The sequence below is a fragment of the Loxodonta africana genome, chromosome 5 (assembly GCF_030014295.1).
Source record: "Loxodonta africana isolate mLoxAfr1 chromosome 5, mLoxAfr1.hap2, whole genome shotgun sequence".
NCBI classification, from domain to species: Eukaryota; Metazoa; Chordata; class Mammalia; order Proboscidea; family Elephantidae; genus Loxodonta; species Loxodonta africana.
In genome coordinates this window covers 162,265,931-162,554,288 of record NC_087346.1, presented here as the reverse complement: position 1 = coordinate 162,554,288, position 288,358 = coordinate 162,265,931, and the positions used below count along the sequence as shown (strand labels likewise).

Sequence of the window (288,358 nt, the reverse complement as noted above, 5' to 3'; positions counted from 1 at the left end):
GGTAAATCTGCTGAAAAGGACCTCTTTAAAGTGTTGAAAAGCAAAGATATCACCTCGAAGACTAAGGTGCACCTGACCCAAGCCATGGTATTTTCAATCGCGTCATATGCTTGTGAAAGCTGGACAATGAATAAGGAAGATTGAAGAAGAATTGACACCTTTGAATTGTGGTGTTGGCAAGGAATATTGACTATACCATGGACTGCCAAAAGAACGAACAAATCTATCTTGGAAGAAGTACAACCAGAATTCTCCTCAGAAACAAGGATGGTGAAATTGCGTCTTATGTACTTTGGACTTGCTGTCCGGAGGGATCAGTCCCTGGAGAAGGACATCATGCTTGGTAGAGTAGAGGATCAGCGGAAAAGAGGAAGACCCTGAATGAGATGGATTGACACACTGGCTGCAACAATGGGCTCAAGCATAACAATCATTGTGGGGATGGGGCAGGACCAGGCTGTGTTTCGTTCTGTTGTGCATAGGGGTGCTATGAGTCAGAACCAACTCGATGGCACCTAAGAACAATAATATCTATTTTGAAAATACCCATCTCCCTCCCCCCGCCCCACCCCCATAACCATCAAAGAATGTTTTCTTCTGTGTTTAAACCTTTTCTTGAGTTCTTACAATAGTGGTCTCATACAATATTTGCCCTTTTGTGATTGACTAATTTCACTCAGCATAATGCCTTCAAGATTCATCCATATTGTGAGATGTTTCTCAGATCCGTCATTGTTCTTTACCACTCCATTGTGTGAACATACCGTAATTTGTTTTGTTTATCCATTCGTCTGTTGATGGGCACTTAAGTTGTTTCCATCTTTTTGCTATTGTGAACAGTGCTGCAGTGAACATGGGTGTGCATGTATCTATTCATGTAAAGGCTCTTATTTTTCTAGGATATATTCCAAGGGGTAGGATTGTTGGATCCTATCGTAGTTCTATCTCTAGCTTTTTAAGGAAGCACCAAATCGATTTCCAAAATGGTTTTACCATCTCACATTCCCAGGAGCAGTGTATAAGTGTTCCAGTGTCTCCACAACTTCTCCAACATTTATTATTTTGTGTTTTTTTGGATTAATGCTAGCGTTGTTCGGGTGAGACAGTATTTCATTACAGTTTTGATTTGTATTTCTCTAATGGCTGATGATCGTATTTCCTCATGTATCTGTTAGCTGCCTGAATGTCTTCTTTGGTGAAGTGCCAGTTCATATCCTTTGCTCATTTTTTAAATTGGGTCATTTGTCTTTTTTGTTGTTGATGTTTTGCAGTATCATGTATATTTTAGAGATTAGACCCTGCTGGATATGTCATAGTCAATTTTTTTTCCAGGCTGCAGGATGTCTTTCTACTCTTTTGGTGAAGTCTTTGGATGAGCCTGAGTGTTTGATTTTTAGGAGCTCCCAGTTATCTAGTTTCTCTTCTGGTGTTTGTGCATTGTTTGTTATGTTTTGTATTCTGTTTATGCCATGTATGAGGACTCCTACCATCGTCCCTATTTTTTCTTCCATGATCTTTAACATTTTAGGTTTTATATTTAGGTCTTTGATCCATTTTGAGTTAGTTTTTGTGCATGATGTGAAGTATGGGTCCTTGTCTTAGTCATCTAGTGCTGCTATAATAGAAATACAGAAAGTAGGTGGCTTTAACAAAGAGAAATTTATTTTCTCATGGTCTAGTACGTTACAAGTCCAAATTCGGGATGTTGGCTCCAGGGGAAGGCTTTCTCTCTGCCAGCTCTGGAGGAAGGTCCTTGTCCTCAATCTTCCCCTCGTCGAGGAGCTTCTCAGTCTCAGGGACCCCAGGTCCAAAGGACACAATCTGCTTCTGGTGCTGCTTTCTTGGTGGTAGGAAGTTCCCAAGTCTCTGCTTGCTTCCCTTTCCTTTTATCTCTTGAGAGATAAAAAAGTGGTCAGGCCACACCTCAGGGAAACTCCCTTTACATTGGATCAGGGATGTGACCTGGTAAGGGTGCTACAATCCCACTCTAATCCTCTTAACATAAAATTACAATCACAAAATTGAGGACAACCACAGAATATTGGGAATCACGGCCTAAACAAATTGATACACACATTTTTGGGGGGACGTAATTGAATCCATGAGAGTCCTGTTCCATTTTTTTTGCATATGTATATCCAGTTATGCCAGCACCATTTGTTAAAGAAACTGTCTTTTTTCCCATTCAGTGGACTTTGGGCCTTTGTGAAGTATCACCTGCTCATAGGTGGATGAATTTACGTCTGGATTGTCAGTTCTGTTCCACTGGTGTCTGTATCTGTTGTTGTACCATACCAGGCTGTTGAGACTACCGTGGTGGTATGATAGGTTCTAAAATCAGGTAGTGTGAGGCTTCCCACTTTGTTCTTCTTTGGTAATGCTTTACTTATCCGTGGCCTCTTCCCTTTTGATATGAACTTGGTAATTTGTTTCTCCATCTTGTTAAAAAATCTCACTGGGATTTGGATTGGGATAGAATTGTATTTGTAGATCAGCAAGATGTCCCTTTGAGGATTAAGGTGCACCTGACCAAAGCCATGATATTTTCAACTGGCTTATATGCATGCAAAAGCTGGACAACGAATAAGGAAGACTGAAGAAGAATTGACGCTTTTGAACTACAGTGTTGGTGAAGAATACTGAATATACCATGGACTGCCAGAAGAACAGATTTGTTTTGGAAGAAGCACAGCCAGAAAGCTCCTTAGAAGGGAGGATGGCAAGACTTCATTTGATGTTCTTCGGACACGTTATCAGGAGGGACCAGTCCCTGGTGAAGGACATCATGCTTGGTAAAGTATAGAATTAGTGAAAAAGAGGAAGACCCTCAATGAGATGGATTGACACAGTGGCTGCAACAATGGGCTCAAACAGCAAAGATCGTCAGGACGGCGCAGGACCAGGCAGCTTTTTGTTGTGTTGTACATAGAGTCGCTATGATTCAGAATGGATTTGACAGCATCTAAAAACAACATAATGTGCTACTATTGATTTAATATTGGTTACGAATCCCCAAGAGGCATTTTCCCAACCTCTGTGACCGCAGAACTCATTTTCCCAAGGAGTCTCCAGAGACAGGTCTTCCTGGGCTCCCTCTGGGGTCTGGTGGGCAGTGCTGTCCTAATAACACTGATGAGCAGAGAACACTGTCTGCAGGCATATGCCTGTGCATACGTGTGCACTGTGTGCATATACATGAGTATGCATGTGTGGTGTATGGGAGTGTGTGTGTTTGCATGTATTTGCATGTGCGTGCATGTGTGTGCATGTGTGTGTGATGGCTGGTGTGTGTTGGGGAGCTTTAATTTTGGGGTCAGGTGAGCAAACACCAGAGCACCCCTCCCTGGGGTTGGGGATGAGGGAGACCATGAGAGCCCAGCCCACACTGTTCCCTGCTGTCCACACTGCCCCTCAGCCTGGTACCTGCTCCTCGAGACTAAGTCATTCTAATCCTTGGGCCAGACACCCAGGGGAACATTTGTCTGAGATTTGTGGCAGAGGAGTTGGTGTGTGTGTGTTGGAGAGAGACAGTAAGGGGAGTGGGCCTAGCCCCAGGCAGCAGACAGCCCAGCCCTTGGGCCCTTGAGCTGCTGTGCAGTGCAGGGAAAGGGCTTTGGAGCCTTGAGCTCTGGCTGGTGAGTCAGCAGGGCCGAGGCCTCCCGCTGGGGTTCTCTTCTGGAAAAGCTGAAACAGGGCCATGGAGCAGTCAAACTCCCATGAAGCCACACTCAGAGGCCAGCTCAGGCAGCGGCTGGGGACAGCTTCCAACAGACGTCCAGGCCTGTTGGGTGCACTCGTTCCTACCCACTGCACAGGGACCCTTAGCCCAAGTGCCCTCAGGCCTCAGATCTGGAGGGAAAGCTCTCAGACCTGCCTCCCGTCATTAGCTACTCACTAGGTGCTGCAAGGTCCATGCCACTCTCCTTTTTGCCTTGCCTAACAAGGAGGCTCGGACCTCACTTTGCCTTCAATTGTCACAACTGCCCACGGCCTCAGTGCCTGATGTAGTGATACTCTCTGCCCCTCTTCACCTACTACTTGACCCTAAGTTTTCAGTCTTACATAATACAAAAATTTTTATAGTCTTTGCCATGATAAGCATCTTTAAATCCTTCTTGGAAGTAGATAGGGCACAGTTACCTACCCATACCTGGGCGTATGGATACCAAATAGATTATCCACACAGGCAGGGGGTCTTGGAGTCTGAGGGCTGGGGTCTGGAGACCTGGGGACTTAGAGGCCTAGGGGCCTGGGGGGCCTGGGGGGCCTGGGGGCCTGGAGTCCTGGAAGACTAGGGGCCAGAGAACCTGGGGGCCAGGGGGCCTGAGGGCAAAGGGGTCTGGTGGTCTGGAGACCCAGGGGACCTGGGAACTTGGGGGGCTGGGGCAATGGGGCCTAGAGGCCTGGAGACCTGGGAACTTGGAGGCCTTGAGGCCTTAGGAACTAGGGACCTGGAGGCTTTGGGGCCTGGCAATCGGGCCAGGACGCAGGCTTTGAGCTTCACTGGAAGGAAAATGGACTTTGGAGTCAGGGCCAGGGTGACTGACGTTCAAATCCTTTTCTGCTCAACTGGGCAGCCTGAACATGCCACTAGATATCTGAGCCTTGGTTTCACTGGCTGCATAATAGGCAGAAAGCCCATCCCACAGGCTAGTCTTGGGGAAGCTCAGCAACACAAGGCATTACTGCTGGGTAAACCCGGCTCTCAGGGATTCACCAGGCATGGGTTGATGACAGCTGGTATGTGGCTGGCAGGGTCACTGCTGGGCCGGTCCCTCCTATGTGAGGCCAGATGAACACACAGGTCAGGATGACTGCAGACACCATGTGTGGCAGAAAGGTGTTGGCAGAGGCATGGGGACCACGAAGGCGCTCACCAAGTTTCCTAGACTGGAGAGTCAGCCGCTGGTCTTCACAGGTAGAGAAGTTACAACGACAATAACACAACCTCCTTAAGATGCTCGGTGCTGTGCCCTTGCTTACAGGTGAGAAAACAGAGTCTTGTGGGCTGAGACACTTGTCCAAGGCCCCGCAGAGCACAGCGGCCAGTGCGAGACCAGGCTGTTTCCCTCCACCTGCCATTGCTCTCAGGGAGGCAGGAAGGCAGAGGGGCCAAGAGGCAGCACAGGGGCAGGGCCTGGTGACTGTGCGGCAAAGCAGGGGTGACGATGGGCCTGGAGGGAGATGTAGTCAGAACCTGAGGACCAGAGCCCTGAGGAGGAACGACTAGAGGACACCTTGATGCTGGAGGCTGGTGCCCTGCCAAGGGCGAATTTGAGGAAGGAGAGGGACCCCTGTGGACTGGAGGGAGGAGAGGGCCCCCAGGAACTGGAGGGAGGAGAGGGCTCCCGTGGACTCCAGGGAGGAGAAGGCCCCCATGGACTCCAAGGAGAAGAGGGTGCCCTGGAAGTTATTTTATGTGCTCAACCATGATTTCTTTGTTTTTAAAGATGCCTCAAAAAAAAAAAAAAATTTTTTTTTTTTTTCAGAGAAGTGCTGCGGAAGCGGATTTTCCTCCTGGAGGAGAGCTGGCAAGCTGTGTTTTAGGGTAACACTGTTAGGGTTGAGTCAGAGCCTTTGCACACACTGTTCCCTCTGCGCACGCCGTAACACCTCTCCACCTGGAGACTCTGCCCAGCGACCCCTGTGAGGCTGACCTCCATGCCTCTACACCTGGTAGACCTGACCTTCCGCTCGGCCTGCCTCCCACGGCACATGTGACCACGGACTGCACGGGAGCTCTTGGGGTGGGGACCTTGCTGCTGTGTCTCCTTCCCCCCCACCACGCAGAGGCCTGATGTGTGTGTGTGTGTGCGGGGAGTGCTAGCAAATGTTTGTGAATGAATGGACTGATTAGAAAGCTCTGACTGGTTTTAATGGTTTTAAGTGCAAAATACGTCATTTCTTAAATCTGACATTTCATTTAGTAGACAAAATCTTTTAAGACATAGGAGGGCCCCCGGGTGCAGGAAGATAACAAAACAAGTCCCTGGCTCCCACCCTCAGCACTGTTGATATTCTCTGTGGTGGGGGCTGTTCTGTGTCCTGGAGGAAGCTGGGCAGCAGCCCTGGCCCCCACCTGCTGGATGCCAATAGCCAGCCCCCCAGTTATGAGATCCAAAAACATCTGCAGACATTGCCCAATTCTGCCCTGGGGGCAAAATCGCCCTCAGCTGAGAACCACTGGACTAGTCTTTCCATAGGCTGTGGTACAGTAAATGTTTCCTTTGCTGTCTTGGCATTCGCCAAAGCCAAACTCCTCAGGATTTGCAAGGTGCTGACGAGGAACCCAACCCCCAAGCCAAAGGCAAACCACTTGCCACTGAATGAGGGCTTCAATTGCAACCAATTTCTTAACACAGTCTCTGAAGGTTCTGCTTTGATATTTATGGAGTGGGGACGTGGCCCCAGGGAAGGAGCGATCCTATTAAACTTGTAAGTCCAGCGGTGATTTATTGACCCGGGAATTGCTGCAAATGCTTTGTCTGAGCTCTTTGTGCAAAGCCAGGATCCTCGCCGGGCTCCGGAGCTCAGAGTGTGGTGGGAGGCCATCGGTGTGGAGGGCAGGGCAGGGGTTGCCGCCCGTGCCTTGCCAATGTTGTGCGAGGAATCCTGGCTCCTCAGCACCTGCAGCAGGGTTCATCCAGGGATCCTGCTTCAGTCCTGGAGGCACAGGGATCTGGGGGCGAGAGCACAATGAAAGGGTTTCTGCTTCTGTGTGTGAATAAAAGCCCCTGATCACACATTCCACCCAGTGACTAGCCTTTACTGAGCACTCTGTGCCTGGGTGCCAGGCCTGGGTGCTCCTTGTGTCCTTCCTATCTCAGCCCCATGAGCACAGGCATTATCACTGGGTCATGAGTGATGAAACTGAGGCTGGGCAGACTAAGAGCCTCATCCTGTGTCATGAAGAGGTGCCTAGGACACAGTCATTGCGAGTATCTCCACAGAGTGGGTTCCTCTAACGTTTCTTTGTTCCAAGCGACAAGAGAAGGTACCTTCCCACCAAAGGTGAATCCATGTCTATGGGATGCCAACCTCATGTCCAGTGATCTCCCCAAGGCGCCATTCCACCAACTTCAATACAATCCTGCCAATAAGCTATTTTCAGGCCCATAAATACGGGTGTGATAAGTGAATAGAGCTTCAGGAACTCTGAACACCTAAGTTAACCTAGTTCCTCTGCCAGCCTGTTGTGCTGCGATGGCTTGTGTGTTGCTGTGATGCTGAAAGCTATGGCCCTGGTATTACAACATCACCAAGGTCACCTGTGGACAAATTTCTGTGGAGATTTCAGATTAAGACAGACTAGGGAGAATTGCCTGGTGATCTACTCCCAAAAATTAGCCCATTAAAATCTTAGGGATCACAACAGAATATTGTCTGATAAAGTATTGGAAGATAAGCTCACTAAATCTGAAGATACACTGTCATGGATTTAACTGTGTCCCCAGAAAACATATGTATGTATTTGGCTAGGCAATGATTCCCAGTATAGTGTGTTGTAATTCCTATCTCTGTGATGTTAAGGAGATGGGATTAGTGGCAGCTAGGTTAATGAGACATGACTCCATCTACAGGAGTAGATTGTGTTTTAAGCCAATCGTTTTTGAGATATAAAAGAAAGAAGCAAGCAGAGAGACATGAGGACCTCATACCACAAAAAAAGCAGCACCAGGAGCAGAGCTTGTCCTTTGGAACCGGGGTTCCTATGCAGAGAAGCTCCTAGACCAAGGGAAGATTGATGACAAGGACCTTCCCCCAGAGATGACAGAGAGAGAAAGCCTTCCCATGGAGCTAGCACCGGGAATTTGGACTTCTTGCGTACTAGACTGTGAGAGAATACATTTCTCTTTGTTAAAGCCATGTACTTGTGGTATTTCCGTTATAGCACCACTAGGCACACACAAAATACCAGTGGTTGCAACAATGGACTTGAAAATACCAATGACTGTGAAGATGGTACAGGACCAGGCAACGTATCATTCTGCTTTACATAAGACTGCCATGAGTCAGAGTTGACTTGATGACAACTAGCAACAACATGAAGCTCTGAAGTGGCTGGCTCACTATTCAAACCTAAGCTCATCTGATTTCACTACTCTATTCTTTCTACTTCTCCTTCACCAGCCAATATGATAAACCAGGAGTAGTCAGTAGTATACACGTGTGAGCCCTTCATGGCCAGCATCAGCCAGTAGTATACATGTGTGCGCCCTTCACGACCAGCAGTAGCCAGTAGTATACGTGTGTGAGCCCTTCATGACCAGCATCACTGGTAGTATACTTCTGTGAGCCCTTCATGACCAACATCAATCAGTAGTACACGTGTGAGAGCCCTTCACGACCAACATTAACCAGTAGTACACATGTGTGAGCCTTTTATGACCAGCAGCAGCCAGGAGTATACACATGTGAGCTCTTCATGACAGCATCAGCCAGTATTATATATGTGTGAGAATTTCATGACCAGCATCAGCTGGTAGTATACACGTGTGAGCCCTTCACGACCAGCATCAGCTAGTAGTATACGTCTGTGAGCCCTTCATGACTGGCAGCCAGAATTACACGCATTAGTCCTTCATGACCAGCATCAGCCAGTATTACACACATGTGAGCCCTTCATGACCAGCAGTCAGTATTATATGCATGTTAGTCCTTCACGACCAGTATCAACCAGTAGTATACATGTGTGAGCCCTTCATGACCAGCAGCCAGTATTATATGCATGTTAGTCCTTCACGACCAGCATCAGCCAGTAGTATACATGTGTGAGCCCTTCACGACCAGCAGCCAGAATTACACATGTTAGTCCTTCACAACCAGTATCAACCAGTAGTATACATGTGTGAGCCCTTCATGACCAGCAGCCAGTATTATATGCATGTTAGTCCTTCACGACCAGCATCAGCCAGTAGTATACATGTGTGAGCCCTTCATGACCAGCATCAGCCAGTAGTATACATGTGTGAGCCCTTCACAACCAGCAGCCAGAATTACACACATTAGTCCTTCACAACCAGTATCAACCAGTAGTATACATGTGTGACCCCTTCATGACCAGCAGCCAGTATTATACACATATTAGTCCTTCATGACTAGCATCAGCCAGTAGTATACACGTGTGAGCCCTTCGCAACCAGCAGCCAGCATTATACGTGTGTTATTCCTTCACAACCAGCATCAGCCAGTAGTATACACGTGTGAGCCCCTCACAACCAGCAGCCAGAATTACACACGTTAGTCCTTTTCAACCAACATCAGCCAGTAGTATACACGTGTGAGCCCTTCATGACCAGCAGCCAGAATTACACACGTTAGTCCTTCACAACCAGTATCAACCAGTAGTATACATGTGTGAGCCCTTCACGACCAGCAGCCAGTATTATATGCATATTAGTCCTTCACGACTAGCATCAGCCAGTAGTATACATGTGTGAGCCCCTCACAACCAGCAGCTGGAATTACACACGTTAGTCCTTTACAACCAACATCAGCCAGTACTATACACATGTGGGCCCTTCACAACCAGCAGCCAGAATTACACATGTTATTCTTTCACGGCCAGCATCAGCCAGTAGTACACACGTATGACCCCTTCGCAACCAATGTCTCACATTTGTTACACTCCTTCCCCCGAAAGACAGGAAGGGCCATGCTGCTAGGCCATGTGCGAGTCCTGTTCATGCCTCTCCTCAGGCCTCTCAGAGACTGAGCAGCCAGATCAGTAACTGTCTGCAGATCCCGGGAGGAAGTGGCCAGGAGGGCAGCTTTGCACCCCATGTTTGCCCTGCCCTGTCAGCGGAAGATGGCTGGGAAAGAGGCAGCGTGCTGAAGGAGGGGAATTTGTAGTCACTGATCACCTCCCTGTGTGCCAAGCCTTGAGCAGTCCTTGTCCTCCAGGTGTTCCCCGTGGAAAAGCTGGCAAACAAACGTGCAACCACAATGTGGAATTCAAGCTGGAAGGGAGGACTGTGCAGGTGCTGGCGGAGCACAGGAGGGAGTGGCTGCCTGCACACTGAGGAGTCCAGGAAGGCTTCTTAGAAGAGGTGGCATCTGAGCCGAACTTTTGGGGAGGAGCAGGATCCTGCTAAGTGTGGACAACTGAAGGCATCCCAGGCAGACGAATGGGCACATGGAACATAAACACCAACTTCAGGAGTCTGAACCTTATCTTGTAACAACAATAACAATCCAAAACATAGGAAATTACCATTTTTGTAGGAAAAGGCTAATATATTAGCAATTTCATACACTTCAACCTATGACAGTTAACACTTATTGATGGGCTTTGTGATGGGTCAGGCACTGCTCTGTTCTAAGCACTTAACTTGTAGTCATTCATTTAATCTTTACTGTGACCCAAGGAGGTAAATACTGTCATTAACCCATTATACAGATGAAGAAACAGAGAGGTTAAATTCCTTGCCCAAGGCTGCATAGCTAGTAGGCAGAGCCAGAATTTGAAGCCAGGCCACGTGGCTCCAGAGGCTATGCTCTTCGCCACCACAGTCTGCTCGTGAAACAAAGGTACAGTGAAGGGTCCGAAGTGGGAGACAGAAATGACCAGGCATCGGTTACAGAGGGCTGAAATATTACTTCAGTCCCTAAATGTTTGCAAAAATATGAAGTTAACCAGTCTTTCCTGGATATTTTTTATTATTTTAGGCTCCCTCACTTGTTTTTTTCCCAAGCTCAACCATAAAATAATGTAATTGTGACATGCGAGAAATTCAGTTACTGCCCTTCAAAAACCCATGACCTCATTTTGCTTATAGGTCGCTAATCCTCTGGTGTAGTTATTTAAAGAGCTTGTTTTCACCATGGGAAGCTGTAACCCGCAGCCAGCCCACACCGTCGCCTGCAATCTGTCTTCCCCCAGGGCAGAGAGCTCTGTTCCTCCATCGATGCCCATGACACATGAATAGAACCAAGAGGTGTGGGGATGAGGTGCCCGCATGACCTTCTGCACCAGAAGGCTAACAGAGAAATGGCCCTGTGGCCCCTCTTATTAACTATTCGTCCAACAACTGCTTTTTGAAGGCCTCCTAGGGCCCCGTACTGTGCAAAACATGGGACCAGCAATGTTTAAACTGACATTCTGCCATCCAGCTACAGATAAACAAAAGTTTCCGAAGGATTTGAAAATACTTCCAAGGATTTTTAATCCAGTGGCATTCCACATTTATGGTGATAATTCTGAAGAAAGCTGAAGAATAACCAAGAAACTTGGAGCCATAGTGGTGTTATAATGCACTTTTGGTTCCCTGGAAATGCTGGTGGTGACGTGGTTAAGAGCTATGGCTGCTAACCAAAACGATGTCACTTCAAATATACCAGGCGCTCCTTGGAAACTATGGGGCAGTTCTACTCTGTTCTATAGGGTTGCTATGAGTTAGAATCGACTCAATGGCAGCAGGTTTGGTTTTTGTTTTTTTGGTTCATTCATCCGTTCATTATTTATGCTCCATCTATTTCCTCAATAGAGTTCCTGCATAGTGCAAACGATTAAAGCACTCAGCTGCTAACTGAAAGGTTAGAGGTTTGAGTCCATCTAAACGTGCCTCAGAAGAAAATCCCGGTTATCGGCTTCTGAAAAATCAGCCACTGAAAACCCTGTGGAGCACAGTTCTACTCTGACACACATGTAGTCTCCATGAGTTGGAGTTGACTCCATGACAACTGGTTTTTTTTTTTTTTTTTTTTTTTTCTCAAAAGGTTTGCTATGGGTTTCTGGCCAGGATCACCAGGGGAGCAGGTGTTTGAGGCTTTATTTCAGAAGGAAATCCAGGTTGGAACTTCAAGACAGGCCAGAGGGACTACTCTCATTCCACTCACAATCCAATGCCCAGCACGACCTGGCCACATTGTGACCAGAGGCAGCCCGGGAGTCCCAGCTCTGCCTCTCCTGGCTTTGTGGCCTGGGGTAAGCCATTACCTTCTCTGTGCTCACCTTTTCCCATAGGTAAAGTGGAGCTAATGCTAGTGTCTACGTGTGGGCCATGGTGAGAACTGGGTGAGCACATAGTTAATTCAGTGTGGGCATCCTAACCCCTGTACTTATGAATGTGATCCTCTTTAGAAACAGGCTTTCTTTCATTATGTTGATAAAGGTATACCAAACTAGGGTGGGTGCTAAATCTAATACCTTCTGTTGTTGTTGTTAGATGCTGTAGAGTGGGTTCCAAGTCATTAGTGACCTATGTACAACAAAACGAAACACTGCCCGGTTCTGCACCATGCCTATAATCTTTGTTATGCTTAAGCCCATTGTTGCAGCCACGGTGTCAATCCATCTCGTTGAGGGTCTTTCTCTTTTTCGTTGACCCTGTACTTTACCAAGCATGATGTCCTTCTCCAGGGACTGATCTCTCCTAACAACATGTCCAAAGTATGTAAGCCGCGGTCTCGCCATCCTTGGTTCCAAAGAGCATTCTGGTTGTACTTCTTCCAAGACAGATTTGTCCATTCTTGTGGCAGTCCATGGTATATTCAATATTCTTCTCTGACACCACAATTCAAAGGAGTCAATTCTTCGATCTTCCTTATTCATTGTCCAGCTTTCACATGCATATGATGCGATTGAAAATACCATGGCTTAGGTAAGGTGCACCGTAGTCTTCAAGGTGACTTCTTTGCTTTTCAACACTTTAAAGAGGTCCTTTGCAGCACATTTGCCCAATGCAATGAGTCTTGATTTCTTGACTGCTGCTTCCATGGGTGTTGATTGTGGAGCCAAGTAAAATAATATCCTACACAACTTCAATCTTTTCTCCATTTATCATGATGTTGCTTATTGGTCCAGTTGTGGGGATTTTTGTTTTCTTTATGTTGAGGTGTAATCCATACAGAAGGCTATGATCTTTGATACTCATTAGTAAGTGCTTCAAGTCCTTTTTCACTTTCAGCAAGTAACCTTGTGCCATCTGCATAATGCAAGTTGTTAATGAGTCTTCCTCCGATCCTGATGCCCTGTTCTTCTTCAGAGTCCAACTTCTTGTGTTATTTGCTCAGCATACAGATTGAATAGGTATGGTGAAAGGATACAACCTCGATGCACACCTTTCCTGACTTTAAACCACGCAGTATCCCCTCGCTCTGTCCAAACAACTGCCTCTTGATCTATGTACAGGTTCCTCATGAGCGCAACTCTGGAATTCTCATTCTTTGCAATGTTACCCATAACTTGTTATGATCCACACAGTCGAGTGCCTTTGCATAGTCAATAAAACACATGTAAATATTTTTCTGGTATTCTCTGCTTTTAGCCAAGATCCATCTGACATCAGCAATGATATCCCTGGTTCTGTGTGCTGTTCTGAATCCGGCTGGAGTTTCTGGCAATTCTCTGTTGATATACTTCTGCAGTGGCTTTTGAATGGTCTTCAGGAAAATTTTACTTGCGTGTGATATTAATGATGTTGTTCAATAATTTCTGCATTTGGTTGGATCACCTTTCTTGGGAATAGGAATAAATATGGATCTCTTCCAGTCCATTGGCCAGGTAGCTGTCTTCCAAATTTCTTGGCATACACAAGTGAGCACTTCCAGTGCTGTATCCGTTTGTTGAAATATCTCAGCTGGTATTCTGTCAATTCTTGGAGTCTTGTTTTTCGCCAATGCCTTCAGTGCAGCTTGGATTTCTTCCTTCAGTATCATCGGTTCCTGATCATATGCTACTTCTTGAAATGGGTGAACATCGACGAATGCTTTTGGTATACTGACTGTGTATTCCTTCCATCTTCTTTTGATGCTTCCTGCATCATAGAATCCTTTGCTATTGCAACTCAAGGCTTGAATTTTTTCTTCAGTTCTTTCAGCTTGAGAAATGCTGAGTGTGTTCTTCCCTTTTGATTTTCTATCTCCAGTTCTTTGCACATGTCATTATAATACTTTACTTTGTCTTCTCGAGCCGCCCTTTGAAATCTTCTGTTCAGTTCTTTTACTTCATCATTTCTTCCTTTTGCTTTAGCTGCTTAACATTTGACAGCAAGTTTCAATGTCTCTTCTGACATCCATTTTGGTCTTTTATATCTTTTCTGTCTTTTTAATGACCTCTTGCTTTCTTCATGTATGATGTCCTTCCACAACTCGTTGGGTCTTCGGTCACTAGTGTTCAACTCATCACATCTATTCTTGAGATGGTCTCTAAATTCAGGTGGGATATGCTCAACATCATACTTTGGCTCTCATGGACTTGTTCTAATTTTCTCTAGTTTCAACTTCAACTTGCATATGAGCAATTGATGGTCTGTTCCACAGTCAGCCCCGACCTTGTTCTGACTGATGATATTGAGCTTTTCCATTGTCTTTTTCCACAGATGTAGTGGATTTGATTCCTGTGTATTCCATCTGCCGAGGTCCATGTGTATAGTTGCCATTTACGTTGGTGAAAAAAGGTATTTGCAATGAAGAAGTCATTTGTCTTGCAAAATTCTATCCTGCGATCATCGGCATCATTTCTATCACCAAGGCCATATTTTCCAACTACTGATCCTTCTTCTTTGTTTCCAACTTACGCATTCCAATCTTTAGTAATTATCAATGCATCCTGATTGCATGTTCGGTCAATTTCAGACTGCATAAGTGATATGTCTGTATCTCTATTTCTTTTTTTTCCATGCCAATAATTTATTGAATGGAGGTCTGTACACAGGCAAACCTTACAGAGGAAACTACAACAATCAGGAGCTCTCCCGATTCCCCTGGCACTCCAGGGTGGGAAGAGGAGGGAGGAGATCTTAGAAGCAGAAGACAGGAGGGAAGACACAGCTTGGGGGGGGGCAGGTTGGGTGGTGCGAATCAATGTTTTCTTTAAGAAAAAAATTATAGCGATCTATTTACACCTGGGGGCCAGGGAAGGGCAGAGGAGGCAGGGGCTGGTCTGGTTCTATTTACAAGGGACACAGAAGAGGAGCTGGGTTGGAGGAGGTGGAGACCTGGGGGCAGGGAAGGGGACCAGGGGGTAGGAGGTACTCATGCCCCCAACCCCATCCTTCCTTCCTTCTCTTCCCTCCCCACAACCACTTAAAATTCTATTAAAAAGTCCACCTCAGGGGTAAAGCTGGTGAGGGTGGGACTGGAGGTGAGGACAAGGACTCATTTATCTCTGCCCCATTGTCTGGGGGCCCAGCCAGGGCAAGAGTATGGTGGGCTGTGGCCTTCCCACCCCAGCCTTGGGGATCCCAGATGAAAGGGTAGTTGGTGGGGCCCTGAGGAAGAGGTAGTGAGGGTAGCTATGGCATTGGGCAGCTGCTGGTCTGAGCCCAGCTGAGGCTTACCCAAAGCTTATGAGGACGGGGTGAGGGTGGCAGAGCCTGCTGGGGATCTCAAGTGAGGAGGGATGAGAATGGCATTGAGAGGTGGCTGGATGGAGAGTCCACAGCAATGAAAGGATCACCGCCCAGCAAGGACGTGTGAACCGCACAGACACGGTGTTGAGCTGAAGAAGCAGACCCAGAAGCACATGTACTACAGACTCCCGTTTATATGAAGTTAAAGTAGGTGGAGCTGACACACGATGTTCTTCACGTCTGTCTGGCTGGCTGAATACTGTTATTACTGCTGTGGCAGTATTTCTCCTTCATTGCTGGACATAAGTACAAATAAAACCAGAATGCTCCTGAGAAGCAAGGATGGTGAGACTTTGTCTTGCTCACCTCAGGCATGTCATCAGGAAAGACCAATTGCTAGAACAGGACTTCGTGTTTGGTAGAGTAACCCTCGTGAAGGTGAGGAAAACCCTCCAGGAAATGGACTGACACAATAGCTGTAATAACGGACTCGAACACACCAGTGATTGTGAAGATGGCTGTGTTTTGTTCTGTTGTACTTGGGGTTGTCAAAAGTCAGAGCTGACTTCAAGCAACTAACAATGACAACCACACATGATGTTAGGAATCAGAATACGTCTGGGAATGCTGGTGGGCACCCAGGGTCCCTGGTCCCACTCTGCTTCTGGGCCTGGTAGTGGCTGCAGGGGTGTGAGATGATTCATGGAGCTGTTCCCTGATGCCTTGTACCATTTCTGTGTGTGCATTCTGAGACAGAACCCCACAGTGCTGTATTCTTTACCTGGCTTCCTCCCCTACAGCGTTGTATTACAGAATCACTTCCTTTGCTGGGTTCCACCCACTCAGCTTTGCCTTTGAATCTTGCTTTTGCTTGGAAGCTATATGTAAACCCCATTGTGCCTGCGAGGTATGATTAAGAATGTTGCTGATGTAACTTGTATGAACTCCTCACTCGTTGACCCCTTTAAAAGCAACCTGCCTGCCCGCCCCTGGCGAGCAGTCTTGGCAGCAACAGCTCTGACTGCTCCATTTCCTTGTACGATGAAATAAAGGTGCCTTTCTTGTTCTCCCACCTCGGTCTCTCGTTTATTGGCCAATACGAGTCATGCTGAGTAAGAATCTAGGGTTTCCACCAAGAAACACATTGCACTAAAATAAAACACTTATTTAAAAAACTCAGCAGTTGATGTCCTCTCACCTTCAGTGAAGCTGTCCATGGTGGCCAGTTGGCCTCGGAAGCCTGCCGGGACTCTGAGCTTGGTGGGCTTGGGAGGAGACTCTCCCCTTCTGGGTTCAGACTGCACCTCTGAGCTGGAAGAGAACATGCTCAGTCAGTCTCAACCCAGGAATCACTCTTAGAAGTCAGCACGTCTCTGAGCCTTGGAATGGCTTTTCCCTCCTTTTATGGTACCCCAGCTGTTACCAGCCTCCCAGCCCCTGACAGTCCTGCCGTGGTCCCGGGGTGTCCAACTGAGCTGCCCCCGGCCTCACCCACCTACCAGCTACTAGCTCCCTCTGCATGTCGTTCATCCCTGCAGGTCCAACAACACCAGGACATGGTGGCCCTCACAGCCGGCCAGCAAGTGAACAGCTCATTGGTCTGGTACCTTCCTCCCTTAAGAGGTGAGGACACTCAGCAAAGAGCAAGAATGTGCCCGAGGCCCAGAGAACACTAGGGGAGAGGCGAGACCAGTCCCTCCAACCGTGAAAACAGGGGCTGGCTGAGGTACAAGGGACAGAGGTGGAGGTGCAGTGAGGCAGGCCCTTCTCATCTGTGACGTCTGCCATGTGCCAGGGCCCTGCTAGGTGCTGCACATGTCTCACATCTGACAAACCCAAGGAAAGACAGACGAAGCTCAGAGAAGGTGGTTAACTACACACAGCACCAAGAGCAGAACTCAAGCTGAAAGAGCTGAAGAAAAAACTCAAGCCTCAAGTTGAAGGATTCTATGGGGAAAATATTAAATGACACAGGAAGCATCAAAAGAAGATAGAAGGAATACACAGAGTCACCATACCAAAAAGAATCAGTCAATGTCCAATCATTTCAAGAGGTAGCATATGATCAGGAACCAACGGTACTGAAAGAAGAAGTCCAAGCTGCTCTGAAGGCACTGGCAAAAAAGGCTCCAGGAATTGACGGAATATCAATTGAGATGTTTCAACAGATGCAGTGCTGGAGGTGCTCACTCGTCTATGCCAAGAAATTTTGAGGACAGCTACCTGGCTAATCGACTGGAAGAGATCTGTATTTATGCCTATTCCTAAGAAAAGTGATCTAACCGAATGCATAAATTATCAAAAAATACCATTAATATAACACAATAGTAAAATTTTGCTGAAGATCATTCAAAAATGGTTGCAGCAGTACATTGACAGGGAACTGCCAGAAATTCAAGATGGATTCAGAAGAGAATGTGGAACCAACGATATCATTGCTGATGTCAGACGGATCCTGGCTAAAAGGAGAGAATGCCAGAAGGATGTTTACCTGTGTTTTATTGACTATGCACAGGCATTCAGCTCTGTGAATCATAACAAATTATGGATAACATTGAGAAGAATGGGAATTCCAGAACACTTAATTGTGCTCATGAGGAACCTGTACTTAGACCAAGAGGCAGTCATTCAAACAGAACAAGGGGATACTGTGTGGTTAAAAGTCAGGAAAGGTATGTGTCAGGGTCATATCTTTTCACCATGCTTACTCAATCTGTATGCTGAGCAAATAATCCAAGAAGCTGGATGCCATGGATTGAATTGTGTCCCCCCAAAATATGTGTCAACTTGGTTAGGTCATGATTCCAAGTATTGTGTGGTTTTCCTCCATTTTGTGAGTATAATTTTATGTTAAAGAGGATTATGGTGGGATTGTAACACCCTTACTAAGGTCATATCCCTGATCCAGTGTAAAGGGGGTTTCCCTGGCATGTGGCCTGCACCCTCTTTTATATTGCAAGAGATAAAAGGAAAGGGAAGGAAGCAGAGAGTGAGGGACCTCATACCACCAAGAAAGCAGCACCGGGAGCAGAACATGCCCTTTGAACCTGGAGTTCCTACGCGAAGAAGCTCCTAGTCCAGGGCAAGATTGATGACGAGGACCTTCCTTCAGAGCTGACAAAGAGAGAAGGCCTTCCTCTGGAGCTGAAGCCCTTAATTTGGACTTCTAGCCTACTAGACTGTGAGAAAAAATTTTTGTATTTGTTAAAGCCATCAACTTGTGGTATTTTCACTATAGCAGCACTAGATGACTAAGACACTGGACTATATGAAGAATGTGGCATCAGGATTGGAGGGGAGATTCATTAGCAGCCTGCGATATGCAGATGACACAACCTTGCTTTTTGAAAGTGAAGAGGACTTGAAGCACGTATGGATGAAGATCAAAGACCACAGCCTTAAGTATGGATTATACCTCAACCTAAAGAAAACAAAAATTCTTACAACTGGACCAGTAAGTAACATTGTGCTAAGTAGAGAAAAGACTGAAGTTGTCAAGGATTTCATTTTGCTTGGATCCGCAATCAACACCCAAGGAAGCAGCAGTCAAGAAATCAAATGACTTATTGTGTTGGGCAAATCTGCTGCAAGAGATCTCTTTAAAGTGTTAAAATGCAAAGATGTCACTTGAAGGACTAAGGTGGCCTGACCCAAGTCATAGTGTTTTTATTTGTGTCATATACATGTGAAAGCTGGACAATGAATAAGGAAGACTGAAGAAGAATTGATGCCTTTGATTGTGGTGTTGGCAAAGGATATTGAACGTACCATTGACTGCCAGAAGAACAAACAAATCTGTCTTGGAAGAAGTACAGCCAGAATGCTCATTAGAAGTGGGGATGGCAAGACTTCATCTCACATATTTTGAACATGTTATCAGGAGGTACCAGTCCCTGGAGAAGGATATCACGCTTGGTAAAATAAAGGGTCAGCGAAAAACAGGAAGACCCTCAACAAGACGGATTGACACCATGGCTGCAACAATGGGCTCAAAGGTAGCAACAATTGTGAAGGTGGTACAAGGCCAGGCAGTGCTTTGTTCTATTGTCCATAGGGTTGCTATGAGTCGGAATCAACTCGATGGCAACTAACAACAATATGGGTTAATTAGGGAGTCTCAGGTGGTGCAAATGGTTGACACACTCAGCTGCTGATCGAAAAGTTGAAGATTTGAGTCCACCTAGAGGCACCGCAAAGAAAGGGCTGGTGATCTACTTCTGAAAAATCAACCACTGAAAACCCTATGGGGCACCATTCTCCTTTGACACACATGGGGTTGCCAGCCATGAGCCAGAGTGGACTCAATGACGCATGGTTTTAACAGATGGGTTAATTAACAATACTGAGGCTTTCCTCCAATTTTTCACTGTTATGAAAAAGCTTTTTCATACATAAAATTATTTCCTGAGTTTCCAGGAGTGAATCTCCAGGGCTGAGGAACTGGGACATTTGTGCAGTGATGGCATTTCCCAACAGGGTTTTCTTGGTTTTGGACAAGCAGGTGGCACGTGGGAAGAGAACAGAGGAAGGGACTCTAACTCCTCCAATGTCTGGACCTGGCCATGTGCATGGCCTCCGCCCCTGGTCAGCTACTTCTGAGCACACAGACCCTCCCACTGGATGGCCACTGACCTCTGACGACGTCTGCCTTCTCAGACCTGACACCTGGGGGGTGGCTGATCTGCAAGAGAAGACACTACAGTTATCCCTCCAGGCGTGGAGGACGGGGATGAGCCGGAGCAGGGTCAAGCCTCCCAGCAGAAGTGTGTCCTGGGTCAAGCAGGAAGACGCAGCGGGACCCTCCTCCTTCCTCGGCCTGTCCAGGGAAGGAGACCAGGATTGCGTTTCCTTCCAGGGAATCCAGGTGCCAAGGAAACAATTCCACATCCTGACTTGAATTAAATCTTCGGAGGGAGGCTGAGATGAACATGTTCTGGTGACTGCGGTTAAAGGGAGCAATGAGGAGCCTCCAAGAGATATTGCCTTTCTAGACCGGCCCCACCCTGCCCATCCCCATTCACCTCCCACCACCTCCTGCCTCCCGCCTCCCCCCCCGCCCCGCCACAAAGGCAGACTTCGGACTGTCCCTGATGCTCTGGCAGGTATCCATCTCTGGGCCTGAGTCAGCCACTGGGACCTCACGTAGGGCCTGACCCTGAGCCACCACACCACTGTGCTGTTGTCCACGTGGTCTGCAGCACTCTCACAGTCACAGAGGGGCTGCAAGAGGTTGTGGCCCCCCAGAACCCCCAACCAGTGGGCTTAAGCACCTCGTGGATCTTCAAGTCAGGTTAGAGCTGACCTGAGGCTAGCAGCATTTCTGGTGGGGCAGGGAGCCCTGTGCACAGCATTGTGAGGTGTCTTCTTCACCATCTCCACTTCTAACACCCTCCGACTGGAAGCCTGCTGTCTGTCTGTCTCTCTCTCTGGTTGTCTTAGTCATCTAGTGCTGCTATAACAGAAATACCACAAGTGCATGACTTTAACATTCACTCTCTCACAGACTAGGAGGCTAGAAGTCCAAATTCAGGGCACCAGCTCCAGGGGAAGGTTTTCTCTCTCCATCGGCTTTGGAAGAAGGTCCTTGTCATCAATCTTCCCTGGTTGAGGAGCTTCTCTGCACATGAATCTTGGGTCCAATGGACGCGTTCTGCTCCCAGCACTGCCTTCTTGGTGGTATGAGGTTCTCATGTCTCTCTGCTCGATTCTCTTTCATATCTCAAAAGAGATTGGCTTAAGACACTACCTAATCTTGTAGATTGAGTCATCTTGCCTTATTAACATAACTGCCGCTAATCCCACTTCATTAACATCATAGAGGGAGGATTTACAACACATAAGAAAATCACATCAGATAACAAAATGGTGGACAGTCACACAATACTGGGAATCATGGCCTAGCCAAATTGATACACATGTTTCTTGGGGACACAATCCAATCCATGACACTGGTGAACATCTGTGTCCCCCTCCACTATGAAGGCTTCCCTGACTACCTGCAGAGGTCAGCTGCTTGCCTATGGTGGCAGCTGACCCATCCGCACTGATTCATGGACTCATCCATCCACTGACCCATCCACACTGACCCATCCCCTGACCCATCCACACTGACCCATCCACTGACCATCCACTGACCATCTACACTGACCCACCCACTGACCATCTACACTGACCCATCCACTGACCCATCCACTGACCCATCCACTGACCCATCCACTGACCCATCCACACTGACCCATCCACTGACCCATCCACACTGACCCATCCACTGACCCATCCACTGACCCATCCACTGACCATCTACACTGACCCATCCACTGACCCATCCACTGACCCATCCACTGACCCATCCACACTGACCCATCCACTGACCCATCCACTGACCCATCCACTCACCCATGCACTGACCCATCCACTGACCCATCCACACTGACCCATCCACTGACCCATCCACTGACCCATCCACTCACCCATCCACTCACCCATCCACTCACCCATGCACTGACCCATCCACTGACCCATCCACTGACCCATCCACTGACCATCTACACTGACCCATCCACTGACCCATCCACTGACCCATCCACTGACCCATCCACTCACCCATCCACTCACCCATCCACTGACCCATCCACTGACCCATCCACTCACCCATGCACTGACCCATCCACTGACCCATCCACACTGACCCATCCCCTGATCCACTGACCCAGGGGCCTGAATTCTGACTCAACTGTCCTCCCGTGCTCAGGCATAGCAAAGTGCCACACCTGAACACCATTTGTCTTCTAGCACCATGAACTTCAGACCCGCCTTTGGGCACACTGTCTCCCAACCTGAGTTGTCACAACCCTTCCTGTCCTCAGGCCTGGTTCGGGCTCCCTCCTCACAAGCAGTCCCCACAGGCTCCTCTACTCCGAGCACAGACCCTCCTGAAGCTAAGGCTTCAGAACAAGGCTCTTCATGGTGCCTGGGGTCAGCCCCAGTAAGACCCTCCACCTGCGCAGGCCTCAACTTGGCTCTGGTGGTCCTGCATTCATTGGCGTGAGGTAGGGGTGCCCAGGTCCCTCATTCATCCAATCAGCAGGCTCTGGCTGCACACCTTGGCAGGACCCCAGCAGGGCAGCTTGGGCTTCCATGGCCTTGGCCAAGTGAGTGGAGCACCCTGAGCCCCACGTTCGCCATCTGCCCAGAAGTGCACCTGCTCCCCACAGGTGACTTCTGCTAAAGGCTTGCCCCACACACCCTCCCTGGCTTTTCCCACTCAAACTGCTGGGGAAATTGTCTGAATGTCGTAAAATGAGGGCGCTAGAGAGAGCATAATTGTCTGGGTCCTCGGAGGCCAGGCCTGGTGTAGCTGATTTAATGAACTTGGGGACTTCTGGCTCTCGAGAAGCGTTCTTTAATCCACCCGGGGCTCTCTGCTCGGTTTTCTGAGGGTCCATGTACAGGTCTGGTTGACACACGGAAGAAAGCACAAGGGGTGGGGGTGGGGGGTGCCGAGGCAGCCCGAGAGCAGCGGCTTGCAGCCTTCCTGCTGGGCATCCTCCCAGGGGTGGTGACACTCGCTGCTCAAACAACCGACACCCTGATGACCAGCGAGGAAACCCTGGTTTTGTTAGAAGGCCTGGACCCTGTGAGGGGTCTGCAGAGAGGAATGCTAGGTTAGGCATTTGACAGCAGGTCCTACCTGAGACCCATAGACCCCACAGGGAAGAGCGACGCCCCAGCCTAAGAGAAAAGTGGCTTGGAGATGAAGGGTGGGGTCGTGGGTGGGGTGATTCTTCAGGGTCAAGTATCTTTGTCTGAGGAGCCCTGGTAGTGTAGTTGTTAAAAAGCTCAGGCTGCTAACCAAAAGGTCAGCAGTTAGACTCTACCAGCTGCTCATTGGAAACTCTGTGGGGCAGTTCTACACTATCCTCTAGGGTCACTATGAGTTGCAACAAATCCGATGGCAATGGGTTCTTTGGTTTGATCTTTGTCTGCAGGGGAATCTCCGTGCCACATCCCAGGAATGGCCCTCTCCTCTTCCTCCTCCTCTCCTTGGCCTGGGCTCTGCCCTCATGGCCTGCCTACAGGAGGAGAGGACACAGCCCAGTACACTCCTGGTCCACAGCCAAGTCCGGGCAAACGCTGGGGGTGGGGGAGGGCTGGGGGAGCAAAAGAAACCCTGAGAAGGTGCCCTAATCTGCCACCTGATTCCCCAGACAGGTTTTAGGACTCCGGGGGGGGGGGGGCCAGGACTGCGCCCCCTCCCCCATCTCAACTCCAGGGAGGTGAGAAGCCCCTGTGTCTGGAAGAAGGTGGGGAGGGGGACTGAACACACATTCTCACCTGGCCAGGACACCCTTGTGGAATCCCTGCCACCCCCAGGGGCACCTGAGCAAACCAGCCAATGGGGACCAGAGACCCCAGGCGTCTGCACAGACGCTGGCTCAGCTTCGGCCTCTGTCCTGCTCATCTTTCTGGTCACCGTCAGGTCACTCAGACACACACCGAGCACAGGGCATGGGGTTCTGGGGTTCTGTTTCCGTGACCCACCCACCTGGCTGGAAGGAAGCATGGAAAAAAAGCATCACTGGGCTCCATGACAGGGGGTGGCTCTTGCTCCCTGGCTGCCAGGTGTCTCTTCCTGAAAGGGTGTGAGCACTGACCCCCACACAGACCTAGCTCCTCGATGGGGGACCCGGGCCACTCCGTCACCTTCTGAGCCCAGCTTCCTCCTAGATAAAGTGGGCATGTGAGCGGAAATGGGTTCACCCATGCAAAGTGCCAATGCCAGGAAGGGCCTTGTGGGTCTTGGAGTCCTTGCTCCAGGTGAACCAACGAATGAACAAATGAATGGGAGCATGTGCAGTGCCCCCCTGAGCTGCGCCCCAGCCAGCCCCAGACACCCAGGTCAGTGTGAGTACCTAAATCACCATGGCACCAGTGGCCATGCCCTGCCAAGAACATTCCTGGGGGGTCTGTGCCAGCCTCTGTGCCCCAGGATCCTCACACCCACTAGCACCCCCGCCCCCCGCAGCCATCAGGCAGCCCCTCCTGAGCTCAAGCCAGTGCCCACAGGCTGCCACAAGGGATTCCATCTGTGTCCCTGGAACATCACACCCTGGACTCAGTCAGTCCTGGCCTTGCAGCCAGCAAGGGGCTCAGCTCCTCCATGTGCCACTTAAGTCTGGGTCTTGCTCACTGAGGAAGCAGAAGAGAGGTGTCTATGCCTGACCCAGTGGAACCCTCAGCCCGCTCCAGCCTGAACGCCCTGCTGAGCCTTCTGTCCTATCTTGACTGTGGTCCCAGACCAGCACCCGGCAGCTCCCCACTCACAGGAGAGCCACACGTCCGCTCAGGACTTACCCCAGCCACCCGGGCCTCCTAGCTTCCTGAACAGCCACAGTGTGTTTTCACCTCACAGTGAGTGATGGGGGACCAGCCAGGAGGGCCTGGGTGTGCTAGAGCGGGCACTGACGCCACTCTCCCAGCAGCATCACCGGGCAGGGCCAGCACACCTATTTCACAGGGTGGCAGTTGCCATAGCTGTGGGCAGACCACACAGCCAGCAAATCCCTGCTCAGCCACTGCAGCAAATCACTGAACACAGAGAAGGCAGAGTCAGAAAATTACCACAGCTTCTGCCCTTTCGAGTCTCAGTTTTCCCATCTGAAAAGTGGGATGGTAGCAGAGCCTTCTTAACACATTTAGTGGCCTAGAGCACTTAGAACTGGGCCCACGCACAGGAAGTGCTGCAGTAAGCACCCTCTCATGAGGCCACAGGGCCAGACAGCTGCAGTGCGAGGACCTGAGCCCAGCCCCCCAGGCTCCCCTCCCCTGGGATCTCTGGCCCAAGGGCTCCCCAGGCTCCCCTCCCCTGGGATCTCTGGCCCAAGGGCTCCCCAGGCTCCCCTCCCCTGGGATCTCCGGCCCAAGGGCCCCCCAGGCTCCCCTCCCCAGGGATCTCTGGCCCAAGGGCTCCCCAGGCTCCACTTCCCAGGGATCTCTGGCCCAAGGGCTCCCCAGGCTCCACTCCCCTGGGATCTCTGGCCCAAGGGCTCCCCAGGCTCCACTCCCCTGGGATCTCTGGCCCAAGGGCTCCCCAGGCTCCACTCCCCTGGGATCTCTGGCCCAAGGGCTCCCCAGGCTCCCCTCCCCTGGGATCTCTGGCCCAAGGGCTCCCTAGGCTCCCCTCCCCTGTGATCTCTGGCCAAGGGCTCCCCCAGGCTCCACTCCCCAGGGATCTCTAGCCCAAGGGCTCCCCATGCCCCTGCCCACTGCCCGACCTGTGCAAGTTATGTCATTCCATCTTCACAACAACTCTGCCAGGTAAATTTTCCTACTCCCATTTTACAGGTAAGAAAACAGAGGCACAAAGAAATTAGGGTTCTGGTCCAAAGACATGCATCTGGCAAGCTGGCTTCCTTCACAGCACCCTCCATTTGCGGCGGCTGCACTGCCCTGCCTCTCCCTTGTGCTCTCTCCAGGCTGGGCACACCTGGGGCCCAGTGTGTACTTGTGGGGACACGGGGCAGAGCCTGGCGTTTGTGGTACCTGGGGGGAACAGGATACTGTCTCCCCAGTCATGGAAATGAGGTTGCCCTCTGAGGGCAGGATTATAAGACAATGTGCAATGGGTCAGGACAGGATCAAAGTCGCCTTAGAAAGAGGCAGTGGATGAGAATCAAGTCGAGACTAGAACCTCAGGCTGCAATGTTTGATTCAAGGGTGCGCAGGGCAGAGGGCTTGGCCCTCCTGGGAGCTTAGAACAGGTGCGGTCTTTCAAAGGATCTGGGAGAGACCCCCAGCCCAAGGGGCAGGTCTGTACAGAAGGGAAATGATGCACCTGGCTGATGCCTTTGAACTCTCTCTGTTCTCGTTCCAGTCCAAGTGATGTGAGAATAGATGCTTATTGATGAACAAATGAGTGGAGGAACTTTAACTTTCCAGATAACTTGCTAATTGGGGTAGAATATGCTGAAATTTTTTCATCTATCCACCCATCTAATACTACAGCCTGCGCAATAGTTGTATTTCTTAAAGGAAATTAATAAATTAATGTTCAGTTCTATACATCAGTCTCTGTGAGTTTGGTCATTGTGAGTCAGCCTGTCCAATCCCAGTAAACATTTCAGTTCCAGTTTCAGAGTCTGCGCAGCTGAGGAGGAGCCCTTGGAAGGTGAGGCTCATGGGGCAGTGAAGCCTCTCAGCAGGCAGCCAGCTGGCCCTCTGGCCGACATCCACTGCATCCCTCACTTTCTCTAAAACTTTGTTTACAGTCCTGCCTCGTTCACAGTTACTCAGGCCCCACTGAGTCCCAGGGACTGTGCCAGGCACTTCTTCAACAAGATCTTAACCTCTTTCCTCTTCCCTGCTCTAGCTCTGAAGAGATGCGAGCCCTTTGGACAAAGAGAGGAGCACTGGACTGGGAGTCTGGGGTCTGGGCTCAAATTCTGGTTCTGAGCAAGCCACTATGTGGTGATTTGGACTGAGGGACATCTACTTCTCAGAAGGCTATGGAAAAGGAAGGCATGAGAGGGCCTGGTTGTCAGAGGCGTGGGTCCAGGCCCATGGCAGCACAGCCTGGAGGGAGTGAGGGAGCCAGCATGGTCGACAGCCTGGCCGTGTTTACACAGGAGCTGCTCTCAGCCCCGCACCATAGGCCCCAGCTGGTCCACTGGGCGTTGCTGGCGGGGCCCCAGGAGCGCAGAGCCTGTGCACATGAGCAGATGCCTGCCGCGTGTGCTGGGCAGACCGGCAGAGACCAGGGATCTGCCCCTGGACCTGGGCCCCTGCCTGGCAGCCGTGCGGCCTGAGCCAGCCCCTCCACCCTCTGAGCCTCAGTTTCCTCTCTTGTGGGCCATGTGAGTTCTCATTCAGGTAGTTCATCATTTCACTGACCCAACAAACATTCCCCGAGTGCGCTCCATGCCAGGCACCGGGACATAGAGCTGGTTACGAAGCAGCAGGAGCAGGGGAGACTGCCTCGTTGGAGCAGTCCTGCAGGGTTCTGTGTGGAGAAGCACGGAGGAGGGTGTGGCTGGCTTTGTGCCTCCAGCGAGGCCACCCCTGAACTGGGCCTTGAAGGCAGGAGAGGAGCCCTTGGGCACACAGCTTTCTGCCAGAGAGGAGCACGTGCAAAGGCCCCGTGGCAGCAGGAAGGAGCAGTTTGGTGGCACAGATGCCGTGACACTCTTGTGTGTGTGTGCATATCTGTGTGGGGTGTGGTGTGTATGTGTTTGTGTGGTATGTGTGGTGTGGTATGTGGTGTGTGTGTGATGTGTGTGTGGTGTGTGGGGGGTATGTGTGTCTGTATGTGTTTCTGTAGTATATGTGGTGTGTGGTGTGTGTGGTATGCATTGTGTGTGGTGTGTGTGTGCATGTATGTGTGTGTGCGCGCATGTGTTTGGTGTGTGTGTGATGTGCGTGTGGTATGTGTGTCTGTATGTGTTTGTGTAGCATATGTGGTGTGTGGTGTGTGTGTGGTATGCCTTGTGTGTGGTGTGTGTATGTGCGTGTGTGTATGTGTGCGCACGCATGTGTATATGTACTTGTGGTGTATGTGTTTGGTGTGTGTGGTGTAGGTGTGTGGTGTGTGTGGGGTGTGTGGTATGTGGTGTGTTTGTGGTGTGTATGTCTGTATGTGTTTGTGTAGTATGAGTGTGGTGTGGTGTGTGTATGTGAGTGTCTGTGTACATGTGTGGTGTGGTGTATGTGTTTGCTGTGTGTGGTATGTGTGTGTGGTGTATGTGTTTGGTGTGTGTGGTGTGTGTGGTGTATGTGTTTGGTGTGTGTGGTTGTGTGGTGTATGTGTTTGGTGTGTGTGGTGTGTGTGGTGTATGTGTGTGTGGTGTACGTGTTTGCTCTGTGTGGTGTGTGTGGTGTATATGTTTGGTGTGTGTGGTGTGTGTGGTGTGTGTGGTGTATGTGTGTGTGTGTGTTTGCTCTGTGTGGTGTGTGTGTGTGGTGTGTGTGTTTGCGCTGTGTGTGTGTGTGTACCACATCATGCCATGAGCACCTGGAGGGTAAGGACAGGTTCGCTTCTCTTCTCCCACCTAGAGCATGGACGCCCACACAGAGGACGAGTCCAGAGTGTGCTCAGGACTGGACCAGCGGACAGGGGGTGGGGGGAAGGGGGGATGAGGTGGGCGGGTGAGCTCTAGCCCCCGTGGGAAGTGGGGACGTGGGGGACCTACCTCTCGGACGCCTGTGGTCAGGAAGGTGGCTGCGTACTCGGCCAGTGCCACGTCGTCCACCATGCTCCGCGTCCTCTCAGCGAGCAGCGGGCTGGCTGCCCCACGTTGGTGCAGCTCCTGCAGCAGGTGGGTGATCAGGTTGTTCCGCTCCAGGCACTTCTGGACCAGGGATGCCACCTTGGCCTGAGGACGTGGGGAAGAAGCAGCTGGTGGGGTGTGGGCCCCCGTGGGGGTGGGTGCTCAGGGCTCCCACAGGGGTGGGGCAGGGTCGCTGGAGCCCCTGTCTCCATCCCCCACACCACCTTAGCTCTGTCACAACTCTCTCCCTGCTCCCCCTACTCCTGGTGTCCCCCACCTCCCTGGGGGGGTCCCAGGCTCAGAGCGGCAGGTGGTCAAGAATGTGGTTTTGGCTCCACCACGGGCCAGCTCTGTGACCAGCAACCCTCTGCACTGCGACTTGTGGTCTGTGAAATGGGTCTTGAAGGGCCGCTGTGAGGATGGAAGGAGACGGGCAGGTGCCACTCTCCGCAGGCACCGAGAGTAGCTCAGAGGGACAGCAGCAGACTCTCGGCTGCGGGGTCACGGAGGTCTGGGGGGAGAGGGTGGACAGTGGCATGCCAACATCTCTGATACCACAGCTGGGACACTGAGGCCCAGAGGGGGTGTGCTCTCCTGGGCCTTGTTCACATGGTGCCCAGTGATGCGACTATGTGTATAACAGGAAAACACCAAACTCTTTTCCTTCTTACAAAAGAGCCGTTTCATGCTGACCACACACTTCTACCTTCAGAGGTGTCACAGCCAAACTCGCCTCGTGCTGCCTTTTCTGGAATTCTGTGAGCTGAAACAAAACCATCGTTTTCAGTAACACTGAGCGCTGAGAGAGGGAGACCACGTCCATGTTTCCTGGGAGCCTGGCTCAGAGCGCCGGCTGTCTGCTCTTTGCCACCAGGAGAGCACGGTGCTGGGACGGAGCCCTGGGGACGGAGCCCTGGATGGCCTTCCCACCACCGCCTCCCCGGATCTGGGGAGAAGGGCACTCAGACACTGAGGGTGGGTTTGATGACCGCCACCCAGGGTGGAGAAGGACTTCCCGGCCCCCTCGTGGACCCTGGGGCCATCCAGGCTCAGCCACTCACTGTGCCTGCAACCTTGCTGTTCATTTGCTCTTGGCCCAATTTTCACATCTGCGAAATGGGGTGATAACACCACAACCAAACCAGTTGCCATCAAGTCAACCCTGATTCACAGCAACCCCATGCGTGTCAGAAGAGAACTGGGTTCTGTAAGGTTTTCAACGGCCGATTTTTTGGAGGTAGATAGCTGGGCCTTTCTTCCAAGGTGCCTCTGTGTGGACTCGAACCTCCAATCTTTCAGTTAACAGCCAAGTGCATTGACTTTTTGCACCACCCATGGACTCCTGGGGTAGCATCAGTGCCCACCAACTGGGAGCGGAGGTTGTAGCTGAGGATGCAGGGAACCAATTCACATGAATGCTTAGAGCAAGGCTATGCATACAGCTGGTGCACAATGAACGTGAGCCGTTGTCGTTGTTTGTGGCAGGTTAAAGTTGCCACAGACCCTTCGACAGTCTTCCACCGAGAGGCGGGGCCTCTGTCCCTCCCTTCAAAGCCAGCCCAGCAGGCCTGTGATCATGTGATCAGTGGAATATGGTAGATCTGGCCTGAAAGGGCACGGAGACCTCTACCTCTGCCACCTCCAGGTAAGAAGTCCGCACCTGTCAAGACCATGAGGGCAGGCTCTGAGACAGAGTGGAGGGGGAGAGGGTGCCGTGAGCCAGCCCTGCCAGTGCCCGGTCTGACGGCCGCTGCCTCGGCCCTCCTGCCGGCCTCCAGCTGGCCCCGAGCAGCACCCGCTGGTGCCTCAAGGAGTATCGCCAGCTGGCCCTCCCTACAAAATCATCAGTAAAACAAAGTGGGTACAGTGTGAGTTCTTGCTCCCCCTGCAGTCAGCAAAAAGTAACGTAAGTGAAAGTCCTTTTCTCCTCCTAACCTCTACTGGTCCCTGGGTGGTGCGAATGGGGAAGTGCTTGGCTGCTCACTAAAAGATTGGGGGTTCGGGTCCACCCACAGGTGTCTCAGAAGAAAGGCCTGGCAATCTCCTTCTGAAAAGCCAGCCACTGAACACCCTGTGGAGCTCAGTTCCGCTCTCTCACACTCGGGGCCGCCATGAGTCAGAGCCAACTTGATGGCAACTGGTTAATCTCTTCTGACTTCTAAACTCTTTCAACCCTATAATCAGGACATGTGTGTGTGTGCGTGTGTGTGCACATATGAAACTACACCACACGCAATGTTAGGCGTCTTGTTTTTGTCAAGTAATTTAAAACCTTGGTGACGTTTCCACATCGACACATAGAAACCGACCTCATTCTCTTAAAATGTTGCCCACTTTTCCTCCTGAAGCTGCACCATAATGCATTTAGCTAATTCTTTTGCTATGGAAATTTCTATTATTTCTGTTCCTTTGCTTTACAAACCAGGCTGCAATGGGCATTTCTACACATCTATTTTGGAAAGGCATTACGAATACCTTTAAAACCTTTTCGTGCCCAGCAGGACACATAGCAACCGTAAGCTTTTCAGCTTCTGGGGTTTACTGGGAAACTGTTGTACCACTTGTAGCAGCAGGGCAGAGGCCTTTATGACTGCTTGAAACTAAAGAAATGGGTGTGTGCTGCAAATTACTGTTTTTACAGGGTATTGTATGAGGTGTCCAAATTTCTGGTAGGAAAAATAGAAATTTTGAAAATTTTTTATTTGTCACACATATGTGCCAATGGACCACCATGGGGACTCTGGGGTATAATTAGTGTCTCTTCATACGTACCACTAGAAACTTAGGGTATACCTATGGGAGGAGGCAAGAAAAAAATCCACACTGTCTACCAAAAATTGAGACACACTCAACGATTCAGCGTCTTTCCATTAATGAAAACACATGGTACCAACAAAAAATCCAAAGCAGAAAATAAGTGGGCCACCGAATGGTTAAAGGTAATTCCAGCTCCAAGCAGACTGCCTTGTACTTGACAGGCTTAGATTAAACCTTCTCTCTGCTCCAGTGTAGGAGATGGTACACACATGCTGCTGCGAAATAAGTCCCGGAGCATTGGCAGTTAAAAACTGAGGGACAGAAAAGCGAAAAACAGCCCACAGGATGGGGGAAAATATTTGCAAATCAGATACCTGATAAGGGATTTGTATCTAGAATGCATAAAGAACTCTTACAACTCGATAATAAAAATACCCAAATAACCCAATTAAAAAAATGAGTAAAAGATCTGAGTAGACATGTTTTCAAAGAAGAAACACAAACGGCCAATGAGCACATGAAAAGATGTTCAACAACATTAGTAACCAGGGAAATGTAAAACAAAACCACAGTGAGATACCACTTCATACCCACTGGGGTATGAGCACTCAAATGAGCTCCTGAGGAACCTGTACACAGGCCAAGAAGCAGTTGTTCGAATAGAACGAGGGGATACTGCATGGTTTAAAATCAGGAAAGGTGTGCATCAGGGTTGCATTCTTTCACCATACTTATTCAAATTGTGTGCTGAGCAAATAATACGAGAAGCTGGACTATATGAAGAAGAACATGGTATCAGACTTATTAACAACCTACGATATGCTGATGACACAACCTTGCTTGCAGGAAGTGAAGAGGACCTGAAGCACTTACTGATGAAAATCAAAGACTACAGTCTTCAGTATGGATTACACATCAACATAAAGAAATAAAAAATCCTCACAACTGGACCAATAAGCAACATCCTGATAAAGGGAGAAAAGACTGAAGTTGTCAAGGATTTCATTTTACTTGGATCCACAATCAACAGCCATGGAAGCAGCAGTCAAGAAATCAAATGATGTATTGCATTGGGAAAATCTATTGCAAAAAAAAAAAAAAAAAAAAAGGTCTCTTTAAAGTGTTAAAGAGTGAAGATGTCACTTTGAAGACTAAGGTCTGCCTCCAAGCCATAGGTATTTTCAATTGCCTTATATGAATATGAAAGCTGGACAATGAATAAGGAAGATGGAAGAAATGATGCCTTTGAATTATGGTATTGGTGAAGAATGTCAAAAATACCATGGGCTGCCAGAAGAACAATCAAACCTGTCTTGAAGAAGTACAGCCAGAACACTCCTTAGAAACGAGGATGACGAGAGTTTTCTCACCTACTTTGGACATATTATCAGGAGGGACAAGTCCCTGGAGAAGAACATCATGCTTGGTAAAGTAGAGGGTCAGTGAGAAAAAGGAAGACCCTTAATGAGATGGATTGACACAATGGTTGCAACAATGGGCTCAAACATAACAATTGTGAGGATGGTGCAGTACTGGACAGTGTTTCATTCTGTTGTACATAGGGTCACTATGAGTCAGAACCAACTAGATGACACTTAACACCAACAACATAGGAAAGTTGCCTACAACCACCTGGGGGGGGGCTTCCCCATTTCCCCAAATCCTGAGATAATTTAAAAAAATCAACCCAAGAGACAGGCTTCTTATAATAACAGTACAGCTTGAACATGACCAGCTGAACAAAACACTTCAAAGAAAATTCTTTTTGGAGATATCAGATAGCTGCCAGACAGTTAGAACATGAGGGATGAACAGCATACAGAAAAGGAAAGTCAAAGAGGTGAGCTCAACGTCAGGGCTTTTTTTCCCTTCAAGTTCTTTGTGGAAAGCAGTAGGTGATCAGCCAAGGGGCTGTGCAGGTATTCTGGCATTCTTACAGGGCAGTGAGGACAAGAACTGGAGTGGGGACCCACCAGAGAGGAAGGGCTGTAGTAAATAAATGTCCCAGGCTTTCAGCATGGAGCCCTGATGGCTACACTCTTGCAATGGGGAAGAAACATGAGATAACCCAGTCCTACAAAGAATAAAGCCCTTTGAGTCAGTCATCCTAATGCCTGCAAGAAGCAATTTTTTTTTTTTCTGTAGAAAGACATCATCCAGAGTCTCAAATTATCTCTACAATTTTTCATTGGCAATATTTAAAAGTTACAAATGTTAAATGTTAAAAAAAAAAAAAAACAGGCATTAACAGAAGACAAAATCAGAAGACTGAAAGCGAAGAGAACAAAAGAAAAGGCTAATGAAACAGACCCACAGGAGGTCCAGATACTGAAGTTATCAGAGGCAGACTTTAAAGTGACTGTGGTTAAAATGTTCAAGAATGGTATGACAAGAATTTCAGCAGAGAACTAAAAACTGTAAAATGAATCAGCTGGAAATGCTACATCATGCTAAGTGAAATACGTCAGTAACAAAAGAACAAAGATTGTATGATCCCACTTATGTGAAATATCTGGAATATGCAAGCGTATTCAGACCTAAAGCTCCTGGTGGTTACCAGGGGCAGACAGAAGGGAGAGGGAAGGGGAAAGACTGAGCTTCTATTAAGGATAATTTGGAAAATTTGGAAATGGGTAACGATGATAGTTGCACAATATGATGAGCACCATGAATGTCACTGAATTGTATATGTGAAGAATGTTGAAATTGCAAATGTTTTGTAACATGTATTTAGCACAATAAAATAAAATTGAAACATTTTTTAAAAAGATATTCTAGGGCTGTGAAATACGACAACTGAAATTAAGAACTAAAATAATGGGTTTAAGAGAAAATTAGATTCATCAAAGAGTACTATTTAACTGTAAGGTAGATTAGAAGGATATATCCAAGCTGAGACAGAAAGAAAAATATTTTAAAAATTAAGAAAATATATTTTAAAATATATGGGATATAGTGAGAAGGTCTAACATCTGTGTAATTGAAGCTAACATTTGTCACAGATCAGTGATAGGTAAGACAAAAATGTAGTAAGAATCCTACGCTTGTTGAGGGAGAATCAAAAGAAATACCCTCATTTGCTGCTGGTGGAAGTCACCACTGGCTTATGGTTTGGCCACTACTCTGGATAACGATTTTGCAATACGTGCTCAGAATCAACACCTATGCCACTCTTTGAACGAGAAATCCTAGTTCTCTGAACCATTATATACAAACAGCTATACATAAATTAACAGAAATAACTATAGATCAACAATAACGGAATGGCTAAGGAAACCACATCTACCCAATGGGTCAATATGCAGTTGTGAAATACTGGACACAAGGACTGTGGATCAACATGAAGAAAGGGCAGAAAACTCCACGTATAATGTAATTTCAATTATACAAAGGATGAATGGGAATTATATCAACATGCTAGCAGTGTATTTTTCTTTTTTTAAAGTTTGTTAGCATTCAGAATAAAAAGTTGTGGGGAAACAAGTATACTCACTTATTTTGGTGGGAGTATAGATCATGTGACCATTTTGGAGAGTTATTTTACATCATATATAAAAGTTACCACCACTCGTCTGTCGGTTTATCATACTGTGGTGGCTTTTCTGTTGCTGTCATGCTGGAAGTTATGCCACTGTTATTTCAAATACCAGCAGGGTCACCCATGGTGGACAGGTTCAAGCTCAGCTTCCAGACTAAGACAGAGTAGGAAGAAGAACCCAGGGATCTATTTCTAAAAAAACTGGCCAGTGAAAACCTTATGAATAGCAGCAGAACATTGTCTAATATAGGGCAAGAAGATGAGCCCCTCAAGTTGGAAGAGTTGACCTTAATGATGTGGATGGAGTTAAGCTTTCGGGACCTTCATTTGCTGATGTGGCATGACTCAAAATGAGAAGAAACAGCTGCAAACATCCATTAATAGTCAGAACATGGAGTGTACAAAGTATGAATCTCAGAAAACTAAAAGTCATCAAAAATGAAATGGAATACATAAAGATAGGTATCCTAGGCATTAGTGAGCTGAAATGGCCATTTTGAATCAGACAATAACAATGAAGAGGAATGGCATTACACTCATCATCAAAAAGGATATTTCAAGATCTATGCTGAAGTACAAAGCTGTTAGTCATAGAATAATATCCATACACCTACAAGGAAGACCAGTTAATACGACTATTATTCAAATTTACTCACCAACCACTAAGTCTAAAAATAAGGAAATTGTAGACTTTTACCAACTTCTGCAGTCTGAAAATGAACAATCAAGATGTATTAACTGTTACTGGTGATTCGAATGCAAAAGTTGGAAACAAAGAATAAGGACCGGTAGTTAGAAAATACGGCCTTGGTGATAGAAATGATGCCTGAGATTCCATGATAGAATTTTGCAAGATCAACAACTTATTCATTATACTAATACTTTTTTCAGCAACATAAATGGTGACTATACATGTGGACCTCACTGGATGGAATACACAGGAATAAATTGACTACATCTGTAGAAAGAGACAATATAGAAGCTCAATATCATTAGTCAGAGAAAGGCCGGAGGTCAGCTACGGAAAAGACCACCAATTGCTCATATGCAAGTTCAAGTTGAAGCTGAAGAAAATTAAAACAAGTCCACGATAGCCAAAGTATGACCTTGAATATATCCCACCTGAATATACAGACCATCACAAGAATAGATTTGATGGATTGAAAACTAATGACCAGACGCATTGTTAGATGACATCAAAGACATCATACGTGAAGAAAGCAAAAAGTCATTAAGACAGAAAAGACCAAAATGGATATTAGAAGAGACTCTGAAACTTGCTGTTGAACACAGAGTCACTAAAGTGAATGGAAGAAATGATTAAGTAAAATAGCTGAACAGAAGATTTCAAAGAGCAGTTGGAGAAGACAAAGTAAAATATATAATGAAATGTGCAAAGACCTGGAGTTAGAAAACCAAAAGGGAAGAACATGCTTGGCATTTCTCAAGCAGAAAGAACTGAAGAAAAAAATCAAGCCTTGAGTTGCAATTTTGAAGGATTCTATTTTTTTTTTATGGGCGAAATATTGAATCACACGAGAAGCATCGAAAGAAGATAGAAGAAATACGGACCCACTAACCAAACCAAACCAATTGCCGTTGAGTTGACACCTACTCATAGCTACCCTATAGGCTGCTACAGCATCACTATGAAGGATGAGTACCAAAAAGAATTGGTCGACCTTCAATTATTTCAGGAGGTAGCATATGATCAAGAACAAACGGTAATGAAGAAAGAAGTCCAAGCTGCACTGAAGGCACTGGCGAAAAACAACCTCCAGGAATCGACAGAATACCAACTGAGATGATTCAACAATTGGAAGCAACACAGGAAGTGCTCACTCATCTAAGCCAAGAAATTTGGAAGACAGTTACCCGACCAATCGACTGGAAGAGATCCATATTTGTTCCCATTCCAAAGAAAGGTGTCCAACAGAATCAGGAAATTACTGAACAATATTATTAATATCACAAGCAAGTAAAATTTTGCTGAACATAGTTCAAAAACAATTGCAGCTGTACATCCACAGGGAACTGCCAGAAATTCAAGCCCGATTCAGAAGAGGACGTGGAATGAGGGATATCATTGCTGATGTCAGATGCATCTTGGCTGAAAGCAGAAAATACCAGAAAGATGTTTACCTGTGTTTATTGACTATACAAAGGCATTTGGCTGTGTAGATCATAAAAAATTACGATGGGTAACATTGGAAAAGGGAATTTCAGTCTACTTAATTGTGCTCATGTGAAACCTGTACACAGACCAAGATGCAGTCGTTCCAACAGAACAAGGGGATACTGCATGGCTTAAAGTCAGGAAGGTAGTATGGCAGTGCTCTATACTTTCACCACACCTATTCGATCTGTATGCTGAGTACATAATCTGAGAAGCTGGACTATATGAAGAAAGAACTAGGCATCAGGATTGGAGGAAGACTCATTAAAAAACTGATATGCAGTTGACACAATCTTGCTTGCTGAAAGCGAAGAGGACTTGAAGCACTGATGAAAATCCAGACCACAGCCTGCAGTATGGATTATACCTTAACATAAAGGAAACAAAAATTCTCACAACTGGACCCATAAGCCACTTCATGATCAGTGGAGAAAAGAATGAAGTTCTCAAGGATTTCATTTTACTTGGATCCACAATCAAAGCCCAGGGAAGCAGCAGTCAAGAAATCAAAGGATGCATATTGCATTGGGCAAATTTGCTGCAAAAGACCTATTTAAAAGTTGAAAAGCAAAGATGTAACTTTGAGGACTAAAGTGCACCTGATCTATGCCATGGTATTTTCAATTGCCTTATGTGCATGTGAAAGCCGGACATTGAATAAGGAAGACCAAAAAAGAATTGATGCTTTTGAATTATGGTGGTGGTAAAGAATATGGAATATGCCATGAACTGCCAGAAGAACGAACAAGCCGGTCTTGGAAGAAGTACAGCCAGAATGCTTCTTAGAAGTGAAGATGGCAAGATTTCTTTTTAAATAATTTTTATTGTGCTTTAAGTGAAAGTTTACAAATCAAGTCAGTCTCTCACACAAAAACCCATATACACCTTGCTACACACTCCCAATTACTCTCCCCCTAATAAGACAGTCTGCTCTCTCCCTCCACTCTCTCTTTTTGTGTCCTTTTCACCAGCTTCTAACCCCCTTCACCCTTTCATCTCCCCTCCAGGCAGGAGATACCAACATAGTCTCAAGTGTCGACAAGATCCAAGAAGCTCACTCCTCACCAGCATCCCTCTCCAACCCATTGTCCAGTCCAATTCATGTCTGAAGAGTTGGCTTCAGGAATGGTTCCTGTCCTGGGGCAACAGAAGGTCTGGGGGCCATGACCACCGGGGTCCTTCCAGTCTCAGTCAGACCATTAAGTCTGGTCTTATGAGAATTTGGGGTCTGCATCCCACTGCTCCCCTGCTCCCTCAGGGGTTCTCTGTTGTGTTCCCTGTCAGGGCAGTCATCGGTTGTAGCCGGGCACCATCTAGTTCTTCTGGTCTCAAGATGATGTAGTCGCTGCTTCATGTGGCCCTTTCTGTCTCTTGGGCTCGTAATCACCTTGTGTCCTTGGTGTTCTTCATTCTCCTTTGATCCAGGTGGGTTGAGACCAAACGATGCATCTTAGATGGCTGCTTGCTAGCGTTTAAGACCCCAGACACCACTCTTCAAAGTGGGATGCAGAATGTTTTGTTAATAGATTTTATTATGCCAGTTGATTTAGACATCCCCTGAAACCACGGTCCCCAGACCCCTGCCCCTGCTACGCTGGCCTTCGAAGCATTCAGTTTATTCAGGAAACTTCTTTGCTTTTGGTTTAGTCCAGTTGTGCTGACGTCCCCTGTATTGTGTGTTGTCTTTCCCTTCACCTAAAGTAGTTCTTATCTACTATCTAATTAGTGAATACCCCTCTCCCACCCTTCCTCCCCCCTCAACCACAAAAAAATGTTTTCTTCTCAGTTTAAACTATTTCTCAAGTTCTTATAATAGTGGTCTTATACAATATTTGTCCTTTTGCAACTGACTAATTTCACTCAGCATAATGCCTTCCAGGTTCCTCCATGTTATGAAATGTTTCACAGGTTCCTCACTGTTCTTTATTGATGAGTAGTATTCCATTATGTGAATATACCATAATTTATATATCCATTCATCTGTTGATGGGCACCTTGGTTGCTTCCATCTTTTTGCTGTTGTAAACAGTGCTGCAATAAACATGGGTGTGCATATATCTGTTTGTGTAAAGGCTCTTATTTCTCTAGGATATATTAAAAGGAGTGGGATTGCTGGATCATATGGTAGTTCTATTTCTAACTTTTTAAGGAAGCGCCAAATTGATTTCCAAAGTGGTTGTACCATTTGAAATTCCCACCAGCAGTGTAGAAGTGTTCCAATCTCTCCATAGCCTCTCCAACATTTATTATTTTGTGTTTCTTGGATTAATGCCAGCCTTGTTGGAGTGAGATGAAATCTCATTGTAGTTTTGATCTGCATTTCTCTAATGGCTAATGATCGTGAACATTTCCTCATATATCTGTTAGCTACCTGAATGTCTTCTTTAGTGAAGTGTCTATTCATCTTTTGCCCATTTTTTAATTGGGTTATTTGTCTTTTTGCAGTATCATGTGGATTTTAGAGATCAAGCGCTGATCAGAAATGTCATAGCTAAAAACTTTTTCCCAGTCTGTAGGTAGTCTTTTTACTCTTTTGGTGAAGTCTTTGGATGAGCATAAGTGTTTGATTTTTAGCAGCTCCCAGTTTTTCTTTTACATTCTTTATAATGTTTTCTATGCTGTTTATGCCATGTATTAGGGCTTCTAACATTGTCCCTATTTTTTCTTCCATGATCTTTATTGTTTTAGATTTTATATTTAGGTCTTTGATCCATTTTAAGTTAGTTTTTGTGCAGCAAGATTTCTTTTTATGTACTCTGGATACTTTATCAGTAGGGACCAGTTCCTGGAGAAGGACATCATGCCTGGTAAACTAGAGGGTCAGCGGAAAAGAGGAAGACCCCCAACGAGATGGGCTGACACAGTGGCTGCAACAATGGGCTCAAGCATAACAACGCTTGTGAATATGGTGCAGTACCAGGCAGTGTTTCCTTCTGTCATACCTAGGGTTGCTATGAGTGGGCAGTAACTTGGTGGCTCCTAACAAGAACAACAGTATCAAAGTAAATGATGTACATACTCTTTGACCCAGCAATGTCTTTGTTGGATTTTACCATTTGAATATATTCAGAAACACACGCCAAGATAGACGTATAGAAATGTTTACTGAAGCCTTATTTGCAAAGCAAAGAAACCAAATGATAGAAATTTCCATAAATAAGGAATTAGTTAAATGAATTATGGTTTTGCCTCATGATGAAATAATACATAATATTTTAAAAGAATGAGGTCAGTTTCTACATATTGATATGAAAATATCACCAAGAATTTTTTATTAAAGGCAAATACAAAATGTAGAATATTTTTGTATGGTATAATCTTTGGACATGTTATCAGGAGGGACCAGTCCCTGGAGAAAGACATCACGCTTGGTAGAGCAGAGGGTCAGAGAAAAAGAGGAAGACCTTCAATAAGATGGATTGACACAGTGGCTGCAACAATGGGCTCAAGCATAACAATGATTGTGAGGATGGCACAGGACTGGGTAGTGTTTCATTCTGTTGTGCATAGGGTCGCTAAGAGTCAGAACTGACTTGAGGGCACCTAACAACAACAACATAATCTCATATTTGTACACACACACACACCACCCCAACCACACACAGGCACACACCAAGCACACACACACATACAGCATACACACACGTGTACACACACATGTATTCTGATTGTGGGTAGAGCTGAGAGGGGAGGAAGGGCTTTTTTTATTTGTCCATTTTTTACAGGTTTAGACCATTGCAGATTTACAGGCAGTTTTTTTTTTTTTTTTTAAGGAAGAATACAGAGAAGTCTCTGCTGCCTTTGCCCAGTTTCCCCAAATGGTACCACAGTATAAAGTCACAGCCAGGCATTGACACTGACACAACCCACAGGTCTCATTCAGATTTGTCCAGTTTTACTCGTTCTCATTTGTGTGCACGTGCCAATGAGTTCAGTTCTAGGTGATTTTTGTACCTGTGTAGCTTCAAGTATTCACACAGTCAAGCTGCTCAACACTCCACCCCACGAGGATGTCCCATGCTGTCCTTCTCCCACCTAGCACCCACCTCCTTCCTACAGGTAGCATTTTTAAACTGTTCGACTTTTTAAGAAGCTATTTACATGTGTGTTTGTTTTTTAATCTATTTAGTCAACAGAGGTTAGCTGGATGGAGGACCGTGGTGCTCTTCGGTATCTTGAGCTGTATTTTATAATCTAATAAATGCCAGTGGAGTCTTTCTCTGCTCTCAGGTTTTGCTGCAGTGCGGGCACGTGGTCACAGACGGGAAGACAGTCAGCCAGCCTACCTGGTCCTGCAGCTCCTTGCGGAGGCGACCGGTCTCCTCCCGGGACGCCTGCAGCTCCCGGTGCAGAGACCCCTGGTCCCGGAGCCAACATTTCAGTGTCAGTGCCTGGTGGTGGAGCTGCCCGACACGCAGCCTGAGGCCTTCCTCCGAGGCTTCGGCCTCCACGCCCTGGAGCTGCAGGAACCAGAGCAAAGAGGGCCTCAGATTTTTACCCAAGCGGTCACCTTTGCAAGCAAACAGCACCTGTTCTTCTCTCTAATTTGTTACTGCACTTTTCTCACAGTAAAAAAAGAAACCAAGTAACACAACCCCCACCTCAAAAAAACAAAAAACCAAACCTATTGCTGTCGGGTTGATTCCGACTCCGTATAGGACAGAGTAGAACTGCCCCATAGGGTTTCCAAGGAGTGGGTGGAGAATTTGAACTGCTGACCTTTTGGTTAGCAGCCGAACACTTAACCACTGTGCTACCAGGGCTCCAAGGTAACAGAAATCCCCCTAAATCATGGTATTCTGCATTATCACTGTTATTATCAGTAAAAAAAAAAAAAAATTTTTTTTTCCTACCAGGCTTCCTACTGTGTCCCTACACGTGGGTGCACAAATGAGTGTGTGGTCTCCTCTGGTTTTCGGGGGGCGGGGGGATGGGGAAGAAGGGAGCCCCAGAACGACTTCCGAGAATTTGATTTTTTAAATTATGCCAAATAGAAGGGCATGCCAGAATCTGCTTGAGTGGATGTCAGTCATCTATATAATGGACCATGTGATGAATGAAATTTAATGTTCAAGTCAAATTATGAGACGGTTATTAAATGGAAGTTTCATATATTTACATAAAAAAGAAGATACAGTATTTTCAACAATCATCTTTTAAAAATCAGTACAAAATAGCCTCTCACTCTTCTCGGGTCTAACGTGAGGGCAGAGGTATTCCTGAGGGCCCCAGTGGGAAATCTGTGGAGGGAGGAGGGTGCAGGGAAGAGGCACTTGTCCTACGTGTGGCTAAGGCCAGCGATGCTGCCGCCCCCACACGCTCTGCCTCCTCAACTTTCATTTTCATATTTGTTTTTATGTAAATACCTACACATAAAACACACACGTTTTTCCATATAAAATCGATCATGCTAGCTACGTCTTTTGTATCTTGCTTTTCTTCCTTAATGCTGTGTATTGACCTTCCCCTTTGTCACCAAATGACTTTGGAAACACCGTTGTTAGCATATACATGGCGCCCTGTGGCTGTGTTCTGTGGTCTGTCTGACAGCTTCCCGACCTCCTTCCATACCACACCCCCCCCACACACCCGTGACCCAGACACACTGGCTGCTTCTGTTTTGTCCACACGCTGGAGCTTCCTGCCTCCAAGCCTGACAGCTGGCTCTGGAATGTCTCCCTCCTTCCAGTTAAAAACCTACCTCCTCAGACTTTCAGCTCCCACCAGGTCTCAGTAGGGGGTAATGACAACTACAAGATCTGGTAAAACATGTAAAAACAATTCTCTCCGGGCACTGGAGGTCAATCAATACAGGTGGAGGGAGACACAATGAGGCGAGCTCCACGTTCTCCCTGGAGTTTTCCCTGAAACATTTTCCAAACTGAGGTTCAGGAAGATAGAGCCCAGGCTGACAGTGGTGCCCTGCTGGGCAGAGGAACCTGAGCCTGGGTTCAGGGCTGTGGAGAAGAGAGAAATGCAGAGAAGAAACCCAAATCTCACCCTAGAGCTGCCCATTAGGTCCTCACTGAATCATAAGCTGTGCAGATAGAGAAAAATCCTGAGGCCTTTCAGAGAACTTCATTGGGAGGTTAACTGCTGAAGAGATCCAGAGGTCACACACCACTGAGAAGGCGGTAGTGTTCTGGCAGAGCTGAAGTGCAGAGACCTTGGCTATGCTCAGGGAACTTGCTCAGTGCCACTGAAAGTCCATAGAGCAAGGACCATCCTTTAGGGGTAATATCAGCCCAGCACTGAGGGCAAAACCTAAACAAACCTGCCTAGGATTGAGAAACCCTGCTGAAAACTCAACTACCTGACAGAACAAAACTCACTCAACATTTCTTTGTGGAAATTATCAAATATCATTAATATCACAAGCAAGTAAAATTATGCTGAAAGAACCCAAAATTATGCTGAAGATAATTCAAAAACAACTGTAGCAGCTTTTGACAAGGAACTGCCAGAAATTTAAGCCAGATTCGGAAGAAGACACAGATTGAAGGATATCATTGCTGACGTTAGATGGCTCTTGGCTGAAAGCAGAGAATGCCAGAAAGAGGTTTACCTGTGTTTTATTGACTATGCAAAGGCATTCAACTGTGTGGATCACAACAAATTATGTATAACATTGCAAAGAACAGGAATTCCAGAACACTTAATTGTGCTCATGCAGAACCTGTACCTAGACCAAGAGGCAGTTGTTCAAATAGAACGAGGAGATACTGCATGGTTTAAAATCAGGAGAGGTGTGCATCAGGGTTTTGTCTTTTCACCAGAACTGCCTCATAGGATTTTCAAGGAACAGCTAGTGGATTTGAACTGCCGACCTTTTGGTAAGTAACTGTAGCTCTTAACCAGTGTGCCACCAGGGCTCCTATTCAACCTGTGTGCTGAGCAAGTAATCCGAGAAGCTGGACTATATGAAGAAGAATGTGGCATCAGGACTGGAAGAACACTCATTAACAACCTGCAATATGCAGATGACACAACCTTGCTTCCTGAAAGTGAAGACGACTTGAAGCACTTACTGATGAAGATCAAGGACTACCGCCTTCAGTATGGATTCACCTCAACATAAAGAAAACAAAAATCCTCACAACTGGAAAAATAAGCAACATCATGATACCAAACGCATTGCCATCAAGTAGATTCTGACTCATAGTGACCCTATAGGACAGAGCAGAACTGCCCCCGTAGCATTTCCAATGCTATAAACCTTTAAGGAAGCAAACTGCCTCATCTTTCTCCTGTGGAGTGGCTGGTGGGTTTGAACCACTGACCTTTCAGTTAGTAGCCAAGTGCTTAACCACTGTGCCACCAAGGCTCCTTAATATCATGATAGATGGAGAAAATGTTGAGGTTGTCAAGGATTTCATTTTACTTGGATACACAATCAATGCTCATGGAAACAGCAGTCAAGAAATCAAACAATGTATTGCACTGGGCAAATCTGCCGCAAAAGACCTCTTTAAAGTGTTATAAAGTAAAGATGCCACCTTGAAGACTATGGTGTTCCTGACCCAAGCTATGGTGTTTTTGATCATCTCATATGCCTGTGAAAACTGGACAATGAATAAGGAAGATAGTGGAAGAATTGACACATTCAAATTATGGTATTGGTGAACAATATTGACTATACCATACACTGCCAGAAGAATGAAGAAATCTATCTTGGAAGAAGTACATCCAGAATGTTCCTTAGAAGCAAGAATGGTGAGACTTCATCTCACATACTTTGAACATGTTGCCAGAAGGGACCAGTCCCTAGAGAAGGACATCACGCTTGGTAAAGTAGAGAACAAGCAAAAAAGAGGAAGACCCTCGAGATGGACTGACCCAGCACCTGCAACAATGGGCCCCAACACAGCAACGATTGTGAGGATGCAACAGTGGGCCCCAACACAGCAACGATTGTGAGGACGCAACAATGGGCCCCAACACAGCAACGATTGTGAGGACGCAACAATGGGCCCCAACACAGCAACGATTGTGAGGACGCAACAGTGGGCTCCAGCACAGCAACGATTGTGAGGATGCAACAGTGGGCCCCAACACAGCAACGATTGTGAGGACGCAACAATGGGCTCCAACACAGCAACGATTGTGAGGATGCAACAGTGGGCCCCAACACAGCAACAATTGTGAGGACGCAACAATGGGCTCCAACACAGCAACGATTGTGAGGATGCAACAATGGGCCCCAACACAGCAACGATTGTGAGGACGCAACAATGGGCTCCAACACAGCAACGATTGTGAGGATGCAACAGTGGGCCCCAACACAGCAACGATTGTGAGGACGCAACAATGGGCTCCAACACAGCAACGATTGTGAGGACGCAACAGTGGGCCCCAACACAGCAACGATTGTGAGGACGCAACAATGGGCTCTAACACAGCAACGATTGTGAGGATGCAACAGTGGGCCCCAACACAGCAACGATTGTGAGGACGCAACAGTGGGCCCCAACACAGCAACGATTGTGAGGACGCAACAGTGGGCCCCAACACAGCAACGATTGTGAGGACGCAACAGTGGGCCCCAACACAGCAACGATTGTGAGGACGCAACAGTGGGCCCCAACACAGCAACGATTGTGAGGATGCAACAGTGGGCCCCAACACAGCAACGATTGTGAGGACGCAACAGTGGGCCCCAACACAGCAACGATTGTGAGGACGCAACAGTGGGCCCCAACACAGCAACGATTGTGAGGGTGCAACAATGGGCCCCAACACAGCAACGATTGTGAGGACGCAACAGTGGGCCCCAACACAGCAACGATTGTGAGGACGCAACATTGGGCCCCAACACAGCAACGATTGTGAGGGTGCAACAATGGGCCCCAACACAGCAACGATTGTGAGGATGCAACAGTGGGCCCCAACACAGCAACGATTGTGAGGACGCAACAATGGGCCCCAACACAGCAACGATTGTGAGGACGCAACAATGGGCCCCAACACAGCAACGATTGTGAGGACGCAACAGTGGGCTCCAGCACAGCAACGATTGTGAGGATGCAACAGTGGGCCCCAACACAGCAACGATTGTGAGGACGCAACAATGGGCTCCAACACAGCAACGATTGTGAGGATGCAACAGTGGGCCCCAACACAGCAACAATTGTGAGGACGCAACAATGGGCTCCAACACAGCAACGATTGTGAGGATGCAACAATGGGCCCCAACACAGCAACGATTGTGAGGACGCAACAATGGGCTCCAACACAGCAACGATTGTGAGGACGCAACAGTGGGCCCCAACACAGCAACGATTGTGAGGACGCAACAATGGGCTCCAACACAGCAACGATTGTGAGGACGCAACAGTGGGCCCCAACACAGCAACGATTGTGAGGACGCAACAGTGGGCCCCAACACAGCAACGATTGTGAGGATGCAACAGTGGGCCCCAACACAGCAACGATTGTGAGGACGCAACAGTGGGCCCCAACACAGCAACGATTGTGAGGACGCAACAGTGGGCCCCAACACAGCAACGATTGTGAGGGTGCAACAATGGGCCCCAACACAGCAACGATTGTGAGGACGCAACAGTGGGCCCCAACACAGCAACGATTGTGAGGACGCAACATTGGGCCCCAACACAGCAACGATTGTGAGGGTGCAACAATGGGCCCCAACACAGCAACGATTGTGAGGATGCAACAGTGGGCCCCAACACAGCAACGATTGTGAGGACGCAACAATGGGCCCCAACACAGCAACGATTGTGAGGACGCAACAATGGGCCCCAACACAGCAACGATTGTGAGGACGCAACAGTGGGCTCCAGCACAGCAACGATTGTGAGGATGCAACAGTGGGCCCCAACACAGCAACGATTGTGAGGACGCAACAATGGGCTCCAACACAGCAACGATTGTGAGGATGCAACAGTGGGCCCCAACACAGCAACAATTGTGAGGACGCAACAATGGGCTCCAACACAGCAACGATTGTGAGGATGCAACAATGGGCCCCAACACAGCAACGATTGTGAGGACGCAACAATGGGCTCCAACACAGCAACGATTGTGAGGATGCAACAGTGGGCCCCAACACAGCAACGATTGTGAGGACGCAACAATGGGCTCCAACACAGCAACGATTGTGAGGACGCAACAGTGGGCCCCAACACAGCAACGATTGTGAGGACGCAACAATGGGCTCTAACACAGCAACGATTGTGAGGATGCAACAGTGGGCCCCAACACAGCAACGATTGTGAGGACGCAACAGTGGGCCCCAACACAGCAACGATTGTGAGGACGCAACAGTGGGCCCCAACACAGCAACGATTGTGAGGGTGCAACAATGGGCCCCAACACAGCAACGATTGTGAGGACGCAACAGTGGGCCCCAACACAGCAACGATTGTGAGGACGCAACATTGGGCCCCAACACAGCAACGATTGTGAGGGTGCAACAATGGGCCCCAACACAGCAACGATTGTGAGGATGCAACAGTGGGCCCCAACACAGCAACGATTGTGAGGACGCAACAATGGGCCCCAACACAGCAACGATTGTGAGGACGCAACAATGGGCCCCAACACAGCAACGATTGTGAGGACGCAACAGTGGGCCCCAACACAGCAACGATTGTGAGGGTGCAACAATGGGCCCCAACACAGCAACGATTGTGAGGACGCAACAATGGGCCCCAACGCAGCAACGATTGTGAGGACGCAACAATGGGCCCCAACACAGCAACGATTGTGAGGGTGCAACAATGGGCCCCAACACAGCAACGATTGTGAGGATGCAACAATGGGCCCCAACACAGCAACGATTGTGAGGGTGCAACAATGGGCCCCAACACAGCAACGATTGTGAGGGTGCAACAATGGGCCCCAAAACAGCAACGATTGTGAGGACGCAACAGTGGGCCCCAACACAGCAACGATTGTGAGGACGCAACAGTGGGCCCCAACACAGCAACGATTGTGAGGACGCAACAGTGGGCCCCAACACAGCAACGATTGTGAGGACGCAACAGTGGGCCCCAACACAGCAACGATTGTGAGGACGCAACAGTGGGCCCCAACACAGCAACGATTGTGAGGACGCAACAGTGGGCCCCAACACAGCAACGATTGTGAGGACGCAACAGTGGACCCCAACACAGCAACGATTGTGAGGACGCAACAGTGGGGCCCAACACAGCAACGATTGTGAGGACGCAACAGTGGGCCCCAACACAGCAACGATTGTGAGGACGCAACAGTGGGCCCCAACACAGCAACGATTGTGAGGACGCAACAGTGGGGCCCAACACAGCAACGATTGTGAGGACGCAACAGTGGGCCCCAACACAGCAACGATTGTGAGGACGCAACAGTGGGCCCCAAAACAGCAACGATTGTGAGGACGCAACAGTGGGGCCCAACACAGCAACGATTGTGAGGACGCAACAATGGGCCCCAACACAGCAACGATTGTGAGGACGCAACAGTGGGCCCCAACACAGCAACGATTGTGAGGACGCAACAGTGGGCCCCAACACAGCAACGATTGTGAGGACGCAACAGTGGGCCCCAACACAGCAACAATTGTGAGGACGCAACAGTGGGGCCCAACACAGCAACGATTGTGAGGACGCAACAGTGGGCCCCAACACAGCAACGATTGTGAGGATGCAACAGTGGGCCCCAACACAGCAACGATTGTGAGGACGCAACAGTGGGGCCCAACACAGCAACGATTGTGAGGATGCAACAATGGGCCCCAACACAGCAACGATTGTGAGGACGGTCCGGGCCAGGCAGCGCTTTGCTCTGTTGTAAATAGGGTCGCTATGAGTTGGAACCAACTCAACCACACTTAACAACAACAACATGTTCTATGATACCAGTTAAATAAAAATTAAAAATTCTTCAGAAACTTGGAAATTAAGCAACACACTTCTAAATAACCCATAGTCAAGGAAGAAATTATAATGTAAATTTGAAAATATTTTTAACTGAATGAGTATAAAAGCAAAATATATCAAAACATGTAGGATGCAGTTAGAACAGTGCTGAGAGTGCAATGTATAGCTTTAAATACATACGTGATAAAGTAAGAATGATTGACAATCATCTAAACTTTCATCTCAAAAAGCAAGAAAAGAACAAATTAAATGAAAAGAAAGTCAAAGAAAGGTAATAATAAAGATACAAGCAGAAATAAATGAAACAGTGGACATACAGTAAAAACAGAATATAATAAAGAAACACAATAGACATAGAATAAAGAAAATCAACAAAACCAAAAGTTGGCTCTTTGAAATAATTGAAAAAAATTGCTAGAGAATACAAAAGGCTCGATACTCAAGACCCTGCAGACATTAAGGCTGCTATAAGGATATTAGGAACAACTTATGCTAATATATTTGGTGAAAATTTAAATGAATGATCAAATCCCTTTAAAAACACTTTACCAAAGCTGGCGCAAGAAGACAGAGAAAATCCGAAATGTCCTATATTTATTTAAGAATTTGAATTCATAATTGAAAATCTTTCCTGAAAAGAAAACTCCCAGCTCAGACAGAATCACTGGTAAATTCTTCCGAATACTTTGGTATAACTAATATCAATTTTACACAAATTATACCAGAGAATAGAAAAAGAGGAAACTCACTATACATAGCTAGCATCATCTTAATGCCAAAACCTGATGGTGGCATTGTAATAAAGGTAAATTGTTGTTGTTTAGGTGCTGTCGAGTCACGTCCGACTCATAGCGACCCGACGTGTAACCGGACAAAGCACTGCCTGGTCCCGCACCATCCTCGCACTCGTTGCTATGCTTGAGCCCATTGTTGCAGCTGCAAGGTCAGTTCATCTCATTGAGGGTCTTCCTCCTCTTCGTTGATCCTCTACCTTACCAAGCATGAAGTCCTTCTCCAGGGGCGTGTAAAAGGTAAATTACGTGTCAACAATATCTCAAGAACGTAAATGCAAAGACCCTAAACAAATTATTTTCAATCCGATTCTAGAAACATATCGAAAATATAATATTTAAGGATGAAGTGGGGTTTGTTTTAGGAATACAAAATTAGATAAACTTTTGAAAGTTGCTTATTTAAATTTACATGAATATAATAAAGGTGAAGAAGCATATGATTATCTCAATAGGTAAAAAAAGCATTTTCTAAAGTGCAACACACATTCATGAGAGAATAAACTCTCAGTAAACTAGGAGTGGGAGAGAATTTCCTTAATTTCAAAAAAAATCCACCATTTACATCTTATTCAGTGGTGATATATTGAATGCCCCCAGAAGTCAAGAACAAGACAAGGATGTCCACTATCACCACTTCTGCTCAACACTGCACTTGAGGTTCTAGCGAGTCCAATATGGCAAGGAAGACAATTAAAATTATAAAGACTAGAGAGAAAAAAATAGTTTTATTTGCAAATGGCATAATTGTGTTTATAAAAAATCCTAAAATATCTATAAACAATTATTAGAATTAACAAGTTTAGCTAAGTTTGTTCAATGGACATAAAAACAAAACATAGAAACCGATAGTATTTCTGGTAGTATTTCTACATACTATCAAATAACATTTGGTAAATGATATTTTTTAAAATACCACTGAAAATAGCATAAAAAATGTAAAATACCAAAGAATATATCCAATAAAAATGTGCAAGACTTCCACACTGAAAATGGCAAAGTGTTGCTAAGAGAAATTAAAGAAGACCTAAATAATTGGATAGCCATTCCATGTTCAGGAGTCCCTGGGTGTTGCAAATGGTTAAGTGCTTGACTATTAGCTGAAAGGTTGGCAGTTCAAATCCACCCAGAGGCACCTTGGAAGACAGGCGTGGCTTTCTGTTCTCAAAGGCTGTAGCCTTGAAAACCCTATGAAGCAGTTTTACTTTGCATAAATGGAGTTGCCATGAGTTGGAATCAACTTGTCGGTGTCTATCAACAATGTTCCATGCTCATTGATTGGAAGGCTCAATTATTGCCAGATGGATCAATTATCCCCAATTTGATGAATTGGTTTAATAAAATCTCAATGAAAATTCCAGTAGGTTTCTTTTTTTTTATTCTGAAAATTGACAAGCTGATTCCAAGAATTTATATGAAAATGTAAACCTGGAACAACGGAGACAATCTTTAAGAAGAAGACAAAGTTGGAGAACTTACTCCCCCAGGTTTCAAAACTTGCTACAAAGCTATAATTAAGAAAGTATGCCAACGGCTCAAAGATAGGCAAGCGAGCCAATAATATAAAACAGAGAGTCCAGAAACTGACCCACACATATATGATCTCTTGGTTTATGACAAAGGTGTTGATGCAATTCATTAGGGGAAGAGATGGTCTTCTGGGTGAAGCTGTTAAGGGCAACTAGATATCCCTGGTGGGGGCGGGGGGAATAAACCTTGGCCTCTGCCTCATCCCATACCTCCAGGGGTTCTACCTCCCTCAAGACATTAATCTGAGAGACTGCGCAGACTTAAACGTGAAACTTTTTCAAGAACACACAAGATAGTAACTTCCTGACACTGGGCGTGGTGAAGATTTCTTAACCAGAACACCAAAAACACTAATCATAGAAGAAAAAGAAAAAAAAAACAAGATAAACTGAACACCATTAAAATAAATACCTTTTGTTCATTAAAAAACATCAATAAGAAAAGGAATAAGCAAACCACAGACTGAAGGAAGAAATTCGCAATACATGTATCTAACAAAGGACTTGTATCCTGAATGTATAAAGAACTTTTACAGTCAATAAGGGGGGGAAAAAACACAGTTTAAAAATGGGCAAAAGACAAGCACCTCACACAAGAATATATCCAATGACAAACAAGTATGTGAAAAGATGCCCAGTATTATTACTAATCAGGGAAGTGCAAATTAAAACCCCAATGAGGTACCATCCACCAGAATAACTAAAATTTAGAAGACCGACAATCCCAAATCTTGGCAAGGATGGAGAGTGGGCCTCTCACTCATTGCTGGGAAGAGTGTAATTTTATTCAGTCACTCTGAAAGATGGTTTGCCAGTATTTACTAAAGCTAGATAAAGGCTGACTCTATGGCCAGTAATCCTGCTGTTGAGTATTTACCCAAGAGAAGTGAGTACATACGTCCGCAGAAGACATTCACAGGGATGTTCCTAGCAACCTTGTTCCTGATAGCCAAAAACCAGAAACAACAACCATGTCCATCAATGGGCAAATGGAGAGATAAACTGTGGCATATTCCTGTAATGAAATCATACACACCAATACAGGCGAGGGATGCCCAGAAAGACATGGTCTCAAAAATATCGTGCTGAATAAAAGAAGCCAGACACACAAGAGCACCTACCAGTGTGATTCCATTGTATGAAGTTCAGGCAAAGCTGGTCAATGGTGATAGGAAGTAAGAAGAGGGGTGTTGACTGGGAAGGGCCTGAGACACCTTCTGGGGTGAAGCATGTAGCTCTAGATACAAACATGGGCTCATACATATCAAAGACCATGAAGATGGAGCAGGACGGGGCAAAGGTTCCTTCTCTTGTACACCAGGGTGCCCTGAGTCCAGCAGACCTGAGGGCAGGTGACAGCTGCCACAAGAACAGTAACTAGAAGAACAGAGCACAAGGCCAGCACTGGAGAAGGCCCGGAGTGCCACTACAAAGCAGCAGTTCAGAGTCAACTCACCTCTTGCTCTTGGTCCCCAGAGCACCGCAGCCTCTTCTCTGTGTCCCCACCTGCTTCAACTCCTGCCCCGTCAAGGACACAAGTAGCCCTGGCATTTCCCCAGGCCAAGGACAGACTAGGAGAGTTGGCACCTCGTCTCAGACTCTCTGCACCTGAGGAAGGGTCCCCCTGCCCTCCCATCTGACCCATGCCCTCCTCCCAGGACAGCCCTCCGACCCTGGCAAGCCGCTGCCCGGTCAGCTGAGCCACCTGGATAGCCTTGTCCACAGTGCCCGGCTGGCCCCCCTGCCCTCCCCTCTTCACAGGACCGGTGTCCGGGCGCATCCCCGGTGTGGCCCCCTGCTCCAAGGCTAGGACTCTGCAGAGCAGCCGCGTGTTCTCCCGCCGGAGGCCTAGCATCACATCTTCCGTCCCCAGCACGATGTCCTGGATCAGCCCCTGGTAGCCCACTCCAAGCTCCGAAACCAGCGCCCAGAGCTCCGTGTTCTCCCGCGTGGCACGCTCCAGCACGCCCTCGGCCCTCCGCGCGCTCTTGGACATCGCCCTCCGCGTCTGGCCCAGCTTCCCCTGGAGGGCCTCCTTCTCGCTTTCCAGCTCAGAGATTCTGCGGTAGCTCTTCCCATTGCAGTCCTCGAGGTCAGAAATGAGCTGCAGGTACTGGTCCACCTCGATCTGCAAGTGAGACACATCCTCTGACAGCCTGTGGTTGTCCTGCTCCAGCGCAGAGACCCTCCGCTCCCGCCTTTCCCGCTCGCGTTCAAGGGCTCGCACCTTCCTGTGGCTCCCCTCCTGATCTCCGCGAAGCCGGGCGTAGTCAAGTAGAACCACACTTCTCTCCTTCTTCAGTCGGGCAATGAGCTGGCTACACTGTCTTCTCACTTGCTCCAGGGCTCCTGAGAACTGGTTCCCACCCGGGCTCCTGCCATCCAGTCCCGGCACCTGCCCTGGAGGCGCCCCTGGGGCCCCGGTGGCTCCTAGCACAGGCGCCTCCCCTGTTTCCGTGAGTGTTGCTTCCTGGGCAGAACAAACATCCACAGCACGGTTTGCAGAACCTTCCAGAGTGTTAGTCTCATCCACCCGGCTGGGCCACTTGCAGGCCAAGCTCCGGTTTTCTCCAGCCAGCATGGACTTCTCCCTTCTGGGACCCCGGCTCCCCAGCTGCAGGGAGGGGAGCTGCTGGAAGCACGCCACCATCTCCTCCTCAAATGTGTCTATCATGCACCCATACTGGCTGCAGTCTGCACCTGGAGCCCAGGGACCACCAAGTGCAGGGTCACCCCCCTCAGCTGGCCAGGGCAACCGGGTAGATCCAGGCCAACATTTCTCCTCTGCCAAGAAGAGCAAGTCTCTGCCGTGACAACGCTCAGCGTCCAGCTTCTCCAGGGTATCCCTGAGACCCAGGCTGGCACACTCTTGATGCAACCCCCCCTTCTGCTCCTCTCCTGGCCCTTCCTCCCCTGGGCTTTCTTCCCAAAGAAGCTCAGCACTTCCAAACTGAGGATGTTTCTCCTCCTTGTCCTTCCCTCCTCTCCCACCAGCTCTGCCTTTCTCTGTCCAGAGCTGACCACCTGGTAGGGATGGCCCTTCAGTCCCATGAGCCCCTGTGAGGGTGGTTGGGGGGACCTCCTCCCTCTTTGACCAGAGCCCCCCAAGGTGGCTCCAGAACTGTACCTGCACCCCTCCTCTCCCACTGAGGGACTCAGGGTTCCCCTCTGGCCCTGAGGCTTCCCTCTGCCTAGGTGGCTCCAGCCAAGGGCCCTGGGAAGAGGCCTGGGTTCCAGAAGCATCCTGACGCCATGGGCACTCGCCCCTGGGGCCGTCCAGAGTCCTCTTAGCCTCCCACTGCTCCACGCCCCACCCTGGTGCTCCTTCTCCCTCGGTTAAGGTCTCCTTTAGACTCTCGGGCCCTTTCCCTGGACATTGGGGATTTGAAATTCGAGGGGACTCCTGGTGGAAGGCACCATGGCCCCATGCCTGATGGTAAGGCCTGCCTGGGTGTCCTGCGGCTTCAGGAGCAAGTGGGGGCCTGGTGTCCAGCACCTCTTGGATTTGGGATGTTTCTGGGGAAGTGTCCGGGAGCAGCAGCAGGGGCAGAGGATTCAGGTCCCCGGCAGACCAACAGACAGGGAAAGAGGATGTCTGCACCAGGAGGAAGGGCCCCTGGGCTAAGGTGGCTGCTGAGATCTGCTCTGAAGGCTGGGGCAGGTCCACAGGCAGGAGTGATCCATCCACACACTGCCTGGGGGGGCAGCAGCAGACCAAGAGGAGGGTCTGTTCATCCAGGGGGAGCAAAGCCAGATCCAGCTATGGAGAAAAGAGAAGATGAGGTGTGAAGCAGACCTCCACAGTGTCAGCACCCACAGTAGGGGTGGTTGGACCCAGATGTACAGAAGAAGCCTTGGCCTCACCTGCTCACGGTCAGACCCTGTGAGGTCTCCCAGGAGCGCATCCATGGTCTCCGGTCCTGGCACCAAAACTGGAGGGCCTCGTCCAGCCCCAGCACAGCCCCAGGCACAGGGTCCCTCAGCAAGCTGGCCTGGGAAGGGACAGGGCCCTGTAGATTACTGAACCCCCACATGACTCCCCCACGACTGATACGACAGCTGCTCACTGACATGGGCCTGATAGGCACTCACCCCTGTCAGAGAGGGAAATTGAGGCTCAGAGACAAATAGTGACCAGTACCTGAGGGATCCTGGGGCTGGGTCTCAGGGTCACATCATTCAACCGCAGAGCCCAGGCACTCAACAAAGCCCATCCTGCCTCTCTGAGCCCTAACTCCCAGCCCAGGCCCAGCACAGATTCCGCCCTGCCCCTGGCCCAGCCTAGCTCCAGCTCCATCCCCAGGCCCAGGCCCAGGCTTGGGCCTGGGGTCAGCATGCCTACAAAGGAACTAAAGCTCAAGTTCTCCGCTAGGGGTTTCTATGGGTAAATGTTAAGCACCCATCCCCGTCCCCCATGGACAGATGTGGCTTTGGTTGAGTTTGCAGTTCTGCTCCCCTTGAAATGGGATACAGGGGAGGGCCAGCCACCCTATTGCTCAGCACCAAGGCTCTTGGTACAGACAGCCCCTCCTTCACAAACTGCATTAGGGCCAGGACTACGAAAAAGCCAAGGTTACCCAGGGACACAGCAGCTCTGGAGGCCGTTTCTGGCAGAGTCCTGGCCTGTTCCTGCAGGAACCCTGGGTGCTGAGCCTGGGACATCAGGATAGATGCTGGTCCCACTGGGTATGAGCAGTTTTGAAGCCCTGCAGCACTGGGACCCATCTATGTGAGCCTCATCCCCTGTAACTGGGCTGTCACTGAGGGTGGGGGCAGGGCAGGCTAGCTCCTAACCACACATGGACATCCTTGAAGATGGTGCCCCTGCCACTGGGGGACCACCTGAGGAGCTGGGTGTGTCCACATGTCTGCCCAAGCACAGGTCACTGTAGAGTCTGACCCTAGCTCTGTCCTCTGTAGCTGGGTGACACTGAGCATGTGATGTCAGCCCTGGGAGACCACCCCCAGGTCGACAGGACAGCATGAGCACTGAGTGGACCCTTCTGAGTGGGCTCCCCTACCTAGCCTCAAGCCTCCCCCTCCCATCCCTGGCTCTGTTCCCCCCTTATTCTCTTCTCTGCCTCAGGGCCTTTGCACCTGCAGGCCAAATGCCTGGACCTCTGTCCCCTCCCTGTCCTCCTAGCTCCTCCAGCCACATACCTGTAGAGGCCCCCTGTCCACCGGCTCCATCTGACCACAGTGGGGATTGCTGGCTTCGGCCTCTGCTGGGATCTGGTGCCTCCTCCCTCGGCAGGGGCAGAAATTCATCCTGAATGCAGCCCAGGGTGCTCTGGGGGAAGGAACAAGAAACCAAGAAGGCGGTGAGTGCTGGCCCAAGCTTACACTTCGAGGCCCTCCCAGAGACCCCCAGCAGGGAGTCGGCCTGTGCTGGAGATCAAGGCCTGAGAGGAGGGCGTAGCCTGGTGTGTAGCTAGGGCTGGTGTGTGCAACTGCCAGGCAGACCATGTCCACCACACAGGCTTCACCCACTGGGCCACAAGGAGCAGTGCCAGCCCCCAAGGAGTCCATCTGTCCAGCAAAGGTGCACACTGCCCTCTCCCTTCCTCTGCAGCCAGCCAGGAGGGTGGGACTGTCCTTTCGCTCCACTGATGTGACCCACATCCACAAAGGCATCTCCCTGTCCTCCAGCGCAGGGACAGGTCTCCTCCAGGACTCCCACCCCATCCCTTGCCCCCAGCCTGTGAGCTCCTTTGAGAGGAGCTGGCTTCGTTGTCATCTGTGCCCTCATCTTGGCCTGGCACACAGTAGGTGCTCAATAAGTGTTGGGTAAATAGATGAATGGATGGTGGATGGATGGATGGATGGATGGATGGGTGGGTGGGTGGACAGACAGACGGACGGACAGACGGACAGATGGATAAATGGATGGGTGGGTGGATGTGTGGATGGGTGGGTGGATGGATGGACAATAGGACCTGCAGAAAGGCAGGTGTTTTAGACTTACCTATTCCCCAAGCACTTACTAGCTCCCACCAGGTGCCAGGTGCTGTGCTAGGCAAGGGAGGCAGAAGTGAACAGGAATGCCCCATTACCCCCCTGCTCCCCAGCTCTCTCCCCCAGCAGACAGTGCACCAGGCTCCCCTCTGGCCCTCTTTGATCCCCACCCATCCTTCTTGCAGCATCAGGGGACCACCTGAAATGCACCCACTCAGGCTAGGGACAAAGTTCAGACATTGAAATAGGCTCTAAAGGCCACCGGCATCCCCTGCCCCCAGGGTCTGGCTGGTTCCTGCAGTCTGAGGCCCATCAGCGAGACCCCTCACCCCCAGCCCAGCTGTGCTTGCCCACCTCTGCTCCCCTGGCCAGTGCTGTCCTCCCAGGGAGCTCTCCCCACATTGGCTCACCCTCCCTTCCATGCCCCACTAGGCATCCAAACCATCACACTGAATGGAAACCGGACAAGGCTGCCTGTTTCCAGTCCTTTGACGCTTCTGCTGCTGTAGTAGGTAAACCACACCCGACCTCGCCCCCACCCTACCCCAGGCTTCACCCTCCCACCCCTGTGCTCCTGCCCCACAGGCATCTCTCTGGTTCTTGAATGTTCTGCACCCTGCCTCAGGGCCTGTGTGCCTGCAGGCCCAATGCCTGGATTTCCCTCCACCCTCCTTTGCCTGGCTAACCTGCTCCCTTTACCCCCTCCACCCCCACATTAAGCTCCCTGTCTTGGTGCCCCACCTCCTCCCCACACTCAGGTCTGTGACCCTCCTCTGTTAGGTGGTTTGTGTCACTCCATGCTCCCCAGAGGCCAGGGCTCTCGACACCCCCCCCCCCAATACACACACCTTAGAATCTCCTAGAAGCTTCTACAAGCGCTAATGCAGGAGCCTCAGTGCACACCAATTAAACCAGTGGGGCCGGGCTTAAAATCCCCACTGGGGGGACCTGGAGAAGAGAAAATGAGAGCAAGAGAGACAGACAATTATAGGAGGGAGCTAGAAGGCAAAAATGAAAGGGAGAAAAAAAGAGTGAAGGGAAGAAAGGAGAAGGAATTAGGTAGAAAAAGGGAAAGAGAAATTCAAAGAAGTGAGACAAGCAAGGGGGGAAGTCACAGGAAAAAAAACAGAATGGAGAGAAAGAGGGTGGGGCAGGTGAGCACCAGCTGACTGGAAGGAGCTGAAGTGAGAAAAGGTTCCTGTGACAGCGTTGGTCATTAACGCAGCGGCAGGCTCAGGAGGCCTTCAGCGACAGGTGTGGTGGCTGCCAGGGTCTCTGCTGCAGGTGACACTGGGCTGTCCCCATGTTTCTGCTGCACACAGCACCGGATGGACATCCTCGATGTGGCTGCCCTGCACCCCCACTCCCTCCCTTGAACAGACTCCTGGGAGTCACGTGGCCAAGTGGCAGCGAAGGTGTATCTGAGCCTCTGTGTCCTCTGACCAGATGCCCCCAGCGGTGTCCCCTTTACAACCCCTGGCCCCAGGAGGGTAGCGAGGATAGCGAATACCCAGGGGTAATCTCTAAATTGCGCCTCCCTCCTCAATTTCAAGATGAATAGACCATGGTAGCCGCAACACAAAGGAGAAGCCAAGCCCACCCATACCCAGCAGGATTTCCTATTACGCCTGCGTCCCTGGTGGCGGGCAGGCCCTCAGATGGGCTCCAGGGGCACGTGGGCCGTGGCTGCAGCTGAATCGTCCCAGCAGACCTGGAGAGCCGCGGCAACGACAGCAGCGCCCAAACATGGCTGAAGTGGACATGGGCTTTCTGGAGCAGCTCAAGTCCTGCAGTTTGGTCTTGGACGTGTGATGTCATCTCTGACAGTGTCACCTGACTCGGTCCTTACCTCCCGTTCCCCTAGTGACCCCACTGGAGCCTTGGGATGTCATTCTGCTTCTCACCTAGCACCACTTTGGACTTTCGCCCAGGGCCAAGTGTCCCTCCGGCCCCCCTGGCTACACCCCTGCCTGGCCCAGCCTGACCTGCCCACTCCTCAGCCTCCACACAGCAGGCGCCTTTAACAGTTGGAAACACAAAAAGAAAACAGGGTCTCGAGGCTGTGCGCATTTGTATTTATTTTATAACACGATTTTTCATTTTTTGACGTTACCAGGATTGCTGTCACAGCCCTTGCTTGCTGCTGGAGTGGGGAAGAGGCCAGCTACTCTGCCCACGACAGGGCCAAGGCTACCTGGAGGCCTGCATGGTGCCGGGGCCAGGGAAAACCAAGCCACAACCACTTCCGGGGAAAAGACGGTAGTGGCACTGTCACGGAATCCCAACTCTGGGTCCCCCTCTCTTGGGCCAGGCCACAGCCCGGGTGGGTGTCTGACTCATCACTGGGCCTGGCCCCCTCCCAGCCCAGTGTCTACGGGCACTGCTGGTCCTCAGCCTTGCCTCCTGAACCGCCTCCAGGCCATGCCCACCTCGCAAACCCCAGTCCCTTGTCATTTTCTCTTGCCCAGGATGCCAAGCAGAAATCCCCTCACCAACCCCCCAGGGTTCACCTCATTCCCACGAGAACTCATGCTGTGACCTACACAAGTCACACCCCTTCCCCGGGCCACAGGCTGGCTGCTCCCAGTGCCCATGGGACCCTGTGTAAGAAGGCGCTCCACAAACATGAATGCATCTCATTGTCCACCCAGCCATCATCCCTCCAGGCCCCTGAGCAGGACAGGGGTGACCAGGCCAGCCGCAGGGGGACGAGGCTGTGCTTCCTCCACCTCCTGGACATGTCACTTGACCTCCTGCCTCGGGCTCCCCATCTGCACATGAGAACCAGTCTCTCCTGCTGCACTCGCTGGTTGCCAGCCATAAAGAGTCACCATGCTGGTGAGCAGTGCGTCCAGTGAATGTCAACTTCTTAATGACTTCACATCTGCGCACCCGTGCTTGAGTTGCCCACCCGAGTCCCTCAACTCTGGGCTCACTTCACAGCACTGCTGCTCGGGGCACCCCTCAGCTGGGAGCCCCATCTCCATGAACAGCAGCGCAAGATCTTCCTACAGTTCATGTGACTGCCTAGTCACTCACCCACCAGACGATCACAGCCAGTGGCCGGGATTGGGAGCTGGGATGGTCCAGTAGTGATAATGAAGAATGCTCAGGCCCGGCATGGTGGGAGCCAGGGACCAGAAGTGGGATCGTGCCACCATGGGGCACCAAGGTGACGTGAGGTCAGGAACGGCTTCCTGGAGGAAGCAGTGTTCCTACCAAATGGAGCAGCTAAGGAGAGTGGGCAGTACAAGCTCCTGAGTGTGGGGAAGATGCACAGGCCAGGAGGGCCTAGGGCCACTCGATGAGGACCTGCCAGCCACTCAGTGAGGAGGGATGGTGAAAGCAGGGTAGGCAGAGGAGGCAAGGCTATGTGGGGAATGGAGGAGGCCTGGGCTGGAATACCGGCTCCTTGAATGCTGTGGTCAGGGGTCTGAACATGATCAAGGCTGTGGGTTTAAGGGGGGCTGTCTGGAGGTCAGTCGTGTTGTCCAGAGGAAGGTGCTGAGGGCTGCGGCTCTTCACCCCTTGGGCACAGCCCCTTTGGAAAGGCTCCATTCCCTCCAGAAAATGCCCATGTGGTGCCTCAGAGCCTCACACTACCTCACAGGTGTTCAGTGTCCAGGAGCCACGCCCATAGTCACAAAGTCTAGCTTCCAGTCAGAACCGTGGAGGGAATGCCGCATTGTTAGCACCTCAAGACGTCACCCTTAGAGCCGCTAGCGCTGGCCCTTCACTTCCTCCAGGCCCTCCTGGGCCTCCTCTCGCCTAGGGAGCCCGTTCTGACTCCAAGACCCTCAGTCTGGGCAACCAGCTACCCTGCAAAAGGAAAACAGAGCCTGGCAGTGCGGTCCCCCATCCAAACTCTGGAGGTCCCGACAGTGACCACAGACTCAGCTCAGCCCGTCCCCTAGCCCTTTGCTCCTCTCTCCTCCCAGCAAGGGTTTCTTCTCACTCACTCCTAGCCCAGTGCCGAAAGCAGGCCCCCACCAAACAGCTCCATGTGGTGACTATTGAATGCTGACTACTGATCCTGGAATGGTATGACCTGGAAGGTAGGGACAGCTTAACTCTGTTCCTGTAAGGTGCCATCGAGTGACCCCATGTACAAAAGAATGAAACACTGCCCAATCCTGTACCATCCTCACAACGATTGCTATGTTTGAGCCCATTATTGCAGCCACTGTGTCAATCCATCTCGTTGAGGGTCTTCCTCTCTTTTACTGACTCTCTACCAGAAATGATGTCCTTCAACAACTGATCCCTCCTGGTAACATGTCCAAAATATGTGAGATGTAGTCTCGCCATCCTTGCTTCTAAGGAGCATTCTGGCTGTACTTCTTTCAAGACAGATTTGTTTGTTCTTTGGCAGTCACAGTATATTCAATATCCTTCGCCAACACCATAATCAAAGGCTTCAGTTCTTCTTCCGTCTTCATTATTCATTGTTCAGCTTTCACATGCATATGAGGCAATTGAAAATACCATGACTTGTGTCACGCACACCTTAGTCTTCAAAATGACATCTTTGCTTTTCAATAATCTAAAGAGGTCTTTTGCAGCAGATTTGCCCAAAGCAATGTGTCGTTTGATTTCTTGACTACTGCTTGCATGGGCGGTGATTGTGGACCCAAGTAAAATGAAATCCTCGACAATTTACATAGTATCTCTGTTTATCATGATGTGCTTATTGGTCCAGCTGTGAAGATGTTTATTTTCCTTATGTTGAGGTATTTTAAGGTATAATCCACACTGAAGGCCACAGTCTTTGATTTTTATCAGTAAGTACTTTAAGCCCTCTTCACTTTCGTGAAGCAAGGTTGTGTCATCTGCATAGCTCAGGTTGTTAATTAATCTTCCTCTGATCCTGATGCCATGTTCTTTTTCATATAGTCCACCTTCTCTGATTATTTGCTTGGCATAGAGATTGAATAAGTATGGTGAAAGGATACAACCCTGATGCACACCTTTCCTGACTTTAAACCGCGCAGTATCCCCTTGTTCTATCCGAAGGACTGCCCCTTGGTCTACGTACAGGTTCTGCATGAGCACAATTAAGTGTTCTGGAATTCCTATCCTTCTCAATATTATCCGTAATTTGTTATGATCCACACAGTCGACTACCTTTGCATAGTCAATAAAACACAGATAAACATCTTTCTGGTATTCTCTGCTTTCAGCCAAGACCCATTTGACATCAGCAGTGACATCACTTGTTACATGTCCTCTTCTAAATCCAGCTTGAATTTTTGGCGGTTCCCTGTAACTATGCTACTGCAACTGCTTTTGAATGATTTTTAGCAAAATTTTACTTGAGTGTGATATTAATGATATTGTTCAATAATTTCCATATTCTGTGAATCACCTTTCTTTGAAATGGGCACAAACACGGATCGCAGCCCTGGTGGTGCAGTGACTAAAACACTCAGCTGCTAACTGAGAGGTTGGTGGTTGGAACACACCAGCCACTCCGCTGAAGAAAGATGTGGTGGTCTGCTTCCATAAACATTTACAGCCTTGGAAATCCTAGGAGCTGTTCTACTCTGTGCTGTAGGATTGCTGTGAGTCAAAATCGAATTGACAGCAATAGGTTTGGTTTTCAAGCCAGTTAGCCAGGTAGCTAGCTATCTTCCAAATTTCTTGGCATAGATGAGTGAGCGCTTCCAGTGCTGCATCTGTTCGTTGAAATATCTCAGTTGGTATTTCACTAATTCCTAGAGCCTTATTTCTTGCCAATGCCTTCAGCGCAGCTTGGGTTTCTTCCTTCAGTACCATCATTTCTTGATCATATGTTAGTTACCTCCTGAATTCTTTCTGGTACAGTGACTCTGTGGGTATTCCTTACATCTGCTTTTGATGTTTCCTGTATTTTTCAATATCTTGCCCATAGATTTCTTCAATATTGCAACTTGAGGTTTGAATTTTCTCTTCAGTTCTTTCTGCTTGAGAAATGCTGAGCGTGTTCTTCCCTTTAGGTTTTCTAATTCCAGTCTTTGCAAACGTGATTATAACACTTAATCTTCTCGAGCCACTCTTTGAAATCTTCTTTTCAGCTCTTTTACTTCATCGTTTCTTCCTTTTGCTTTAGCTACACTATGTCCAAGAGCAACTTTCAGAGTCTCTTCTGACATCCATTTTGATCTTTTCTGTCTTTTTAATGATCTCTTGCTTTCTTCATGTGTGATGTCCTTGATGTCATCCCACAACTTGTCTGGTCTTTGGTCATTGGTGTTCAGTATGTCAAATCTATTCTTAAGGTGGAGATGGTCTGTAAACTCAGGTGAGATATACTCAAAGTTGTGCTTTGGCTCTCATGAACTTGTTTTAATTTTCTTCAGCTTCAATTCGAACTTACATATGAGCAGTTGATGGTCTCTTCTACAGTCAACCCATGGCCCTGTTCTGACTGATAATAACTGAGCTTTTCTTTCCTCTCTTTCTACAGATGTAGTCAATTTGATTTCTGTGTATTCTACCCAGCAAGGTCCATGTGTATAGCTACCGTTCATGTTGCTGAAAAAAGATATTTGCAACAAATAAGTCATTGGCCTTGCAAAATTCTATCAATCAATCTTTGGTGTTGTTTCTTTCACCAAGGCCATATTTTCCAACTACTGTTCCTTTCTCTTTGCTTCCAACTTTCACATTCCAATCACCAGTAGTTATCGATGCATCTCAATTTCATATTTGATCAATTTCAGACTGCAGAAGTTGGTAAAAATCTTCAATTTCTTCATTTTTAGCATTAGTGGTTGATGCATAAATTTGAATAATAGTTGTGTTAACTGGTCTTCCTTGTAGGCGTATGGATATTATCCTAGTACAACAGTGTTGTACTTCAGGAGAGATCTTGAAATGTTCTTTTTGATGATGAATGGGATGCCATTCCTCTTCAATTTATCATTCCCAGCATAGCAGACCATATGTTTGTCCTATTCAAAATGGCCAATATCAGTCCATTTCAGCTCACTAAAGCCTAGGATATCCATGTTTATGCATTACATTTCATTTTTGATGACATCCAATTTTCCTAGATTCGTACTTTGCACTTTTCATATTCTGATTATTAATAGATGTTTGTAGCTGTTTCTTCCCATTTTGAGACGTGGCACATCAGAGAATGAAGGTCCCAAAGGTTGGACTCCTTTGACTTTGACTTTGAGGAGGGAGCTCCCTCCCAGTCATATTTTGAGTACCTTCCAATCTGAGGGGCTCATCTTCAGTCATCATATCAGACAGCGTTACACTGCTATTCATAAGGTTTTCAGTGGCCAGTTTGTTTCAGAAGTAGACCACCAGGTCCTTCTTCCTAGTCTCTCTTATTCTGGGAGCTCCACTGAAACCTGTTCCCCATGAGTGACTCTGCTGGTATTTCAAATACCAGGGGCATAGCTTCCAGTGTCACAACAACACACAAGACACCGGTGTACGACAAACTGACAGACAAGTGGAGGGGCTCAACCCTAGCTCCCTTAATGCTGACACAACCTGCCAAGACCTCCATTTCCCCCTCTGTGGAATGGGGATGCACGTCCCTCTGTGGGTGCTGAGGAGCTCAGCAACTGAGCACTGGGCATAAAGCTCTGGAATCGGTGCCACCACCCTTGCTCTCTGTTTTCACAATTCACCACGCAGAGTTCTGGGTTGAATCATGTCCCCAAAGATGCTGAATTCCTAACCCCTGTACCTGTGAATGTGACCCTGTGTGGAAATAGGGCCTTTGAAAATGCTATAAGTTAGGTTAACATGAGGTCATGCTGGAGTGGGGTGAGTGAACCTAATCCTACCAAGCAGTGTCCTCATAAAACAGGAGAAGAGACCCAGAGACACACAAGGGAAAGACGCCATGTGAAGACAGAAGCAGAGACTGGCATGGTAAAGCCACAAGCCAAGGATTGTCAGAGGCCACCAGAAGCTGGAGTCTCCAGAGGGAGTGTGGCCCTGCCGATACCTTGATTTTGGACTCCTGGCCTCCAGAACTGTGAGAAAGTAAAGTTCTGATGTTTTAAGGCCCACCCCCACCCCCATTTGGTGCCCTTTGCTCCAGCAGCCCCAGGACACTCTTACATGAAACCGTGAAACAGCACAGACTCAAGGGCTGGCTGTCGACACAGCCTTGTCATCTCGTCCATCAGAGAGGTACGAGTTGTTATTGCTAGCTGCTGTCAAGTCAGCTCAAACTCATGGAGGCCCCATATGCAACAGAACAAAATGCTGCCCTGTCCTGCACCATCTTCACCATCATTGGTATTCTTGAGTCCATTATTGTGGCCACTGTGTATTCTGAGTGCCTTCCAACCTCAGGGGCTCATCTCTCAGCACTGTATCTTCCAGTGCTCTGTTGTGATCCACAGGGTTTTCACTGGCTAATTTTCAAAAGTAAGTCATCAGCCCTTTTTTCCTAGTCTGTCTTAGTCTGGAAGGTCTGCTGAAACCTGTCTACCACGGGTGACCCTGCTGGCAGCATAACTTACAGCTACCACAGTAGGACAAACTGACAGTTCTGTGGGAATGTAAAGATGACACATTTGTCCGTGAGCAGAGAAAGAAAAGCAAGAGCCACAGGGATGGATGAGGTCTGAGTGGGTGAAGCCTGGGAGTCCCAGGAGTCCCAGGACCACAGACAGCACATGCCTCACCATGGATGGAGCCTGGAGCTTCCAGGACATGGTGGTTACACACAATTTGTCTCACTGAAACGTTCTCCTTTACCCCATGCTTCTTGCTGGGTGAACGTATATTTCTTTTTCAAACACTGGTTCAGACATCCTTCCCCCAGCCATCTCTGTGGTGATGGCACTGGGCTCTCTGTTGCTTTCAGACGCCATGGTTGCCTCATGGGGTTTTCCTCAGCTCAAAGGCTCAGAACTGGCCATATCTGCTTCCCTCCCACCCTCCTTCATCTAATGAACATTCACTGAGCATCATCTGTACTCATGAGTTCCGTGTGAGAACTAGGGATGCAACAAAAACAGTGGACACTGCCCGCCCCATTTGTTCTGATTTTAGAGAAGGAGCAGGAACTGAATGGATGGATAACTTAGCAGTGTGACTGTGATGACCAGTGCAAGGGAGGAACAGGGTCGATGGTGAGGGACAAGGGCTGTTTTACCCCGAGGGGTGGGGGTCACAACATTTGTACAATGTGACCCAGCCTAGGATGCCTTTGTTGGTTCACTGCCATGCCCTTACATCTATAAGGAGCAGTGATTAAACAGCTGGGGCAGCCTCCCCTCACCAGCTCCTGCTCACTGGCCACTCAGCAAACACCGTAGGGAGGCAGCAAAGATGTAGGCAATCCTGTGATGGTGGCCATTAGTGGGGTCCAGGGATGGCAGAAGTGGGTCCTGGGTCAGGCAGTACCACCTGGAGGAGGTGGCCACACTACCTGCCAGGTAACTACACCTCACTTGGCCTCCATGGGTGGGTCTGCAGACCCAAGGTGGTCTGGCTGCCCTGACCTGTGGCCCCAGGTGGTCTGGCTGGGCCCCCACCTGCTACATTGCACACTAACCTCCAGTCCCACAGTCGGCTGGGGCTGTACCCTGGCTGTCCCAGCATTTCCTCCACTGTCTCACGTCCTACCTCCCCCCCCACCCCCCACCCCCACAGCCTTGGGAGCTGCTCAGCCTGAGCTCAGGGTACCTGCTGCCTGGGAGGGCTGAGAGGTGCAGGCTGCAGTGTGGAGGGACAGGCGAATGGAGGGTTGAATTCCAACTCTAACTCCACTTGGTGTGTGGCCTGAGCAGGGTACTGTGCCTCTGTGCCCTCTAGCCTTTACTCTGGGGGCAGGCACAATCTATCCACTACCTGGTGGCTCAAGGAGTGAGGGAGAAACAGTGATGAACAGCATAAATTCCTTGTGTACAGCCTCCTAATCTGGGTCTCCTGCTGTCTGGGGAGCCTCACCTCCACTTGCCCCTACAGGTGACTCCGCAGCCAGGTGGAGGGTGTTAGTCCTCAGCAAGGAGGTCCACACCACAGGCCAGGCCTGCCCAAAGGCCAAGGTGATTCCCCTAGTCTCCCTCAGCCCACGACACATCCACAAGCTGCTCTGATGGGAGGGTGGTGACCTCAGGCCTGTCCGCTCCAGGGCCCAATAGGCTGAGCTCCCATCAGCAGTTCAACAGAGACATGTCACACTCACAATTCAACTTCCTCCATTGAACGATACGCCCTCGCAAAAAGCAGGTCAACACAAAGCAGAGAGAGAGTCTTACAATGTAAATAGTGTAGGTGATGCTACTCAACACCCCACTAGGTGAGCTCCAGCCCAGGAATGGTGATGAAGGTGAAGGTGATGAAGATGATAGTGATGGTGGTGATGGTGATGAGGATGAAGATGGTGATGATGACAAAGATGGTAGAAATGAAGATGGTGATGATGCTGACAATGGTGATGGTGATGACAGTGATGGTGGTGGGGATGAGGATGAAGATTAGATGGTGATGATGCTGACAATGGTGATGATGATGACAGTGATGGTGTTGGGGATGAGGATGGTGATGGTGGTTATGGTGATGGTGATGATGGTGATGGTGATGATGGTGATGGTGATGACAGTGATGGTGGTGGGGATGAGAATGTTGATTGTGGTGATGATAATGAGGATGATGATGGTGGTTATGGTGATAAGGATGGTGGTGATGGTGGGGGGGTGAGAATGTTGATGGTGGTGATGATGATGAGGATGGTGATGGTGATGGTGATGATGGTGATAAGGATGGTGGTGATGGTGGTAGCAATGATGGGTAGAGAAGCTAAGTTTTATGGATCACTCACTATGTACCAAGCACTGTGCTTGGAGATTTACATGCTTTTGCTCAGTTAATCTTCACAACCACGCTCTGGAGTAGGGTCCCAGTGTCTTCCCCCCTCATACTTGGGGACATGGAGGTAAGACAGCTTTAGCAAAGGCATCACACTGGTAAGAGGCAGGGTGGTGCTGGGACTGCAGTGCCCTCTGTCCACCTGGACTCTCAGCTGCTCCTCGATGTGTGAGCATCTCACACACTGTGCATCGCTCAATGTCTAAGGACCAGTCACTTCCATTCCACTGGCCCCTACAGGAGCCCCTGCCTCCTCTGCAGCTCAGCTGAGGAGAGGCTAGCCTTTTCCAGTGCTGGGTGACCACACCTGAAGGGCAAGTCAGAGAATTTTCAAGAGAGTTGGGCTGAGCACAGCAGCTGGGAGCGTGGCCTAGGGAGTATGGGCCACGTGTAGGGTATGACCTCTGAGTGTGTAGCGGCGAGTCCCAGGACGTGGAGAAGGTCACAAGGGCATGTTGCAAGGGGCTTAAAGAGTAATGGCCCCCGAAACCAGCCCCAGACGCACCCCAGTCTCCAACGCCAGGACCTGGAGGTGAGGGGGACAGGCTGACATCACCTCTAATCTGGTTGTGTCCCTTGCTGGCCCTGATACTTAGTAGCTGGGTGACCATGGTCATTCAACTCCCTGAGTCTCAGTTTCTCCATCTATCCCACAGGACCACAACCCCTGGCTTGTGTGGCTGTTGTGGCAAATGAGAGAAAACACAAAGTGTCACAGCTGCCTCTTAAATGCTCACATGCTCACTCTGCTCCCAGGACAGCATCTGTAGAAATAACGAAGAGCAGAGTATGGGTGATGGAGAGATTGGGCGAGTGAGGATTCAAGCCAACACCTGAATTCAAGTCTTACATTTAGGAAAATGACAGAACGGATTACAATTCCCATCTAAATACACTTTACTTTCCAAAATTACAACAAGGTGACAATATTAAACATGACTTTGTTTTCCTTTAATCTGATGAACACGATAAGAAGTGTGAACAGGAAATGCAGAAGAGGGACAACAGGAGGAGGAAGGAGTAAAAATGATGACAGATAAAGTTGCTATCCAAGCCATCCCGGCAAGATACGCTTCATTTTCCTGAGAAAAAGTAGAGCATTTACGTCTCCAGTTAATTTAAAATAGATTGGCTGGGTCCAAAGATAAATTTGTTTTTTTTTAATGAGTGAAGGATGCTCACAAATTTTCCTTCAATGCAGACAGACCACAGGGAGGAAGCCTGGATCCTGGCGGCTATGAGGAAGCTGCATTAACACTTTGTTTTCTGGGAGGCAGCCTGGCTCGGGAGATACAACGCACTTGGGACTCGTGTACTTTGTTCCAAGTCCCAGCTCTGCCTGTTACCAGCTGCATGACGACACGTGAGCAACGTGACCTCGCTCAGTCGCTGTTTCCTCGTGTGTGCAGTGGGGACACCAAAGTACCTGCCTGATGACTTTCATGAGCATCAAAAAATAAACGACCATAAAAACACCCAGAGTGCTGAGCTTGTGGCAGGAATGCAGTAAATGAACGTTTTTATTCTCTTATCAGTCAGATGAGTGGATAAAGGACCAGGCTACCCTCTCCTCCAGAGCTTAAGAAACATGCCCCGGGCCACACAGCTGGCACATCTGAGAGCCTCTCCGACTTTGCAGCGCTAGGCCTCCTGTCTGCTGTGGAGCTGAGGCTTCCAAGTCCACGCAGACCTGGCTCTGCCCTCAAGGAGCTCAGTCTACGAAGAAGCAAGATGCTCAAGCAGAACCAAACACAGGAGCCTCTTCAAGGGGGTGAGTCAGGGAGGACTTCACGAACACGTGAGAGTGACGCAGAACTGCACCATGCACACAACGGGACTCAGTAAATGTTGACAGATGGACGGACAGGAGGGAATAGGCGATAAGGGCCGAGTGGGGTTGGCTGGCTGCCTGGTGAGTGGTTGGGTGGTTGGGCGGATGGACAAGTGGGTGAAAGGGTGAATGGGCGGATGATGGCAGATGGCTGGATAAGTGGGTGGTTAAATAGATGGATGTGTAGATAGACGCAAGGTGGATAGAAGGACAAATGGGTGAACAAGTGGGCAGATAAATGGGTGGACATGTAGATAGTAGTTGGACAGGTGGGTAGCAGGTGATGGGACATGTGGACGGATGGTGGGTGCAGAATATAGCGGGTAGGTGGGGTTGGCTGGGTAGATAGTTGGGTGGATGAATGATGGATGGATGAGGCTGATGATGAGGAACAAGACTGGGGAGTGAGTGGGCCAACGGCTTGACTGAGTGGCTGTAAGAGGTTAGGAGAAAGTGACCATCACTCCTGCCCTGGATTCCAGTCACTTACCAGACTGCAGTGACCAGCAGGGACCATCCCGTGAGCTTTCTCCACTGGGGCCTTGGCGCCCAGCTCCACCTGCAGGCTCCGATTCTGCTCGGTGAGGTCCTCAACCTGGCCCTGCAGGCGGATCTCCGACAGCTTCAGTTCATAAACGCAGCAGCGAAGCTCGTCCAGCTGCGCACCGAGCCGGGGCTCGGTGGCGCGCTCCCCTCGCCGCCTGCGCGCCGCTGCGTCCTCCGCGGCCTCTACAGCCCGGCCCTGGGGTCCGGGCCGGGCCGCGGCGTCCAGCTCGGTCAGCAGGCGGCTGGTGGCGTTGCAGAGGCGCCGCACATCGCGCTCCAGCTGACGCACCTGAGCCCGCAGCTCGCTTTCCTGCTCGCGAGCCAGGCCCAGCTGGCGCCGCTGCGCCCGCCGGCTGCGCTCCAGGGCCGCCGCCTGCCGGCCCAGGGCCTGGTCCCGGAGCCTCAGTCGCTCCCGCAGCCGCCCGGCCACGCGCTCCTGCTCCCGCACCTGCAAGCAGGTGGCGGGGGGTCAGGGAGACGGAGGGAGACACCGTGGCACACACTGAGTCCGGCTATGCTTAAACTTCCACAGTGTGATCATCGTGGATTTTTGCATTGATTTATTACTTATCTCGATTGCTGAGCTTGTGGCAGCCCCTTAAATTTTGCACAGATGCGAGGGCTCACCCCCCGACTCCCGCCCTGCACGCCCGCTTCTCCCGAATCTCCAGAAGGAAATGATGCAGGCGGCAGGTACACCACCGGGAAGGCCGAGTTAGTTCTAATAGTGAGAAACTCCACACCAGTGCAGGCTTCTGGCTGCAGGATCAGGACCAGAACCACAGTGCTGCTAACTGCTGTGAGCGCCCCTGAAGGTGGGAACTGATACTACCCCGTGGTCCGCACTCACGCAGCTAGTCATGGCCTGCTGCACTCAAGGCCTCTCTTCCTGCTGGACCTCGGTCTGCCCAGACAGCACGTGTGCTGTGAGCTTGTGAGCTGGCCTGGGGTGCCTGCTTCTAGAACAGGAATTGTGCTCAACTTTCAGAATGCATTTAAGCAAACGAGTGGGACTGTCTGCAGGCCACGCTTTCTCTCCTCTCAGCACTGCCACTGCATGTTGGCTGTGCCAGCAGAGGACAAAGCAAACATGTAGACAGCAAACAGGGAAGAGGAGGCTTGCCATCTGCCAGGTGGGCTCTGTCTGCCAGCTTGTTTGGGGTGCAGGCCACAGGCAAACACTGAGGTCAGATTCTCTGCAGGGAGAATTGCCCTCGGCTTGCATGGTGGTGACAGCTCCACTCTCGGTGCTATGGGTGCTTAGCCACACTGCTGGGTGGCCTGCCCTGGGCAGTTTTCACAGCCACTGCATTTAACACAGAAATAAGGCCCTCCTCTACCTCAGTGCAGTGTGACGGCTCAGAGCAAACTGCTGTGGGGTCAGTTTCAGGTACAAAAGGCAGAGAAAACTCGTTTGTGCCTCCACACTACCTGCTGTGAATGCCACTGTCAGACTTGGGGCACAGAGATTACAGGAGACCATACTAAACAAGCAGCCATGTGTGGGGAGGGTTCGGTGCCCCCACAGAAACCTCTGGTCCTGCCCACAGTGCCAGGACCGCCTGGCGGCACTGCACTTCTGGGCCCCCACCACCAGTCTCCCCGTCACACTGAGAGCATCTCAACTACACAGCTGTGTCTTCTGAAACTTGGAATTTCTACAAGCACACAGGGCACGGGTCCAGACATATTTACTAGAGTATTTCCCACGGAGAGGTCACACTGTAGATGCTGGATCTTACAGGTGACACCACAGTGCCTCCTGTGGCTCTGCTCTGGGGGAGTGACCCAGGGAAGAACAGACTCAACTCCCTGAGCCTGGAGTTCAGTTGTAAGATGCTGTTGAGTCAATTCCAACTCATAATGACCATATATACAACAGAACAAAACACTGCTCAGTCCTGCACCATCTTCACAATCCTTGTTATGCTTGAGCCCATTGTTGCAGCCACTGTGTCAATCCATCTCATTGAGCATCTTCATCTTTTTCACTGACCCTCTACCAAGCATGATGTCTGTCTCCAGGGGCTGGTCCCTCCTGATAACATGTCGAAAATATGTGAAAGGAAGTCTCAGCGTCCTTGCCTCTAATGAACATTCTGGTTGTACTTCTTCCAAAACAGATTTGTTCAATTTTTTGGCAGTCCCTGAGCTATTCAATATTCTTTGCCAACACCACAATTCAAAGGCGTCAGTTCTTCTTCAGTCTTCCTTATTCATCATCCAGCTTTCACACGCATATGAGGCGATTGAAAACACCATGGCTTGGGTTATATGCACCTTAGTCTTCAAGGTGACATCTTTGCTTTCCAACACTTTAAAGAGGTCTTTTGCAGCAGATTTTCCCAATGCAATGCTTCGTTTGATTTCCTGACTGTTGCTTTCATGGGTGTTGATTGTGAATCCTAGTAAAATGAAATCCTTGACAACTTCAATCTTTTCTCCGTTTATCATGATGTTGATTATTGGTCCACTTGTGAGGATTTTTCTTTTCTTTATGTTGAGGTGTAATCCATACTGAAGGCTATGATCTTCGGTCTTCATCAGTAAGTGATTCAAGTCCTCTTCACTTTCAGCAAGCAAGGTTATGTCATCTGCATAACGCAAGTTGTTAATGAGTCTTCCTCCAATCCTAATGCTGCTTTCTTCTTCATATAGTCCACCTTCTTGGATTATTTGCTCAGTTGAATACGTATGGTGAAAGGATACAACCCTGACGTACACTTTTCCTGACTTTAAACCAATCAGTATCCCCTTGTTCCGTCCAAACAACTGCCTATTGATCTATGTAAAGGTTTGTCATGAGCACAATTAAGTGTTCTGGAATTCTTATTCTTTGCAATGTTACCCACAATTTGTTATGATCCACACAGTCGAATGCCTTTGCATAGTCAATAAAACACAGGTAAACATCCTTCTGGTATTCTCTGCTTTCAGCCAGGATCTGTCTGACATCAGCAAGGATATCCCTGGTTCCACGTCCTCTCCTGAACGCAGCCTGAATTTCTGGCTGTTCCCTGTCGATATACTGCTGCAGCCGTTTTTGAATGATCTTCAGAAAATCTTACTTGTGTCTGATATTGATATTGTGTGATAATCTCTGCAGTCGATTGAATCACCTTTCTTGGGAATAGTCATAAATATGGATCTCTTCCAGTCAGTTGGCCAGGAAGCTGTCTTCCAAATTTCTTGGCATAGGTGAGTGAGCACCTCCAGCGCTGCATCTGTTTGTTGAAACACCTCAGTTGATATTCCATCAATTCCTGGAGCCTTGCTTTTCACCAATGCCTTCAGAGCAGCTTGGACTTCTTCCTTCAGTACCATTGGTTCCTGATCATATGTCATCTCTTGAAATGGTTGAATATCGACTAATTCTTTTTGGTATAATGACTCTGTGTATTCCTTCCATCTTCTTTTGATGCTTCCTGCATCGTTAAATATTTTCGCCATAGAATCCTTCACTGTTGCTACTTGAGGCTCAACTTTTTTCTTCATTTCTTTTAGTTTGAGAAAAGCTGAGCATGTTCTTCCCTTTTGGTTTTCTATCTCCAGATCTTTGCACATGCCATTATAATACTTTACTTTGTCTTCTCGAGCCACTCTTTGAAATATTCTATCAAGCTCTTTTACTTCAGCATTTCTTCCTTTTGGTTTAGCTACTCGACATTCAAGAGCAAGTTTCAGAATCTCTTCTGACACCCATTTTGGTCTTTTCTTTCTTTCCTGTGTTTTTAATGACCTCTTGCTTTCTTCGTGTATGATGTCCTTGATGTCATCCCAGAATTCGTCTGGTCTTCGGTCATTAGTGTTCAATGTGTCAAATCTATTCTTGACATGTTCTCTAAATTCAGATAGGATACACTCAAGTTCATACTTTGGGTCTCCTGCCCTTGTTCTAATGTTCTTCAGTTTCAACTTGAACTTCCATATGAGCAATTGATGGTCTGTTCTGCAGTCAGCCCCTGGTCTTGTTCTGACTGATGATATTGAGTTTTCCATCGTGTGTTTCTGCGGATGTAGTCAGTTTGATTCCTGTGTATTCCATCTGGTGAGGTCCACGTGCATAGTCGCTGTTTATGTTGGTGAAAAAAGGTATTTGCAATGAAGAAATCATTGGTGTTACCAAACTCTATCATTCGATCTCCAGTGTTGTTTCTATTTTTTTTTGCAGTATTTTCCAACTACCAATCCTTCTTCTTTGTTTCCAGCTTTCACATCCCAATCATCAGTAATTATCAATGCATCCTAGATCACATGTTCACTTTATAAGGTTTTCATTGGTTAATTCTTTTCAGAAGTAGACTGCCAGGTCCTTCTTCCTAGTCTGTCTTAGTCTGAAAGCTCTTCCGAAACTTGACTACCATGGGTGACCCTGCTGGTGTTTAAATACCAGTGGCACAGCTTTCAGCAGCATGCAAGCCCCCCGGCAGTATGACAAACTGACAGATACATGGAGGTGGAGTCCAGCATAAAGGGGAAATCCCCAGATGCCTCCCAGCATCTCAAAGACTAATGTCCATTTAATCGAACATCTTATCTGTCCATTCCCACTTACATTTCAGCTCGTGGCTACATCAGTGATTTCAGGCCTCTCTGGCTGCTTCCACAGTAAGAAATGCATCCTACATCATCCCGTCTGCTGCACACACACATACAACGGAAACAGATGTCTCCCGAAGCAGCCCTCCTGGGCTCACATTTCTTCAAAGCTGCTTGTGACCCACTGAGTTGTTGTACCGCCCATGGTGGCTTAAACCTGCAATGTGAAAACACAGGCTACATGGCACAGACAGCCACATCAACACTACAGGGCTGCACGCAGATGCATGGCGCCTTATCACCTGCCTCTGAAGCAGTCCCCCTACATGGTCTTCCCTCCAGCCCTCGTGGAATATTTCAGGAACAGCCAACAGTCGTGAAAACAGCTAATGCCATTCAGGTGCCTCTTGTGTGTTACAAATGCTAACTCACTGAATCCTTGTGATAAGCACATAGGGTTGGTACTATGTCACCCCCATTTCACAGATGAGAAACTGAAGCACAGAGAGACAAGTCACTTGCCCAAGGCCACACAGCCACTCATGGCCAAGCCTCCAGAGCTGCTCCAACCCCCACAACCTCCCCAGCAGCAGCACTCATACGTCCCCTCCCCACTCATACCCACTGCCCTATAGCCCTCCTGCCTTTGCTCCTGCTGTTACCATGCCTTACACACCCCTGCCGGCACAGCCCAACTGTGACAGCCCACTTCTCTGTGCTTTCCTTGAAGTTCCTGACCCTCCCCACACATGTGTCTGCACCCCCATCTCAGGACCCTAAACCCGGTTTTAGAGCTGTTTCCTGGCCTGAACAGAGGTCATTCCACTGTTCTGTCAGAGCCCTGGTGGCACAGTAGTTAAGAAGTCAGGCTGCTGACCAAAAAGTCAGCAGTTCGAATCCACCAGCCACTCCTCTGAAACCCTGTGGGGCAGTTCTACTCTGTCCTATAGGGTCGCTATGAGTTAGAATCGACTGGATGGCAATGGGTTTGTTTCTTTGGGTTTCCTATATGTCCCACCACCCACAACAAGTTCCCCAAGGCAGACATTGCCTCAGGCATCTCCTTATGCTCAGATGGAGCTGGCTGGGGTGGGGGCACCTCAGCACAGCCCCACAGGCCACTGTATGCTCTCATGTCGGAATTGGGTTGCTGTAGTTTTCCATTGACTTTAAGCACAAGGCAGAGTAGTACGAAGAGACATCCTAAGGGATCACCTGCATTCCAGACATACTCTTCTTTACCTCCATTATGTCATATCAGTTTAATTTCCTTGGTGATCAGGATCAATCACACCAACCAATATGGTAACTCCCCTTTTGCCTGTTGATCCAGAGGCATGAGGAGCCCAAAGTGGCCAGGTGGCATTCTTAACTTTCTGCCCAGTGGAATCAGTGATGTGTCTCCAGGTGGGAGCATTCCTCCCTTTGGAACTAAGACCTCTAGACCAGCAGAGCATAGGGTTACGGGCACAAGAAGCAAAAATTTTACAAGTGGGTCACTACTCATAAATAATTGTTAATAATCATATTAAGTAATTACATCAATAATTACAGTAAGTAATAATGAGTGATGCCACTCCCATTTCCACTCCTTGATTCCTAGACCCATGAATCCTGGCTGTGGGAGAAAGAACACCATATATTGGGTGCTGATTTAGAGCATATACAGCCTCCTGGAGAACATTGCTCCAACCCTGCAAGGTATTGCCACCTAGCTGGTACCATAATTGTGTCTTTAGAAGGCCATTCTATCATTCTATCAAGCCAGCTGCTTCAGGATGATGGGGAACATGACGAGACCAGTGAATTCCATGATCATGGGCCCACTGCTGCACTACATTTGTTGCGAAGTGAGTCTCTTGATCTGAGGCAATGCTGTGTGGGATACCACAATGGTGGTTAAGGCATTCTGTGAGTCCACAGATGGTACTTCTGGCAGAAGCGTTGTGCACAGGGAAGGCAAATCCATATCCAGAGTAAGTGTCTATATCAGTAAGGACAAAACACTGCACTTTCCATGTTGGAAGTGGTCCAATATAATCATCCTGCCACCGGGTTGCTGGCTGATCACTTCAAGGAATACTGCCATATTGGGGACTCAGTGTTGGTCTCTGCTGCTGGCAGATCGGGCACTCAGGAGTGGCTATAGCCAAGTTGGCCTTGGTGAGTGGAAGCCCATGTGGCTAAGCCCAGGTATAACCTCAATCCATGCTACCATGGCCACTTTGTTCTTAAGCCCATTGGCCAGTGACGGGAGTGGCTGGGGAAAGACAATGACTGGTTTACACACAATGAGTCATCTCATTCACTTGGTTGTTAAAATCTTCCTCTGACGAGGTCACTGTTTGGTAAGCATGCGCATAAGACACAAATATATTCACTTCTTTGGCCCATTCGGAGACAGAGCCAACAGCTGGTCTGATTGATAGCTCTAGCAAAACCCTGTATCACAGGGGCCCAGGGATGAGGGGCCTGTCCATTGGCCCATTTGGATACCTCTTCCCCATAAATCCTTGTCTCCAATTTTCCAGTCATGTTCCTTCCAAGTCCCTGGCCATCCAGCCAAACTATTGGCCACAGCCCATGAATCAGTGTAGAATCACACATGTGGCCATTTCTCCTTCTAAGCAAAATGAACGCAGGTGCATTGCTCAAAGTTCTGCCCGCTGGGAGAATTTCCCTTCACCACTTTGTCTAGTGAAAGTAGGACCAACCAGCTACTCCCTTATACTTCTCATTATGACAAAATTGAAGAGAAGTATCAAGCATGCAATCACCCAGGGCCTTGCCTCTCACTAACACTTGGTCTATTGGTGGTGATATTTTATATATTTCTATTACCACCTCATACCATGAAGTAGCATTGTCCTCTTTACTACTGGAAGCAGAGTTCTCAACATTTTTAAGACTAACCAGACTTGAGAACTAATTTAGAAAACTCATCCTTACTCATCCTTACAGTTTTGTTTCTTTAGAACCACTCTCAGTACCAAATGTCTTAGGCTGGGTTCTCTAGAGAAGCAAAACCAGTGAAGTGTGTATATATGTGTACACATGTAGAGAGGGATATCAAGGAAATTGCTCGCGTGGTTGTACAGACTGGCAAGTTCCAAGTCCATGGGTTAGGAGTCAGGCTGGAGGCCTCTCCTGACTCACATAGTTGCAAGGGCTAACAAACTAAAGATGAGCAGGTCAGATGGTAGGCTGCTGGCTCAAAGCCTATGGAGGCCAACCAATCCCAAGATCATCAGGCAATACAGCAGGTCACTGGCTGAAGTCCCAAGAACCAGAGGTCAGATAATAATGAGCCAGGGAGCTTTGCCAGAACATCCATATGTATTGAATGCAGGCCACACCCCCAAGTAAACACCCCTTACAACTGATTGGGTGTTCACATCATGGGAGTGATTATATCACAAAATGGAGGATGATGACATCATTACGTGACTGCCAAACCACTGAGAACCACGGCCCAGCCAAGCTGACACACAACTTTAACTTTCACAGGGGTGTACTGGAGGTGTTGCACTGAAGGGGGTGCACTGGAGGAGACACACTGGAAGGGGTGCACAAAAGGGGGTGCACTGGAAGGATTGTACTGGAGGGAGTATACTGGGGGGGCACACTGGAGGAGATGCATAGGAGGGGTTGCACTAGAGAGGGTGCACTGGAGTTAGTGCATTAGAGGAGACGAACTGGAGGGGTACACTGGAGAAGGTGCACTGGAGGAGGTGCACTGGAGGGGGTACACTGGAGGGGGTGCACTGGAGGGGGTACACTGGAAGGGGTGCACTGGAGGGGGTACACTGGAGAAGGTGCACTGGATGGGGTACACTGGAGGAAGTGCATTAGAGGAGATGAACTGGAGGGGTACACTGGAGAAGGTGCACTGGAGAAGGTGCATTGGAGGGGGCACACTGGAGAAGGTGCACTGGAGGGGGTACACTGGGGGTGTTGAACTGGAGGGGGTGCACTGGAGGAGGTGCACTGGAGGGGACACACTGTGGGGGACAGTACCTGGCTGGCCAGCTGTCCCTGCAGTACCTCCAGCTGCCTCTGTGCCTGCAGGGAGGCGCTCCTCTCCTGGGCCACCTGGGCGTTCAGCTGGTCCACCTTCCGCAGGAGTCTCTGCTCAGACAGCTCCAGCTCCTGAATCCTGCCGTAGGTAAAGCAGGAAGGTGCTCACTCAGGGTATAAAAGGTGCCTAACTGTTCACCAATACGGGGCACTGCTTTGTCATTTGGTGAATTTGATATTCTGACAAAACAGCACTTTGCAAAACATTCGTACATTATCTCTTTCAGGGAAATCTAAACTACGTCAGAGGCATCTTTTGACTAATAAGGCACCGTGCACCCAGAACCTTATAGTGTCCTCTCCCAGAAGCCAGGAATCCCACATCCTGGGGATAACAAAGTCAGTGCCCAGACCTGGAGGCCAAGCGCTCCACTTGTTTCATGGAGTCCCTCAGCATCACCAGCCTGCAGGTGGTTCTGCTGCTCCTGCTTCACACACCAGGAAACTGGGGACCAGAGAGGCCAGGTGACTGGCCTAGGGCCACACAGCAGCACAGAGCCCAAGCTGTCAGGCTCCAAGCTCTCCACCCTGTGCTCCTCTGCCTCCCAGTGCAGTTACACTCTCGGGAATCTCTTCCAAGGAAATGACTGAAATCCAGAAAAAAAGCTTCTGCAATAATAAACCCAAAACTGTATTACTTACAAAAGTGAGAGATGGGAACTGGCCTAACTATCTAACAACCAGGGACAGCTGAGCCGCACAAGTGGAAGCTGTGTCACAGGCAAAACAAACCCAATGTGGGGCTGAGCCCTGGGCACTGTCAGATAGAGGGCAGCACATGCACGGAGTGAGGGGAGCCAGAGGGAAGTCCTGCAGGAGGGGAGCCCAAAAGGTAGCTGTTCCCTGCCTGGCTCTTGTTCCCAAGTCCCCTCAGTGCGCTGGTCTTGCCTGTATAACAGAGAACCACAATCTGCACGACAAGCACATTCCAGTCTATGGATGCGAGCTCTGCACACATGCTCCTTCCCCCACATCCACGTGGTGACTCAGGCACCCAGGATGGGCTTAGCTCCACCGTGGTGAGGAGGACCTGGCTCTGCCACTTACAAGCCATGGGACTGTAGACAAGCTGGCTCACCACTAGGACCCTGCTTCCTTATCTAAAAGGTTGAGATGGCTTTACTTCAGTCAGAGTTATGGATTGAATTGTGTCCCCCAAAAAGGTATAGTCAAGTCTTAACTCGTGCACCTGTGAATGTGACCTTTTTTATGGAATTAGGTTTTCTTTGCAGATTATATCAGTTATATTAATGAGGTCATACTGGAGTAGGATGGATCCTAATCCTAATCCCTTCTGAGTGATGTTTTAAAAAAGAGAACAGCCATGGAAACAGAGTCACACACAGGGAAACACATGAGAGGATCTGTCTACAAGCCAAGGACAACAAGAAACGCCCAGGACTACAGAGGCTGAAAGACAAGGAAGGACCTTCCCTTAGAGCTAACAGAGAGAGCATGGTCCTGCTGATGCCCAGAATTCAGACTCACAGCTTCCAGGAATGTGAGAGGGAAAAATCTCTATCCTTTAAAACCACCCACTTTGTCGCGTTTTGTTATGGCAGCCACTATAATTGAAGACAGACGGTTCTTGTGAGGATTAAATAAAATGACAAGTTATTATTAATATCAGTAAGACCAAGAGTGCCCTCCTTTCTCCATCCTGAGGTCCTGGGCGGGATCTCAGAAGTGGGGGAGGGAGGGGCCCCCTGGGGGCTGTAGTCAAGGTCCCCCAAACTGAGCCAGAGTTGCCGCCTGTGGTCCATCAGTCAGAGAGCTGGCTGAGTGTCTGCAACTGGTTATAAAATGTGGTGGGATCTGAGGGAAAGGCCTTTCTATTTGGTTTTTGAGACCTATATGCAACATTAAATCTAAGCCAATATTTAATAATTCAGATACTACTCCTATCCTTAAAGTAAGTAGAAAATGACCAATCTCCCTGTGTTAGGCTCCAGAGTAGCCAGGTCCTAATCCCTGGAGCCTGTGAATGTGACCTCATTCAGCAAAAGAGAGTTTGCAGATGTGAGTGAGTTAAGGATCTTGCCATGGGAGAAGACCCTGGATTATCCAGGTGGGCCCTAAATGCCACCCCAGTGCTTGTGAGTTGGAGACTTTACCACAGAAGATGAGGCCACATGAAGACTCCAACAGGTGTGGTGATTTGTCACAGCAGTCACAGGAAACTAGCGCACTCGTAAATATGAAATAGACAACGAGGTACCACTTTTCACTGAATAAACCAATGACAAGTTTTAAGAAATACTAATAATATATGGTGCCCCCCACGCATCTGTCAGTTTGTCACGCTGTGGGGGCTTGCATTTTGCTGTGATGCTGGAAGCTATGCCACTGGTATTCCAAATACCAGCAGGGTCACCCATGGAGGACAGGTTTCAGCTGAGCTTCTAGACTAAGACAGACTAGGAAGAAGGACCTGGTGGTCTACTTCTGAAAAGAATTAGCCAGTGAAAACCTTACGAACAGCAAAAGAACATTGTCTGTTATAGAGCCGGAAGATGAGCCCCTCAGGTTGGAAGGCACTTAAAATACGACTAGGGAAGAGCTGCCTTCTCAAAGTACAGTTGACCTTAACTATGTGTTTGGAGTCAAGTTTTAGGGACCTTCATTTGCACAGCTCAAAATGAGAACAAATAGCTGCAAATATCCATTAATAATCAGAATGTGAAACGTACAAAGTACGAATCTAGGAAATGGAATGCATAAACATGGATATCCTAGGCATTAGTGAGCTGAAATGGACTGGTATTGGCCATTTTGAATCAGACAATCATATGGTCTACTATGCTGGGAATGACAACTCAAAGAGGAATGGCATTGCATTCATCATCAAAAAGAACATTTCAAGATCTGTCTTGAAGTACAACGCTGTTAATGGTAGCATATTTTCCACATACCTACAAAGAAGACAAGTTAATACTACTATTATTCAAATTTATGCATCAATCCCTGAGGCCAAAGATGAAGAAATTGAATATTTTTACCAACTTCTGCAGCCTGAAATTTATTGAACATGCAATCAGGATTCATTGACAATTACTGCTGATTGGAATGTGAAAGTTGGAAGCAAAGAAGGATCAGTAGTTGGAAAATATGGCCTTGGTGATAGAAACAATGCGGGCAATCGCACGATAGAATTTTGCAGGACCAACGACTTCTTCATTGCGGTTACCTTTTTTCACCAACACACGGACTTCGTCAGATGGGATACACAGAAAACAAATTGGCTACATCTGTGGAAAAAGATGATGGAGAAGTTCAATATCATCAGTCAGAACAAGGCCAGAGGCTGACTGCACAACAGACCATGAATTGCTCATGTGCAAGTTCAAGTTGAAGCTGATGAAAAGTAGAAAAAGCCCACAAGAGCCAAAGTACGACCTTGAGTACATCCCACCTGAATTTAGAGACCATCTCAAGAATAGACTTGATGTGTTGAACACTAATGACCAAAGACCAGACAAGTTGTGGGAGGACATCATGCGTGAAGAAAGCAAGAGGTCATTAAAAAGACAGGAGAGAAAGAAAAGACCAAAATGGACGTTAGAAGAGACTCTGAAACTTGCTCTTGAAGATCAAGTAGGTAAACCAAAAGGAAGAAATGATGAAATAAAAGAGCTGAACAGAAAATTTCAAAGGGCGGCTGGAGAAGACAAAGTAAAGTATTATACTGAAATGTGCAACACCTGGCATTAGAAAATCAAAAGGGAAAGAACACGCTTGGCATTTCTCAGGCTGAAAGAACTGAAGAAAAAATTCAATCCTCAAGTTGCAATATTGAAGGATTCTGCAGGAAAATATTAAACGATGCAGGAAGCATCCAAAGAAGATGGTAGGAACACACAGAGTCACTATACGGGAGAGAACTGGTCAACGTTCAACCATTTCAGGAGGTAACATGATCAGGAACCAATGGTACCGAAGGAAGCAGCCTAGCTGTGCTGAAGGCATTGGCGAAAAACAAGGCTCCAGGAATTGAGAGAACACCAACTGAGATGTTACAACAAACAGATGCACCACTGGAAGGGCTTACTCGTCTATGCCAGGAAATTTGGAAGACAGCAACCTGGCCAACCAACTGGAAGAGATCCACATTCATGCCTATTCCAAAGAAAGATGAGCCAGTGGACTGTGGAAATTATCACACAATATCATTAATATCATGCTCAAGGGAAATTTTGCTGAAGATCATCCAAAAGCGCCTGCAGCAGTGTATCCACAGCGAACAGCCAGAAACTCCAGCCAAGTTCAGAAGAGGCTGTGGAAGGAGGGATAGCGTTGCTGGTGTCAGATGGATCCTGGCTGAAAACAGAGAATACCAGGAGGATGTCTCCCTGTGTTCTATTGACTAAGCAAAGGCATTTGACTGTGTGGATCGTAACAAACTATGGATAACATGGCAAAGAATGGGAATTCTGGAATACTTAATTGTGCTCATGAGGAACCTGTCCATAAAGAGGCAGTCATTCGAACAGAGCAAGGGGATACTGCGTAGTTCAAAGTCAGGAAAGGCATGTGTCAGGGTTGTAACTTTTCACCATACTTATCAATCTGTATGCTGAGCAAATAATCTGAGGAGCTGGACAATATGAAGAAGAGCAGGGCATTAGGATTGAAGGAAGACTCATTAACAACCTGCATAATGCCGAAGACACAACCTTGCTTGCTGAAAGTGAAGAGGACTTGAACCACTTACTGATGAGGATAAAAGATCACAGCCTTCAGTATGGATTACACCTCAGTATAAAGAAAACAAAAATCTTCACAACCGGACCAATGAGCAACATCATGATAAACGGAGAAAAGAATGAAGTTGTCAAGGGTTTCATTGTATTTGGATCCACAATCAACACCCATGGAATCAGCAGTCAAGAGATCAAAGGACGCATTGCACTGGGCAAATCTGGTACAAAAGACCACTTTAAAGTGTTGAAAAGCAAAGATGTCACCTTGAAAACTAAGGTGCACCTGACCTAAACCGTGGTGTTTTCAATCGTCTCAAGTGCATGAGAAAGTAGTGCAATGAATAAAGAAGACCAGAGAAGAATTGATGTCTTTGAATTGTGGTATTGGTGAAAAATATTGAATAGACCATGGCCTGGCAAAAGAGCAAACAAATCTGTCTTGGAAGAAGTACAGCCAGAATGCTCCTTAGAAGCCAGGATGGTGAGACTGTGTCTCACATATTTCGGACATGTTGTCAGGAGGGATCAGTCCCTGGAGAAGGACATCATGCTTGGTAAAGTAGAGGATCAGCAAAAAAGAGGAAGACCCTCGACAAGATGGACTGACACAGTGGCTGCAACAATGGGCTCAAGCATAATAACAACAATTATGAGGATGGTGCAGGACTGGGCGGTGTTTCGTTGTGTTGTACATGGGGCCGCTATGAGTCAGAACTGACGTGATAGCATTTAACAACAATGCTTAGACACACTACAGAACTGCTCAGCATCTTGATTTCTAGCTGTCAATGAGGATAATAATATTAGCTAGTGTTTGTTGTTGTTGTTGTTAGGTGCTGTTGCGTTGGCTCCAACTCACACCAACCCTGTGTACAACAGAATGAAACACTGCCGGGTCCTGCACCATCCTCACTATCATTGTTATGATTGAGCCCATTGTTGCACGCACTGTGTCAGCACATCTCGTTGGGGGTCTTCCTCTTTTTCATTGACCTTCTACTTTACCAAGCATGATGTCCTTCCAGGGATGTTTTTAAGTTTTTCCAGCTAACGTTTACACACATATTACTGTGTATAAAGCCCGTAAGACGGAAGCACTCAATAAGTGTTAAAAAAAAAAAAAAAGTTAATACTCAGCCATAAAGAGAAATGAATTTCTGATAATGCTATGACATGAATGGTCCTTGAAAATAACATGCTGAGAGAAATAAGTCACAAAAGGACAAATGCTGTATGACCTCACTTATATAAAATAAGCGAAAATACAGAAATCACAGCGTACTAGTGGTTGCCTAGGTGGGAGGGAGAGCGAGAGGGGGAGTTCTGCTTAGAGGGCAGGGATTTATGTTTGCGATGGGGAAAGGATTTGGGAAGGGGTGGTGATAATCGTGGCACAACATGAGGAGTGCAGTAGGTGTCACTGGACAATACATACAGACCTTGTTGAGATGGCCTATGTTTTGTTACGCATATTTTCACACATCAAAAAAAGAAATAAAAAAAAAAAACAGTTGCCATTGAGCCATCTCCGACTCATGGTGACCTCATGTGTATCAGAGTAGGACTGCTTTATAGGGCTTTCAGTGGCTGATGTTTTGGAAATAGATCACTGGGCCTTTCTTTGGAGGGAGAACTGACCCTCTAGCCTTTTGGTTAGTAGCTGAGTGCAGGGACTCTCGATAAAGGTTAACCCAAACCAAACCCATCGCCGTCAGTTTGATTCCGACTCATAGCTACTCTATAGGACAGTGTAGAACTTCCCTTTAGGGTTTCCAGGGAGCAGCTGGTGGATTTGAATTGCTGGCCTTTTGGTTAGCAGCCAAATGCTTCAAAAAGGGTCTAGTTATTAATTATGTGGCATTCAGATTGAAAATGAATGTGCAAACCTGATAGTCTTATGAGGATTGGGGTGGGGTTTTCTTCCTCAGATTTTTAAAAACGCTTTACATTATTTTTATAATAAATACTTTTAAATTTCAACACTTTATTGAAAGGAGATCAAACGCATGCCACCAGGTGCAAACGGTGAATGCGCTCGGCTGCTAACAGAAAGGTGGGAGGCTTGGTCCACCCAGAGGCTCCTTGGAAAAAAAGCCCTGGCAGTCTATCTCGGAAAAACCAGCCACTGAACACCCTGTGGAGCACAGTTCTATGCTGACACACATGGGGCTGCCATGAGCCGGGCCTGCTCCGCTGCTGGACCAAAGGCTGAGGTCTGCACTCAGAACCATGGGTTTGGACCCCAGGTCAGCTCTGGGTGACCTGGTAATGAATGCACCCCGTCCTCTCACCCTCGGTCTCCTCATCTGTGCAGGGTTCTGGGGAGCCTAGGGAAGGCACTCCTGGGAGGGGCCAACAGAGTATGGGCTCCTGGAGGTTTCAGTCTCTGTGAATGCCCATACCCCTCCCCCACCCCCACCCCGTTCACCCCACCCCTGCGGGAAGGCACATCCAGCCTTCTAGGAGGCAAGAAGGTACAGCACACGGCCCCCACACCCCAATCCTGACGCCCGGGCCCCAGGCTCCCCACTCCCAGCCTTGTGGGCCCCACCGTGCTCAAGGTGCCTCTGAGCTCTCTGTCCCCCCACCACCTCCGTGGGGAGGTCTCCTGCAGAGTGGTTTCCTGCCTGGTTCAGAGAGAGGTCGCTGTTGCCCCAGGCCCCCGACCTGGCTTCACTGCCTGTCTTTCTGGGGGAGGTTTGAGGGTGCAGCCACGTGGGCGCTGCTCTGTGGGCCTCTGGGGATGGGGCCTGTTCGTCTCTTGGCCCCCAGTACTTAGCGGGTAATGCAGGCTGTAGGATCAATGAATGAACCAACAAATGAATGAAGGGCGGGTGAATGGACAGTCAGAGAAGGTAACAGAACGTATGTGAGGGGAGGAAAGTAAGTCACATTTAAATACATGGGTAATGACTTGCCTTTATCGACATGAAGGAAAATACAAGAAAATTGTGAAATCCCAAGAATACCCCAGACACCTGGCTGCTGGGAGACTGTTGACCCATCAGAACTGCCCCAGTGAACTGTCAGAACCACCGGGTAACCAGTCAGAACAGCCCAGTAACCAGTCAGAACCACCCCAGTAAGCAGTCAAAACCATCCCGGTGACGAGTCAGAACCACCCTGGTGACGAGTCAGAACCACCCTGGTGACCAGTCAGAATTGCCCTGGTGACCAGTCAGAACTGCCCCAGCGACCTATCAGAACTGCCCCAGTGACCCATCAGAACCACCCCGCTGACCCCCCAGAACCACTCTGCTGACCTATCAGAACTGCCTTGGTAACCAGTCAGAACTGCCCTGCTGACCTATCAAAACTGCCCCAATAATCAGAGCCATCCTGGTAACCAGTCAGAACCGCCCCAGTAACCAGTCAGAACCACCCTGCCGACCTATCAGAACTGCCCTGGTAACCAGTCAGAACCACCCTGGTGACCAGTCAGAACCACCCTGGTGACCAGTCAGAACTGCCCTGGTAACCAGTCAGAATCACCCTGGTGACCAGTCAGAACCACCCTGCCGACCTATCAGAACTGCCCTGGTAACCAGTCAGAATCACCTTGGTGACCAGTCAGAACCGCCCCAGTAACCAGTCAGAACCACCCTGCTGACCTATCAGAACTGCCCTGGTAACCAGTCAGAACCACCCTGGTGACCAGTCAGAACCGCCCCAGAAACAAGTCAGAACTGCCCCAGTAACCAATCAGAACTGCCCCAGTAACCAGTCAGAACCACCCTGCTGACCTATCAGAACTGTCCCAGTAACTAGTCAGAACCACCCCAGGGGCCTGTCAGAACCGCCCTGCTGACCTGTCAGAACTGCCCTGGCCAGGACAGCAGGGGTTACACCTCTGGCTTCTGCATGTGAGGCCCCCTACTGCCAGCCTGGGTGTCAGGTGTCAGGAAAGATCAGGTTAAAGAGCCCAGTGTGGGGCTACATCAGCCTGGTCAGGGAAACCAAGCCCACGCCTGGGAGGTCAGCAAAGAGAAACCAACGTGGAGAACGCTTATGAAGGCTGGGAGCTTCGAGGTCAGACAAGAGGATGGCAACCCAGAAACTACAAACCACCGCAGCCCTCTCTCCCCAGGGGCTGGAGGGACACATGGGGCAGGGCGGGGACAGGTAGGTGGTGGTACGGAGCTGGGAGCCAGAGCCAGGCAGGGTATGTGACCACTGAGGAAGCTGTGCAGGGCAGCACTGCAGCCACAGCGGGGCAAACGCCCTGGCTTCTCTCCACCTCCGGTCTCTTGGTGCCTCCCAGCAGCTGGGAGCTCAGCCCAGGATGCAGGCCCTGTGGTGCATATGAAGCAGAGAACAAGAAGGACAGAGAGGGCTCTGGGAGCAAATGGCTGCTGGCAGGAGCCATTTAAGTCCCACTGGGGGGCTGCTTCCCGGGCTATAACGTGATTCCAGGAGCCCAAGACTCTTGGAGGATGAGCCTGCAAAGCAGGTGTAGAACCCTCAGCGCAGGATGTCATCAGTGTCACTGCCCCCACGCAGTTATGATGCTAGGGACCCGTCACGTGCTCAGGGAGAGGTCCTGAACCTGTCATGTGCTCGGGGAAGGGTCATTTGGCATGATGCCAGTGACCTGTCACATAAGTGCGCAAGAAAGTGTCAGACAAAAGAGTAGCTCCTGAGGCTGCTTATGTACAACCAAACACCTCATGGGATTTGGTTCCTTGGTTCGTGGGTTTAGGGTCATGGTTTCATTGGACATCCCAGTTAATTGGCCTAATAACGTGTTTAGTGCTTCTCTTCCACCTCCTAGTTGGTTGTGTATGTCTGGAGTTTTAAAAGCTTGCAAGCGGCCATCCAAAGCACAACAATTGGTCTCTATTTGCCTGGAGCAGCAGAGGAAGAAGGATATTCAGGCATAAGAGGAGGGTATGGAATGTGTGGCTAATTGCCTCCGTGGACTACAGCCTCCTTTGCCAGGAGACCAGAAGAACTGGACGGTGCCCAGCTAACATTGCTGAACGTTTTGATCAAAGGTGCATAGAAGAATCATGATCAAAACAGGGAAAATGCAGAACAGAATTTCAAATCCTCATGGACTCTAGACTTTCTGGAGCCATGGAGGGAGGATGAACTCCTAAAACTATTGCCCTGAGATAATCTTAAAACCTTAAACCAAAAGTATCTCCTGAGGTCATCTTAAAACCTAACAATAGTTTAGCATCTGTCAGTTTGTCGTACTGTGGGGGCTTGCATGTTGCGGTGATGCTGGAAGCTGTGCCACCGGTATTCAGATACCAGCAGGGTCACCCATGGAGGACAGGTTTCAGCTGAGCTTCCAGACTAAGACAGACTAGGAAGAAGGACCCGGCAGTCTACTTCTGAAAAGCATTAGCCAGTGAAAATCTTATGAATAGCAGCGGAACATTGTCTGATATAGTGCTGGAAGATGAGCCCCCAGGGTGGAAGGCACTCAAAAGACGTCTGGGGAAGAGCTGCCTCCTCAAAGTAGAGTCGACCTTAATGACGTGGTTAAGAGGTAGACATATCTTTTGGGGAACACAATTAAACCCACCGTAGTCGCCCAGCCTGGTATGTGAAGAGCTGGGATTGACTTAGTTCTGTGTGACTCCAAACTGCTTCTTGCTCTGAGTCTTCTCACAGTGGGATGATTTGAAGGGTGAAGTCTTACTGCCACCCTGGCCCGGCCGGTCCCTCCTAACAAAGAATCGCAGGTCTGCCTTGAGCATTATGCTCTTTTAAGAACTATCTATATGGGATGAAACTGACAACAACAACTCGAAGGATTAGACACGAACATTAGAGGGCAGTGAGTTTATGTTACTAGGGGAGGGACAGCTCAGAAAAAGCCGGTGAGAACGGTTGCACAACTCGAAGAATGTAATCAATGTCACTAAATTGTACATGTAGAAACTCTTGAACTGCTGTATGTTCTGCTGTGTATATTCTCGACAACAACAACAAAATAAGTAAAATTAAAAAAAAAAAAAAAGAGTCACCACGCTTACCTGCTTCTCAGCCCAGACTCGGACACCGTGAACTCGTCCACGGCAGCCGGCAGCTTCTGCTCTGAGGACTCCACCTGCCCCCTAAGCATCCCGGTGTCCTTGCCGGGGGCTCTGGCCACTCCTTCCAGAAGATTCCCCTGCTTCTCCCCAGCATCATCTGCATCCTGGAACAACCAGGCCGTGTCGATCTTCAGGTACACGTTCATGACATCAAACCCCTCGCTGCCGGGGGCCCTGACCATGTAGCAGAAGCTCTTCCGGGTCCGTCCTCTAGCTGCCGTGTCCATCCTGCAGACAGCTCACGAGCCAGGGCTTGGTGAAACAACAGAGAATTGGCAACATTGACTTTGGAATTTTGAGGCGGCCGCTGTGCCTTCAGAGGCTTCAGAAAAGGCCCCTTAAGGACGGCAAGAACAGGTGGGTTATTCATGAGGGGGACTCGGGTTTCACGACCACAGGCCTATGCAACATGAACGAGGTCTCTGGTTTCACGGCCTGGCCTGCATGCCAGAGCTCACCCACTGTGAGCGCCCAGAAAATCACATGACTAAACGCTCAGTGACACATACGGGTGGTCGGACACAGCTTCTAGTGAGGCTATCAGAGCCACACTTTCTCACATGCCCCCCAGAGCACAGCAAACACCCACCCTGGACTGGGAATCTGGGGCAAAAGGCCTGGGGAGGTAGCTAACACTGCACTGTGTACCCTAGCTCTGGAGCAACTCCTGTCTGATCTGGTCCAGCCCTCTGGAGCCCCATGAGGTGGGTGTCAGCACTCACGTCACAGATGACCACAGGGGCCCCAGGAGAGCATGCAAGCCCCCCATATAGAAGCAGCAGAGTCAGGACCCAAGTTAGCCTCAGGTTGCATCCTGGCGGGAGAGATACAACAGCAGGTGGGGAACACCAAGACTCCAGGACAGGAGAAAAAACACCCTGGGGGACCCAGAGCTGGGGGGTTCCAGGCCAAGGAGTCACAGGAGGAAGGAGGAGCTGCAGTGAGCAGAGGTGGAGGGAACTCCTCCGGGGCAGGGTCTGCAGGGCCAGAGCCACAGACAGGGACTAGCGCAGGCAAGGAAATGTGGGCTGACCCAGGGACACAAGGACGGTGGGAGTGAGAATGTGGGTGGAGGTAGCCTGGGGATATCCTGCAGACTCTTCCTCTCTCTGTGGGCAGGGAGGAGCAGGGCAACCTAGGATTTTAGCATGGAGCCCCTGGGGCATGAAGGGGCGAACATGGGGGGGCTTCTCCTGGTGGTACAGGTGCTGCTGGCCTCAATTGTGGACAGTGGGCATGGACGAGATGGCCTGAGCTGGAATCCTCCCTGCATTGTTCACCAGGTGAGCTCTGGGCAAATTACTCAACTTTTCTTAAAGAAGGGGGTAAAATAACACCACCCTGGTGATGCAATGGTTAAGCACTCAGCTGCTAACCAAAAGTCCAGTGGTTCAAACCCACCAGCAGGGAGAAAGACCTGGCGATCTGCTCCCATAAAGATTGTTGTTGTTACTCTTGTTAGGTGCCATCAAGTCAGTTCTGACTCATAGCAACCCGACCTACAACAGAATGAAACATTGCCCGGTCCTGCGCCATCTTCGCAACTGTTCCAATGTTTGTGCCCTTTGTTGCAGCCACTGTGTCAATTCATCTCATTGAGAGTCTTCTGTTTTTCACTGACCCTGTGCTTTACCAAGCATGATGTCCTTCTCCAGGGACTGGTCCCTTACATAAAGATTACAGCCTAGAAAGCCCATGGAGCAGTTCTGCTCTGATCTATAGGGTCGCTATGCGCCAGAATCGACTTGATGGCATCAAAAACCACAAAGAGCGATGAGGAATAAACAGGTTGAGCCCAGCAGTGAGCAGCTCTTAGGTCGGGGGAGAGGCAATCACAGACAGTGGTCAGGACCCAGGAGGAGCCTGGGTGGGACACGCTGCACTCTTGGTGCTGATTCTGCACTCAAAAACAGGGACCCTTTAGGAAACTGGGACAAGGGCAGGGAGCAGGAGGTTGAGGGAGCAAGTGTTGCAGAGCGGCCTCCCGGGAAATCTTGTGACCTCTGCTTTTCCTACCAAGGAAACAATACTCCAGCCCTTTCTCAGGGGCAGCCCCCCAGGACAAGTTAAGGTCCATCTTAGGAAGGCTCCTGGATGAGCAGCCAAGACCCCTGGGAAGGAGAGGTGTGTTTGCAGGTGGAATGGAACAAGGCTCACCTGCTGAGCCTGCAGACCCCCAGCGTGCCCGGGGTGAGGAGGAGGGCAGACACAGCTTCTAGTGGAGCTGTCAGAGCCACACGCTCTCACATGCCCCCTGGGCCACCGTAAGGACTCCCCAGGGTCAGGGCCCTCATTTCATATGGGACTGCCACCCCAGAGACAGTGGGGGTTGGTGGTTTGGGGGCGGCTCCGCGAGCCTATGAGTAGTTGTCGGAGCAGAGTGAAGATAGTGGTTTCTGCCGGGACAGAGCTGGGGTCTGAAGAAGCCCCCAAGAGCTCTTAAACAATCTGAGGGAGGAGTAGGAGGGGCCCAAATTGGCTGGTTTGAGATCCCCCCATCCGCCCCACCCCATCTTGGCAGTTCTTGTTAAAAGTGAAAAAATAAACACGACTTTGTAGCTGGAGCATCCAGTCAGACTCCTACCGGCCACACATGGGCCATGGAAGGAGGGGGACATGAAGGACCCCTGAGCATTCACCTGTGTGCCCATATGTATGAGGCCAACAGTGGACGAGGTGCTTGGGAAGCATGTCCCCCACAGGCCAGCTCAGTGCCGGTTGCCAGTTCAGTGCTGGGTGTCCAACTCTGTGGCCTTCACTGGGAGCACCACCCACATGTCACACATGGTCAGCTCAGCATGTGCACTCAGGGACAGACACCCCACACCTGGATGGAGAACAGTTGCAAGGGCCTCATGGCCATGGGGGCCAGTGCATTCTGAGATGCCTCAGTCCTGGACAGACAGCTGGTCACCCATGTATCTGGTCTTGTGCCCCAACCCTGATGCCAGTCCCTCATCATGGCCAGTGGACACTGGCCGTAGGTGGTTCCCACACTGGCCACTTAGCCAGCACCTCCACAGCTGTCCACAGCCACTGGGACCACGCTGCAGGGTGGGCAGAGACCACCATTTATGAGCTGTGTTGGGTGGCTGCCCATTCTGGGAACTCTCATGGGCTCTGTCCTCCACTCCCACCCAGTCCTCCAGGATAAAGTGTCAGGCCAAAGCCCCCTTCTGGTGTTGCATAGAGTCAATGCGTCCCCAGGCAACACTGCTCACAGGCAAAGCAAAAACCCCACCCTGGGCACAAGGACTGTGAATAAGCCATAAATACCTGGGGGAACTGTGACTCTGGAGGTCCCCTGAGGGTGGTGGCCCTGGTCACAGCCAGTCCCTGCAGGGACACTGGGAGCTGTACCTGAGACATCAGGAGAGATGCTGGTTTGCTGGGGGCAAGGGGCTTGGAAGCCCTGCAGCTCTGGGATCTGCCTGAGTCAGCCTCATTTGCTGGCACTGAGCTGTCACAGGGCAGGGGAGCATAGAGAGAACCCGGTCATCACCTGGAAGGGTGAGGGCTCCTCCTGGGGGGTCCTTCTGGGTACAGGGAAAACCTGTGGGCCCTTGTGGGTTTTTGTGGTTGTTGGTTGTCAACCTCATGTATAACAGAATGAAACGCTGCCTGGTCCTGTGTCATCCTCACAATCGCTGGTATATTTGAGCCCATCTTTGCAAGTCTGAGCATCTAGTTAAGCCAGAAGGAAACCCCATGTGAGGTGTTGCATGGGCAGTCTGCCCCTCAGCTGAAGAAATTAGAACTGAGAGAGGCGTGCCCTATCCAGGTCCACAGCAGGGTTGGAGTGGTTGGATGTTCTGGTCTCAGCGTCCCACAGTTCTGTCCACACTGTCAGGTGTGCCTGGCAAACCTGGACGTGGCCCCTTCCCCAGAGGTGAATGAGCAGATGGGGGCCGTGAGGACCACCATGCACCCTTCCTGGGGGAGAAACCGGGGCACAGCAGGACACAAAGCATTTAGCAAATGCTTTCTGCACCTCCTCAGCCCCAGAAACAAAGGCATGTCCTCCATCCTCGTTCCCGGCCATTCATCCCTGCCCTGGAGCGCTCCAAGGCCTGTGTTCAGGCGAAGCCCTAGGTCTTCCCATCTCATCATCTGGTGTAGGTGAGCCACATGCTGGAGGGGGTCTCGGTGGGTCTGAACCGAGGTGGGCGGCACTCACTCAGCACCCTGAGTCCCGGGTGTGGTTTGATGGCCCCGCCTAGGTGGGGTCTTCCTTTGGTGCCATCACATAGGGTGTGGTCTCTGAGGAGTTCCAGCCCCTCCACTGCTCACCACTGACTCCCTCCATGGCCTGAATCCCAGTTGTTCCTTTTTCCACTGTGCTCCCTCTCATGGGCATTGTGGGGCTGCTCATTTGCCCACCAGCTGGAGCCACAGGTGTCCCTCCTCAGGGACAACCCTGAATGTCCTTCCCACCTCCAGCCAGAGCCATGGGCATCCCTCCTCAGTGACAAGCCTGGAATGTCCCTCCAATCTCCAGCCAGGGCTGTGGGTGTCTCTCCTCAATGACCAGCCTGGGATATACCTCCATCCCCAGCCAGGGCCATGGGCATCCCTCCTCAATGACAAGCCCAGGACGTCCCTCCACCTCCAGCCAGAACCACAGATGTCCCTCCTCCTCATTGATAAGCCCAGGATGTTCCTCCCACCTCCAGCTGGGGCCATGGGTGTCCCTCCTGGCCTCCAGCCGTCCTTCCAGCACAGAGTCGGCCTCACCTCCACCTGCACCACCCTCCACATCACCGGGTCTATTCTGAGGCCCAGCATCTTTCCTCCAGAGTGCAGGGAGCACAGGGCATGCGGTGGCTCCTCTTCTGGAGATGTGACCCCCCCGTACCCCAACAACAGAGACAAAACAGCGTCTGGAAATAACTTCTCTTCTCAGGGCTCTCAACGTGCCTCCCTCTGCAGCAGCCCACCACCAGCCTCTGCCCCCAACAGCTCTTCCAGCTAGGTTCAGGGACCACCCCTGAGAACAGGGAGGGTTCACCTCTCCTCAATTGTAAGCATGAACCTGGGCCTCAGCAGCAGGGGTGCCCCAGTCCCCACAGGCACCCAGGACTGCTCTGTCCCCCGCATGTCCTCCTCGGAAGCCCCCCTGCAAATTACAGTCAAGATCAGGAGTGGCCAGACGTAGCCCAGCGTGGCCATGGCACCTCTTTGTCCATGTGGCCCAGGAACAGCCATCACAGCCAGAAGGGCGGTGGAGCTCAGCTCCCCTGGAAATCCCAGGTCCCTGGTGCCGCCCCCAGGACCGTAGGCCCCAGCTCTTGGGCCGAGTCCTGCTGTCTCTGGCCTCCAGCTGCAGATCCGGCTGCACTGGGAACAGCAGGTTCTGCTGACAGTGTGGATTTGGTTTCAGAGCTCAAAGATGTTTGTAAATGAGCACGCAGTGTCACGGGACATATGTACACAGGTCCGGGCGTTTGCATCCGCTGCACAGCCAGGGCTCAGGTGGTGAGACCTTGGTGTGGCACCCACAGCACAGCAGCCCCGAGGCTCGGGGCCTGGTAATGGCACTTGTTTCCAGCCCCAGTCTCTGCTCTCCATCTGGACGGAGCTGCAACTGGGCTGGACAATGCCCCAGCCTCCTGGGCTGGACAAAACCGGTTGTTACCACAGAAACCTCAAAGCCTAGGCTGGCGGAGCCAGGCATGTACCCGAAATGCTTCCCTCAAGGGCTGTGGTCAGTTCAGTGAGTTCTGTTTTCAGTCTCTGAGTTTTGAGTAGCTTGTTGTTCTGTTGAATTTGGTTCAAGAGGGGTTGGGGTTGCCGTGGGGACTCAGTTTATCCCATAAGCTCTTTTTCTGTCCTGTAAGATCAAAGAAGAATTTGAGATGACACAAGAACCAATGCTAAATGGTTGGAGCAGCTCCTGCCCATAGCCCACCCCTCCCCACTGTCCTGACCTCTCAGCCAAGCTACTTGAGGGGCCCTCAGTAATGCGGGTAGAAGAGAGGGGTTTGGACCCCTTTCCTCCAGGGTTCCTACCACAAGGCTATCCACACCCCATCTGCTGGAACTTGGAGTGAGTCTTCCTCCAAGGCCTGGGCCTTTTCTTTCTCCATTCATCAAACACTGAGTGCGTTTCTTCCACATGCTGAGCGCTATTCTGGGTGCTGGGATGTAGAAGCCCTTGGCTTGGGGTCAGCCTCGGGGAGTCCAGACCTCACCCAGGGAGTCCAGCTGCTAGTGGCCTCCCCCAACTCTTCGGGTTCTCAGCCAGGGCTGGGTTCAGGCCAGAACCCCAGATCCTGGAGCCTAGGTGCCGAGTGGGAACCGGGTCACAGCTGGATCATGGGGACCCACAGGCCCAGGGTCGCAGCTCCAGGGTCAGTCCAGGGTCAGCTACCAGGACGTCTCACTCTGGAGGCGCCTGGGCTCTGATCGGTGTCAGGGCCAGGTGTGTGTTCACAGGAAGAGGGCAGGCAGGGGCGGGGCTGGTGGTCCCTGGCAGTTTGCATGGAGGCCTTGGTGTGACTTGTCTGTCCACCTCCTGTCCCTGGAGGCCCCTCGGGTCTGAACCCTGCAGAGGAATTACTGGTGAGGAAGCCTCAGCACCAAGGCCAACAGGGACAGAACCTTTGGAAAACACTAGAAACCCACTTTCAGGATGAACCATCACCAGGGACATACAGGCAACCAGACCCCATTGTCCATTCATAACTGGCCCCAGCTCCCCTCTCTCCATGACCTGGCCCCGGCGAGCCCGAGCAGAGGAATCTACTGCCGGGGCAACGCGCCAGCGCCTCACCCTCCGGGGACGTTGGCCTAAGAGGCAGGGAGGCATACTCCGTCCTAAGTTGTCACCCTTGATCAGTGCAAAGTCAAGGATACCCACCCAGGCGCTCGGCTCCCCGGAATCCTCAAGGCCACAGAATGAATGCTAGTGAGAAAAACAAAAACAGGAACAAAAACTATAAAACAAGACCAAAAGAAAATGAGGAAAAAAGAAAAGAAAAGAAAAAAGATGTAAGATATGTAGTATGGGATTCAATGGCAGCATTTCACAGGATGGTAGATTCGGAGTTCGTTTCAGAAACAGACAGGTTTTCTCCTAGAAATCCCATGGACCCCAGGCCCATCAGGCGGCCTACAGGCCCATCAGGCGGCGCTGTGCCTGTGCACTCCCGACGCTGGCTGACTCAGATGCAACGATCCAGCTCACGACCGGGAGTTGGGGTAGAGATGAGGGTCCTTGAGGCCCCAGCAGACACTTTATAAACATAGGTGGGACCCTCTGTGGGTCATGGTAGGTGGCTCTCACTAAAGGAGCATGAGGAGCACACCAAGTTTCTAGAAGATTCCATGAGAGGTCACCCCATCCAATGTGCAGAGACAGAGAACCCTCTCCCCAACCCCATTCCAGCCAGGGCGTCCTCTCCTAAGAAATTCACTCCTTAAAATCCCTGTGCCATTCAACCGGTCTATTTTAAAAAGAAAAAAATAGGAGGAATAAAATGGCCTTAAAGGAAGAAACAATTCTACAGGTCAGGTCGAATCTGGAATATTTTCTCTTAGCTGTATTCATGACTTGCTCTGATGATGAAGGACTGCTGAATGTCATGTGGGGCTTTTGAAAATCGTCTTGTTTTTCCCAAACAAGGTAACATCTCCCATCTGTTATTTATCAGAGTCCCTGGTGGTGCAAATGGCTAAGTGCTTGGCTGCTAACTGAAAGGTTGGAGGTTCAAGTCCACCCAGAGGTATTTGGGAAGAAAAGACGGGCAATCTACTTCTGAAACTCAGCCATTGAAAACCCTGTGGAGCAGAGTTCTGCTCTGACACACACGAGGTCACCATGTGTCAGGCTAACTCGACGGCAACTGGTACTGGTAACTAATATTTACCTAAAAAAGTAAAATCCAAACAGACAGCCACCGACTTATAGACACATTTAAAAATCACCAGAAGTTGGAGCTAGAAGGGGCCTTTGGAATCACCTAGATGTTTATTTTCTACATGGGGAAACTGAGACCACCTAGGGAGAGTGAAGGGCCTCCTGGCCCCAACAAGGAGGCCATTGATCCGCATCTGACCATCATGGCTGCAGGTGCGCCCATGACCGGCTGAAAGGACTGAAGCTCCGACATGCTGACCACCTTTAGTGTCTTAGTCCCACAGGCCTGACCAGCAGCCACCCGCTAACCCCTCCAGCCTCGCACGCCGGCCTCCACAACTCCGTTCTGGGACAGCAGAGACAGACCAGCCCTCAGACCCTTTCTTGGAGAAAAGAGCCTGGAAGACAATGCTAGCATCCGCCGCAGCTGCCTCTTGGGGCCCTGCCGGCCTCGCTTGGTGTGTGAACACCCCTGTTGTTTGTCAGTCAGCAAACAACAATGTGGGCCTGTCCGCCCTTTCTCTGTCATATCTTGCCCTGTGACCCACCATGTGGACAAAAGTCATAACACCCCTGGGAGAGGGGAAGGCAGGTGGGGGCCAGTGCCTGCAGGCCCCCACCCCAGCTGGCCCAGGCTACGGACTTTCCTATTCACCACCTCTTTAATCCTGACAACTCCTGGGAGCTGGAGAGGACCCTCCCAGGGCCCAGGGCAGAGGGCTGGTCCTGGGTCTGGGGTCCACAGGCAGAGCCAGATTCGAGCCCAGACATCTGTCTGAATAGGAGCCTGGACAAGAGGTGAGGCCATGATGATAAGATGTCCACATGCGGGTGGCTGCTCTGCTCCCATCAACATCCGTGGGGGCCCCATCACCCTCCCTGGTGCAGGGTCTGGGGCAAGCGCCTTAACACATCTCAGCCTCCATTTCCTCAGCACAAGATGGTAATGGCCACAGAGTCTACAGGACAGGAGAACAGGCGGCCGGACTCCCGTCCCCTGGGGTTGGTGGGTGGTCACAAGTAGAGTTTATGCTGGCTCAGCATCAAAAAGCCCACCTTGTTTTCCCCTGTGTGTGTGTCAGAGAGATTTAGTGAAATAAAAGACCCCCCCACATACACACACACATAGAGTATAGGACTAGAACTTCCAACAGCCACTGAGAAGTGGGTGTGTCCTCCAAAACTGTGCTGGAAAGAGGTACCAAGGGCTAATTTTTTCGGTGGGGGCAGAGAGTCCCATAGTGCCTCTGGGCATTGAGAAACCAGCAAGAAATAAAAAGAAGAAAGCCTCCGTTCACGTCTCCTGGGAAAACACCGAGTTCGCACTTACCTTCTCCTCCAGCTCTTTCAGGTGCCTCTTCTGAGCCTCCAGCTTTCCCTCCAGTTCCCGGACCCTCTGAAACACACAGGTTACACATCAGACAGTCACCTTCCCAGGGCAGGTTCTCATCTTTAAGTGCACAAGCACTGTGTGTGCTGCCCGACCCCTCTACATGCGCCCACAGTGCCAGTCTTACTTGACCCCATGATCCTGGAAACAGTAACAGCGGCCCTGCACCAGCAGCCTCTCCACCCCCTGGAAGGCAGAGCCCCAGCTTGTCCCTCTCTCTTCCTGCCCCTCCCAGCGGTGTGACCGTGGGTGAGGGTCCAGCCCCGCATCTGGGCACACATCCTCACCAAAGTCACCCTCCCCGCCCCTGCAGCTGCCTCAGGGCAGAGAAGCCCGCAGTCCCTGACCACCTGCCACTCTGGTCTGTTGCATCCCGTCCACCCACCAGACTCTCCCCAATTGCCATTCCCTTCTCTCTCCTCGGTCTCCAACCTTATCCTGCCCACTGCCTTGCCCTCCATTCAAACATGGCCAGGAATCTCCCATACTAACAGGAACCTCTCCTGCCACTCTACCTAAGGTGTGGGTGTATGTGTGCTTATGTGGGGGCACGTGTGTGCACGTATGTATGTGGACATGTGAGTGCATCTCCACATGTGTGATGTGTTTGTCCATGTGTGCCTGTGCGTGCACATGTGTATGGTGTGTGCACTGCATTGTGTGTTTGTGTGCGTGTGGTGGGTATGTGTGTGCATGTGTGTGTGCACATGTGTGTACATGTGTGCATGTGTGTATGTATGCATGTGTGTGTGCATGTGTACGTATGCATATGTCTGCATGCGTGAGCGTGCATGTGTGCATTCATGTGCACATGCATGTGGGGATGTGGGGTGTGTGTGATGAGTATGTGTGTGCATATATGTGCACACCTGTCCCGGTGTGTGATTTTATGTGTGTGTGCAAGTGTGCCCATGTGTACAGAAGCATCTCCTGTGTGGGACACACCCTCTATCCACTCCTTCACTCTTTCCTGAAATGCTCTTTCTCTTCTCCTTTTCTGCCTCTCTGACACCCTCCTGGCAGCTCTCTAGGTCCTTCCTCACTAGCAGCGGTGAGCTAACTTCTCTAGGTCCTTCCTCACTATCAGTGGTTGGCAAACTTCTCTAGGTCCTTCCTCACTATCAGTGGTTGGCTAACTTCTCTAGGTCCTTCCTCACTATCAGTGGTTGGCAAACTTCTCTAGGTCCTTCCTCACTATCAGTGGTTGGCTAACTTCTCTAGGTCCTTCCTCACTATCAGCAGTTGGCTAACTTCTCTAGGTCCTTCCCCACTAGTGGTGAGCTAACTTCTCTAGGTCCTTCCTCACTAGTGGTGAGCTAATTTCTCTAGCCTCAGTCCTCCCATCAGGAAAATGGCCGTAGCCATACCACCCGCAGGGGAGTCCCGGAGCCCAGTTCCACGTGCTTGGCAGCTCATGGAGAGTCATGTAGGACCCAGCCCTGGGGTAACTCTAGGTAACTCCAGGTACAGCACTCAATAGTGACATCACAAGATACAGCAGAAATGCAAAGTGTTCAGCCAGTGCCCCTGGGTATCGCATCTGCCTGTGAAACAGAGTGTGGGTGTAGAGGACCTGGATGACTTGTGTGCTCTGGTACTACCATTTACAGGGTGGGGCCCTGCTGTTGAAGTGTACAATTAGAGAAAAAGTTTGCTGTGTATTACACCCAGGGTTTCCTGTCACCCCCATCCCCACTCCCCTTACCTCCCTTAACTCCAGCCCTGGGAAACACAACTGCCACATTATCATGGGCACCAATAATAAAACCTGCCTTGTTAACGAAAACGGGCTTTACCACCAACATCCACCAAGTGTACCTGTTGGACTGCTGGGAGCACCCCAATGCCTGCCTGCGGGGTGGGCACACACATGGAGCGAGGAGTGGAGGATGTGGTTCCCCTAATGCCACCTGCTGCCAGCACCCAATGTCTGCCTGTGGGGTCAGCACACACACAGGGCGGGGGGTATGGAGGACATGATTTCCCCAATGCCGCCTGTTGGGAACACCCCAACATCTGCCCACAGCACCAGAGCACACGTGGGGAGTGGAAGGTGGTGTGGGATGGGCTTGGACGTGGCCCCCCTTCCCTGTGTCACCTGCTGGGCCTGCTGCAGCAGCTCCATGCGGGCCCGCAGCACCTGGCTGTCACATTCGCGGCTCTGCCTCAGGATGTGCCGGCGCACCTTCTCCACGGCAGCCTGCAGGTCCTCACGCTGGCCCTCACTCAGCATCTCACCCGCCCTGCACCCTGGTTCCTGCTGCAGCGCATCGTACAGCGTGGCCTCCAGCTCCTGGATTTTCTGAGTGACCAGAAGCACAGACAGAGGGACCGTCACCATCAGGACAGGCTGCCGAGGTGCCAGCTGGGGACCCTACAGGGAGGGAACAAGGGAGCCACCTGTGTGCCCAGCACACGCTTGAGAACACGGTTAACTCTGAACCTATATGTGTGCATGCACGTGTCCTTGTAGCTTATGGCTCCCCTTTTACTTTATTCGCCTGTGTTGTGGGTGGAGTAGCCTCCACTAAAGTATGTGTGGAAGTCCTGACCCCTGTACCTGTGAGTGTGAGCCTGTTTGGAAATAGAATTTTCTTTTGTTATGTTAATGAGGCCATACCTGAGTAGGGTGGGTCCAAAACCTAGTCCCTTCTGAGTGGTGTCTTACAAAAAGAGCAGAAGAGACACAGACGCACACAAGGAAGAGACAGATGCCACATGATGATTCATCTATAAGCCAAGTGTCTTAGTTCTCTACTGCTGCTATAACAGAAATACCACAATTGGGGGAATTCACCAAACTGAAATTTATTTTCTCACAGTTTAGGAGGCTAGAAGCCCAAATTCAGGGCACCATCTCTAGGAGAAGGCTCTCTCTGTCCACTCTGAAGAAAGGTCATTGTATCTTCTCAGCTTCTATTCCTTGACTCCATCCACATCATTAAGGTAGACTCTACTTTGAGGAGGCAGTGCTTCCCTGGTCGTATTTTGAGTGCCTTCCAACCTGAGGGGCTCATCTTCCGGCATTATGTCAAACGATGTTCTGCTGCTATTGATAAGGTTTTCACTGGTCAGTTTTTTCAGAAGTAGACCACCAGGTCCTTCTTGCTGCTATGTCTTAGTCTGGAAGCTCCACTGAAACCTGCCCACCACGGGTGACCCTGCTGGCATTTGAAATACCGGTGGCATAGCTTCCGACATCACAGCAACATGTAAGCCACCACACCATGACAAACTGACAGATGCGTGGTGGTGATGTGGGTGGAATAAATCTTCCAGGACAGTCATTTGCTGATGTGGCACAACTCCAAATGAGAAGAAACAGCTGAAAACATGGATTGTACAAAGTATGAGTCTAGAGAAATTGAATGTCATCAAAAATGAAATGGAATGCATAAAGATCCGTACCTTAGGCATTTGTTGTTGTTGTTGTTAGGTGCTGTCGAGTCGGTTCTGACTCATAGCGAACCTATGCGCAACAGAACAAAACACTGCCTGGACCTGAACCGTCCTCACAATTGTTGCTACGCTTGAGTTCATTGTTGCAGCCACTATGTCAATTCATCTCGTTGAGGGTCCCTCTCTTTTTCACTGATGCTCTACTTTACCAAGCATGATGTCCTTCTCCAGTGATTGGTCCCTCCTGACAACATGTCCAAAGTATGTGAGATGCAGAATGCTTCCAAGGAGCATTCTGGTTGTAATTTCTCCAAGACAGATTTGTTCGTTCTTTGGCAGTCCATGCTATATGCAATATTCTTCGCCAACACCACAACTCAAAGGTGTAAATTCTTCTTTGGTCTTCCTTATTCATTGTCCAGCTTTCACATCCATATGACGTGATTGAAAGTGCCATGGCTTGGGTGATGTATTTGCTTTTCAACGCATTAAAGAGATTTGTTGCAGATTTGCCCAATGCAATGAGTCTTTTGGTTTCTTTCTTTTTTTTTTTTTTAATTTTTATTGTGCTTTAAGTGAAAGTTTACAAATCAAGTCAGTTTACAAATCAAGTCAGTCTCTCGCACAAAAACTTATATACGCCTTGCTACATACTCCCAATTGCTCTCTCCCTAATGAGACAGCCCGCTCCCTCCCTCCACTCTCTCTTTTCGTGTCCATTTCGCCAGCTTCTAACCCCCTCTACCCTCTCATCTCCCCTCCAGGCAGGAGATGCCAACATAGTCTCAAGTGGCCCCCTGATCCAAAAAGCTCATTCCTCACTAGCATCCCTCTCCAACCCATTGTCCAGTCCACTCTCTGTCTAAAGAGTTGGCTTTGGGAATGGTTCCTGTCCTCAGCCTACAGAAGGTCTGGAGGCCATGACCACCGGGTCCTTCTAGTCTCAGTCAGACCATTAAGTCTGCTCTTTTTACGAGAATTTAGGGTCTGCATCCCACTGCTCTCCTGCTCCCTCAGGGGTTCTCTGTTGTGTTCCCTGTCAGGGTAGTCATCGGTTGTAGCCGGGCTCCATTTAGTTCTTCTGGTCTCAGGATGATGTAGTCGCTGGTTCATGTGGCCCTTTCTGTCTCTTGGGCTCCTAATCGCCTTGTGTCCTTGGTGTTCTTCATTCTTCTTTGATCCAGGTAGTTCTATTTCTAACTTTTTAAGGAAGCGCCAAATCGATTTCCAAAGTGGTTGTACCATTTTACATTCCCACTAGCAGTGTATAAGTGTTCCAATCTCTCCACGGCCTCTCCAACATTTATTATTTTGTGTTTTTTTGATTAATGCCAGCCTTGTTGGAGTGAGATGAAACCTCATTGGAGTTTTGATTTGCATTTCTCCAATGGTTAATGATCGTGAGCATTTTCTCATGTATCTGTTAGCTACCTGGATGTCTTCTTTAGTGAAGTGTCTGTTCATATCTTTTGCCCATTTTTTTATTGGGTTATTTGTCTTTTTGTTGTTGAGTTTTTGCAGTATCATGTAGATTTTAGAGGTCAGGTGCTGATCGGAAATGTCATAGCTAAAAACTTTTTCCCAGTCTATACGTAACTTTTTTACTCTTTTGGCGAAGTCTTTGGATGAGCATAGGTGTTTGATTTTTAGGAGCTCCCAGTTATCTAGTTTTTCTTCTGCATTGTTAATAAAGTTTTGTACACTGTTTATGCCATGTATTAGGGCTCCTAACATTGTCCCTATTTTTCTTCTGTGATCTTTATTGTTTTAGATTTTATATTTAGGCCTTTGATCCATTTTGAGCTCTTTTCTGTGCGCGGAGTAAGGTATGGGTCTTGTTTCATTTTTTTGCAGATGGATATCCAGTTATGCCAGCACCATTTGTTAAAAAGACTGTCTTTTCCCCATTTAACTGTTTTGGGCCCTTTGTCAAATATCAACAGCTCCTATGTGGGTGGATTTATGTCTGGGTTCTCAATTCCGTTCCAATGGTCTATGTATCTGTTGTTGTACCAGTACCAGGATGTTATGACTACTGTGGCAGTATAAGATTCTAAAATCAGGTAGAGTGAGGGCTCCCACTTTGTTCTTCTTTTTCAGTAAGGCTATACTTATCTAGGGCCTTTTCCCCTTCCATATGAAGCTGGTGATTTGTTTCTCCATCTCATTAAAAAATGTCGTTGGAATTTGGTTGGGAATTGCATTAAATCTATAGATTGCTTTTGGTAGAATAGACATTTTTATAATGTTAAGTCTTCCTGTCCATGAGCAAGGTATGTTTTTCCATTTATATAGGTCTCTTTTCATTTCTTGCAGAAGTGTTTTTGTAGTTTTCTTTGTATAGGTCTTTTACATCTCTGGTAAGATTTATTCCTAAGTATTTTATCTTCTTGGGGCTATTGTAAATGGTATTGATTTGGTGACTTCCTCTTCGATGTTCTTTTTGTTGTGTGGAGGACTCCAACTGATTTTTGTATGTTTATCTTGTATCCTGATACTTTGCTGAACTCTTCTATTAGTTTCAGTAGTTTTCTGGAGGATTCCTTAGGGTTTTCTGTGTATAAAATTATGTCATCTGCAAATAGAGATACTTTTACTTCTTCCTTGCCAATCTGGATGCCCTTTACCTCTTTATCTTGCCTGATTGCTCCAGCTAGGACCTCCAGCACTATGTTGAATAAGAGTGGTGATAAAGGGCATCCTTGTCTGGTTCCCGATCTCAAGGGGGAATGCTTTCAGGCTCTCTCCATTTAGGATGATGTTGGCTATTGACTTTGTATAAATGCCCTTTATTATGTTGCAGAATTTTCCTCCTATTCCTATTTTGCTGATATTTTTTATCATGAATGGGCGTTGAACTTCGTCAAATGCCTTTTCAGCATCAATTGATAAAATCATGTGATTCTTGTCTGTTATTTATATGATGGATTACATTAATTATTTATCTAATGTTGAACAATCCATGCATACCTGGTATGAATCCCACTTGGTCATGGTGAATTTTTTTTTTGATATGTTGTTGAATTCTATTAGCTAGAATTTTGTTGAGGATTTTTACATCTGTGTTCATGACGAATATAGGTCTGTAATTTCCTTTTTTTGTGGTGTCTTTACCTGGTATTGGTATCAGGGATATGCTGGCTTCATAGAATGAGTTTGGGAGTATTATGTCCTTTTCTATGCTCTGAAATACCTTTAGTAGTAGTGGTGTTAACTCTTCTCTGGAAGTTTGGTAGAACTCTGCAGTGAAGCTGTCTGGGCCATGGCTTTTTTTTGTTGTTGGGAGTTTTTTGATTACCTTTTCAATCTCTTCTTTTGTTATGGGTCTATTTAGTTGTTCTACCTCTGTTTGTGTTAGTTTAGGTAGGTAGCGTGTTTCTAGGAATTCATCCATTTCTTCTAGGTTTTCAAATTTCTTAGTCTAATTTTTCATAGTAATCTGATATGATTCTTTTAATTTCAGTTGGGACTGTTGTAATATGGCCCATCTTATCTCTTATTCGGGTTATTTGCTTCCTCTCCTGTTTTTCTTTTGTCAGTTTGGCCAATGTTGTTGTTGTTGTTAGGTGCCATCGAGTTGGTTCCGACTCATAGCGACCCTGTGCACAACAGAACGGAACACTGCCCAGTCCTGAGTCATCCTTACAATCGTTGTTATGCTTCAGCTCATTGTTGCAGCCACTGTGTCAATCCACCTCATTGAGGGTCTTCCTCCTTTCCGCTGACCCTGTACTCTGCCAAGCATGGTGACCTTCTCCAGGGACTGATCCCTCCTAACAACATCTCCAAAGTATGTAAGATGCAGTCTCGCAATCCTTGCTTCTAAGGAGCATTCTGGTTGTACTTGTTCTAAGACAGATTTGTTCGTTCTTTTGGCAGTCCATGGTGTATTCAATATTCTTTGCCAACACCACAATTCAAAGATGTCAATTCTTCGGTCTTCCTTATTTGTTTTCCAGCTTTCACATGCATATGATGCGATTGAAAATACCATGGCTTGGGTGAGGTGCACCTTAGTCTTTAAGGTGACATCTTTGCTCTTCAACACTTTAAAGAGGTCCTTTGCAACAGATTTACGAAATGCATTGCGTCTTTTGATTTCTTGACTGCTGTTTCCATGGCTGTTGATTGTGGATCCAAGTAAAATGAAATCCTTGACAACATCAACCTCTTCTCTGTCTATCATGATGTTGTTCATTGGTCAAGTTGTGAGGATTTTTGTTTTCTTTATGTTGAGGTGCAATCCAAACTGAAGGCCATGGTCTTTGATCTTTGTTAGTAAGTGCTTCAAGTCCTCTTCACTTTCAGGAAGCAAGGTGGTGTCATCTGCATAACGCAGGTTGTTAATCAGTCTTCCTCCAATCCTGATGCCCCGTTCTTCTTCATATAGTCCAGCTTCTCGTATTATTTGCTCAGCATACAGATTGAATAGGTATGGTGAAAGAATAAAACCCTGATGCACACCTTTCCTGACTTTAAACCAATCAGTATTACCTTGTTATGTATGAACAACTGCCTCTTGATCTATGTAAAGGTTCCTCGTGAGCACAATTAAGTGTTCTGGAATTCCCATTCTTCACAATGTTATCCATAGTTTGTTATGATCCACACAGTCGAATGCCTTTGCATAATCAATAAAACACAGGTAAACATTCTTCTGGTATTCTCTGCTTTCAGCCAGGATCCATCTGACATCAGCAATGATACCCCTGGTTCCACGTCCTCTTCTGAAACCGGCCTGAATTTCTGGCAGTTCCCTGTCGATATACTGCCGCAGCCATTTTTGAATGATCTTCAGCAAAATTTTGCTTCTGTGCGATATTAATGATATTGTTCTATAATTTCCACATTTGGTTGGATCACCTTTCTTGGGAATAGGCATAAATATGGATCTCTTCCAGTCAGTTGGCCAGGAAGCTGTCTTCCATATTTCTTGGCATAGACGAGTGAGCACCTCCAGCACTACATCTGTTTGTTGAAACATCTCAATTGATATTCTATCAATTCCTGGAGCCTTGTTTTTCGCCAATGCCTTCAGAGCAGCTTGGACTTCTTCCTTCAGTACCATTTGTTCAAGATGATATGCCACCTCTTGAAATGGTTGAACATCGACTAATTCTTTTTGGTATAATAACTGTGTGTATTCCTTCCATCTTCTTTTGATGCTTCCTGCATCATTTCATATTTTCCCCATGGAAACCTTCACTATTGCAACTCAAGGCTTGAATTTTTTCTTCAATTCTTTCGGCTTGAGAAACGCCGAGCGTGTTCTTCCCTTTTGGTTTTCCATCTCCTGATCTTTGCACATGTCATTACAATACTTTACTTTGTCTTCCTGAGCCGCCCTTTGAAATCTTCTGTTCAGTTCTTTTACTTCATCAATTCTTCCTTTTGCTGTAGCTGCTCGACGTTTGAGAGCAAGTTTCAAGGTCTCCTCTGACATCCATCTTGGTCTTTTCTTTCTTTCCTGTCTTTTCAGTGATCTCTTGCTTTCTTCATGGTTGATGTTCTTTATGTCATTCCACAACTACTCTGGTCTTCAGTCACTAGTGTTCAATACGTCAAATCTGTTCTTCAGATGGTCTCTAAATTCAGGTGGAATATACTCAAGATCATATTTTGGCTCTCGTGGACTTGCTGTGTTTCTTCTCGTTTTGAATTGTGCCACACCAGCAAATGAAGGTTCCGAAAGCTTTACTCCATCCATGTCATTAAGGTCGACTCTACTTTGAGGAGGCAGCTCTTCCCCAGTCATCTTTTGAGTGCCTTCCAACCTGGGGGGCTCATCTTCCAGCAGTATATCAGACAATGTTCCGCTGCTATTCATAAGGTTTTCAGTAGCTAATGCTTTTCAGAAGTAGACTGCTGGGTCCTTCTTCCTAGTCTGTCTTAGTCTGGAAGCTCAGCTGAAACCTGTCCTCCATGGGTGACCCTGCTGGTATCTGAATACCTGTGCCATAGCTTCCAGCATCACAGCAACATGCAAGCCCCCACAATACGACAAACTGACAGACACGTGGGGGTTTGGCCAATAGTTTATCAATTTTGTTGATTTTTTCAAAGAACCAGCATTTGGTCTTGTTAATTCTTTCAATTGTTTTTCTGTTTTCTATTTCATTTAGTTTTACTCTAATTTTTATTATTTGTTTTCTTCTGGTGCCTGAGGGTTTCTTTTGTTGTTCTTTTTCTATTTGTTCAAGTTGTAGGGATAATTCTTTGATTTTGATCCTTTCTTTTTTTGGATGTGTGCATTTATTGATATAAATTCACCTCTGAACACTGCTTTCACTGTGTCCCGAAGGTTCTGATAGGAAGTATTTTCATTCTCATTGGATTCTATGAACTTCTTTATTCCATCCTTAATGTCTTCTATAATCCAGTCTTTTTTGAGCAGGGTATTGTGCAGTTTCCAAGTGTTTGATTTCTTTTCCCTGATTTTTCTGTTATTGATTTCCACTTTTATGGCCTTCTGGTCAGAGAAGATGCTTTGTAATATTTCAATGTCCTAGATTCTGCTAAGGCTTGCTTTATGACCTAATATGTGGTCTATTCTAGAGAATGTTCCATGTGCATTAGAAAAGAAAGTATACTTGGTTGCTGTTAGGTGGAGTGTTCTGTATATGTCTATGAGGTCAAGTTGGTTTATTGTGGCATTTAGATGTTCTGTGTCTTTATTGAGCTTCTTTCTGGATGTCCTGTCCTTCACCAAAAGTGATGTGTTGAAGTCTCCTACTCTTATTGTGGAGCTGTCTATCTCACTTTTCAGTGCTGATAGACTTTGTTTTATGTATCTTGCAGCCCTGTCATTGGGTGTATAAGTATTTAATATGGCTGTATCTTCTTGGTATATTGTCCCTTTAATCATTATGTAGTGTCTTTCCTTATCCTTTATGATGGATTTAACTTTAAAGTCTATTTTGTCAGAAACTCATATTGCCACCCCTGCTCTTTTTTGATTGTTGTTTGCTTATTTTTTTTTCCCATCCTTTGAGTTTTAGTTTGTTTGTGTCTCTAAGTCTAAGGTGTGTCTCTTGTAGGCAGCATATAGACGGATTGTGTTTTTTAATCCATTCTGCCACTCTCTGTCTCTTTATCGGTGCTTTTAGTATAGGTATGAGTTTAGTGTTATCATTTTGATGTCTTTTTTGTGTGTTGTTGAAATTTTCTTTTTCCCACTTATTTTATGCGCTGAGTAGATTATCTTTATATATCATCCTTTCCTCATATTCATTATTGTTGATTTTGTTTCTGCTGAGTCTCTATTTTTTTCTTGTATTTTATTTTGATGTGTAGGATAGTTTGTCTCCTTTGTGCTTACCTTATTATTTGCCCCTATTTTTCTAAATTTAAACACAACTTTTATTTCTTTGTATCGCCTTATCTTCCTCTCCATATGGAAGATGTATGACTACATTTCTTAGTCTCTCTTTATTGTTTTAATGTTGTCTTCTTTTACATAAAAACATCGCTGTTACCCAGTTTTGAGCATTTTTTTAAATCTTGATTTATTTTTGTGATTTCCCTGTCTGGGTTGACTTCTGATTGCTCCGCCCAGTGTTCTAGTCTTGGGTTCATATCTGATATTATTAACTTCCTAACCAAAGAACTCCCTTTAGTATTTCTTGTAGGTTTGGTTTGTTTTTTACAAATTCCCTAAACTTCTGTTTATCTGGAATTGTCCTCATTTCACCTTCATATTTGAGAGACAGTTTTGCTGGATATATAATTCCTGGATAGCAATTTTTTTTCTTTCAATTTTTTATATAAGTTATCCCATTGCCTTCTTGCCTGCATGGTTTCTTCTGAGTAGTCCGAGCTTATTCTTATTGGCTCTCCTTTGTAGGTGACTTTTCGTTTATCCCTAGCTGCTCTTAAAATTCTCTCTTTATCTTTGGTTTGAGCAAGTTTGATTATAATATGTCTTGGTGACTTTCTTTTAAGATCTACCTTATGTGGAGTTCGATGAGCATCTTGGACAGATACCTTCTCATCTTTCACGATATCAGGGAAGTTTTCTGCCAACAAATCTTCAACAATTCTCTCTGTATTTTCTGTTATCCCTCCCTGTTCTGGTACTCCAATCACTCGTAGGTTATTTCTCTTGATAGAGTCCCACATGATTCTTTAAGGTTTCTTCATTTTTTTTTTTAATTCTTTTATCTGATTTTTCTTCAAATATATTAGTGCCAAGTGCTTTATCTTCAAGTTCACAAAGTCTGCCTTCCACTCGCTCAAATCTGCTTCTCTGACTTTCTGTTGAGTTGTCTACTTCTGTAATTTTATTGCTAATCTTTTGAATTTCTGATTGCTGTCTGTCTATGGATTTTTCCAGCTTCTTAAATTTTTCATTTTGCCCCTGAATAATGTCTTTAATTTCTTCAGCTGCTTTTATCTCTGTGTTCCTTGGCTTATTCTGCGTATTGCCTGATTTCCTTCCTGATGTCTTGAAGGGTTCTGTATATTAATCTTTTGTATTCTGCCTCTGGTAATTCCAGGAAGGCACTTTCATCTAGAAGATCCCTGGATTCTTTGTTTTGAGAGTTTGTTGAGGTGATTATGGCCTGTTTCTTTATGTGACTTGATATTGACTGTTGTCTCCAAGCCATCTATAAGTTATTGTATTAGTTTATTTTATATTTGCTTACTGTGTTCTAGCTTCTTGCTTTGTTTTGTTTTGATATACCCAAATGGGTTGCTTGAGTGAGCTAGCTTGATTATTTTCACCTTTGGAGCTCTGACATCCTGTCCCCAGATGCCTAGAGCTGTTATCAGGTATATCAGTCTAGGAGTCCATTCACTTTTCTTGTGTGAATTCAGATCATCAAGTGTGTGGTCCAGGCTCTGTCCTACAGTCTTAGAGGGGCAGGGGTGATTGGTGTAGGTACTGGAATCTGGTTGCAGCAGGGAGTCACACTCTGAACAAGGCAGGGGGCTGAGAATCATCCCCCATATGTCTCTGAGGAAAGCGTATCCCTGTTCCCTAGAGTGTACAGGTGGGTGTGTTCTGCAGACAGGCCATGGGCACCCAATGTTTTTGGTTGTAAGGACTGGGAGGTACCAGTTATCCTAGGACCCCTGTTGCAGGTGGCTGGGTGACCTGAGTGGAGCTATCAGTCCTTAGGCCCCTGATGTGGGTAGGTGAGAACCTTGTTTAACAGGTAAAGCAATGTCAAACATCATACACCCACCTCTCTGCCGCACAGCTGAAATGGTTGGAGTCTGCCAACAAGGGCCTATTCCCCTGAAATAGGCCCACACAGGTCCATGCAAAGGGGAAAGGTGCTCAAAGTCCACGGACCATTTATGCCTGGACAGGAGCCACTTCTGTCCTGAGCTCTCCCGGTTAATGGAGCTGGTGAATTATCTTTTTCCCCAATTGCAAATTTATTCATTCTCCAAGGCCGGGAAGGTGGCTCTAGGTGCTCAACAGGGCCTATTTCAGGCCCAGGGAAGTCAGCCGCTGCAGCCGCCTTGTGGGGGGGGTGAGGTAAAATATACACAAGTACTTAGCTTTTGCCGAGAGTGCCGTTCCAGCGGTGTGAGTAGGCTGTGTGGCTGGCTGCTTCTCCCTGAGGAATCTGTGGCCGAACGCTATTACCAGCCTGTGGCTGCTGTTCCGGGAATGGTGCCTGAGGGCTCCTTGCGATTCAGGTCCAGTAATTCCTCTCCACTTCTGAACCGTCTCTTCCTCCCCTGCCCCTCAGTTTATTTTCTATGCTTGCCTTTGATGTTCAGGGCTCATAGCTTGTCATAAATATACTGGTTTCACTTGTTTTTTTTTGGGTCTTTGTTGTAAAAAAGGCTCGCTGGAAGCATCTGTCTATTCCACCATCTTTGCCCCACCTGTCTTTTGGTTTCTTGACTGCTGCTTCCATGGCTGTTGATTGTGGATCCAAATGAAATGAAATCCTTGATAACCCCAATCTTTTCTCTGTTTATCATGATGTTGCTTATTGGTCTAGTTGTGAGGATTTTTATTTTCTTTATGTTGAGGTGTAATCCATACCGAAAGCTGCGGTCTTTGATCTTCATCAGAAAGTGTTTCAAGTCCTCTTCACTTTCAGCAAACAAGGTTGTGTCATCTGCATACTGCAGGTTCTTAATGAGTCTTCCTCCGATCCTGATGCCCCATTTTTCTTTCATATAGTCCAGCTTCTTGGATTATTTGCTCAGCATATACAGATTGAATAGATATGGTGAAAGGATACAATCCTGCTGCACACCTTTCCTGACTTTAAACCATGCAGTATCCCCTTGTTCTGTTTGAACGACTGCCTCTTGATCTATGGACAGGTTTCTCATGAGCACAATTAAGTGTTCTGGAATTCCCATTCTTCACAATGTTATCCAAAATTTGTTATGAACCACAGAGTCGAATGCCTTTGCATAGTCAATAAAACACAGGTAAACATCCTTCTGGTATTCTCTGCTTTCAACCAGGATGCATCTGACATCAACAATGATATCCCTGGTTCCACATTCTCTTCTAAATCCTGCTTGAATTGCTGAAAGTTCCCTGTTGATATACTCCTGTAGCTGCTTTTGAATGATATTCAGCAAAATTTTTGCTTGCATGTAGTATTAATGATATTGTTCAATAATTTCTGCATTCAGTTGGGTCACCTTTCTTGGGAATAGGCATAAATATGGATCTCTTCCAGTCAGTTGGCCAGGTAGTTCTCTTCCAAATTTCTTGGCATAGACAAGTGGACACTTCCAGTGCTGTGTCTGTTTGTTGAAACATCTCAATTGGTACTCTGTAAATTCTGGAGCCTTGTTTTTTGCAAATGCCTTTAGTGCAGCTTGGACTTATTCCTTCAGTTCCATTGGTTCCTGATCATATGTTACCTTCTGGAATGGTTGAATGTCGATCAATTCTTTTTGGTAAAGTGACTCTGTGTATTCCTTCCATCTTCTTTTGATGCTTCCTGTGTCGTTTAATATTTTCCCCGTAGAGTCCTTCTGTATTGCAACTCACGGCTTGAAATTTTTTCTTCAGTTCTTTCAGCTCGAGAAAGGCTGATCATGTTCTTCCCTTTTGGTTTTCTATCTCCTAAGCATTAGTCAGCTTAAATGGACTGACATTGGCTGTTTTGAATCAGACAACCATACGGATTACTATGCCAGAAATGAGAAATTGAAGATGAATGGCATTACATTAATCATCAAAAAGACCATTTCAAGATCTATCCGGAAGTACAACCACATCAGTGATAGGATAATACCCATATGTCTATAAGGAAGACTAGTTAATACAACTATTACTCAAATTTACGCACCAACCACTAAGGCCGAAGATGGGAAAATCAAAGATTTTTAACTTCTGCAGTCTGAAATTGATTGAACATACAATCAAGATGCATTGATAGTTACTGGTGATTGCAATGTGAAATTTGGAAACAAAGAAGGATCAGTAGTTGGAAAATATGGTCTTGGTGATAAAAATGACAGTGGAGATTGCATGATAGAACGTTGCAAGACCAGTGACTTCTTCATTGTAAATACCATTTTTCAGCAACATAAATGGTGACTATACACGTGATTACCTCACCAGATAGAAAACACAGGAATCAAATCGACTACATCTGTAGAAGGAGATGCTGGAGAAGCTCAATATCATTAGTCTGAACAAGGCAAAGGGCCAATTTTGGAACAAAGCATGAATTCCTCATATGCAAGCTTAAGTTGAAGCTGAAGAATATTAAAACAAATTCACAAAAACCAAAATCCAACCTTGAGTCAATCCCACCCGAATTTGGAGACAATCTCCAGAATACATTTGATGCATTGAACACTCAAGACCAAAGACCAGATAAGTTGTGGAATGACATCAAGGACATCTTACATGAAGAAAGCAAAAGGTCATTAAAAAGACAGGAAAGAAAGAAAAGACCAAAATGGATGTGAGAAAAGACTCTGAAACTTGTTCTTTAATGTAGAGTAGCTAAAGCGAAAGGAAGAAATGATGAAATAAAAGAGCTGAACAGAAGATTTCAAAAGGTGACTCAAGAAGACAAAATATTACAATGAAATGCACAAAGACTTGGAGTTAGAAAACCAAAAGGGAAGAACACACTTAGCGTTTCTCAAGCTGAAAGAACTGAATTTAAAAAAAAAAATTCAAGCCTTGAGTTGCAATACTGAGGGATTCTATGGGAAAAATACTGAATGACAAAGGAAGCATCAAAAGAAGACGGAAGAAATAGTCTTTTTGGTATAAAGTCACTATACCAAAAGAATTGGTCGACATTCAACCATTTCAGTTCGTACCATATAGTCAAGAACCAATGGTATTCAATGAAGACGCCCAAGCTGCACTGAAGGCATTGATGAAAAACAAGGCTCCAGGAACTGACAGAATACCAACTGAGATGTTTCAACAAATAGATGCGGCACTGGAGGTGCTCATTTGTCTGTGCCAAGAAATTTGGAAAACAGTTACCTGGCTATCTGACTGGAAGACATAGATATTTGTTCCCATTCCAAAGAAAGGTGATCCAAAAGAATAAGGAAATTATCGAACAATGTCATTACTATCACACACAAGTAAAATTTTACTGAAGATAATTCAAAAATAATTGCAGCAGTACATCCACAGAGAACTCCCAGAAATTCAAGCCAGATTCAGAAGAGGACGTGAAACAAGGGATATCACTGCTAATATCAGATGACTCTTGGCTTAAAGCATAGAATATCAGAAAGATGTTTGTTGTTGTTGTTAGGTGTCATTGAGTCAGTTCCCACTCATAGCAACCCAATGTACAACAGATCGAAACACTGCCCAGTCCTGTGCCATCCTCACAACAGTTGCAATGTTTGAGCCCATTGTTGCAGCCACTTTGTCAAGTTATCTCATCAAGGGTCTTCCTCTTTTTCTCTGACCCTCTACTATACCAAGCATGACATTCTTCTCCAGGGACTGGTCCCTCCTGATTACATGTCCAAAGTCCATGAGACGAAGTCTTGACATCCTTGCTTCCAAGGAGCACTCTGACTGTATTTGTTCTAAGACAGACTTGTTCTTCTGGCAGTCTGTGATATATTCAATATTCTTTGCCAACACCATAATTCAAAGGCATCAATTCTTCTTTGCTTTTCCTTATTCACTGTCCAGCTTTCCCATGCATAGAAAGATGTTTCCCTGTGTTTTATTGACTATGCAAAGGCATTCGACTGTGTGGATCATAACAAATTATGGATAACATTGTGAAGAACGGGAATTCCAGAACACTTAATTGCGCTCATGAGGAACTTATGCATAGACCAAGAGGGAGTCTTTTGAACAGAATAACGGGATACTGCATGGTTTAAAATCAGGAAAGGTGTGTGTCAAGGTTGTATCCTTTCACCATACTTATTCCATCTGTATGCTGAGCAAATAATTCAAGAAGCTAGACTATATGAAGACCACAGCATCGGGATCAATGGAAGGCTCATTAAAAACCTGCAATATGCAGATGACACAACCTAGCTTACTGAAAGTGAAGAGGACTTGAAGCAGTTACTAATGAAGATCAGAGACCACAGCCTTTAGTATGGATTACACTTCAACATAAAGAAAACAAAAATCCTCATAACTGGACCAATAAGGAACATCATGATAAACGGAGTAAAGATTGAAGTTTTCAAGGGTTACATTTTACTTGGATCCACAATTGATGGCCATGGAAGCAGCAGTCAAGAAATCAAATGATATATTGCATTAGGCAAATCTGCTGCAAAAGACCTCTTTAAAGTGTTGAAAAGCAAAGATGTCACTATGAGGACTAAGGTGTGCCTGACATAACCCATGACATTTTCAATCACCTCGTATGCATGCAAAAGCTGGACAAAAAATAAGGAAGGATGAAGAAGAATTGTCAGCTGGACAATACTATTTCCAAACCTATTTCTTTGGGTATGCATAAATATGGGTCTCTTCCAGTTGGTTGGCCATGTAGCTACCTTCCAAATTTCTTGGCATAAACAAATGAGTACTTCCAGTGCTGCACCCATTTGTTGTAACATCTCAATTGGTATACCATCAATTCCTGGAGGTTTGTTTTTCATCAGTGCGGTCAGTACAGCTTGGTCCTCTTCCTTCAGTACCATTGGTTCCTGATCATATGCTACCCCTTGAAATGGTAGCATATGGTTGAAGGTCAACCAATTCTTTTCAGTATACTGACTCTGTGTATCCCTTGTCTTCTGATGTTTCCAGGGTCGTTTAGTATTTTCCTCACAGAAACTTTCACTATTGCAACTTGAGGCTTGAATTTTTTCTTCAGTTCTTTAGGCTTGAGAAATGCTTAGTGTGTTCTTCCCTTTCAGTTTTCTGTCTCCAGGTTTTGCACATGTCATAATACTTTACTTTGTCTTCTCGAGTTGCCCTTTGAAATCCTCTGTTCAGCTCTTTTACTTCATCATTTCTTCCATTTGCTTTAGCCATTCAACATTCAAGAGCAAGTTTCAGAGTCTCTTTTGACATCCACTGTGGTCTTTCCTTCCTTTCCTGTCTTTTTAATGACCTCTTGCTTTCTTCATGTATGATGTCCCTGATGTCATTCCACAACTCATCTGGTCTTCAGTCATTAATGTTCAATGCATCAAATCTACTCTTGAGATGGTCTCTAAATTCAGGTGGGATGTAGTTAAGGTCACACTTTGGCTCTCGTGGACTTGTTCTACTTTTCTTCAGCTTCAAGTTGAACTTGCACATGAGCAATTGATGGTCTGTTCCACAGTAAGCCCCTGGCCTTATTCTGACTGACGATATTGAGCTTTTCCATCGTCTCTTTCCACAGATGTAGTCAATTTGATTTCTGTGTGTTCCATCTGGTGAGGTTCATGTGTATAGTTGCCGTTTATGTTGCTGAAAATGGTATTTGCAATGAAGAAGTTTTTGGTCTTGCAAAATTTTATCATGGGATCTCCGGCATCGTTTCTATTGCCAAGGTCATATTTTCCAACTACCTATCCTTCTTCATTTCCAACTTTCACATTCCAATCACCAGTAATTATCAATGCTTCCTGATTGCACGTTCGATCAACTTCAGACTGCGGAAGTTGGTAAAAATCTTCAGTTTTTTCATCTTTGGCCTTAGTGGTTGGTGGGCAAATTCAAATAATAGTCATATTAACTGCTCTTCTTTGTAGGTATATGGATATTATCCTGTCACTGACATGGTTGTACTTCAGGATACATCTTAAAATGTTCTTTCTGACGATAAACGCAATGCCATTCCTCTTCAAGTTGTCATTCCCAGCATATTAGACCATATGATTGTCTGATTCAAAATGGCCAATACCAGTCCGTTTCAGCTCACTAATGCCTAGGATATCAATGTTTATTTATCCAACTATAGGCCAGAGAAATCCTTCAGTGAAATCCTTAAGCACAGTTTTCTGAGCATAGTCTATTGCACCCCTCCCCCCTTTTACTTTGACTTAAAGTTCTAGTACTTGCCCCTCAACTAGTATCCTTGGAACTTTATGGAAAATGCCAGGGTGGGCTCAACAGAAATGGCAGGTCCTGCAGGGGAAGAAGGTGTTTGCAAAAGGGCCAAGGCAGGACAGAATCAAGTAAAACCCAAAGTTTAAGGGAGTGGGAAGTGGACAGGAATGTGAATGAGCAAATTTTGCTTTTTAACTGCCCTTCACAGGCTATAGCACTGCTTGCTCACAGGAGACTTGCAAGGGAAATGCTGTCTGTGACGCTTAACTCACTCTGGTCAGTGTCTCTCCTTCTCCAGCCCCTGGAACGCAACCCAGAGCTTCCACGTGAAAGGTCAAGGGTCATGGGGGGGAAACAGCCTTTGTGTCTAGAACCTTTCATCTGTGCTGAGCCCAGGGTCCGACTCATAGAGACCCTGTGTAAAACAGAACAAATACTGCCTAGTCCTGTGCCATCCTCACAATCATTGTTACACCTGAGCCCATTGTTGCAGAAACTGTGTCAATCCATCTCGATGAGGGTCTTCCTCTTTTTTGCTCACCCTCTACCTTACCAAGCATGATGTCCTTCTCCAGGGACTGGTTCCTCCTGCTCTCACATTCCAGAGATTCTCACAGAAACCAGGCTTTGTGCATCATTTTATAGTTATTGCCTCTGCATTTCTTAGGCACAATTCATTTCGTAAAATAATTTTAAGGGCAAATGACCTAGACAAAGGCTTGAATGCTCATGACTTTGTGGGCCACCCTCGTTTCTTCTATAAGGAGAAGCACAGAACTCTGATCATCTCCCCGTGGGGACATCCTTGAAATGCCCAGCATCACTCAGCACCTGGCCCCAGAGGAGGGCACAAGAGAGGGTTATTCAGTCCTTGGCACAGGAGCACTGTGCTTTGAGTGTGAGGATGGAAGAAGCTGCCATGGTCTCACTTTACTCTGATCACCAGTGATGTGGGGTGAATTGTGTTCCCCCAAAAGACATGTTGGAAGTCCTGACTCCTGTACCTGTGAATGTGACCTTGCTTGGAATAGGGTCCTTGCTGATGCTCTCAGTTAGGTTAACATGAGGTCATGGGAACAGGGTGGGCCCCAATCCCACCAGAGCAGTGTCCCTATAAAGGAGGAGAAGAGACACAGAGACAGACACACAGGAAAGACACCAGGTGTAAACGGAGGCAGAGCTTAGAGTGATGCAGCCATAAACCCAGGAATACCTGGGGCCACAGAAGCTGGAGGAGGCAAGGAAATATTTTCCTTAGAGCCTCCGGACAGAACGTAGCCCTGCTGACACCTTGAATTCAGACTTCTGGCCCCTAGAACTGTGAGACACTCTGTGGGGCTTTGTCACGGCAGCCCCAGGAGCTGATGCAAGCAGAAAGCCCAGAACTAAAGCTGTGGCCCAAACACGGTGATCGTGCAGACCTCGAGACAAGCACCGTCTGCACTGACGCAGCCTCAGCTCCTTGCCTCACCTCTGCAGTCCCTCGGGACATTTTTTCCTATTTACAAGAAACCCATTCCGGGTTTTAAGTATAAATAAATCTTTAAGAACGAATAAACATGTAAGAGGGTCAGCTCTTTCTCATCTCAAGGACAACTAAAATGTGATGTGCATGTCTACAGAAACCAGCATGTCTAAATGAACTTTGGGTATTTTTGGAAGTCATGATCCATGTGGAAAATCTGACCTTGCACCTGGGTGGAGCTGGTGTTTCCTCCCCAACCCACATTCCCCCACAGGCCCTCAGAACTGGTGACCCCCAGCTGCGGTTTCTGCCCCGAAGAAAGAGCAGCCGCCAATGTCGGGTCTGAAAGCCACCATGTCAACCACGTCCACTCCTACCAGGTGAGCCTGGTCAAGGGCCTCCTTCCTGTAGTCCAGCTCCTCCTCCAGGTAGCCCTTCTGCCGGCTGAACAGGTCCTGGAAACGGGGGAGAAGCTGCAACAGTGTGGCCTGCAGGGTCAGCATGCCCACTCTGGCCGGAGTGTGACCAGAACACGGCACTGGGGCCCTGGGTGAATGGGGACCTGGTGGTCTCCGGCTGTTCCCCGAACAGGGCTGCCCAACCAGGGCTCCGTTCATGGCCGTGCTTAGTTGCACACAGGACCTGGCTGGCATGGGGACCTGGGTGTCCTGGGTAGCTGGCTGTCCTGGGGACCTGGGTATGAGCCTATCCCAACTCCCTGGCTCTCCACCTCTGCTGTGCCTCGCAGCAGTGACTCCGATGCCCAAGCCCTCATCGAAGATGCCGTCTGGGCTCATCCCACTGCACCGGGGCCCCTGAACTCTGCCTCAGTCGTGTGCTGGTCTGGCCTCTCCTCCCATATGAACATCTGTTTCACTTCTTGATATGCCCCCAGGGGTCACCTCCTGACAGGATCCCACCCACACCTAGGCTGTGCTGTAAGTACCCCCCTCCACACACCCAGGCTGTCCTGTAAGTACCCCCGACACACACACACACACACACAGGCTGTCCTGTAAGTACCCCCCACACACACACCTAGGCTTCCTGCAAGCACCCCACCCACACACACACCCCCAGGCTTCCTGCAAGCACCGCCCCCCCCCACACATACACCCAGGCTTCCTGCAAGCACCCCCCACACCCAGGCGTCCTGCAAGCTCCGTCACTCTGAAGGTAGATCTCTCTGGTTGGACGAGGAGACAAAGCACTAAAGAGGACTGGTCCTGGCCCCACGCCGCAACTTGGAGGTGGCAGAGGAGGTACCAGGAACCAAGCCCCTGGCTCCACCTCTCATTGCTCCAGGACCTGACAGAGATCCTCCTGTAGGCCCTGGCTCTACCTCTCACTGCTCCAGGACCTGACACAGGTCCTCCTGCCTGGAGAACACTTCCTCCCTCACCTCCCACCCCTAGCAGGAGCACCCATGCTGGTCTGTGAAGCTCCAGAACCTTATCTCCTGGGCACCTTCCCCAACACCCTAGCCAGGTGAGCGCCGTCTCTGTGGTCTCGCTGTCTGCATCAAGTGTGTCCAGCACGTGCATAGCCAGTTCTAATCGAGCGTCTCCCACCCTATGACCCAGGAGGCAGGATTGGACCCAGTTCACCAATGAAACACCAAGGCCACCATCTTCCCCATGCTCTCTTGGCAGTAAAGGGCAGTGTGCCTCAAGCTCATCTGAGCCTGCACTGGCCCCACGCCCCCATATCACAGCTGCAGCTCCTCCACCCTCTCATGCACCCAGGCTCCCGGTAAGGAGCACAGCCTGGCCCCGCGGCAGGGACCTCACCCACTCGTTCCTGAAGCCCTGTCTTTGCAGGGTCCTGGGCCAAGCAGAGGCTTGGGGACATGCATCAGTGACCACTGAGTGACCAAGAGGGCAGCGAGGGGGTGTGGTCACTCAGAGCCAGGGCAGAGCGACATTGTCAGAGACCCTGCAAGTAGAAATGTCCAACCACGCAGAGCCCCTGGAAGGGTTCTCTGCCCCTCCAGGAGATTCCCCTCCTCACCTCACCCTGGAAGGGATTCTCCACCCCCCCCACCCCACCCCAGGAGGGGTTCTCCAACCTCCCCACACACACCCCTCTCTACCTTCTCCTTCTCCAGGTCCACCATCTTCTGGGTCAGGGCAGCCTCAGTGCCTTCTATCTGCTTCAGCCACTGGAACACAGTGGAGTGGGCACAGGGGGTGAGAATGGTGCCCCCAGGGGCCCTCATCCATGCCAGACATGCCTGGGGCTCCCTCACCAAAGAGGACAACAGGTAGGCTGTAGCACACGCACAGACGTGCACACACGTAGGTGGCTGTGGTGTGGTCACGAGGCCCAGGTGTGAGGATGGCTGTACGTGGTGTGGGGGAGTGGGTTTGGTGCACGGGGAGCCGAGTGTGGGGGCGTGGGTGTGAGCATCTGTGAGTCTGAGCAAGGTAGGGGCTGCAGTGTGTGCCAAGGCCCCTGCTCTCCCATCTCCCATGGAGAAGCATCCCCACCCCCACTGTGCAGGTAAGGACACAATCACAGCATGGAAAGCGGAACTTTGAGCCCAGCCAGCACCTCCAAAGCTACCACCAGTCCCAGGCCAGCATGGGGCACTTGGCACTTGAGCAGTCAGCATGTGTGGGGTGCAAGCTGATGGGCGAGTGCTATAGCACCAGGCAGGTGTGTGAGAGCTATGCATGGTGAGCAAGTGTGCAAGGGCTCCAGGGCTGAGCATGAAGGCACTGAGAGCACATGGCAGACCCAGAGGAGCTGCAAAGGTGTAGGGTGCATACCTGTGGGGGCAGGTATGGGGGGATGCACACCTGTGGGGGAAGGTACAGGCAGGTGCATACCTGTGGGGGCAGGTACAGGTGGGGGTGCACACCTGCAGGGGCAGATACAGGTGGGTGCACACCTGCAGGGGCAGGTAAAGGTGGATGCACACCTGTATGGGCAGGTACACTTGGGGCACACACCTGCAGAGGCAGGTACAGCTGAGTGCGTACCTGTGAGGGGCAGGTATAGGTGGGGTGCATCCCCACAGGAGCAGGCACAGTGGGGAAGGTCTGCCTTTGCTCTCAGTCTGTGCTGTGGGTGAGTGTAGGGCAGTGGGCACGTTTCTGAGGGAGCAGGCATGTGAGCGTGTCTTTATGAGGTGCACACCTAGAGGGGGAGAAAGTCCATGTAACAGGTGACTAGCTCTGTTGAGGCAGCTGTGTCTGAGGGTTTGGGCCATGTTGGAACCTCCTTATTGTAAATCCACAGACACTTCTCAGCCTGTGGGCCCTTGACCTCAGCCAGGACTGACCTGCTGACCTGCCCCTTCCTGCACACCTGCTTCCCTGGGCTTGGTCACCTGCACTCTGGGACATGCACCCTGCCCTAGGCCTCCTCCCTCACTCTGGATGGCCCCAGGCACCCGCCCTCCCCCATGCCCTTTCTGCCCCGCACTGGAAATGCCTACCCCCCAGCCAGGTCCTCTCCTGAGTCACACCTATACTCCTGCCGCCCCTCCACCCTCACCCCAAATCCCCCTGCCCTCTAGTGTGTTCTCTCAAAAACAGTCATCTACTCCCACTCAACCCCTCCAAAGACACTCACTACAATCTCCCCTTCCGCAAACCCCGGCCAGTCATCTGACCCGTGTGTCGTACTCAAATGGGCTGAGACCCTGCACTGAAGGACATTGTACCTGCCCTAGCCCCAGGCCCTTCGAAGCCAACACCTACTCAACCTGCAGGTCCTAAGTCAGCTGATACCCTTTCCAGGAAGCTGACCCTGCTTGCTTTTCTGTGGGCCAGGTGCCCCCTGGAGTCTCCATCACCTGTGACTGCCATTACACACCCACTGACGTCTGTCACCTTCCGACCAGCCTTCCAGGGCATAGGCCTGCATGGGGCCTGGCTTGCAGTAGGTGTGATGGGTTCTGGGATGCAGGAACGTGAGGTGGTGCAGGGTTGGTGTGGGTGGTGCCAGCCCCATCGCAAGGGCTCCCTCACATCAACACATTTTGGCCCAAGAGTAGGACCAGCGGAGGCAACCCCAACGGGACCCTCAGAGCTTGCTAAGAAAGGATGCGCGGTTTCTGAGGAACAGGTAAGCCTATTTTTTATGGGAAATTGGAAATATTTCATTTTTGATATCATAAAATGAATAAAAATTTAAATGGAAAAGAAACCCATTTGGATCATCAAATCCAACTGTTCTCAGGACAAGGTTTGTAGAATCTGGTGTCAGGTTTTCTGTCATTAAATAGAAAAAAAGATTTGGTATAAAGAGAAACTTGACAAGTCCTCTCAGCAATCAGGAGAAAAAGTGAGGGCAGACGGGGCTGTGAGGCTCCTGGGGCATATGAGGCACAAAACCCAGTGCTGTGGAGTTGATTCTGACTCCGTGACCCTCTAGGACAGAGTAGAACTGCCCCACAGGGTTTCCAAAGCTGTAAACTTTAGGGCAGTTCTACTCTGTCCTATAGGGTTGCTATGAGTCAGAATCGACTCGACGGCAGTGGGTTAAACTTTATGGAAGCAGACTGTCACATCTTTCTTCCACAGAGCATCTGCTGGGTTCAAACCACTGATCTTTCAGTTAGCAGCTGAGCGCTTAACCACTGCGCCAGGAGGGCTCCTGTGTGAAGCACAACTTAGCACTGAATGGTTCAACCAACACTCATGGAGCCTGCCCTGCAGGAGGGGATGCAGAGAGGGGTCTGCCCTCCCCTCCAGGAGGGAGACAGCCTGAGGGGGAGGACGGGAGGAGTTGGGTGCTGGCCTGCCCTCCTCGGCCTCTATTGGAGTGACCCGTGCAGGGTGGGGGCTGCCTCCCACCTCTGTCCTTGGGGGTCCCCCAAGCCTCCGTGTCCCCTTTCAGGGCTCCTCAGGAGCAAGGCAGGGGCACCTCCAGCCAGCTGGGAGCTGCTCACTACCCCAGATCCAGCCCTCCCTTTGGGAAAGCCTCGAGTCCCAGTGAGCGAACTACAAGAAAGATGGACGCTCTCCACATCCTCAGTCCATGTTCCCAGGAAGAATGCTGCTTTGTTTTGTGTGTCATTTCCATCTTTATAGTCCTGTCTTTCTCGTTGGATTTGAACTTGAGGGGGAAGAAGCAGGACTAAGTCCCCTGTAAGCCCTCAGGTGTCTCACACTCTTGCTTTCTGCCCGGCGGGGCCTCCGAGGTATCAACGTGTGAGCCAGCCTCACGCTGACCACAGTCAGATCTGGGCCTTAGAGGCTGGAGGGCGGGTGGCCTGGGCAGAGGAGAGCTCTTTGCTGGAAACCACGGCATACTTGGCACACAGAATGGGCCAATCAGCTTGAGCAGTGCTTCGTTTATCTGCTAAGAAATCTGTCTTGTGCCTCTACATGGAAATTTCTACAGATGCCAACACCAAATGACAATTTTTTTAAATAACGGGGCGTGTCTTTGGTTGAGAGAGGACCGACTAAGGCCTGGGTGGATGGCGGTCCCATGGGGGCTGGGGTCTCTCCGTGAATATGTCAGCTCCAGGGACCAGGTGTCCCATTGGCCAAGGCAGTTCAGTCTTGGCTCTGACGGTTGCGTCCCTGGAAACCCCTTGCTTCTGGAACAATGGGGCAGTGAGTTTCCAGCTGTCACATTGGCACTCCCAGAAGTCCCACTGGGCCCACTTCTACTCGATCCATGGCCCACTGCCCCGAGGGGCTCTGGGAGCCCCTCATGTTGTGTGCACTGTGGCTTTGACAGGGAGTGGGTGCCTGCAGCCCTGCACTGTCTGACAAGAACCCTTTACTCATGGAGCAAATACTGGCAGGTGTTCCCAGGATGTCCCAGGGGGACTGGGCTTCTCTGCCCCTAGTTGGGGCCTGGGAAGCATCACCCCAGCTTCATAGGATTGGGGTTGCTGCAGGTTCTTGGGCAGTTTAGTGCACAAGTGAGGTGCTGGCCAACACACGAGGCAAAGCTCTAGAGGTGACCACAGACAGCTGCACCTGGCGTGGGGCTGGCTAAGGTGGGCAGAGACCAGTTGGGTGTGGGCGGGGCTTACAGCCAGGTGAGCAGGAGGATGATGACCACAGTGGGCACAGCCAGCTACTGAGGTCACATGACCCTGGGAGGATGAGAGACCTGGGGACCAGAGGGGTGGCCCCTGTTGTGGTCTAGAACACCGGCTTTATTGGGGGTGTGAGGAATAGCCAGGCAGGCTCACCTCAGAAAACTAGGGTGGAGTGAGTGCCTGAGCCCTCTGCCCTGCTGCCCCCCATCCTGACTCCTCCTGCTGCCTGGCCACAAGCCCTCTGTGAAAAGTCATCCAGGTGCTGTGAGCATGCTGTGCCCCCCAAGGGGCACACAGGGAGGCTTAGGGACCCCCATGGACCCACCTATATCCCTGACAGGGGCTTCACGGAAGACAGGGGTGGGTCTGGCATCTCTGACCACCCTCGTCAAGTCAGCCAGTGTTTAACAAGCACTCATCTATCACTGGGTGGAGTGCTCAGGTGAGCTGTGGCATTTAATCAGCACAGGTAGTCCGTGTGGGTTCTTGAATGAAAAGGAGCACTTACAGAATGTGTAGTGTACCTGGCACCGCCCCAGCTACCTGCACCTGGCATCCCACCAGCCCAGTACATACATCCTCACCACCCCCTGTTCTCCTGAGGAAGGGACTCAGTGAGGACAGGTGGCTTGGGTCAGGGACAGCTGGGACCCACATGTGACCATGTGCCACCACGAGCCCCGGGCAGGTGGTGGCTGTAGCCTGTCTCCAGCATTGACTTGGGATGGGGGGCGAGGACAGGCATCTGGGCAAGAAAGCTATTTCTATTTTAAATGCCGTTCCAAAGACACTGAAGGAACCTCTGTTAAGGCCAGTAAGAGCCGATCCTTACAGGACCAGTATCTCCCTTCTACACGTGCAACGCCTGCCCCGGGAAAGACAGCTGTACAGATGGACCCACACAAAAAGTGTGCGTGTCTAAAACTTCCTAAACTAACGTACAGGGAAGCAAATCAGAAATGTGTTCTTGGCAAATATGGCAAAAAGTCAGTATCTTTAATACATAAAACTTGCAGAAGTCAGTAACACGAGCCACAATTACACAAATACATATTCGTTGAATGAATGAATGAACAAATGAACCCCCAATGGAAAGTCCTCGGAAGAAATGTAATTACAGTTCAGAGGAAGGAGAACAAAACAGAAAACACGCAGCACAAAACTCACTGTTACCGGCACTTAAATAAACGAAGTTACAACAACGACATCGGAGCACTTCACCTACGGTCGGCAGAGTCCTGCTCAGCAGTAATGTTCTATTTGGGGCCGTCAACAACAACACGGGTCCCGTTTTTCTGGGAAACATTCTGACAACAGCCAAGTCCCTATAAATGCTCTTGCCGTCTGGCCACGTTCCATGTCTGGAATCTCTGCTGCAAAAATGTTCTAACATGGAGATAAATGTGTGTGTAACGACGCTCAGCGCTGACGGCAGACAGGAAAAGGGAAAAGCCCTAACGTCTAGCAGCCCAGGAATGACTAGGAGCTCAGGGTAGGGGGCCATCAAAACCGCTGCGTGTGGGGGCACTGAAAAAGCAGGCTACAAAACTGGGTGTCGGGTGCGAGCTCCCCACATTGAACAAAGGGCGTGAGGAAAAAGCTGGGAGGAAATGCAGCAAATGCTGTGGACATTTATCAATGTCCTCGAGTGGCCTCTAAGGCGTAGTATCTGCAGAAACCGTGTGCTGCTTTCAGCTGGGACACAGACAGCCAAGCACATGCAGGTGCAAACGGGAAGCCGACCGGAGCACATGCGCCAAGCAGGGAGCCGTCCATGCGGTTTCTCTATGGAGCCGGGCACGGGGATGGGGAACGGACAGACGCTGACACCCATGTGGTTTCCGTATGGAGCCGGGCATGGAGACACGGAACAGACAGATACCAACACACATGTGGTTTCTGAATGGAGCTGGGTATGGGGGCACAGACAGACACGGGGTCTACCTTCTCACACGGGGAGGCACAGTCAGACATGAGATCTACCTTCTCACACAGGGGGCACAGACAGACACGGGGTCTACCTTCTCACACAGGGGGCACAGACAGACACGGGGTCTACCTTCTCACACAGGGGGCACAGACAGACACGGGGTCTACCTTCTCACACAGGGGGCACAGACAGACACTGGGGTCTACCTTCTCACACAGGGAGGCACAGTCAGACATGAGATCTACCTTCTCACACAGGGGGCACAGACAGACACGGGGTCTACCTTCTCACACAGGGGGCACAGACAGACACGGGGTCTACCTTCTCACACAGGGGGCACAGGGTCTACCTTCTCACACAGGGGGAACAGACAGACACTGGGGTCTACCTTCTCACACAGGGAGGCACAATCAGACATGAGATCTACCTTCTCACACAGGGGCACAGACAGACATGGGGTCTACCTTCTCACACAGGGGGCACAGACAGACACTGGGGTCTACCTTCTCACACAGGGAGGCACAGTCAGACATGAGATCTACCTTCTCACACAGGGGGCACAGACAGACATGGGGTCTACCTTCTCACACAGGGGGCACAGACAGACACTGGGGTCTACCTTCTCGCACAGGGAGGTACAGTCAGACATAAGATCTACCTTCTCACACAGGGGCACAGACAGACATGGGGTCTACCTTCTCACACAGGGGGAACAGACAGACACTGGGGTCTACCTTCTCGCACAGGGAGGCACAGTCAGACATGAGATCTACCTTCTCACACAGGGGGCACAGACAGACATGGGGTCAACGTTCTCACACAGGGGGAAGAGACAGACACTGGGGTCTACCTTCTCGCACAGGTGGGCACAGACAGACATGGGGTCTACCTTCTCACACAGGGAGGCACAGTCAGACATGAGATCTACCTTCTCACACAGGGGGGCACAGACAGACACTGGGGTCTACCTTCTCGCACAAGGGGAACAGACAGACACTGGGGTCTACCTTCTCGCACAGGGGGGCACAGACAGACACTGGGGTCTACCTTCTCGCACAGGCCCAGCACAGTCCCAGCCTGGATGATGGCGACCTGCTCGTCATTTCTCAGATTCTACAACAAAAAGGGGTGTTTTAGGCTGGACTCCAGACCACATGCAGACGGCAGTGCTGGCCACGCATGGCTCCGAGGACCCGCCTCTGCTCAGCACGAGGACATAGTCAGAGGCGGGCATTACACCCGGCTGGGGGTGGCTCACTGAGCGGCCCAGGGCCCCTTGGTGGTAAAAAGTCACTTTCTGACCTCGGGGCTCTCAGTGACACCCCTTCTTGCTGGGTCTGTTTCTGGGCTTCCTCCTCATGAGTGATAGTCCACAGGACAGCTGACTGGAGAGCCCACCCACACTGGGTCATGGCCATAAAGAAAACACTAGTACATGGTGCTGTCTGAGCTCTTAAGTCAGGGAGAAATCAAAACCAAAGAGGCCACACCAAGCACACCCGGATCAAAACGACAGGAACCGGAGACCGAGCGCGCAATAGTTACCCCGTTATCGCCAAGGATATCTAACTTCTTCATAAGTTCAGACACATTCACGTCCTGGAAGAGATTCCAACGTTCACGGTTGGGGGACGACCAGGACCACGCCCACCACACCTGTCTCCTCAGGAGCACACCTCGCCCTCTCTCTCGTGCCTACGGCAAGGCCAGTGCTGCCCTCAGGCGCCTCAGGGAGGACAGGAGCAGAAGCCATGCTGGCTGGATGCTCAGAGGGCCCCGAGGGAGCTACCTGCTGAGCTCTGCGGCAGTACAGACGCTCCTTCTAGAAAGGCCCGTGGAGTGGTGGGGATGGGAAGGGCCAGCTCTGTGTCCCCAGGGCCCAGCGGGACTCCTTGCATACAGCAATCACTCAGCTGCCTGTGAGTGTTGTCATACCCACTGCATGGTGTGGGTGCTCCCATCTGGATTTTACAGATGAAGAGACCACTGTTCAGAGAGGTTACTGGCCAGAGCTAGGAGTTGGGCTGGGGTTTGCTCTCAAGGCTGCATCCCTGGTCTCTGTTCTTTTACAGCTTAGAGTTTAGGGCTCTTGAACAGGTGAACAAGCTATGACTCAAAATAGGGTGGAGGGGTAGGGGGGTATTCCATTAAAACCAACACTGTCACTGGTACAAGGACACACCCCCTTCACACCCAGCCTAGTGGCCGTCTGTTTGGGGAGCCACCCCCCGGCACGCTACCTTCACTCCTTCCTGGTGACAGAACAGCTGGAGGGCACTGCTGCTGCTCTCGGGAAAGGTGGTGATTTGGAGGTTAAAGGCTGGCGACCTCCTCTCTCTCTCCTGGGAAAAAGACGCGGTTTAAAAACAGAACTTTATCGGGTTGTTTACCATTTGCCATTTCCCCATGTCATTCAGCAAAAATCTACAAGTTCCAGGTGGCAAAGGCAATAGTATAAAGCACCCATTCAGACTACCATCTCCTCACCCGTGAAATGCCACGAAGTTTTCACACCTTCCCACAGCACAAACTCTTTCTGGAAACTGCGCCCCTCCTTACCTATGCGGCTTGGGGGAGCATCCTGGGTTTACTCGTGAAGTCACAAAACTGGCATGGCAACAGTAACAAAATCAGTTGCCCTAAATCTCAGAGGCTATTCCATGCCAGACACCTTGTGACCCCGTATCCTCCTCGGACACCATGGAGCAGGTACCACCGCTGCACTTTGTAGACAAAGAGGCAGGGGCTTGGGGACTGGGCCGAGGCTCATACCAGTAAGCAGCAGGGTGGGACCCAGACCCAGTCACATTCTTTTTAGGATAATCTGCGGACTTCATTCATGACATTTTTTGATTCCTGCTAACACAACCAATGGAGTCCCTGGTGGTACAAACAGTTAAGCTAATGCTAACTGAAAGGTAGGAGGTTCAAGTTTACCCAGAGGCATCTTAGGAGAAAGGCTTGGTGATCTACTTTCAAAAATAAGCCATCAAAAGAAACCCTATGGAGCACAGTTCTACTCTGACACACATGGGGTTGCCAGGAGTGGGGTCGACTCAACGGCAGCTGGTAAACACAGTCAATGATCATTCTGTCCCTACCTTAGATTTGGTCAGGCTTCCACCATCAAGGAAGGAAGAGCAGGCATTTCCCCAGAATAACCAACCAACCGTTGCCACTGAATCAATTCCGACCCATGGTAGCCCCATCAATCACATATGAACTAACACGTTTTCACAAAGCATGGGAGATGTCTGACACATAGAGAAGCAGAGGACAGCACCTGGCAGTGCTCTGGTGCAAAGTGTGTTCCCTACAAAGACTCACTTTAAACCCTCAGCAACTGGCAGAGCAGTCATGATGGCAAGGTCATATCTTTAAAACAAACTGCTTCCATTCGGCCAAAATTGTCAGAGACAAATAGCATGCTTTGGGTCACTCCTGCAGCAGGACTACAGGGCCAGTGGCTTCCTCAGTCTTTGGGTTAAGGAAGGTCACCGAGACGATCATTACATGCGGACGATGAGCAGGTGCCCTCGGTAAGGCTGAAGGGAAGTCAGGCCGCTTGGCAGCTCATCTCCACAAAGCCCTGCCTGGGCTCTCCCTTGCTAGCTGACAAGAGCAACATTCAGAGGGCCACTCAGTTCTGCAGATGCCTCTCGATCTGCACTACCCCATTTAAAGACTGTCTCCACGGAAAAGGGGACACAAGAAAGCTCCATTTTACATGAACCAAAGTCAGAAACAGGCTTCTAATGGCTATGAAGGAGGGTGGAGAAAGCTAAGGAAGAGAATTGCAGAAAGCAGAGCAGTGCCGATGGAATTCTCACCAGAAAGATGCACAACAAAGACGTGCAAAGAGTTTTCTCGAGATGGCAGGAGTATTAACAGAGACTTCTCACAGCATTGATAAAATACTCAATTCCCACTCAAGCAAGAGGTACGTAATGCAGCAACCCTTGGTTCTGAGGAGTACTCAGGCCACAGCTTGAGCCACCGGCCAATGTACAGAGATGGCAGCTTCCCAGGTAAATAGGGTATTAACTGAAGTCCCGGGGGAAACGAAAGCAGAAACCTCCAAACAGCAAAGCTCAGGCGTCTGTTGTTGCCGAGGGTTTTGCACATGCAAAGTTTCAGCTGGGAGAGAGCCTAGCTGCCGGCTACAGGTGCTGGGGAACCAGCAACAAGCTCAGGAGATGGTCAAGATGGCGGTGACTTTTAAACAAGAAAATGATGAAGTAACGCAGCCGCGTGGCAGCAGGGGATATACCCGAGCCAAGCTTTCAGTCAGAGGCAGAAAACCATCACTATTCAGTGCCCCCCACTTGGTGCACTGGGGAAGCTGCCGCAGGACGATTTCTGCACATAAACTGCTTACAGCCTCCCTCCTCCCCAAAGAGCAGACATGTAGATTTAGTGACAAACGGTATTTTTTAGTCTAATCCTGCTGCAACACACAGGTGTGTGGTCACCTGACGACAGCGTGGGCTGCATGACCAGCACTCTGAATTGCCTCTGCAAATGCCTCTCACTCGGTCTTTACTTACCTTGTGTTGACCTTGGCAAAGAAAAAATGGGTCTAAACCAGCATCAAACACTTTACTGAGTCAGATGCCAGCCAGATCAGACCCTTCTATTTCAAAATGTGAGCTCTCTGCACACAGGGCCACGGAGAAAGGTGGGTTATTAATTGTGATGGTGCTTCCGCCCAGGTTGCAGAACGCACACCAGGTGACCATGCGTGCAGGAGAGAAGTAGTTATGGGAATGAACACAAATGAAAAAGGCAAAACATTGCAAAAACAAATCATTTTATTAAGTGCAAAACAAGCCGTCGGCAATAAATATTTTAGCTCTGGTACACGTCCACAGACTTCGGTGAGCATTTTCTCCAGAACATGTTAAGGCAGGGAAATTACTCTGAACATACAGATTTAAAAAGAAACGATAACATGTCCCTTCACACACGCTTGAACGCACCTGGAGCATCACGCGAATTTCAGTTTGGGTTCAAAGAGAATGTCTGCTCCATTTGGGAGCTTACAACAGATAGAGTCTCTTACTTCCAGCTCTAGCACCCGGAACTCTAGCAGCTCGTTCTGGTCCCTGGCGTCTTGCATCTCGTCCTTCAGCTGGCTCTCCTCCACCTCCAGCCTGTAGATCTAGAAAAAGGCATCTTTGGGTGACCATCAGAGAGACGGGTCCCCAGATCAGGAGCTTCCTTCCTGGGGGGCCTGGAGGAAGCAGGGGACTACCATATTTTTACTCAAATAACACACACTTTCTAAGCGTGTTTGCCAGCTGTGCCCTCCCGCCACAAGGTATTTGCATAAGCACCACTATGCCAATTTTTTTTTACATGTTACTGTAAAAAAAAAAAATTAGCATAGCGGTGTTTATGAAAATACCTCACGGTGGGGGCACAGTTGGCAAACACACTTAGAAGGTGTGTGTTATTTCAGTAAAAATATGGTAGTCACTGAGAGAAGGAGCAGAAGGGGAAGGTTTGCAACAAAACTGAGGCTGGGAAAAACAAAAGACCTTGAGCCTGGATGGTGGGGAAACTGAGGCACAGAGCTATTAAGTCCTGTCCCTGAGGTCAAAGGTGGAAGGAGTGAGGCGCCCCCAAGCCCGTCGCATCCTTCCCAACCACCGCCCGGAACCAGCCCTCTCAGAGTTCCCATTCAAAACAGCCAAGACACCAATTCCCTCTCCTTTCCCAGACAGTGCTCCTAGAAGCATGAACGTGCAGTTATCCTGAACACGGAATCGGCCTGAGCCCAGCCAGAGACCCCGGAGAGCACCTTAGCCATCCCCCGCCTCCCAGCTTCTGTCGAAGCAGTCAACAACAGCACCTTTTACAACCACGCTTGCCAGTGAGGGTGTAGTACCTCTGCCCTGTGACCCCCCTTTCAGACTGAGGGCAGAGGGGCTCTCGGGTAGTGCCACCCCAAGGATGCTGTCACTCCTTCCAGAGCCTCAGAGCTGTGGGGGCCAGACCCACCCCCTCCCAGGCCAGAGCCAAAGGGATCAGACTCCCCTCCTGGGCCTCAGAGCCAAGGGGGCCAGAATCCCCCTTCCAGCGCCTCAGAAGCAACTGGCCAAACTCCTCCCTCCCAGGCCTCAGAGCCAATAGGCTGGACCCCCCTTCCCTAGCCTCTGAGCCAACGGGCCCAGATCCACCCTTTCACAGCCACTGGGGCCTGGACACCCCCTCTGGGGGCCTCAGAGCTGATAACTGGACCCCCCTCCCTCAGTAGGCTGCCCCGGTTCTAGTATCCCAGTGCTGACATGCTAAGGCCAGGCCAGGTCCTGCTGTGAAATGTCCAGAGAAAATAAATCTAAAGGGACAGAGAGTAGGCTGGGGGCTGCTAGGAGCTGAAGGCTGCTGGTGACTGGGGACTGCTGGAGGCTGGGGACTGCTGGGGGCTGCTAGGGGCTGCTGGGGGCTGGGGGCTGCTCGGGGCTGCTAGAGGCTGCTAGAGGCTGGGGGCTGCTGGGGGCTTGGGGATGCTAGGGGCTGCTGGGAGCTGCTGGGGGCTGCTAGGGGCTGCTAAGGGCTGCTGGGGGCTGCTAGGGGCTGCTGGGAGCTTCTGGGGGTTGCTAGGGGCTGCTAAGGCTGCTAGGGGCTGCTAGGGGCTGCTGGGAGCTGCTGGGGGCTGCTAGGGGCTGCTAAGGGCTGCTGGGGGCTGCTAGGGGCTGCTGGGAGCTTCTGGGGGTTGCTAGGGGCTGCTAAGGCTGCTAGGGGCTGCTAGGGGCTGCTGGGAGCTGCTGGGGGCTGCTAGGGGCTGCTAAGGGCTGCTGGGGGCTGCTAGGGGCTGCTGGGAGCTTCTGGGGGTTGCTAGGGGCTGCTAAGGCTGCTAGGGGCTGGGGGCTGCTAGGGGCTGGCATGGATATGAGAGTGAGCTCAAAGGGGCTGCGGTCTTTATGGGGTGGGATGCTCTAAAATAGCATGCAGTGATGGCCACACAGCCCAGGAGATTTACAAAAGAATTTATCAAATCACACACAAACGAGAAAGCAAGCTAAGGCCTGGTCTGGGAAGACTCCCCAGTGGATGGGCTGAACCGTCTGACCCGGGCTCTGACACTGCCCACTCCACCCAGGGGCTGAGGGGTTCTGGGACCCCCAAACGTGGCAGAGGTGCCAGCAGCATCACCACCCTGCAGGGGCCTGGGTAAAGCTGTGCCTGTTCTGGGGCCCCACCAAGGACTGCCAGGGCCAGTGGCCGAGGTCACGGGGCAGAGGGGGATGTCTCCCCGGTAAGGGCCAGGGAGACCAGGAGTGCCCACAGAGTGGGTGGTATGTACAATCTGTGCAATCGGGGCCCCAGCCTGGGGTCCATCAACTCTGGGCTCCCAGTTCTCTGAGTTGAGGGTGGAAGGTTTAGGTTCACATACCTTTTCCAGCAAGTCCTGGTTTGTTCTAATAAGCAGCTGCTTTTCTTCAACCCACTTGGAATCCTAAGGAAAACACTAAATATGTTCACACCATCAAAGACCACAGAGAGTAAAACAGCAAACCTGCAGTGGGATGGTCACCAGGCTGCAGGGGCCAGAACGGCCCACTGTCCCACTAAACCTTCAGCCTCAAAGTCAGTATCGGCAGCCTAGGGACTGTGCCTCCCTTACCCACCCAGGTCCCCCAAACCACCATGAACTTACTGTGTGCATTCACAGAAATACGGCCCAGTGTTTGCCGGGTGGGCCGGCACCTGGACACCCATGAAGGCTGACCCTGTGCCCACCCCTCAGACACGTGACCTAGCTACAGTCCCACACCCATCCCTTCACGCTCTCACCAGGGCTGCCCTGCCTATGACTGTGCCCAGCCACACCCACCAGGTAAGTTTTGAGGGCATGAGGGTTGTGTCTGTTCTTCGCCAGTGCCTGAGCTACACAGGAGCTCAGTAAACATCAGACAGATGGACAAATGAATCAAAGAATGAAGGAACGAGGGCCTTCCCAGTCGTCTTCCTCCATCTGAGCTCTGGGCCTCGTGGATCCCTCACCCGCCTCTGCTTGCATTCGTGCGGGCCTCCTAGGCTATCAATCCCTGCAACTCTTGCCCGCACCAACAGAGAGCAGATAAATCTTGTTGTTTCAAACAACTGGGCTTCAGGATGGTCGTGAGCCAGCAGTAGATGACTGATACATTGCCCTGAGCACCACACACAGGGCCAGCAGGGCCTGGCAGGTGCCTGCTGAGTAGGTGGCCACCTTCTGCAGCAGGCACTGGGGCAGGCGTGCCCGTAAACATGGGAATGGTACCTGAGGGGAGGTTAACCAGGTGGAGATGGTGACCAGGTACTCAGCCTGGAAGAGGGACACTGAGGTCCAGGGAAAGTCAGGACAAGGTCAGAAGACAGTTCCTCACTGGTCGCCTGGCCCATGGCCCTGGCTGTCCTCATGTGGTGGTTATGCTCACCCTCAGACCTTTGCTGCCACGCTGGAAACACTTGTTGAGGTTGGCCTTCTGCCCAGAGCCCTCCAGGGTCTTTCCCACCCCAAGTTCATGGATATCCTGAAGTCCTAAACCCCAGTACCTGTGAACGTGACGTTGTTTGCAAATAGGGTCTTTAAAGGTATTATCATTTGTGTTAACATGAGGCCATGACAGACCCCCACGGGTCTGTCAGTTTGTCCTACTGTGGGGGCTTGTGTGTTGCTGTGATGCTGGAAGCTATGCCACCGGTATTCAGATACCAGCAGGGTCACCCACGGCGGACAAGTTTCAGCTGAGCTTCCAGACTAAGACAGACTAGGATGAAGGATCTGGCAGTATACTTCTGAAAAGATTTAGCCAGTGAAAATCTTATGAATAGCAGTGGAACACTGTTTGATACAGTGCCAGAAGACATCAAAAGATGACTGGGGAAGAGCTGCCTCCTCAAAGCAGAGTCGACCTTAATGATGTAGATAGAGTCAAGCTTTTGGGACCTTCATTTGCCAGTGTGGCACAACTCAAAATGAGAAGAAACAGCTGCAAACATCCATTAATAATTGAAACATAGAATGTATGAAATATGAATCTAGGAAAATTGCAAATTGTCAAAAATGAAATGGGATGAATAGACATTGATATCCTAGGCATTAATAAGCTGAAATGGACTGATACTGGCCATTTTGAATCAGTCATAAGGACTACTATGCTGGGAATGACAACTTGAAGAGTAATGGTATTGCATTCATTGTCAAAAAGAACATTTCAAGACCTATCCTGAAGTACAATTCTATCAGTGGTAGGATAATATTCATACGCCTACAAGGAAGACCGGTTAATACGACTATTATTCAAATTTATGCACCAACCACTAAGACCAAAGACGAAGAAACTGAAGATTTTTACCAACTGCTGCAGTCTGAAATTGATTGAACATACAATCAGGATGCATTGATAATTACTGGAGATTGAAATGGGAAAGTTGGAAACAAAGAAGAAGGATCAGTAGTTGGAAAACATGGCCTTGGTGATAGAAATGATGCCGGAGATCCCATGATAGAATTTTGCAAGACCAATGAATTCTTCATTGCAAATACCTTTTTTTACCAACATAAACAGTAACTACACATGTGGACCTCACCAGATGGAATACACAGGGATCAAATCAACTACATCTGTGGAAAGAGACGATGGAAAAGCTCAATATCATCAGTCAGAACAGGGCCAGGGGCCAATTGCAAAACATGCCATCAATTACTCACATGCAAGTTCAAGTTGAAACTGAAGAAAATTAGAACAAGTCCACGAGAGCCAAAGTACGACCTTGAGTATATCCCACCTGAATTTAGAGACCATCTCAAGAATAGATTTGATACATTGAATGCTAGTGACTGAAGACCACACAAGTTGTAGAATGACACCAAGGACATCACACATGAAGAAAGCAAGAGGTCATTAAAAAGACAGGAAAGAAAGACCAAAATGGATGTTAGAAGAAACTCTGAAACTTGGTCTTGAATGTCGAGTAGCTAAGGTGAAACGAAGAAATGATGAAGTAAAAGGGTTGAACAGAAGATTTCAAAAGGCAGCTTGAGAAGACATAGTAATGTATTATAATGTCATGTGCAAAGACCTGGAGATGGAAAACCAAAAGGAAAGAATATGCTCTGCATTTCTCAAGTGGAAAGAACTGAAGAAAAAAAATTCAAGCCTCAAGTTGCAATATTGAAGGATTATATGAGGAAAATATTATAAGACTCAGGAAGCATCAAAAGAAGATGGAAGGAATACACAGAGTCAGCATATCAAAAAGAATTAGTTGGCGTTCAACCATTTCAGGAGGTACCATCTGAGCAGGAACCAATAATACTAAAGGAAGAAGTCTAAGCTGCACTGAAGGCATTGGTTAAAAGCAAGGCTCTGGGAATTGATACAATACCAACTGAGATATTTCAACAAACATGTAGCGCTAGAAGCACTCACTTGTCTACACTAGGAAATTTGGAAGACAGCTATCTGGCCAACTGACTGGAAGAGATCCATATTTATGCCTATTCCCAAGAAAGGTGATCCCACCAAATGCAGAAATCATGGAACTATATCATTAACATCACACACAAGTAAAATTTTGCTGAAGATCATTCAAAAACGGCTGCAGCAGTATATCGACAGGGAACTGCCAGAAATTCAGGCCAGTTTCAGAAGAGGACGTGGAAACAGGGATATCATTGCTGATGTCAGATGGATCCTGGCTGAAAGCAGAAAATACCAGAAGGATGTTTACCTGTGTTTTATTGACTATGCAAAGGCATTCGACTGTGTGGATCATAACAAATTATGGATAAAATTATGAAAAACGGCAATTCCGGAACACTTAATTGTGCTCATGAGGAATCTGTACATAGATCAAGAGGCAGTATTCAGACATAAAAAGGGGATGGTGGGTCGTTTAAAGTCAAGAAAGGTGTGCATCAGGGTTGTATCCTTTCACCATACCTATTTAATCTGTATGCTGAGCAAATAATACAAGAAGCTGGACTATATGAAGAAGAACAGGGCATCAGGATTGGAGGAAGACTCATCAACAACCTGCGTTATGCAGATGACACAACCTTTCATGCTGAAAGTGAAAAGGACTTGAAGCACTTACTAATGAAGATCAAAGACCACAGCCTTCAGTATGGATTACACCTCAACATAAAGAAAACAAAAATCCTCACAGCTGGACCAATAAGCAACATCATAATAAATGGAGAAAAGATTGAAGTTGTCAAGAATTTCATTTTACTTGGATCCACAATCAACACCCATGGAAACAGCAGTCAAGAAATCAGAGCACACACTGCATTGGACAAATCTGCTGCAAAGACCTCTTTAAAGTGCTGAAAACCGAAGATGTTACCCTGAAGACTAAGGTGCACCTGACCCAACCCATGGTGTTTTCAATCGTCTCCTATGCACGTGAAAGCTGGATGATGAATAAGGAAGACCAAAGAAGAACTGATACCTCTCAATTGTGGTGTTGGAGAAGAATATTGAATATACCATGAACTGCCAAAAGAACAACAAGTTTGTATTGGAAGAAGTACAACCAGAACGCTCCTTAGAAGCAAGATGGCAAGACTACGTCTCACATACTTTGTACATGTTATCAGGAGGGATCAGTCCCTGGAGAAGGACATCATGCTTGGTAAAGTAGAGGGCCAGTGAAAAAGAGGAAGACCCTCAATGAGATGGATTGACACAGTGGCTGCAACAATGGGCTTAATCATAACAAGGATTATGAGGATGGCGCAGGACCAGGCAGCGTTTCGTTCTGTTGGACATAGGGCCGCTGTGTGTTGGAACTGACTCGATGGCACCTAACCACACAACAACAACAATGCTGGAATAGGGTGGGCCTTGATCCCGTAAGTGGCATCCTTATAAAGGAGAAGAGACACAGAGACAGGGATACAGAGGAAGGACGCCATGTGATGCTGCAGCTGGAGCTACCAGGAGTTGGGAGAGACAAGGAAGGACACTCCGAGAGCCTCCAGAGAGAGCCTGGCCCTGCTGACACCCTGATCTTGGACTCCCACCTGCTCCAGATTGTGAGATAATGCATCTCCATTGTCATAAGCCCCCCAGTAGGTGGTACTTTGTTATGTTGGTCTCAGGACATGAATCCACTGAGGCAGGTTCAGGTCAGGCTTTACCCCTGAGCCATGCCTGCTGTCCCTGGCCTCCCCTGATCCAGGTCACTCTAGCCTGGAAGCGCCATGTGGCTTTATGACAATCATTGGGTGGAAGCCCCTGCTGTGCGCCTGAGGTGAAGCCCTGCCCACAAGAACGTAGCTCTGCCAGGTTGCCACACCCACGCTTAAACCTGGGCAGGTGACAACGCCTCTCCCAGACGCAAGTGGAAAGAGATTTGGTCACCAACTTCCTTTTGAAGTGACCTTTTTTGTTCATTGGCAAAGAAAAAGCTAAGTTAGAATCTCAACACATTTTGATGTTCAAAAGCTCTGCAAGCAGGCAGATTCGCAGCATGTCCTCACCCAGGTTCTGCCAGGTTTTCTCCCTAATGTCCCCAGAGTTCCCATCACAGCCCCCAGGACACCCCTCAGCACCAAGGGTGGCCGAAGGTCACCACCAGGAGACAGGAAGTTCTTCTCTTTTAAGTGCAGAAAAGCAAACACCAGCCGACCACAGGGTCACTGCTGCTCACCTGGCCCTTCTCCACAAGTAACTTCTCTAAATCTTCGATTTTCGCCTGGGACCTCAGCAGGTCAGCCTGTAGCTGCTCCCGAGTCTGGAACAGAAGGGACCAGAGTCAGCAGGTCCTTCAGACAGGCGGCAGAAAAGCAGCAAGGGTATAGCCATGGAACAGCTACGCCTGGCTGCTGACGGCAAAGCCTTAGAGCAGGTTCGCCTGCGGCCACGCCTGTGTCCAGATACAACCTGCCTGTCTCTATCTAGGCTCATCTATTGCTGGCAGATAGAAAAATCATAAGAACCAAAAGGTCTTGAGAGGTCGTCAGTTCTAACTCCCTTGATTTAACAGACAAGGAAACCGAAGCCTGGAGCAGAGACCACTTTCTTCAAGGGGGCGAGTGGGCTGGAAGCAAGACTCTCAGCCCAGCCATCTGACCAGGGTGGTGGTGCTCACCCGGCAATCAGGACTACCACCAAGCACCTCCACACCCACCCAGCCCCCTCTATGAGCTCTCGGTCACCTACACAAGGGCCGTGCACCAGGATGCCTTCAAGACCAGGCAGCAGTGTAAATAAGGGAAGCTGACAGGGCGTGGAGCAGCAGGGAGTGATGGGGACTGTGGCAAACTGGAGGCCATGCCCATCCCAGAGCCAACACAATAGGAAGCCATAATCTGGACTTTCTCCACAGTGACGTATCATCTTTATAACCCAAACAGCAGCAGAAATGAACAGTAGCGCTGACAGGTCTTCTGATTCTTTACAGGGGAGCCAGAAATCTGTTTTCGTACATGAGATTTCTGACTTTTAAGTGTTGACAGTTAGATGAAATTTAAACACAAAGACTCAGTGCAGTCCAAGCAGAGCGCGCTGGCCCTACAGCTGGCCCTCTGGAACTTCTCTTGCCTTGGAGCAAGGGGTACAGGCCCTGCCCAGTGTCTCTGATGGGAGAAGGAGGTGGAAGGAGCCACAGGGGGGCAGACGCAGTCCGCACTCGGCAGCGCAGCCAGGAAGGAGCTACGGGGGGCAGACGCAGTCCGCACTCGGCAGCGCAGCCAGGAAGGAGCCACAGGGGGGCAGACACAGTCTGCACTCGGCAGCGCAGCCAGGAAGGAGCTACGGGGGGGCAGACTCAGTCCGCACTCGGCAGTGCAGCCAGGCTGAGGGGCTGCAGGGGAGTGGCCCGTGGGGGGTGTGTGAGGGGTTCTCAACAGGAGAGTGGATGCCATCCCTCCAAAAACACCAAATCCGTTGCCGTTGGGTTGATTCCGACTCATAGCGACCCTACAGGACGGAGTAGAACCCCACAGGGTTTCCAAGGAGCACTTGGTGGATTCAAACTGCCCACCTTTTGGTTAGCAGCCGTAGCTCTTAACCACTGCGCCACCAGGGTTTCCAGTTAGCCGTAAACTCTGAAACCGTTCCTGCACAGACAGCATGTGTGGCTGTTAGACGCCCACACCAGCGACCACCTCTGCTGGCACCGGTCCCGGCCTCTGGGGAGGATGTGGTTCCCCCCAGGTGAGAGCTGGGGCAGCGCCACATGGAGGCCTGGTGGGGAGGTCCTGCCCCTGCAGAGCCCCCCCCAGGTACACAAAAGCTCCATGCCCCAGGACCCAGACCCCGGCCCACCCCAGCATCCCGGTGCCTGGCCCCCAGGCTTCCCGAACGGCCCCCAGGGCCCCCTGTGCTGTGCGACCAACTCCCATACCCCCGCCGGCCCTGTGCTCACCCGGGCCTCTCTCTCGGCATCCAGCGTCCCGCCCACCTGCTCCTGGAGCAGGGCATAGGCTCGCTGCAGGGCCTGGTACTCCCTGGTCAGCTGGCAGAACCGAAGGTCAGACTCCTCTCTGGTCGTGGCCTGGACACGGGGGGAAGAAAGGGGCTTGTGATGTGACGTGGAGCGACGCTGTGTGATGCTGTGATGCTGTGTTATCTGGTGTGACGCTGTGTGATGCTGTGACGCTGTGTTATCTGGTGTGACGCTGTGTTATCTGGTGTGAAACAATGTGATGCTGTGACGCTGTTATCTGGTGCAACGCTGTCTGACACTGTGTTATCTGGTGTGAAACTGTGTGATGCTGTGACGCTGTTATCTGGTGTGATGCTGTCTGATGCTGCAACACTCTGTTATCTAGTATGACGCCATGTGACGCTGTGACGCTGTGTGATGCTGTGATGCTGTATTATCTGGTGTAATGCCATGTGATGCCGTGACGCTGCTTTCTGGTGTGACACCACATGACGTTGTGTTACCTAGTGTGACGCCGTGACACTGTGTTATCTGGTGTGATGCCGTGGGACACCGTGATGCTGCGTTATCTGGTGTGACACCGTGTGACGCCGTGACACTGTGTTACCTGGTGTGACGCCATGTGATGCTATGACACTGTTATCTGGTGTGACGCCGTGTGACGCTGTGATGCTGTGTTATCTGGTGTGACGCCATGTGAGGCTGTGACGCTGTGTTATTCGGTGTGATGCCGTGTGATGCCGTGACGCTGTGTTATCTGGTGTGACGCTGTGAAGCTGTGTTATCTGGTGTGACACCCTGTGACATCGATGCTGTGTTATCTGGTGTGACGCCGTGTGATGCTGTGACACTGTGTGATGCTGTGACGCTGTGTTATCTGGTGTGATGCTGTGACGCTGTGTTATCTGGTGTGACGCCGTGTGACGCTGTGAAGCTGTGTTATCTGGTGTGACGCCGTGACGCTGTGTTATCTGGTGTGATGCTGTGTGATGCTGCGTTATCTGGTGTGACGCCCTGTAACACTGTGATGCTGTGTTATCTGGTGTGACACCCCGTGACGCTGTGATGCTGTGTTATCTGGTGTGACGCTGTGTGATGCTGTGACCCTGTGTTATCTGGTGTGATGCTGTGTGATGCTGTGACCCTGTGTTACCTGGTGTGATGCCGTGTGATGCTGTGTTATCTGGTGTGATGCTGTGTTACCTGGTGTGACACCGTGTGATGCTGTGATGCTGTGTTATCTGGTGTGACGTTGTGTTATCTGGTGTGACACCATGTAATGTTGTGATGCTGTGTTACCTGGTGTGACGCCGTGTGATGCTGTGACGCTGTGTTACCTGGTGTGATGCCGTGTGACGTTGTGACGCTGTGTTACTGGTGTGATGCCGTGTGATGCTGTGACGTTGTGTTATCTGGTGTGATGCTGTGTGACGCTGTGACGCTGTGTTACCTGGTGCTACGCCGTGTGACACTGTGACCCTGTGTTATCTGGTGTGATGCTGTGACCCTGTGTTATCTGGTGTGACGCCGTGTGACGCTGTGATGCTGTGTTACCTGGTGTGATGCCATGTGACGCTGTGTTATCTGGTGTGACGCCGTGTGATGCTGTGTTATCTGGTGTGATGCCATGTGACACTGTGACACTGTGTTATCTAGTGTGACGCCGTGTGATGCTGTGACCCTGTGTTATCTGGTGTGACACCGTGTGACACTGTGACCCTGTGTTATGTGGTGTGACGCCGTGTGATGCTGTGACGCTATGTTATCTGGTGTGACACTGTGTGATGCTGTGTGATGTAGCATGATGCAGTGTGACACAGTGTGACATGATGTGATGTGGTGTGGCATGACATGACGTGATGTGATGTAACATGGTCCTGAGCTCCAGAGTCATCCTGGGCAAAAGCTAGCTCTGGGTCTGCGACACGATGTGACGTGATGTGGTGTGACGTAATGTGGTGTGACGTGATGTGATGTGATATGGTGTTACATGATGTCACATGTTCCTGAGCACCATAGTTGTCCTGGGCAAAAGCTAGCTCTGGGTCCCCCAAACTTGGCTGACAATTACTCAGCAGCAAGCCGTGGGGGTAAAGAGCTGAAGGATAAAGGGGGGTCTTCTCCAGAGTGTGTGGAGTTCCCAGGAGTCGCCTGAGTTACACGAGACGCATGGGGGGAGGAGGGCACAGAGTCCCCCTGCACCCACAAGCTTGGACTCCTGCTCCCATTCTGGGAATCCATCCTGAGGCGTGAACTTCAGGAGCAAAGACTCGAGTGCAGCACCTCACAGAGTGCTGGCTGCCTGTAGTTGAAGACAAGTGGACCCATGAAGCGCTAGGAGCCCACATGACAGACCCCATGCAGCTGTGAGGAAGGACGCCCGGGTGCACGTCTCACATGGAAAAACTTGTGTTGTAGGCTGAATAGAACTGACCCAAGATCGTGTCTGGAAGACCCCATTTAAGTCCAATGGAACCTAACATAAACTGAGGCCAGCAGTGCTGTGGTGAAGACCATGGCCAGGAACAAAACCCAGTGCCCCATCCACGCTGTCCAGGGGACTCATCAACCGGCCGTGAGGGTCTCCAGCACCAGAGCCCTGAGCCACGTGAGGCCAAGGCTGGGCTAGGAGAGGGGGCTGGAGCATCTCTCTGCCCACCCCCAAGCATAGATGGGGTCCCAAGACCCCTCAGAGCATCTGACCCATGTCGCTAGGGTTTCAGCAGAAGGTGGTAAAAAGCAGGGGTCACCTGGGGGCTTGTTCTCCTGTGGCCACATGAACCCCTGGGGGGAAGCTTGCCTGGAAGCACCTGGAAGGAACTCCCCTGAAAGACCACAGACAGCAGGGAGTCTGTGAAGGGCGACCAGGCAGAGGGAGTTCAGGCAGCTGGAGGCGGCAATGTTTATAACCCAGCCAGGGAGCTGCAGAGAGTAGCCCCACAGTGGGGCCTAAGAGCCCCCAGGAGCACGGCCCCCCTGTAGAACACACACCCCTCCCAGGAGTAGAACGGCCTTGGGCATGCCCCTACCCCTCCCACCCTCCAGGTGGGCTCAGGAAAAGTCACCAGGTGCAGAAGGAGGGGTGGACGAGCAGGACAGGGAACCTGCATCCTGGCAGACACTGACCCCATGGGGGAGGAAGGTTCACAGTGGAATTGAGGGGGTAGTGAGAAGGCATCTTTGCGCCCTAGAGAACCCAGCGCGTTTGCTCCATAGCTGAACCATGAGCCTGGACGACCCAAGAGTGAGGGGCACTGAGGGCGACAGAGCTGCGGGAGCCCACGTTCCTCCTCACACCTGTAGTGCTTGTGGACTTCCCCACAGGGATGTTGTCTTTATCATCAAAATCGTAGTGATGGCTGCTCAGCACGGTGAGCATAACTAACACCCTGAATTGTTCATGACAGTGGCTACCTGGCAAGTGTTTTGTTACATACTCGACTACAATAAAAAAAAAAAAAAAAAGGGAAAGGCAATGACTAGTCTGGTGGGGGCAGTGAGTGAGGAGGACCCACCGGGCTGAACTTCCCTTACACAGGGTACAATGCCCAAAGACTGCAGCCTCTTCCTTCCGAAGTTAGGGTTTGGGAAAAGGGGAGACACCCTCCCTGATGCCAGCGTGGATGGCAGGAAGGGTCCACCTGGGGTCTGGCTCTGCGGGAGGCAGGCTGTGCTGCCACGTGGCCCTGTTGAGGGTCCCGACAGCCAGGGGGTGGCTTACCTCGTCCATGTCTTCCTCAGGTGTGGCTGGCGTCCTGTCTGTCCTGTCCGTGTTGTAGGACGTCTCAGATAACGTTTCTGAGTCCACAGACTCCTCATCAAATCCAAAAAAAGTCTCCACAACATGCTTCTGTGAAACGCAGGGTGCACACCATAAGGAGCAGACCAGGGCTGCCGAGGCCTCAGCCCCACCGTCACAGAGCAGATGGGGCTGAGGGCGTCCCAGGACCAGGAGGTAGGTCATGGGAGGTGGTGCTGTCAGGTGGGGTCTGCTGAGTGGGGGATACAGTGAGCGGCAGTGTGGATGTTCGCAGGTGGAGGGAGCAGTCTGACCTGGCTCCACAACCACACTGTGAGCTCACCACCACCTGGCCCTCGCATCCCCACCTTCTTCTCTGTGAGACAGCGCCCTGCCTCACCGTGAGCCCTGCCTACGGCCCCATGTGCGCTTTGCCCAGCTAGGAGTCTGGCTCAGGGCCTGGAACTTGGGGGCGGTGGGGAGAGTGGGCTGCACAGTTGACGGAGGGAGAGGATCTGGATGGAGACGGCCAAAAAGAGGTCAAGGCTGCAAATGGACAGGTGTCCAGAATCTGACCCCAGGGCTGAGACCGCCCAGCAGGCACACGGCCAATTCCTCCTCAGTGGCAGTAGGCAAATTCTGACTTTTTATTCCAGAAAACTGAGGACTTTCATAAATATCAGGAGGATGCTCTGGGGCCCTTGTGTCCAGCACTCGGATTGGGAGGTGACTCGAACCCTCAGTGTGCTAGCCCGTAGCCCCCCCAGCACCCCATCCACCCTGAACACCACCACAGGGTGCTGAGCCTCCTTCCTCATTTACTCGCTCGCGCATTTATTCACTCATCAGGCACTGACTAGGCAACTTCTGTGGCTCAGACGACCCAAACCAGACGTGGTCCCACCACATGATGCTCCAGTCCTCCAGGGGAAAGAAGAGGCCAAGCACCAGGTCAGTGTCCCATGTTTAGGAACCTCAGCTTTTTTTCCCCTTCAATGAACCCAAGAAGCACTTTTATTTGCTTTTACAACTCAGGAGTGACTTTCACAATCATAAAGAAGGAACCATGACTTCAATGCTCTGGTCTAGCCCCTCTGCCCCACGTGCTCCCGTGCCCCCCCCACACACACCTCGCACATGCCTGTACCACACATGCCCACACCACACATGCACCATGCATGCCTCACACCTACCCACACCTGCACCTTGCACATGCCTGCCCTTCACACGCACCGAGCACTTGCTGTGGCAGGGCCTTTGCATGTCACGCCCCACCCCGCGCCCCAGCACTTGGCTCTCTCCTTCTCCTTTGGGTGTCTGCACAAATGCACCTTATCAAGCAGGCTTCCCGACCACCATGTCTAAAGCATTTCGTTCTCCTTCCTTCACGATCCTTGGAGCTCTCACCAGCGTCCGACGCAGGCACATTTTCCTGTGTGTTTATTTCCTGCCACCCCCAGCCCACGCCAGCTTCAGGAGGGCAGGGGTGGTGCCTCTGTTCACACTGCAGCCCAGGGCCAAGCACAGCGCAGGCCCTGCAGAAATGGTGGCTGTTAAACGAGTTTGGCTAACAAGCCTTCTGTTAATGGGCTCAAAGCCAAGCTGCCAATCCACAAGTAGCTCAGGTTTGCACAGGACCTCATTCTTGTTCCTTCGACATCCGCTGGGTGGTCCCCTGCTTAGTCCCCCCAGGGGCGTAACAGGAAGGAGCATGGGGACCTACCAGGCTCCGGGAATTTCAAAGTCCCTGGTGACGCAAATGGTTCACACTCGACTACTAACTACAAAGTTGGTGGTTTGAGTCTACCCAGAAGCACAATGGAAGAACGGTCTGGCAACCTACTTCCCAAACACCCTACGGAGCAGTTCTACCCTGACACACGTGACATCGTCAGGAGTGATGACATCACGGCCGTGGTGAGGGTGCCCAGGACCAGAGCGTCTGCAACACAGGGACCCCTTTGCACACACAGTTCACCCAGCACTACCCTGTCCCTGTGCCAGTCGAACCACCTGGCTGGAAGGCCCCAGCTCGGACACACTGTGAGGCCCCAGGAAGCATCACTGAGCCTGAGCTGGGACTGCAAGGACCATCCTGGGCTCATGCATCAGGGCGCAATGACCCCGACGACCCACCTGACACCCTGGGGCTGCTCATTACTGAGCCCTAACACCCGCATTAACTCGAGTTGATGCAGAAAGTTGGAAGTCGAGCTGTGCTGTAAACAAACTAACTGAGAACCAGGGGAGCCCCGACGGGTAACGGGTAATGCAGCCCCAGAGACAGAGGTTCCAAACAACCAGGCCTTAGGGAGGGAGGAAAGCAGACAGAAGGGACTTCAGATGCTAACCCTGCAGCAACGGCTGAGGCAGGGCCATGATGACACACAGTATCTTCCCAAATACCTTTTATCTTTTATAACATTTGGAGCAGGCTAGTTTGTTTCTTGTAAGGGTTAGATATTGTTGAGGTGTCTACATTATATCGGAAGCTAACAGGTACTACAAATATTTATGCCCTTATTAATAAAAATAAAATAGAAAAAAGACATTTCACATAGGACCGTACAGCACAAGCAGTGACCTGCCATGCAACAATGGACTTTAGTTAACAACAATGTATCAACACTGGTTTATCTATTGTTACAGATACACCGCATGAGTACACCATGTTACCAACAGGGGAACAGTGTGCGGAGGGGAGGGGGTACGTTAACAACAGGGGAACAGTGCACAGAGGGGAGGGGGCACGTTAACAACAGGGAAACAGTGCGCAGAGGGGAGGGGGCACGTTAACAACTGGGGAACAGTGTACAGAGGGGAGGGGGCACATTAACAACTGGGGAACAGTGCACAGAGAGGAGGTGGCACGTTAACAACAGGGAAACAGTGCGCAGAGGGGAGGGGGCACGTTAACAACTGGGGAACAGTGTACAGAGGGGAGGGGGCACATTAACAACTGGGGAACAGTGCACAGAGAGGAGGGGGCACGTTAACAACAGGGGAACAGTGCACAGAGGGGAGGGGGCACGTTAACAACAGGGAAACAGTGCGCAGAGGGGAGGGGGCACCTTAACAACAGGGGAACAGTGCACAGAGGGGAGGGGGTACCTTAACAACAGGGGAACAGTGTGCAGAGGGGAGGGGATACGTGAACAACAGGGGAACAGTGTGCAGAGGGGAGGGGATACGTGAACAACTGGGGAACAGTGTGCAGAGGGGAGGGGGCACGTTAACAACAGGGGAACAGTGTACAGAGGGGAGGGGGTACGTTAACAATAGGGGAACAGTGTGCAGAGGGGAGGGGGCATGTTAACAATAGGGGAACAGGGCACAGAGGGGAGGGGGTTCATTTACAACTGGGAAACTGTGCAGAGGGGAGGGGGCACATGAACTATAGGGAAACTGTGTGCAGAGGGGAGGGGGAACGTTAATAGGGGAACAGTGTGTAGACTGAAGGGGGTACGTGGGAATTCTGTATGTTCTGTGTAAGTTTTCTGAAAACCTAAAACTTCTCTAGAAAATGAAGTGCATTTTAAAAAGACATTTTAATGTTTAAAGTGAAAACATCCAGGCTGTCTTCTTAGAGGAAAACGCCTGCCTTACACTGCATTTTCAAAACGTGTGAAATAGCTCACCGTCTTCTCACGAGGAATGGGAGAAGAACCACCTAGAAAATGATGCCCTGTCTCATGCTTGGCATAGGGTGGGGCTTAAAAAACAGTAAGTATGAAGAAAATCATAACATTTTCTGAATCTCAATGGTTCTAAATTCCCTGGGAATTCCCAAAGAGAAGATAGTTTTGAGCACCAGTTCCCCGACTTGTTCACCCCAAGCGCGTCCCACAGAAAGGGCTCACCACCTCGCCCATTTCTTTACAACCAAGGTCTCGCTCTCCAGGCTCCTTTTTACAAACCAACCCATGTTTTATAAAGGCAGCTTTGTTAAAAACGATTAAAAATAAACATTTATCCTCATTTACACTTTGAATATCAGATATGCTCATTCTCAGCAGATCAAACGGGGCAAAGAGGAAATAGGAGATGTCCCAAAACAAACCCTGGCAGCAAGCCAAGCCTCTCTGGGCCCTCTCCTTACCCAGTTACCGTTTCCAGCAGAATCACCAGCAATGGAACGAGCTTCCCAGCCACCAAAGTGACTTCCCTGCACCCTCACCGCCACCCCCAGCCACTAACCTTCATGTTTGTAGGTCATCTCTTGGCAGCCAGAGAAGTACAGACAGACAAGGGTGCAGAGGCAAAGAAAGAAGGAGAAATACAGCACAAAAAGGAGGTACTCCATCAAGTACCCGGTGTGCCGTGCACGGCTGTGTGCCAGGCTGTCCTGTGTGTGCCAGGCACGCCTGTGTGCTGGGCTGGGCTGTGTGTGCAGGGCAGGCCTGCGTGCTGGGTTGGCCTGGTGAGCTGGGCTGGATGAGGTCAAGAAGCAGCATCAATCCTCAGGACTCCTGAGCCCTTGGAGGCGGCATCACCCTCCCCAAGAGCATCCCCTTCCTGCCACCCGCCAGGCCCACCGTCTCTGAGCTTCCACAATCTGTCTGCTGTGGAGCCCAGAGCTCAGCCACCCAGAAGGGTCCCTTGATTGAAAGGGTGCAGAATCCAGGCAGGGCCTGAGCATGACATCAGTCACAGAGAGAGGAGCTGTTTCCAGGGCCAGGCTGGGCACATCGTCACCGAGGGTGGCTTGCGAGCCAGGTTATCCTCAGGGGGTGTTCCTCCTAGTCCCGAGCCTGCATGAGCCCGGTGCCTGTTGTCAACACCATCCCCCAGGCCTGGGTCCCCAGGGGCGGCACTAGCAACAGCGGCTTAGCACGAGCCTCCTCCTTCAGGACTGGTGCCCAAAACGGGAGGTGTCTCCCCCGTCGTGGTGGGGTCTATTTCTGCTGGTCCCCAAACACCCCCAACCACCTGCTGGCCCCCCCCTCCCCGACTCACCAAACCACCGGTTCCTCTGTAATCCTTTCATCACCATTTATGTCTTTGCTGAACAGCAAAAATGACCATCCCACCCTACCCGACGCGGGGCATCCATGAGAGCCCCTCTATGTTGGGGTGGAGAGGCTTCTCTGTGCGTCATACTTGCAGCACCAACCCCCATGCTGGAACAAATGCACAGATTTTACCATAGAAAATAAAACTTCTGGACCTCAATAGATACCAAAACAACATTAAAAGGCAAAGGACAACTCACAAAAAAGAAACACATTCAGTCAAGTCTGTACAATGTGTTCAGTGCCTGAAGAGTCGGGGCGTCCGTGGTATCAGCTGTGAAGCTGTAGCATACTATTCTACTCAGTGTTGACTAAGGTTTGAAGCCGTGCTTCCAAGTGAGGCACCACCTGGCCCGGGACGTTTAGGGTGGGCCTGTGAGCAGCTGGGCCCAGGACATCAGCTCAGGGGCTTTTGCTGGAACCTCTGAGAAGGAGAGACGCCCTCTCACTGCAGGTGAGGACGATGCCAGTCAAGCTGCTAAAGCACCTGGGCCACCCCATGGAGGCGCCTGCAGAGAAAGGGGCCATTCAGAGGAAACCAGGGCTGTAAGCCTAGCTCAGCTCCCGCTCGGGACCATCTCCAGCTCCTCCTGTTGCCTAGCAACCTGCAACTCTCTCAGATGCCCGGACGTACAAACGCGGCTAATGTTTTAAAGTGATGTTACATCCCACTCTTCTGGGACAATCCAGAGTCAAGAAAATAACTTTTTCCAGGACAGACAGCTCACTCGTTGAAATACATGCGAGTACCTGCTGCCTGAGCCCAGCTGTGATCACATACGTGTGAGTGCCTGCTGCCTGAGCCCAGCTGTGATCACACGTGGTGAGCCCTGACGCAGCCTTCTGAACACACAAGTGTAACCATCATGGTTAATTCCCATCTCTGTAAGGTTCTCTTCCCATGAACCTTTCTGACTCTGGGCCTTCTGACTGAGGTTTGCAAAACAGAAAGCCCCACTCGGAGGCTTGTGGGGTGTGTGACACCACAGCACATCGTTACAGGGGCAACGGAACGCCCTCTAGATTTCTGCTTCCCAAACACAGGTCCCTGGCGAAAGCCACACTCATGCCTGCCATCAGCAGCCATACAAAGCAGTGCAGCTCTTCCAGAAAACGCAGGGGGACATCCGTTCCCTGCTCAAAGCCTCGCCCCTCGCCGTCTATCCGCCAAACCGTCCAGACTGTGGACACAGCTCTCCAACAAAAGGAGCTCATGGTGGTGATATTCTCAGGGCAGAAAGCTGAACACTGGGAGAAAGGGTAACTAAACAGTTGCTTAATGAAAGGTTCAACAACCGGAAACAGAACAGAACTGGCCTGGAAAGAGCTGTCTCCTTGAGCACAAACGAGTCCTCCAGCTTCACTCACCCCCACACGAGCACAGTGGTCACTAACCTGCAGCCAGTCTGCTTGGCAGCTTGTATTTACAGTGGCAGCACCGTGACGTGGACAAACGCCTATAGTGTGACAACACGCAGAAAACCGGCGTTCTGCAGTTAGGTCATGTTATAACGGTCCCAGGAGGCAACCGCGGGGGACCGCGTTGAAGGACCAACACCCACCACACTGAGGAGGGGCCTCAGGCAGTGATCTCTTTGTTTCCCACGTGTTCTACAGTGCGGTCAGATCACTTTCATAAAGAATATTTAAATACAAACAAGCTCTGCCTGAACCACTTCCCCTTCCTGAGCTTCTCAGCTCAAGGCCCACGAGGCAGTGGTGGCTCCGTGGTAGAATTCTCGCCTTCCATGGGGGAGACTCGGGTTCAATTCCCGGCCAATCCGCCTCAGGCCCAGCCATCACCCACCGACCCACAGAGGCTCGCACGTTGCTGTGATACTGAACGGGTTTCAGTGGAGCTTCCTGATTAAGAAAGACTAGGAAGAAAAGCCTGGCGATGTATTTCCAAAAATCAGCCATTGAAAACCCTGTGGACCACACCCCACAACCACTCATGGGGATGGCACAGGGCCGGGCGGCGTCTTGTTATGTTGTCCTTGGGTCACCATGAGGCGGGGGTGATACAGTGGTAGCTCACAACGACAAGGATGACAACAATCTTGCCATGCAGAGATTTGCGCTGTGTTTAGCTTCGCTGGGTGGTAGAAGCCGAGGCCCGGAAGCTGCAGGCAACTTTGAATGTCAGCCTTGTCAGTTCACCAGCTGCCTGGGCCCGTGGCAAATTACTTTGCCTCTTTGAGTTATATCTACATGTCTCCTGTAACTGGAAAATGGGAAAAACAATGCCAACCTCACAGGTTTGCTGTGAGGATTTACTAAAAAAAAAAAAAAAAACAGTGAGGATTTACTAAGAAGGTACAAATCCCCACTTACCGAAGTGTCCGGGGCTCACCCATCCGTTAAGGATCGCGGCCAGCGGCATTGACCTCACTGGCACACTAGAGGGCGCCAGAGGGCAGCACCACTCAATGCCACCAGAGGAGGCCAAGTTTGGCCTACAAATGTATTTTATTTAGCCTACAAGCTGTACTATAAACACCTGAACCAACACTTAACATCCTTAGATTCTACACAGAGCCAGGATTCTGCTTCTCTCGAAAGACCAGAATATCTGACACCACCTGGCTCACCTTTTAACAACACAAATTCAAGCCCCGTTTGCCACACTCCACACCGCTCCCTACAGCACCCTGACACAAAAGCCATTGTTCATGGCCGTTCGGTTTCACATCTGCACGGCTGTCCTCCTTACAGGAGAGAAGTATTTCTCTCTAACAAGGTCTCAATAAAAAGGGACACGTGGCTCCGTGTTTCTTTGTGGAAGTGAAAAACTGGCTACCTGTTTAACTGTGAACGATGTCTTTTACCCACGGACTTGCCCCAGTCTGCTCGTTTACATTTCTAGCTCCTTCCCTCTGCGCATGTGAGTCACCATGAGCCCAGCTCCCCTCTCACTCCCACCAGGACAAGAGATCAGTTTCCCTCTGAATGCAACAAAACACAGTGTTTCTGCATTATCCCAAAATCCTCAACTGCACTGAGATGGATCCCTTTTGTGTGGCCTTTCTTGCCATGGTCTTGTAACTCCCAACCAAGTGACTGGGCGGGACTGTGCAAATAGGCTAATTGTGGCCCACCAAGGCGACTGGTCAGTTTTGCTATCCCGCTAGGCTTGAAAAGACAGCCAATTCCAGGACAGGAGGGTCTCACCGCCACCAAGGAAGGACAGCCAGGGGTAGAGCACATCTTTTGGATCCAGGACCCTTGCACTGAGAAATTCCTGGAACCAGGAGATGACAGAGAAAGAGAGAGCTGTAACACTGAAGACGGCGAGAAGCATGGCAGAGAAACAGTGGCAGGAGAGATGGGCACGAGAGACCGGCAGGAGAAGCTGCAGTGGGCTTCCCGGCCCACGGAGCAAGACGGCTGAGTGCCTTTGGACGGGAGACTTGCTGGAGGAGTAGGGTGCCTCTGGGCACTTGGTGGAGCTAGGTTTGCCGACCCACAGAGCTACAGCTGAGTGCCTTCAGACCGAGGCTTACTGGCAGAGTCGGGTGCCTCTGGGCGCTTATTGGCAGAGCTAAAAGAGCTCTGTAACACTTGCCCAAGCGGAGCAGTGGTCAAGGGCCGGGGAAAGGTGTCTTTGTGGGCATGGCTGAGGAGAGGCTGTCCTGATCAAAGAACTGTATCCTGAGCATTGCTGAACCTGAATTGTAACCCGTTCCTTCCCTAATAAACCCCATAATCACATAACCCCCATAGTACGGTCTGTCAGTTCTGTGTGGCCATTGCAATGAAGAGAGTGCCATGGGAGGGACAGTTGGTGCTGGAATTGGTAAAAATGGCAGAGAGAAGAGGCGTTTCTGACCTCTGCCTCATAGGATCAGCCTTGATCTTGGCCCTCCTTCCCTTCATGAATTTAGAGGAGGTCAGACGTCCCTGCCTGCAAGCAGTCAGAAGCAGGGTTTGTTGCAATGGCTCTAGGCTCACAGAAGCAACTTTGTAACAGATAGAACAGAGGGGCTTGGGAAGTGAAATTTTTGATTCTTAGATGGTTACTTTGGTTGCTGTTACCTGTGATGACCGGAAGGAAGGTTATGTAGCAGCTGAGAGGACAGAAGCAGGATCTGGAGAGGCTTGGGGCAGTCGGTTAAATGGGATGGTTGACAGGAGGCCAGGGCCTTCTGGTTCTGCCCAGCCAGAGGCCCAAGGCCATATGCATATGATGGGAAGACAGGCAGGGTGTGGAGAAGAGAAGATGAAACTGGAACATTCAAAAATGGTTTATGTGTTTATCTGAATCTACTGTGGATATCGCGGAGCCCTGGTGGCACAGTGGCTAAGCATTTGGCTGCTAACCAAAAGGTCTGCAGTTCAAATCCACCAGCTGCCCCTTGGAAACCCTGTGGGGCAGGTCTACCTAGGGTCACAACGGGTTTTATGGGTATTGAATGTTTCTCCTACCTAGTGTTGTAAAATAAACCTAAATGTATGATAGAAATGAATATTGGGTATTATAGACTACAGGGAAATCCTGGTGGCGTAGTGGTTAAGCACTACAGCTGCTAACCAAAGGGTCTGCAGTTCGAATCTGCCAGGCGCTCCTTGGAAACTCTATGGGGCAGTTCTACTCTGTCCTATAGGGTCGCTATGAGTCGGAATCGACTTGACGGCACTGGGTTTGGTTTTTCGTTTTATAGATTACAGAGAGGGTATTACTCCACCTTCAGCCAATACTTGACTGGATATGCTCAAAGGGGAACGAGGGTTTGCCCAAGGGAAGCTGGCTGTTTGAATGCAGTAGCCCTGTGTATAGAGTGGGGGCTTAGACAGAAAACCTGAGCCCCACCTGAACCCTTTGGGAGTCAGGAAATTCGCCTTTAAAAAGACTTGCAGAACCGCCTAGAACTGCTAAGAGAACAGAAGGTTTGCATTTGAAGGAAAAACCTGCAGAAAAAAAGTAACTGTTTTGCTTTTTGAATTTCAAGCAGGCAAGCAGTTTGCCTTTGGGTGCCTCTGGGCAGGAAAAGTCAGTGTCCATCAGAAGGAGCCCCCTTTCACGACTGGAAGTTAAAGGGAGCCAGAGAGTAGACAGCTTGGTCTGCTCGGGCGTGGTGACCACCTGGGTCCACTTCTGAATGGAAGTGAGTTAACTGCAGCAGTGAAGAGATAAGCTGAGTTTGGACATGTTCCATTGGCAACTCCCCCCCCGCCACCGCCACCCTCTGCTGACCTAGCCCGAGAGGGCTAGGGATGAGAGAGAGAGAGAAAGGGCTGTTTGAAGTGCCAGGAGGTGTGTGTGTGTGAACTCTCAAGCCTCAGGCTGCTACCCACTGTGACCTAGCTTGGATGGCTGGGATGAGCTGGCCAGAACCTGACTGAATTAAGGGAAAGATGTTTGACACTGTGAGCTGGTGTAGATCACTGCAATTTGATGGCTTGCTCCAGACAGGACTTTGCTTGTGGATGCAAATACTCAAAGTCCCAAATGGAACAGGAGATTCTTCAAGATAAAGGTTGTCTCTTCAGGGTACTGGTTTGATAGAAATAGGAATGGGCAATTTAGAAATTGGCTATCTAAAATGGCGGGGGGGGGGGTCCACTTCAGCTCACAAAGGCCTAGGATATCGATGTTTATGCGTTCCATTTCATTTTTGATGATTTCCAATTTTCCTAGATTCATACTTCGTACATTCCAGGTTCCGATTATTAATGGATGTTTTCAGCTGTTTCTTCTCATTTTGAGTCGTGCCACATCAGCAAACGAAGGTCCCAAAAGCTTTACTCCATCCACATCATTAAGGTCGACTCTACTTTGAGGAGGCAGCTCTTCCCCAGTCATCTTTTGAGCGCCTTCCAACCTTGGGGGCTCATCTTCCAGCACTATATCAGACAGTGTTCCGCTGCTATTCACAAGGTTTTCACTGGCTAATGCTTTTCAGAAGTAGACTGCCGGATCCTTCTTCCAGTCTGCCTTAGTCTGGAAGCTGAGCTGAAACCTGTCCTCCACGGGTGACCCTGCTGGTATCTGAATACTGGTGGCATAGCTTCCAGCATCACAGCAACACACGAGCCCCCACAGTACAACAAACTGACAGATGCCTAGTCCCAAGAAAGGTGATCCAACTGAATGAGGAAATTATAGAACAGTATCATTAATATCACAAGAATGTAAAATTTTGCTGAAGATCATTCAAAAGCAGCTACAGCAGTGTATTGACAGGGAACTGCCAGAAATTCAAGCCAGATTCAGAAGAGGACGTGGAACCAGGGATATCATTGCTGATGTCGGATGTATCCTGGCTGAAAGCAGAGAATACCAGGAAGATGTTACCTGTGTTTTATTGACTATGCAAAGGCATTTGACTGTGTGGATCATAACAAATTATGGATAACACTGCAAAGGACGGGTATTCCAGAACACTTAATTGTGCTCATGAGGAACCTTTACATAGGTCAAGAGGCAGTTTTTCAGACAGAACAAGGGGATACTGATTGGTTTAAAGTCAGGAAAGGTGTGCGTCAGGGTTGTATTGTTTCACCATACCTATTTAATCTGTATGCTGAGCAAATAATTCCAGAAGCTAGACCATATGAAGAAGAATGGGGCATCAGGATTGGAGGAAGACTCATTAACAACCTGCGTTATGCAGGTAACACAACCTTGCTTGCTGAAAGTGAAGAGGACTTGAAGCACTTGATAATGAAGATCAAAGACCACAGCCTTCAGTATGGGTTGCACCTGATTTAGAAAATAATATTGGAGTCATTATTCCCTGTCCTTGAGCACAGAGAATGTGACCCAGCTGTAGCTGGGCTCACAAGGGCTCACAGGGACACATCAACTGGGCCCTGAGGTATAAAGACAAGAGCAAGGATAAGCTTGGAAAATACTTTTTTAGGGAACCTTTCACATAAGCCAATCAAACAGAACACAAAAGACTTTCTACTCTTATCTTTCTCTGTTTGCATTTAGTGAATAGAAAATTTGTTGGATCAATGAATACCACCAATAATTCTTGAGAAGAACAATTCAAAATGTAGGATCACAGTTCCTAGTCAATCTGTGAAAAGGTGAAGCTTTAAGGGTTTTACCTATTTGTAATGTTAATATATACTGAGGACTCTGTAACGTTCCTTGGACTTGGGCAGACATGGCTGTGGCAGCATTCTTGTCCATTTTCCCATTCTTGCCTATTCTGTAATATTTCTTAGACTTGGGCGGACAGGGCTTTGGCAGCATGTTTGTCTGCTTCCCACTTTTGCCTTTTTAAATTATGCCAAATAAAACTTTCTTTTTGGTTTACTAAACTTTATGATTTTTTTTCCCTACAACACACCTCAACATAAAGAAAACAAAAATCCTCACAACTGGACCAATAAGGAACATCATGATAAATGGAGAAAAGATTGAAGTTGTCAAGGATTTCATTTTACTTGAACCCACAATCAATGCCCATGGAAGCAGCAGTCAAGAAATCTAATGACGCATTGCATTGGGCAAATCTGCTGCAAAGGACCTTTTTAAAGTGTTGAAGAGCAAAGATGTCACCTTGAAGACCTGAGCCATGATGTATTCAATCGCCTCAAAAGCATGGGAAAGCTGGACGATGAATAAGGAAAACCAAAGAAGAATTGATGCCTTCGAGTTGTGGCATTGGCAAAGTTTTTTTTTTTTATGCTTTAAGTGAAAGTTTATAATTCAAGTCAGTTTCTCATACAAAAACTTATACACACATTGTTATACGACCCTAGTTGCTCTCCCTACAATGTGACAGCACACTTCTTCTCTCCACCTTGTATTCCCCATGTCCATTCAGCCAGCTTCTGTCCCCCTCTGCCTTCTCATCTCACCTCCAGACAGGAGCTGCCCACATAGTCTCATGTGCCTAAGTGAGCTAAGAAGCACACTCCTCACAAGTATCATTTTAAGTCTTATAGTCCAGTCTAACCTTTGTCCAAAGAATTGACTTCGGGAATGTTTTAGTTTTGGGCTAACAGAGAGTCCAGGGGCCATGACCTCTGGGGTCCCTCCAGTCTCAGTCAGACCATTAAGTCTGGTCTTATGAGAATTTGTGGTTTGCATCCCACTTTTCTCCTGCTCCATCAGGGATTCTCTGCTTTGTTCCCTGTCAGGGCAGTCATTGGTGGTAGCTGGGCACCATCTAGTTCTTCTGGTCTCAGGCTGGTGGAGTCTCCAGTTTATGTGGCCCTTTCTGTCTCCTGGGCTCATATTTTCCTTATGTCTTTGGCGTTCTTCATTCTCCTTTGCTCCAGGTGGGTCGAGACAAATTGATGCATCTTAGATGGCTGCCTGCTATCATTGAAGACCCCAGATGCCACTCACCAAAGTGGGATGCAGAACATTTTCTTAATACACTTTGTTATGCCAATTGACCTAGATGTCCCCTGAAACCATGGTCCCCAGACCCCCACCCCTGCTACTCTGACCCTCAAAGTATTTGGTTGTATTCAGGAAACTTCTTAGCTTTTGGATTAGTTCAGTTGTGCTGACTTCTCCCGTATTGTACGTTGTCCTTCCCTTCACATGACATAATTATTTTTACTATCTAATTAGTGAATAACCCTTCCCTCCCTCCCACCCTCATAACCATCAAAGAAGGTTTTCTTCTGTGTTTAAAACTTCTCTTGAGTTCTTATAATACTGGTCTCATACGATATTTGTTCTTTTGTGACTGACTGATTTCACTCAGCATAATGTCTTGGCGAAGAATATTGGCTATATCTTGGGCTGCCAAAAGAACGAGCAAATATGTCTTGGGAGAAGTACAACCAGAATGCTTCTTAGAAGCAAGGATGGTGAGACTGTGTCTCACATACTTTGGACATGTTATCACATGAGGGTGGTAAGGGAGGATCCCCAGTGAAGTAGTTTCCTCTTTTCCTGATGGGTCTGGAGAAGAGACGGTTGGGGAGAGATGCTGACAGGATTATGTCTCAGCTGTGAGTAACCCTGTGTTAACAGGGTTGATTGTGACTATAAAAACTGTAATGGTGGAAGCTGTAACTGCGGAAGAGTGGACTAAGGCAGAGGGACTCCTGGACTGGAGTACAGTGGCCAGATCTAAAGCCCCTTAAAGGTCTGCTATGCTGATACCTCGTGAACCTCAGAAGGAGGATATAATCTTCTCTCAGGTAAATTTTATCAGACACCAGGAATGGTGAAGCCGAGATGACTTTTGAAGAACCTGACCAGATCAGATGAACACCTGCAGCAGACCTGAATGGCTGGTAGCTGAATAACTTCACCCTGAAGACTCTTTGCCCTATTGAAGGACTAATTGTTAGTGACTGTTTTGGACTGGTAAAACAATTGGGATGGGGAAGGTATCCTCCAAGTATGAAAGAACCATGGCTAGAAAAGCCAAGGGATGACTTACAGTGTGATGGATCACTTTTACATGGCCTTTCTCGCCGTGCTCTTGTAATTTCCAACCAAGTGACTGGGTGGGACTGTGAAAATAGGGTAATTGTGGCCCACCAAGGGGATTGGTCAGTTTTCCCATCCTGCTGGGCTTAAAAGGAGAGCCAATTCCAGAAGAGGAAGAGGGTCTCACCACCACCAAGAAAGAAGAACCGGAGCAGAGCACATCTTTTGGAATTGGGATCCCTGTCCTGAGAAGCTCCTGGAACCAGGAGACTGAGAGAGAGAGAGAGAGACAGCGAGCTGTAACCCTGAAGATGGTAAGAAGCGGCAGCAGAACCAGGAGACTGGCAGGAGACAGCATAGTGGACTGCCCGGCCCATGGAATGAGAAAGCTGAGTGCCTTCAGGCAGGAAACTTGCCAGAGGAATAGGGTACCTCCAGGCACTTGGTGGAGCCAAGTTTGCCAATCCATGGAGCTAGAGCTGAGCACCTTTGGGGCAAGGCTTACTGGCAGAGTGGGGCTCCTCAGGGTACTTATCAGCAGACCTAAAAGAGCTTTGTAACACTTGTCCGAGTGGGGCAAAGGCCAATGGTCAGGGAGGGATGTTCCTGCAGGCATGGCTGAGAAGAGGCTGTCTGATGAAAGAACTGTATCCTAAGCATTCCTGAACCTGAATTGTAACCTGTTACTTCCCTGATCCCCCACGTGTATGTCAGTTTGTCGTACTGTGGGGGCTCGTGTGTTGCTGTGATGCTGGAAGCTATGCCACCAGTATTCAGATACCAGCAGGGTCACCCGTGGAGGACAGGTTTCAGCTGAGCTTCCAGACTAAGACAGACTAGGAAGAAGAAACTGGCAGTCTACTTCTGAAAAGCATTAGCCAGTGAAAATCTTGTGAATAGCAGCGGAACACTGTCTGATATAGTGCTGGAAGATGAGCCCCCAAGGTTGGAAGGCACTCAAAAGATGACTGGGGAAGAGCTGCCTCTTCAAAGTAGAGTCGACCTTAATGACGTGGATGGAGTAAAGCTTTTGGGACCTTCATGTGCTGTTGTGGCATGACTCAAAATGAGAAGAAACAGCTGCTAACATCCATTAATAATCGGAACCTGGAATGTACGAAGTATGAATCTAGGAAAATCGGAAATCATCAAAAATGAAATGGAATGCATAAACATCAATATCATAGGCATTAGTGAACTGAAATGGACTGGTATTGGCCATTTTGAACCGGACAATCATATAGTCTACTATGCTGGGAATGACAGCTCAAAGAGGAGTGGTGTTGCATTCATCATCAAAAAGAACATTTCAAGATCCATCCTGAAGTACAACACCGTCAGTGATAGGATAATATCCATATGCCTACAAGGAAGACCTGTTAATATGACCATTATTCAAATTTATGCACCAACCACTAGGGCCAAAGATGAAGAAATAGAAGAAATTATCAGCTTCTGCAGTCTGAAATTGATCAAACATGCAATCAAGATGCATTGATAATTACTGGCAATTGGAATGCGAAAGTTGGAAACAAAGAAGAAGGATCAATAGTTGGAAAATATGGCCTTGGTGACAGAAACAATGCCAGAGATCAAATGATAGAATTTTGCAAGACCAACGGCTTCTTCATTGCAAATACATTCTTTTGCCAACATAAACGGTGACTATGGACCTCACCAGATGGAGCACACAGAAATCAAATTGACTACATCTGTGGAAAGAGACAACGGAAAAGCTCAATATCATCAGTCAGAACAAGGTCAGGGGCTGACTGTGGAACAGACCATCAATTGCTCATATGCAAGTTCAAGCTGAAACTGAAGAAAATCAGAGCAAGTCCACGAGAGCCAAAATATGACCTTGAGTATATCCCACCTGAATTTAGAGACCATCTCAAGAATAGATTTGACGCATTGAACACTAGTGACCGAAGACCAGACGAGTTGCGGGATGACATCAAGGACATCATCCATGAAGAAAGCAAGAGGTCACTGAAAAGACAGGAAAGAAAGAAAAGACCAAGATGGATATCAGAGGAGACTCTGAAACTTGCTCTTGAGCGTCGAGCAGCTAAAGAAAAGGAAGAATTGATGAAGTAAAAGAAACGAGCAGAAGATTTCAAAGGGCGTCTGAAGAAGACAAAGTATAATATTATAATGACATGTGCGAAGAGCTGAAGATGGAAAACCAAAAGGGAAGAACACGTTTGGCGTTTCTCAAGCTGAAAGAACTGAAGAAAAAATTCAAGCCTCAAGTTGCAATAGTGAAGGATTCCATGGGGAAAATATTAAACGACTCAGGAAGCATCAAAAGAAGATGGAAGGAATACACAGAGTCATCATACCAAAAAGAATTAGTCGATATTCAACCATTTCAAGAGGTGGCACATGATCAGGAACCGATGCTACTGAAGGAAGAAGTCCAAGCTGCTCTGAAGGCATTGGTTAAAAATAAGGCTCCAGGAATTGATGGAATATCAATTGAGATATTTCAACAAACAGATGCAGCGCTGAAGGTGCTCACTTGTCTATGCCAAGAAATATGGAAGACAGCTTCCTGGCCAACTGATTGGAAAAGATCCATATTTATGCCTATTCCCAAGAAAGGTGATCCAACTGAATGTGGAAATTATAGAACAATATCATTAATATCACACATAAGCAAAATTTTGGTGAAGATCATTCAAAAACGGCTGCAGCAGTATATTGACAGGGAACTGCCAGAAATTCAGGCTGGTTTCAGAAGAGGACGTGGAAACAGGGATATCACTGCTGATGTCAGATGGATCCTGGCTGAAAGCAAAGAATACCAGAAGGATGTTTACCTGTGTTTTATGGACCATGCAAAGGCATTGGACTGTGTGGATCATTAACAAACTATGGATAACACTGCGAAGAATGGGAATTCCAGAACACTTAATTGTGCTCATGAGGAACCTTTACATAGATCAAGAGGCAGTTGTTTGGACAGAACAAGGGGATACTGATGGGTTTAAAGTCAGGAAAGGTGTGCGTCAGGGTTGTATCCTTTCACCATACCTAGTTAATCTGTATGCTGAACAAATAATACAAGAAGCTGGACTGTATGAAGAAGAACAGGGCATCAGGATTGGAGGAAGACTCATTAACAACCTGCGTTATGCAGATGACACCAACTTGCTTGCTGAAAGTGAAGAGGACTTGAAGCACTTACTAATGAAGATCAAAGACAACAGTCTTCAGTATGGATTACACCTCAACATAAAGAAAACAAAAATCCTCACAGCTGGACCAATGAGCAACATCATGATAAACGGAGAAAAGATTGAAGTTGTCAAGGATTTCATTTGGCTTGGATCCACAATCAACAGCCATGGAAGCAGCAGTCAAGAAATCAAACGATGCATTGCATTGGGTAAATCTGCTGCAAAGGACCTCTTCAAGGTGTTGAAGAGCAAAGATGTCACCTTGAAGACTAAGGTGCTCCTGACCCAAGCCATGGTATTTTCAATCACATCACATGCATGTGAAAGCTGAACAATGAATAAGGAAGACCAAAGAAGAGTTGATGCCTTTGAATTGTGGTGTTGGCGAAGAATATTGAATATACCATGGACTGCCAAAAGAACGAACAAATTTGTCTTGAAATAAGTGCAGCCAGAATGCTCCTTACAGGCAAGGATGTCGAGACTGCGTCTTACATACTTTGGACATGTTGTCAGGAGGGATCAGTCCCTGGAGAAGGACACCATGCTTGGCAGAGTACAGGGTCAGCGGAAAAGAGGAAGACCCTCCACAAGGTGGATTGACACAGTGGCTGCAACAATGAGCTCAAGCATAACAACAATTGTAAGGATGGTGCGGAACCAGGCAGCGTTTCATTCTGCTGTGCATAGGGTCGCTATGAGTCAGAACTGACTCGACGGCACCTAACAACAACAACAACTTCCCTGATAAACCCCATAATCATGAGTATTGTCTGTGAGTTCTGTGTGGCCACCGCAATGAGATACCAAACTCAGCCGAGAAGTAGAAAGTGCCATGTGAGGGACAGTTGGTGTCAGAATTGGTAAAGATGGTGGAGAGAGGAGGCATGTCTGGCCCCTGCCTCATAGGAATCAGCCTTGGGGTGTTGATCTTGATCCTCCTTCCCCTTGTGAAATTAGAGGTCAGACATTGCCCCTGTGCTGTTTTTACGCCAACGCTCCAGGTTCCGCAGAATAGGATATGATCAATACTAAGCCAAGCCCGAGTACCCTTCTAATGCTTTCCGAGGTCTAAGCGGTCATGTTTTTAACTCTGGGTGACATATTCTGAGGCCTAATACAGACTCCCCGACAAGTTTCCCACAAATTCACTACCATCATTGGGTCAAACAGTTGGCCTAATTTGTGCTGCTTTGAGAGCAGTGACACAGCATTTCACTGTCACACACGCCACGCCTTGTTTTTCACCTTGAGGGCCTCTCTCTGAACTAGTTGACTGCCCCCCACCCAAGCAGTCGCAGCCCAGAGCTGGGTCTGCACCCCAGGCTCACCTTGGGTGGCTTCAGGCTCTTCCCGCGTTGTCTTTTGTAGCGCAGTAGCCGTTCTCGCTCCTGGAAGGAGACACAGCTGTCTACACTTCAGCCAGCCTCGTGGCTCACCAGCCCACCCCAGCCCACGCTAAAGGGCCCAGATGGCTCCATCCAGGTGCCAGGTGGGTGCCTGAGGAAGGTTCTTCTCAGGCCTACAGTGTTGCCTCAACCGAGCCAGGGTCTGACAGGAGAAAATGCCAAGACTTGCCAGTGCCAAAACATTGAAGACTGTCTGCTCTAGGGCTGGGGACTTTAAATCACCAAGGGAGTGGAGGGGCTGCTCTGTTGCTGAGGGCGGGAAAGTGTGGCTCTGGGTCAGGCAGGCAGTGAACATCCTGAGCCTCCTGGCCAGTGTGGCTCTAGGTCAGACAGCCAGTGAACATCCTGAGCCTCCTGGCCAGTATGGCTCTGGGCCAGACAGCCAGTGAACATCCCTGGGGCCTCCTGGCCAGTGTGGCTCTGGGTCAGATAACCAGTGAACAACCCTGGGGCCTCCTGGCCAGTGCACTCTGGTCAGCCAATAAACATCCCAAGCCTCCTGGCCAGTGCACTCTGGTCAGACAGCCAGTGAACATCCCAGGCCTCCTGGCCAGGGACTCACACTCTTTCTCTGATTCTCAGCTTCTCCCTTTGCTCCAGAATCTGCCCTGCAGTGTTACGATAAGTGTGATGGTTAAGATTGTGTGTCAACTTGGCTGGGCCATGATTCTCAGTGTTTATATGGGATCACTCCCATGATTGAATCTGTTGTAAGTAGCCAATCAGTTGAAGGGGATTCTCATTGGGGGTGTGGTCTGCATCCAAATATAAGCTGACATTCTGGCTTCTTTGCTCACTCTGGATCTCTCAGCTGCCTCCTGTTCATCTACTCTCTGGCTCTTGGGACTTGAGCTATCAACTTATATGCAGATCTTGGGATTTGTTGATCTTTACAGCCTGAGAGCAGAAGCCCTGCTTCCTGACCTGCCAGTCTTGGGTTCACCAGCGCCTGCAGCTACATGAATTGAGAGAAGCCTCAAATCTGATACACAGACTTGGGACGTTTCAGCCTCTATAACTGCGTGAGCCGTTTCCTTGATATAAATCTCTCTATGGATATGTATTTATACACTTTACTGGTTTTGCTTCTCTAGAGAACCCAGCCTAAGACAATAAGGAAGAAACAAGAGTCTGTGGGTGCCTGGTGGCTATTCCTATAGAAATAGCACCTGCAGGAAAATTTTACCCCAGATAAAACTAGTATATTCTCTGCATTCCAATCACACTTCCCTTTGGCTGCCAGGAAACACAGAGCCGAATCTGACGCCTGGCCTCAGCCCTGTGGTCCTCCTATTTGTTCTCCTGGTCTGGGCTTACGCTGTTGTCTTGACCTTCCCTTGTCTTGATTAGGTTTATTATTCCTCTTTCTATTTTATCATTGTTTTATTGAATGTGTTTTCAGCCTAAGCTGCATCAAGTCTTCTGTGTAATGAGGCATAGATGGATGGATGGAGGAAAGGAGGAGGACAGGGAGGGGAGGGAAAGAAGGAAGGAAGGAAAGGAGGAAAAGGATGAAAGGATAGATGGAAGAATGAGTGGTGGATAAAAGGATGGATGGACAGACAATGGTTGGTTGGATGGATGGATTGGATGGACAGATGGACAGACGGACAGATGGACAGATGGATGGATGAACAGACGACGGTTGGATGGATGGACGGTGGATGGACAGACGACGGTTGGATGGATGGTTGGATGGTTGGATGGACGGACGGATGGATGGAAGGATGGGTGCTCTCTAGAGCAAGCAGAACACACTCTTCTAAGATCCAGCTTCAGAACCCATGCCAGATATTCCCAGACTGGTCTTTACAGAGAGCAGTGAGTGCCCTAGATACAAACCTCATCTACCTAAGACATATTCACTCCCTTTAACCCTGTGTGAATGTCAAGGAAATATACACACACACTATGCAAGTCCTTTGAAGTTTAATCTGATTACAAATCAAGACTCAAGTTTTCAGGCTCAAGCTTGCTGTCCCTGCTATGACTAAGCTACGTAACCAGGGACATGTTGAGGACAGATCATGCCTGCACTGGGAAGGCCACAGCCCCCATCTTAAAACTGATGCTGCTTCTTAACGGTAGCACATGGGAGGTGATTTAAGGAAAAGGGCAATCATGGAAGCTGACCCAGGTGTCAAGAATTCGTCTAAGCGAGGCTGAAGGCTGCTTTGCCCCAGAGTAAAGCAGGCATGGGCATCAGGACATGTTTGGGGGCCCTGGAGGTGGCTCTGCTGACCAGTTCCCAGTCTCATTCCTGGATCCACGTACCACAGATTCCTGTGCCCCTCCGCAGCACACACATACCAAGCACAGGCTATAGACGACCAGTCCTAGCCCAGCAGCACTTCCTCAGCCCTGTTCCCACCTCTACACACCAGGGACCCCCATGTTCCCAGGCTGTACACCAGGGACCCCTGTGTTCCCAGGCTGTACACCAGGGACCCCTGTGTTCCCAGGCTGCACATGTACCAGGCACAGGTTGTAGATAACCAGTCCTGACCCAGCAGCACCACCCCAGCCCCGTTCCCAGCTTTACCACCAGGGACCCCTATGTCCCCAGGCTGCACACCAGGGACCCCATGTCCCCAGGATGCACACCACGGACCCCGTGTCCCCAGGCTGCACACCAGGGACCCTATGTCCCCAGGCTGCACACCAGGGACACCGTGTCCCCAGGCTGCACACCAGGGACCCCGTGTCCCCAGACTGCATACCACGGACCCTGTGTCCCAGATGCACACCACGGACCCCATGTCCCCAGGCTGCACACCATGGACCCTGTGTCCCCAGGCTGCACACCATGGACCCCGTGTCCCCAGGTTGCACACTAGGGACCCCATGCCCCCAGGCTACACACCAGGGACCCCGTGTCCCCAGGCTGCACACCACGGACCTCATATCCCCAGGTTGCACACTAGGGACCCCGTGTTCCCAGGCTGCACACCATGGACCCCATGTCCCCAGGTTGCACACTAGGGACCCCATGTCCCCAGGCTGCAGACGTACCAGGCACAGGTCATCGATGACATGCTGCTGCTCCAGCACCTGCAGCCGCAGGAACTCCATCTCCTGCTCATCCTGGGTCAGACTGAGGTCATTCAGGGACGTGTGCCGCTTCAGTGAGGCCTGTGCTGTCAGCTTCTCCTTCTGCCAGGGGGAGGGCACCCAGGGTTACTGCCTGTGCATCTACCCAGCCCCCCAGTGATCAGGACACTGGGTGCAGGCTCAGGGGACAAGGTGGGGATGGAGTGAGGATGCAGCAAGGACGGCCGCCAGCCTCCAGCCAGAGGAGTGAGGGCTGCAGGCTGACACTGAGCCAGAGAGAGGGATGGGTGGGCATTAGGGGGACTGGATGACAGGCCGGCTGCAACAGGCCTGGAGAGTGGGGAGGGGAGAAGAAGCCGGGAGAAGGACCCATGCAGCAGGAACAGTACTCACACCCATCTCCACTATGGTTCAACCTCTCAGAACTTCAGTCTCCCCGGCTGTAAAATGGGGTGACTCATACTACTTTGAACAACAAACCCAAGAGGAACCTACAAACCGTGAACTACAAGATACCCTCCCTGACCACAAAGACCAGTCGTTTTTGCTGGAGCAAAAAAGTCCCTTAAGCCTGGCCTTGACAGCAGTAAACGTAACAGCTTTCGCCTCCTGAGCACGCTCCAGGCATTTATTCTGTCATTTCATCCTCTCGTAACCCTGCCACATCGATGCGTCCACTCCCATTTTACAGATTAGTAAACTGAGGCTAGGAGAGGTTGAAAATCGTGTCTAGGTCACAGGCGAGTGGGCAGCAGAGCCGTGGTGCAGACCCACTATCAACTTTGCCCAAGATGCCCACAGCTCTGTGGACCTGGAGAAGTGCACGCAAGGACCCTCATGGGAGGATGTAGGAGGCTTCCGGGAGGAGGTGGTGCGAGGTGGCCTGGGTACTGAGCTCCATGCAGTTCAGGGGCTGGAGAAACCAGACAGAGTCGAGAACGCCCCAAGGGGCCAATGCTTACGACCCCACATCCTCCCATGAGGGTCCTGGTGCTCTCTACCCCCATGTTCTGCCCATGGGGGTCCTGGTGCTCTCCACCCCATGTCCTCCCCATGGGGGTCCTGTGGGGTCCCGGTGTTTTCCACCCCACGTCCGCCCCGTGGGACTCCCAGTGCTCACCATCTCCACATTCTCCCGTGTGAGGTTCTTGATCTTCTCCTCCATCCTTTGGATGCTCTGTAGCAGGTCCTCATTCTTCTTGTTCATCCGCTTGTTCTTCTCCACAAGCGGCTTCAGCTGGACCTCTGTCTCGCGATTGCGCTTCAGCTGCAGAGGAAACAGATGCAGAGGCCAGGTCCCTCAGGCCAGAGTCCCAGCCACAGGACCACACTCCCAGGTGGTGCAGACAAAAAGAGCTTGCACACACCCAGCTTCCAGACATGTGACCACAGAATGCCTCGGAAGAAAGGCCTGGTGACCTGCTTCCAAAAAACCAGCCACTGAAAACCCGTGGAGCACAGCTCTACTCTGAAACACATGGGGTCACTATGCGTCATGTGGCTTATTTTTTTTTAAGGACCAAGGACCCAAACTGTAAACAGCGGTTCCAGCACGATCTTAGGATTCAGGGGCTGGCCAGTCTGCCGATTGTTACTTTAAACACATCTGTCTTGCTGAAGCGTTTCACTCAGCCTGAATTTTTCTCCTAGTCCCCTCGCTAATCTACTACACAGCTCGCAAGTATTTTTTAGGTCATGAATATGTAAGCAGAAAGTGGGGACACAGCATTCAATGCACAGTCTCATTAAAGCTGCATAGAAACGCGGCTTCAGAAAGCCTGGCACGGAATGAATTACTCGGCCCTGCTAAACCTGTGATGCGGGGAGAGGCTCTTTGGAGCATTTCACCCTGGGATTTCACATGCTCTGTAGATGCATGGACCCGCTTAATAAAAATCAGAATAAACAGGAGGCATTTGTCAAGAAAGTTACACATTGACTACCACTATGTAAAAGTTAGTTTAGCTGTTTATACAACGAATTTAACCAGATTCAAGAAACTGCTATTTTTACTGAAGCTTTATTTTAAACCAAAAGTCCGTGCTCATTATTTCTTAATTAAAAAATACAATTTTATGAAAAAGAAAATAGATTAGAAAAAACAAAAATTATCCATAATTACCCTACCCGAGACAACAACTTCTGATATCCAGGAGGATGACAGTGTATTTCTATTATGCAAACAGTTTTTATGATTTAATTTGCTGTGAACAAATCTCTACGTCAGTTAAGTATGGTGTACATCACGGTCGTCACGGCCGGGCAGAATCCACAGCACCAGTGTCCCGTAACGACCTTGGCCAGGGCCCCAGTGTCCCGTAATGACCTTGGCCAGCGCCCCAGTGTCCCATAACGACCCTTAGCGCCCCAGTGTCCCGTAACGACCTTGGCCAGCGCCCCAGTGTCCCGTAACGACCTTGGCCAGCGCCCCAGTGTCCCGTAACGATCTTGGCCAGCGCCCCAGTGTCCCGTAACGACCTTGGCCAGCGCCCCAGTGTCCTGTAATGACCTTGGCCAGCGCCCCAGTGTCCCATAACGACCTTGGCCAGCGCCCCAGTGTTGACTGTAACGACCTTGGCCAGCGCCCCAGTGTCCCGTAACGACCTTGGCCAGCGCCCCAGTGTCCCGTAACGACCTTGGCCAGCGCCCCAGTGTCCCGTAACGACCTTGGCCAGTGCCCCAGTATCCCGTAATGACCTTGGCCAGTGCCCCAGTGTTGACTGTAACGACCTTGGCCAGTGCCCCAATGTCCCATAACGACCTTGGTCAGTGCCCAGTGTCCTGTAACAACCTTGGCCAGTGCCCCAGTGCTGACTGTAACGACCTCGACCAGTGCCCCAGTGCTGAGGCACGGGGAGGTTTCAGAGGTTTGCTGTTACAAACAACACAGCAAAGGACACCCTCCCCACACTGTGCACCGAGCTTCTTCAGTGGCAAGTTTCATGAGTGGGTGTTAGATTTTTAATCAAAGAGAAATCAGGAAAAAAGCTAAGAAAAGGGAGCCTGTGGGTTAGCTCCCGTGTGAGGCATGTTTTGCGGCCCTGGCCCTTCCCATGCCCACAAGGCGCCATCTGTCTGAGGGGCGGATTTACCAGCTCGTTCCTCTCATCGGCCAAGAGGGTATTTCTGTCTTCCAGCTTCCGTATCACCGAATTCAGCTCAGCAATTTTTAGTTGAAATCGCCTCACATCTCGCTCGTCCATATGTTGATCCTAAACGGAGTTGAGATACAGGGGAACTTGTAAGAAGCAGGACTCAAAACGACTCTGAAGAAGCTTAAATGATTTAAAAAATCCACAGACTTTTCACATGATGACATATAGGTGAGGACCCTACCCCATGCGACTCCCTGAAGCCAAGGTGTGGACAATACCCCAAGCCCTTGCAGACTTGATGGAAGACTTCATATCAAAGGCGACTGACACTTTAGACCCTTCAGAGCTCCCTAATGTCTCAAAATAGCCCATGAGGACCTTCATGATGGAGCCCCGGCCCCCCTCCGCCTCCTACTAACCCCAGGGCAGGCTAGGACATTCGTCCAGGGCAGGGACTGTGTCCACCTTGCTTGCCACTGAAAGGCCTCGCCTCACACAGTGTCCACACAGCGGTCACTCACTCCAGTATTTACTGAATGAACAAATGGAAGAATGAATGAAGGCTGCTTCAGCCCCTGTCATTTGTAAGCTCCAAGCTGCTGCCCAGAAGGTCCCTGCCCTTGTCCACCAGCGAGCTTCTGCTCATCCTGCACTCTGACTTGGAGTCATTTCCCTTATCAGCTAGGTTCTTTCTGGGCTCTTGCTGTACCCACAGTGATCTCTTCATCTCTCTTCTCATCTGAACTCTGAGAGCCCCAAAGGCAAGGATGCTAGCTTCTCATCTCTATTCTCAGAGTCTAGTGTGGGCCAGGCATGCAGTCAGCATTAAGTCAATTTGGGAAGGAAGGGATAAGGGAGGGAGGGAAGGACTGATGAAGGGAGGGATGAATGGAAGGAGTGATGGAGGGAGGGAGGGAGGGAAGGACTGATGGAGGGAAGGAAGGACTGATGGATGGAAGGACTGATGGAGGGAGAGAGGGAGGAGGGAACGACTGATGTATGGGTGGAGGGACTGATGGATGGATGGAAGGACTGATGGAGGGAGGGAGGAAAGGAGGGTGGAGGGAAGGACTGATGGCTGGTGGAAGAGTGGATGGAAGTGGGGTAGGAAGCAGGAGGATGGGTGAGGGGAAGCTGGAAGCCTGGTGAGTTGGTTGGAGGAGTGAGGAAAGAGGCAGGCTTGGTGGGTGGACCATGGTCAGTCCGAGCACTACTGCGCCCAGCCCCCACCTGGCCCCCCATGAGCTCCGCCATGTCTCCGATGCCTGGCGGGAGCTCCTTCTTGGGGCTGCCGTGGTGCCGCTCGGCCTCCTTGACCTGGACCAGCTGCTCATCCAGCGCCTCCTTCTGGAGCAGCAGCTTCTGGGTCTGGCCCGTCTGCACACCCAGCTCCTTCTCCAGGGCCAGGATCACACGGTCTTTCCCTTTGATCTCGTCCATCTGGAGATGAGAAAGAGCATGGTCAACCCCAGGGCTCACAGCCAGGAAAAGGTGAAGGCTGTCCCTGGGCCGTGTCCACCGACCTCAGCACACTCGGGTCAGGACCACAGCAGACAAGACCCGCTGCTCCTTACACCCGCTGAACAGGGAGGTCTCGTTGGAGGTACCGGAGCCGAGCACTCTGGGTTGAACCAGGTCTTGGCCTTAGGAGTCTACATCTGCTCATGCCCACACAGCTTGTTGCTGTCATTAGTTGCCCTGGAGTCAATCTCCAGTACCTTATCGAAATGACATGGAATCCTAACCCTGCCATCCTCCAGCCACCATCCTCCCAGCCCCCTTGAAGCAAAGCTTCCCACGGGGTTGGTGGTGCTCCTCCCAGTTCCGGCACAGCCCCACCCTCCACCAAGCAGCTCTGGCAAAGCTCCCCTGGCCGCCAAAGCCGGTGGGCCTGTCCCTGCCCTCCCATCCTCGACGTTATCCCCAGCCTCCAGCATTGCCCGCCCCTGTGACATCCATCTCTTGGTTCAAGGTCCCAGGGCCCAGTTGCCCCCACCCACGACTGCTCAGCCCCAAACTTCCTCAGACCCTCGTCTGCTCTGGCTACCATGAAAGGTTGGGGTCTCCAAGCCCTGGCCCTCTTCTCACCCCGGTCCTTACAGGTGCCCCCCACATCCTTGTCCATGTGCTCCCTCCCTCCCGTCCTCAGCCATGCACTGCCCCCCTCCTCACCCACAGCTGGCCCCCCACATCCTCACCCACAGGCTGGCTTCCCCCACATCCTCACCCATGGCTGGCCCCCCCACATCCTCACCCACAGGCTGGCTTCCCCCACATCCTGACCCATGGCTGGCCCCGCCACATCCTGACCCATGGCTGGCCCCCACATCCTCTCCCACAGGCTGGCTTCCCCTCCGTCCTCACCCACAGGCTGGTTTCCCCCACATCCTCACCCACAGGCTGGCTTCCCCCACATCCTCACCCACAGGCTGGCTTCCCCCACATCCTCACCCATGGCTGGACCCCCACATCCTCACCCACAGGCTGGCTTCCCCCACATCCTCACCCATGGCTGGCCCCCCACTTCCTCACCCACAGGCTGGCTTCCCCCACCACGTCCTCACCCATGGCTGGCTCACCACCTGCAGTGGACACATGGATGTCCCTCAACCCTGACTTCCTCAAGATCCAAACTCACAGAACCAACTGGTTACTTGACTTTCTCCTCAGATCTCCAAGGACCTAGGCCTCCACACGTGTGACCCTGAACCTCTCCACTCACCCCGCCTGGTCTCCTGCATCCCTGGGACAGTGTCCAGTCTCCACACGTGTGACTGTGAACCTACTCCATTTGCCCCACCTGGTCTCCAGCATCCCTGGGACAGTGTCCAGCTATATGTGTGACCCTGAACCTACCCTATTTGCCCCACCTGGTCTCCAGCAACCCTGGGACACGGTCCAGCCTCTATATGTGTGACACTGAACCTACCCCATTCATCCCACCCGGTCTCCAGCATCCCTGGGACAGTGTCCAGCCTCTATATGTGTGACCCTGAACCTACCCCACTCACCCCACCTGGTCTCCAGCATCCCTGGGACAGTGTTCAGCCTCCACACATGTGACCCTGAACCTACTCCATTCGCCCCGCCTGGTCTCCAGCATCCCTAGGACAGTGTCCAGCCTCCACACATATGACCCTGAACCTACTCCATTCGCCCCGCCTGGTCTCCAGCAGCCCTGGGACAGTGTCCAGCCTCCACACGTGACCCTGAACCTACCCCACTCACCCTGCCTGGTCTCCAGCATCCCTAGGACAGTGTCCAGCCTCCACACATGTGGCCCTGAACCTACCCCACTCGCCCCACCCGGTCTCCAGCATCCCTGGGACAGTGTCCAACAGAGGACGCACCCAAGCAAAGGCAGCCCAGTGACTGCAGGGTGGCCAAGCCGAGAGAGTTCACCGAGGCCAGCTCCGCTCCAGGCGTCTACCTCAACTCTATGTGACACAAGGCCAACAGTTAGGAAATTCCCCAGTAAGAGAACCAAATGGGAGATGCTCCAGACACCAGAGTCTGGTTTACTGACAGAAATCGGACAGCTCCAGCTCCAGTGCCTCCACTTCCAAGCACCACCCCGGGCTTTAGGAATAAATTCTATGTGAGAGGAGTACCTGAGAAAGCCCTGGGAAGGACACGAGCCTTCAGCAAGGGCAGTTTCAACAAAACCCGTGGGACGGGGTTTACATGCCACCACGTGGCATTAATCGTTCACACATATCTGAGTGCCCCAGTGCATGCGCCAGCACGTAAGGCAACGTATGTCAGCGCTACCGTGATGGCTAACCTCACGTGTCAGCTCAGCTTGGCTCAGCTACACTAACTAGTCATCTGGTCAAACACTCGTCTGGATGTGGCCATGAAGGTATTTACATGTGGTTAACATTTAAATCCACCACTCGTCTGTCAGTCTGTCCTACTGTGTAGGCTTGCATGTTACTGTGATGCTGGAAGCTGTGCCACCAGGGTCACCCGTGGTGGACAGGTTTCCACAGAGCTGGAAAGACTAAGACACTAGGAAGAAAGGCCCAGCAATCTACTTCTGAAAATTAGCCAATGAAAACTATACAGAGCACCACAGGACACTGTTCACCTTGCTCACTTGGGACATCAGGAGGGATCATCTCTAGAGCAGGACATCCTGTTTGGTGAAGCTGAGGGCCAGCGAGGGTGAGAGAGGTCTCGGTGAAGGGACTGGCACAACAGCCACGGCAATGGACGTGAACACGGTGACCGTGAGGATGACGTGGGACAGGGCAATGACTCGCTCTGTTGTACACAGGTCACCATGAGTCACAGTCACCTTGACAGCGGCTAACAACAACAAACGTCTAAACCAGTTGACCTTAAGTGAAGCAGATGACCCTCCATAATGTGGGTGGGCCTCACCAACCAGCTGAAGGCCTTAGGAGAAAAAGCTGTTTCCCGAGGAAGGAGGGTCCTGCCTCAAGACACGCAGACATCCTGCCAGGGTTTCCAGCCCCGTCTGCCCTACAGATGTCCACCGTGCTAGCCCCACAATCACGCGGGCCAATTCCTCAAAATAATTCCCTTTCTTTCTGTCTCACCCTCTGTCTCTTTCTCCTTCTCTGTCTCTCTCTCTGTCCCTCCGTCTCTTTCTCCTTCTCTCTCTGTCTCTCCCTCTCCCTCTGTCTCTCCCTTTCTCTCTCTGTCTCTCAGTTTCTCTGGAAAGCCCTAAGACAGCAGCCTTGATTATCCTATATAAACTTTAAACCCATTTGATAGTAACCAACAGGGCGCACATGGAGGCCCCTTTGGGAGGTCACCCGACCTCCCCACACCTCTGGTCCCCAAGTGTGAAGCAGGGAGACAGGAATATCCACTGCAAGGGGGCTGTTAGGATGGAATGAAAGAGACGGGCCCCCAAGAGGAGCGGGCCCTAGGGACGGGGGCTGGGGTCTGCTCCATAACCCTGGTCTGAGTTCCCTGCTTTCTCCCTGTGCCTTGGTTTCCTCACCTGTGAAATGGAGATGGTGCTAGGGCCTAACCACAGGGTTGCTGTGAGGACTGATGGCATTAACACGTGGGAAGTGCCCCAGTACACAGTAGGCACTCAATAAATGTTAGCTTGAATTCTGACAGTCGCTTGGCACACAGGAGGGCCCTCCGAAGACACCGTCTCCTATAGGCATTCAAACACTGAGTGGATGAATGACTGAATGGACGCTGTCGTGGGCTGAACGGTGGTCCACAAAATACTCTGTCCACGTTCCAAACCCCTGGACCTGCGTGCAGCCTGATTTAGAAGACAGGGTCTCTGCAGATGTGATTAATTTAAGAGATCATTCTAGATTAGTGTGGGGCCCAAATCCAAAGACACACGTCCCTGTAAGAGACACAGAGCGACACAGACGCAGAGGTGGCGGCCACGTGAAGACGGAGCAGACTGGAGCAATGCAGCCACGAGCCCAGGGATGCCTGGAGCCAACAGACACTGGGAGAGACAAGGACGAGTCCTCCCCTAGAGCCCCTGGAGGGGACACAGGACCGACCCAGGGGAACAAGTCCAGAAACCACTGGCTGTTGATCGTGACTGCCCTTTCTTCTGGACTGATTTCAGAGGTGGGTATAATGTGTAAGAGGGAGTCTGAAAGCCCTCTTGCTCTGCTAATCCAATCCAGCTGAGAAGGAAATGCAACAGGGATGCTTTCCAGACATGTTGCCACGGGCAACGGACTTGCCTGCAGAGGGACGTTTATCAAAATGGGATCACAGGACATTGCTCCATTGCTCTCGCCTAAGTGGGTCCTTGTGAGTGAAAACCACACACAACCGAGAATACTGCGCTGGGGACATGCGTTTTGCACCAGAACGGAAACAGCCTTTCAGACACTGACTTTTCAGTGTATTTTAAATTCAGGCCAAGCAGCCTCTTGTGTAATGCACTGGTGTTCCCTCATTTTATTTCCCTTAAATATAAAAGCTTCCTATGCCAGGGGGGCATATTTTACACATTTATTACAGAAAGTATAAGCTCTTCCCAGGTGCTGCAGCTCACTTAATCCTTACAACCCTGGGGCAGATACGTAATTACCCCTAATTTATAGATGAGGCAGCAAGAAACTGGCCCAGGGCCACACAGCTAACAGGCACTGGGGTCTGGACTCACTCCAGAGCAGGCCATCTCCAAAGCCACGTCTTCCTCTTACGGGACGATTTCTCCCCAGAACACACACACCACACACACACCACACCGCACACCACACCACGTACCACACCACACACAAAGCACACACACAGCACACCGCATACCACACCACGTACCACACCACACACATAGCACACACACGCCACACCGCACACCACACCACACACAAAGCACACACACAGCACACCGCATACCACACCACGTACCACACCACACACAGCACACACACGCCACACCGCACACCATACCACGTACCACACCACACACATAGCACACACACACCACACCACACACACCACATACCACACCACACACATAGCACACACACACCACACCACACACATAGCACACACACACACCACACCGCACACATAGCACACACACACACCACTTACCACACCACACACATAGCACACACACACCACACCACACACACCACACACCACACCACACACACCACATACCACACCACACACATAGCACACACACACACCACACACATCACATACCACACTACACACATAGCACACAAACACCACACCGCACACATAGCACACACACACCACACTGCATACCACACTACATACCACACCACACACATAGCACACAAACACCACACCGCACACAGCACACACACACCACACTACATACCACACTACGTACCACACCGCACACATAGCACACACACACCACACCGCATACCACACCACACACATAGCACACACACACACCACACACATAGCACACACACACCACACACATAGCATACACACACCACACACATAGCACACACACGCCACACCGCACACCACACCACACACAAAGCACACACACAGCACACCGCATACCACACCACGTACCACACCACACACAGCACACACACGCCACACCGCACACCATACCACGTACCACACCACACACATAGCACACACACACCACACCACACACACCACATACCACACCACACACATAGCACACACACACCACACCACACACATAGCACACACACACACCACACCGCACACATAGCACACACACACACCACTTACCACACCACACACATAGCACACACACACCACACCACACACACCACACACCACACCACACACACCACATACCACACCACACACATAGCACACACACACACCACACACATCACATACCACACTACACACATAGCACACAAACACCACACCGCACACATAGCACACACACACCACACTGCATACCACACTACATACCACACCACACACATAGCACACAAACACCACACCGCACACAGCACACACACACCACACTACATACCACACTACGTACCACACCGCACACATAGCACACACACACCACACCGCATACCACACCACACACATAGCACACACACACACCACACACATAGCACACACACACCACACACATAGCATACACACACCACACACATAGCATACACACCGCACACCATACATACACACCGCACACCATACATACACACCACACATACACACCACACACACACCACACCACACACACACCACACCGCATACCACACCACACACATAGCACACACACGCCACACCGCACACACCACGTACACCACACACATAGCACACACACACCACACCACACACATAGCATACACACCACACACCATACATACACACCACACACCACACATACCACACACACACCACACATACCACACACACCACACCATACATACACACCACACATACACATATCACACACACCATACCACACACACACCACACACAAACCACACACCACACACACATTGCACACACACCACACCACACATATACACCACACGCCACGCACACGCCACACATACCACACACCACATGCCACACCATGCACACCACACAGACACCATACCACACACACACCACACCCACACCACACCACACGCACACCGCACACATACCACTTGCACACCACACACACCACACCACACATACCACGCACACACCACACACCATGCCATGCACACCACACACACCACCCACACACCACACAAACCACACACTACACACCACACAAACCACACACACACCACACAAACCACACACACACCACACACACCACCCCCACACCACACACGCCACACACCACACACACGCACACACACCACACATACCACACCACACACCACACACATACCATACCATGCACGCCACACATACATCACACACCACACCCACACACCACACACACCACACATATACCACACCACACACACCACACACACTACACACACCACCCACCCATACACCACGCACACAAACATACTCCATACACACACACTACACATATGACACACAGCCTGCACATACACACCACACACATATACATACACCACATGCACACACGCCACACACAATACATACATTGCACACATACGCATGCAGGCACGCACATGTACTACATCACACGTATACACACACCACATACAAAGCACACATACACACCACACACACTGCACACACCACAATACACACATTACATGCACACACACCATGCAGACACACACATGCATTATATACTATACAAAACACAAGCCACACATCACACACATACACTGAGCCCACACACACATGCACGCATGCAAACATACTGCACACCACACACACGTGCAAACACCACACACACATCACATACACCATGAAAACACATCTCACACACACAGTACAAATCGTACACACACAGACACCACACGCACACAGCACATGACTACAAAACAGCCTGCTAGGATTGTGATAGAGGCTGCTAGCACTGAATCTGGTCTTAGGCTGGGTTCCCTAGAGAAGTGAAAAAGCAGTGACAAGTATATAAACATGTGTGTGTGTGTGTGTGTGTGTGTGTACATATACACATATATATGCTTACGTATGTACAGAAAGAGATTTATGTCAAGGAAATTGCTCATGGAATTGTAGAGGCTCGCAAGTCCCAAGACCGTGGGTCAGGCATCAGGCTGGAGGCTTCTCTTGACTAACACAGCTGCAGGGGCTGACGAGTCTCAAGATCGGCAGGCAATATGGCAAGCTGAAGGCTCAAGTCCCAAGATGCAGAGGATAGATGGTGATAAGCTAGATGCAAGATCCAGAGTGAGCAAAAGCCAAGGAGCTTTGCCAGAAGGCCATACAGATTGGATACAGGTCATACCCCTGAGTAAATGCCCCTTATAACTGATTGCCTGATCACATCAGATCACATCATGGAGGTGATTATATTATATCACAAAATGGAAGATAATTACATCATTACATAACTGCCAACACACTGAGAATCACGGCCCAGCCAAGTTGACACACAATCCTAACCATCACAATCCACCCCTTGTCAACGTGGCACCGTACACATCTCATTAAACCACACACAATCTCTAAACAAAGACAATTACAGAGTCATGCTTGTGCCTAAGTGATTCAACCAAATGTGGAAATTATTGTACAGCGGCATTAATAGCACACAAAAGCGAAATTCTGCCGAAGATCACTCAAAAGTGGCTGTAGTAGTACATCAGCAGGGAACTGCCGGAAATCCAAGCTGGATTCAGAAGAGAACATGGAACCAGGAATATCACTGCTGATGTCAGATGGATCCTGGCTGAAAGGAGAGAATCCCAGAAAGATGTTTACCTGTGCCTCACTGACTACGCAAAGGCATCCAATTGTGCGGATCATAACAAATTATGGGTAACATTGCAAGGAATGGGAATTTCAGAACACTTAATTGTGCTCATGAGGAACCTGTACGTAGACCAAGAAGAAGTCGTTCAAACAGAACAAGGGGATACTGCGTGGTTTAAACTCAGGAAAGGTGTGTGTCAGGGTTGTTTCCTTTCACCATATTTATTCAATCTGTATGCTGAGCAAATAATCCAAGAGGCTGGATTATAGGAAGAAGAGGCAGCGTTAAGCTTGAAGGAAGGCTCATTAACAACCTGTGATATGCAGATGACACGACCTTCCCTGCAGAAACTGAAGAGGACTTACAGCACTTATTAATGTAGATAAAAGACCACAGCCTTCAGTATGGATTACACTTCAACATAAAGAAAACCAAAATCCTCACAACTGGACCAATAAGCAACATCATGATGAATGGAGAAAAGATTGAAATTGTCAAGGATTTCATTTTACCTGGATCCACAATCAACACCCTCGGAAGCAGCAGTCAAGAAATCAAAGGACACAATGCATTGGGCAAATCTGCTGCAAAATGGCCTCTTTAAAGTGTTAGAAAGCAAAGATGTCACCCTGAAGACTAAGGTGCATCTGAGCCAACCCATGGTGTTTTCAATACCCTCATATGCATGTGAAAGCTGGATGATGAATAAGACTGAAGAATTGATGCCTTTGAATTATTGGTTGGAGAAGAATATTGAATACGCCATGGACTGCCAAAAGAACAAACAAATCTGTCTTGGAAGAAGTACAGTCAGAACGCTCCTTAGAAGCAATAATGAGGAGACTTTGTCCCACATACTTTGGACTTGTTATCAAGAGAGATCAGTCCCTGGAGAAGGACACCATGGTTGGTAAAACAGAGGGTCAGCGAAAAAGAGGAAGACCCTCAACAAGATGGATTGACACAGTGGCTGCAACAATGGGCTCAAGCATACCAATGATTATGAGAACGGTGCGGGATGGGCAGCGTTTCATTCTGTTGCACATAGGGTCGCTATGAGTCAGAACCAACTCGATGGCACCTCACAACAACTTTTACCTAATATGATGCAACATGTGTAGAACCAAAAACACACCAAAACCAAAAACCCATTGCCATTGAGTCAATTCCAACTCATAGCGACCCTATACGCACCAGCTTCATTTATATCTTATGTTTTATAAGTGAAGAAAACAAACATTTACAGTCCTCTCTCTACAACTAGTCACGTAGTCACAACTGGTATTTAGAACTACTACTTCCACCATCCATTCCATATTCTCTTTGCCATCAGCAAATATTCAGCTGGTCATGGTTCTTTGCCTGGTAGGGTGACTGAAACCTTCATTCCTGAAGGGTCTGGGCCATTAGTAGTCATGTAGGAATTGAGCTGCTGTAGTTTTCCATTGACTTAATCACAGGGCATGGTAGTACTAAGAGACACCCTAAGAGACATTCCAGACGTACTCTTCTTTACCTCCATTATGTAATATCAATCTGATTTCCCCTTGGTGACCAGGATCAATCACCCAGTCAATATAGTAACTCCCTTCTTTCCCTGTTGCTCCAGAGGGATGAAGAGTCCCAAGTGGCCAAGTAGCATTAACTTCCCGTTGAATGGAATCCATGTCGTGTCTTCAGTTGGGAACATTTCTCCATTTGGAACTAAGACTGAAAGACACGCAGAACATAGGGTCATGGGAAATGAAGCAAAATTTTGTGAGTAGAACAGGCTGCTGGGCCATGACATGAACAGGACATACGCCATTTTCTTCTCTTCTAAACTTATTCTTGCCTGCTCAGTTCCTTTTTCCTTCTTAAATTTTTACTAATGACTAATGTTCGTTTCAGACTGTAGAAAACATATGATATGATCTAAGAAAGTCTTATGACCACCAACACTACCCAGGAGACCAGTCACCCCCTGGCAGATGAGATAACACCTTGGGACCATGACCATCAAAACCACCCCAGGAAGCCAGTTACCCCCTGGGAAGATGTGATAATACCTTGGAACTATGATCACCAAAACCATCCTAAGAAAAAATGACATTCCACAAGTTCTTGAAACCCATGATTTTGCCCTAAAAAGTTTTCAGCCAGTCTCCATTTGGGGGAGACAGGCTTTGGAGGAGATCATTCCCCTCTGTCTCCTGTGTATTGATACATAATAAAGCTCTTGCTACTCACCTCACCCCTATCTCAGGAATTGGCTATCTGTGGCAAGCGACTCTGACCCACGAAATTGTGGTAACATGAGTGGGTCACTAGGAGTAATAGGGAGTGGTGCCACACCCATTTCCACTCCTTGGTTACTGGACCCATGATTCCTGGCTATGAGAGCAACAACACTCTATATTGGATGCTAGTTTAGAGCATATACAGTCACCTGAGCACCAACCCTGCAAGGTATTGCCACCTAGCTGGCACTGTAGTTGTGTCTTTAGAAGGCCATTCCTCCGTTTTATCAAGCCAGCTACTTCAAGATGATGGGGAACATGGTAAGACCAGTGAATGCCACGATCTTGGGCCCACTGTCACGCTTCATTTGCTGTGAAGTGAGTTCCTGACCCAAGCTGATGCTGTGTGGGATACCGTGATGGTGGAGGATAAGGCATTGTGTAAGTCCACGAGTGGCACTTTTGGCAGAAGCGTTGTGTGCATGAAAGGCAAACCCTATCCAGAGTAAGTGTCTATTCCAGTAGAAACAAAATGCTGCCTTGTCCATGATGGAAGTGGTCCAATGTAATCAACCTGCCAGGGGCTGGCTGATCACCTCAAGGACCGCTACCATACTGGGAACTCAGTGTTGGTCCCAGCTGCTGGTAGACTGAGTGCTCAGCAGTGGCTGTAGCCAAGTCAGCCTTGGTGAGTGGAAGTCCATGTGGCTGAGCCCACACATAATTTCCATCCCTACCACCATGGCCACTTTGTTCCTGAGCCCACTGGACAAAGACAGGAGTGGCTGGGGAAAGAAGATAACTGGTTTCCACAGAATGTGTCATCCTACCCATTTGATTGTTAAAATCCTACTCTGCTGAGGAAACCCTCTGGTGAGAATTCACAAGACACAAATATCTTCATTTCTTTGGCCCATTAAAAAGGTCTATCCACATCGCTCTTCCCCAAACCTCCTTCTCCAATTTTCCAATCATGTTCCTTCCAACTCCCTGGCCGTCCAGCCAAACCACTGGCCACAGCCCATGAATCAGTATACAATCACACACCTGGCCATTTCTCCTTCCTAGAAAAGTGAACAACCAGGTGCACTTCTTGAAGTTCTGCTCACTGGGAGGATTTCCCTTCACCACCATCATTCAGGAAGGTCCCAGAAGGGGGCTGGAGTTAATGCTGCCACTGTCCACATTTGAGTGCTGCCTACATATTGCACAGAACCACCTGCAAACCAGGCATGAGTTTTCTCTTCCTCAATCAGATAATCATAAAGAACTCCCCATGAGGACAAAGGTGCAGACTGGGAGATGGAAGCCAGTGTGACAGGAATGGAGACCAACGGCATTTGGACCACTTCCTCATGCAACTTACTTGTGCCTTCAGGTCCTGCTCAGGCCCGATCTCATATACACCACTTCCAATTAATGATGGAATGCTGCTGTGCACATCCAACTTTATGACTCTGTGGGTCTGACAACACCTAGTTCATGATGGGCAGGTCAGGTTGCAAGGTGACTTGGTGGTCCATGGTTGCACATTCAGTCTCTACTAAGGTCCAGTAAAAAGTCAAAAGCTGTTTCTCAAGAGGAAAGTCATTATCTGAAGACGATGGCAGAGCTTTACTCCAAAATCCTAAGGGTCTGCACTGTGATTCATCAATAGGGGCCTGCCAAAGACTCCAAAGTCTCACATACTTTGGACATGTTATCAGGAGGGATCAGTACCTGGAAAAGGACACCAGGCTTGGTAAAGTAGAGGGTCAGTGAAAAAGAGGAAGACCCTCAATGAGATGGACTAACACGGTGGCTGCAACAATGGGCTTAAGTATAACAGTCATCATGAGATGGCGCAGGACTGGGCAGTGCTTAGTTCTATTGTACACAGGGTCACTATGAGTCAGAAGCGACTCCACAGCACCTAACAACAACAAAAGACTCCAAACAGCATCTCTACCTGCCACTGACACTTCAAGTACCATTGGATCAGCCAGATCATATGGCCCAAGGGGCAGAGTGGCTTGTGTCGCAGCCTGAACCTGTTGCAGAGCCTTTTCTTATTCTGGGTTTCACTCAAAACTAGCAGCTTTTTGAGTCACTTGATAAATAGGCTGGAGTAGCACACCCGAATGAGGGATATGCTGCCTCCGAAATCCAAAGAGGTCCACTAGGCGTTGTGCCTCTTTTTTAGTTGTGGGAGGGACCAGATGCAATAAGTTATCCTTCACTTTAGAAGGAATATATCAACACCACTGGTCCCCTAGAAATTTCACTGAGGTGGAAGGTTCCTGAATTTCTGTCAGATTAATTTCCCACTCTCTAGCACACAACTGTTTTACCAGTAAGTCCAGAGTCACTGACACGTCTTCCTTTTAGGTCCAATCAGAATAATGTCATCAATGTAATGGACCACTGTGATGTTTTGTGGAAGGGAAAGGTGATCAAGGTCCCCTGCAGACTAAATTAAGACATAGGGCTGGAGAGTTGATACACTTCTGAGGTAGCACAGTGAAGGTGTATTTCTGACCTTGCCAGTTGAAGGAAAATTGCTTCAGGTGGTCATTTGAAACTGAGGACTTTGTGAAGAAGGTACTGGCCCCCTCAATAGCTGCCCGCCAGGTACCAGGAGAGGTACTAATGTGCTCAAGCAATGGAACCCCATCTGGAACAGCAGCTGCAACTGGAGTCACCACTTGGTCAAGTTTTCGATAATCCACTGTTATTCTCCAAGATCCATCTGTTTTTTTCACAGGCCAAATAGGTGAGTTGAATGGGATGTGGTGGGAATCACCACCCTGCTTCCTTCAAGTCTTTGATGGTGGCAGTAACCTCTGCATTCCTTCCAGGAATGTGGTGTTACCTTTGGTTTACTATTTTCCTAGGTAGGAGCACTTCTAATGGCTTCCACTTGGATTTTCCTACCATAATAGCCCTTACTCCACTTCTCAGAGATCCACCACGGGGGTTCTGCCAGTTGCTGAGTATATCTATTCCAATTATGCATTCTGGAACTGAGGAAAACACTACAGGATGAGTTCAGGGACCCACTGTAAGATGGACATGAGCTAAGACGCCAATAATAACCTGACCTCCATGTACCCCCACTCCTACTGGTAGGCCACAGTGACATTTTCGGTCTCCTGGAACTAGCGTCAGTTCAGAGCCAGTATCCACTAATCCCAGAAAAGTCTGATTATTTCCTTTTCCCAATGACTAGTCACTCTTGTAAAATGCTGTAGGTCTCTTTGGGGAAGGCTGGGAGAAAGATTAACAGTATAAATTTTTGGCAGTGTAGTGGGGTCCTTCTTCAAGGAGTTGTGAGTCTGTGAACTTGCTCAAGCCTGGGAATTGATTGAGGGGCTGTGACTCTATTCTGGCGATTTGAGTCAGATTGCCATTCACTTGGCCTAGAATTCTTCCACCTGTATATATCAAGTAAATATTAAGTAATTTTCCATCTATTTCACGCCTAGGGACACCATGACTAAGTAGTTGATTCTATAAGTCCATATGAGTCAGACTATTCTAATGACTGTTTTGACTCTCCTGTCCATTACGATAACCACATCCACCTTGTCTTGCTGACTGAGTCCAACTGCTTGGCCCCTACCACCATTGGGTCCAATCAACCCCACTGTACTTAGGTATCTTAATTCAGTTAGGGCAGTTCCCACTGTCAAATCTGGCTTACATAAAATCACAGCAGTCTTCAAGGATGCTGGGGCTCCCTTCACAAATTTGTTCTTCACTTTTGTGGTAAAAGGTGTGTCCTCTGGGCACTCCATGTGTGGATCTAATCTGATAAATCCACTGTAACATGCCAATTTCCTTAAGCTTTTGGATACCTTCTACAGTATACCGAACCAGATCTGGAACTTCAGGTTGATCTAGCGTAGGCCGCCACATAATCCATGCTTCGGCGAACCAACCAAATAAACTATGAGATCCTTTCCTAAGCTCTCAAGCTGAAACAATGAAGAATCTGTGCTTAGAGGGCCCATATCAATAAACTCAGACTGATTCAACTTTATGTTCCTTGCACCATTACCCCACATCCTTGATAGCCATCCCCACACATATTCCCCAGGTTTTTGTTTGTACATATTAGAAAAGTCAAGCCATCTTTTTTTTTTTTTTTTTAGTGTAGCGTACTACTCCTGGGTCACACTTTGTAATTTACCTTTTTTGGCTCACTGGGACTTAAGTCTAGTCTATACATCTAGAATCAAAAATGGGTGGTGGATATGTGTTACAAAAACTTATCTGCCTTAGGCGATGCCCCAGGCAATGACTCAGACACCTCCCCACTGATGACTTGGACAAAGGCTCTTTAGACAGGGCTGGGTTAATCTCATCAGATGGTGGTGGAGGGGTGGCTTAGCAGAAAAAGATGGAGTGATCTCTTCAGGTGGAAGAGGAAGTAAGAGGGTTATGTTTGCAGGAGTAATTAAATAGAATTTAGGGGCTCAGTGTCTCCAGCTTCCTCATCATCTGCCCATATGTCCCCATCCCAAGCTTCAGGATCCCATTTCTTCCCAGTCAATGTCCTCACTTTTACTTCAGGCACGTTCAAGTTTGGGAATTCAGTTGGCATTGAAATTTAGCCAATCCTATGATAAGACTGGAAACTCTGGTGGTGTAGTGGTTAAATGCTACAGCTGCTAACCAAGAGGTTGGCAGTTCAAATCCACCAGGCACTCCTTGGGAACTCTGTAGGGCAGTTCTACTCTGTCCTATAGGGTCGCTATGAGTCGGAATCAACTCAACGGCAGTGGGTTTGGTTTGGTTTGGTTTTGGTTTGGTTTTTTTGATGATAAGACTCTGTGTTTGGTTTTCAGCAATATCAGCTCTGTTACTACAAGAAATAAGGCTTTCTTTCAGAGCACAAGTGGCAACTTTGAGGTCATTTATGTGGCACTGTAGCTGTGATTCTGAAACCCTGAGCCCATCTCTTTCTTTCACCACTTTGTCTAGCTAAAGTAGGACCAACCAACCAACCAACCAGCTTCCTAATAACTTCTCACTCTGACAGAATTATAGAAAAGTAACAAACATGCTATTACCCAGGGTCTTGACTCTCCCCAATACTAGACCTATTAATGGTGATATTTTGCATATTTCTATTGCCCCCTCATACCATGGATTAGCAGTGCCCTTTTTACTAATGGAAGCAGAGTCATCAACATCTTTAAGACTAACCAGACTTGAGAACCCATTTAGAAAACTCATCCTTATAATTTTCTTTCTCTAGAACCTGTGTTGGTACCAAATGTATTAGGCTGGGTTCTCTAGAGAATCAAAACCAGTGAAGCATATGTATATGAGATATATAGACACAGAGAGAGAGGGAAACAGAGAGATTTATCCCAAAGAAATGGCTCACGTGATTGTAGAGGCTGTCAAGTCCCAAGTCCATGGGTCAGGCATCAGGCTGGAGGCTTCTCCTGACTCACATAGCTGCAGGGACTGATGAACTCAAGATCGGCAGGTCAGATGGCAGTCTGCTGGCTCAAGTCCCAAGAACTGAAGGTCAGATGATGACAAGCTGGATGCAGGATCCAGAGAGAGCAAAATCCACCGAGCTTTGCCAGAGCATCGATATGTATTGAATGCAAGCCACACCCCCAAGGAAACACCCCTAACAGCTGATTGGCTGATCACATCAGATCACATGATGGAGATGATTACACTGTATCACAAAATGGAGGATAAACAACATCATTACATAACTGACAATCTACATAATACATAACTGCCAAACCACTGAGAATCATGGCCCAGCCAAGCTGACTCACAAATCTATAGATCAACTGTAGAAAAACTGTTATCTACACTAAGTCTTCTAATCCATCACTATTTTCTGGAAGAGTCTGTGTAGAATTAGTTTTTTTCTTCCTTAAATATTTGGAAGAATTTACCTGTGAAGCTACCTGAGTCTGGGCTTTTCTTGTGGGAAAAGTATTAATTACAGAATCAATTTCTTTAAAAGCTGTAAGACTACTCAGATTTTTTTTCTTCTAGTGTCAGTTTTGCTAAGTTGTGCTTTGTCTTGGCCATCTAGTGCTGCTATAACAGAAATACCACAAATGGATGGCTTTAACAAAAAGAAGTTTATTCTCTCACAGTCCAGTAGGCTAGGAGTCCAAATTCAGGGTGCTGGCTCCAGGGGAAGGCCTTCTCTCTGTCGGCTCTGGAGGAAGGTTCCTGTCATCAGTCTTCCCTTGGTCTGGGAGCTTCTCAGCTCAGGAACCTCAGGTCCAAAGGACGTGCTCTGCTCCTGACGCTGCTCTCTTGGTGGTATGAAGTCCCCTACTCTCTGCTTGCTTCCCTTCCCTTTGATCTCGTGAGATAAAAGGTGGTACAGGTCACACCCCAGGGAAGCTCCCTTTACATTGGATCAGGGAGGTGACCTGAGCAAGAGTGCTACCCTAATCCTTTTAACCACAGGCAGAGACTATGATTTACAACACATAGGAAAATCACAAAATGGAGGAGAACCGCACATGGCTTAACCAAGTTGACACATATTTTGGGGGGACACAATTCAGTCCATTACATGCTTGTTCAAGGGATATGTCCGTTTCATCAAAATGTCAGGTTTATTGACATATACTGTTTATAATGTACTCTTACTGTCTTTTTAATGTCTGCAGGAGCTGTGGTATTTCCACTTTTACATTTTTTCATTTGGTAACTTACAGAGTCTCTTTTCCCCTTTATCAGTCTTGCTAACTAAACCCACTGCCATTGAGTCAATTCTGACTCATAGCAACTGTCATGGATTGAACTGTGTCCCCCAAAAATGTGTGAATCAATTTGGCTGGGCCATGATTCCTGGTATTGTGTAAGTGTCATCTGATGTGATTTTCCTATGTGTTGTAAATTCTGCCTCTATGATGTTAATGGAGCCCTGGTGGCTAAAAGCTCAGCTCGGCTGCTAACCTAAAGGTCAGCAGTTCAAAGCCACCAGCTGCTCCTTGGAAACCCTGTGGGGCAGTTCCATTCTGCCCTATAAGGTAGCTACAAGTCAGAACTCACCCAACGGCACACGACAACAACAAAATGCTATTAATTAGGGGGGATAGGCGGCAGTTGTGTTGATGAGGCAGGACTCAATCTATGGGATTGGATTGTGTCTTCAGCCAGTTTCTTATGGGATATAAAAGAGGAGCAAGCAGAGAGACAGGGTGTCTCATACCACCAAGAAAGCAGCACCAGGAGCAAAACGTGTCCTTTGGACCTGGAGTCCCTACACAGAGAAGCTCCTAGTCCAGGGGAAGATTGGTGGAGAATAAACCGGTTTGTTAAAACCAGCCACTTGCGGTATTTCTGTTACAGCAGCACCAGATGGCCAAACCAGCAACCCTGTAGGGCAGAGCTGCCCAGATGGCCAAACCAGCAACCCTGTAGGGCAGAGCTGCCCAGATGACCAAACCAGCAATCCTGTAGGGCAGAGCTGCCCAGATGGCCAAACCAGCAACCCTGTAGGGCAGAGCTGCCCAGATGGCCAAACCAGCAACCCTGTAGGGCAGAGCTGCCCATACAGCTTCCAGGGCTGTGAGTCGTCGCAGAGGCACCGTCCTATCTTTCTCCCATGGAGCCGCTGGTGGGTTTGAAATGCCAGTCTTTCAGTTAGCAGCCAAGTGCCTTAACCACTACACCACCAGGGCTCCTTCAGTCTTGCTAGGATTTACCACTTTTAATTAACTTCTAAATTTTTTATTTTCTTTATTTACGTCCATGATTTCTACTATTATTTTCTTCATTCCATTTACTGGGATTTAGTTTGCTCTTTTTCTTTCTTCTTGAGATGAAAGCTTAGATGTTTGATTTTCAGCATTTCTTCTTCTTTTCCCCTAAAATACATTTTTCTCTAAGGACTGATTCAATTACAACCTACAAACTTTGAAATGGCGTACCTCCATTATCATTCAACCCATAATATTTCCATTATTATTACTTCTTTGGCAGATGGGTTATTTAGATTAAAAAAAAATTTATACATGCGCTTAATTTCCAAACACTGGGGGATTTTCTAGTTTGTTCTTTTATTGATTTCTAGTTTAATTCCATAAGATTTTCACTGGCCAATTTTTTTTCAGAAGTAGACTGCCAGGTCCTTCCTCCTAGTCTGTATTAGTCTAGAAGCTCGCTGAAACCTGTCCACCATGGGTGACCCTGCTGGTATTTGAAAACCGGTGGCATAGCTTCCAACATCATAGCAACACACAAGCCCCCAAAGTACAACAAAGTGACAGATGTGTGGGGGGCTTCCAGAAGAACAAACAAATCTGTCTTGGAAAAAGTACAACCAGAATGCTCCTTGGAAGCAAAGATGGTGAGACTATGTCTCTCATACTTTGGACATGTTGTCAGGAGGGTTCGGTCCCTGGAGAAGGACATGATGCTTGGTAAAGGAGAGGGTCAGAGAAAAAGAGGAAGACCCTTAACGAGATGGACTGACACAGTGGCTACAACAACAGGCTCCAGCATAGCAACGGTTGTGAGGATGGCGCAGGACCAGGCAGTGTTTCTTTCTGTTGTACACAGGTCGCTATGAGTCAGAGCCAACTGGACGGCACCTGACAACAACAACAGTTTAATTCCATTCTGGCCAAAAAGCTTACTCTGTGTGGTATTAACCTTCTTGAAATTTCTGTGAGCTGCTGAATGGCCAGGCCGCTGGTCTGTTTTGATAAGTATTCCATGTGCCCCTGAAAAAAACGCTATTCTGCAGCTGCTGGAACACGGCATTCTATCAGTTTGGTTCGACTTGGTTGTGTTGTTTCAGGTTTTATATCCTACTTTTTTCTGCTGCTTCTATCACTGTGTTACCTGTGTTAAATCTACCTATAATACAGGTTTGTCTGTTTCTCTTTTTAGTTTTGTAATTTTTATGCATTTTGAAGTTTTTTTATTAAGTGCATTCCTGTTGAATCCACCCTTTTATTATAAAAAAAAATAAAAAGTTCCTGTATGTTTTCAATATTTCTTCTTAAAGTCTACTTTGACATTAACACAGTCAGACCAGATTTCTTTTGGTTACTGTTCGTGTGGTGTATCATTTTCCATACTTTTACTTTCAATCTGTGTCCTCATAATTAAGGCGTATCTCTTGTAAACACCACAGTTGTTGTTTAATCCTCTCTGACAATCTTAGCTTTGCAGCCTGCTGTACCACACAGGTTCAGACCACAGGTTCAGGGTCTGACAAATGTCTGGCTGTGTGTCTGTCCCAGACCCTGCCCTTTGCCTTTCCAGCCCCACTCAATGGCCTCCCACACCAACCCAAAAATACCCAAACCAGTTGCCATCTAGTCAGCTCGGACTCATGGCAACCCCACGAACTCCAGAACCCAGAACATAGTAATATTCTTCGTTTTCAATCTTTAATGCCAACCCTGAGAGAAGGCAAAAAGGTCTGCTGACTTATCCAATCCCCTGCAAAGTCACTTTGCTTGGGGACCCCAGTTCTCAGCCCATGCCAGCATCAGCCAACGCCCCCAGGGAGGAAAGGGGCTGGTGGTTGTCAGCTCCCTAAGAAGGGCACCTCCCCACACCTTGGGAATTTTGGCCTTCTGACATGATCGTCTGCAATGTGTGGTTTTTCGCTCCTTGCTGCAGCAGGAGTGCGGGCTGCCCCCTTCCCCCGCCACACCTCCCCTGGGGTGTGAGTCAGCTTGTAGTTTATTAACGAAATGAGTGAGCAAACGTCCAGCGCTCTGACGCGCTCTACAGGCTTCCCTTGAGACAACCTGCCCATCATCCGCTAACCTCACATTACAGATGAGGAACCTGCGCTCTGGGCGGTTCGGAGGTCCGTCAGGGATGGCACGCCTAGTAAGGAGACCGGCACCCCAAAGCCTTCTGCCCACACTGAGTGAGCAGGTCCTCGGAACCTCGCGTTTGCTGCGCAAAGGAAAGAAGGGCGCTTGGGGATGGAGAGAAAAGGAAAGACGGGCGTGGAGAGAGGACAGGCAGGGGCGCGGCGCAGGCGTGCGTACCAGCCGGCGGATGTCCCGCTCGCTCTCGCGCTTGGTGCGCTGCACCTCGTCCTGGTGCGCCTGGTAGGCGGCGCGCAGGTCAGCCGCCTTGGCCTTGTCGGCCTGCACGCAGGTGCTGAGCGCCTCCTCCGCCTGCCGGCGCGCCGCCTTGAGCTCCAGGATCTCCTGCTGCAGCCGCAGACGCTCGCCGTCGAAGGCCCTGCGCGCCTCCTCACGCGCCTCGGCTAGCAGCGCCGTCTTGACCTTGTCGGCCGCGCCGTCCCGCAGCAGGGTCAGCGTGGCCTGCAGCCGCTGCAGCTCGCCCTCCTTGATCTTGGCGGCGCGCGCCGCCTCCTGCTCGTGCTGTCGGATCAGCGCCTCGCGCAGCGCCTGCAGCTCGCGCGTCTTGTCCTCGTGCAGCTTGGCGCGCAGCTCCGACAGGAAGGCCGTGTGCCGCCGCTGCTCCTGCTCGCGCTCCAGCCGGACCTCCTGAAGCCGCTCGCGCAGCTTGCCCACCTGCGGTGGGATGAGACGGGGAGTCGGTCAGGAGCGGGGTCATGCTGAGGGGGCTGGGCCTGGGGCTGTCAGGGTGACGGGTGAGATTACGGCGGGGGCGGGGTCAGGGTCAGGGGTGGGGCTGAGGTCTGGGGCCGGGGTCCAGGCGCAACATCGGGCAGGGCATAACTAAGGTCAGGGTTAGGGATGGGGTCAATGGTGGGGTCAGCGACGGGGTCAGAGTCAGGTCTGGGTTCAGCATCAGGGGACAGGTCAGGACCAAGGGGCAGAGAAGGGCAGCATCAGGGGTGGGGGCAGAGGACGGGGACAAAGGCAGGGGCAGAGGCAGGCATCTAGGTCAGGGTAAGGTCAGGGGCGTGGTGAGCTATGGAGGAGAGGAAGGAGAAAAGCATGGGGAGGGGAAGGATTAGGGTCCAGGGCAGGGGCAGAGATGAGGTCAGGGGTCGATGCTGAGGTCAGGGGTCAGATTCTGGGGCCAGGGGTGGGATCAATGCTGGGGTCAAGGACAGGGTCAGGGGTTGGGACAAGGTCAGGGGTGGGTCAGGGTGAGGTCAGGGGTAGGTCAGCAAGCCCTGTCCCCTTCAGCCCACTGCCTCCACACCCTGGCACCCTCGGGGCCCCCAGATGCCATCCCCTCCCACTGCGCCCACGGCTCTGACCTCCCAGCCTCACCCAGAATCCTCCCACTATTGTTTTATATTTTTCTACAAATCCATTTGCTCTTATTTAAATAAAATGTGTGTGGTTTTTAAAAATAACAGGAAAATGAAAAACTAGATTCAATGAAAAACAAAAAACGCCCGACTGTGTCCCCTGAGTGGGGAAGGCGCAGGGGCTCAGGTGTCCCTGCACCCAGACCCCTGTCCTGCCCTCTAGCTGCTGTCCATCTAGGTTTCCATGGGACAGGGACACTGGCTGCAGTTGCCTGAGTAACCCCCACCCCGCATTGCTCCAGGGGCTGGGGGCACCTCTGGGTGTCTAACCCACCCCAGCAGCTGGACCTAGACCACTTGTGCCCCCAGGAGAGAACCAACCCGAGCTCTGTAATGAGCTGTGGTCACCCCCTACGGCTCTGTTCCAAACCCTGGGGCATACACCTGCCATCATTCCCATCCAGCAGGTAGTGGACACGTGGGGGCCAGGTCTCACCTTGGGCGGTCTCTACACAAGTGAGGGCAGTCCTGTCTCAACAAGGGGTAAACGTAGGTCCAGAGAGGCTAATGCCCGGCCACGCCCCCCAACAGGGGGTAGACGGAGGCCCAGTGTGCACAGCTCCCACCCCTACCCCATGAGGACCAGCCCTGCTGCACCCACCTTGCTCTTTTCCTGCTGGAACTCAATCTGGAGGCTGGTCAGCCGGGCCCGAAGCTCCTCGTTCGCCGTCTGCATGGCATCTGGCTCCACCTCGGGCTTCTCTCCCTTGCTCCGGCCTTTCTTCGACATTCTTCCTCTCGGGCAGGGGTCAGGTCCTGCCGTTGGCGCGGGGAGAGCTCCGTGTGCTAACCAGTGGCGCAGGCCTCTGTTCTCTCTGCTGCCACCACATCAGCCACCATCACTTGGGACTCTAGGGAGGAGAGGAGCCATCAACAGAGGCTGGCTTCACCCGCCTGGGACACTCAAACACAGGTGTGCTAAGTCCTCCCTCCATGTGTGGAATGCTTGCCATTAGCAAGACTCTGACTGGCACTTCTCCAACCTGGGCTGTTTGAGAATCACCTGGAGGCCTGTGACAACCCACGTTCTGGCCTATCCCTAGAATCGGACCTGCCTTTCCAACAACTCCCAGGTGGGCTGGGGTGCAGTCCATGGGCCACACCTGGAGTGCACCACCTACGTGGCCTGCACACCTCAGTCTGCCTCAGTCACCCAGCAGCACATTTCAAATGCAGGACCCTAGGCCTCACCCTAGAGCTCCAAGCACAGAGGGCATATTATGGGGCCAGGGAGTTCCCATCACCCTTATGGGATTCTGAGGGCTGCACAGTGAGAAACCAGCTCTTAGACTTCACAAAAGCTAGTGGTCACCCCCGGCCCCCCTGATGAGCACATCCCTGGTCACCCTGGGCCAGCATGGTGCTGGTGGCCCCTCCCCAGGCCTCTGAGCCCACCTGTCCAGGGGATGGGGGCCCTGATGAGCGCTTGGCTGCTCTGTCACCCACATTCCTCTGGGGGACCCCAAACCTTCTCTCTGGACAGCTGGACAGACCACCCTCAAAATCCACAGGTGTCAAAGCCAGAGCCCTTCAAATGAGGCCCATAGTAGCAGCCCGTGCCGTGGATGGTGGCCCTCTGGGTGCCGACAACGCACGCACCTACGTTCCCTCTTGCTTAGTCAGACCCTTTGGCAGTGATACCACCCAGGGCTACAATGAGGAACAGGCGCAGAGCTTGAGTGGAAGGCAGAGTCAGTGTTCCAACACAGGCCCATCTGCATTAGGAAACTTGGGCCCTGAACTGGACTTGTCCAAAGTCACACAGGGTGGGGCGATGGTCAGTCCCTGAACCCCAAACCTCCCACACACAAAACCCCCAGGAGAGACACATTCTGACCACTTTCCAGGAGCTCCCCCAGAGAGCAGGTGGCTGCAGGGAGGACGGGCTTCTCCAGCCGCCTTGAGCAGGACATCACTCCAGTGCAGATGAGGAAATGGTGCTCTGGGGATCAGGGAGCGTGCCCTCACATTGTGTTCCCCCAAATCCATATCCACCCGGAATGTCATTGACCTTGTTTGGAAACTGGATCTTTGCAGATGTAACCAAGATAAAAAGGAGTTTGCACTGGACTGGGGTGGGACCTAACCCTATATGACTGGTGATTATATAAAAGAGGAAAAGAAACACAGAGACACACATGCAGGGGACACACAAAGGGAGAGGGCCACGCGGAGACAGAGGCAGAGAGTGATGCGGCCACAAGCCAAGGATCGCTGGCAACACCAGGAGCTGGAAGAGATCCGGGAGGCCCTGTCCCTACAGCTCCAGAGTGTGGCCCTGCCAGCACTTCGACATCAGATTCCCAGCCCTCAGAAGTGTGAGGGAATAAATTCATGCTCTCACATGCCATCCACTCTGAGGTGTTTGTTACGGCAGCCCCAGGAGACTAAGCCACACCTGAGGAGGAGCAGGTGAGTTATGTGGGTCATTGGCATCTGGGCACACAGAGCTCATGCACCCCACCATGCACGCACCCCCAAGGTCTAGCCCAGAGGTCAGCCCCAGTAAGCCCTCCCCTGGCCACTTAGCATCCTCACCACGCCCCCCTCGCTTCCTTGGTTTTTGCTGTGGCCTTTACCATCTCTCACATTCCCGTTTTCCCAATTTTCTTGTTTATTGCTCTCTGAGCCCATGAGGGCAGGAGCTGGTTCCATTTTGTTCACTGCCGTGTGTGTCCCGGGCCTTGAACAGAGCCTGGTATACAGCAGGTGCTCAGGACAGACCTGTAAGTGGAAGAATTAGGAAATATCTGATCTGAAGGAGGAGGCTGCATGTGCTCCACCCCAGGGAAGTCCCTACTGCTGCAGAGACCCCTCCACACAGAGCCATCTAGGTGTGTGCATGGGGGTGGGCAGCAGGGGAGAATGGGGAAAGGCCACCCAGGTGTGGGGAATGGGGGTTGGGAGACTGTTAATGGTTGTGGGGTCTCCTTTCAGGGTGGTAAACATATTTTGGGACTACAGAAAGCTGCTTTTTGCACTACATTGGAAACGCACTAAATGGCTAAGTTTATGTGATGCGAACTTCCCCTCAATAAAAATCAAGCCTCCCTGAGCAAGTGTGTTCCTTTAGTTTAAATGTCTAATTTCAAATGGATTGTGCTGACTTAAAAAGCCATACAAGTATCTCAGTCATTTAGTGCTGCCATAACAGAAATACCAAAAGTGGATGGCTTTTACAAAGAGAAATTTATTTTCTCACAGTTTTTTAGGAGGTTACAAGTCCAAATTCAAGGTGTCAGATCCAGGGAAAGGCTTTCTTTCTCTGTTGGCTCTGGAGGAAGGTCCTTGTCCTCAATCTTCCCATAGTCAAGGAGCTTCTCAGGTACAAAGACCCCATATCCAAAGGACGCACTGTGCTCCTGGTGCTGCTTTCTTGGTGGTATGAGGTCCCCAACTCTGCTTGCTTCCTTTTCATTTTATCTTGAGAGATAAAAGGTGATGCAGGCTACACCCCAGGGAAACTCCCTTTACCTTGGATCAGGGAGGTGACCTGAGTGAGGGTGGTGTTACAATCCCACCCTAATCCTTTTAACATAAAATTACAATCACAAAATGGAGGACAACCACTGAGTACTGGGAAGCATGGCCTAATCAAATTAACACATATTTGGGGGGGGGGGCGGGACAGAATTCAAACCGTGACAGTATCCCTACCCCAGGCTCAGTAATATGCTTCCTGGGAATTTATTCTAAAGAAATAATTCCCAAAAGGAAAAGGCCATATGCCTAAAGATGTTGAGTGTAGCACTATTTGAATTGCTGATAGCATTGAAAACCTGGAAATAACCTAAGGGCCTGAAAGTCAGGAGGTGACAAGGCGCCAGGGAGCAAAGAAGGAAAGACACTGAGCTGCTGGAGCAGGGCAGAGACCCTGCCTTCCCGTGGGAAATCGTCCTCCTCACCCTGGTCCACATCTGGTGATTTTTACGCTTTATTTTTAATCCTGTGTGTCTTAGTTACCTGTTGTTGTTATGTGCCATCGAGTTGGTTCTGACTCACAGCGACCCTATGCACAACAGAACGAAGCACTGCCCGGTCCCGCACCATCCTTACAATCGTTGTTATGCTTGCTCTCATTGTTGCAGCCACTGTGTCAATCCACCTCGTGGAGGGTCTTCCTCTTTTCCGCTGACCCTGTACTCTGCCAAGCATGATGTCCTTCTCCAGGGACTGATCTCTCCTGACAACATGTCCAAAGTATATAAGATGCAGTCTTGCCATCCTCGCCTCTAAGGAGCATTCTGGCTGCACTTCTTCCAAGACAGATTTGTTCGCCCTTTTGGCAGTCCATGGTATATTCAATATTCTTCGCCAACACCACAACTCAAAGGCATCAATTCTTCTTCGGTCTTCCTTATTCATTGTTCAGCTTTCACATGGATATGAGGCAACTGAAAACACCATGGCTTGGGTCAGGCACACCTAAGTCTTCAAGGTGACATCCTTGCTCTTCAACACTTTGAAGAGGTCCTTTGCAGCAGATTTACCCAATGCAATGCGTCTTTTGATTTCTTGACTGCTGCTTCCATGGACATCGATTCTGGATCCAAGTAAAATGAAATCCTTGACAACTTCAATCTTTTCTCTGTTTATCATCATATTGCTCGCTGGTCCGGTAGTGAGGATTTTTGTTTTCTTTATGTTGAGGTGTAATCCATACTGAAGGCTGTTGTCTTTGATCTTCATTAGTAAGTGCTTCAAGTCCTCTTCACTTTCAGCAAGCAAGGTGGTGTCATCTGCATAACACAGTTTGTTAATGAGTCTTCCTCCAATCCTGATGCCCTGTTCTTCTTCATATAGTCCAGCTTCTTGGACTATTTGCTCAGCATACAGATTGAATATGTATGGTGAAAGGATACAACCCTGACGCACACCTTTCCTGACTTTAAACCCATCAGTATCCCCTTGTTCTGTCCAAACAACTGCCTCTTGATCTATGTAAAGGTTCCTCATGAGCACAATTAAGTGTTCTGGAATTCCCATTCATCGCAGTGTTATCCATAAATTGTTATGATCCACACAGTCAAATGCCTTTGCATAGTCAATAAAACACAGGTAAACACCCTTTCGCTATTCTTTGCTTTCAGCCAGGATCCATCTGACATCAGCAATGATATCCCTGGTTCCACGTCCTCTTCTGAAACCAGCCTGAATTTCTGGCAGTTCCCTGTCAATATACTGCTGCAGCTGTTTTCGAATGATCTTCAGCAAAATTTTACTTGAGTGTGATATTAATGATATTGTTCTATAATTTCCACATTCAGTTGGATCACCTTTCTTGGGAATAGGCACAAATATGGATCTCTTCCAGTCAGTTGGCCAGGAAGCTCTCTTCCATATTTCTTGGCATAGACGAGTGAGCACCTCCAGCGCTGCATCTGTTTGTTGAAAGATCTCAATTGATATTCCATCAATTCCTGGAGCCTTGTTTTTCGCCAATGCCTTCAGAGCGGCTTGGACTTCTTCCTTCAGTACCACTTGTTCAAGATGATATGCCACCTCTTGAAATGGTTGAACATCGACTAATTCTTTTTGGTATAATGACTGTGTGTATTCCTTCCATCTTCTTTTGATGCTTCCTGCGTGGTTTAATATTTTCCCCATGGAATCCTTCACTATCGCAACTCAAGGCTTGAATTTTTTCTTCAATTCTTTCGGCTTGAGAAACGCCGAGCGTGTTCTTCCCTTTTGGTTTTCCATCTCCTGATCTTTGCACGTCATTATAATACTTTACTTTGTCTTCCTGAGCCGCCCTTTGAAATCTTCTGTTCAGTTCTTTTACTTCATCAATTCTTCCTTTTGCTTTAGCTGCTCGATGTTTGAGAGCAAGTTTCAGGGTCTCCTCTGACATCCATCTTGGTCTTTTCTTTCTTTCCTGTCTTTTCAGCGACTTCTTGCTTTCTTCATGGTTGATGTTCTTTATGTCATTCCATAACTCGTCTGGTCTTCAGTCACTAGTGTTCAATACGTCAAATCTGTTCTTCAGATGGTCTCTAAATTCAGGTGGAATATACTCAAGATCATATTTTGGCTCTCATGGACTTGCTGTGTTTCTTCTCATTTTGAGTCGTGCCACACCAGCAAATGAAGGTCCCGAAAACTTTACTCCATCCATGTCATTAAGGTCGAGTCTACTTTGAGGAGGCAGCTCTTCCCCCGTCATCTTTTGAGTGCCTTCCAACCTGGGGGGCTCATCTTCCAGCACTGTATCAGACAATGTTCCGCTGCTATTCATAAGGTTTTCACTGGCTAATGCTTTTCAGAAGTAGACTGCCGGGTCCTTCTTCCTAGTCTGTCTTAGTCTGGAAGCTCAGCTGAAACCTGTCCTTCATGGGTGACCCTGCTGGCATCTGAATACTGGCGGCATAGCTTCCAGCATCACAGCAACACACAAGCCCCCACAGTATGACAAACTGACAGACATATGAGGACTTAGTTACCTAGTGCTTCTGAAACAGAAGTACCACAAGTGGGTGGCTCTAAGGAGGAAAAATTTACTTTCTCAAAGTTCTGGAGGATAGAAGTCTGAATTCAAGTTATGGTTCTAGGGGGAGGTCCTTCCTTGTCAGTAGACCGAGAAGTTTCTTGACATCTGTCTTCTGTATGTATCTATTTTTCTTTTTTTATAACTCAGAAGTGATTAGGTTTTAGACTCACTCTACTCTGGTATGATCTCATTAACAAAACAAAAGAAATCCTCTTTTACCAAACAGGGTCATATTTATAGGTACAGGAGTTAGAATTATCAACACATATTTTGCGGGGACCCAATTCAATCCATAACACCATGATTGTTATAATGTTGTTTACCCAATCAGGAAAAACAATGAAAAAGAAGGTGTTGGATTCTTCGTTGTGCCTGAGCTGAAATTCTGGAATGATCTCACAGGACAGGCCAGCACTGGCTCCTTGCATTAGTTTTTGTGGCTCATTTTCCTCATTCATAAGTCACAGGGAGCTGTCTAGGTTGTGACCAGGGCCAACACATGATGGCGATGATGATGACCTGTCCACAGGGACAGCCACAGTCTGTTTGAGAGAGTTCCTACTCCATAGAGTTGCTTGAGAATTAAATGATTAAATGTTTGGAAATCTGTCAGTACAGTTCCTGGCCCACAGTAATGCTCAAAAAATGTCAGCTTCATCATCATCACCGTGATCATTACCATCACCATTATCACCATCATCATCCCCATCAACATCATCGTCATCATCACCATCATCACCACTACCATGAATACCACCATCACCATCATCATCACTAACATTATCATCACAATTACCATCGCCATAACCATCATCACTGTCGTCATCATCACCACCATCACCATCATCATCATCATCATTACCATCACCATCATCACCTTCTTCACCACCACCATCACCATTCATGACCATCATCATTAACAGTCAGCCTTCCAAAGGTCCTGCCTTGGGGTGGAGTCCAAGCATATCCATCATCACTCCATCACCCTGTACACTTGCTTGCCTGCCCTGTGGTCTGCCCAGCTCCTTGAAAACCATCTTGCTAACATGAGTCTCTGGAACTAGGCAGAGTGCCTGGCACAGAGGAGGCACCTACTCAACAACACCTGGATCCTCTCTGGATGCCTACTGGACTGTGGACATACACCCATGGGTGTCACCACATTCACGGAATCCAGGCAGGGAGGACATGGGAGGAGGGGAACAGAGGTAAGAGAGGGAAGGGAAGACAGGGCAGAAGAATGAGAAGAAAGAGGGAACGGGGGCGGGAGGAAACAAAAAACACTGAATTATCCTCTAAATTCAAGACTTGGCTATACAAAGCTGGCCAACTTCTGAACATTCATAGTAGATGAAGGGAGATGAAAACTCAAATTAATTCCCAGACACTGTAGTCTCTCAATGTTGACATAATCTCTAAACTACAAATCAAAAAGAAAACCCCACCCCTTCTGAATTAAAGAAAAATCTTCATAAAAACTCAGCAAGATAAAAATCTCAAGGAGAGTGGCATCTGGGGTCTTAAATGCTAGCAAGCGGCCATTGAAGATGCATCAATTGGTCTCAACCCACCTGGAGCAAAGGAGAATGAAGAACACCAAAGACACAAGGTAATTATGAGCCCAAGAGACAGAAAGGGCCACGTAAACCAGAGACTACATCAGCCTGAGACCAGAAGAACTAGATGGTGCCTGACTACAACCAATGACTGCCCTGACAGGGAACACAACAGAGAACCCTTGAGGGAGCAGGAGAGCAGTGGGATGCAGACTCCAAATCCTTATTAAAAAGACAAGACCTAATGGTTCCACTGAGACTAGAAGGACCCCAGAAGTCATGGTCCCCAGACCTTCTGTTAGCCCAAGACAGGAACCATTCCCAAAGCCAGCTCTTCAGACAGGGACTGGACTGGACTATGGGATAGAAAATGATACTGGTGAAGAGTGAGCTCCTTGGATCAAGTAGACACATGAGGCTACGTGGGCAGATCCTGTCTGGAGAAGAGATGAGAGGGCAGAGGGGGGCAAAAGCTGGCCAAATGGACATGAAAAATAGAGAGTGGAGGGAAGGAGTTCGTTGTCTCATTAGAGGGAGAGCAACTAGGAGTATATAGCAAGGTGTATATAAGTTTTTATATGAGAGACTGACTTGGTTTGTAAACTTTCACTTAAAGCACAATAAAATTTTTTTTAAAAAATGACTCAAGAAGCACATTACAAAATATTATAAAATAATATATCCCGAGGTGGGGCAAAGATGGCGGAGTAGTTAGATGCTTCCGGTGATCCCTATTATGACGAAGACCCCCCCCCAAAAAAAAAAAAAAGTGAAACTACTTTATATATGCCAAGCTAGGAGCCCTGAACATCAAAGGCAAAGTCAGAAGATAGACTGGGCAGCAGAGGGAGGGAGACAGTTCAGAAGTGGCGAGGAGTTGCTGGACCTCATTTGGCAGGAACCCTCAGGCATGAACGCCTGGAGCAGTCATGGCAGGGCTGGCGGTAGCATTCCAGACACGGTTTCCTCAGGGAGAGACAGCGAGCTGCACAGCCTACTCACACCTCCGGAACCAGAGAAGAACAGCGCTCTTGGCAAAAGCTAAGTACTTCTGTTTATTTTACTGTTTCCCCAGCCCCAATGCCAGCTTCAGTGGCTGTTGATTTCCCTGGGCCTGAGATAGGTCCTGCTGTGCACTCTAAGCCATTCTCCCAGTCTTGGAGAAGGAATAAATTAACAATCAGGGAAAAGATAATCTGCCAGATCCACTAACCTGGGGAGCTCAGGAGAGAAGTGGCTCCTGTCCAGGTATAAACAGTCTGCAGACTTTGAATACCTTTCACCCCTGCATGGACATCTATGGGCTCATTTCAGGAGACTAGGGCCTTGTTGGAAGACTACAACTGTTTCAGCTATGTGGTGGAGAGGTGGATTTTTGATGTTTGACACCGCTTTGCCTATTAAACAGGGTCCTCACTTACACACATGAGGGGCCTAAGGACTGGTGGCTCCACCCATGTCACCTAGCCAACCATAACAGGGGCCCAAGGATAAGTGGTACTGCCCAGTCCTTACAACCAAAAGCATTGGGGGCCCATGGTCCAGCTGCAGAACCCACCCATCTGTGCATTCTAGGGAACAGGGACGTGCTTTCCTCACAGACACTCAGGGGACGGTTGTCAGCCCCCTGCTTTGTTCAGAGTGTGACTCCCTGCTGCAATTAGATACCTGTACCTACACCAGTCACCCCTGCCCCTCTAAGACTGTACGACAGAGCCTGTACCACACACTTGATGACCAACTACCTGGACACCTGAGCTGAATCCATACAAGAAAAGTGAATGGACTCCTAGGCTCATATGCCTGATAACAGCTCTAGCCATCTGGTGACAGGACGTCAGAGCTTCAAAGGTGAAAATAATCAAGCTAGTTCACTCAAGCAGCCTATCTGGGCATGTCAAAACAAAACGAAGAAAGAAAGACATAGTAAGCAAACATAAAATAAATTAATACAATAACTTATAGATGGCTCAGAGACAACAGTCAATATCAAATCACGTAAAGCAGCAGACCGAGGCAGGGCCAAGATGGAGGAATAGCCAGACACTTCCGGCAATCCCTTGTACAACAAAGACCCAAAAAAAAAAAACAAGTTGAAACGATTATATTTATGACAACCTAGGAGCCCTGAACATCAAAGGAAAAGTTAGAAAACTGGCTGTGCAGCAGGGGGAGGGAGGCACAGTTCAGAAATGGAGAGGAGTTGCTGGACCTGAATTGCTGCGATCCCTCAGGCACCTTTCCTGGGAGTGGCTGCAGCAGGCTGGTGGTAGCATTCGGCCGCAGTTTCCTTAGGGAGAAGCAGCCAGCCACATAGCCTACTCACACCTCCAGAACCAGAGAATAACAGCACTCTCAGCAAAAACTAAGTACTTGCATATATGTTACCATGCTCCCCCGCCCACGAGCTGGCTTCAGAGGCTGTTGATTTCCCTGGGCCTGAAATAGGCCCTGTTGAGCACCTGAAGCCATTCTCTTGGCCTTGGAGAAGGAATAAATTTGCAACTAGGGGAAAAGATAATTTGCCAGCTCCACTAACCTGGAGAGCTTAGGGCAGAAGCAGCTCCTGTCCAGGCATATACAGTCCATGGACTTTGAATAACTTTCCCCCCTGCATGGACCTGTGTGGGCCTATATCATGAGAATAGGCCCTTGGTGGAGGACTGCAACTGTTTCAGCTGTGCAGTGGAGAAGTGGGTGTTTGATGATTGACAACACTTTGCATATTACACAGGGTCCTCACCTACCCATATCAGGGGCCCAAGGACTGGTAGCTCCACTCAGGTCACCCAGCCACCTGCAACAGGGGTCCAAGGATAACTGGTACCTCCCAGTCCTTACAACCAAAAGCATTGGGTGCCCATGGTCCATCTGCAGAACCCACCCACCTATACGCTCTAGGGAAGAAGGATGTGCTTTCCTCAGAGACACTTGGGGGATGATTCTCAGCCCCCTGCCTTGTTCAGAGAGTGACCCCCAGCTACAATCAGATACCAGTACCTACACCAATCACCCCTGCCCTCTGAGACTGTAGGAGAGAGTCTGTACCACACACTTGATGACCAACTACCTGGACACCTGAGCTGAATCCATACAAGAAAAGTGAATGGACTCCCAGACTGATATACCTGATAACTGCTCTAACCATCTGGTGATAGGACGTCAGAGCTTCAAAGGCGAAAATAATCAAGCTAGCTCACTCAAGCAACGCGTGGTCATATCAAAACAAAACAAAGCAAGAAGCTAGAATGAAGTAAACAAACATAAAAAAACTAATACAATAACTTATAGATGGCTCAGAGACAACAGTCAATATCAAATCGCATAAAGAAACAGACAACAATCTCTTCAACAAGCTCTCAAAACAAAGAATTAAGGGATCTTCTAGATGAAAGTGCCTTCCTGGAACTATCAGATGCAGAATACAAAAGACTAATATACAGAACCCTTCAAGACACCAAGAAAGTACAAGCCAAGGAACACACAGATAAAATGGTTGAAGGAATTAAAAAGGTTATTCAAGAACATAATATAAAATTTAATAAGCTGCAAGAATCCACAAAGAGACAGCAGTCAGAAATTCAGAAGATTAACAATAAAACTATAGAATTAGAAAACTCAGTAGAAAGTCAGAGGAACAAAAGTGAGCAAGTGGAAGGCAGAACTGGTGAGCTTGAAGATAAAGCACTTGGCACCAATATTTTTGAAGAAATATCAGATAAAAGAATTTTTAAAAATGAAGAAAACTAAAGAATCGTGTGGGACTCTATCAAGAGAAATAACCTGCGAGTGATTGGAGTACAGTAACAGGGAGGGATAACAGAGAATACATAGAGGATTGTTGAAGATTTGTTGGCAGAAAACTTCCCAGATATAGTGAAAGATGAGAAGATATCTATCCAAGATGCTCATCGAACTCCACATACGGTAGATGTTAAAACAAAGTCACCAAGACATATTATAATCAAACATGCCAAAACCAAAGATAAACAGAGAATTTTAAGAGCAGCTAGGGATAAATGAAAAGTCATCTACAAAGGAGAGTCAACAAGACTAAACTCAGACTATGCAGCAGAGCCCATGTAGGCAAGAAGGCAATGGGATGACTTATATAACGCGTGGAAGGAAAAAAACTGCCAGCCAAGAATCATATAGCCAGCAAAACTGTGTCTCAAATATGAAGATGAAATTAGGACATTTCCAGATGAACAAAAGTTTAGAGAACTTGTAAAAACCAAATGAAAACTACAGGAAATACTAAAGGGAGTTCTTTGCTTAGAAATTCAATAGTATCAGGTATCAATGCAAGACTAGAACACTGGTCAGAGCAATCAGAGGTCAACCAAGACAGGGAAATTACGAAAATAAATCAAGATAAAAAAACGCTCAAAACAGGGAAACAGCAATGTTATTATGTAAAAGAAAACAACATTAAAACAAGAAAAAGGGACTAAGAAATGTAGTCATAGATCTTCCACATGGAGAGGAAGACAAGGCAATATAAAGAAATAAAAGTTAGGTTTAAACTTAGAAAAATAGGGGTAAATATTAAGGTAACCACAAGGAGACAAACTATCCTACTCATCAAAATAAAACATGAGAAAAAAATAGAGACTCAGCAGAAACAAAATCAACAACAACGAATAAGAGGAAAAGACAATATATAAAGATAAACTACTCAACATAAAAAATTAAGTGGGAGAAATAAACTTTCAACAACACACAAGAAAAGACATGAAAACGACAGCACTAAACTCATAAAAAAAACTCATACCGATCCATAATTACACTGAATGTAAATGGACTAAATGTACCCATAGAGACAGAGAGTGGCAGAATGGATTAAAAAACCATGATCCGTCTATATGCTGCCTACAAGAGACACACCTTAGACTTAGAGACACAAACAAACTAAAACTCAAAGGATGGAAAAAAAATATATCAAGCAAACAACAATCAAAAAAGCAGGAGTGGCAATGTGAATTTCTGACAAAATAGACTTTAAAGTTAAATCCATCAGAAAGGATAAGGAAGGACACTATATAATGATTAAAGGGACAATATACCAAGAAAATATAACCATATTAAATACTTATGCACCCAATGACAGGGCTGCAAGATACATAAAACAAAGTCTTTCAGCATTGAAAAGTGAGATAGACAGCTCCACAATAACAGAAGGAAGCTTCAACACACCACTTTCGGTGAAGGACAGGACATCCAGAAGGAAGCTCAGTAAAGACATGGAAGATCTAAATGCCACAATCAACCAACTTGACTTCATAGACACATACAGAACACTGCACCCAACAGCAGCCAAGTATACTTTCTTTTCTAGTGCACATGGTACATTCTCTAGAATAGACCAAATATTAGGGCATAAAGCAAGCCTTAACAAAATCCAAAACGTCGAGATATTACAAAACATCTTCTCTGACCATAAGGCCATAAAAGTAGAAATCAATAACAGAAAAAGCAGGGAAAAGAAATCAAACACTTGGAAATTGAACAATACCCTGCTCAAAAAAGAATGGGTTGAGGATCTACCAAGATGGCGGACTAGGTGGACGCTACCGCGGATCCCTCTTGCAACAAAGACTCGGAAAAACAAGTGAATCGATCACATACATAACAATCTACGAACTATGAACAACAAACACAGATTTAGAGACGGAGAACGAACAAATACGGGGAGACAGCGATTGTTTTCAGAGCCAGGAGCCAGCATATCAGTCAGGTGACCTTCAGAGCCCGATTTGGGACAGAGCCCAGGGGGGCAGAAGGCACAGACAAGGGGCCCAGCCCTAGCCCCCGAACTCATCCCGGGAGGGAGCCCAGCCGGTTGGCACGGGTGGCGTGGCGGCGTGGCGGCGCAGCCGGTGGGAGAAGTCCCCAGGAGGCAGTGACTGGTCTTGGAGCGGGGAGAGCAGCGTCCCAGCCGGGGAGCCGTCCTGCCGGGATTTTGGTGGCAAGCGGGCGCGGCGCGAGCGTGGGGACCAGCTCCATCCCCCTGAATTGACCCCGGGGCGGTCCCAACCGGTTCGCACGGGCCCAGCCAGTACGCGGGGGCGGAGTGGCGGCGCAGCCAGTGGAAGAAGTCCCCGGGATGCAGTAGCTGGTCTTGGAACGGGGAGAGCGGTGTCCCAGCCGGGACGCGCAGTTGCGGCTCAGGCCCGGGGAGCTGCTCTGTTCTCCTGAGCTGACCCCGGGGGGGGAGCCCAGCCGGTTCGCGGGAGCGGCACGCAACGCGGCTGGCGGGACAGGGAGTCCCTGGGAGGCAGCGACTGATTTTGGAGTCGGGAGTGCACCGTCCCAGTAGGGGAGCCTTAACCTTGGGGGTGGGGCTGACAGCAGAGGATCTGACCGTGACGCCAGCGGGCCAGACCCCCCGGGAGGCAATCTCCACACAGCCAGTACATATAGGCGACGCGCCCCGCAGAAATCTCAGATATAAGAGTCATTCCAAGTAAGACAAACAACTCTGGCTATATTCTGAGGTGCTACACTCCTAGCTCTCTGATCCCTCCCCCACCCTCCCCAGGCGGCTCCATTAACATCCGAATAGCCTGAGCCAGAGGGAGAACTCTGATAGGGATCTGACTGCATTTTTTTTTAGCGGATTTTCCGGAAAAACTAGTTTCCCAGTGATGGCTCGGAGACAGCAGTCCATATCAAACCACATAAAGAAGCAGACCATGACAGCTTCTCCAACCCCCCAAACAAAAGAATCAAAATCTTTCCCAAATGAAGATACAATCCTGGAATTATCAGATACAGAATATAAAAAACTAATTTACAGAATGCTTCAAGACATCACAAATGAAATTAGGCTAACTGCAGAAAAAGCCAAGGAACACACTGATAAAACTGTTGAAGAACTCAAAAAGATTATTCAAGAACATAGTGGAAAAATTAATAAGTTGCAAGAATCCATAGAGAGACAGCATGTAGAAATCCAAAAGATTAACAATAAAATTACAGAATTAGACAACGCAATAGGAAGTCAGAGGAGCAGACTCGAGCAATTAGAATGTAGACTGGGACTTCTGGAGGACCAGGGAATCAACACCAACATAGCTGAAAAAAAATGAAGAAACCCTAAGAATCATGTGGGACTCTATCAAGAAGGATAACTTGCGAGTGACTGGAGTCCCAGAACAGGGAGGGGGGCACAGAAAACACAGAGAAAATAGTTGAAGAACTCCTGAAACAAAATTTCCCTGACATCATGAAAGACGAAAAGATATCTATCCAAGATGCTCATCGAACCCCATTTAAGATTGATCCAAAAAGAAAAACACCAAGACATATTATCATCAAATTGGCCAAAACCAAAGATAAACAGAAAATTTTAAAAGCAGCCAGGGAGAAAAGAAAGGTTTCCTTCAAGGGAGAATCAATAAGAATAAGTTCAGACTACTCAGCAGAAACCATGCAGGCAAGAAGGGAATGGGACGACGTATACAGAGCACTGAAGGAGAAAAACTGCCAACCAAGGATCATATATCCAGCAAAACTCTCTCTGAAATATGAAGGAGAAATTAAGATATTTACAGATAAACACAAGTTTAGAGAATTTACAAAAACCAAACCAAGGCTACAAGAAATGCTAAAGGAGATTGTTTGGTCAGATGACCAATAATATCAGGTACCAGCACAATACAAGGTCACAAAACAGAACGTCCTGATATCAACTCAAATAGGGAAAGCACAAAAACAAACAAATTAAGATTAATTCTAAAAAATAAATAAATAAATAAAATAATACACGTAACAGGGAATCATGGAAATCAATAGGTAAAAGATCACAATAATCAAAAAGAGGGAGTGAATATAGGAGGCATTGAACTGCCAGATGGAGAGTGATACAAGGCGATATAGAACAATACAAGTTAGGGTTTTACTTAGAAAAATAGGGGTAAATAATAAGGTAACCACAAAAAGGAATATCAACTCCATAACTCAAGAAAAAAGCCAAGAAAAACGTAACGACTCAACTAACATAAAGTTAAACATCATGAAAATGAGGATCTCACAATCTACTAAGAAAAACGTCTCAGCACAAAAAAGTATGTGGAAAAATGAAATGGCCAACAACACACATGAAAAGGCATCAAAATGACAGCACTAAAAACTTATTTATCTATAATTACGCTGAATGTAAATGGACTAAACGCACCAATAAAGAGACAGAGAGTCACGGACTGGATAAAGAAACACGATCCATCTATATGCTGCCTACAAGAGACACACCTTAGACTTAGAGACAAAAACAAACTAAAACTCAAAGGATGGAAAAAAATATATCAAGCAAACAATAAACAAAAAAGAAGAGGAGTAGCAATATTAATTTCTGACAAAATAGACTTTAGACTTAAATCCACCACAAAGGATAAAGAAGGACACTATATAACGATAAAAGGGACAATTGATCAGGAAGACATAACCATATTAAATATTTATGCACCCAATGACAGGACTGCAAGGTACATAAATCAAATTTTAACAGAATTGAAAAGTGAGATAGACACCTCCACATTTATAGTAGGAGACTTCAACACACCACTTTCGGAGAAGGACAGGACATCCAGTAAGAAGCTCAATAGAGACACGGAAGACCTACTTACAACAATCAACCAACTTGACCTCATTGACTTCTACAGAACTCTCCACCCAACTGCTGCAAAATATACTTTTTTTTCTAGTGCACATGGAACATTCTCTAGAATAGACCACATATTAGGTCATAAAACAAATCTTTGCAGAGTCCAAAACATCGAAATATTACAAAGCATCTTCTCAGACCACAAGGCAACGAAACTAGACATCAATAACAGAAAAACTAGGGAAAAGAAATCAAATACTTGGAAAATGAACAATACCCTCCTGAAAAAAGACTGGGTTATAGAAGACAGCAAGGAGGGAATAAGGAAATTCATAGAATGCAACGAGAATGAAAATACTTCCTATCAAAACCTCTGGGACACAGCAAAAGCAGTGCTCAGAGGCCAATTTATATCGATAAATGCACACATACAAAAAGAAGAAAGAGCCGAAATCAGAGAACTGTCCCTACAACTTGAACAAATAGAAAGTGAGCAACAAAAGAACCCATCAGGCACCAGAAGAAAACGAATAATAATAATTAGAGCTGAACTAAATGAATTAGAGAACAGAAAAACAATTGAAAGAATTAACAAAGCCAAAAGCTGGTTCTCTGAAAAAATTAACAAAATTGATAAACCATTGGCCAGACTGACTAAAGAAATACAGGAAAGGAAACAAATAACCCTAATAAGAAACGGGAAGGACCACATCACAACAGAGCCAAATGAAATTAAAAGAATCATTTCAGATTACTACGAAAAATTGTACTCTAACAAATTTGAAAACCTAGAAGAAATGGATAAATTCTTGGAAAAACACTACCTACCTAAACTAACACATTCAGAAGTAGAACAACTAAATAGACCCATAACAAAAAAAGAGATTGAAACGGTAATCAAAAAACTCCCAACAAAAAAAAGTCCTGGCCCGGATGGCTTCACTGCAGAGTTCGACCAAACTTTCAGAGAAGACTTAACACCACTACTACTGAAGGTATTTCAAAGCATAGAAAAAGACGGAATACTACCCAACTCATTCTATGAAGCTACCGTCTCCCTGATACCAAAACCAGGTAAAGACATTACAAAAAAAGAAAATTATAGACCTATATCCCTCATGAACATAAATGCAAAAATCCTCAACAAAATTCTAGCCAATAGAATCCAACAACACATCAAAAAAATAATTCACCCTGATCAAGTGGGATTTATACCAGGTATGCAAGGCTGGTTTAATATCAGAAAAACCATTAATGTAATCCATCACATAAATAAAACAAAAGATAAAAACCACATGATCTTATCAATAGATGCAGAAAAGGCATTTGACAAAGTTCAACACCCATTTATGATAAAAACTGTTACCAAAATAGGAATTGAAGGAAAATTCCTCAACATAATAAAGGGCATCTATGCAAAGCCAACAGCCAATATCACTCTAAATGGAGAGAACCTGAAAGCATTTCCCTTGAGAACGGGAACCAGACAAGGATGCCCTTTATCACCGCTCTTATTCAACATCGTACTTGAAGTCCTAGCCAGGGCAATTAGGCTAGACAAAGAAATAAAGGGTATCCGGATTGGCAAGTAGGAACTAAAGCTATCACTATTTGTAGATGACATGATCGTATACACGGAAAACCCTAAGGAATCCTCCAGAAAACTACTGAAACTAATAGAAGAGTTTGGCAGAGTCTCAGGTTATAAAATAAACATACAAAAATCACTTGGATTCCTCTACATCAACAAAAAGAACACCGAAGAGGAAATAACCAAATCAATACCATTCACAGTAGCCCCCAAGAAGATAAAATACTTAGGAATAAATCTTACCAAGGATGTAAAAGACCTATACAAAGAAAACTACAAAGCTCTACTACAAGAAATTCAAAAGGACATACTTAAGTGGAAAAACATACCCTGCTCATGGATAGGAAGACTTAACATAGTAAAAATGTCTATTCTACCAAAAGCCATCTATACATATAATGCACTGCCGATCCAAATTCCAATGTCATATTTTAAGGTGACAGAGAAACAAATCACCAATTTCCTATGGAAGGGAAAGAAGCCCCGGATAAGCAGAGCATTACTGAAAAAGAAGAACAAAGTGGGAGGCCTCACTCTACCTGATCTCAGAACCTATTATACAGCCACAGTAGTCAAAACAGCCTGGTACTGGTACAACAACAGGCACGTAGACCAATGGAACAGAACTGAGAATCCAGATATAAATCTATCCATGTATGAGCAGCTGATATTTGACAAAGGACCAGTGTCAGTTAATTGGGGAAAAGATAGTCTTTTTAACAAATGGTGCTGGCATAACTGGATATCCATTTGCAAAAAAATGAAACAGGACCCATACCTCACACCATGCACAAAAACTAACTCCAAGTGGAGCAAAGACCTAAACATAAAGACTAAAACGATAAAGATCATGGAAGAAAAAATAGGGACAACCCTAGGAGCCCTAATACAGGGCATAAACAGAATACAAAACATTACCAAAAATGACGAAGAGAAACCAGATAACTGGGAGCTCCTAAAAATCAAACACCTATGCTCATCTAAAGACTTCACCAAAAGAGTAAAAAGACCACCTACAGACTGGGAAAGAATTTTCAGCTATGACATCTCAGACCAGCGCCTGATCTCTAAAATCTACATGATTCTGTCAAAACTCAACCACAAAAAGACAAACAACCCAATCAAGAAGTGGGCAAAGGATATGAACACACATTTCACTAAAGAAGATATACAGGCAGCCAACAGATACATGAGAAAATGCTCCCGATCATTAGCCATTAGAGAAATGCAAGTTAAAACTACGATGAGATTCCATCTCACACCAACTAGACTGGCATTAATCCAAAAAACACAAAATAATAAATGTTGGAGAGGCTATGGAGAGATTGGAACTCTCATACACCGCTGGTGGGAATGTAAAATGGTACAACCACTTTGGAAATCCATCTGGCGTTATCTTAAACAGTTAGAAATAGAACTACCATACAACCCAGAAATCCCACTTCTCGGAATATACCCTAGAGATACAAGAGCCTTCACACAAACAGATATATGCACACCCATGTTTATTGCAGCTCTGTTTACAATAGCAAAAAGTTGGAAGCAACCAAGGTGTCCGTCAACGGATGAATGGGTAAATAAATTGTGGTATATTCACACAATGGAATACTACACATCGATAAAGAACAGTGACGAATCTCTGAAACATTTCATAACATGGAGGAATCTGGAAGGCATTATGCTGAGCGAAACGAGTCAGAGGCAAAAGGACAAATATTGTATAAGACCACTATTATAAGATCTTGAGAAATAGAAAAAACTGAGAAGAGCACATACTTTTGTGGTTACAAAGGGGGGAGGGAGGGAGGGAGAGGGTTTCTTATTGATCAATCAGTAGATAAGAACTGCTTTGGGTGAAGGGAAAGACAACACTCAATACAAAGAAGGTCAGCCCAATTGGACTGGACTAAAAGCAAAGAGGTTTCCGGGATAAAATGAATGCTTCAAAGGTCAGCGGAGCAGGGGCGGGGGTCTGGGGAACATGGTATGAGGGGACTTCTAAGTCAATTGGCAAAATAATTCTATTATGAAAACATTCTGCATCCCACTTTGAAATGTGGCGTCTGGGGTCCTAAATGCTAACAAGCGGCCATCTAAGATGCATCAATTGGTCTCAACCCACCTGGAGCAAAGGAAAATGAAGAAAAGGAAAATGAAGAACACCAAGGTCACACGACAACTAAGAACCCAAGAGATAGAAAGGGCCACATGAACCAGAGACCAACATCATCCTGAGACCAGAAGAACTAGTTGGTGCCCGGCCACAATCGATGACTGCCCTGTCAGGGAGCACAACAGAGAACTCCTGAGGGAGCAGGAGATCAGTGGGATGCAGACCCCAAATTCTCATAAAGAGACCATACTTAATGGTCTGACTGCGACTAGAGGAATCCCGGCGGCAGTGCTCCCCAGACCTTCTGTTGGCACAGGACAGGAACCATCCCCGAAGACAACTCATCAGACATGAAAGGGACTGGTCAGCGGGGGGGAGAGAGATGCTGATAAAGAGTGAGCTAATTAAATCAGGTGGACACTGGAGAGTGTGTTGGCAACTCTTGACTGGAGGGGGGATGGGAAGATAGAGAGAGAGGGAAGATGGCAAAATTGGCACGAAACGAGAGACTGAAAGGGCTGACTCAATGGGGGAGAGCAAGTGCGAGAAGGGAGTAAGATGTATGTAAACTTACATGTGACAGACTGATTGGATTTGTAAATGTCCACTTGAAGCTTAATAAAAGTTAATTAAAAAAAAAAGAATGGGTTATAGAAGACATTAAGGATGGAATAAAGAAATTCATAGAACCAAATGAGAATGAAAACACTTCCTATCAGAACCTTTGGGACACAGCGAAAGGAGTGCTCAGAGGTCAATTTATATCAATAAATGTACACACCCAAAAAGAAGAAAGGGCCAAAATCAAAGCATTAGCCCTGCAACTTGAACAAATAGAAAGAGAGCAACAAAAGAAACCCTCAGGAAAAGGAAGAAAGCAAATAATAAAAATTAGAGCAGAATTAAATGAAATCGAGAACAGAAAAACAATTGAAAGAGTTAACAAGGCCAAAAGCTGGTTCTTTGAAAAAATTAACTAAATTGATAAACCATGGGCAAAACTGACAAAAGAAAAGCAGGAGAGGAAGCAAATAACCCGAATAAGAAATTAGATGGATATCACAATACACCCAACTGAAATTAAAAGAATCGCATCAGATTACTATGAAAAACTGTACCCTAACAAATTCGAAAACCTAGAAGAAATGGATGAATTTCTAGAAACACACCACCTACCTAAACAAACACAAACAGAGGTGGAGCAACTAAATAAACCCAGAACAAAAGAAGAGATTGTAAGATAATTAAAAAACTTCCAATAAAAAAACAGACCTGGCCCTGATGGCTTCACTAGAGAGTTCTACCAAACTTTCAGAGAAGAGTTAACACCACTACTACTAGAGGTATTTAAGAGCATGGAAAAGTATGGAATACTCCCAAATGCGTTCTATGAAGTCAGCATATCCCTGATACCAAAACAAGGTAAAAACACCACAAACAAAGAAAATTACAGACCTATATCCCTCATGAACTTACATGCAAAAATGCTCAACAAAATTCTAGCCAATAGAATTCAACAACATATTAAAAAAATTTTTTTTCACCACGACCAAGTGGGATTCATATTAGGTATGTAGGGATGGTTCGACATTAGAAAAACAATCAATGTAATCCATCATATAAATAAAACAAAAGACAAGAACCACATGATCTTATTAATTGATGCATAAATGGCATCTGACAAAGTCCAACACCCATTTATGATAAAAACTCTCAGCAAAATAGGAATCCAATGGAAATTCCTCAGCATAATGAAGGGTATTTATACAAAGCCAACAGCCAACATCACCCTAAATGGGAGAGCCTGAAAGCATTCCCCTTGAGATCGGGAACCAGACAAGGATGCCCTTTATCACCACTCTTATTCAACATTGTGCTGGAGGCCCTAGCTGGAGCAATCAAGCAAGATAAAGAAGTAAAGGGCATCCAGATTGGCAAGGAAGAAGTAAAAGTATCTCTATTTGCAGATGACATGATCTTATACACAGAAAACCCTAAAGAATCCTCAAGAAAACTACTGAAACTAATAGAAGAGTTCAGCAGAGTATCAGGATACAAGGTAAACATACGAAAATCAGTTGGATTCCTCTACACTAACAAAAAGAACATCGAAGAGGAAACCACCACCAAATCAATACAATTCACAGTAGCCCCCAAGAAGATAAAATACTTAGGAATAAATCTAAGCAGAGACGTAAAAGACCTACACAAAGAAATCTACAAGACACTACTGCAAGAAACCAAAAGAGGCCTACCTAAGTGGAAAAACATACCTTGCTCATGGATACGGAGACTCAACATTGTAAAAATGTGTATTCTACCAAAAGCCATCTATAGATACAATGCAATTCCGATCCAAATTCCAACAACAGGAGGCGGGGCCAAGATGGCTGACTAGGTAGACACTACCTCGGATCCCTCTTGCAACAAAGACTCAGAAAAACAAGTGAATCGATCATGTACATGACAATCTACAAACCCTGACCATCAAACACAGATCTAAAGAGTTGACCTGAGTGACAGAGACTGAGAACTAACAACCAAGGGGAAGCAGCGACTGTTTTCAGAGCCTGGAGCCAGCGTCCCAGTCAGGAAACCATGGCGCTGGGCTTTGGACTGGGCGCAGGGAAGCTGAGCACGGCACCCTGAGACGCACAAAAACGGGGTGCAGCCCTAGCCCCCTGAACTGACCTCGGGGGAAGCCCAGCCAGTGCACGCAGGCAGCGCAGTGACACAGCTGACAGGAGGAGAAGTCACCGGGAGGCAGCGACTGGTTTTGGAGCCGGGAGAGCAGCGTCCCAGCCAGGGAACCTTGGCACTGGGCTTTGGACTGGGAGCAGAGGAACTAACCGCGGCTTCTGAGACAGCGCAAGCACAGGATGCGGGCCTGACCCTCGGGGGCAATATCTACCCAGCCAGCGCACGCAGATGACGCGCCCCTCGGGATTCTCAGATAAAACAGTCATCCCAAGCAAGATAAGTAACTTTGTCTATATTCTGGGGTGCTACTCTCTCCTGTTTATCTGAACACTCCCCTCCCCTTCCCAGGCGGCTTCATTAACATTGGAATTTCCTGAGCCAGAGGGAGAACTGCTCCGTGGTTTTTCTTTCCCTTTTTTTTTTTTTAGTCTTTCCCTAACCCATTCTTCTAGCCTGAGAGACCCCTACCTAAAGCAACCACAAAAAACCCAAGGACCAAAAATCCTTCCCTAATTGGACTAAAAACACAGAACCAGCTCCAGCCAAGCATATGTGATCCACAGTCTCTGGCTTTCATCCCTACAGGGAACAAGGTGGCTATTATAATGCAAAGGCAATTCTGATAGGGATCTGACTGCAATTGTTTTAGCGGATTTACTGGAAAGACAAGTTTCCCAGGTCTGATATCTCTGCGTATTCAACAGAGCCCTCACTGACCCACAACAGGGAACTGAGGGCTGAAGCTCCCCCCAGACCACCTAGCCTCCTGCCTTAGGGGTCTAAGGAGGGTGACACCTACCAATCTGTAGAGGTACTTGCACTGGGGGCCTAAGGTCTGGTGCACACAACTATCACCACTACTTCTCTAGGTGGACCCAAAATCAGATTCTACTCAAGAATAGTGAAGGGACTCAGGCTTATATATCTGGTAACAGCCCAAACCAGCTGGTAATAGGACATAAGTGAGTCAAGGGCTACAACAATCAACACAGCTCAATCTAGTAGCCCATCTACGTATATTGAAAGAAAACAAAACAAGATAAGACTCAGTGAGCAAATATAGAATAAATCACTACAATATCTGAGTGATGGCTCAGAGACAGCAGTCCATATTAAACCACATAAAGAAGCAGACCATGACTGCTTCTACAACTCCCCAAACTAAAGAATCAAAATCTTTCCCAAATGAAGATACAATCCTGGAATTGCCAGATACAGAATATAAAAAACTAATTTACAGAATGCTTCAAGACATCAGGGATGACCTCAGAAATGAAATAAGGCAATCTACAGAAAAAGCCAAGGAACACACTGATAAAGCAGTAGAAGAACTCAAAAAGATTATTCAAGAACATAGTGGAAAAATTAATAAGTTGCAAGAATCCATACAGAGACAGCATTCAGAAATCCAAAAGATTAGCAATAAAATTACAGAATTAGACAATGCAATAGGAAGTCAGAGGAGCAGACTCAAGCAATTGGAATGCAGACTGGGAGATCTGGAGGACCAGGGAATTAACACCAATACAGCTGGAAAAAAATCAGATAAAAGAATTTAAAAAAATGAAGAAACCCTAAAAATCATGTGGGACTCTATCAAGAAGAATAACTTGCATGTGATTGGAGTCCCAGAACAGGGAGGGATAACAGAAAACACAGAGAGAATAGTTGAAGATCTGTTGGCAGAAAACTTCCCTGACATCATGAAAGACGAAAGGATATCTACCCAAGATGCTCATCGAACCCCATTTGAGATTGATCCAAAAAGAAAATCACCAAGACATATTATCATCAAACTTACTAAAACCAAAGATAAAGAGAAATTTTTAAAAGCAGCCAGGGATAAAAGAAAGGTCTCCTACAAAGGAGAATCAGTAAGAATAAGGTTCAGACTACTCAGCAGAAACCATGCAGTCAAGAAGGCAATGGGATGACATATAGAGCACTGAAGGAGAAAAACTGCCAGCCAAGGATCATATATCCAGCAAAACTCTCTCTGAAATACGAAGGCAAAATTAAGACATTTACAGATAAACACAAACTTAGAGAATTTGCAAAAACCAAACCAAAGCTACAAGAAATACTAAAGGAAATTGTTTGGTCAGAAAACCAATAATATCAAATACCAGCACAACACAAGGTCACAGAACAGAGCATCCTGATATCAACTCAAATAGGGAAATCACAAAAACAAATTAAGATTAATTAAAAAAAAAGCTCAAAACAAGGAATCATTGAAGTCAGTATGTAAAAGATCACAATAATCAAAAGGAGGGACTGAATACAGGTGGCACAGAACTGCCATATGGAGAGGGATACAAGGCGATATAGGACAATACAAGGTAGGTTTTTACTTAGAAAAATAGGGGTGAATATTAAGGTAACCACAAAGAGGTATAATAACTCCAGAACTCAGAATAAAAACCAAGAAAAACGTAACGACTCAGCAAACGTAAAGTCAAATGCTATAAAAATGAGGAACACACAATTTACAAAGAAAAACGTCTCAGCACAAAAAAGTAAATGGAAAAATGAAATTGTGAACAACACACATAAAAAAAACACATAAAAAGGCATCAAAATGACAGCACTAAACACATACTTATCTATAATTACACTGAATGTAAATGGACTAAACGCACCAATAAAGAGACAGAGAGTCTCAGACTGGATAAAGAAACACGATCTGTCTATATGCTGCCTACAAGAGACACACCTTAGACTTAGAGACACAAACAAACTAAAACTCAAAGGATGGAAAAAATATACATCAAGCAAACAATAAGCAAAAAAGAGCAGGAGTAGCAATATTAATTTCTGACAAAATAGACTTTAAAGTTAAATCCACCACAAAGGATAAAGAAGAACACTACATAATGATAAAAGAGACAATTGACCAGGAAGATATAACCGTATTAAATATTTATGCACCCAATGACAGTGCTGCAAGGTACACAAAACAAATTTTAACAGAACTGAAAAGTGAGATAGACACCTCCACAATTATAGCAGGAGACTTCAACACACCACTTTTGGAGAAGGACAAGACATCCAGTAAGAAGCTCAATAGAGACACAGAAGACCTAATTACTACTATCAACCAACTTGACCTCATTGACTTATACAGAACTCTCCACCCAACTGTTTCAAAGTATACTTTTTTTTCTAGCACACATGGAACATTCTCTATAATAGACCACATATTAGGTCATAAAACAAACCTTTGCAGAATCCAAAACATTGAAATATTACAAAGCATCTTCTCAGACCACAAGGCCATAAAAGTGGAAATCAATAACAGAAAAATTAGGGAAAAGAAAACAAATACTTGCAAACTGAACAATAGCCTGCTGAAAAAAGACAGGGTTATAGAAGACATTAAGGAGGGAATAAAGAAATTCATAGAATGCAACGAGAATGAAAACACTTCCTATCAAAACCTCTGGGACACAGCAAAAGCAGTGCTCAGAGGTCAATTTATATCGATAAATGCACACATACAAAAAGAAGAAAGAGCCAAAAGCAGAGAACTGTCCCTACAACTTGAACAAATAGAAAGTGAGCAACAAAAGAATCCATCAGGCACGAGAAGAAAACAAATAATAAAAATTAGAGCTGAACTAAATGAATTAGAGAACAGAAAAACAATTGAAAGAATTAACAAAGCCAAAAGGTGGTTCTTTGAAAAAATTAAGAAAATTGATAAACCATTGGCCAGACTGACTAAAGGAATGCAGGAAAGGAAACAAATAACCTGAATAAGAAACGAGATGGGCCACACCACAACAGACCCAACTGAAATTAAAAGAATCATATCAGATTATTACGAAAAATTGTACTCTAACAAATTTGCAAACCTAGAAGAAATGGATGAATTCCTAGAAAAACACTACCTACCTAAACTAACACAATCAGAAGTAGAACAACTAAATAGACCCATAACAAAAAAAGAGATTGAAACAGTAATCAAAAAACTCCCAACAAAAAAAAAGCCCTGGCCCGGATGGCTTTACTGCAGAGTTCTACCAAACTTTCAGAGAAAAGTTAACACCACTACTACTAAAGGTATTTCAAAGCATAGAAAATGACAGAATACTGCCTAACTCATTCTATGAAGCCACCATATCCCTGATACCAAAACCAGTTAAAAAAAAAAAAAAAGACATCACAAAAAAAGAAAATTACACACCTACATCCCTCACGAACATAGATGCAAAAATCCTCAACAAAATTCTAGCCAACAGAATTCAACAACATATCAAAAAAATAATCCACCACGACCAAGTGGGATTTATACCAGGTATGCAAGGCTGGTTTAATATTAGAAAAACCATTAATGTAATCCACCATATAAATAAAACAAAAGACAAAACCACATGATCTTATCAATTGATGCAGAAAAGGCATTTGACAAAGACCAACACCCATTTATGATAAAAACTCTTGGCAAAATAGGAATTGAAGGAAAATTCCTCAACATAATAAAGGGCATCTATACAAAGCCAACAGCCAACACCACTCTAAATGGAGAGAGCCTGAAAGCACTTCCCTTGAGAACGGGAACCAGACAAGGATGCCCTTTATCACCGCTCTTATTCAACATTGTGCTAGAGGTCCTAACCAGAGCAATTAGGCTAGACAAAGAAATAAAGGGCATCCGGATTGGCAAGAAGGAAGTAAAATTATCTCTATTTGCAGATGACATGATCTTATACACAGAAAACCCTAAGGAATCCTCCAGAAAACTACTGAAACTAATAGAAGAGTTTGGCAGAGTCTCAGGTTATAAGATAAACATACAAAAATCACTTGGATTCCTCTACATCAACAAAAAGAACATCAAAGAGGAAATAACCAAATCAATACCATTCACAGTAGCCTCCAAGAAGATAAAATATTTAGGAATAAATCTTACCACAGATATAAAAGACCTATATAAAGAAAACTACAAAGTACTACTACAAGAAACTAAAAAGGACCTACTTAAGTGGAAAAACATACCTTGCTCATGGGTAGCAAGACTTAACATAGTAAAAATGTCTATTCTACCAAAAGCCATCTATGCATACAATGCACTTCCGATCCAAATTCCAATGACATTTTTTAATGTGATGGAGAAACAAATCACCAACTTCATATGGAAGGGAAAGAAGCCTCAGATAAGTAAAGCATTACTGAAAAAGAAGAAGAAAGTGGGAGGCCTCACTCTACCTGATTTTAGAACCTATTATACAGCCACAGTAGTCAAAACAGCCTAGTACTGGTACAACAACAGGCACATAGACCAATGGAACAGAATTGAGAACCCAGATATAAATCCATCCATATATGAGCAGCTGATATTTGACAAAGGACCAGTGTCAGTTAATTGGGGAAAAGATAGTCTTTTTAACAAATGGTGCTGGCATAACTGGATATCCATTTGCAAAAAAATGAAACAGGACCCATACCTCACACCATGCACAAAAACTAACTCCAAGTGGAGCAAAGACCTAAACATAAAGACTAAAACGATAAAGATCATGGAAGAAAAAATAGGGACAACCCTAGGAGCCCTAATACAAGGCATAAACAGAATACAAAACATTACCAAAAATGACGAAGAGAAACCAGATAACTGGGAGCTCCTAAAAATCAAACACCTATGCTCATCTAAAGACTTCACCAAAAGAGTACAAAGACCACCTACAGATTGGGAAAGAATTTTCATCTATGACATCTCCGACCAGCGCCTGATCTCTAAAATCTATAGGATTTTGTTAAAACTCAACCACAAAAAGACAAACAACCTAATCAAGAAGTGGGCAAAGGATATGAACACACACTTCACTAAAGAAGATATTCAGGCAGCTAACAGATAGATGAGAAAATGCTCTCAATCATTAGCCATTAGAAAAATGCAAATTAAAACTACGATGAGAGATTCCATCTCACTACAACAAGGCTGGCATCAATCCAAAAAACACAAAATAATAAATGTTGGAGAGGCTGCGGAGAGACTGGAACTCTTATACACTGCTGGTGGGAATGTAAAATGGTGCAACCACTTTGGAAATCTATCTGGCGTTTTCTTAAAAAGTTAGAAATAGAACTACCATACAACCCAGATATCCCACTCCTCGGAATATACCCTAGAGAAATAAGAGCCTTCACACGAACAGATATATGCACACCCATGTTTATTGCAGCTCTGTTTACAATAGCAAAAAGCTGGAAGCAACCAAGGTGTCCGTCAACGGATGAATGGTTAAATAAATTGTGGTATATTCACACAATGGAATACTACACATCGATAAAGAACAGTGATGAATCGGTGAAACATTTCATGACATGGAGGAACCTGGAAGACATTATGCTGAGCGAAATTAGTCAGAGGCAAAAGGACAAATATTGTATAAGACCACTATGATAAGATCTTGAGAAATAGTATAAACTGAGAAGAACACATACTTTTGTGGTTAAGAGGCGGGAAGGGAGGGAAGGTGGGAGAGGGTTATTTACTGATTGGTTAGTAGATAAGAACTACTTTAGGTGAAGGGAAGGACAATACTTAATACACGGAAGGTCAGCTCAACTGGACTGGACCAAAAGCAAAGAAGTTTCCGGGATAAACTGAATGCTTCGAAGGTCAGCAGAGCAAGGGTGGGGGTTTGGGGACTATGGCTTAAGGGGACTTCTAAGTCAATTGGCAAAATAATTCTATTATGAAAACATTCTGCATCCCACTTTGAAATGTGGCGTCTAGGGTTTTAAATGCTAACAAGCGGCCACCTAAGATGCATCAATTGGTCTCAACCCACCTGGAGCAAAGGAGAATGAAGAACACCAAGGTCACACGATAACTATGAGCACAAGAGACAGAAAGGACCACATGAACCAGAGACTTACATCATCCTGAGACCAGAAGAACTAGATGGTGCCCAGCCACAACCGATGACTGCCCTGACAGGGAGCATAACAGAGAACCCCTGAGGGAGCAGGAGATCAGTGGGATGCAGACCCCAAATTCTCATAAAAAGACCAGACTTAATGGTCTGACTGACACTAGAGGAATCCGGGCGGTCATGGTCCCCAAAACTTCTGTTGGCCCAGGAGAGGAACCATTCCCGAAGACAACTCATCAGACATGGAAGGGACTGGACAATGGGTAGGAGAGAGATGATGATGAAGAGTGAGCTACTTGTATCAGGTGGACACTTGAGATTGTGTTGGCATCTCCTGTCTGGAGGGGAGATGGGAAGGTAGAGAGGGTTAGAAACTGGCAAAATTGTCACGAAACTAGAGACTGGAAGGGCTGACTCATTAGGGGGAGAGTAAGTGGGAGTAAGGAGTAAGGTGTATACAAGCTTATATGTGACAGACTCACTTGATTTGTAAACGTTCACTTAAAGCTCAATAAAAATTATTATAAAAAAATAAACAAATTTCCAATAACATTTTTTTAATGAGATGGAGAAACAAATCACCGACTTCATATGGAAGGGAAAAAAGCCCCAGATACGTAAAGCATTACTGAAGAAGAAGAACAAAGTGGGAGGCCTCGCACTGCCTGATTTTAGAACATATTATACCACCACAGTAGTCAAAACAGCCTGGTACTGGTACAACAGATACATAGACCAATGGAACAGAATTGAGCATCCAGACATAAGTCCATCCACATATGAGCAGCTGATATTTGACAAAGGCCCAAGTCAGTTAAATGGGGAAAAGACAATCTTTTTAACAAACGGTGTTGGCATAACTAGATATCCATCTGCAAAAAAATGAAACAAGAGCCATACCTCACACCAGGCACAAAAACGAACTCAAAATGGATCAAAGACCTAAATATAAAATCTAAAATGATAAAGATCATGGAAGAAAAAATAGGGACAATGCTAGGAGCCCTAATACATGGCATAAACAGTATATAAAACATTACTAACAGTGCAGAAGAGAAACTAGATAACTGGGAGCTCCTAAAAACCAAACACCTATGCTCATCCAAAGACTTCACCAAAAGAATAAAAAGACTACCTATAGACTGGGAAAAAGTTTTTAGCTATGACATTTCCGATCAGCATCTGATCTCTAAAATCTACACAATACTGCAAAAACTCAACAACAAAAAGACAAATAACCCAATTAAAAAACGGGCAAATATATGAACAGGCACTTCACTAAAGAAGACATTCAGGTAGCTAACAGATACATGAGGAAATGTTCACGATCATTAGCCATTAGAGAAATGCAAATCGAAACTACAATGAGATTCCATATCACTCCACCAAGGCTGGCATTAATCCAAATAACACAAAATAATAAATGTTGGAGAGGCTGTGGAGAGACTGGGACACTTATACACTGCTGGTGGGAATGTAAAATGGTACAACCACTTTGGAAATCGATTTGGCGCTTCCTTAATAAGCTAGAACTGGAACTATCATACAATCTAGCAATCCCACTCCTTGGAATATATCCTAGAGAAATAAGAGCCTTTACACAAACAGATACATGCACACCATGCTCATTGCAGCACTGTTTACAATAGCAACAGATGAATGGATGAATAAATTATGGTATATTCACACAGTGGAATACGACACCGATAAAGAACAATGATGAATCCATGAAATATGGATGAATCTGGAAGGCATTATGCTGAGTGAAATTAGTCAGTTGCAAAAGGACAAATATTGGATGAGGCCACTATTATGAGAAGTCAAGAAATAAACACAGAAGAAAATATTCTTTGATGGTTACAAGAGTGGGGAGGGAGGGAGGGAGAGGGGTATTTGCTAATTAGATAGTAGACAAGAACTATTTTAGGTGAAAGGAAAGACAACACATAATACAGGATAAGTCAGCACAGCTGGAATAAACCAAATGATTCAAAGGCCAGCATAGCAGGGATGGAGATTTGGGGACCATGATTTCAGGGGACATCTAGGCCAATTGTTGTAATAAAATCTTTTAAGAAACCATTCTGCATCCCACTTTGGAGAGTGGCTTCTGGGGTCTTAAATGCCAGCAAGTGGCCATCTAAGATGCATTAATTGGTCTCAACCGACCTACAGCAAAGGAGAATGAAGAACACCAAAGACACAAGGTAATTATGAGCCCAAGAGAGAGAAGGGCCACATAAATCAGAGACTACATCATCCTGAGACCAGAAGAACTAGATGGTGCCCTGACAGGGAACACAACAGAGAATCCCTGATGGAGCAGGAGAGCAGTGGGATGCAGACCTCAAATTCTCGTAAAAAGACCAGACTTAATGGTCTGACAGAGACCTGAAGGACCCCGGAGGTCATGGTCCCCAGACCTTCTGTTAGCCCAAGACACGAACCATTCCCAGAGCCAACTCTTCAGACAGGGATTGGACTGGACTATAAAATAGAGAATGATACTGGTGAGGCATGAGCTTCTTGACTCAGGTGGACACATGGGACTATGTGGGCGGATCCTGTCTGGAGGGGAGATGAGAAGGCCGAGGGGGACGGAAGCTGGCTGAATGGACACAGGGAATACAGGGTGGAGAGAAGGAGTGTGCTGTCTCATTAGGGGGAGAGCAACTAGGAGCATGTAGCAAGGTGTGTACAAATTTTTGTATGAGAGACTGACTTGATTTGTAAACTTTCACTTAAAGCACAACAAAAATTTTAAAAAAAGAAAGAATATGCCCCACAAGAACAAACAAAATTTCACAATACTGAATCTAAATTAAAATCACAAACAGAAACAAAGCCATGCTGGTAGAAATTTTGAAATCAGTTCAGCAGGCGTCCTTTCCAGCGTGTTCCTGAATATTTCATTTGCTGGCCTTCTTGGTGAATGCAGACAGTAACCCTGCTCACAATCTCTGTGTCAGGCTTAGAAGACACATAAATCATTCTGCATCCATGTGAAGAAAACAACATGTGTCTTAGTCATCTACTGCTGCTATAACTGAAATACCACAAGTGGATGGCTTTAACAAACAAATTTATTTTCTCACAGTTCATCAGCCTACAAGTCTGAATTTAGGGTGCCAGCTCTAGGGGAAAGCTTTCTCCCTCTGTGGGCTCTGGAGGAAGGTGCTTGTCTCTTCAGCTTGTTTCCTGGTTCCCTGGAGATCTCCATGTGGCTTGGCATCAATCTTTCCCCATATCTGCTTGCTGGATTCCTTGTTTAATCTCTTTTATATGCCAAAAGAGAGTGACTCAAGACATAGCCTACACTAGTCCTGCCTCATTAACATAACAAAGACAACACATTCCCAAATGGGATTATAACCACAGGCACAGGGACTAGGATTTACAACACATATTTTCGGGGGACACAGTTCAACATAACAACAGATACATGCATTATTTATACTGAGGGGGGAGCGAGCGAGAGAGAGAGAGATGCTGCTAATGTGAAACCCAAGTACCTAAAAATGTCCACTGACCGTGGAGCATCCCCTCAAAGAAATGAGTCCTTCCTGTATATTTTAAGACAACTCTGTGCACCTTTGGCCCTCTCTCTTTCCTGCCATGATCCCAATGCCCATCCGTGGGGTGAGGGGACTCAGTACTCCAAACAGATGCACAAGCCTCCACACCCTGCAGGAGCAGTCCCATGTGCTCAGCGCCTCAGGCACCTAGTGCTGCCACAACAGAAACACAAGTACGTGGCTTTAAAGAACAGCTCATAGATAACTTCATGGACAAGAATCGGCATGAATCCAACTCCCAAATGTGGAGACTGATCCATTCCCCACCTTCCCACTTCTCAATCATTTCTGACACCAGCTGCCCACAAGGCACTCTCTCTCTTTGACCATAGTTTTTTTTTTTTACCCAGAGCTAGGGCAGATCTCATAGACTAAAATGACACCGTCAGTCAGACTACCAAATAGGCAGACGCCAGCCACAAGTTTGGGAGTCTGACTCACAGCACTCACGAGGAGTACTATTTACTTATGATTATAGGTTCATTATAGCAAAGGGATACAAATCAGGGTTATCATAAGGAGGAGACACACAGACAAGCTCTTGGAGAGTTCCCAATGTGGAGCTTCTGGGTCTCAAAGAGGGAGCGTCACCCTCTCCTCAACCAGGAAGCTCTCTGAGCCTTAGCGTTCCTGGCTGTTATCAGTCAGCCCTGTGTGATAGGTTAAATCTTGTCTCCTGAGGCTAGCTGATATCAGCCTCCTAAGTGAGTCTTTCCTGGTCTAGCCAGTGCACTCACCAGCAAAAATCCTCAGCACAAACCCTGGAAGTCACAGACCAAGGCATCCCAATTACTCTAAGGGTGATTTCTCCACAGTCAAAGACAAAGGCCACCTTACTTTGGTTAAGCTAAATTCTTTACCCCACAAGCAGACATTTATTTTTCTCACAGTTCTGGAGGCCAAAAGTCCAAATCAGGGTCTCAGCCCTGTCAATTTCCTCTGTACCCTCTCTCCTGGTTTCTGGTGTGTGCAGAAGATCCTTGGTGTTGTTGGGCTTGTAGACTGGTCCTCACATGTTGTCTGTCTTCCCCTGTGTGTTTCTGTGTCTATTTGCAATTTTTATAACTCAGAATCGATTAGGTTTATGACCCACTCTACTCGCCTATGATCTCATTAACATAACAAAAGAAACACCCTATTTCCAAAAAAGGGCACATCCAAAGGCACAAGGGTTAGGACTTCAACACAAATTTTGGGGGACACAATTCAGTCCCCAACACTCACCACATATCCCTGATGCTCCCTGATATTTCCCAGCCTCCCCTGCAAGAGGTGGGGCCATGTGACTAGTCCTGACCAATGGCGTGTGGGCAGCAGTGTCTTGTGTCACTATTGGGCTGAGGTGCTTAGGAGACCACGGGACTCATCTTCTCTCTTCCCTGGCTACAGAGAACTTAGAAGTCACATGTGATGATGACAGGACTGAATGGAGGAGAGGCACATCCCACAGATGTTCCTACCAACCCTGCCCAACAGAACACGAGCTCCCAAACCCTCTTACTAAAACTGCCCAACAGAACATGAGCTCACACAAATACACATATGGACACTACCAAATGAAACATGAACTCTCACAGACTCTCGTACCAACACTGCCCAACAGGACACAAGCTCCCAGACACTTCTACTGACACTACCAAATGGGATGCAATCTCCCAAAGATGCTGCTATGGACAGTACTCAACAAGACATGAACTGCCAAGGATGATCCTACCAAAATTGCCCAACTGGATGTTAGCTCTCAAAGATGTTCCTATTGACACTGCCCAAGGGGACATGAGCTCCCAGACACTCCTACTGACACTGCCCAAGGGGACATGAGCTCCCAGACACTCCGACACTCCTACTGACACTTCCCAAGGGGACAAGAGCTCCTAGACACTCCTAATGACACTGCCCAAGGAGACAAGAGCTCCCAGACACTCCTACTGACATCCACCTATCAGAACACAAGCTCCCAGAAACTCCTACCAACAGTGCCCAACAAATGCGAGATATAAAGACACTACTACTAACCCTTTAAAATTATCACCTAACATCTTGGGAGAGACTGACATTACTGGGTATTAAGAAATTGCTGTTGTTAGTCGTGGACGAGTCGACTTCGACTCGTGGGGACTATTCAGCTGTGTCTTGGGCTGGTTCTCTAGAGGAGCAAAGCCTATATGTGTATATATACATACACAACAGAAACCCTGGTGGCGTAGTGGTTAAGAGCTACGGCTGCTAGCCAAAAGGTCGGCAGTTCAAATCCACCAGGCACTCCTTGGAAATTCTATAGGGCAGCTCTACTCTGTCCTATAGGGTCACTATGAGTTGGAATTGACTTGATGGCAGTGGGTATATAGAGAGATACAGAGACACAGAAATTTACATCAAGGAAATGGCTCACACGGTTGTAGAGGCTGGAAAGACCCAAGTCTGTGGGTTCGGCTGGAGGCTTCTCCTGACTCACATAGTTGCAGGGCCGACAAACCCAAGATCAGCAGGTCAGATGAGAGGTCACAGACTGCAGAGGCCAACAAATCCCAAGATGGGCAACAAAGGTGGCAGGCCACAGGCTCACAGGCTGTGGAGGCTGAGGAATCCCAAGATCAGCACGTAAGCTGCTAGCTCAAGTCCCAAGAACTGGAGGTCAGGTGATGGGCCAGATGCAGGATCCAGAGCAAGCAAAAGCCAGCAAGATTTGCCAGAAAGTCCACATATATTGGATGCAGGCCACACCCCCAAGGAAACTTCCTTTCAACTGATTGGCTGCTCATAACAGATCTCATCATGGAGATGATTACATTACACCAGATCTCATTATGGAGGTGATTACATCATTACATAGCTGCCAAACTGTACCGTAACTGCCAACTACCGAAGACGATGGCCCAGCCAAGCTGACACACAACCTTAACCATCACGAGCAGTAAATAAAGAAGCGCTCTGGCCCCCAGCGGCATCTATGAATCTATATTTTGGTCTGTGTAAACTCAAGTAACCACGAGAATACTTGAGCACTCTAAAAAAATACATATTTTATTGTGTTTTAAGTGAAAATTTACACAGCAAATTAGATTCTCATTTAACAATTTTTATACAAATTGTTCCATGACTCCATGACATTGGTTATATTTTTCAAAATGTGTCAACATTCTCATTATTTCCATTCTGTTTGCTCTGTTTCCCCTAATCTAGCTTCCCCACCCTCCTTAGCTTCTCATCTTTGTTTTAGGATAAATGTTGACCATTCGGTCTCACATAGTTGATTATTTAAGGAAGCACAGTATTCACGGTTGATATTGCTTATTTTATAAGCCAGTCTATTATTTGGATGAAAAGTGACCATTGGGAGTGGCTTCAGTTCCAAGTTCAAAGGTTATCTTAGGGCGATAACCTCAGGGGTTCCTCTAGTCTCTATCGGTTCAATATGTCTGGCCTTTTTTAGGAATTTGAGTTTAGTTCTACATTTTCTCCCTTTCTGTCTAGGCCCTTCTATTGTGTGAAGACCGAAGAAGAGTTGACGCCTTTGAATGTGGTGCTGGTGAAGAATATTGACTATACCTCGGACTGCCAAAAGAATGAACAAATCTGCCTTGGAAGAAGTACAACCAGAATGCTCCTTAGAAGCAAGGATGGTAAGACTATGTCTTATATACTTTGGATATGTTGTCAGAAGGGATCGGTCCCTGGAGAAGGACATCACGGTTGGTAAAGGAGAGTTGTTGTTACGTGCTGTCGAGTCTGCTCTGACTCATAGTGGCCCTATGCACAACAGAACGAAACACTGCCCGGTCCTGCGCCATCCTTACAATTGTTGTAATGCTCAAGCTCATTGTTGCCGCTACTGTGTCAATCCACCTCATTGAGGGTCTTCCTCTTTTCCGCTGACCTTGTACTTTGCCAAGGAAAGTACACCTAACGACAAAAACATCCCTGACCTAATGGGTGGGTCGCTGTGGTGTGGGGCGGGCAACCTGAATTCTTAGCAAGCATCCCTGGAAGTTTTTCTGCACGTTGTGAGAACCGGGCTGAAGTGAGCATGTGTACGGCAGGAGGGTTGGCTCTGAAGGGCTTGGTATACTGGGGGTCCTGGCACACGGGAGGCTGGTGCACTTGGGTCCTGGAACCCAGGAGGCTCAAGACACATTTGCGGACTTAAACAAGCAGCTGTTCTGAAAACCCCCATTAGCATTTCTACAGGCCTGACTGTTTGTGTGCTCCCTGGGTGGGGGAACCGTGGGCACGTCCTCCTGTGTCTGCTCTGAGCTGGCCAGGCAGGCCCAAAGCCTCCCCCCGCAGGGATCTGCCCAGGAGTGAACACGGCTGGCTGGCTGGCCGCTGCCAGCATCGCTGCTCAAGGGCGTGTGTTTCCCCATCTGCACTCTGACACTGATGGAATGGCAGCAGTTTTTCCTTTGTTCAGTGGTAGGAAAATACCCCGAGTCTTCCACCGTCTTAGATTTAGTGACACACTCGCTGTGACAGAGGCCATAACGCTGATGGAAGTTAAATCAGACATGGACACAGCCACTCTCATGATCTGTAAAAGCGCCCACTCTGAAGTCCAAGGCTGAGCTGCTGAGATGCAAACAGAACACCTCCAACAGCTTCACCGAGAAAACCGCTGACGGTGTCAGCTCGGGAATCGTTCTGCAGCATGGCCCTCCCTGGAGTCTGCAGGATGGGCCACACCCAGCTGAATCCCAGCTCTGCAGTCCAGCTTCTCCTTGGGAATTCCATGGCCACCCCAGCACAGGGACGTGGGTGCCACATCCAGCTGAATCCCAGCTCTGCAGTCCAGCTTCTCCTTGGGAATTCCATGGCCACCCCAGCACAGGGACGTGGGTGCCACACCCAGCTGAATCCCAGCTCTGCAGTCCAGCTTCTCCTTGGGAATTCCATGGCCACCCCAGCACAGGGACATGGGTGCCACACCCAGCTGAATCCCAGCTCTGCAGTCCAGCACAGGGGTGGGTCTGTCGGTAACTAGATGCAAGGCACTGAGCAACTCAATCTCACTGTCAAAGGGGCTGAGGAAGTAACCCCCCACATGGGGCTGTTCCAGGAGTCCACTGAGATTGATGAGTTTGAAAACTCTGACAAGCAGCAATTTCTAAATTGTTGTTAGTTGCCGTCAAGTCAGCTCTGACTCATGGCGACTCTGTGGACACCACAACAGTCCTTTGCCATCCCTATGATCAGTTGTGGACTGGACCTTTGTGATCCCCAGGGTTTTCACTGGCTGATTTTCAGAAGTAGGCCTTTCCTCCTAGTCCATCTTAGTCTGGAAGCTCCACTGAAACCTAGTCAACATCATAGCAACACACAAGCCTCCACTGACAGCCGGGTGGTAGCTGCACGTGAGGTACAATGGCCGGGAATGGAACCCAGGTCTCCCAGGTGGAAGGTGAAGACTCTATCACCGAGGCACCACTGCCGTCCTATGACACACTGTGAACATCAATGGCCGGGAATGGAACCCAGGTCTCCCAGGTGGAAGGCGAAGACTCTATCACCGAGGCACCACTGCCATCCTATGACACACTGTGAACATCAATGGCCGGGAATGGAACCCAGGTCTCCCAGGTGGAAGGCGAAGACTCTATCGCCAAGGCACCACTGCCGTCCTATGACACACTGTGAACATCAATGGCCGGGAATGGAACCCAGGTCTCCCAGGTGGAAGGTGAAGACTCTATCACCGAGGCACCACTGCCGTCCTATGACACACTGTGAACATCAATGGCCGGGAATGGAACCCAGGTCTCCCAGGTGGAAGGTGAAGACTCTATCACCGAGGCACCACTGCCGTCCTATGACACACTGTGAACATCAATGGCCGGGAATGGAACCCAGGTCTCCCAGGTGGAAGGCGAAGACTCTATCGCCAAGGCACCACTGCTGTCCTATGACACACTGTGAACATCAATGGCCGGGAATGGAACCCAGGTCTCCCAGGTGGAAGGTGAAGACTCTATCACCGAGGCACCACTGCCGTCCTATGACACACTGTGAACATCAATGGCCGGGAATGGAACCCAGGTCTCCCAGGTGGAAGGCGAAGACTCTATCACCGAGGCACCGCTGCCATCCTATGACACACTGTGAACATCAATGGCCGGGAATGGAACCCAGGTCTCCCAGGTGGAAGGCGAAGACTCTATCGCCAAGGCACCACTGCTGTCCTATGACACACTGTGAACATCAATGGCCGGGAATGGAACCCAGGTCTCCCAGGTGGAAGGTGAAGACTCTATCACCGAGGCACCACTGCCGTCCTATGACACACTGTGAACATCAATGGCCGGGAATGGAACCCAGGTCTCCCAGGTGGAAGGCGAAGACTCTATCACCGAGGCACCACTGCCGTCCTATGACACACTGTGAACATCAATGGCCGGGAATGGAACCCAGGTCTCCCAGGTGGAAGGTGAAGACTCTATCACCGAGGCACCACTGCCGTCCTATGACACACTGTGAACATCAATGGCCGGGAATGGAACCCAGGTCTCCCAGGTGGAAGGTGAAGACTCTATCACCGAGGCACCACTGCCGTCCTATGACACACTGTGAACATCAATGGCCGGGAATGGAACCCAGGTCTCCCAGGTGGAAGGCGAAGACTCTATCGCCAAGGCACCACTGCTGTCCTATGACACACTGTGAACATCAATGGCCAGGAATGGAACCCAGGTCTCCCAGGTGGAAGGTGAAGACTCTATCACCGAGGCACCACTGCCGTCCTATGACACACTGCGAACATCAATGGCCGGGAATGGAACCCAGGTCTCCCAGGTGGAAGGCGAAGACTCTATCACCGAGGCACCACTGCCATCCTATGACACACTGTGAACATCAATGGCCGGGAATGGAACCCAGGTCTCCCAGGTGGAAGGTGAAGACTCTATCACCGAGGCACCACTGCCGTCCTATGACACACTGTGAACATCAATGGCCGGGAATGGAACCCAGGTCTCCCAGGTGGAAGGCGAAGACTCTATCACCGAGGCACCACTGCCATCCTATGACACACTGTGAACATCAATGGCCGGGAATGGAACCCAGGTCTCCCAGGTGGAAGGCGAAGACTCTATCGCCAAGGCACCACTGCCGTCCTATGACACACTGTGAACATCAATGGCCGGGAATGGAACCCAGGTCTCCCAGGTGGAAGGTGAAGACTCTATCACCGAGGCACCACTGCCATCCTATGACACACTGTGAACATCAATGGCCGGGAATGGAACCCAGGTCTCCCAGGTGGAAGGCGAAGACTCTATCGCCAAGGCACCACTGCCGTCCTATGACACACTGTGAACATCAATGGCCGGGAATGGAACCCAGGTCTCCCAGGTGGAAGGCGAAGACTCTATCACCGAGGCACCACTGCCATCCTATGACACACTGTGAACATCAATGGCCAGGAATGGAACCCAGGTCTCCCAGGTGGAAGGCGAAGACTCTATCGCCAAAGCACCACTGCCGTCCTATGACACACTGTGAACATCAATGGCCGGGAATGGAACCCAGGTCTCCCAGGTGGAAGGCGAAGACTCTATCGCCAAAGCACCACTGCCATCCTATGACACACTGTGAACATTTCCCCCATGTTGTCACCTGTGACCCATCACGTGGTATCATTCATTCAGTGAAGACCTGTGGATGCCCTCACCAGAACTGCATGGGCAGGGAATTGAACCCAGGTCTCCTCCATGGAGTGTGAGAATTCTATCACTGAACCAACAAACCTCACGGTCCTACATACATACAGGTAATCCATGCTATTTAGGAAGCTACAAGTGTGCAGATACATATTGTATGAATCTAGGAAAATTGGAAAACATCAAAAATGAAGTGGAACACATAAAGACCAATATCCTAGGCCTCGGTGAGCTGAAATGGATTGGCACTGGTCATTTTGAATCAGACAATCATATGGTCTGCTACGCAGGGGATGACAACTTGAGAGTTCAAAAGAACATTTCAAGATCTATCCTGAAGTACAATGTTGTCAGTGATGGGATAATATCCATATGCCTACAATGAAGTCCAGTTAATACGACTATTATACAAATTTACGCACCAACCACTAAGGCCAAAGATGAAGAAATTGAAGATTTTTATCAACTTCTGCAGTCTGAAATGGATCGAACATGCAATCAGGATGCACTGATGCAGTCAAAAGTGGCTGCAGCAGTATATCGACGGGGAACTGCCAGAAATTCAAGCTGGATTTAGAAGAGGACATGGAACCAGGGGTACCATTGCTAATGTCAGATGGATCCTGGCTGAAAGCAGAGAATACAAGAAAGATGTTTACCTGTTTTATTGACTATGCAGAGGCATTCAACTGTGTGGGTCACAACAAATTATGGATAACACTGCAGAGAATGGGAATTCTGGAACACTTAACTGTGCTCATGAGAAATCTTCACGTGGATCAAGAGGCAGTTGTGCGAACAGAACAAGGGGATACTGCATGGTTTAAAGTCAGGAAGGTGTACATCGGGGTTGTATCCTTTCGCCATACTTATTCAATCTGTATAGTGAGCAAATAATCCGAGAAGCTGGATTATATGAACAAAAACAGGGCATCTGGATTAGAGGAAGACTCATTAACAACCTGTGTTATGTAGATGACACAGCCATGCTGAAAGTGAAGAGGACTTGAAGCACTTACTGATGAAGATCGAAGACTACAGCCTTCCGTATGGATTACGCCTCAACATAAAAAAAAAAAAAATCTTCACAACTGTACCATTAAGCAACATCATGATAAATGGAGAAAATATTGAGGTTGTCAAGGATTTCATTTTACTTGGATCCACAATCAACACCCATGGAAGCAAAAGTAAAGCAATCAAAAGACGCGTTGCCTTGGGCAAATCTGCTGCAAAGGACCTCTTTAAAGTGTTGAAAAGCAAAGGTGTCATCTTGAGGACTAAGGTGCGCCTGATCCAAGCCATGGTGTTTTCAATTGCCTCATATGTGTGCAAAATCTCAACAATGAATAAGGAAGACCAAAGAATTCATGCCTTTAAACTGTGGTGTTGGCGAAGAATATTGAATATACCATGGACTGCCAAAAGAACAAACAAATCTGTCTTGGAAGAAGTACAGCCAGAATGCTCCTTAGAAGTGAGGATGGCAAGACTTTATCACACATACTTTGGACGTGTTGTCAGGAGGGATCAGTCCCTGGAGATGGACAACATGCTTGGCAAAGTACAAGGTCAGCGGAAAAGAGGAAGACCCTCAACGAGGTGGATTGACACAGTGGCTGCAACAATGAGCTCAAGCATAACAACGATTGTGAGGATGGCGCAGGACCGGGCAGTGTTTCGTTCCGTTGTGCATAGGGTCGCTATGAGTCGGAACCAACTCGACGGCCCCTAACAACAACAACAATAGATACAGGAATTCTCAAATTTCCAAATACAGCTTTCCATCATAAAAGGTACTTTTTTTTTTTTACTAAAATCCCTCATTTCCATAACCTTTTCAGAAGCCAGTGGAGTGGAGCAGCTCAGAGTGTGGACCTGAGGCACAGCCAGCTCATGAGCATCTCAGCGGCCAGGCTCCACGTGGCCCCGGTCACACCAGCAACCTCTCGTTTCCTCGTGTACAAATCAGGTCCAGCCGCCGAGCTTCCTCACTTGCAGTGAAGGTGAAGGCGGTCTGCTCTCTGTGACTTGGTGGGTCTGAGCGAGGGGAGCTACTACTGGATGTCTTCCTTTCCATCAACGGCACTGTCTGCTTCCTTTTTGTGAATCTTCCCTCCCCTCAAGGGACAAAGTTTCCACGACTTCAGAAGGGCCACTGGGCCAACATCCAGGGAGGGCTTCCACAGGACAGGACCGTCCTGGGCTGTGGGCCCAGCACACCCATGCGTGGAGCCTGGTCTCTGCCTCTGACCCTGGCCAGAAAAGCGAGCAGTGGGAGGCCTTCCCAGGGCTGCAGCAGGAGGAAGGACCTGGCGATGTCCCCACACAGCACCTGTTGGACACACACACACAGAGTACTTGCTGGATCTCCCACACGCACACACATACACAGGGTGCCTTCTCAACGTCCCCCCTACACACACACAGCACCTGCTTGACGACCCCACACACGGCCATGGCCGTGAGCACGAAAGCCAATCCCCCAAACTGGGGTGGTCGAGGTGTGTGGTGGCAGCGTCTCTGTGTGTCCGTGTCTGGGAGGGAGGGTGTGTGAAGCCTAAGAGTGGGTGAAGTAGGGTGCCCTAGTGGGGGGAAAACCCACCTCAGACCCCACTGGCGGGCCAACAGGGGGCAGCAGCTTGTGGAGGCTAGACAGAGGGTGGGGTTTGGGGCCTGGGTGGGGTATAATCAGGTGGAAAGAAGGGTGAGGATGCTCCGGGGGGCTGGGGAGGTCACCCCCATATATTCCTTTGGGCTCCCCAGGCAGCGGCAGGGACCCAGACATGAAGTCCATGGTTTAGTTTAGGAAAGGAAACTTGGGGGAAACTTCAGGGTCCTAACTGCAAGGCAATGTCTTTTCTCTCAGGGGAAAAAACAGGACTGCTGCAGAGACCAGTGAGCCACAGAGGAGGGAGGAGGATGCACGGGGGCCTGACAGGCGTGGAGGTGAGGTGACAGCCGGGCAACACCGGTTGTGGGGCAAGTACAACTCAGCATCCAGCTCGCTCCTCTCAGCAAACCAAACGCCAGGCGGACTGCAGACTTCAGTGGGCTTGTCGTTGGGTGCCGTCAAGTTGATGCCGACTCATAGCAACCACATAGGACAGAGAGAAGTGCCCTATAGGGTTTTCTAGTCTGTGATCTTTACAGAGGCAGATCGCCAGGTCTTTTTTCCTGTGGAGCAGCTGGTGGGTTCAAACCACTGACCTTTCAGTTAGCAGCCGAGCACTTAACCATTGTGCCACCAGGTCTCCTTTCTAGGGGGTTACTAAGTCAAGCGCAAACTATCTATACTACCCAAAGGTTAAAATGACAGAAACGTACTCTGTCACAGTCTGGAGGCAAGAGGTCCAAAATCAGGGTGCTGGCAGGGCCACACCCCCTCTGGAGGCTCTAGGGGAGGATTGGTGGCCCAGGTATTCCTGGCTTGTGGCTGCATCACTCGGCATCACATGTCTCCGTCTTCATGTGATGTCTTCTGTCTCCTGTCTCTGTGTCTCTTCTCCTCTTTTACAGGGACACCACTCAGACAGGATTAGAATCCGCCCTGCTCCAGCGTGACCTTATATTAACCTAACTGATAACATCTTCCAGGATCTAAACAGGGCCACGTGCACAGGTATAGGGTTAGGATTTCAGCACATCTTTTTGAGGGGACACAATTCAACCCATAACAAGCATCACAGAGCAAAACATCAAACCACAACCTGGGAAGAATATCTGTAACACCTAGTAGGCCACAGGTAACTATCCTCAATAAATTAACAGGTTTTACAACTCAAATTTGCTTCAAGCAGCATGCCAATAGAAAAATGAGTGTAAGTAACAAATACGCAATTCCCAACAAAGCAAAGCAAACTGCCACCACACAGTGGACAAGATGTTCAGCCTCAGTGGGTCAAATAAGCAAGAACAAAGATGAGACTCTCCACTCACTGCAAACACTTAAAATATCCAGAGTTGGCCAGGTTTGGGAACTTTACTCTTCTCACTCACTCTTGGGAGTCCACACTGGCACACGTTTTCCGGGATGCCGTTTGGCAATTTCTGTGAAAATTTCAAATACAGTGTCTTAGTTATCTAGTACTGCTGTAACAGAAATACCACAAGCAGATGGCTTTAACAAACAGAAGCTTATTCTCTCACAGTCTAGGAGCCAAGAAGTCCAATTTCAGGGTGCCAGCTCCAGGGGAAGGCTTTTTCTCTCTGTTGGCTCTGGGGAAAGGTCCTCATCATTAATCTTCTCCTGGACTAGGAAGTTCTCAGTGCAGGGATCCCCCCCCTACCCCAGGTCCAAAGGAGATGCTATGCTCCTGGTGCTTCTTTCTTGGTGGTATGACGTCCCCATGTCTCTCTGTTCACTTCTCTATTTTATATCTCAAAAGAGGTTGGCTTGAGACACAATCCAATCTCGTAAATTGAGTCCTGCCTCATTAACATAACTACCACTAATCCCATCTCAACAACATCATAGAGGTAGGGTTTACAACACAGGCAAATCACATCAGATGACAAAATGGAGGACAATCACACAATACTGGGAATCATGGCCTAGCCAAGTCAACAGATATTTTTGAGGGACACAATTCAATTCATGACATACGGGTTGCCGCTGCTGCAGTCGCTTCACTTCTAGAACTTATGCTATGGGAATAATCAGAAAGGGGACGATCCACAAAGATGTGAATGGCAAGCGAATGTTAAATATATCCACGTTCACCCAAACAATGGGGGCCCTGGGAGGGTCCTCATAACACCTGCTGGTATGGAAAGCAGGTCACCGAGAATACAATCCCAGCTTCCAGGGAGAAAACCCACATCAGGACACTCACTGCCTTCGCAACGTAATAGTCAAGAGAAGCCAAGAAAGTTACCCCATTTGGGGCAGGCAGAGGAGGCTGTCTGAAATAGAGAATTCTTATAAGATGGAAACTCCTAACAAGGCAGTAAAGAAAAGAACAACAGAGAGGAGAGGAGGGGTAGGTTTAGGCCAAGTAAACGGAGACAGAGGAGAAATTAGGTCAGAGAGAAAAATGCAGACGGTACTAGGAAGGAAAAGTCAAGATGTCAAATCTGAAATAGAACCACCTGGATCTTCAGAGTCCCCATAGTTGCCGGGTGGAAGCCAAATGCCCAAAGCAACTGCTTTCTTCCCCAGGTACCAGCAACATCCAATTATGGATGAACGGCACAGTGACCCTGTTTGTACCCAAATCGAAGGAGCTAGAAATAAGTCATACAGCCGTTCAAGAGAGGCGAGAAAAGGGGATTTCTTTACTAAAGGATCCAGAGGGAACTGCAACTGCTACCCCAACAGGATCGCCCCAACCCAAACCCCAAACCACACCCTCACCCTCTCTGCTGTGTGCCCCACCCCAGCCCTCGACCCCCTTGAGCCCACCTCATCCTGACCCCCTACCAGCACTCAGGTCATTCTCATGAAAAAAAGCAAACCTCCCTCTACCCCAACCCTGCCCCTGGGCCCCTCCACAGCTGTCTCCACTGCCCACCTCCTCAAGTCCCTCAGTGTATCTTCAGCCCTGCTCCTCCACTGACCCCCACTGACCCCCCAACCTCCATGACCTTCACTGACCTTCACTGACCCCGACCTCCATGACCTTCACTGACCCCCTGACCCATTGACCTCCATGACCTTCACTGACTCCCTGAACCACTGACCTCCATGACCTTCACTGACCCCATTTGGTCTCCACTGACCCAGACTGACCCCGATTGACCTGCACTGACCCCTATGACCTCCCCGACACCCATAAAACCATGTGCAGACCACACTGTGCACTCCTGTCATGTGGCCACTCCACTAACTCTGACATGTCATCTACCCCCTCCTGCCCAGATGCCCCTCCCTGGTGACCTTTGGCCTCTGGTCCCTGCTGTGACACCTGGGGATGCTCCATCCTCCCCACAGGCTGGCACCAGCGGGTGCTCTACTCTCTCAGCCACCCCCCGAGACCGAATGCTGCCTTCACCTCATGAAGTCAAAAGGGTGAGGGACACAGGCCACCCCCCAAGACTGAGTGCTGCCTTCACCTCATGAGGTCACGAGGGTGAGGGACTCAGGCCAGCCCCCAAGACCGAGTGCTGCCTTCACCTCATGAGGTCACAAGGGTGAGGGACACAGGCCACACCCCGGGACCAAGTGCTGCCTTCACCTCATGAGGTCACAGGGGTGAGGGACACAGGCCACACCCCGGGACCAAGTGCTGCCTTCACCTCATGAGGTCACAAGAGTGAGGGACACAGGCCACTCCCCAAGACCGAGTGCTGCCTTCACCTCATGAAGTCACAAGGGTGAGGGACACAGGCCTCCTCCAGGGACCGAGTGTTGCCTTCACCTCATGAGGGTCATGAGGGTGAGGGACACAGGCCACCGCCTGAGACCAAGTGCTTCCTTCACCTCATGAGGTCATGAGAGTGAGGAACACAGACCACCCCCTGAGACAGAGTGCTACCTTCGCCTCACAAGGTTATGAGGGTGAGGGACACAGGCCACCCACCTCCCATGTCTGACACACACCCACTCTCCACAGCGCCGCTGTCTCCTCAGAAACAGAGGGTGTTGGGGTACCGAAGCCCGTTAGGGTGAACACAGGCCTGGGGGGAAGGGGGAGCCGCCTGCTGTACCCTGTGCCCCCACACACCCACACGAGAGGGAGGCTTTGTGCAGAGGAGCACCAGGCCATTTTCCACATAAAGCTCCTATGGCTATGGGAGAACTGGGTTTAGGGGCAGGAGTGGGTGGGGAGGCTGTGAGAGGCCAGCTCCTGGCTCCCTGGGAAGAAGGCCAGGTTCTGAGAGACCCCACGAAATCTGCACCCCCCACGACCCTCAGACCTCACATTCCCATCCCCCGCTGTCCCTCCAGCCAACAACGTCCTCACCACAGGGCCTCTGCACCTGCTATTTCCTCTACCTGCACCTCCTTGCCCAGGGCCTACATGACTTTCCCCTGCTCCTCCCAGACTCTGGTAAACCCAGCCTTCTTGGGGAGACCCTTCCTGACTGCTATAGATTGAACTGTGTCCCCAAAAATATGTGTCAACTTGGCTAGGCCATGATTCACAGTATTGTGTGGCTGTCCTCCACTTTGTGATCTGATGTAGCTGTCCTCCATTTTGTGACATGTTGTAAATTCTAGCTTCTAGGATTATGGTCCCATTTGGTAGTGAGTTGCCCATTATGTTAAGGAGGTAGCATTAGGGTGGGCTGTATCTTGAGTCACTGCCTTACTAGAGAGTGTGACACCAGTCACCATCCATACCCTGCCACTACCCTCACCCCAGTTACCACCCTGACCCCAGTCACCACTCTCACCCCAGTCACCACCCCTACCACCCTTACTCACGTCATGACCTTACTTGAGTCATACCTTTTACCTTACAAGAGACAAAAGGAAAGAGAAACAAGCAGAGAGAGGGACTTCATTACCACCAAGAAAAAGAGACAGGAGTGGAATGTACCCTTTGGACTCGGGGTCCCTGCACTGAGAACTTCCAAGAACGAGGAGACACAGGGAGAAAGCTATAACACCGTGGTGGCAGAGAAACAGGGGCAGCAGAACCAGGAGACCAGTGCGAGACAGCTTAGGAGCCGACCCACAGAGCGAGAGAGTTGAGTATCTTCGGGCAGAAGCCTTCCTGGCTAAGTGGGGTGCCTCTAGGCACTTATTAGTGATGCTAAAGAGCTTCGTAACACTTGCCTGTGCAGGGCAGAAGCCAAGCCAAGGGGTCAAGGGGCCAAGGGCCACAGAGAGGCCTGCCTACGGACATGGTTGAGAAAAGGCTGTCCTGACAGACATAGACCTTCCTCCAGAGCCAACAGTGACAGAAAGCCTTCCCTGAGAGCCAGCGCTCTGAATTTGTACTTGCAGGCTCCTAAACTATAAGAAAATTAATTTCTGTTTCTTAAAGCCTCCACTTGTGGTATTTCTGTTTTAGCAGCACTAGATAGCTAAGAGAAACCCTGGTGGCCTACAGCTGCTAACCAAAGGGTCAGCCGTTCAAATCCGCCAGGCGCTCCTTGGAAACTCTATGGAGCAGTTCTACTCTGTCCTATAGGGTCGCTATGAGTCAGAATCGACTCGACAGCACTGGGTTTTTTTGGTTAGATAGCTAAGACAATGACCACCTTCTGTAAGTTCTTCCCTGTGCGTTTGCTGGCACAGGGTCTGTCTCCCCACTAGTGTACAAGCTCTGAGGGGGCAGGGTGGGCCTGTCATGTAGACGTTGAACCCCTGAGGCCTAACAGCACGGATGTGCAGAGGGGCTCAGAACCATGATTAGTACCCACAGTTCAACTCACACTCCCTCTAGCCTGCCCCTGGCGTCAGCTCTGAGCCACCCCAAGGGCACTGGGGGCTAGGGTTCCCACCCCACTGAGAGTGTTTAAAAATATCACTGTCACCACCATAACCGTCACCACCACCACCCTTATCACCATCACTACCGTCTCCACCACCACTACCTATACCAAAATATCACTATCACTACCACCACAACCACCGTCACAGCCACCACCATCACCACCACCACTGCCACCACCATTATCATCACCACCACCACCCTTATCACCATCACCACCATCATTATCACCATCACCACCACCACCACCACCATTATCATCACCACCACCACCCTTATCACCATCACCACCACCACCACCGTCACCACCACCATTATCATCACCACCACCATCACCGTCACCACCACCATTATCATCACCACCACCACCCTTATCACCATCATCATCACCATCACCACCACCACCATCACCACCACCACCATCACCATCACCACCACCATTATCATCACCACCACCACCCTTATCACCATCATCATCACCATCACCACCACCACCATCACCACCACCACCATCACCACCACCACCATCACCACCACCGCCACCATCACCATCACCACCACCATTATCATCACCACCACCACCCTTATCACCATCATCATCACCATCACCACCACCACCATCACCACCACCATCACCACCACCACCACCATCACCATCACCACCACCATTATCATCACCACCACCACCCTTATCACCATCATCATCACCATCACCACCACCACCATCACCACCACCACCATCACCACCGCCACCATCACCATCACCACCACCACCATTTTCATCACCACCACCACCCTTATCACCATCACCACCATCTTCACCGCCACTACCTATACCACCACCACCATCACCATCATCCCCACCATTCCCATCACCATCATCACCATTACCATGGGTCCTTTACAATATTTCTGTTAGTTGTCTTGCATCAGCTCTGACTCATGGCAACCTTATGTATAACAGAATGAAACACTGCCCGGTCCCGCACAATCTTTATGATCTTTGATACTTTTGAGCTCATTGTTGTGGCTACTGTCAATCCATCTTAATGAGGGTGTCCCCCATCTTTGATGACCCTCTAGTTTACCAACCATATGTCCTTCTCTAGTGATTGGTCATTCCTAATGACATGTCCAAAGTACGCAAGACAAAGTCTCCCTATTCTCACTTCTAAGGAGTATTCTGGTTGTATTTTGTCTAAGATTGATTGGTTTGTTCTTCTGGCAGTCCATGGCATATTCAATATTCTTCACCAACACCACAATTTGAACACATCAATTCTTCTGTCTTCTTTTTTCATTGTCCAACTATCATATAGATACAAGGAGACAGAACAGACCAAGGTTTGGGTCAGGCGCACCTGAGTCATCAAAGTGACATCTTTATTTTTTTCAGCCATGTAAGAACATCTGCCTTTGGCAGATGGGCCGACAGGGAGCTGAGAGAGGGAAGGATACTGAGCCTACTCTGACGTAAGCCATATCAGGGTGCTTCCGTATTTGCTCAAGGCTGTATGGTGAGGTTACATGTGCAAAACAGAGATGGTGTGGGAAAATGGGAGAAATCTTTATGTCTCCTGGATGCTGGTGATTCAACCTGAAAAACACCTAGACCAGGTGTGCCCTGAGGCAGACTGGGCTTCCCACCTCCACATCTCAGCTCCCCACACAGGGCAGGCAGGACCCAGGGCTCATGTGCTGACCAAATGACCCGGCTTTGGAAGGCTACTCCTCCACTCAGCTTATGCCTTCATTAAGTGGGAAACACTTGTTTCCAGGCTGGTGAAGTGTCTGTTGTGATGCCATATAGGTATTTAATGGCCAAGTGTCCTTGCTACTTTCCATTATTATGAGACAACTGGCAGAAGAGCACCTCCCCCCTTCTCGTCCACAGGCCCCACACAGCACGATCACTCTCCCCAGGGCCCACCCCACAGGGGGCCACGAGAGGGTCCACAGCCCCACTCCCTTCCCCCAGGTGAGCCCTTCTGAAACGTCAGTCGAGGGCTGCTGACGTCCACGATTGCCATCACACCAGCCAGGCCCCTCCACCTAGATCGGCCGCAGCTCTGGGAAGGTGCTCAGAGCGCAGATGCTTTCTCTATGCACCCCCGAGCATGCTGGCCTGGCAGCTGGCCCTGTGGCTCTCCACCCGGCTGAACCCTCAGCTTCCTGGAGCTGGCAGTGACCAATGCCTTGGCCCAAGCAGACAATCTGCAGATAACATTAATAAACCCCAGCTGCAGAAAAGTGTGCCTCTAACAAGGAAGGAGTGGGGTGATGGGAAGACAAAGGTTCAGGCCAGGTTCCCAGCTCTGGCCTGTGCTTCTTCCTGTGACCTGAGACCCCAGTAGGCCAGCCCTGTCCTGGGCCCGGGGAACCAAAGCAGATCCAGCCCCACTCCGGGGTGACTCCTGGCCATCCTGTCGGCCCCGCCCACACAGGGCATTGATGCCAGGATAGAATCAGCCAGGCCATGGGGTCCTGAGGGACAATGACCACATTCCCCAACATGACCTCTGTCCCCTGGGGACAGTGACCATGTGCCCCAATGTGACCTCTGTCCCCCAGGGGCATGACTACATTCCCCAAAGCAGCCCCTTCCTGGGCTAACCCAGCTGACCCCATATTAGTAATGTTTGCCGTGTGCCCCAGGCACCGAGTGGACCCCTCTGCTCCACCTCCACCACCACTTCCCACTCACTTCCTGGCCCCCACCATCACCACAGCGTAGGGGCTCCTGGCTCCATGGTTCCTCCCCTCCCCAACTGCAGCCAGGCCTCCTCTGCTCTGTCACTTCCATTGCCCTCTCCGAGACCAGGAGCCAGGCCTCCTCCACTCTGTCACTTCCATTGCCCTCTCCCAGACCAGGTCACCCCAGCCCTCTCCAGAAGCCCCTGTGCTGACTCGAGTCTGCCCTTCACTCAGTCAGCAGGCTCCAGCAGGAGGAGAGCCTGCTGCAGAGGACACCGAGTGACCAGGCACTTCCAGAGAGGACAACCCGTTATGGGAGCGGCACAGTGGGACCCTAGCTAAAGATAAGATCAGCGTGTTTGTTCTGAGGGAGAAATGGAGCCTCACAGGTGCCTTCAAACACATTTTTTCTGCTCTTTTTCAGTTCCCATGAAGCTGCTCTTGGGGAAACGCACCGCCCAGACCCCCAGCCTTCCAGGCCACCTTGGCCGAACCCACCTGCATGGCTGGGTGGAGACTGAGGAGCTCTGGGCCAGGCAGAAGGAGGCCCAGAGACCCCACAACCCACCAACTCGATGAGGAGTGGCTTCTAAGCTCCCGGACCTCAGTCCCCAACCTGCAGTGGGGGCAGAAGGTACCGCCCCACCAGGTACCAGTCACCGTGCAGCTGGACAAGGTAGGTGGGAAGGCATGCTCACCCAGAGACCCTGCCTGCCCCCACCCTCCCCTCATGCCCGGAACTGTCCCGGCCCCATCAATGAGGCAATGATGCTGCAAAGCCACAAACCCACAGGAAGGCAGGATGTGAGCCTCTACCCCCACTGCACCAGGCAGAGAGCAAGGGAAGGAAGCAGACGGGTCCCAGGTCAGGCTGCCTGGGTCCCTCTGGTCACTTCCGGCCCCAGGCCCAAAGGCAGCCACTAAGCCAAGAGCCGCCATCTCCAGAGAGCCTGCTCTACCCTGGGTACTATGCTGGGCACACCTCCCCCAACCCATCCTCAAACCCTTCCTGCAACGCACACACACAAAAAAAATAAGCCCATTGCCAGCGAGTCAATACCGACTCATAGTGGCTGTATAAGACTGAGAAGAGCTGTCCCATGGGGTTCCCAAGGAGCATCAGTGGATTCCAACTGCCAACCTTTTGGCTCTTAACCACCGCACCACCAAGGCTCCCTTTGTAACAGGTAACAGCATTATCCCCACTGGACAGATAAGCAAACAGGCTAAGACCTACCCAAAGACCACAGCTTGAAAGTGCGCAGCCTCGGACCAAGTCTGTCTGACTGAGGCCACTTCCCTGCTGCCCAAAGGGTAGGCTTTGTTTCCTATTCCCAGGACACAGCCTCACATCTGTCTCCTATAAGGCACCCAGAACGCCCTTCAGAAATGAAGGGCCAGGCTCCCTCCTGCACATGGGGTATTACCTGCCAAGGAGAGAGCATACTGACAGCGCAATTAAACACCACCCAATGAGCCTGACATCCCTGACCATGAAGAGCCTCCGGTATCGTCAGAAAGCTACCCACTTCCGTTCCCCAGCAAACACACCCACAGCACAAACAATCTCTGATAAAAATGCTACTCACAACACGTTCAGAGCCCAACAGTCAGGGGAATGAACGTTGGTTATCAACACTCATTCATCCTTTGGAACACTGTGTGCATGTGGGGTTTCTCTTTCTTTGGTTTTTCACCATGCGATCTTACCAGATGCTGGACAGGGCAGAAACGTTGAGTTGGGGGAGGGAGGGGGCAGTGTGTCTGCTGTAAGGATCCATTGGGACAGCACCCTCACCCTCCCACTAAACAGAGTCCACCCAGTCAAGCACACCTGCCCACATGGTAATAGCAGGCCTGCTCCTACGGCCCCCACCATGCCAGGAACTGCTCTAAACCCTCCAAATTATCCAGTAATTCACAGCCCCCAGTATAGAGACCAGGAAACAAAAGTAGAGTCTGGTAACCCAGCCTGCAGGTGCAGGTGTGGGCCCAGCAGTCTGGCTCAAGTCCAGGCTCTTACCTGCTCTGCTGCATAGCTTCCAGGTACTGCCTCAGAACCGGGGATACTGCTGTGGGGGCAGCGAGACACTGCCCAGCAAGAGAGGAGCGAGGTGACCTATCAGGCGACTAACTAAGCCCCAGCCTCTCTGTGTACCTGGGGCAGGTGGCACCACTTCCTGGGCAGTGGGAAGCATCTGGTGTTGCAGGTGTGGAATCTCAGAGCCCACAGGTCCTCGAGAGGCACACATCACGTTCCTCCTTTTACAGGAAAGACGACTCCAGCATGATGTGAGGAGATGGCGGGTCCTGTCCCCACCAGAACAGGAAGCCTCTGCGCTCTCACCTGCTGCTGCTCCTCTCAGCTAACCCGGCCACCATTTTAGACCCTCTCCTTGATTAGCCTTAGGAAGCAGGTGGGGAAGGCCCAGCCCTCAGCTGTCTGTCCCACCCTGCTGAAATGAGTCACCAACCTGGCAATTGTCTCCCCAGGCAAAGCAGCCTCCCCTGTGGTTTCCACATCCTTCCTGCACCAACACAAGGTGGCTCATGTGAGGTGTGGGGGCGGGGCAGAGGGCCAGGCCTGCCCTGGGCTTCTCTACAAAGGGGCTCCAGAACTGGGGGTGGGGGAGCTGGAAGTGAGACAGAAACAGGTAGGGAAAGGCCAGGGGCTCAGAGAGTGACAGGAGTTACAGGGCTGGGGGGCTCAGACCAAGATGGGCTCACCGACAGCTTACCACCAGGTTACTACCTCCAGGTTATCACCAGGTTACCACCAGGTTACTCACCACCAGCTTACCAGCAGGTTACTCACCATCAGGTTACCACCAGGTTACTCACCACCAGGTTACCACCAAGTTCCTACCTAGAGGTTACTCACTATCAGCTCACCACCAACTTACCACCAGGCTACTACTAGGTTACTCACTACCAGATTACTACTAGCTTACCACCAGGTTACTACCTCCGGGTTACTTACCATCAGTTCAGCACCAGGTTACCACCAGGTTACGACTGGTTACTACTAGAATGCTATCAGGTTACTCAATCCCAGGTTACTATCAGGTAATTGTCAAGTTACTACCAGGTCACTACCAGGTTACTGACAGATTATTTACTAACACGTTAATACCAGGTTGTTATTGTTGTTAAAAAAAAAATTTTTTTTTTTTTTTTATTGTTGTTAGGTGCCGTCAAGTCAGTTCCAACTCATTGCAACCCTATGTACAACAGAGCAAAACACTGCCTGGTCCTGCACTATCCTCACAATCGTTGCTATGTCAGAGCACATTGTTGCAGCCACTGTGTCAATCCATTTCATTCAGGGTCTTCCTCTTTTTCACTGACTCTCTACCTACCAACCATGAGGCCCTTCTCCAGGAACTGGTCCCTCCTAACAACGGGTCCAAAGTACATGAGACAAAGTCTTACCATCCTTGCTTCCAAGAAGCACTCTGGTTGTACCTCTTCCAAGACACATTTGCTCATTCTTCTGGCAGTCCACAGTTGTTGTTGTTGTTCTTGTTAGGTGTCGTCGAGTCAGTCCCGACTCATAGCGACCCTATGCACAACAGAACGAAACACTGCCCAGTCCTGCGCCATCCTCACAATCGTTGTTATCCTTGAGCCCATTGTTGCAGCCACTGTGTCAATCCATCTCGTTGAGGGTCTTCCTCGTTTCCACTGACCCTGTACTTTGCCAAGCATGACATCCTTCTCCAGGGACTGATCCCTCCTGAAAACATGTCCAAAGTATGTAAGACGCAGTCTCGCCATCTTTGCCTCTAAGGCGCATTCTGGCCGCACTTCTTCCAAGACAAATCTGTTCATTCTTTTGGCAGTCCACGGTATGTTCAATATTCTTCACCAACACCACAATTCAAAGGCGTCAACTCTTCTTCGGTCTTCCTTATTCATTGTCCAGCTTTCAGATGCATATGATGCGATTGAAAATACCATGGCTTGGGTCAGCCACCCCTTAGTCTTCAGGGTGACATCTTTGCTCTTCAACACCCTGAAGAGGTCCTTTGCAGCAGATTTGCCCAATGCAATGCATCGCTTGATTTCTTGACTGCTGCTTCCATGGCTGTTGATTGTGGATCCAAGTAAAATGAAATCCTTGACAACTTCAATCTTTTCTCCGTTTATCATGATGTTGCTCATTGGTCCAGTTGTGAGGATTTTTCTTTATGTTGAGGTGTAATCCATACTGAAGGCTGTAGTCTTTGATCTTCATTAGAAAGTGCTTCAAGTCCTCTTCACTTTCAGCAAGCAAGTTGGTGTCATCTGCATGACGCAGGTTGTTAATGAGTCTTTCTCCAATCCTGATGCCCCATTCTTCTTCATATAGTCCAGCTTCTCGTATTATTTGTTCAGCATACAGATTAAATAGGTACGGTAAAAGAATACAACCCTGACGCACACCTTTCCTGACTTTAAAACAATCAGTATCCCCTTGTTCTGTCGGAACAACTGCCTCTTGATCTATGTAAAGATTCCTCATGAGCACAATTAAGTGTTCTGGAATTCCCATTCTTTGCAATGTTATCCATAGTTTGTTATGATCCACACAGTCGAATGCCTTTGTATAGTCAATAAAACACAGGTAAACCTCCTTCTGGTATTCTCTGCTTTCAGCCAGGATCCATCTGACATCATCAGCAATGATATCCCTGGTTCCCCGTCCTCTTCTGAAATCGGCCTGAATTTCTGGCAGTTCCCTGTCAATATACTGCTGCAGCCGTTTTTGAATGATCTTCAGCAAAATTTTACTTGAGTGTGATATTAATGATATTGTTCTATAATTTCTACATTCAGTTGGATCACCTTTCTTGGGAATAGGCATAAATATGGATCTCTTCCAGCCAATTGGCCAGGAAGCTGTCTTCCATATTTCCTGGCATAGACGAGTGAGCACCTCCAGCGCTGCATCTGTTTGTTGAAACATCTCAATTGATATTCCATCAGTTCCTGGAGCCTTGTTTTTCACCAATGCCTTCAGAGCAGCTTGGACTTCTTCCTTCAGTACCATCGGTTCCTGATCATGTGCCACCTCTTGAAATGGTCGAATATCGACTAATTCTTTTTGGTATGATGACTCTGTGTATTCCTTCCATCTCCTTTTGATGCTTCCTGTGTCGTTTAATATTTTCCCCACGGAATCCTTCACTATTGCAACTCGAGGCTTGAATTTTTTCTTCAGTTCTTTCAGCTTCAGAAACACCGAACATGTTCTTCCCTTTTGGTTTTCCATCTCCAGCTCTTTGCGCATGTCATTATAATACTTTACTTTGTCTTCTCGAGACGCCCTTTGAAATCTTCTGTTCAGTTCTTTTACTTCTTCAATTCTTCCTTTTGCTTTAGCTGCTCAATGCTCAAGAGCAAGTTTCAGAGTCTCCTCTGACATCCGTCTTGGTCTTTTCCTTCTTTCCTGTCTTTTCAGTGACCTCTTGCTTTCTTCATGGATGATGTCCTTGATGTCATCCCACAACTTGTCTGGTCTTCAGTCACTAGTGTTCAATGGGTCAAATCTATTCTTGAGATGGTCTCTAAATTCAGGTGGGATATACTCAAGGTCATATTTTGGCCCCACAGTATATTCAATATTTTTCACCAATACCATAATTCAAAGGTGTTAATTCTTCAATCTTGTTACTTATTGTCCGGCATTTGCATGCATATTAGGCCACTGAAAATACCATGGCTTGTGTCAGGTGCACATTAGTCCTCAAAGTGATATCTTTGCTTTTCAACACTTCAAAGAAGTATATTGCAGATTTTCCCAATACAATACATCCTTTGATTTCTCGACTGCTGCTTCCATGGGCATTGATTGTGGATCCAAGCAAAATGAAATAACTGACAACTTCAATATTTTCTCCATTTATCATGATGTTGCTTATTGGTCCAGTTGTGAGAATTTTTGTTTTCTTTATGTTGAGGAATCATCCATACTGAAGGCTGTGGCCTCTGATCTTCATCAGTAAGTGCTTCAAGTCCTCTTCACTTTTAGCAAGCAAGGTTGTGTCATCTGCAAAACATAGGTTGTTAATGAGCCTTACTCCATTTCTGATGCCCCATTCTTCTTCATATAGTCCAGCTTCTTGGATTATTCATTTAACATACTGACTGAATAGGTATGGTCAAAGGTTACAATGCTGACGCACACCTTTCCTGACTTTAAACCACATAGTATCCCCTTGTTCTGTTCGAACAACTGCAGCTTGATCTATGTACAGGCTCCTCATGAGCACAATTAAGTGTTCTCAAATTCTCATTCTTTGCAATGTTATCCATAATTTATTATGATGCACATAGTCAAATGCCTTGCATAGTCAATAAAACACAGTTAAACATCTTTTTGGTATTCTCTGCTTTCAGCCAAGAGCCATCTGACATCAGCAGTGATATCCCTGGTCCCATATCCTCTTCTGAAGCCAGCTTGAATTTCTGGCAGTTCCCTGCCGATGTATGCTACAACCATTTTTTAATTTTCTTCAGCAAAATTTTACTTACGTGAGATATTAATGATATTGTTTGATAATTTCCACATTCTTTTGGATCACCTTTCTTTGGAATGGGCACAAATGTGTATGCCTTCCAGACAGATGGCCAGGAGGCTGTCATCCAAATTTCTTGGCATAGATGAGTGAGCACCTCCAACGCTGCATCCATGTGTTAAAACATCTCAATTGGTAATCCATCAATTCCTGGAGTCTTGTTCTTCACCAATGCCTTTAGTGCAGTTTGGACATATTCCTTCCATACCATTGGTTCTTGATTATATGCTACCTCCTGATATGGTTGAACATGGACCAATTTTTTTTGGTACAGTGACTCTGTGTATTCCTTACATCTTATTTTTATGCTTCCTGAGTCATTCGATATTGTTCCCATAGGATCTTCAATATTGAAATTCAAGGCTTGAATTTTCTCTTCAGTTCTTTCAGCTTGAGAAATGCTGAGCGAGTTCTTCCTTTTTGGTGTTCTAACTCCTGGTCTTTCCACACTTCATTACAATACTTTACTTTGTCTTCTCAAGCTTCCTTTTGAAATCTTCTGTTCAGTTCTTTGGCTTCATCATTTTTTCCATTCACTTTAGCTACTCTCCGTCCAACAGTAAGTTTCAGAGTCTCTTTTGACATCCATTTTGGTCTTTTCTTTCCCATATTTTTAATGACCTTTTACTTTTTTTTATGTGTGATGTCCTTGATGTCATCCCACAACTTGTCAGGTCTTCAATAATTAGCATTCAATGCATCAAATCTATCCTTGAGATGGTCTCCAAATTCAAGCGGGCTATAATCAAGGTCGTATTTTTGTTTTTAGGGACTTGTTTTAATTTTCTTCAGCTTCAACTTGAATGTGCATATGACCAACTGATGTTCTGCTCTGCAGTCAGCCCTTGGCCTTGTTCCGACTGATGATATTGAGATCTTCCATCATCTCTTTCCACAGATGTAATGGATTTAATTCCTGTGTTTTCCCTCTGGTGAGGTTCACGCGTACAGTCACTGTTTATGTTGTTGAGAAAGGGTATTTGCGATGAAGAAGTCGTTGGTCTTGCAAAATTCTCTCATGCGATCTCCAGCATCATTTCTATCACCAAGTCCATATTTTCCAACTACCAATCCTTCTTTGTTTCTAACTTCCACATTCCAATCACCAATAATTATCAATACATCTTGATTACAATGTTTGATCAATTTCAGAATGCAGAAGTTGATAAAATCTTCAGTTTCTTCATCTTTGGCCTTACTGGTTGGTGTGTAAATTTGAACAATAATTGTATTAACTGATCTTCCTTGTAGGCATATGGATATTATCCTATCACTGACAGTGTTGTCGTTTAGGATAGATCTTGAATTGTTCCTTTTGATGATGAATGTAATGCCATTCCTCTTCAATTTGTCATTCTCAGCATGGTAGACCATGTGATTAACTCAAAGTAGCTAGTACCAGTCCATTTCAGCTCACTAATATCTAGGATACTGATCTTAATGTGTTCCATTTCATTTTTGATAACTTCCAATTTTCCTAGATTCATACTTTGTACATGCCACTTTCCAATTATTAATGGACTTTGCAGTGTTCCTTCTCATTTTGAGTCAGACCACATTGGTAAATGAAGGTCCCAAAAGCTTGACTCCATTCACATCATTAAGGTTGACTCTACTTTGAGGATGCAGTTCTTCCCCAGTAGTACTGTGAGTGTCTTCCAACCTGAGGGGCTCATCTCCCAGCACTATATCATACAGTGTTCCACTGCTATTCATAAGGTTTTCACTGGCCATTTTTTTTCAGAAGTAGACCTCCAGGTCCTTCTTCCTAGGCTGCCTTAGTCTGGTAGCTCCACTGAAAGCTGTCCACCATGGGTGACCCTGCTGGCATTTGAAATACCAATGGCATAGCTTCTAGCATCACAGCAATACGCAAGCCACCACAGTACAACAAACTGACCAGATGCATGGCGAACTGCCAGGTTACTGCCAGGTAAGTTCCAGGTTACCACCACCTCAGTGGAGAAGAACGAAGTAAGGAATGACTGTACCAGAAGCAGGCATCTGCTGAGCTCCTCAAGCATGCTGGCCTGGTGTGGGAGACCTAGTGCCTCACCCTCTTAAGGAGCTCCTGGTCCAGTTAGGGGGAGAGTGTAACAAGATTGGGTGAGAATTGGGAGACCAGGGGCTGTGGGAGTCCTGTGGGGTGAAGTGGACTCTGGTGGTGGTGAAATATGGACACAGAGATAAAGGAACAGGGGTTCAAGGAAAGTTGAACAGTAGGCAGGGAGAACAGCACAGACAAAAGCTCCATTCACCCACCACCCATCCACCCATCCATCTATGCACCACCCATCCATCCTGTATCTATCTTCCCATCCATCCATCCATCCATCCATCCATCCACCACCATCCATCCATCTATATATCTGTTCTCTCATCCATCCATCCCTCCATCCATCCATCCACCCACCCACCACCCATTCATCCATATATCTATTCTCTCATCCCTTCATCCATCCATCCAACCATCCATCCATCCATCCATCCATCCATCCATCCATCCATCCATCCTTCCACCATCCATTCATCCATGAAGCCAATCATCCATCCACCACCCATCCGTCCATAAATCTATCCTCCTATCCATCCATCCATCCATCCATATATCTAGCCTCTCATCCCTCCCCCCATCCACCCACATATCCATCCATCCACCCACTCATCTATCCATCTTCCATGCAATCAACAACATCCCCTGTGCCTGCTCTGTGCCAGGCCCTGTGCTGGGCACAGGAGCCTCAAACATGAATCAGCGCACACAGCCCCTTCCCTCAAAGAGCTCCAGCCAGTGGGGAAGGAAGACTGGGGAAGACAACAACCACATGGAGAGATGCACAGGGCAGCACTGCAGGATTGTGGCTCAGGTAAATGCCTAGAGGATGGGCCTGCATCGCCTGTAGAGGTAGCCAAACAGCGTGCTGGGAAGAGGCCCACATGGGCAAAGACAGGTTCAGGGGAGGCAGACATCTCCCCTAAGGTAGAGGTCATGGCACCTGGCAGAAGCTGTCAAGAGAGGAGGTTGTGAATATGGTAGTGGGAGCCTGCTCCATCCTGAGCCAGCGGAAGCCCCCTGAGCAATGGAGTGACCCAGCCAGGTTTGAGTTTGAGAGCGATATGATCCTTCTGGGTATAAATGTGATCTAACTCCCACTAACTCAACAACCATTCCAAAGGACTGAACGACGGGGACCTCCAGGCTCCTGGAGGACCTGGAACCTCAGTTCTGGCCACAGAGAAGTGAGGAAAGCAGCGTCCACGTCTAAATGAGTTCTTCCTTCCACTCACCCCACTCAGCCAGTGCCTAGTAAGTGCTCAACAGATGTCACTGTTCAGTGAAGAAATCCAGAGAAGAGGCATTTATTTCAATCCACTTCTGTGGGCACCTGAGCTACAGTGCTTCTTATCTAGTTCCGAAATAAATACCAAGAAAAAGATGACAGCAGAGCCCCTGTCCCCCAGCCCACCCCCTGGGTGCTCGAACGACTCCAGCTCTCTCCCTTTGACTCCAGGACTAGTGGTCTGACCAGCACTGATCGCTTCCTTGGCTGCACCTCAAGCATACTTCACCCCACTCCTCCCCTTCCCTCCCTCCTAATCCCTGACCCCTGACCCTTGACCCCTGCCCTGCCCAACTCCCCATCCCACCCTCCTAATCCCTGACCCCTGGTCCCCTGCCCTGCCCTGCCTCCCCTTCCCGCCCTCCTAATCTTCTGACCCCTGACCCTTGCCCAGCCCCTGGCTCCCCCTCCCACCCTTCTAATCCCCTGACCCCTGACCCCTGACCTGCCCCCGCCTTCTGGCCCACATTCCCTGCACTGTCCTCAAAAGCATCCCGGGAGACAGTGAGGATGCCAAGGCCCCACCCGGTCAGCCCTGGGGTCCTGCTCCCAGCCCCTGATGGCAGCAACGGCAGCACTCCCATGGGTATTAAGGCATCAGGGTTCCCTGGCCGAGAGACGAGAAGCTCCTCAGGTCCGGGCCATGCAGGCCCTGTAAGAAGGTCTTCTCATCACAGAGGTCAGTGTGCTACCTGGGCGTGAGCAATGCCTACACCTGAGCCCCCAGCAGCTGCTGTGCCCCATCGTCCAGAGACGCTGCTCCTACCTGTCAGGAGGCGCCATAAGCCTGACCCGGACTCCACGTGAGATCATTCACAGTGAAATAAAGTGTTTCAGCAGCCATACCATGTTCCTTATGGAAACAGCATTCACGTTCCCCAGAGAAAGGAACGGAGGCTGGTACCGTCTGAACTGTGTCCCCCCAAAATATGTACCTGTGCGTGTAACCCAGTTTGGAAATAGAGGTTTCCCTTTTTTATGTTAATGGGTCATACCAGAGTATGGTGGGTCCTAAACCTGATCACTTCTGAGTTATAAAAAGACCAGAACAGACACAGAGACACATACTCAGGGGTGAAGACAGATAACACGTGAGGACCATCCACAAGCCAAGAAGCGCCACGGATCACCAGCAGTCACCAGAATAGGCATAGAGATGCACACTTAGAGGTGAAGACAGATACCAGGTGAGGACCGTCTACAAGCCAAGGAGCGCCACGGATCACCAGCAGTCACCAGAATACACACAGAGACGCACACACTCAGGGGTGAAGACAGACACCAGGTGAGGACCATCTACAAGCCAAGGAGCGCCACAGATCACCAGCAGTCACCAGAATACACACAGAGACGCACACTCGGGGTGAAGACAGACACCAGGTGAGGACCATCCACAAGCCAAGAAGCGCCACGGATCACCAGCAGTCACCAGAATACAGAGACGCACACTCAGGGGTGAAGACAGATAACATGTGAGGACCATCCACAAGCCAAGAAGCGCCACGGATCACCAGCAGTCACCAGAATAGACATAGAGATGCACACTTAGAGGTGAAGACAGATACCAGGTGAGGACCGTCTACAAGCCAAGGAGCGCCACGGATCACCAGCAGTCACCAGAATACACACAGAGACGCACACACTCAGGGGTGAAGACAGACACCAGGTGAGGACCATCTACAAGCCAAGGAGCGCCACAGATCACCAGCAGTCACCAGAATACACACAGAGACGCACACTCAGGGGTGAAGACAGATAACATGTGAGGACCATCTACAAGCCAAGGAGTGCCACGGGTCACCAGCAGTCACCAGAATAGACACAGAGACACACACTCAGGGATGAAGACGTATACCAGGTGACGGTCGTCTACAAGCAGGGGATTATCAAGGATCACCAGCAGACACCAGGATAGACATTCAGGGGTGAAGACAGATGTCACGTGAGAACCACCTACAAGCTCAGGAGCGCTGCGGAGCACTGGCAGACACCAGAAACCAGGAGAGAACACAGAGGAGTTGACACAGCCGAGACCCTGATCTGGGCTTTTAGTCTCCAGAACTGTGAGAAAATAAATTCCTGCTCTTTAAAGCCCCCGACTTGTGATTTTCTATTATGGCACAGAGAGGCTGAGTTACTTGCCCCAGGTCACACAGCAGGGCATCTGAGCTCATTCTCAGCAGCCCCTGGCCCAGCCCTGTCTGTCCTGCACACAGCCACACTTTTCATCAGGAGTTACCCTGGGAACTGGTGGAAATTACTGTGATCGCCTAAACCCCAACAACCAAGCAGGAAAGAGGTACAGGATGAGAGGGCATCCTGAGATGACCGCCGTGAGGGTAAGGTGGCCTCAGCTGCGGGAGCCATAAGCTCAGGACACACATGTCCGCATGATCCGCGTTTCCCAACCTTCCATGACCACCAAGGAACTTTTGGCTTATCTGCTTTTTAGCTAGAGAAGGACCAAAGTGGGCCTCTGACTGGGCACCTGCTCCATGACAATGCTCAGGGTCTCATGTATAAGTCACATCCTCCATCATTGTCACAGCCAGGTCCCACCCCCGAGCCCAGCCAGAGGGACCACTGCTCTCATGTTACAGGACGCAGGGGCTCAGAGGTCCTGTCCCAGGTCACATAGCGACAAGGAGCAGGACACAATGAGCCCAACCCTGGATGCTCCGCAGGTCAGCTGCACCCCAGCACACACTGCAGTGCCCCATCTCTCTGAGGAAGGCCCCCCATTTTAGTCAGAACCCCCGGTGGAAGGCACATGCCCAGGTGCTAAGCAAGGTGGGAGGGGGGTCCTCGGGGAGCCCAGCAGTCTGGCTCTGGAGCACACAGACGGGCAGGGTCCCATCCTCAGAACATTCAATCACTGCTGACTTAGGCCCCCATACAAATTCTTCTTTCTCCACCTGCCCCCTGGCCACAACCCACCCCGCACACCACCACTACAAAGGACAGCAGAGTCTCGCGCCTGCCCTCTTCATAAGCCTCCCTGGTGGGCAGGGGTTAGTCACTCTCTCCATTACACCGCCTCCCCCCAGGAGGACCGGGTGCCCCCCAAGTGGGGCGAGCTCTCAGACCTCACTGTGTCCAGTGTCTGTGGTCAAGATCTGTTTTAAGGCAAAACGACACAAACAAACAAAATACTCTGCAACATATGTACATAAAGCTCTGGGAAGAAATGGAGAAGAGAACCAGCGGCTGTGTTTGGTGGAGTCGGGAGAACCACAAAGGAAGTAGCATGAGAGCTGGGCCTCGTCACATGAATAGGTGTTCTCTAGACAGGGAAGGGAGGAAAAGAGCCCATAGGAAAAGACCTAAGTGTGACAGCGTGTCTGGGCGACACAGAGGTGCCATGTGGGGAGAGACAGAAGGGGTGTGGCAAGGTGAGGGGAAAGCTCGGCCAGGTGAGATCAGGCGGCAGTGGGAGCCACGGATGGCTCTTGAAGGAGAGCAAGATGGCAAAGCTCTCACTCTTGGACCCACAATGTGACCCCTTGAGGGCTTCTTGCTATGACTCTGGAGCAGAGACTGTCCAGCAGTACTACAGAGAAGGAGCCAGAGGACAATGACAACTTTCCAACCACTCGTCAGTCTCCCCCAGGTTGTACAAGGAAGGGCCTCTCGCCAGGCTGGCCAAGCATCAGAGGGGGTCTGCCCACCCCACCTCCGCAGACCTGACTCCTCTTTTCCCATCTAGGCTAATGGCGCCACTACCATCTGCCCAGGGCTCCAGACCAAAGCTTACTCCTCCCACGGCCTGGCCCCACCCCGGGGGTGGCCCTGAGTTAGGGCAGAGGGGAGAGGTCAGTCCTGACCCACCTCACCCAGCCTCCGCCCTCTGGTCCGGTGGGGGAGACACAGGCCAGCAGAGGGTGCCCGCGCAGTATGATGGCTCTGCCCAGCTCAGGCGGAGCAAGGAGCTCCCCCTGACCTTGGTCTGGAAGAAGAGGGAGCTGGCCAGATGAGGGGCATTCCTGGAGAGGGAACAGCAGGTGCAAAGGCCAAGGACAGAGGGTGTGAGTGCGCGTGCGGAAGGGGCGGGGGCGCCCACGAAGGTTCAGCGGTTGGATACAGTAGCGCTGGAGCTCACCGCCACGCCGGGGCTGGGGAGAGCCCAGGCCGGCCACGCCGGGAAGAGGCGCACCAGGGGGTGGCCGAAGGAAGGGTGGCGGAGGGGGGTGTTGTCCAGGAGGAAAGACTCCAGCACGGCGGGCCAGGGGCCTCCATCCTCCGTCCGGATAGAGGATAGAGCGACTGGGGAATGAAGCTAGGGCGAGGCTGTGCGCCTTGACGCAGGCCAGAGAGGTGCAGCCGGCGCCGACGCGGGAGCCCAGCCCGGTGGGCCAGCTCCCAGGCCCAGTGCGCCCTGGGCGCGGCGAGTAGCAGCCAGGAGCTGGGAACCAGCCTTTCTCCCCGTGGCCCCTGCCTCCTCTTGGTCCCCACGTGGGCGGCGCGAGGCAAGGGCCGCGCGTGTGCGTGGACTGGGGCTGGGGCGGGGCAGGGTGGCCTCGCGCTCCCGCCCCGTCCTCGATGCCATCTTCTCGGGGACCCGGGGACCCTGACCTACCGGGCAGGAGAATACGAGGGGACGGCCGGCCACGCCCCCCGCGCCATTCCCCGGAGGCTCCGAGTGGGTCCCCTCCCCCTCTGGCGGACTGGGGGGAGGTGTAGAAATGGGGGCGGCGTGCGCGAGAGGGAGGGCTGGGCGGAGTGGGGAGGGGGCGTTGGGGGAGGCGGTGCAGCCCCCGGACTGGGACTGGGTGCCGTTGAAGGGGGTTGGGGGGATGGAGCGGAAGGGTGGGGGACCTCGGAGGTGGCATGCGTGGAGGGTCCTGAGGGCGCGCGATGGGTGGAGGGGGCGGGGCGGCCTCGTGCCCGCGCCCCTCGCCGCCAGTCCCCGGGCCAGCCCGCCCCGCTCAGCGCACCTGTACCCACCTGTGCGGTGCTCAGGCCCGAGCCGGGCGGCAGCAGCGGGCGCGGCGAGCGCAGCCCTGCGCCGCATCCTCCGGCCGCCCCCTCCCCGCTGGAGCTGCCGCCGCCTTAAAAAGGACAAAACGGAGCCGAAGACGCAGGCACGCGGGAGCCGTGCGGAGCAAAGGGCGGCGCGCGGGAGCGCGGCTGGGCGCGGGCGGCTCCGGTGCAGGGCTCGCGGTGCGGCTCCCGCGGCCGGCCGGCGCGCCCACCCCCGCCCCCCGGGACGCCCTCCAATTGGCCCAGCCTCCCGCCAGTCAGGGGCGGGCCCGGCGATTGCCCGCCCCCGCCCCGCCCGGGGCTGAGCCGGGAGCGGCCCTGCGGGAAGCCGGGCATGCGCAGTGCGCCCGCGTGTGGAGGGCGGTGGTCCCGCAGCCGTGAGCCCCCCGGTGCGCCGGGTCGGAGCCGTTCCCGGGGTGGGCCTCGGGCTCCAATCCCTGCCCAGGCCCGAGGATGCTCATCCCGCCCCTCCGGGGACGCACAGCCCGTTGGGGGGGTTGACAAGGGACTCTGGCCATCCTAGGCCATTGGGGTCAGGGGAGACAGGACCCTGGGCACGATCGTTCCCCGCTTACAGGCGGGAATCTGAGGTCGGAGGTCAAAGCGCAATCTTCAGGGTCAGACAGTGGCAGAGCCGGGATTCGAACCAGGGGGTCCTCCTGTGCCTGTAGCTGTCACCAGCACCGGGCACACCCGCGAGGTTGGTGGACTGTGTGACGTCAGCCGAGGCGAGGGCGGGTTTATTGAGCGCCCACTGTATACCGGGTGGCTATTAAGGTATGGATCGCTTCAGTGGGCAGCGGAGAGCGCCCTTGTGGTCCAGCCAGGAGACCTCAGACTCCGAAAAGAGGGGTGTCTGGGCCACGGAGGGCGAGCGGGAGTGTGACGAAAGGCGAGGAGGACGCACAGGGCAGAGGTTGCGCAGCTCATGGGGAGGGATCTTGAGTTGACCCTCACACGTCTCACCAGGGACGGTGGGCAGCAAAACCGCCGTCGTATCTACAGCTTAAAAATGTGTCAGTCGGGACACGCAGTAACAAACAAGCATCACCGGCTTCCTCTCCGGTCCGGCTACACCCCCCTGTCCCCCCACCCCCAGTTTGTCGTCACTCGGGAACCCACGCTGATGGAGGCGCCGTCTCCGCCGCGCGTGCACAACCGGCGCAGCGGATGAGTGAAACGTCGCGCACTGTCACGGGGCTGTCAAAACTCCCACCTGGAAGAGGCTCGCATCATGTCCCAAAGCAAGTGCACGCCCACGCCTGGCCTCACACAGGTGGGGGCGCCTAGACCTCCGCCTTCCAAGGAGGAGGAAGAACTGGAATGTTTGTGAGCAAGGAAGGCTACGTGGTGGAAAGTGGATGGAAGGAGGGGGCGGGCGCGCGGAGGTAGGTGGGCGTGGCTTTGAGCACAGACCAGGTGCTGCGGTGGCACCTGCAGGACTCCTGGATGGCTTGGATGAGGCGGCCCAGGTTTGTGACTCCAGGAGCAATGAAGTGATGGAGCCACACACGGGGGCGGTGGGTGGTCTGGAGGAGGAGCAGAGCGTCTGGGGGCACAAGAGGTCAGCGTAGACTTAGCTCGGCTGTCAGTCTCCGGGAACTGCCATAACCAAGTACCACGAATTGAAATTTACCATCTCACATTCTGCAGGCTGGGAGGCTGAGATCAGAGTGTCTGCCGTGTTGGCTCCTTCTGAGGCTCTGTTCCTGCCTCTCTCCCAGCTTCTGGTGGTTCCTGGTGTTCCTGGGCTGCAGCTGTAGTATCACCTTGCATCCTTCCTCTGTCCCTGTGTCTCTTCTCCTCTTTCATAGGGACATCACTCATATAGGATTGGGGCCTACCCTGCTCCAGCATGAGCTCATGTTACCTAATTGATAACATCACCAAAGACCCTATTTCCAAACAGGATCACTTTCACAGTAGCGGGGCTAGGGCTTCAACATGTCTCTTTGGAGGACACAGTTCAATCCACAACAGTGGCCCAGATCAACTGGCCAAGGGTTCGTGGGAAGACAGGATCCAAGACAGGCTTTTGGGAGGTTTAAGGGCTGGAACCCCCATGAGTCTGTCAATTTGTCATACTATGGGGGCTTGTGTGTCACTGTGATGCTGGAAGTGATACTGCCAGTATTCAAATACCAGCAGGGTCACCCATGGCGGACAGGTTTCAGCTGAGCTTCCAGACTACGGCTAGGAAGAAGGACCCAGCGGTCTTCTTCTGAAAAGAATTATCCAGTGAAAACCTTATGAAGCAGCGGAACATTGTCTAATACATTGCCAGAAGATGACCCCTTGGGTTGGAAGGCATGCAAAATACGACTGGAGAAGAGCTCCCTCCTCAGAGTAGAGTCGACCTCAGTGACATGGATGGAGTCAAGCTTTCGAAACCTTCATTTGCTGATGTGGCACAACTCAAAATGAGAAGAAAGAGCCGCAAATCGCCTTTAATAATCGGAACCTGGAATGTATGACGTATAAATCTAGGAAAATTGGAAACTACTGAAAATTGATTGATATCCTATATATAAAGATTGATATGCTAGGCATTAGTGAGCTGAAATGGACTGTTACTGATCGTTTTGAATTGGATGATCATATGGTCTACTATGCCAGGAATGACAACATGAAGAGGAATGGCATTGCGTTCATTGTCAAAAAGAACATTTCAAGATCTGTCCTGAAGTACAACGCTGTCAGTTATAGGATAATACCCATATGCCTAAAAGAAGGACCAGTTAATACGACTGTTATTCAAATTTATGCACCAACCACTAAAGCCAAAGATAAAGATATTGAACATTTTTCCCAGCTTCTGCAGTCTGAAATGAATCAAACATATAATCAGGATGCATTGATAGTTATTGGTGATTAGAATGGGAAAGTTGGAAACAAAGAAGGATCAGTAGCTGGAAAACATGGCCTTGGTGATAGAAGTGATGTCAAAATCGCATGACAGAATTTTGCAAGATGAATGACTTCTTCATTGCAAATACCTTTTTTCACCAACACAAATGGCAACTGTACATGTGGACCTTGCCAGATGTAATACACAGGAATCAAATCGACTACATCTGCGGAAAGAGACAATGGAAAAGCTCAGTATCATCAGTCAGAACAAGGCCAGGGGCCGACTGTGGCTCAGACCATCAGTTACTCATATTCAAGTTCAGGATGAAACTGAAGAAAATTAGAATGAATCCACAAGAGCTAGAGTACAATCTTGGGTATATCCCACCTGAATTTAGAGACCATTTCAGGGATAGATTTGACACGTTGAACACTAATGACCGAAGACCAGACAAGTTGTGGAACAACATCAAGGACGTCAAACATGAAGAAAGCAACAGTTCATTAAAAAGACAGGAAAGAAAGAAAAGACCTAAATGGATGCTTGAAGAGACTCTGAAACTTGCTCTTGAATGCTGAGCAGCTAAAGCAAAATGAAAAAATGATGAAGTAAAAGAGCTGAACAGAAGATTTCAAAGAGCAGCTCGAGAAGACAAAGTATTATGATGACGCGTGCAAAGACCTGAAGATAGAAAACCAAAAGGGAAGAATTTGCTCAGCAACTCTCAAGCTGAAAGAACTGAAAAAGGAATTCAAGCCTCAAGTTGCAATAGTGAAGGATTCTATGGAGAAAATATTAAACGACCCAGGAAGCATCAAAAGGAGATGGAAGGAATACACAGAGTTCTTATACCAAAAAGTATTGGTCGACGTTCAACCATTTCAAGAGGTAGCATATGATCAGGAACCAATGGTACTGAAGGAAGAAGTCCAACCTGCACTGAAGGCATTGGCAAAAAACAGGGATCCAGAATTGACGAGACACCAGTTGAGATGTTTCAACAAACCAATGCAACACTGGAAGTGCTTACTCGTCTATGCCAAGAAATTTGGGAGTCAGCTACCTGGTCAACTGACTGGAAGAGATCCATATATATTCCTATTCCCCCAAAAAAGTGATCCAAACAAGTGCAGAAATTATTGAACAATATCATTAATACCACACACAAGTAAAATTTTGCTGAAGGTCATTCAAAAGCAGCTACAGCAGTATATCGACAGGAAACTGCCAGAAACTCAGGACGTGGAACCAGGGATATCACTGCTGATGTCAGATGGATCCTGGCTGAAAGCAGAGAATCCCAGAAAGATGTTTACCCATGTTTTATTGACTATGCAAAGGCATTTGACTGTGTGCATCATAACAAATTATGGATAACATTTCGGAAAATGGGAATTCCAGAACACTTACTTGTGCTCATGAGGAATCTGTACACAGATCAAGAGGAAGCCGTTCAAACAGAACAAGGGGATATTGAATGGTTTAAAGTCAGGAAAGGTGTGCATCAGGGTTGTGTCCTTTCACCATACGTACTCAATCTAAAGGCTGAGCAAATAATCCAAGAAGCTGGACTATATGAAGAAGAACGGAGCATCAGGATTAGAGGAAGTCTCACTAACAACCTGCATTATAAAGATGACACAACCTTGCTTGCTGAAAGTGAAGAAGACCTGAGGCACTTACTGATGAAGACCAAATACCACAGCCTTCAGTAGGGATTACACTTCAACATAAAGAAAACAAAATCCTCACAACTGGACCAATAAGCAACATGATGATAAATGGAGAAAATATTGAGGTTGTCAAAGATTTCATTTTACTTGGATCCACAATCAACACCCACGGAAGCAGCAGTCAAGAAATCAAAAGATGCGTTGCGTTGGGCAAATCTCCTGCAAAAGACCTTTTTAAAGGGTTGAAAGGCAAAGATAACACCTTGAGGATTAAGGTTCACCTGACCTAAACTATGGTGTTTTCGATCGCCTCGTGTGCATGTGAAAGCTGGACAAAGAATAAGGAAGACCAAGGAAGAATTGACGCCTTCGAATTGTGGTGTTGGTGAGGAATAGTTAATATACCATGAACTGTCAAAAGAACAAATCTGTCTTGGAAGAAGTACAACCAGAATGCTCCTTAGAAGCAAGAATGGTGAGACTACCTCTCACATACTTTGAACATGTTATCAGAAGGGATCAGTCCCTGGAGAAGGACATCATGCTTGGTAAAGTGGAGGGTCAGCAAAAAAGAGGAAGACCCTCAATGAGATGGGTTGACACAGTGGGAGCAACAATGTGCTCCAACATAGCAACAATTGTGAGGATGGTGTAGGACCAGGCAGTGTTTTGTTCTGTTGTGCATAGCGTTGCTATGAGTTGGAATGGACTCAACAGCACCTAAGAACAGCAACAAGGGCTGGTAGTGCAGAGACATGAGGGCTTCTGGGAGATGGGTGGTGGATGACAATGGTTCTTCTGTGAAGCTTTACTTACCGCCCCGCCCCCACCATGCTTCACCCCCGCTGTGGCTGCTGAGCCTTTCACCACTCCTGTTTTCGCACCACCCCCCCAACTGCAACTTTCTGCTCGTTCTTAACTCCAGCTTCAGGATCCGCTTTGGACATTTCCGATTCCCCAACACAGCACTATATCTGATACCTAGTGGACACTGACTGACATCCGTGGGAATGCCCTTAGCCCTCAGCAGGGGACAGATTAGGGTTCGAGGACTCAATGGCTCTCTTCTAACCCATTTAGGAGGTGCTGTGAGAAAGGGTAATACAAAGGGGGTAAAGCATTTGTGGAGCACCTACTGTGGGTACTTTACATGTGGGTCAGTTAGGGATTACGTTTGGCTGAGTAATCAAAATCCCAACTACACAGTCATTTAAACAGTTTAAGTATTTGGTTTTTTCTCACTTACAAGAAATCCAGAGGTAAGCAGTCTCTCACTTCATTCTCTTCCGCTCCTTCATCCTAGGTGTAGAATTTCCTTCCTCATAGTGTCCTTATGGTGGAAAGGTGGCTGCTTCTCCTCCAATATCACCTCACTATTCCAGTCAAAATAGGACACTCTCCCCCCTCCCACCCGCCCCAGAGACCTCTGCTCTCCCCCACTGGCTAGAAAAATGTCATGTGACCACTCCTGGCTTCCAGGGAGGCCATATTTTTTTAATGGAAGGCACACTGCTGCCTGAAACAAAATCAGGATTCAGTTAGTGATGAAGAGGGAGCGAATAGATTTGGGGTGGGCAACTAGCGGGGTAGACCCAGGTTTTGTAGGACCAGGAGCTGTTAGGTGCTGTCAAGTCCGTTCTGACTCATAGCGACCCTGTGTACAACAGAACAAAACACTGCCCAGTTCTGCGCCACCCTCACAATCACTGTTATGCTTAAGCCCATTGTTGTAGACACTGTGTGAATCCATCATATTGAGGGTTTTCCTCTTTTTCACTGACCCTCTACTTTACCAAGCATGACATCCTTCTCCAGGGACTGATCCCTCCTGATAACATGCCCAAAGTATCTAAGACATAGTCACACCATCCTTACTTCTAAGGAGCATTCTGGTTGTACTTCTTCCAAGACAAATTGGTTCCTTCTTCTAGCAGTCCATAGTATGTTCACTATTCTTCGCCAACACCACAATTCAAAGGCATCAATTCTTCCTTGGTCTTCTTTATTCATTGTCTGGCTTTTGCATGCATGTGAGGCAATTGATAATACCATGGCTTCAGTCAGGCGCACCTTAGTCTTCAAAGTGACATCTTGGCTTTTCAACACCTTAAAGAGGTCTTTTGCAGCAGATTTGCCTGACGCTCTGCGTCTTTTGGTTTCTTGACTGCTGCTTCCATGGGTGTTCATTGTGGATCCAAGTAAAATGAAAACCTTGACTTCAATCTTTTCTCCGTTTATCATGATGTTGCTTATTGGTCCAGCTGTGAGGATTTTTGTTTTCTTTATGTTGAGGTGTAATCCACACTGAAGGCTATGGTCTTTGATCTTCATCAGTAAGTGATTCAAGTTCTCTTCACTTTTAGCGAGCAAGGTTGTGTCATCTGCATAACATAGGTTGTTAATGAGCCTTCCTCCGTTCCTGGTGCCCCATTCTTTTCATATAGTCCACCTTCTTGGATTATTTGTTCAACATACAGACTGAATAGGTATGGTGAAACAATACAACCTTGACGCACACCTTTCCTGACTTTAATCCAATCAGTATGCCCTTGTTCTGTCCAAACAACTGCCTCTTGATCTGTGTACAGGATCCTCATGAGCACAATTAAGTGTTCTGGAATTCCCATTCTTCGCAGTGTTATCCATAAGTTGTTATGATGCACACAGTCAAATGCCTTGCATATTCAATGTCTTTCTGACATTCTCTGCTTTCAGCCAGGTTCCATCTGACATCAGCAATAATGTCCCTGGTTGCATGTCCTCTTCTGAATCCAGCCTGAATTTCTGGCAGTTCCCTGCTGATATACTGCTGCAGCCATTTTTGAATGATCTTCAGCAAAATTTTGCTTGCATGTGATATTAATAATATTGTTCTATAATTTCAACATTTGGTTGGATCAGCTTTCTTGGGAATAGGCATAAATATGGATCTCTAAATTTTTTTTTCCAGTCAGTTGGCCAGGAAGCTGTCTTCCATATTTCTTGGCATAGATGAGTGAGCACCTCCAGTGCTGCATCTATTTGTTCAAACATCTCAATTGATATTCCATCGATTCCTGGAGCCTTGTTTTTTGCCAATGCCTGCAGTGCAGCTTGGGCTTCTTCCTTCAATACCATCAGTTCCTGATCATTTGCTACCTCTTGAAATGTCTAAATGTTGACCAATTCCTTTTGGTATAATGATGCTATGTATTTCTTCCATCTTCTTTTGATTGTTCCTGCATAGTTTAATATTTTCCCCATAGAATCCTTCACTATTACAGCTTGAGGCCTGAATTTTTTCATCAGTTCTTTCAGCTTGAGAAATGCCAAGCATGTTCTTGCTTTTTGGTTTTCTATCTCCGGCTGTTTGCACATGTTATTATAATACTTTGTCTTCTGAGCCACCCTTTGCAACCTTCTGTTCAGCTGTTTGACTTCATCATTTCTTCCATTTGCTTTAGCTACTCAATGTTCAAGAGCAAGTTTCAGAATCTCTTCTGCATCCATTTAGGGCCTTTCTTTCTTTCCTGTCTTTTTAAAGACCTCTTGCTTTCTTCATATATGATGTCCTTGATGTCATTACACAGCTTGTCTGGTCTTTGGCCACTAGTTTTCAATAAGTCAAATCTATTCTCGAGATAGTCTGTACATCAGGTGGGATACACTCAAAGTCATACTTTTGCTCTCATGCATTTGTTCTAATTTTCTTAGTTTCAACTTGAACTTGCATATGAACAATTGATAGTCTGTTCCACAGTCAACCCCTGGCCTTGTTCTAACTGATGATATTGAGGTTTTCCATCGTCTCTTTCCACAGATGTAGTCGATTTTATTCCAGGGTATTCCCTCTGGCAAGGTCCACGTATATCATCACCGTTTGCATTGGTGGAAAAAGGTATTTGCGATGAAGTCATTGGTCTTGCAAAATTCTATCATGTAATCTCCAGAATTGTTTTTATCACCAAGGCCATACTTTCAAACTACTGATCCTTCTTCACTTCCAACTTACACATTCCAATCACCAGTAATTATCAATGCATCCTGATTGAATGTTCAGTCAATTTCAGACTGCAGAAGTTGGTAAAAATCTTCAGTTTCTTCACCGGTGGCCTTAGTGGTTGGTGGGTAAATTTGAATAATAGTCATATTAACTGGTCTTTCTTGTAGGCATATGGATATTATCCTACCACTGACAGGGTTGTACTTCAGGATAGATCTTGAAATGTTCTTTTTGACGATGAACCCAATGCCATTCCTCTTCAAGTTGTCATTCCCAGCATAATAGACCATATGATTGTCCAATTCAGAATGGCCAATACCAGTCCATTTCAGCTCACTAATGCCCAGGATATTGATGTTTATGCGTTCCATTCCATTTTTGATGGTCTCCAATTTTCCTATATTCATAGTTTGTACATTCCACATTAGTAAGTAGGGAAATGCAAATCAAAACTACACTGAGATATTACTTCACACCCACTGAGATGGCTATGATTATAAAAAAAGAAAATAACAAGTATTGGCGAGGATGTGAAGAAATTGGAACACTCAGCCATTGCTGGTGGAATTGTAAAATGGTGCAGCCACTGCGGAAAACAATTTGGTGGTTCTTCAAAAAAAGATAATTCTTCATAGAATTACCATGTGACTCAGCAGTTCCACTCCTAAATATATACCCAAAAATATTGAAAAGAGAGACTCAAGCAGATACTTGTACACCGGTGTTCATAATTGCATAGATCTAACCACATAGGGAAACCCTGGTGGAGTAGTGGTTAGGAGCTAGGCTGCTAACCAAAAGGTTGGCAGTTGAAATCCATCAGGCGCTCCTTGGAAACCCTATGGGACAGTCCTACTCTGTTCTATAGGGTCACTATGAGTCAGAATCGACTAGATGGAAACAGGTTTAGTTTTTTGGTATTTTTAACCACGTATACCACACACGTGGAAACCCTGGTGGCGTAGTGGTTAAGTGCTACGGCTGCCAACCAAAGGGTTGGCAGTTCAAATCCGCCGGGCGCTCCTTGGAAACTCTATGGGGCAGTTCTACTCTGTCCTATAGGGTCGCTATGAGTTGGAATCAACTCGACGGCCCTGGGTTTTTTTATACCACACACACACCATACACACCACGCTTACACACACACACAGACACCAGTCACCCGGCGTGGATTATCCAATAAGCAAGATAAGCATGGGCTACACTACAGACTGGGAAGTAAGCACAAGGCAGCTGGTGCTTATATTGTTACTGGGTAATCTGTCCCTGTCGAGGACTGGAAATTTGAAAAGAGGTTTTGATTCTGTAGGAAGGTGCTGTAGGGTTGGGAAAGAGACAAATAGATGCCAGCCATACCTAGAAGCAGAATCTTCTATGTGGTGAAAAAATGTGAAATTGTTTACTACAGATGACCTGGTAAGCGGGGCAGGCACTGTGCTTACCTTGCCTATTGGATAATCTGCCCCTGCACACACCACACCACACACGTGGGGCAGAAGGACTGACAGGGCAGTGTAATGAGCAACCTGCCGCAGGCTGTGCCAGGCTGCTGGTTAGGGTAGCGTTCTTCCTCACCTCTGTTGTGCACCCCCGATCCCAGGGGGAGGTGTCATTCCTGGGACAGGGGTCTGGGCACACCAGGCAGTCCCCAGACCCTGGCAGGACTCATGCCTCTGCCTCGTTCTAGAGGCTCTCTGTTCCCCACGTGCAGGTGCCTGGGCTGCTCCACGGCCTCTGCCTCCTCCACCCCCCTCCTCATGCTCCCCAGGCCTCAGGCCCCAGGCCCCACCTGCCATGACCTCCTTCCTGCCCCCCAGCTTGCCCTGTGCTGTCCACGGCCCTGGGACACCTGTCTGGCCTTGAATCCAGGCCCTCACAGGCAGGGCGCGTGGTCTCCTGGTGACCTGGTCATAAACTTGGACTCAGCTAGTCCCGTTTAACTCCCAGTGGGAAACCATAAGCTTTTAGTGAACAGACCCAGCTTGTCACTGGCATAAGAAGGATTCTCACTCAGGTCGGGGTGTTGAAATTGATGCTGAAAGGCTCAGGTTTCTGTCAGAGCCTTCCCTTACATGGATGGCCCTGTTTCCTGGCCTCGTAGGCTAGTCAAGTGGAAATCCTGCTGCTTGCTCCCAACTAGGGTGTTCCTGCCACCAAGGCAAACCACAGCAGCCCAGAGCACAGCTCCAGTGTTTTCTCCTGTGGGAAGGTGAGTTCAGAAGTTAGCACCACACCACTCCTGCAGCCTCTGCCCTGTGGTGGCGTGGCAGCCCGGTGACTAGGCCCACTGAAGGAGCGGATGAACACTCTGCCCTGTGGTGGCGTGGCAGCCCGGTGACTAGGCCCACTGAAGGAGTGGATGAACACTCTGTCTACCAGTGGCTCCCGTTCAGGACCTGTGGGATGAAGCCTGGGGATGAGGGGGCCTGGGGACAAGGGGACCTGGCAGGAGAAGACTCTAGGTTGTAGGGTAGGGGATGGGTTGGTGGGAGGGTGCCCAAGCAACGGTCCCACCCACCTCACGGTCCCTCCATCAGTAAAGGGTGCAGCTCTTGCTGTGGTGACCAGAGGTGGTGAGGACTAAGTGGAGGGACCTGTCAAGGTCTGATTGTGTAGGCTGGGTCAGTGGGGTCAGTGGGCTGGAGCAGAGGAGGCCAGCGTCCTGGGCCCCAAACGCCAGGCCCGGACAGGAGAAGCCCCTGGAGGGGTGAGCAGTGGGTGGGGAGGTTTGCACTTTACAGGATGAGGCAGAGGCTCCTTCAGGGAGAGTCTAGCCCCACAGAGGGGATGTGCCAGCAGATATGTCAGGATTGAGTGCACATGCCCTCTGACCCATGGGGCATGGCTGGTCAGCCCTGTGAGGGGCAGTATCCTGGTGGGCGGCCTGCCCCGTGAGGGGCAGTATCATTGCGGGCCTGCCCTGTGAGGGGCAGCGTCGTGGTGGCCAGGCTGCCCTGTGAGGGGCAGTATCATGGTGGGCAATCAGCCCTGGAAGGAAGGACACAAAGCACTCACAGCGGTGCTTCCAGGGAGGGACCTGGGCCCTGAGGACAAGGGAGGCTAAGTTTTACCTTCCTTGCCCCCTGGGGACCCCTTGAGTCTGAACTATACCCACAAAAACACCATTAAAAAATAAAAATAGTCCCAGTGACATCAAGAGGCCTGTCCCGGCCCTGGAGGTGGGATGCAGGAATGTTCTAGAATGCTGGGACAGCCTCTCCCCAGAAAGCTGAGAGGGAGCCCGAGACCCCTCCCTCTCACTAAGCTGAGTTAGCATCTGGCCTTGTGGCATCTTCTGTGTGTGGCTTTTGAGAAGGAGTGCAGGGCGCCACTGGGGTCACATCAGAGAACAAGGCCCTGAGGGTCTTCCCCTCCCCATCAGGGTGAAGCCACCACTGGGCAGGTGAGGGGGCAGAATCCTTGGGCTTGCAGCTGGGGTACCAGGTTCAAGACTCTGCTGGCCTCTTCCCACCTGTGTGACTGGACAAGCCGCTCTGCCGCCCTGCACCTCAGAGTCCCCATCCAGACGTGGCTTGTGTGTGTGTGTGCATGCACGTGTGTGAGTGTGTGTGTGCATGCGTGGGTGAGTGTGGGTATGAGTGTGTGTGCATGTGTGTGCATGTCCATGCGTGTGTGAGTGCGTAGGCATGGGTGTGGGTATGAGTGTGTGAGTGTGTGTGGGGGTATGAGTGTGTGGGTGTGGGTGTGGGTGGGTGTGGGTGCATGTTCATGCGTGGGTGAGTGTGTGGGTGTGGGTATGAGTGTGTGTGTGCATGTCCATGTGTGGGTGAGTGTGTGTGTGTGGGTGGGTGGGTATGAGTGTGTGGGTGTGGGTGTGGGTGCGTGTGCATGCATGTTCATGCGTGGGTGAGTGTGTGGGTGTGGGTATGAGTGTGTGTGCATGTGTGTGGGGGTATGAGTGTGTGGGTGTGGGTGTGGGTGGGTGTGGGTGTGAGTGTGTGTGCGTGCATGTCTATGCGTGGGTGAGTGTGTGGGTGGATGGGTATGAGTGTGTGTGCATGTGTGTGGGGGTATGAGTGTGTGGGTGTGGGTGGGTGTGGGTGTGAGTGTGTGTGCATGCATGTCCATGCGTGGGTGAGTGTGTGGGTTTGGGTATGAGTGTGTGTGCATGTGTGTGGGGGTATGAGTGTGTGGGTGTGGGTGGGTGTGGGTGGGTGTGGGTGTGAGTGTGTGTGCATGCATGTCCATGCGTGGGTGAGTGTGTGGGTATGGGTATGAGTGTGTGTGCATGTGTGTGGGGGTATGAGTGTGTGGGTGTGGGTGTGAGTGTGTGTGCGTGCATGTCCATGCGTGGGTGAGTGTGTGGGTGGATGGGTATGAGTGTGTGGGTATGGGTGCAAGTGTGTGTGTGCATGTGCACATGTGGTGTGTGGGTGGGTGTGGGTATACGTGTGGGTGTGTGTGTGCATGCATGTTCATGTCTGGGTGGGTGTGTGTGGGTGGGTGTGGGTATGGGTATAAGTGTGTGTGGGTGGGTGTGTGTGCTTGTGGGTGTGTGTGGGTGCATGCATGTACATATGTACAGGATGAAGACCTCATCTGGCCCATCTGTAAAATGGGTACCCTGTTACCCCTGCCTCCTTCATAGGGGGCCAGAAAGGTAACTTGACTGCGGTCTGCTGGTGACATTCTCCAGTAGATTTCTGCAAATGCCCTGATTTAAACAGTCTAATATCCACTGAAATAACAGATGACATTTACTGAGGGCCCATTGAAGTCCAGGTGCCATTTGAGGCCTTCACGAGTTTTAATTTCATCTCCCGTCCCCAGAACGGAAGCTCCAGGACAGGGTTTGTGTCTGTTTGCGGAGGACGCCCTCTAAATACACCTTCTGTCCCGTGAATCGTCCTTATAGCCACCCGGTGCAGTGGGTCCGAGGCTCGCCCTGATTTATGGAGAGGTGAGGCGTGTAGCGGTGACTGTCGTTCCCACGAGCTGGGCTGGACCCCACAGTCTGGGCCAGGGTCCACACTTCCCACCACTCTCCAGCCAGCAGGTGGGGTGGCGGGTCGGCGGCCCCACACCGCAGGGCTGAGGGAAGCGAAGGTCTGGGCCCTGTTCTGCCTGCTCACGGGGCGCCACCTGTCCCTGTAAGCAGGCGTCCATTTGTGTCCTGGAACAGGGTTGCTGTCAGGTCTTTGCTGTCCCTTGTGGGCTGTTGAAAATATAGGCATACCATCGCTCAAGCCTAGGCCAGCAGTCGCGGTTATTAAATCCTACCTGACTTGCTCCGTGGGGACCTGTCTTGCTGTTTCTGTTCCAGCGCCGGCAGAGTTCCTGGTTCCACCTGGGGATGGGGCACCCTATCTGCCTCCTTGGGGCTCCGTGACCCAGGCCCACCGTCACTGGGACCCGCGTCTCTCCGGGGCAGCACAAGAGGCGGGCGCCTGGCTGGAGTCACGACGGGAGGTTCGATTCAGTGTTTTGGGCCGAGCACTTTTGTGCACTATCCCTTTCAGTCCTCCCGACCCCGCGAGGCCGACATTTTTACCCCATTTCTCGATGGAAATGAAGCTGAGACACAAAGATGCCAAGGAGCTTCCCCAGGGTCACACAGCAAACGGCAAGGTGTGAAGTCCTGGCCACGCTGCAGTCAACTTGGGATTGCAGGTGAAGTCCTGGGGCGAGGACAGCGGTTCTTGCGTTGCACTCTGTTGCCATATGTCCTCTGGGTGTGACAGTCAGCCGGGCAGAGGGGCGCCGGGCGCGGAGGGGCGCGGGACGCGGAGAGGCGTGGTGTACAGAGGAGCGTGGTGTGCCGAACGACAAGGCGTGTGGAGGGGCGTGGTAAGGGGAGGGACGTGGTGTGAAGAGGGGCGTGACAGATGGAGGGGAGGGGCAGGTGGAGGGATGGGGTGGGTGGAGGGACATGCCATGGGGAGGGGCATGGTCGGCAGAGGGGCGAGGTGGGTGGCGGGACGTGGTAAGAGGAGGGGCCTGGTGAGAGGAGTGTTGGGGCTGACCAGCCAGTGGAGGGATGGTGGGAGGGCAAGGCAGGGCAGCTGCAATGGGAAAAGGGTCGGCTTTGGAGGCCACAGGCATGGAAATCCCAGCTTTGCTTCTTCCTAGCTACGACACCCTGGGCAAGTCCTGTTAACTTTTTGAGCCTCAATTTCCTTTTTGGTAAAATGAGAATAACGCTGCCTGTTTTAACGGCATTTGTGAAGACCAAATGATGCCTGTCACCTAGCAAAGGTATGGTCCATAAAAGGTGTCAATAGTTTAATAGTTTGGAATACCAAACACAAGCAATAACCCTTGGTGTCAGTTAGGATCAGGCTAACATAACAAAACCCCCTCCCCCCCAAATAGTAGTGGCTTAGACAAGATAGAAGTTTTTCTTTCTCTTGTGAATGACATACGAAGGTAGCTGGTTCAGGGAGCTATGTAGGTATCACAATCGGCAGGAACCCAGCCTCTTTCTATCTGACCGCTCTGCTACCCTTAGCATGCTGCCTCCTGGACCAAGGTGGCTGCTTGAGCTCCAACCCTTGCATCTCCATTCCAGCCAGCAGAAAGGAGTGACTATGTTCCAGAAGTTGGACACTTGAGTTTAATCTATTTTTTTCTTTTATTGTGCTTTAAGTGAAGGTTTACAAATCAAGTTAGTCTCTCATACATAAACTTATATACACCTTGCTGTCTACTCCTAATTGCTCTCCCTCTAGTGAGACAGCACACTTCTCCTCTTCACTCTGTATTGCCCGTGTCCATTCAGCCAGGTTCTGTCCCCTCTGCCTTCTCATCTGGCCTCCAGACAGGAGCTGCCCACATAGTCTCATGTGTCTACTTGAGCCAAGAAGCTCACTCCTCACCAGTATCATTTTCTGTCTTATGGTCCAGTCCAAACCCTGTCTGAGGAGTTGGCTTGGGAATGCTTTCAGTCGTGGGCTAACAGAAGGTCTGGGGACCATGACCTCTGGGTTCCCTCCAGTCTCAGACCAATAAGTCTGGTCTTTTTATGAGAATTTGGGGTCTACATCCCACTACTCTCCTGCTCCCTCAGGGGTTCTCTGTTGTGTTCCCTGTCAGGGCAGTCATCGGTTGTAGCCGGGCACCATCTAGTTCTTCTGGTCTCAGGCTGATGTAGTTGCTGGTTCATGTGGCTCCTTCTGTCTCTTGGGCTCGTAATCACCTTATGTCTGTGGTGTTCTTCATTCTCCTTTGATCCAGGTGGGTTGAGACCAATTGATGCATCTTAGATGGCTGCTTGCTAGTGTTTAAGACCCCAGACGCCACTCTTCAAAGTGGGATGCAGAATGTTTCCTTAATATATTTTTTTATGCCAGTTGACCTAGATGTCACCTGAGACCGTGGTCCCCAAACCCCCACCCCAGCTACTCTGGCCTTCAAAGCATTCAGTTTATTCAGGAAACTTACTGGCTTTTGGTTTAGTCCAGTTGTGCTGACCTCTCCTATATTGTGTGTTGTCTTTCCCTTCACCTAAAATAGTTCTTGTATACTATCTAATTAGTGAATACCCCTTTCCCTCCCTCCCCACCCTGTAACCATCAAAGAATATTTTCTTCATATTTAAACTATTACTTGAGTTCTTATAATAGTGGTCTCATATGGTATTTGTCCTTTTGCAACTGACAATTTCACTCAGCATAATGCCTTCCAGATTCCTCCATGTTATGAAATGTTTCACAGATTCATCATTGCTCTTTATTGATGCGTAGTATTCCATTGTGTGAATATACCAGAATTTATTTATCCATTCATCCATTGATGGGCACCTTGGTTGCTTCCATCTTTTTGCTATTGTAAACAGTGCTGCAATAAACATGGGTGTGCATATATCTGTTCACATAAAGGCTCTTATTTCTCTAGGATATAGTCCAAGGAGTGAGATTGCTGGATTGTACGCTAGTTCTATTTCTAGCTTTTTTTTTTTTTTTTTTTGACGGTAACGCTAGTGTTTATTGAGCTGTGCCTTAGTACAGACGTTGGGGCTTGCCCATGGTGCTCTTGAGGTACAAAGCCCGGACATTCTGCCAATTTTTCTTTAGCAGTGAAACCAGGAAGCTGACAGCCAAGTGGATGTTGTATACAAGTTCATCGTCTGTCATCTTCACATGGCCAACAGCCACTGCCAGACACAACACCTTCTTCATCTGGAACTTGATGGTGGACTTCACTTCATCTACTGTGACCACCATGTTCTCATTGTGGGTAAGCAGGGAAGGGAATTTGCCAGCCTTATTCAGGCCTGGACCCAAGATTCGTGGGATCTGCCTGCTCAGTGACTCAGAGGCCAAAAAGCCATCATATTTCTTGGCCAGGTTTTTGACCAGCTTCTTATTCTTGTTGAGCTTCTTCAGAGCCTCAATGTCCATGTGAGGGATATCCACAGCCTTGGCTTCATCACAGTGCTGCTGGTCCCCAAGGACACACACAGAGAACTTGGGGAGGGGGGTGGACTTAAGCCTGACAGTGCCCAAGAAGCGTTTGTCCTTCTGAGGGTCATAGTTCTTCCAGCTTATCTGCAGCTCCACCGTTTCCAAAAACTTCCGGCGCTTGCACTGGTTCCCGTGAAGGACTTCCCGCACTGCCTCGTAGAGGGTGTCGCGAGAGACTTTGCTGCTCATAATTCCTAGCGCCCCAGTCACCGGAAAAGAGCTATTTCTAGCTTTTTAAGGAAGCGCCAAATGGATTTCCAAACTAGAATGTACAAAGTGTGAATCTAGGAAAATTGGAAATCGTCAAAAATGAAATGGAATGCATAAACATTGATATCCTAGGTATTAGTGACCTAAAATGGACTGGTATTGGCCATTTTGAATCGGACGATCATACAGTCTACTATGCTGGAAATGACAACTCGAAGAGGAATGGTGTTGCATTCATCGTCAAAAAGAACGTTCCAAGATCTATCCTGAACTACAATGCTGTCAGTGATAGGGTAATACCAATATGCCTACGAGGAAGACCAGTTAATACGACTATTATTCAAACTTACGCACCAACCACTGGGGCCAAAGATGAAGAAATAGAAGATTTTTATCAGCTGCTGCAGTCTGAAATTAATCGAACATGCAATCAAGATGCATTGATAATTACTGGCCATTGGAATGCAAAAGTTGGAAACAAAGAAGAAGGATCAGTAGCTGGAAAATATGGCCTTGGTGATAGAAACAATGCCAGAGATCGAATGATAGAGTTTCGCAAGACCAACAACTTCTTCATTGCAAATACCTTCTTTTACCAACATAAACGGTGACTATACACATGGACCTCACCAGATGGAACACACAGAAATCAAATTGACTACATCTGTGGAAAGAGACGATGGAAAAGCTCAATATCATCAGTCAGAACAAGGTCAGGGGCCAACTGTGGAACAAACCATCAATTGCTCATAAGCAAGTTCAAGCTGATACTGAAGAAAATCAGACCAAGTCCACGAGAGCCAAAACATGACCTTGAGTTTATCCCACCTGAATTTAGAGACCGTCTCAAGAATAGATTTGACCCATTGAACACTAGTGACTGAAGACCAGACAAGTTGTGGGATGACATCAAGGACATCATCCATGAAGAAAGCAAGAGGTCACTGGAAAGACAGGAAAGAAGGAAAAGACCAAGATGGATGTCAGAGGAGATTCTGAAACTTGCTTCTGAGCATTGAGCAGCTAAAGCGAAAGGAAGAATTGATGAAGTAAAAGAACTGAACAGAAGATTTCAGAGGGCATCTGGAGAAGACAAAGTAAAGTATTATAATGACATGCTCAAAGAGCTGGAGATGGAAAACCAAAAGGGAAGAACATGCTCTGCGTTTCTCAAGCTGAAAGAACTGAAGAAAAAATTCAAGCCTCGAGTTGCAATAGTGAAGGATTCCGTGGGGAAAATATTAAACGACACAGGAAGCATCAAAAGAAGATGGAAGGAATACACAGAGTCATTATACCAAAAAGAATTAGTCGATATTCGACCAGTCCAGAGAATGTTTCACGTGCATTGGAAAAGAAAGTATACTTGGCTGCTGTTGGGTGGAGTGTTCTGTATCTGTCTATGAGTTTGTGACACTTAGATCTTCCGTGTCTTAACTGAGCTTCTTTCTGGATGTCCTGTTCTTCACTGAAAGTGGTGCGTTGAAGCTTCCTACAATTATTGTGAAGCTGTCTATCTCGCTTTTCAATGCTGTTCGAGTTTGTTTCATGTATCTTGAAGCCCTGTTATTGAGTGCGTAAATATTCAATATGGTTATATCCTCCTGGTATATTGTTCCTTTAATCATTATATAATGTCCTTCCTTATCCTTTGTGGTGGATTTTACTTTAAATCCTATTTTGTCAGAAATTAATATTGCCACTCCTGCTCTTTTTGATTGTTGTTTGCTTGGTATATTTTTTCCATCCTTTGAGTTTTAGTTTGTGTCTTTAAGTCTAAGGTGCGTTCCTGGTAGGCAGCATATAGATGGGTAGTGGTTTTTTTTTTTTTTTTTTTTTTACCCATTCTGCCACTCTCTGTCTCTTTACTGGTGCATTTAGTCCATTTACATTCAGCGTAATTACAGATAAGTATGAGTTTAGTGGTGTCATTTTGATGTCTTTTTTTGTGTGTGTTGTTGAAGTTTCTTTTTTCGACTTATTTTTTTTGTGCTAAGTACTTTCTCTTTATATATTTGTCTTTTCCTCATTCTTCTTATTGTTGATTTTGTTTTTGCTGAGTCTTTTTTTTTTTTCTTGTATTTTATTTTGATGTGTAGGATTGTTAGTATTGTTTGTGGTTACCTAAATATTTAATCCTATTTTTCTAAGTTTAAACCAAACTTTTATTTCTCTATGTCACCTTGACTTCCTCTCCATATGAAAGATCTATGAATACATTTTTTAGTCCCTCTTTTTTATTTAACGTTGTCATCTTTTACATCATGACATCACTGTTTCTCTGTTTTGAGCATTTTTTGTCTTGATTTATTTTTTTGATTTCCCTATCTGGGTTGATATCTTATTGCTCTGTCCTGTGTTCTAGTCTTGGGTTGATATCTGATGTTATTGATTTTCTACCCAGAGAACTCCCTTTAGTATTTCTTGTAGTTTTGGTTTGGTCTTTTGAATTTAATCTTATTGGTCAGAACTTAGTCACATGGCCCCACCTGGCTACAATAGATCATGAGAGGTCTGGGCTGATTGGTAATCCTCCTGGGAGGGGTTCATGTTCCTTGAACTTCACCCTTGTCAGACATTTTTCTGGTCTGCTACAGCTACTCTTTCTCACACCAACCCTTTCTCACTGTGTCCTATTCTATTTCCACCTTACTGAGGTATCAAACACATGAAGCCCCGCCCTCACCCTGCCATGCAGTTCCACCCTGCTCTGTGCGGAGGAGGCTCTGTTCAGTGTAGAGTCGACAGGGAATAAATCCTGCTCAAGAAATTAATCCAGGATAAGTCTGCCCCAGTGCCTTTGTATTAGCCACTATAGTTTCTGGGCAAATTAAGAAAATGCTCACGGTAAGGTTTTCCTTTCATCAAGAAGCTGAAGCCAAGGCCAAGGGTTGCTGTAAAGCAATGAGCACTTGTATTTTGATTTGTGACTTATACTAGAATAGAGAGAGTTACAATAAAATATGGTAGAATACTCCCCCAATTAAAAAAAAATTCCTGTTCCCCTTGCTGAAGCAGAGCAGCACTGCGCAGGGCTGTGGCTCACTGGCCCTTCCTCACTTGACCCAGCAGTTGTGGGGTCCCCTTGGGAGGTGCAGGCGCTAAGGGAGGCCAAGCCTGGCACTGCCACTTGGTGGCTGAGTCCCCTCATGTCCCAAGCATCTTCCAGTGGCTGAGAGGGCTATCATATCTGCTCAGGTTGGGATGTGGGGACCGAGCCCCAGCAGCCCCAGCGCTGGATGCTGTGGAGCTCTCCATGGTCCCGACGGATGGTCTTTCTCCTCTGCTTTCAGATGCTCCATCAGTGTGGACAGTCCCTGGGTGGTGTAAACAGCCAAGCGCTCAGGGGTCAACCGAAAGGTTGGAGTCCACCTAGAGGTACCTCAGGAGAAAGGCCTGGTGATCTGCTCCCAATAGTCACAGCCTTGAAAATCTTATGGAGCGCATTTCTATTCTGCGCACTTGGATGAGCGACTCAAAGGCAAAGGGTTTATACTGGTTGAGCAGCATGGCTTATGCAGATGAGTGAGGCATGAGAGGACATTACCGAGTGGTGATTGTGCGTGGCACTGCTGAGGGCTTTCAGCATCCTCTGGTTGGCACATGGTCATCACAGTACCTGGCTCTGCCCTGTGGGCCCGAGCTCTCCCTCCTGGCCTGTAAGCCCCAGTGCCAGCCTTGCTGTGACCTCATGTAGCCTGATCATCTCTGTCCTCATCCACCAGAGCTGGCCTTGCACTGCCAGGTCTTCACTGAGTCTGTCTCCAGGCCCTCCCCCAACCCTGACCATGACTATGGGGAGGCCAAGAAGGCACCTGAGGTGCTGTGAGACCTGGAAACACCTGTCGAAGCAATCTTCAGGCCATGTTTCAATCATTCACCCCATGTTTCAATCATTCACCCCCCTGGCCCATGTGTGCAAGCCTGTTCAGAGAAATAGAAAGTGAGCCTTGTGTAGGCGCGTCCAGGCTGCATCCCACCACACTGGCCCTGTAATGAGGCATCGTAATGACTTGTGTATGCAGGGCCCTCTCCTTGGGCTGAGCTGCTAGAGAGTGGGAGGCTAGGTCTCATCTGGCCCTCCTGGCTCTGAGCCTGGCCCAGGGGCCCGGACACTGCTGGTGGGTCAGGAAATGAGTGGGTGGGAGCGGAGGCCACAGCCTCAATTTTCCCCCTGGAAGCTGGCTTCAGTGGGAGAAGTTTCTGGAACATCATGGTCACCACAGCCCACACTGACCAGGGACTTGTCAGGTGCCTGGCCAGGTTCCAAGAACTACATGGCGCACATTAAATGCAGGAGCTCTGGTGGTGCTTGGCTGCTGACCAGAAGTTGAATAGTTTGAACCCACCAGCCACTCCATGGGAGAAAGACATGGTGTCTGCTTCCATAGAGATTATAGCCTTGGAAACACTATAGGATTGCTCTGAGTCACAATCAACTCAATGGCAATGGGTTTGGTTTGGGTTTATTTATTTATTTATTCTTTTGCAACCCACATGGTAAAGACAATTAGGGTCCCCATTTTACAAGTGGGGAGACTGAGGCACACAGCAGGTAAGTGAACCCAGGCCCAGCATCAGTCATGCTCAGACACTAAGCCCCTCTCCACTGCCTCCCCAAACGGAGCTCACCTCTGTGAACCTGGTGGCCTCTGCCCTGGGTCACTTTCTGGAGCCTGCTGACCATCGCACAGCTTCAGAGGGCATGTTCTGGCCCTGTGCTAGCCAGGCAACCCTGGGCGTCGCTGTGCACCCTGCATAGCGTTTCGACCTCGGGGTGGCCCAGTACCCTGCAGGGGTGGGAGGTGGTGTCCGCTCGTGTAGCTCACAGGCCTCTGCTGATCTGTGGCCACTGCTGTGGACGGCCTGGGTAGAACGTGCTGAGTCACTGCTGACCATCCTAAGCACCCCTCTGTTTCTATTTCAGAAAAGGAGAGAGGGCTGGCCCAAGAGCAAGAAGAGGAAGGCCCCATGGGACATATCTGTTCTCTGTGCTCCCACACAGGGAAGAGGGATGGGTCCCCAGGGCTCCCAAATGACCTGGGGTGTGGGACTGATGTGTGGTCCTCACTTCAAAGCCCACAGCCTTCCCCCGCCCAGAAGAAACCCTCTGGATCAGGAGGGGCAGGGCCTGTACTGGGAGCACTTGGGCCCCTGGCAGCCCTGTGAGCAGTGGCCTTGTGCCCATTATACAGAGGGGGGACATCGAAGCTCCCATGGGCAGGCTGGCTTGCCCGCAGATGAGGAGTGGGAATTCGAGCGTGTCTCTGACCAGGCTTGGCCCCCAGTCTCAGCACTCTCCCTGCACCGCTCAGGGGAGCCCTCCTAGGGGGAGCCTTTCATGGTGGGGAGTCTTTCGGGTGGGAAGCCCTTTGGGGGTGCCCCTCTGCAGGGAGCCTTCAGCCTGGTTCCTGAGCCTTTTGTCAGACTCAGGATGAACCAGCCACCCGAGTGTTTTTTCTCTTGAACGAACCTCCATTTTTCTCATTAGACTGAGAAATACAGGCAGCCCTGAGACACTTTAATTCCATGGTAACCAGAACTTGGGAATCATGGGAATCACCGCTCTGGCCCCATGGCCCCCAGCCTTCACTCAGGCCTGTGTGTGCTTCCCTCATGGTGCAGGTACATGATTTTCCTGAATGAGCAGAGGGGTCAGCTCAGGGCCAGAGCCCCCCAGCTGCCCTCCATGGAGATCAACAAGATGTTGGAAGCCTGGTGGGCTCAGCTGCCTCAGGGGAAGAAGCAGGTGAGCGCTCCCCCACAGGGAGGGGGGCTCCCCTCAGGGAAGAAGCCCTGCCCTCACACTTTTCCACACTGCAGGCAAGGAACTTTCTGGAATGCAGATGCAAGGTGCTGCTCACCACTCCTTGAGGCCATCACTGATCCCCCTTGCTCCAGCAGCACCCCCAAACATGTTATGCAGAGTGGACACCCCATGAAATGTGGGCAAGCTGTCAAATACGTAAATTCTGGAATGAATCAAAGTACACATGTTGCCCCCTCCAGAGCATTTAATATGGTTCACCTGAGCACCTGCTGTGGGCCTGGCCCCATCCCTCCTCGGAGTCAGGGGAGATACCAAGAACAGGACTGGGGTGCAGAACCTCCAGGGTGTTGAGGGAGAGAGAGACAAACGGAGCACCCACAGGGCTGAGGGTGTCCAGAAGGCCTGAAGGATGATGGAGGAGACAGACGGGGCACCCACAGGGCTGAGCGTATCCGGCGGGGGGGGGGGCTCCAGGTGCTGTCTTTGTCAGACTATTCCACCAAGAAGACCTTATTAACCTCACACAAAGCATGTCCCGGGGTCACAAGGAGGAAACACCAGCTCATGCGTGAAGGCCACGGTCAGCCTCTGTCCCCCCATTTGGCAGGCAGGTTCATAGCTCTCTGTAGGGCCAGCCCGCTGCAGATCCCCCCTTCTGAGTGTGTCCCACAGAGCCACCCTCCAGGGTCCCTGTCTGTGGGTGCAAAGATGAACTTCTTCATACCTCTGTGAAGCTTGGGTGTCAGCTTGCTTGGGGCCATGGAAAACCCTTTGTTCAAATAAACAATTACAGAGAAATACTCATGGAGAGGTTAAGAACTCAGTTAGCAACGCCCCCCTCCTTCCCATTCAGCTTTGCGACCAGTCAGGAAATAGCTCCAATACCCAGTGAGATGTCAGCTTCTTCATGAAGTGCTGGGCGGAGGGTGTGTCCTCAGGGCGCTAGGCCAGCAGGCAGAGCTGGACAGCACCTGGCCTTCCCCCCACCCCCACCACCATCACACAGGGCAGGCCCTACCGAGTGACTAAGCACACCAGAGCCCTCGCCTCTGCCAGGGGCAGGTCTCAAAAGTCCCTCACTTTCTGCCTTCTGAGTTTACCTTTCAGATAAGCCCCCACCTCCCACGTGGAAAGAAGGGGGTGCAGGAGAGCCAGGAGGGCTAGTCAGAAGAGCAGAAGAAGTGCCCCCAACCAGACAAACAGATGTGTGTGCGCACACATACACGCACACCCCACATGCACACACCACATGTGCATGCCACGCTGTCACACACACACCCACCACATACACACCACACTTGCACACACAGGTGCTGGGGCCCCAGAGTGCGTCAAAGCCCCTGCCCTGGAGGAGTTCCCAGTCTAGGGGTCAGTCCCCTGGGCAGCACAGTACAGGGCGTGAGGTGTTGGGACAGGTCTGGACCAGGGGCTGGGACATCAAGAAGGCTCCCTGGGGAGCTGAGGGCTCTGAGGTGATAGGTTTGGCTGGGTGGGGAGATTAACATGTTCCTGGTTGGGGGAAGGCAGCGGGGATGGGGAGCTCAGGGGGCCCCCCGGGGCTGGGGCTGGGTGGGCCTGATCCTCTCTTCACCAGTGCCAGCCCAGGACCCTGCACAGGGCTGTGTGCCCACGTTGGTGTGAGTGATCATAGGTCTCAGTCCCTAAGGAGATGCTGGCAGCACTGCCATCCCTGCAGCCATCGGACCCCACCCCAGAGCGGGGAGCTGCAGGGAGGCGATGTGGGTCTGTCAGGAGGAAAGTCTGCACCATCATCCCTCAAAGAAGGCGAGAACTTGCTGGGAGGGAGTGAGATGTTCACCCTGGAAGTGTGCAAGTGAAGGCTGGGCTGCAGCCTCTTGGGCCCATTCTAAGGGCACCAGGCAGGCAAGGCCAGAGGCCCCCAGACCCAGCACAGGAGAGTCTCAGACCCTGTGTAATCCCTCTTCCAGAGGTAGGAGTACTAGGCGAATAGGGACAAGCAGTGCCTCACCAGAAAGCTCCAGGCTCCAGAGCTCTGAGGCCTTTCGGGTTTTCCTGAGGAGGTAGGCATGCAAGAGGCTAGGAGACTGAGCAGTGAGCAGAGGGGGCCACCGTGGGTGGAGGCGGGGCAGTGAGCAGGGGGTCCCACTGTGGGTGGAGGCTGAGCAGTGAGCAGGAGCCCACTGTGGGTGGACAGTGAGGGGGGCGTCCCCTGTGGGTGGAAGCTGGGCGGTGAACACAGCAAGATGTGTGGGGTGGGGGCACTGAGCCGTGAGCAGGGCAGGGTGAGACAGGCATACCTGCTGTGCGGCGACTGGGCAGGACGAGGGTGGGGGTGGGGGTGGTCAGTGGGCTGGAGCTTCCCAGGGCCACTTTCCAGACCTTGATGTCCTCTGGCCTCAGTAAGCATCACAGTTGTCAACATCGACCTAAGAGCCACATCCCCCTGCACAAGGAAGCTGAAACTGGGATCTTCCTTTGGGGTCCCATGAGGTTGCTGCCAAACACACTTGGGTACCAGGTGGTCCCCTCAGCAGAGTCCAGGTGGTCAGACCCCAGGTGATCGCTTGGTGCTCAGAGAGGGGCTCCCCTTGGGGGGGCAGCCACCCACCATGTGTCCTGAGCACTGCGTGCTGGGCACTGACCCTCCCCAGGACACAGGTGTGTCATCTGTCTGTCCTCCTCTGTCCCGCATCTATCCTCCAGCTGTCTGACCTCCATGCATCTTCTGTCCACCCTCCATCCATGCTCCATTTGTCCTTCATCTGTCCATCTGTCTCTGTCCTCTTCTGTCCCCCTGCCCTCCATCTGTCTTCTGTCCATCCTCTATCTGTCCATCTGTCCCCATCTATCTGTCCTCCATGTGTCTTCTGTCCATCCTCCATCCATGCTCCATCTGTCCCTCTGTCTCTGTCCTGATCGGTCCCCTCTCTGATTTCTGTGCCCTATCTGTCCATCTGTCCCCCCTTCTGCCCTCCATCTGTCTTCTGTCCATCCTCCGTCTGTGCGCCTTCTGTCCCTCATCTGTCTGTCTGCCCTCTGCCTGTCCTTGACTGGCCTCTTCTCTAAGTACCAGGTAGAAGTGTGTCCTGGGGACTGTGCATCCACTGTGGGGCCCGAACTCACACCCAGTGTGGACTTCGAGTCCAAACACCTGGTGTGGGTTCTGCTCTGCCACCTGCTCTCTCTGTGATGTGCACACCTCACTTAGGAACTCTGGCCTATTTGCTCATCTCAGAAGTGGGGCTGCAGGAGGACCAGCTCCTCAGGCTTGGTAAAGACGAAGCAGGTCATGCCACAGGGAGTGTCACACTTGGAACCAGCCCACAGAGCCCAGGGGCGCTCACACTTGCCCCGCCCCCAACCTTCTGCTCTGTAACACGGCCCAATCCATCAGGGTCTGGAAACTCTTCCTGTAAAGGACCAAATCGGAAACATGTTAGGGCCACATGGTCACTGTTGCAACCACCTAACACTGCCTTTGTAGTGGGAAAGCAGCCACAGACAATACGTAAACAAGTGGGCAAGGCTGCGTGCCAATAAAGCTTTATTTACAGAAACAGGTAGAGGGCCGGATCAGCTGGATCTGGTCTGAGGGCAGCTCCCCTCTGGCCCATTGTAAGTATTGGGTTTCCACCAAAGATCTGTTTTCAAGCAGGCGCCTTCAGATCTAGTGTACAAGAAACCTGCAATCCTCAAACCTGCTGAGCGTGGCGGGGTCTCTGGTGATGAAGGGGAGCCACAGGCCTGGATCTCATCATGGAGGTTGGTCTGTCAGTGCCAAAGCTGAGCAGAGTGTGCCCCAGGAGCTCCGGCCAGTCCCCGGGCAGCAGCTCCTCTTCCCTGCTTGTGTTCTCATTGTTCTTTGTTTCTATCTAATCTTTGTCTGATACCTAGCGAGGTGTTGACGAATTAAAGTCAGAGTTACCCAGTGCTTTCCTTCTGTGTAAAAATGGAAATCAAAAGATGCACTGTACTGGGCAAATCTGCTGCAAAAGACCTCTTTAAAGTGTTGAGAAGCAAAGATGTCACCTTGAAGACTACGGTGTGCCTGACCCAAGCCATGGTGTTTTCAATCACCTCATATGCATGCAAAGCTGGATGATGAATAAGGAAGACTGAAGAATTGACGCCTTTGAATTGTGGTGTTGGCGAATATTGAATATACCATGGACTGCCAGAAGAACAAACAAATCTGTCTTAGAAGAAGTCCAACCAGAATGCTCCTTAGAAGCAAGGATGGTGAGACTATGTCTCTCATACTTTGGGCATGTTATCAGGAGGGATCGGTCCCTGGAGAAGGATATCATGCTTGGTAAAGTAGAGGGTCAACAAAAAAGAGAAAGGCCCTCAACGAGGGGGACTGACACAGTGGCTGCAACAATGGGCTCAAGCATAACAAAGATTGTGACGATGGCGCAGAACCAGGCAACGTTTGTCTGTTGTACACAGGGTGACTATGACTCAGAATCCACTTGACGGCACCTAACAACAAGAAAAATGGTGTGGCATATAAATCCAGGTAGGGAAGTCACAAGAATAAATCAAAGCTAAAATACTGAGAATAGGAAAACAAAGACATCAATAAATAAAAGATGACAGCATTAAAGCAAAAAAAGAAGGACTTCCTATGGGGAAGAAGT

At 48.8% G+C, this 288,358-nt stretch overlaps 4 protein-coding genes across 14 annotated transcripts; all 4 read right to left on the bottom strand.

Moving 5' to 3' along the window:
- Positions 1–6,427: 6,427 nt before the first annotated feature.
- Positions 6,428–90,077, bottom strand: C5H4orf50 (chromosome 5 C4orf50 homolog). The gene is made up of 15 exons (XM_064286334.1): positions 89,691–90,077; positions 78,927–79,082; positions 74,087–74,105; positions 70,332–70,820; positions 67,439–67,635; positions 57,210–57,237; positions 56,386–56,515; positions 55,090–55,217; positions 52,682–54,985; positions 41,313–41,486; positions 29,262–29,318; positions 28,478–28,660; positions 27,183–27,361; positions 16,492–16,604; positions 6,428–6,822 (listed from the first exon to the last, which is right to left on the bottom strand). Exons 1-15 carry the CDS (start codon positions 89,975–89,977, stop codon positions 6,428–6,430), a joined length of 4,839 nt encoding a protein of 1,612 aa, XP_064142404.1. The 5' UTR covers positions 89,978–90,077.
- A 3,075-nt stretch (positions 90,078–93,152) lies between these two features.
- Positions 93,153–248,460, bottom strand: JAKMIP1 (janus kinase and microtubule interacting protein 1). Of its 11 annotated transcripts, none has more exons than XM_064286239.1 (23): positions 247,970–248,459; positions 238,808–238,918; positions 194,307–194,556; positions 192,498–192,992; positions 171,700–171,909; positions 170,467–170,586; positions 168,495–168,641; positions 167,336–167,476; positions 164,246–164,305; positions 145,348–145,476; positions 141,606–141,734; positions 139,887–139,970; positions 134,635–134,697; positions 132,298–132,396; positions 129,476–129,577; positions 128,781–128,834; positions 128,283–128,348; positions 121,388–121,456; positions 119,673–119,750; positions 101,097–101,300; positions 98,939–99,004; positions 96,610–96,654; positions 93,154–95,580 (listed from the first exon to the last, which is right to left on the bottom strand). In XM_064286239.1, the coding sequence occupies exons 3-23, from the start codon at positions 194,433–194,435 to the stop codon at positions 95,551–95,553; spliced, it is 2,520 nt and encodes an 839-aa protein (XP_064142309.1). In that variant the 5' UTR covers positions 194,436–194,556; positions 238,808–238,918; positions 247,970–248,459; the 3' UTR covers positions 93,154–95,550. The 11 variants fall into 11 exon arrangements, with proteins under 11 accessions (XP_064142317.1, XP_064142309.1, XP_064142314.1 ...); XM_064286244.1 differs by having other exon boundaries at positions 238,868–238,918; XM_064286240.1 differs by having other exon boundaries at positions 248,105–248,459.
- Positions 148,360–150,303, bottom strand: LOC135231470 (uncharacterized). The gene has a single exon (XM_064286250.1). The coding sequence runs from the start codon at positions 149,666–149,668 to the stop codon at positions 149,558–149,560; it is 111 nt and encodes a 36-aa protein (XP_064142320.1). The 5' UTR covers positions 149,669–150,303; the 3' UTR covers positions 148,360–149,557.
- Positions 248,461–277,243: 28,783 nt separating the features above from the next.
- Positions 277,244–277,960, bottom strand: LOC100668609 (large ribosomal subunit protein uL1). Its single transcript, XM_003423206.3, has one exon. It carries the CDS (start codon positions 277,943–277,945, stop codon positions 277,292–277,294), a length of 654 nt encoding a protein of 217 aa, XP_003423254.1. The 5' UTR covers positions 277,946–277,960; the 3' UTR covers positions 277,244–277,291.
- Positions 277,961–288,358: the final 10,398 nt, after the last annotated feature.

Excerpts from the sequence above, each read along its gene's own strand:
- JAKMIP1 (XM_064286239.1), bottom strand. The coding sequence starts at position 194,435 with ATGTCGAAGAAAGGCCGGAGCAAGGGAGAGAAGCCCGAGGTGGAGCCA. Across the intron at positions 96,655-98,938 it reads TGAAAGAGCTGGAGGAGAAG|CATTCATTCTGTGGCCTTGA; the intron begins GTAAGTGCGAAC and ends TTTTCTCACTAG. Across the intron at positions 95,581-96,609 it reads CCGGGGAGCCGAGCGCCTGG|GACAGAAAAAGAGCTTATGG; the intron begins GTGGGTATCCTT and ends TTGATCTTACAG.
- LOC100668609 (XM_003423206.3), bottom strand. The coding sequence starts at position 277,945 with ATGAGCAGCAAAGTCTCTCGCGACACCCTCTACGAGGCAGTGCGGGAA.
- C5H4orf50 (XM_064286334.1), bottom strand. The coding sequence starts at position 89,977 with ATGGACACGGCAGCTAGAGGACGGACCCGGAAGAGCTTCTGCTACATG. Across the intron at positions 79,083-89,690 it reads GAGTCTGGGCTGAGAAGCAG|GATTCAGGAGCTGGAGCTGT; the intron begins GTAAGCGTGGTG and ends TACCTACGGCAG. Across the intron at positions 6,823-16,491 it reads CATGGACAGCTTCACTGAAG|ATAGGAAGGACACAAGGAGC; the intron begins GTGAGAGGACAT and ends CATGGGGCTGAG.
- LOC135231470 (XM_064286250.1), bottom strand. The coding sequence starts at position 149,668 with ATGGAGTACCTCCTTTTTGTGCTGTATTTCTCCTTCTTTCTTTGCCTC.